This window comes from Micropterus salmoides, unplaced genomic scaffold (genome assembly GCF_014851395.1).
Source record: "Micropterus salmoides isolate LMB-PRFRI ecotype aquatic unplaced genomic scaffold, ASM1485139v1 Ms_hic_scaffold_11, whole genome shotgun sequence".
NCBI lineage: Eukaryota > Metazoa > Chordata > Actinopteri > Centrarchiformes > Centrarchidae > Micropterus > Micropterus salmoides.
Window position 1 is genome coordinate 6,998,946 of NW_024040152.1, and position 246,683 is coordinate 7,245,628.

At 40.0% G+C, this 246,683-nt stretch overlaps 5 protein-coding genes across 16 annotated transcripts; 3 read left to right on the forward strand and 2 right to left on the reverse strand.

The window, feature by feature from the left end:
• The first annotated feature begins 34,074 nt into the window (after nucleotides 1-34,074).
• Nucleotides 34,075-99,052, forward strand: znf385d (zinc finger protein 385D). Its single transcript, XM_038710629.1, has 8 exons — nucleotides 34,075-34,316; nucleotides 42,915-43,057; nucleotides 68,669-68,776; nucleotides 78,090-78,258; nucleotides 90,722-91,066; nucleotides 92,458-92,639; nucleotides 95,681-95,782; nucleotides 97,928-99,052. Exons 1-8 carry the CDS (start codon nucleotides 34,295-34,297, stop codon nucleotides 98,168-98,170), a joined length of 1,314 nt encoding a protein of 437 aa, XP_038566557.1. The 5' UTR covers nucleotides 34,075-34,294; the 3' UTR covers nucleotides 98,171-99,052.
• Nucleotides 99,053-124,654: 25,602 nt separating this feature from the next.
• Nucleotides 124,655-134,994, reverse strand: rab5ab (RAB5A, member RAS oncogene family, b). 2 transcript variants are annotated; one of them, XM_038710634.1, is made up of 6 exons: nucleotides 134,816-134,994; nucleotides 132,496-132,722; nucleotides 131,681-131,832; nucleotides 129,350-129,472; nucleotides 128,977-129,070; nucleotides 124,655-126,533 (listed from the first exon to the last, which is right to left on the reverse strand). In XM_038710634.1, the coding sequence occupies exons 2-6, from the start codon at nucleotides 132,659-132,661 to the stop codon at nucleotides 126,418-126,420; spliced, it is 651 nt and encodes a 216-aa protein (XP_038566562.1). In that variant the 5' UTR covers nucleotides 132,662-132,722; nucleotides 134,816-134,994; the 3' UTR covers nucleotides 124,655-126,417. The 2 variants fall into 2 exon arrangements, with proteins under 2 accessions (XP_038566562.1, XP_038566561.1); XM_038710633.1 differs by having other exon boundaries at nucleotides 134,812-134,994.
• Nucleotides 134,995-135,087: 93 nt separating this feature from the next.
• Nucleotides 135,088-140,866, forward strand: efhb (EF-hand domain family, member B). Of its 2 annotated transcripts, none has more exons than XM_038710630.1 (13): nucleotides 135,088-135,600; nucleotides 135,705-135,764; nucleotides 135,965-136,108; nucleotides 136,558-136,735; nucleotides 136,988-137,098; nucleotides 137,209-137,338; nucleotides 137,423-137,503; nucleotides 137,600-137,667; nucleotides 137,754-137,908; nucleotides 138,257-138,467; nucleotides 138,660-138,887; nucleotides 138,987-139,168; nucleotides 139,981-140,866. In XM_038710630.1, exons 1-13 carry the CDS (start codon nucleotides 135,532-135,534, stop codon nucleotides 140,125-140,127), a joined length of 1,764 nt encoding a protein of 587 aa, XP_038566558.1. In that variant the 5' UTR covers nucleotides 135,088-135,531; the 3' UTR covers nucleotides 140,128-140,866. The 2 variants fall into 2 exon arrangements, with proteins under 2 accessions (XP_038566558.1, XP_038566559.1); XM_038710631.1 differs by having other exon boundaries at nucleotides 135,094-135,600; nucleotides 138,260-138,467.
• A 1,384-nt stretch (nucleotides 140,867-142,250) lies between these two features.
• si:dkey-82o10.4 (uncharacterized protein LOC797793 homolog) lies at nucleotides 142,251-147,593 on the reverse strand. Its single transcript, XM_038710632.1, has 5 exons — nucleotides 147,093-147,593; nucleotides 146,271-146,342; nucleotides 145,860-145,986; nucleotides 145,149-145,293; nucleotides 142,251-143,725 (listed from the first exon to the last, which is right to left on the reverse strand). The coding sequence occupies exons 1-5, from the start codon at nucleotides 147,504-147,506 to the stop codon at nucleotides 143,641-143,643; spliced, it is 843 nt and encodes a 280-aa protein (XP_038566560.1). The 5' UTR covers nucleotides 147,507-147,593; the 3' UTR covers nucleotides 142,251-143,640.
• A 30,658-nt stretch (nucleotides 147,594-178,251) lies between these two features.
• On the forward strand, nucleotides 178,252-238,398 carry LOC119897086 (DNA-binding protein SATB1). 10 transcript variants are annotated; one of them, XM_038710635.1, is made up of 14 exons: nucleotides 178,252-178,686; nucleotides 192,026-192,264; nucleotides 195,318-195,494; nucleotides 196,455-196,581; nucleotides 198,622-198,675; nucleotides 199,995-200,118; nucleotides 206,438-206,549; nucleotides 207,617-207,694; nucleotides 212,137-212,639; nucleotides 215,081-215,293; nucleotides 218,676-218,747; nucleotides 219,240-219,395; nucleotides 233,610-233,816; nucleotides 236,003-238,398. In XM_038710635.1, the coding sequence occupies exons 2-14, from the start codon at nucleotides 192,051-192,053 to the stop codon at nucleotides 236,612-236,614; spliced, it is 2,649 nt and encodes an 882-aa protein (XP_038566563.1). In that variant the 5' UTR covers nucleotides 178,252-178,686; nucleotides 192,026-192,050; the 3' UTR covers nucleotides 236,615-238,398. The 10 variants fall into 10 exon arrangements, with proteins under 10 accessions (XP_038566563.1, XP_038566569.1, XP_038566568.1 ...); XM_038710641.1 differs by having other exon boundaries at nucleotides 199,995-200,043; XM_038710637.1 differs by lacking the exon at nucleotides 178,252-178,686 and adding an exon at nucleotides 186,867-186,888.
• Nucleotides 238,399-246,683: the final 8,285 nt, after the last annotated feature.

The following is a 246,683-nucleotide window of genomic DNA, read 5'->3' on the forward strand; positions in this document are numbered from 1 at the left end:
TGGACATTGCATATTTATTGACTGCGGAGCCCTAAACTTCTAAAAATGACTCAAAAAGGGGTACCCAGGGCGTTAAAAAGTGACGCCAAAGGGCCTTGACCAAGTGTCAACGTGACGAGTCGGGAGTGAGAATGTGTCATTTTATGAATCTTTTGATATAAACACTGAACCAAACAGCTCCCTGTAATATAAAAAAGGGTGCAAGAATCAACAATCCAGTCTGCGGCTTTTTGCATCTTTTAGCTTTCAGCTCATAGTTCCCTATGATTTCCCTGTTCCTCTCTTTTAAAACTATAGATTTTTTGTAAAATCCCAGATGTTTTCCCAGCATGATATGAAAGTGGTGGAAATCCCAACCCAGTTATTTTTCAGTGAATGTGATGGGGTGAACCACAGCTACGTCAACACTAGTGAAATTTGAACATTCAACAGGTGGCAAGAAACAGGCGTCCAATGGGATGCTCTTGTTGCTCGGTGGTGCACATTGTCTAACAATTGTTTGGCCACAAAAACTCAATGCATTTGTTTTGGAAGCCATTTTCTGTTCTCTAGTGGTCAGAAATCAATATGGAACCAGCCAAACACTGAAAACTTAAGGAATGGGAAACCTCCACTGTACTCCTTGTCTCTGCTACAAAATCCTTCCCTGGTGGGAAGAGCTTTGTGTTGCGCATGGAATATATATATTTTAGGCATATATTTAGGTTCTTTTTGTTTAAGCATTAAACACTCTACGACAATTGGCGTCACTTGCTTAGAAAACCAGAAACAGCAGTGACCAAATAAAAGCCAGAAAACAACACCAACAAACAATGACTGGGACAAAGGATCACAAAGGTTTGGTGAGTGAATTAATGAGTGGATTTAGAGACGGTATAAATTTGCAGGTCCTGTGACAAGCTCAGCAAGCCATTTAAATTGGTTTAATTTAAAAAAGAGATGTTAGCATGTAGATAAAAAATAATGAAAAGGGGGAATAAATTGAGATGCTCTTAATATAAAGGTTCCAAGGATGGCAGTGTCAAATTGTCCACCACTTTGGAGCAGACTGAAATAATACTAGATGGTGCTCAGAGGATGAATGATTTTGGTGATCCCCTCACTTTTTATCTTGCACCACAAGCAGGTCAAAGTTTTTACTAGTCAAATTGCAGTGGAACAGTGGATAAGACACATACCTTTGGTGTGAGAGACCCATCTGAGCAAGACACTTAACCCCTAGTTGCTCCAGAGGCGTAATACAGTATAGCAATTGGAAGTCGCTTTGGATAAAAGCGTCAGCTAAATGATTGATTATTATAAGTGAAATATCTCTACATCTAGATGGATTGGTACTTTGACATTCATGGTTCCCAGACTATATGTATCCTTCTGGCAATGGTGATCCCATTACTTTTCTTCAAGCACCAGCATGAGGTTGATGTTTGTGTGAAATGTCTCCTAACATTTGGTAAAAACATTTGTGTAACCTACAGGATGAATAGTAATAACTCTGGTGATTAAATATATAATTTGTCCAATACTTTATTATGACTAAATACTTCCCAAACTACTGACATTCCCATCACCCTCAGCTCTAGTGCTAATTGGCATATTGTAGTGCATATTGTAGCTAACATGTTAATGCTAACATTAGCATTTACCTTTAAAGTACAGCTTCACAGATACATTGGCTGTAGACTCTTAATCTTGCTTTTGCACAACAAAACAATAAGGTGTATTGTTTCTGTTGATCAAATGGCAAAGTTGGGTAAATAGATTTTTAAAAGGTGTTCCTGTGGGACTTTAAAGTGTATACATACAATAAAATCTTGCAAGGAAAGAAATGAGGAAATTGCCTTAGATTGTTGACATACAGTATAATGTCTCCCTCCAGACCATTCAGTTCTTGCGCAACACTATTCTGTTCTTTTAGGTAACATAAGTAATGCATTTGGATTATCTTCCCTGCAGAGGAACAGACTGGTGATTGTACTGAGCCTGTTGCGATTTGTGGATGGATTACGTCACGGCTCCGGACCACAAGACTTTGTCATGCTGATGTCATCAAAACAAAATAGCTGCTGTTATGACCATAACATGCTCTTTGTAATGTTGTCTTCACCTCTGACATGCTGAGGAGGATACTGGCCCCCAAATCTCAGCATCGCAAAATGAAAAAAAAAACATATGCATAAGGTTGTGGACATCAGAGCTTTTCAACACTTATTTTCCTTTTACTTCCTTCCCTTGGTAATAGTCACTAGGGCATAATTCAATCAAAAACACACACCATATAATTCATTTTGTTTTAATTTGATACACACCCTTCAGCCATTCTCAAGGGGAGCCATCTGTTCCCAAATTCATTTTTTCTCTCTCCTCAGATTTCTCTGTGTAACTGAAACATTAAACAAAAGGCATACAGCTTTCGCTTTAGTTGCTCAATCCGCTGACACAAATATTGCAGCACTAAGTCAGCGTAAGAAAAAAAATTGAGGTTAGAGCTCACCCATCAGTTGTGCTAGAGGCTAATGTGGTCAGATGTTTCAAGTCTGCGCTGTTCCTAAGGGAGCGCAGGGAGTTGCACAAATCCCTCGGTGAGAGCCTTTTAAAAAATCATAGTGTTACACCATCTTTGCTGTTAGTGCAGTCTCAGAGAATTAGCCAACCTGAGCCAAATTGTTTCCATCTCCAGGAACACGGTGTATTGGATCTCACAGGGCTCCACTATATCTGAGGAAAATGTAATTCTAGAGGCCTTGTAATGGATTGGGCTGTCTACTTTTTTGTATTGTCTTTTCAATATCCACCTCAGTGGGAGATGCAGCATGTCTACACTGCGTGCCAGTGCTGAAGCAATGTGGTGAAATGAGCCTTTTGTCCTCCCTAAAATCTGGGCCAGACAGGCAGCGCACTCTGCTTCAGTGCCCCGAAGCTGTTAATCAAAACTTTATCTCTGCAGTGCCCGCGATATTAAACAATATCCTCCATTAACACAGCAGTTCTAATTTATAATTAAAACATCATCAGATATTAATGATAATGAATTAATCAATTTAATATTTAATTTCTAACTGCTGAATATATTGTATCAGCAAATGGAGGCCAGTGCTTCCCAGCTTTTGCAAATTTTACTGTAACTTTGGAAACTTACATAAAATTCAGAATAGATACATAGCCTGAGGTTTGCACCAAGGGAAATGATACTGCACATTTTTCACAAATGCATGGTGATCTAAAAATATTTATGAGCCATTTTATGCTAAACGCTATTTAGTGCACGTATAGAGCGGACAACCGTCTGCAGAGGTTAGAGATCTGGTTTGTGATTGGAGCGTCACCAGTTCCCGGACTGACTGGGAAAATGTGGCTAGGGGGAAAAAAAATAAAAATAATGCTTCCCGCTCCCTCAATAAGCAGCGTACTCATAAGAGCTCCTTCAAAGCTACTCAGTGAGCAGCAGAAAGCAGACTGTGGCTGTCCTGGGAGACAGTGGAAGTAAATGAGTGAAGAAGGGGGACACTGTGCTCAGCTGACATTCCCGGGATAAATAAACACTCGAAAGAAACTCTGGGAGATGTTCACCGAGATTACGTTACACCTAACCGGAAAATGTGATACAACTCCCAGAATGGAACGTGGCTCTACCAAAAATAGTGCTGATGTGAAACAGACCAGATCTTCTTTTCCTCTCAGCTCCATGCCCGACGGCAGTTTGTCAGATTGTCTTTTAAAGATATAAAGAATTTAAAATCTGTTAAAAGTTGAAAGTTTACTTCTACATCTGCTTGATGTGATATAAAAATAAACCAAGCTTGAAACTTGTTGACTGCACGACTAAGATTTGATTTAGATTATCACAGATGTGCCTCTATGGTGAGTGACTTTCCCATAAGGCTTTGCAATCTGTATGCAAAAGGATATCAGACTTTGTTTTTTTTTTATTTTCCCTCAGTTGATAAATGAACAAGCCTCTCTGTTGTCAGCTCCTATTTGTCAGGTGAGGGGTTACCAGGCCTCCTGTATGTAAAAACGGAGCACATTTGTGCCGTTGCGTGATTGATATGAGAGTTTAACTCGTCTATCAGGTTTCTGATGACATATTCATCTGATTGAGCAGGAATGATTCAACACGAATGCTGCAGCAGTGTTTAAACATATTACCTCCTGTTTGTGTGATAACGGCTGAGACACAGTCGGGTCCACAAGCGCTGTCACATTTCTGTGGTTATATGTTCGCAGATATGGAAGTGGAGCGGCACGCTACGTGTTACTGTGTTGCTGCAAAAAAGGCTTCAGGGAAATGCTGTGTTCATCACTTTACAGGAGGGTGAAATAAGATGGTGTCTCACTGCCCTGCCGGCAAGTGCAGATGTCATCAAAGCAAAAAAGGTCCGTCTGGAAAATGGACCTTTTTTTTTTTTATGTGTGTGCTATCCCAGTATTGCTGCTTCCTTTTGACTCACCTTGATGTTGGAGACAGCCTCGTTCAGGCTTCATGTCTCTGTAAATTCACCTTGGTGTTTATTCCCTCTGAGTTTTTTTCTCATCTACCTCTATTGTTTTTTCTGTCTTTCCTTACTTGTTCTGATGATGTGAGAGCATAAAGCAGCAGGGCTTCTCTTTTTAACCCAGCATTTTGTCCTAATGATACACCACAGACTTGAGGCCTCATTGATAAGTCAGACACTGCAGCTTCCCCGAGGAACACAACAAAAAGTCTTTTACATACCATGCTTCCTTTAGTGTCCTTGCTCCCAGCTGTTAACAGTCTGCGTCATATTTTGTTCTATTTAATTTGATTGTATTGGCTCGCCTCTTCTATATCTATCTTGTTTCTTTGGTCTTCTGGACTCTTGCCCACAGCTGCAACCAAGTGAAAACTGTGTTCGTGTTTTGCAGGTGAAATGAAGTCTAAGCCTCAAGGCTGAACCTGGGAAAATGTTTGGGTGAAATGTGAAAATGCACAGACATCTTTTCACCTGCAAATCAACCTAAACCCCATGAATGCACACCTGATATGAAGAAGCACATTTATGGAAGAATCCTCTCTAAAATATCCTGAAGCACTGTGTGAAACAGGTGCTGATGTACTTTGTATTTCTGGGTCTATTTATTTGAAAGTGTATTTTCTCATTTCTGTGGATTAATTGGTGAAGGCAAGATGAGGACACATTAACATATTTCCAGTACAGCTGCAATATTCTCCCTAGTGCTGGTGTCATTCTGTGAAAAGATCACCAAAACCAAAAAATGCATTTTTGGCTTGCCATTTGCTCTGTCCTAAAAATGGTTGATATTTGCATGCAAATGAAATGTGACAAAGCTATAACACATTTTCATTGAATTGAATTCACATTTATTTAATATATTTACATGAGAATATTGTCCTAAATGATGTCAGCCGGGGGGAAGTATTGAATATACTTTATTTATCATTTAGCCATGATGTGTGAATATGTTATATGCCTAACTTGATTAGGATAATGATTAACATGTTTATTAGAATAATGTTTAAAGTGTTTATTGAAAGATACACTGACCTTTGAGTTACAGTTCACTCGTTCAGCCCTATTACTCTCTCACGCTGCAGCCTAAGAAGACACAGACCATAGACTTCACAACAACACACACACACACACACCATTGTGCAAAGACTCACACCCAGCCAGTAAGGCTGGAAGGGAAGTAAGGGTGACAACCATGATTGCAAATGAATTAGATATCCAAACACGAGACAATGAGGACTTGTTGGATTCTCACATAAAGTTGATAGCACCTGGAGCCAGATTTGATAGGAGTAAACTAAGATTTAGAAACTGTCCGTTCTACACAGCTGGCAGCCGGTTAGTTTAGCTTAGCAGAAAGACATGAAACGGTGGGACATAGCCGACCTGAGTCTGTCCAAAGGCAACAAAATCTGAAGTTTAGGACCATTTTACAGGGGTTACTGTTCAGAGGCAACAAATAGTCCGGCACACAACCCCCCCCCCCCATATTACCAAAAATAGTTGTTTTTACAATTTGTTTTTTGTGCAAATTAAACAAGTGATATATAACATGTTAATAAGTGAGCTTAAGAGGTGTTGGTAGGTCTTTTTATTATCAATGTACAGAGCCATAACTGTTTGCCCTTTTCCAGTCTTTGTGCTAAGCTAAGAGTTGTAATACCACAACGGACTGTAAAATATTTCATTTTCCAACATAATACCCTTGTCCAACTTGATAAGTTTAGGTATATTTTGTTAATGATACATCTGTACTTGAGAAAAACACGGTTTGCAGATTAAGGGTAACGTCAGTATTTTTCAACTTGGCCCTTTTCCATGTTTTTGTGTCTATGTGACTAACTGAGACATTTTTTGAAATTGGTCCTGTATTGAGCGAGAGAGCTGAAATCATCAGCAGTAGCGGCTGCAACCTAATTCTTTTGGGCAATTGCGCCCTGTCAAAGTAGGTCTAAAGTGCTTGTTTTTGTCACTGACAGACTCAGGTGTCTGACAACACTGTCAAAAGGATCCCTGCCAAGATAGAAATATTTTTAAAGAGTAGGATCCTTTTTGTTTAGCCAGAGACACTGTTGTCATTATATTGCTTGTGTCAAAGCCACCAGATTCCACTGATAAAAATATTGTGATTTTACCTCACAGAACATGGGAGTTGCTGGTGTTTCAAAGCTTTAAAAACACCAAAGTCACACAATAACGTAAACTATCCGATTGAGGCAACAGTAGACCAGAGAGGTAAAATTACTATTTGGTGTCTTTGACGAGAAGGATATAGTGACTGTTTCTGCTTAAACAAAAAGGATCTTACTTTTTAAAAAAAAGGTAAATCTCTGTAGTGATCATTTTCATTATGTTGTCAGACACTTGTAATAACATATATACATAACACAGTCTAAACCTGTCAGTGGCAAAAACAAGCACTTTAATGGACATAATTTGATGGGGCACAGTTCCCCGTGACTACGGCGCACTTGCTCAGTGCTAGACCAATTTCAAAAAATGTTGTCCAGGTTAGTCACAAACACAAAAACATGGGAAAATAAGGTCCAGATTAAAAAAATACTGAAGTTACCCTTCAGGGTGTTGAATACTTCTTCTGTCACTTCTCAGCATTACGTGCAGTTCATTCAGCTGCTAAACAAACTTTAGGGTCTATTGAACAACTGAAATTTTTAATGAACTTGCTGCTAATTTGTTTCCCCCTTCATTATGTTGTTGTGCCATTGGTAATTTGCCTGCTGAGTCTGGTGTGGTTTCTAAATTATGCTGAGTTGGCCTTGGCAGGTTGTGGCGTTGATGGAGCCAGCTGCAAACAACTTTCCTTCACTGAAGCTGATTGTGGTGAGCTTTGTAGTGTTCCTCATAGTTCACTGAAAATTGTAACTTTGTTAAGAAAAGTGTATTATGAATAAAGGTCTAATCATTATTATGTTATTATTAACATATTCAGCCTCTCATCCTACTTTGTTATTCAGAGCTTAAAATCTCTCCTCAATACACAATGCCGATTTTGTTCGCTTAACAAGATCCATATGGCACCAATTTCTGGTAATATATTAAGGCCTCTTGTCCTTTTTTTGCTATTATGTAGCCCTACATTATTCATTTTGCGTGACAAGTGATAAAACTGTTGTGTATACTCACATGGCATTTTTGTTTTTTGTATTTAAATTCCATTTACTTTGCTTTAATGTTTTTAATTACAACTCTTAAAATTAAATATTAAACTTAGACAGCTGTAAATTATTAATAGTCACAAACATTTAATAATACATAAAGATGTTCTGACATGTTAGGGGAATGAATTGCAGCAAAACAACTCATGCAGTTGCATTTGAGTGGGTACAATCAGGCTATAAGGAAAGAAGATGAAAACATACCTGCGAGTTTTACCTGCATTTTCAAGCTTAGAACAGCTAGACACAACAAATTACACTCCTTGATGTCAAATGGTCCAACTTCAGTAGGCTACATTACAACAATGATTTTTTTTCTCTATGTAGATGCCACACAGGTAAGATTAACACAAGCTACAAGGCATGTGGACTACAGATTATTAGCTGCTATGGGTGCTTATGATGCACCATTTTTGTTGATAGATCTGTGTCAGCCGTCAAAGCCTCTTTGTTTCAAATTTTCCTCAAAACATAATCAGCTGCAGGTGCAAGAAACATACTGAAGCAAAGTGGAAAAAGTAAAACTAAGAATGGAGACACTACTATGAAGTGCTGTTACTAACTGTAAAAGGTAGTCTACTAACTTGGTATTGCCTCTAGACTGTCCTCTAGCAATTGCTAGCACTTTTAGTTGTCACTGACATGTACCTACCAGCTTGCAGGTCATGCATTCTGCGTCACATGAACACAAATTATTACATTTTATTTTTATATTAGTAAAACAGAACAAGGGGAACAAGTTGCTCTCAAGAAGAGAGGTTGATAGAATACATAGTCGCACAATGGCATCCTAATTGTTCACTGCAGAGGCACTATCCACCTGGAAGAGTTACTAGTATAAATTTGTGTATTACTACAATATTATAAAATTAAATAAAAAGTTGAATGTTCGTATAATACTAATATATTTAGGCCATAGGTTACACTTTATTTGGCTAGAGATTGTGTAGTATTTCAACAGCTTATTAGTAGAGATTCAGCAATTCAGCTGATTCATAAATAAAACCGTTTTGTATCTTGTTAAGGTTTGATCAGGGCAAATGTTAGTGTATTCACTATATTTCAGATAATAGTATCCTACAGTAGCTTACCAGTAGTAGGCTACAATACTGATTCCAGTTACAGCAGTTTCATTATGGTACGTTGTTCTCATTCTTTGAATCCACGTGCAAGAAAAATGCTCTACATGGTGGTTAGTCTCTACTTTGATAATGCTGAAAGCTAACTTGTCAATATTCATCGGCATTCTTATACAAGCAGGTTAACATTTGTAGTTTGCTGCAGCGAGTCAACCTGCCAAGTTAGCCAACCAACATCTAGGTTGTGATTGGTCGGTTCACGAAAACTGATATTGATGAGCACCTTTATGAATACGCATGGATAAAAAAAGCATCCAATCTACCTCCTACTCTGTCTCCGTCGGTGGAGAGGGCAGAAAACAGTAACCTAACTTGTGAGAAGTGCCGATAAGCAAGAAAAAGGCCTGGTACGACTAAGCGTAAAATGTACAAGTGCCACTAGTGGATGCCAGAGAGTAGCAGCCAACTTCAAGCACTGTGTTTGGCCATTTTTTACACTATTCAGTTGCCATGTGCCACTTGGCTGTTTCTGTTGTGCTGAGGGTAATGACTGAAATGCAGTCACGTTTGCGTGAGCAACTTATAGGCCTGCAAGACCAATCAATGGTGGTGTGCAAGAAGTTCAAAGCAATTCAAAAACACACGATTAACGCCGACTGTAAAAGCAAAAGCCAAATCCCGGATATTTTGGGCGATGTAGAAATCCTGTCCGGATTTAGATCACAAAAAAGGCCATGTTGGGGAAAATGATGAAGTATGGTCACCTGACAGTTAGCTAATTTTATGCTAAGCCACTGCCTGACAAAAAAAATCCCTCAGAAATATTTTTCAGTTGTGTCTTGTAGTCTTGTATGTATTATGCAGGTTTCTGCACGATAATGAATTTTCTTGCAGGACTTTTTTGTGTCATACAGTAAATAGATAATACGGTAGCTGTGAAGAAATGGCAATTCTTTACAAGACATCTGTCATAGTCTGTGTAATTTTATTGTGAGCAACACACAGTAGTATCGCGATATTGCATTCAGTTAATTTTTATTAATAAATTTTTGGCTAATAATGTTACTCTAATTTCCTGAGATTGAAGCAAAACTAGTGTAAATCTAATATTCCCATAAAATAAGCCTGCAAGTTGGAATGTGGGAACAGCTACTGAAGGCGCTGCTGGTCCCATTCATTTTTTACAGTAGACAATGTTATGTGACTCACAGTTCAGGGTTTTTCCTGGCTCAGAACGGGCGTTTGGGGGTACCCACGCACGACAGTAAGCATGATCGGTACACGTAGGCAATGAGTTACCTTATTACCAAAAGGCATTTTCTTGTTATTTCTGGCAATTTGATTATATTTACAGGTTACATTTTATTTGGATAGTCTGCCTAGTCTATACAGTATTTATAACATTTAAAGCCTCCCTCCAGCCAGTTTTAACGAGTAGCATGTAGCTGCAGTACCGGAGGCTGCAGTTTCAGGACCGCAATCCTAGGACAAGGCTCCTATAACAGCAATTCCAGGACCCTTGTTTACTTTGATACTGCCAGCTAGCTGACTGGCTAGCTAGTTAGCTTGTTAGCTAGCTTGCTATGTTACTCTTTACAGCCACAAGAAGCCAATTATCCTTACAACAACCACCACCGAGTGTGTGCCTAAATCTAAGTTATTGATTATATATATGCATGTCTCACAGCTGATGTGCTAGCAGACAGGGTTAACCTCCACCACCACTCCTCAAGAGGGCGCTGTCGCAAAAGAACTAGGGTCCTAGAACTGCGGTCCCAGGATTGCGGGGGTCCTGAATCTGCAGCCTCCGGTACTGCAGCTTCATACTATTGGTTTTAACTGCCGTTTTTGGTTAATGTTCTTTCACAAACAGAGAATGGGGGTGTGGTTAATAGTCATACGTAATCAATTACCATGACAACCAAAAACTGACCGGCTGGAGTGTTCACTAACGATATGCTGTGTTAACATCACTACACTGTAAAGTTTAGTACACTTTACTGTCTGGCAGGAGTAGCTATTACTTACCCATAATAGAAACTAATGTGCGAGTATCAGCTGTTATCAATCATACAGCCAATGGTCCTGTCACGCACTGCACACGACAACTCCCGCTACATTTTATGGTGTGCTTACTTTAACGCAGGGGGTCTATTACTCTGTTTAACTGTGCTATTTTGTCTACAGTTACAATACAACTGTATACTTGATCTTCTGCATGTAAAGTTGAGTTTTTGGTTGTTGGAAATGGAATCTGGGTTATTTCTGTTTATGTAGGCTATAAGAAACACAACATTGTATGTACATCACCACTACTTATATAATACTAACAATAATGATATTTTCATCAGCTTTAGCTGTAGATATTTCGTCCCTATATTACCAAGCATACCATACAGTTTACAGGCAGGTTGCTGGGCCAAAGGCAGGCACATTAAGAAGTCCTTACCTTTATGTGTTGTGTCCTGAAGAATGGGGTATTTACACATTTTATACAGCCTCATTAGGTTGAGAATCAAATTAATCACATTTTATGCGGTTGCAATCATATTGAACAGATGCATAGTGCATTAATTAGTTTTATATAAAACTATTAATTATTCTAATATTTATAAATTGCAATTAACAATAACACAAACACAAGATTGGAACTTTTTAAAATGTGTGGATGTACCAAATGGGTATGGTCAAAATAAAACAACATTTTAAACTAGAAAAGACTCAAGAGCAAACCAAAGCTGTACAATTCTCAAGGTTTTATTAATAAAAAATATTTTACATAAAAATTTACTGGCTCCACATGAAAATACATACAGATAGATATCTTACAAATAGACAAATGCCTTTGCCGTCATTAATAAAGATGTAACCTGAAAACCGCGAACCAAGACTGTGCTGGTTTCACATTTATGTCCTGTGTTAATCCGTTAACCGACAAAGGCAGACTGCCTCATCCATCCATGAGGATCTTTTGGCTGATCTGCTAAGCGGAGCAGGTGCAGTTGACTCCATGAGGGCTGATGCGTATGCTTTGGAAAGGAAAAACATGTTTATAGAATATGCACATCACAGCAACCTCTCAGCTTCCATCGTGGTTGAAATGCAGAACTACCGAGAGAAACCTGTGGAAAAGGCAGCTCATGAAGTTGACAAGTTGTATATTTGTGAAAAAACCCAGAAGAAAAGACTATTCTTCTTGTATTGTGAGCCACCTTGTGAGTAAAAAGTGGCATTGGCTTTTTTTTGCGCAAGAATATCCATCTACATTAAATAATAGTTTCTGTCAATAGGTTACACCAAGCTAAAACTGTTACAGTCCAGTAAAACAGCCCTGCAATAAATTAAATCTTCGTGAAGCTAGTACTGTGTTTTGTTATTTGTAAAATGTTGTTCATGTGTTTTTACTCTTAATCTCCAAAATGGCTATTTCAAAACAGAATCTTTACTCCAGATTTACTTCAGTACAAATGTTGGTGTGATGCATTTTCAATTATAAAATTATTATTTGCACAATCTGGAAAATTTACCTCCACAATATATTATTTCTGGAGGCACTGAAATCAAATTAAACCAGGCACCAACCAGCACCACTGCAGACTGGACCACTAATCAAGGTATATATAAGGTATGTCGTAACAGGTTCCAGCATGCTGTGTTCATGGACGTTCTGAACGTGGTTCACCATCACATCTCAGTTAGAGTGGAAGAAACTGCAGTTGAGTACAGATGTTTAATAATTCCTGGCCTCCACAGATTCAGGTTTTCTGTAAATAAGAAAATGTAATTATAACAAAAGCCGACCTAAATGGAACAACCACCAGCCCTGCCATAAGATCAACCTTTACGAAGCTTATAATGTTCTGTCTCTGCTGATGTTCAGTCTGAGATGTGTTAGATAATATGTATGTATAATGTGTCTTCTTAAGTTTCAGTGCGCTGAGCGCTCAGGACCTCCATATTAATGAGCTGGTAGTTGACAAAAACAAACAGAGAAGCCACACACTTGTGGTGCCAATGCTCACTATTGAACGTTTTCATCATCGGAGTAGCTATGACCTATGATTGTGCAGCTGCTCTTGTCACTTCTTTGCCTCTTGCTTGGCCAAAGCCATGAGTGCTTCCTTTATAAAACTAATTATCTTACCCATCTACAAAACTTAGTACACATTTACAAATATAACATTATACACCGAAATACACATGAACACAGGAAGAACATACAAACTCCACACAGAGAAGCCCATGGCTGGATTTAAACCTGCCTCACGAATTGAAATTAATTAATTATTAGGATGTAATGCTCACTCACACACAGACAACACGTCATGTTAATTAATAAACGTTTGTACTTCATCAACTAACGTTAGTTCGCTAGTGTGAAGAAATCCTTTGAGTGCACAACTCACCGTTTCAGCACCGCTGATGCATCGGTGAAACGGCCGTCAGTAAAATGCATGTTGCAGACTGTGTAAAGGTTGCAGGTGAAAGTGCGACGAGTTTTCCGTCATCTGTCCTCCAACACCGCACGCACATATGCCATAATGAAAATGAACAGCACACTAAACCAAGAGGAGGAAACTAAAAAATAAAATGAAGACCCTCTGTGTTAGCAAGACAAACCAACAATCAGACACAGAGAGACGTCCAAACTGTAAGTTCTAAGTAAATTACATGATAAATTGGTTAGCTAGCTCACAACGATGTTTATCAGTTTGATGCTCTGACTTAACAAGGCATGATGGCGTGACAGTTTTTTAACTAGACATGACCTTGGAGAATGACGTATGACTTATGGAATTTCTATAGTCATACTTCACCACCCCATTTTAACAACTAAGCAATTTTTGCAACTTTGAGCACAAAATTAAGCTATTTGTCAAAAATATTTGTAATAAAACATTATAAGGAAATGAAAATCATCAAGCTGCTGGAGCCCTATTGTTTTTGTTCTGATTCTTCTTCCTTTCTTCTTTGTGTCCGCTAAGTGTTTGGCCAGCAAAAATTGCTGGACGAAAACTCACCAAAATTGGTACGTAGGTTGCAAATTCCACCCACTACTCAGGCAAAAAAAAATGGCCCTCATAGACCTCGTGGTGGCGCTATAACAATAAACTTTGCGTTTTTACAATAATTGTTTAGAGTCAAACTTCTTTCATCATTTGAATCTCTGAATTCTTCTGCATCTTTGCTTCAATTGTCTTCTGCTCTAAAAATGTTAAAAACACTGATCACTCAGTTTTTTCCATAAATGTTTACTTGTGTATTTACGTACAATTTTACATAAATGCCCGTAAATCAAAATTGGCTTAAGCTATTGTAACCAAACTTGATGCATCTGTTCAGATGCTCAGCCCAAGCTTCCCTGAGCAGTCCTGGGATATTCTTCCACTAGGGGGGCTACACTTGCAAAACGTTTATACCTCGTAATTTGCTGCATGGATTACAAGAAATGTAAATTTCAAGACATTAGATTCTAAACTTCAAAATAATCTTAGAAAATCACTGTTTTATTTGGATAGTGTGACACTTTAATTTCGTCTTCCTAAAAGTGTTTGTGCAGCTTAAACTTTAAACCTTTGAAACAAAATGTTGCAGGTGGGTTGAACATTTCACTCAGTAGTCAGGTACATAATTTTACACTCCCTGATCTCAAGGTGATGCTGTAAAAATCAAGTTTGCGTTTCCGTTGTCCGTCTGGCAGAACACTAGTTGGGGGGGTGGGGGGGATGGCTAATAAGCAGAGGGAAATCATGCAGAAAAAAGGGAAAATAGCCACACCCACACAGACCTTAGCAGTTGGCAAAAACATTCACAGGGCCCATCCACCTGTAACTAATAAAATAAGAATCCACATAAAAATACAAGCACAAATAGCAGGAGTTGATCAGTATGGCTATACAACTCTAAAATTACAAGAATTTAATTAGTTCAGTTATTTAACACATACTATAAAATGTACCTGCTAAATACTTTACAGATGATTTTTACCTCAACCAATGCAGTAAATAGTCAACCCAGCTCTGACTCCACCTCATTTATGGATCGGATGTTTAGGGCCACTGCAATGTAAATCAACTTATCAAAGGCCACATAAACACAGAAACTAGTAACCTTGCATAGCTCTACTAGATAGTATCTTTTTCCCTCAGGGTTATCAACCTCCAATGCTTTCTCTGCTGTGAACTTTTGCATGACAGGCTATGCAGCATACAAAGTCTTGATGACAGGTGGCTTAAAATGCCTGGGATGAAACAAATTAAAACATGTTCACAAAAGTGAAAACATTGTCAGCCTTGACGCATACTGTTTAGAAGACATACCTGCTCCCTAACCCCACTGGGAGCACAATGCCTGCAGAGAGATCCTGAGTACTCCCTGTAAAATCACCTCTTAAAGAGCCACAGGTCTGTGCCTGCTCCTGGAGAGACAGGGGGTGGAGCTTCCCTGAGAGGTTTCAACTGACTGTGGCTCCTGGCTGAGATTGGTCGGTTCAAAAAAAGTGACAAGCTACTTTATGCACTTGGCAGCATGAAAGACACCCGAGCTTCTCCCTCGTCTGTCTCTGCCAAAAGAGATTAGCAGGTGGGCGAGAACGGGGACAGGTGAGCTTCACCTAGCACCCAGAGAACCTGATATGGAGAGGGCAGCGAAGAGTAGTGGCAGCTTGGGAGAAGTGACGATATACGCAAGAAAAAATCCCGGTACAGTAAAGAGTAAAATGTAGTACTGCGTACTGATGAGTACTGGTCCACTTCAAGCACTGCACACAAGTGATCTAGTTTGAATGCTCTGCCTGCTGTCTAGCCGTAATGTCCAGACAGGAGATTGTTGTCAGACACTTTCTCACCTAGTGATATTACTCTGTTTGGTTAATAAGAAGGTCATGTCTCCCATTGGTACTTGCTTTGTAGTGGAGCGTTCACCAGCACTGCAGCTGGTTTATTAAACCAGCGCCAGCTGCATGTGTAAAATATAGTGGCTGTAGACTGGAAGGGAGGTGACTGCTGGAAGTCAAAAACATCGTACTTGGTGCTGGAGAGTTTCCTTTGGTCTTTGGGGACTGGTACAGTTTGGGTGGATATTAAACTCTGTGGCTGTGTTGTTTTCTTTAATTAAAAGTCAAAGATACAAATGTGTACATAAAAGAAGTAGGCATTATCTACGATTTCCAAAGTGCATTTTAACAACTGAACTACAGTGGTAGTTACTTCCAGATTTGGCAACTATGGGGATGTGTTTAGTTCAACAACGAAGCATTTGGAAATCATTTCTGCTGTGATTTGAGTCTCTCCATGGAAATGGTAGCCAAGACACATGGGTATGGTATTTTTTTAATTTTGACTGTATGGATGCACAGACATACACGTGTGAAGATGTGGAAGGATATTGCTACCTCAAAAACAGTACTGCATAACCTAATGGTCAAATCGGCCAAACCTAGTTTTTACTGTTTTTATTTTAATCAGTCTTCCTTCTCCACCAGTTGACGGTTTAGCTTTCTCGAGTTCTGAAAAAAAGAACGTATTTGTTGACTCTGTCTGTTGGGGTTTAACCAACCAATATGATTATTTGTGCTCCCAAATGCAGCTGTGTTTGTATAAGGAAAACTCCAATCTGTGTCTGAGATATTGTGCGTGACGAGGGAATGAAAAACAAATGAATGAAAGGAGGAAGGCTGATTTATTGTCATCTCCCTGATTTTAAATATTTGGTTTACAATAATGTGAAACAATGGAAAGAGCAGAGATTGAATAACCAAGTAATTGTGGTCATATCATGGCATGAGCATGGATCTGACTGTAGAGTGGGGTGGGACACGGAAAAGGGTTTTTATAAACTGACTGTTTTTTAACCTCTGGCATAAAATTAATTAAACTGGAACCTGAATAAATAAATGTTTTCCCGCAGGACAGCCAAGTCGGTTCGCTGTGTTGATCCCCCACTCTTTCAGATGGGACATCTTCAACTCCAGCTGTATGGGGCACAGGACTGCAATGATGGAAAATGAAGAGTGCAGCTCCCTCACAAAGTACATTGCTCTGGGTAACCTTGACAGTGACTGCTGGTGGACAGGGGGGTGGTGGGGTTGCAGGTAGTTTGGGTGGAGGAGGTTTCCATTTATCTTGTGGTGCAGTGGCGGTATGAGGATTTATTGTGCTTTGGGTGTCATCCTGTGACAAGGTGCACATTCTTTCTGTGCATTATGGGCCCAGATGATGGTAGTTGGGAGCTACCAGTAAATAACCTCGAGGTTATGTCTTTTATTGAGTTATACATTCCATTAAATTTATGACTGAAGCCCTATGGAAGACAATATAAAAGAATATACAAGTAGAATTCCTAGTCAAGCATGAACTGCGGTGAAGGAAATACATTCGGCCTGCTTTATGTACGGGATAATGTGTCAACAGTGAGGCAGAGGCAACAACTGCAAAAAATATGCTGAGACTGGCATGTATCAGCAGTATAGTTCCTTCATTATTCCTTTAAATATACCTTACTCAATTTGTTCTTAATTTGTGAATGAATTAGCACAGATCAGCAGAACAGACATCTATTGTCCTTTAAAAAACGTTATATATTTCCAAGTATAAACACTTATCTCAGACCAAATTCAGAATTTCATCCATTCCTATGGGCTCATTTAGAGCAACATACAACTTTCAACTCGGTAAATTTTAACTTATTTACGTGGTTACAGTAGACAGCAAAAGTAAACAAGAAGTGTTGAAACAATGTTCAAAGTACCACCAAAACCATGAGACAGAGAGTGTTGAGAAGACAAGGACAAAAAATATGAATAAGAAAATGGATTCATTAATTTTTGGGCACCTCCACACTAAAGCTGCCTTTTCATATTGTGCACCCTCAACATGGAACTTCTTACAAAAGACTTTCCAGTTAGAGGTGCTGATACCACTTTGGGAGTTCAAGTCCCCGGACCAGGTCTTCCTTGATGTAGGGATAATATCTCAGTGGGCTTTCTCCTGGTTAAATAAATAATAAATTGTGTCAGATGGAAAAAATTAAAAAAGTTTTCTGACACTCAACTTTCTATTTCAACGCCGGCACAATGCTGATTGTTAGCTCTTAGCACCCTGTCTAGAAATGATGTTTATATATAGCCTATATGACTAATTTGCAATAGCATCTACATGTTGAAGGAAATGTAACACCTTGTAGATTTTAATCAACATAATGTGGAAACGCTGTTAATTAAAAGTGTTGATACTGAACATATCTGCAAAATGTTTAATAAAGCATACACCTTTTTCATCGTTATATTTAGGCATTCACTGCACTTCCAAGATTCCCTCTAGAAATATTTGAAAACATATAGGAATACTTTGCTTTGAATAATAATAATTGTGGCTCATGTGGCGGAAATGGTCCGTTAAAATGTCTTAAAATTGCATAAATTGCTTTTTGCTCTTTGAAAAATCCAGAATTTATCATTTATTCCAGAAGTTTAACATGTCTCCCCCCCTCTTCACTGGAAAGTCCATTCACTGCAGTGGAGGCTTGAGGTTTCCACATCACATTTGGACCACGATTGGCTTCCTAACTAGCAGTGATCACCAGCCGTTTGGTGTCACAAAAACATGCTCATACATACAGGTGTTACACTCAGATTCAAGGTGAGCACAGAGAAACCTTTCTTCTTCAGCAGATGAATGTGAAAACTCATACATCATTCTGGACAGTTAAGCTCCAACGTCAAAGTCAAGGAGCAATAATGAAAGCACGTTTTTTGAGTGGAGAAGGACTTTAAGGTCAGGGATAGTGGTCTTGGTTTAATACGAAAAAGTCAACAGTGACTTCAAGCACAAGACATCCTATCTTTCCCTAACTTTATCAAAAGTTCTTTTTAACTACATATACACAGGATCTCTGTGCTTTGAGATAGACCCTGTCTTTATGTTGCATTGCCGGATAATTTTATCCACTATAATGTCCACTGTAATGACTCAGTGGGTGTAATGACTCAGTAGCCTTGGATTTCATTAGTTCATCCATTGTCAATTGCTTATCCTGCGTACAGGGTCGTGGTGGGCTGGAGCCATCGGGCGAAAGGGTCGCCAAGGGCCACACATAGACAACAACCAGTCACACTTAACACAAATTAACCTAGTCCACACGTGTTTGTTGGGAGAAAGAAAGCCAGACAGAACGCAGACACGGGGAGAACATGCACACTCCACACAGAAAGGCCAGGGCAACTGGGGTTTGAACCTTGTCAATTGAGGAACAGAATTAAGTGATTATTAACTTGTAATTTGAGGGATTAGTAATTTGTACACATTAGTTAGTTAATTATTTATGCATTTTTGTGCATAAATAATCATAATGATTAACAGTTACTTCTGGCACATCCTGGACTCAGCTGAAACAGAAAACACATAAGCTCTTTGCGTGTTAATTTTATAATGAACAAGAGGTAATACTGATTCCCACTGGTTGTAAATAAAATAACACACTTGACAATGAGATGGGGACCGTTCAGTACCATGCACTGATTAGATCTGTTCCACGTGTCCTCTTGTTCTGAAATAAATGACCCATCTAGCTGAAGTCTCATTGATATGTCCGCAAAGCGCGCTGTAGTTTCAAGCTGCTGCATTCATTTTCTGCAGCTCCTCTTCTCTCATCTCAGCTCACTAATCCAGTGATGCTGGAAAATACTGCAAACATTTTCTCAGATGGTTTACAAAGGCAGCCTTTGTTGACCAGCCAAGAGAATTTTGGATCGGATCACAAATGCATTTTAAGCACGGCAAGTGGATGTATGACATGCTTGTATAGGCAGTGAAGTGCTTACTCAGGCCTGTGCGTTCCTGATGTCAAGGAAATTCTTGGTTTCTTGAAAAACTAATGAAGACAGATTTGATAGGAAAATTTATCTTTTAAAGACCAGGATCTGCACTACTTGTGAGGAAAATGTCCACTGGATTTTGTACCTCAATGAGATTTCCACAGTTTGAAAAATGGGACACTTACTCTGAGAAAATAAATCTGTGTCCAACGTTAATTTAAAGGCAACCTAAAACCTTTGTTCACTTATTATTAATAGGGTAGAGAGTGTTCTCATTGTGTTTCTAATGCTTGCTCTAATTTGTTTCTGTTATCCATATGCTAATAATAATAAGCAGCTATGTCTCACATACATTTTAAAGTGATTATTTTTAACTGAAAGAGAACATTGAAATAGATGAATGAACAAGATACGAAAGAGAACGAAATGTTTACATAATAATGAAGTTTGGTTGTTTTGAGCAACCTCTTTCCGAGAAAACATAAAAAGGGATAAACTGTCTTTTGGCGAGACGTTTACTGACAATACAAACAACCAACCTACCAAGCAACCAAATAAACAAGCTGGATTTCAACATATCTTGCTGCTGCTTTGGCACTACGTTTTGATCCGGATGGAAACACAATCAAATGTTAAGCGCAGTAAAGATAAGTCTTGGTTTGTCTCGGCTGTCATTTCCTCTAGCCTCCATAATGACCTCCATACACACTCAGCAACCACACCAAGCGTGTATCTAGAGATTTTAGGGGGAAACTTCCCACTCAGTTTTCTAAGACGGTGATGCAAATCAGATCCGCATTGACCCGGTATCTTGAAGGCTTGGTTGAGCCTTGCAGGCTACGATCGATATGACCGCACCATATTGGCTTTAGGACCATGGGTCTGTGTGTTACTCACTGAGCTCTCTGATTTATTCCCAGAGAAACTCCCCATTCCTGGCAGGTTTAATTAAGCTCTGAGATGGCCAACAACAACAGGGGAAAGAGTCACAGAGATCAAGCAGGATAAAGTGCAGACTTTTGGACAATTCTTTGAGGGTTAAGCCATCAGGCTTGACTTGATAATGTCATGACAACGACACAGTCACGAGCGCCCTTGTAATCATAGTTAATGACATTCCACTGTTAATACCTTTTTGGCTTTCAAGATAACAAAAGTCAGATGATTGGCCATGCAGCCAGCCACTTATATTTCATCATGTTCATCCGTGGCAGAGATCTCAATTCGATAAGTCTTTACGCCTGCACTTTGTCTTAAATATTGCAACGGCATGTGTCAACGTCCTTGAGTGTAAATGTTTTCTGTTTGCATCTCCAAGGGTTTACCATCAGCAGACCATGCTGCAAAAACCACAGTTTACTCTTTCTGTTCCTTGTAAAAACAGATGTTTAGATAGTTGCCATCTCTTGCACACGTTGCTCCTTTCCTGATTTAGTACGATGGCTTTTAAAGGGGGACTGCATGAAGGAGGAGGTCGTCAGGAACATCAGTATCCAATTAAACGCTGTTAAAGTTGGGAACCTTGCGTGTAGATTTTGGCAGAGGTAGAGGTTTTATCTGTAGTTTTTTTTCTTGTGTCAAAAGGGGAGTGGAGAGTGAATAATCCCCGCTATAATTTGGGGAGTGACAGCCGCTGGCGGTGGAAGTGCAGACGAACAAATTTCATTTTGGACGCCTGTTGTCTTAGATCACATCATTCCGGTGTTCACCAGCCTTCCCATGTTTTTACAGAAACTCTGCAGAAATTGCAGAGTTTTGACTTTCTTCTCCTGACACAGAGTGACTTCATAGCCATAGGCCTGCACTGAGCCAGTTCATCATTATGGCCAAGCGTGTCCATTTAATGTCTAAACGTACTGGGAAGAAGTAAAATGGTCCAAGATTAGATAAAAACACCATAGCTGACATTTAGATCTCAGTTCTGTTGAGCTCAGAAAGCTCTTCCCTTTTAATAATCTTTAAACTTTGATGCCTCTTTTGTCTAAGCACTTTGCTTAATCTCGTCTTTTCCGTCAGATGTCTTTGAGCGGTGGTAAACATTTATCTGAGGCAAACTTGCCTTTTAGTCGAGTGATGAGCCTTTGACACCAATTTGTGTTTGTTAGACTGCAGCAATTCTCCCTCCCCCTGAGATCAATACCTCGGCTCGTCTCTTTCAGGCAGTTCGGCTTTACAAGCTGTAAAGACAGATAAAGTGGAAAGAAAGAGAGAGAGGCAGATTGAAAAGAGAGAGGGAAATAGAGGTGGAGGGAATCACAACAGCCAAGCTGCTGAGTAAATCTGGAATTGGTTTTATTGCTAGAGCATGACTTCCCTGATGTTTTCTGCTTGGCCAGTGTGATGTTTTCACATCAGGGTTACTGGACTTTTTGCACTATTATAATTCCTTGAAATAAATGTGACAAATGTTTCTGACAAAAAGGACTTCTGAGGCCTAATATGCATTTTATCTTTGAATTTAACCACTTTCTTACTTAAACACATAATCAGTGTTTTGGGTCAAAAAACATCAGAGACTCGTGACTTGACAACTCTCCTTTGAAAGTCAGACTTATCTAATGTTTCAAAGATTAGCAACTTGCCAAAGCAGGGTGACCCATACCCATTGTATGGCAGGAGTCTCTGGAACAGATTAGACTTTTAAAAGAAGGATTCACTGACAAAATATTCAGTATAATTGAAGTCTCCCACAGTCTGATAAAGGCATTCAGCTGAAACGGGGGAAAGAGTTCCTCCTTCATTTTTGTATTCAGAGCATCTTCTCAACTATTTTTAACTCCTTTTAAGCTCTGTTTCATCGCTGCAGACACCATGTCATTCTTCCTAATATAATTGAACAATTAAATTAACAAATCAAACGTGAGTAGAAAATGATTTCATTACAGAATTCCAAGGTGGGACCTCCTTCATCAAAGTTGGTGACATGACAGGGTGATAAAAGGCTGATATTGACACTATTTACTGGTATGTTAACATAAGCCAGCCTGACAGATCATACAAAGGTGTGAACTGACAGTTGATGTGTTGAGAATGACAAGTAGAGCCAGGAGGAGATGTTTTGCTCCTTAAATCCACCAAAAACCTTTTGAGGTTCTCGACTCATTGAATAGTTAAAAAAAAGGATGATTGTATTCAAAATGTTAATAGAAAATTATTTGCATAATCCATTTTCCACAATTATTCCATTTATTAAATTAAAATTTGTAGCATGTACAGCATATAAAGCTTTTTATAAAGTAAAACTGTAAAAAAAAAAAAAGAAAAAAGAAAGTAGAAAATTACTCTATAATTAGTATTGGTCCTGCATTCAAAATTAAAAACATGAAACATGTAAGGAAAGATTTTTAGTGAACATATCTGAAAAACACTGACTTACAACATATTTTATTTGTGTTTCTATAATTCCTAAGATTAGGTAAGGGTCATTAAATAGACCTACTGAAAAAGTCAGTGGTGACATGAGACAGGATGTGTTCACTTCAAGAGAAAACACCATCTTTCTTTTATAAACCAAAGTGTTTTTTTAGCCTAAACCTAACCACACGTGGGAAGCACAACCGCGGTCTCAATGGTCAAAGCTCTGTGCTTTTGGGATTTTCCAGGTTTTTGTGGGGGTCTTTTATCAGTTTTTTTGTTTCATGTGTGTGAAACAGTTGATGCCATAAAGGATGCAAAGAAGGAAAAACAATGGGAAGGAAGATAAAGAATGAAAGGAGGATTGTTTCTCCTAAAAGTCATTGGGTCATCCAGATGAAACAAGGCTTTCTCCAATCTTACTGAAAAGTCCACCAAAATTTTTATCAGACGACAGTGAAATTTATCTCATGTTGTTAAAGTTAAAATCTTGAAACTCTGAAAACTAACTGGGATCTACAGCTGATAAAATGTAGTGTAGAAAAACATGTCACACACACTTCCCGCTGTAATGTGATGGAGGAAAAGTTAAAAAATCTCCCAAAATGTTAATACTTAAGTAAAGTACCAGTTTTACCATACTTAGGGTAAACATACGGATGTTAAAACCAAGTATCTCAGACAAACCATTCAGCAGTCAAACTCTTTTAAACTGCTTTGCAATCATTGTTCTTTTGGTCTCTTGTTACTGCTCTGAAACCTCTTTGCTAATAATCACAGTACCAACGCAGGGTGCCGTAACTTATCCGCCCTGCACACTATCTGTTTCCAATTACCTCGTTGGGTAAAAAAAGGGAGTTGTAGTGGTGGACTGCACTGCGAGGATGCTTTGATCCTCTCTGCTGAAAAACTCCAATGCAAAATATAAAACAATCCCAACAAAAAATAAATAAAATGGATCAACAGTTTGGTGAGCGGTTGAGCGTTGCAGAGAATGCAGTCGCAGCATTTTCTGGCTGATTACCTGAAATCCTATTTCTATTCCATTTTCAGTCTAACAGCAGCTGAAAGTCTAAGTGCAGTGGTTTATGTGTCATTTTATTTCTTAACTGCTGCAGGCTACAAACTAACCTGGCCTGAAACTCACAGAGAAGAAAAAGGTTCATACCTTCAGTCTATATGTCAATAACATTGATGATATCCCTTAAAAGCTATTCTCAACACAGAGATCTTTGGATGAGTCATTGCCATAACTGGAAGCAGTTAAAGGCCCCTCAGATTCTTACTGCTGATGAGTGTTTTGCTTCTTGTGGTGTGGCCTCTATATTTCTGCTCTTTGAGTCTTCTTCGAACAGTGGATTGTGATACCTTCACCCCTTCACTGTAGAAGTGGACAATCAACCTAAAAGGCAACACCTGGGCAACAAGAAACATCTGTCAGTCACATGTTTTGCTCACTTCAAAAATGGGTGAGTTCAAACAAAGGGTGATATGTCCTGAGTTGTTTAACACATCTAGATGTGAATACCAGGAAATAAAAGCTGAAATTCTGAACTCTTGTCTCATACTCATCTTTTGATCTTAAACCCAAATGTCTTCAGTGAACAAGAAAAACAAAGGAATTTGCCTTACTGTTCAAATACATTTGGAGGAGACTGTATGTGCTTACTCTAATGCCAAGTTCTTTTCAAAGTACTGCCACTTGCTTCAGTTGGAGTATATCGAATTTCAGAATAAAAGCTCTTCCAACTACTTTGCTTAGCCAGTGTTTTGCCCCACAGGTATGAGCGGTTATCTCCTGCCTGTTCGCTATTCATCCAGTGATGTAAAACACATGGAGAGGAAATGGTGGGAACCCGGTTCAGTCCCATAAGGCTTAGTGGGAGGGACGCAGGCCGCAGCGCCGTCGGCACACATGTAGGCTGGTTACACACAAGCCACATTTGACATGGTGCAGTTTTATGTAGCATTGCAGTTCATAAACCCTCCATCAAAGTCACCAGTCATCAGTGTAAGACTCGGTCTACTTAGAAAAAGCTTGTGGTTGAGTTGACGTGGGCCACAGCGTTCTCATCTGGTGTCGAGTTTCCACCATTCTCTCCGTGAATGACTCATAATCGCGCCTCGCTTCCAAGCAAATAAAAATGAAACACTTCAGCTTATTAATTGTAGCTTTACTTTTTTCCTTCTCTCTGTTGTCATGACATTTCAGTTCAGTGCTTTACTAATCTTAGAACTGTTGCATGCGAATAAGAACTGAACCTGGACACAAATGTATTGCAAAAAATGTCATACTGCCAATTCTTCTCTTGTTCTTAACATATTTCTTCCCTTTTTTGGCTTTTTGTTTTGTGAAATGAGATGATTGATGATGATGATGATGATCGGGATGATGAGAGTGCGAAAGTACGACCACATCACACCCATTCTCAATTCACTCCACTGGCTTCCCGTTTCTGCTAGGATTGAATACAAGGTCTCCCTTCTCACCCACCAGTGCATCTATGGAAATGATAATTATTATTATTATTATTATTGAAATAAATAAAAATAAAACAAAATATGGCAGGTAATAGAAAAAGCATCAAGCAAAATACCCTTGAAGTTTGAATTTTTGTGCTTGAATTTCTTTGAATTCTTTTAGAAGAAGGCCAGGAATTTCACAATTTTAAAGGCTACTTAGCCACAAAGGCCAAGTTCTAGGGCAGCAAGTCCATCAAATAAAACAAGTTTAAGTTTATTCTATTGTTTTATACTTTCTTAATGATAAGTACTAACTTGTCAATAATCATGACCATTCATGACAACAATAAGTTGTCAATTTTGATTACTGCAGCAGGTCAATCTTTTTTTTAATGCCCTGCCAGGATTGTTTGGTTCACGGAAAATTACACTGACGAGTGCATTGTCTTTATAAAAAGTTGTGTTTCAGCAAAAGGCACTGATATAACTAACTAGCCAGCCAGACCCAAACCTTGCTTGTCTTATTCCTATTGTCTTCTGTCTTACCGCCTCAGCTCCAAAACCTTGACTAACAGCTGAACTGGTATTGAGGATCTTGAGGAGGAGGATGTGGGCTGAGCTGCCTGGCACAATAGGATGATTAAGTCTGTTGGCCGATGCTAGTTCAAACCAGGCTCAAAATCAAATCCACCACTGGTTAAGTGTGCAGCACTTCACTTGATGTTCATGATGTCGTTGTTGCCCAATAAGAAATCAGATTTTCAACAAGAAACAATGGTGTCTAAAAACCGTGTTGACAGGGAAGAGGCAGAGGAGAAAAAGGCAAAATCAGCTGGTGCAGCGTGGGCGGGGCATGAAGGCCACTTTTAGCTTTAAGTATGTTTATTTTCATTTAAATGAGATGTAATTATTTCAACCCACTGACAAATTGCTTTTACTTGTTTTTGAGTGATAAAATAGAGGGGTTTAGATTAAATGTTCCAAACATATAAATTAAAACAAATAACTGACACATGGATTACAGGCCTAAGATATAATAATTCACTTACTAAATGTGTGTATCACATAATGTTTCTGGTAATGGGTCAGATGGTGCCACATAAGTCCCGCAAGACTTTGATTTGTTAAGGGCCAAGAAAATCAGAAGTCCTCCTTTGATCTTCTTAGAGTCTCATTTTTCTGTTTCTTTACAATCCTCCAGCTCCTCTTCTCGTCTCTCTCAGACGGCTGGTGGATGCCTTTGGAAAGTCGAGAGTCTGCCTGTTGATCAGATAGCCCTATAAGTAATGAAAAGCGTCATGGAAGTGACAGCAAGATAAATGAAGTATCCTAGGCTGCACTCACATGTGGTGCACTGGGGCTTTTCCTGCAGGGCTGCGGCTGCTGCTTAACCACTATTTATGGTGACAAATAATGCCCCATTCTGCCACCGACACCTGCGAGTCAAGGTTAAAAAACATATTTGCCACAGCCCGTGCACGGCGGAGGACGACAGGATGGGGGAACAGGGATAAAGGAATGAAAGTTGGAAGGGAGGAGGGAGGACAAAGAAGAAGGAGAAGAGAAAGGGAGAGCTGCCATTTCAGCTATAGAATAAACCTTTTCAGTGGAGCTGGACTCTGTGGGGGGTTGGGGAGATGGAGGGGGGTGGACAGGGAGAATGGGAATTCACGATTAATTGAAAACATCTGTGCTGTGCAAAATGGCCGCAGCAGAGGAGCCTGAAGGGGATGATGGCAGAGAGGAATTTCACAGCACACTTGAGAACATTTATTATATTTTATTCTAGATTTCTTTTCAATCTTGAGGAAACAGCTGATGATGTCAACTGTCTGGCTGGATATCTCAGTGTGTGTATGTGTGTGTGACCAGGCAGACATCACTTTGATCAAGAAAGCATCTCATTCGCAGTCGATACAGGCGGGCCAGAGCTCGGTAGCGGTCAATTCTGTCTGACCTTCAGCAGCAGCATTACAGTGGGCCAATCAGACAGAGTGTGTGAGTGTGTGTGTGAGTGTGTGTGTGTGTGTGTGTGTGAGATCAAGTCAAAATCCAGGCGTAGGTTAAGCATGTGTGGAAATACCATCCAAAATACACATATACACCATAATAGAGATGAACACACAGACAATCCTGCTGAAACCTTTGGGATTGTTTGAACATCTGTTATCAATGCTGTACAAACACAACACATCTGTAGGGAAACAGGTGCAAATAGGTACACTGTTATGATTCTTGTATATGTGCTCCATGTTTCAACACACAAATACACATGTTCAAATTTCACATGAATACAATCATTGTTTCCCTGTATCCCATGGTTAAATCAGAAAAACAACTCAAAAAAATAATTAGTTTTCCCTCTTTTCCCTTTCAATTCCCTCTAGAAACAGAAGCATAGCTGTTTTCTACTCAAACTCAACAACTTCAGGGACACACAGGACGCCGCAGTAGGTCAATTAATTAGCGAGCAGTGGCCTGGCTGAAGCGCATTTCTCTGTGCCGGGCCAACAAGCAATTCTGCTCCTCTACTCTTTTCTGAACATTTGGCGACACTCCTGTGTGCAACTTTGATTATTGCAAACAGGAACTGTTGATTCAAATGGAAGTCGTGAGCTTGTGGTTATGACATGATAAGTCATACATGATATGACAAGTGGAACATGGACATCATATGAAAAAAGCACACTACCTAATATTAACGTTACTGTCAGCGTATAGAAGCCACCCAGGCTAATCATTTAGCATGCTAGCAAGCACAGTAAATGCAACCCCATTTGAAGACAGCATTAGTAAAGTACCTACTTCAAAGTAAATTGAGGTAAAGCAGTCTATGGCTCACTGATTCTCTATGATACAACTTTAACAATCAACCAGGACAAAAAAACAATGCATGGAATCAAATCGCTTAAAAAAATTAAAAGTAACTGTAATCAGAGCTGAATATGTACCAGCATGCTTAACCTGGCATTAACATGCGCTCAGTATTTGGACAAGGAAAAACAATGCACTGTGTAAATTACAGTTTTTTTCAGTTGCTAACAAGCGTTTACCTGAACTTAAGATACTTTATCGAAACGCTCAACACTCTAACACACCTACCTCACAAAATTAGCCAAATAGTACATTTTCTGCTCAAAACCACATTTTGTTCTTTTACCTGTTGGGCACAGGCGAAAATGCCTAAAATAACATACCCAAAATGAATCAGTAATAACTCCTCAACCATTTGGCTTAGATGCATAATTCTGGTCTCCTTTGAAAGGTTAGAAGCTAAGGAATATAAATCCATTTTATATTAATATATTTATTTTACCATTACAGAATACATGGAGATGGAGAGATTTTCATCCTCACCTGGTAAAAAAAGCAATATTTTAATGCAAGACACCATCAAAACCATCTTAAGGAAGCAACTGAATATCTTCTAATACACCTAGAATGCGAAACAAATTTTTAAGTACAGACATTTGATGGCATTACAAAAACTGCATTTCTTTCAGTTCTACCTGTACAGAAATCCATTGTTTTTGTAATTCAGTTTCCTTTTTCTGTAAACCACCGTACATTTTTGGCTTGAGGAGTCGAATGTGTGCATTTTTGGCAACAAACTATGTAAAAGTGAATGAGTCATCTTTAATTTATAGAATGTAGTGTAGGAAAAATTGTAAGTGACAGAATTACAGAAGTAAAGTTTTATTAGCAACATGAAATTGCAGCCAGGGATCGACATGTGTAAAATACTGTCAAATTTACGTTCCTTCTTGGCCACTATGCTCCTCCTATGAACACTGACTGGCTCTGCCATCCCTACACAAAGCAATTTCTGTCCCGGCTGTTCTCATCTGTAACATCACAAAACAAACTACCACATGCCATTAGAGCAGGGGTGCCCCTCTCTAACTTCAAGAAGCTAATGAAAACTCAACTCTACTGAGAACACCTGTTAATATAACATCATTAACCTCTAACCTCTGCACTTCCTGTGCTGTTCTTCTTCTAACTCCTTGCAATTCTCTTGTATTGATTGCACTATTCGTTAACTCTTACTTCTTTCCCTAGGTATTTACCCTATTGATGCTGGGCGTGCTACTGTAATAGCTCTTACTAGTATTTATTGTCACTTTTGGATCTCTTACTGTATTGATGCTTGTTGCATGTTGTTTGTCATATGTAAGTTCCTTTGCATAAAAGTGTCTGCCAAATGAGTAAATGTAAATGCACAATTGCACTGAAACAAAAAATGCAAAGAAGGGATAGAAACAAAAATGCCTGTCCTGTTCTAATCCTTATCTTCGGCCTTTGGTCAGATCATCCATCATCTCTCGCTATGCACCTGGATAGAAACACTTACTGGTTCAGCTACTCCTCCCTGGCCCTCTTCCTTTCCTTGACCCAACTATTCTTCTCCCTTCTTCAGACATTATTCTTTCTTTCTCTCATCCTCTGTGTTGTTCTGTATCCACATTGGATAAACTCAACTCCAAAAAGTCATCTTTTTACTGCATTGTGTATGTAATTGAAAGAACTTCAACACCTGTCTATGTCTCTGGTTGAGATTGAAATTAGCTGTGGTTGCTATTTTACCCAAATTACAATAAATTAGCTATTTCTTAATGTTTCTATGATAAGTTCACTCAGAAATACTTATCAGTTTTTTCACTATAGATTTTGAGCTGCTGTTTTAGCATAGGTAGAGGATTTATACATTATTTAAGGTTTTGAAAAAAATATCTTCATTTCTGACATGGCCCTGCGATGGATTGGCGGCCTGTCCAGGGCGTAACCCGCCTTTCGCCCGATGGCAGCTGCGATTGGCTTAAGCCTCCCGCGACCCTGTACACAGGATAAGCGGTTGACGATGGATGGATGGATGGATGGATGGATGGATTTCTGACATGTTGTGTGCAAGCATTTGTAAATAACACAATAAACATCCATAGTTTTGGTATTTTGTAAGTCTGTACATGAAGAAAAACTTAGCATTTTAGAAATGGGTTAAATTTGTGGAAAGAACATGAATTGTATTAATTGTATGGTATGAACAGGCCAATGTTGGGCTAATTGTGTTTAGAGTTTTGAAAATGTGACTACAGATTGAACAAAAAGATGTTAGTGGTTGTTAAAAACTGTATGGCATTCTGATCGGAATGGGATCGGATAGGCAAGACCACTTATGGAGGTGGTCTGGCTCACATTGTGTTCAAATCTCAGCCAGGCATAAATGTGATCAACAAGTTGAAAGGTCACCTAAGTTTGTCTCTTCCTCTTGGTTGAAGCGAGTCTGGCAAAAGCTACAAGTAATAGCAGTAGCTAGCATGTCATACCAAACAAAAGTGATCTAAAAATTAATGATGTTCTTCTATGACATTGCTTCCCTTGTGTGTGCCATGTTTGCTGCAGCGTTTGCCAGCCTGCCTAAATAATTTGCATACTGAGATCCAATCACAATTGCAGCTGTAAATAGCTGTAAATCTCTGTATGTGTGTACAGGGAGATCCAGTGTTGCGACCATCCCTGATGCCTCACCGCCACCACCAAAAAATAAAAAAAATGTGATAGTAAGAAGGGCTGCTATACAAAAGCCAACACAGTTTGTGTTGACAAAGCAGACAAATGCATTCTTTACAATAACCAGGAGGGAACTGATGACATGCCATGACTTACCCAGCTCTCAGTTTGTGTTATTTAATCATCATTTTGCGATGATGATTACATTTAAGTCACAATATAAATCACAAGATAAATACAAGGCCAAAAAACCCTGGCATGTTGTTTGACAACACTAATTACTGTTAGAGGACATTTTTCATCACCTAAAAGATTCCTCTGTGCTGCTGGCAAGAAACATTAGTAAAGGAGTAAAGGAGTACACAGTAAAGGAGATTTTGCAGGTTCACACGGTGCAGCTCTTTCCCTTCAGCCAAACAAACATGGCAGCTGAAAATGTAGCTGTCAATGTATTTCCTTTCACATTGTGCAACTACAAATCATCACCAATACTGACGATTTTCTTATCAAGTCAAATGTATAATTTTCATATAATTCATATTTTCGTTGCATTGCACAAGATGAGGGGGCATGTGTGAATGAGACTGTGTAATGTGTGTGCTTTGCAGTTGTAATGTTGAAGGGTCTATGTGTGTCTGACTGTTTGTGTTTTTGTAAAAATGGGTGCATAAATGTCTGTGTGTGTGTGTGTGTGTGTGTATGGCTGTGTGACTGATCTTGCGTATTTTCTGTGTTTTTTGGTCTATTTGTGTGTCTTTAAGTGTTTTGAACATCTTTTGGTGTGTGTGTGTGTGTGTGTGTGTGGGGGGGGGGGGGTGCTGTACACATATCTCTTATTGAGCTTGTCTTTGTGTGTGCATCTGTATCTGTGAGTGTGTGTAGTAGTTTTGTGCCTGTAATAGCTTTTCAGAAATCCTGTGTGTGTGTGTGTGTGTGTGAAGGCTACAGATAGTGGGAAGCAGCAGCAGTGTCTCATGGCTGCAGAACCAGAGCAGCAGCAGCAGCCTGATATCAGCTCCTGTTGAGTCTGATTACAACCAGCCAGAGGAAAAAAAACGAATCTTGAAAAGAAAGAGAGAGAGAGTGTGTGTGTGTCTTAGTGAAAGCAAAACAAGACAGAAGGGAGCGAAATGCAACAAAAAGACAGCCTGGGAATGCATGTGTGAGCATTAGAGAGAAAACAAAAGAATGAAACTCGTCAACAAAGGGTGAAAATGATGTGTAAAAGAGGAGGGGGAGAAAGACAAAAAAGACAGAATCAATCAGTGCACTTACATGTACTTAAGTAACTGTGTTAGTGACAGCTTTCTGCAGTAATTTGATTTCTTTAACATGGTGTAAACAAGAAATCTGGTTCTATAATTGGTGTAGGCGATTAGAGAAACATGATTACCCCGCTATACTTCTGAAGGAGAATCGACAGATTTTTCACTGTGACAGCAGAGCACCAATCGTAGATGTAGTGACGCATTCATGTTTCAAAATAATTAAAGTCAAAGTCTACCTAAACCGTAGTAGCTTCCATAAGTATAAATAAGTCGGTTTAACAGACTATTTGTAAAACATGAAATACTGTACGCTCTCTCACTACAGAGCATATCCTCTCACTGCGACATCAGTCCAAATATTCCAACATGCGCAATTCAATCCATTAAACACACCAAAACAACATCTTACATCACCAGCCTCTTAAAATAAATCAGCCATGATTTCACAGGTTGGGTACTTAGGAACAAGTAACAAAAAAAAATAGGTCTCTTCCTATTACATCAATACGAATCATTTTAAATCCAAGATGGGGCAAGAGTTCTTTCTCAGTCTCTAACTGGAGTGCTCGGTGCAGCAAGTGATTAAAACAATTTGGCCTTTGGTGGCAGCACTGAGCGCTCCACTGCTGAGCACCTCTCCAGTTGGTGAGCAAGAAAGAAAATCTGCACCATATTTGATTGAACAAGGTTTGTACTGAAGCTAATTGAAGATAGTTCAGTCTGTTAGAATAAGTTTCTTTACACTAGCTTGAAGTTTTTCTAATAATTCTTTTGCCACATGGGGTCGGCACAACAAGCTGTAAACACAACGCTCACATATTTACACGTGTTTACAAGTGTTAGCACACAACTGCCTTGTGACACATCTACCAGATACAGAACAACATTATCATTCATTTGGAGTCATGTTTCAGGCAAACTGGAAAATATTAAGCCCAATATTCACTCTTGCATTAGCTTAGGTTTGGTCTCCACCAAATCCTGGTGGAAATATCTGACTCTTTAGCTGCTAAATGCTCCACTACTTGCATTAGCTGTTGCTAACCTTGACTGTCGTTTGGTGCTGGGCAGGTAGTGTAGCAAGGTTTCCAGAGTGTTTTTTTTGCTGCGGCTGAAAATGAGGTTGGTGAGAGCAGTGAGTCAATCAGAACAGTGAAGTTGTAAGCCGTAAAAAACCTCTGTGAGATTGTAACTACAATATACTGATTACTGCAGTTTTAAAAGTAAATTACCTACCAATCAGTTCGTATTTTCAACCTTTTTTTTTTTTAAAACACTTGACTTGTCTTGAGTATGATGCATTCTATAATATTCTACTTCCTATGTGTTGCCCAGTTTCAAACAGAACTTCTTCTCGCAGCAACCTGTTTTTTTATGTATGCATGTAAACATGAAAGGGATAAAATTATAAGAGACAGTGTGTAAGAGAAGAAAGGCAGTGAGAGAGGGAAAACAGACTGCACAGATATTTATCGAGGTGGAAACTAAAAGAAACAGAAAGGAAGAGAAAGAACCAGGGGGGAGTGAGGAAACAGTCAGAGTAAAGAAGCAAGAAGAAAAGGATGAAGCTGGAGGTGGAAGCAAGGAAAGGGGAATAAGATCAAATAAAGGAGAGACAGCGGGGGAAAGCAAGGAGTCATAGTGAGAGAGAGAGGCTTGGTTGACACATAAAACAAAGATGAGACACCTAGGAAGACAGAGAGAGAGAGAGAGAGAGAGAGAGAGGCATTTGTGGAGAAGAGGCTGTTGCTGGAAAATGTAGATAGACACCTCGGAGAGAGAAAAGAAAGAAGCGAAGGGATCCAGTGTGTGGAGGGGCCAGAGAGAAGGAGGAGGAGGAGGAAGACAGAGGGGGAGGAGGGAGGGGAAGAGCTAAAGAGGAGGGGAGGGGACGAGACAGGCAAAGGGAGGACCAGTACGAGGAGAGAGAGGGGCAGATACGGAGGTCCACAGACAGCAGCGCGTGCAGAGTGCAGCATGCAGACTGGCCATTGACGCTGCTGTTGGATTGAACACACATGCACAGACGCACACACCCCTGAGGAGTGTATGAGACATGCCCAGGCTGCTGTCCATGGACACACACACACTGGCAGGTCACCAGAAAGGAAATACAGCAGACCCCAGAGCCTGAGGAGCTATGGAGAGCAGCATGTTCTTTGGTGAGTTTGTATTTATTTATGTGTGTTTGTTTAGTGTTTAAATGCATAACCTCATCCCCTTGCATCTGTGCAGATTCCTTCATCAAAGCGTAAATGTGTGTTCTGGATACGATATAGAAGCATGAACAGAAGAAGCGCTGGTTTTCATTAAGGGAAAAGAGCTTGAAGTTACACACCTAGAAGACCTGTTCTATGTTTTTTATATGTGTGTGTGTGTGCGTGTGTGCATGTTCACTGAATGTGCTTTATCACAGTCAAATGCAGAGTATAAGTGCACACTCCCCCTCTACTAAATGTAAATGTCTTCCAGCCTGCCTGTTACTTGTTCTGGAAACTAAAAAAGATGGATAGGAGAGCTGGTTGCTTTTAACATCAGAAAATAAAAAAAGCAAAAGTTGCACACTGAGGGATCCTAAAAATGTTGATGAACCTGCTCACCAGGTAACCCCCTTCCTCACGCTCATCCTCTGGTTTATTGGACTAAATCCCAGCTGTTGAGGCTGCTAAGAATCCAAGCTTTGGGATTTCACTGTGGTTATTTGATCAGTGACTGACCATAGGAATCCAAATAAGATCGGAGTTGCCAGCCTCGAGAGCCACTTGGTATTCCGTATAGGATATTTAGAGAAATTTAGAGAAAGGCCCCCTCCATTAGTTTTTATGGAAGAGACTGGAGGAGGCTTAGGAAGACTTAATGCGCGAGTGGCTTCTCGTCAAGTGCTCTTCTCACGGCTGGCTTACAGTCACATAGGAGGAATAATTACACAGGGATCCGGAGTTCTGAGGGGGTGATTTGTTAAATGAAAGTCTCTTTTTTTTATCCCTGGGATTAAAGCGATCTGAAGTTACAGACCGTGGCTTGTCAGAGCGAGAAGGATTTTTTCTTGTAATGCCATACACAGAGGAGGGGAGGGGGGTTGGAGTGCTGGGAGCTTATAGATGAATAAGCTGTCAGGTGCAGAGACACTTTCGGCTCTCTGAGATCTACTGCCGATGTTGGTCAGGTGTGCAACTTCTGCAAAGCAAAGAGAAAATAAAGGTGATGCATGTCTGATTGGATGGATGGGTTTGGGATTTGGCCCCGTTTAACCCAAAATCTAGAGGAATGAAAGTGGAGAAGCTTGCTGGGCCTGAGACAAAGAACAGTTCAGACAGGTTTCTCTGGTTGATGATGCATGTTTTGTCCGCGTTTTTATCACACAAAGTACTATGAACCATCTTATCTCCACCACCCAAAAAATAAAAAAACAAGGAGTAAAGGTCACTGTTTGTGTATAAGATGTGGATCGTTTTAACATTTATGAATGCAATCCTGAGTGCATAACAGCACTGCACATAGAAAATAGATGGTATCTCTTAAAAGATTAATAGCACTGTTCACCAGCTCTGCAATGCTGCTATTAAACTGGAACATGTTTTCTGTTCAAATGATTAATATCAGGTGACTTATCATAAGAACAGCCCGTGAGACTCTTGACCTCTTCCCAACAAGACACTGAAAAGGAAAAAAAACCCAAACACATCAAAAGCTGTCAACGTACATCAAAACCAGGCAGTAACATAACTGTAACCCAGCAGGCTACTAGGTCTTGAGTGTGTGCTGCAGTCATACAAGCTGTAATTAGTGATGTTGAGTCGAAAGGGCCGGAGGAAATCTATCTGTGTCTGGCTTTGTGGTCGGCGTTAAGCAGTACGTAGGCCTAAACGTCTCTTTGGTTAACCTCAGATTACAGAGCACATGGGAAGTGATTGTTGGATCGGATTCAGAGACAGCTGTGTTTATTAGTGAGCTACACTCATGACAGCAGCAAGAGCTACAGTATGCTAGTCTGAAGGGGGTCGAGGCAGCGTCTGTTACGTAGCTGGGAGCCAAATGCATGCTGTATGCCACACGCTGGTGAGATTTATGATATTTCATAGGAATACAGAGCATATCCTGTAAAGGTTAATTGGAAAATCAGTGAAAGTGTAGCTTTCAAAAAAAAAAGAAGAAGAATGAAATGAAAAAACACCCTTTGTAGTCACTTTGTTCAGTTTAATAGGGGTGAAATTATTTTATCTTCCTCGCTTGAAGAGAAGTACTGATCTCAGAGCATGTTAAGGGTCACAGAATACAATCAGCAAACTCCATGAAAACACAAAGGTGTTAATCACATCTGGAACATCATCAGCATGCGAATGACTTTGAGTAGAAATCAGATTTATCTAATAATTGGATTTATGTTTGCTGAGAGAAAAGCAAGCGTGTGCAAGGGCGACCTTTTTATTTCGAGGCTCTCTGGCTGCGTGGACTCTCAGCTTCTCTGGACAGATCTTATCGGAGGAACAGCGACGTTCAGGACACTTAGGAGGCGGGAGGTGGAGGAGAGCGGCACAAGATGATTAATTATTAATGCCAGTCGGCGTCCTCCAGACATCATTTTTACTTTCTCCCTCTCTCGACATTCTGCTGCAGGAGTAAAAACCCAGTGCCCAGATAAGTGAATCTTACAGGAAGGGCAATGCAGAGGACAGTCGGAGTCTGAAGCATGCCATGATATGGTAGCCATACACATCTTTTCCAATGAGATGCTCTTAATGTCTCGTACTCTAGGCTATGTGCTGCATCATTAAACACAGCCTCAAAGAGAATGGATAAACAAAGGCCAGTGGGTAAAAAACTTTAATCAATTCTGATCTGTTTCAAATATTTCCAGAAGTCAGATCTCATCTCAGTTCTACATCATTACATTTCTGGGCAAAGCAGGCACAATACAGCATCTCCAAAAGCCCCAGGTTCAAGTGTGTCAACTGGTTTGTGGTAATTTGACTAATTAAAATTATGTTTAAGAATATGCACCCCTAAAGCATATTAACATCTGACAAAATAAGGTCTTCAAAGCTGTATTAATTAGTTTTGTTTGGTCACTTGGATGAAGAACTCTGAAAGAAAATGCAAATCACATACTTTTAATTAACAGATTTTGAACTTATATAATTTAAACATTGAAATTATGTTGGAATATAAAGATATGGCTAGTAGGCTTGGGCGGTATTTATTTTCTTACCTTCCTGACTGACCGTATTTGTAGAGGTAAAGGTGAGCAGGAGATGTACAGTGAAGGTTATAGTTTGTCAGCGAGAAAGGCTGCGGCTATGTGTGTTTGTCTGTGTGTGTGTGTGTGTGTGTGTTGATTACTAGCTACTGGAAAAGTGAAAGGGGTTACCGCGTTGAAGGTGATGCCAGCGTCTCTACTGTGTGAACATCTAGTTTGAAGACTTTAATTATTTCAGTGATGTGCTTACGTTCAATATTTTAAAATGTATTCATTTCCTATTCCAGAATAGGAAAATGCTGTAAATAGGTACTAAGCAGCTGATTTTTTTTCTGTGGCCCACTTGCAGGTAAATCAGGCCATGATCACTTCCCATTTTATGATTTATGTTTTATTTGAATATTTGGTGTTAGTTGGTTTTAGGTTTGTGGTTTGAGAGCTGCAGACAGAAGGTAGCCACTCTTGGCAGCTTTCTGTGTGTTCTAAAATACAAATATGTGGATATATTTTACATAAATAAACATTTTATAACCTTAGACTCTAAATTTCACATTTAACCATCACTTATTTGCTCTCAGTGGCTGGATGAGATGCTCATAATCAGTAGTATAGATGGAGCAGACATATAACAGGGCTTTTCATCTAACTCAATAAATGAATAAGACCAGGCTTAAGACTAAACTCGAACTTCTGTTTATGTTTTATGCTGCCTAACTCCCAGGCTGCTCAAGTTTTTTAATGACCTCACCTGTTGACCTTTCAGCGTGGAGTGACTCTCCTAAGCTACTCTAGATGCAAAGTAGATGACCATGTCAGAGACTCAGCCCATGGGCCCTGCACTTTGCCCTTGGAGTCACAATTCAAGAGCTGTCGACAGAACTCTAATATTAAGATTTTTTAGCCAAACTCAAGTCTAATATTGACACTTCTAACAAAGCGATAATCACAGATGATACCATCTGTGCTTATCTGCTGGAGCCTGCTATAACAGGCCTTTTCTGTCTTAGTGCTGGAGTATCTTGAAGTCAGTGTGGTGCTCAAACGTCCGGGTTAAAGTTAAGTTTAGCACTCACAGGCTCATTTTCCCGCTCTGCCTTATATCTTGCACTTTTGCTGGTGGCGACACATGATCAGGACTCAGATCAGGCCATCAGAGAGTTGAAACTGCAGGCTGGAATGTGCTTTTTGCGTTTAGGCATGTGTGCTGGATTGCGATTGTTTCACAGTAGGATACAAAAGAAAATAATCTGCCTTACAATCTGTCCTATTATCACTCTAACTGTTTGAGGTTAAGGAAGGTATGTGAGGTTAGAAGAGGTTAAATCCGCAGCTTCCCCCAGGGTCATGCGGTCTGGGGTCCTTTGTGCTTTGGGGGGTCGCAGGGTGCCCTGGCTACTAGGGGGTCTCTGGGACGCTGCGCGGTTTGATCCGGTTGCGGTTTGGAGAGCTGCGGTGGGAGTGTAGGGCAATTGTCGATGCATCTTGATGCATTGTGGGGGTTTTTTCCCTTCCCTGTGCAGGGTCTCTGGATGGCTGCTGGCTCGTTTAGTTTGTGCATTGGAGTCCAGGGGAGGCATTTCCTCGTTGGCTTGGAGGGACCAGTTTGCGTCCCTGGTTTGCTTCGTTGGCCTCGGCTCCGTGCTTCCCCATTTCTCTGTCGGCCAGTTGTTGGACCCCTCTGGACACTGAAGTATAAAGTTAGTTTTCGGGATGTGCAGTGTGGGTGCGGGGCAGGGCTGTGCTCCAGTTTATTCTGGGCTTGTGCCTGGAGTTCTCGGCCCTTGACGGGTGGGTGGGTTGTTGGTGGCATGCAGCTGAGCTAGTTGATTTTTTCCTTCGTTGCTGGTTTGGCTGGTGTTGCACGGCGGCCTGGGGGCGTGCTGTGCACGGGGGCTTAGTTTTTCCGGCGGTTGGGGGGACGGCGGATTTTTATTGGCAGGGGCACGGTGACCTGCGCGGCGCGTTTGCTGCCAGGGTTGGGACTTTCTGCTGGTGTGGGATTTACGGGATGGCTGCCGGGCATTGGGTGTCGCCATTAGGCTCGTCACTTGTGCATTGATGTTGATGATTGCGTGGCATTTGGGCGTTTTGGTTGTTCGCTGTGCGGCGGTGGGGGAGAGCACACTGGTCTATGTTGTGTGCACGCCGCGGTCGGTCCGGGCGCTGCTCTTCCGCGAGTTACGCCTCTTGCGTTCCGTCAGCATTGTGTTATCAATTGGCATTTGGATGGTCATTTTTATTTTTTATTTTTTTGGGGGGGCGTCTGTTGTTTGGGTCGGGGTCTTCCACGTTTGCATCGCGGTGCATCTGGGAGTCCTATTTTTTATTTGTTTATTTTTTCTTTCTCCCACCCCTATTGGCTACTGGGGTTCTTGCCTTCCCGTTGCTGGGGTCAGTGTGGCACAGTCGTGGCGCCCCACTCTCACTAACAGCTACATTCTTTAACAGGCTTATGCGCACACACGTACACACACACATACAGACACATTCACCCACACGCACACAGACAGGTTAAATCCAGTAGACACTGTCCAGTGAGGACAAGAAAGGTATTACCTAAAACACTACTTAAGCACAATTTTGTGGCACTTTATTTAAATTTTATTCCACTTTTCTATACAACTATAGCATAAATATATATATTACTCGACTATACTTATTTGACAGCTAGTTATTAGCTCCATTACAAATCTGGATTTGAATCTAAGAAAAATTTAATCTATCATTGTGTGATAGACAATACGTTTTTTAAAAATTTAATTTAATTAACCGTTAAAGTGTACGTTTTTCAGAAAGCTATGACACTTACCTATGTCTCATAGGCAAGCACCAGCATTGACTGCAACACGCTGACTGATTGACACACATACAGACCAATCAGTGTTGAATTGCATTGTTTGTGTTTTTATGTTGGTTTAGGTAATAACATGATAAACGTCTATGTAAGCGCAGAAAACAAGTGTTTATTATAATTATTATTTTAATTGTGATGAAAACCGAGACAGTTTGGTTGTAACTGGGAGGTTTTAGTGTTTTGCAGATATTTGTCGGGCCTCGGGATGTCTGATAACCATATATGTATTTTACAATTTTTCACAGTTTAGTAAATGGAGTGTTAAATTGTTGTATTGCTATTTTTACTTATGTAAAGAATCTGAATACTTGAACGTGTGACTCAATAGAAAAACTTAAAAAACTTTTGTTTAAGTGACCAAGAAAAATTGATTTCTTGGTCAGCGGTGGAACTAATCACCTCTGTGTGATGTTACAAAAAAGTTACAGACTTGGTGACATGTCAGATTTCAACTCCTACTCAACAAACCAAACATGGCCCTATCAAACAATTCACATTTACAGTTTGTCACTCTTCATCCCGCTGCAGACTAATCGCACACATCATCTGTAATGCGTTTAAAAGGGCTTTTTTGATTGTGCACGTAAGAGCTGTGAATAGTGGATTTGACTGGGCGCAAGGAGATGCCGGCCTGAGGGCTGACGTCAGGCCGGCATGTCGATATATGGCACGGTTGGATGATCCCTACAGAAGGACATGCTTTGCTAAAGTTGGGACTAGGACGTGCCTCCACATGAGAGACTGCATGTGTTCTTTTTCCAACAGATGGCATGCGCTCCGGCGACTGGAGGGAGAAGACAGAAGACAGAGTGAGAGAAGGGGGAACAGTCTGTGGTTTTCCCCTCTTCTCTTCTCTTCTCTTCTCGTCTTTATGACTTTTGCTTTTTATTTACCCCTTACCACTGCCTGGGGACCGAAACGTGGCAAACCTTGTTTTTATTTGTCTCTAGACGGTGGTTTGATACTGTATCTGCCAGCACTTTAGAGCCATGCTGGCCCAGAGTTCCACTGTTGTTAAATGTGCAGCGATAAAAAAAAACAAAAAAAATTCTTCCCTCTGGTTCTCATTACAGCTTTGCGAAATGGCTTCTTTAATTCCTAATGTTTTGGAAGGCTGTGATGGTCTTCTCTTCTTTTTTCTTACGTTTTTTTTTTTTTATCCCGCCATGTTGAGCTGTGCTGTTTCCAATTGGTGGTTTATAAAGCGCTCTGCTGGCGTGGCACACTCACATGTCAATAAAAGTGAAGTATTTACTTTTGTTTTTCCTAGAGATGTGTGGGCCAGGCCCTCCTGCCATTGAATCATCTCATAAGACACAATGGACCCGCTGCAGTCATTCCAAATCCACTATTTGTGAGGACAATTCAGAATCAGAACATCTGTTTCAGAGAGATAAACATCATTACACCATCACATACTGGTCATCTGCACGTATAACTTGTTCTCACTACATAATTTGGGTCTTGATTGTGAGTTGCGGAATTCAGAGAATTTACAAGCCTGCAGCCAGTTTATCACAGACATGTTCTTTGAGCCAGTTTACAGTAATGGAGACCATTCTCTTAACAATGGCAGTGGTTAAGGTGTTGAAATACTTAAGTAGTAATGAAGTACAAGTAGCAACCTCAGAATGCAAAAATACTCAATACAAGCAGACGTCCTGCAGTCAAAATGTTTTACTATATGTTTAAGTATATACAGTAACTAAACATGCATTAGTGTTTACCTATGTATCAACAATGGATCCTTATAAAATGTCTTAACATACCTTGGACATGTTACAGTGGTGATGAAAATCCCCAAATTGAAGATATGAAATGAAATTTGATGAAAGTGTAATGAAACATTTTTCCAATGAAAGGTGTGAGATTCAGGGGTTTTTTTGTGTTTTTTTTGTGTGTGTGTGTTTTTTTTTTCAAGTCAAGGTCCACTTATTTGCTGCTGTTTGAGCCTAAAACCACATCAAACAGCCTTCATCAACTGAGATGGTGTGATATGTAAGTGGGCCTTGACTTCTTATTGCATTACAAACAATGGAAATTCAGTGTGAAATCATGGAAATTAAGTCATATTTTTTTTAAAATTATTATTATTTATTTGAGCCCCGCTACCCTGTACGCAGGATAAGCGGTTGACGATGGATGGATGGATTTATTTGAGCATGGAAGATCATTCTTGACCTCAGTGGATCAGTATGTGTGACAAACTGACCTCAACTCAAGGTCCACTAACCAGTTATTTTGGCTCTTTCAACCAGCTCCTTGCAGATTTGTAGCTTTTGAAAGCTTAGGAAAACAGCTCGTATACTTAAGTTGACCATAAGTTGAGATTATTACAAACATTATACACTGGGTGTGAAAAGAGGATGAGACTTTGTAAATATATAATAAAAGCCTTTTTTTACTTTGAAATGATGTTGGTGATTTGGGGGCTTTCAATGCTCTGACATTCTACAAAATTAGTAAAGTTGTTTTTTACTCCTGGCATTAATTTAAAACACTAGGACTAAGGTAAGAGATATCAGTTTTGGCGGCCTTGGTGGTGCTAGTAAATTAGATGACTAACACAGATAAGATGTTACACAGTGCAAAGAGACTCTGAAGGTTCAGTTGGATGTAAGCCACAGTAAAGTGAAATATTTTGGCTCAGGCTTCTGTCTCTGTTGCTGTCTACATTTCAACATGCTGCCTTTGCTCTCCCACCCATAGGTAACACATGTCAAAATGGCCTCATGCCTGCCCTGGTGCGTCCCACCCTGCCTACTGTACAGACCTCATTGGGCATGAAGCAGTTTCTCCCGTTTCCATTGGATACAGCCTCAGCGATCCGCCTCTTCCCAGGATTAAACACGGTGAGTCTCTTGTGTGTCATGTGATCTGATCACAGGCTTTCACTATGGTCATTCTGAGGAATATCAGTGTTTTGAAATATTTGGGGACATCATTATTTAAAGCTGTTGTCACTGAGTTAGAACAACATACAATAAGCAGCTTTTAGCGGTGAGGCAGCGAGGTCCGATTTTTCTCAAACTCATTTGGTCAAGTTCATGCATCACGTCATTTTTTTATAATGCTCTTTCATAGATACCCATGAATGATACAGTTATGAGCTTAAGGCAAGACTTCAAACATGGAATAAGTAAAATGATGTTGACAGTTAAGAGCACATCTTTATGTGGGAGAAATGTATGTTTTGTTGTGCAAACATTGACTATTTCGGTGTATTTACAGTATATTGTTGAAACCATTACCATGTAATTTCTCATTTAGTAATGTAAAAATGCAAATTAAAACTTTAAAACTTAAAAAGAAATTATTTTATAGTGCACTTACTCTCCAGATAATATTGTACTCTATATTGGTGAAGTAATGACAGCTATGTCTTTAGGCTCTGACACCAAAATTCCTATTCTTATTTTCTTTGAGGAATTTGGCTGCTGAGTAAAACTCATCTCCTTGTTAACAACTTCATCTGTTTTCATTTTTAACTCAAACACAGAAATATAAATTTTCATAGAAAGTGTTTAAAACCGTTGGCATCCGAGCTGTCTCATTCTAGTAGATAACAGCTCTGTCCAAAACATGAAAAACATTTATTTTAAATTCACGGTGCTTTGACTGTCTCTTTGAAAACCTACAATTCTTGTCAGCTGGGACTGGCTTCAGCCCCCCTCGACCCCGTATGCAGGATAAGCAGTTGATGGATGGATGAATTATAGTTGATGGAGAGGATTATGAAAATTGGGACTAATTATTGGTAAAATAGAGATTTGTTACACTTGAATTAACTAATTGCAATTAAAAGCTAGTGTAACCTAAATATTCAGTATGCAGCAGGTCAGCCGAACATGCACAAATGTGAAGAATACAGTTTCTAAAATTAAGATTTACTTGGGTTGAAGTTAGCTTTTCTTTCACTGACATTCTTATCTTCTTTTTGTACCAAAGTCATAAGGAAATTACAGACTCATAAAATAAAGTGTTAAGAAGAGTTTTTACATTGAATGATCCCCAGCTGTGCACTACTTCTTCATCTTTTCTGATGCCTCTCGTAGCCTTTCAGCATTGCTGTTGTTGGTCAGTGACGGAAATGGAAAACAACTCTCCAAAATTAACCCAGTATCAGCGGAAGCTAATTTGAAACAAATGCTGCTAATGTGTAATAATAAATGGTTTATTACTTACACCCCAAAAAATACATCTTACTTAATAAGTAGGGTTGGTGTTGATCAATTATTAAAAAGAATCAAGACAACCCATACAACGTTTTGTTTTGAGTTTTGATACTAGCACCAATTGGAACGATACAAAAAAGCCCTCCAGGTTGCTGATTTTGACCCCCTACCATTCTATGCTGTTATTCATTTTGGCATGTTTTTATACATTATGATATAATACGTATACTATTTATCTATTCTTATCTTGATGTGAAAAGGGTTCCATCGCACAGAGCTCTTTTTTCAAAGGGGTGTTGCATTTCAGAGACAAACTCTTTAATTGACCATTTGTCCAGTATCGATAACAGCTTTCTGAAATGCAAAGGTAGCATGTGGATTTGCGATCGGTGAGCCGCTACATTTTAAAAGTACCACTCACTGATGTGCACTTACGGAACCAGGACTCGTATGTACACTCATATGGATCTATTGATTTTCTTTTTGAAAGTAGAAAGTAATTATGGAGAAATATGTGGCCACGCATGGCTCGAATAAGCGAGCTCATCAAAAAAAAAAATGATGACTCCTGGAAAAAAGACAATCCCTGATAGATAAAAGCTTGAAAGTTCTTTTTTTCAGTGTCTTCATTTGAATTACAGGGATAGCTCAATTTAAAATCTGCTGGAACGAGAAGTTGAAATATGGAGCACAGCTGGATAAAAGAGAGAAAAAACACGCACATGAAGGGGGAAAAAAGTGGAGACATCATGGAGAAAAGCCCAGATGACCTATGGGACGACAGATTAAAGAGAGTTTCATGAGAAAGTTCAGGAATACTGCGTCCCTTTTCTCACTACGTCTAATCTGTATTTAACAGACTTGTCTGCAGATAATGAGTAATACACTGGGAAGACTCCAAGTGGTGGAAAGCTGATACTAGATTATCACAAAGTAATCACCTCTCACTCTCTGTCGCACAGACACGCAAACACACACTGCTCTTTCAACCCTTTGATTTTCTCTCTCAGCCTCTTTCTTTTACTTTCTCTTTGTCTCTTATTCTCTCAAACTTTCATAATCACCGGCACAATGTGGTGCAGTTGTAAAAGCAGGAGTTGATATCTGAAGCCTTGTAAAGGAGTTCATACACAAGTTACTGTTCTACATTCTGCTGTGCTGCCTACACAAGCCCCTTTTCAGCACTTTCAACACAAGTGTAAGTTTGGTTTCAAGGGTGCAACAAAGGAGCCTGTTCGCCAGCTTGTAGGTCTGATCGGGTTTCTTTATGTGTCACACAGCCGGTTGCTTGCTTGGTGGAAAAAAGATGTTTTGCAAATCAAATAAACAGTGCTGGAAGAACTGAAATGTCACGGAGGAAATGTCCTGGATTAAAATTGTTACTTGGCTAAAAGTAAATAAAAACTAGCAGTAAATTGTGCTTAAATAATAGAAGTAAAAGTTATTTCTGTGAAGAAAGTGCAATTTATTTTTGCTTTTTGCTGAAGAAGAAAAAGATATTAGGTTAGGTTAGGTTCTTGCTTGGCCCATGCTACACCCTTTCACCAAGTTTCATAGAAATCAGGCCATTCGTTTTTCCGTAATCCTGCTGACAAACAAACAAACTGCACTGAAAAAATAACCTCCTTGGAAACAAGGACAGAGATAAAAAAAAATAAATAAGAGAAGAAGGTGATAAGGATATATTTAAAGACAGGTTGAAGAAAGTAGAAAAGGAAAGTAAGGAGGGAGGCAAAGAAATAAAAAAATGTAAAAAATTCAATATATTTATAGGTTTATCTCACATCAAATGTAAAACTTGGAGTCAAAAAGACAACACCTTCCTCTGAAATGCAGCAGAGCAAATGCTCAAATATGTTAAGTACGTAAATAACTTTGTTAACTTTAAATAAAAAGTTACCTTCCACCTTCACATATGGTTAACATGATGTGGCTCCAGCCAAGCAGTTTATTAGATGCAGATCTCTGATGATAATTGTGCACAAAGACCAAACAGCTGTTCGATTTGAGTGCAGTGGATTTTATGATTTACAGATCAAGCTCAAGCTAGTTTCCATCTGTACACCCACTGAACGCACTCACGTTATATCTGCTGAGATGAGGTCAGATTTTGCTTATGTGCCTTCAGGGCTCAATAAATATTTACACTCCCTTATTCAAAAAAATACCAAATGATCCTATAGATGATGAAGATGACACTTCTTCCTGTAGCACACTGCAGCATTAGGAACACGTTTCATCCTTGGAACAGTCACATTATTGGAAGAATTTTTCATACTGGTGCAAAAGAAAAGAGAAAGTTGTGAATGCGTGTACGTGTCAATACCGGCATGAAATTGGAGTAATACCAAAGTCTGTTGTTGAGCCTTTGTGCGGTCTTGTTCTGGGCTGAGTGACTGACACAATCAGGAAGTCCTTAGCCGGAGGGAAAGAAAAGATTTTTGTTATCCAACTGCATTTTCAATTTCTCTGTCTCTTTTTTTTTACTCTGGTGGGATCCTTAATAAAAGGAACTGTAACAGAAAAATGTGGCCTTAAGACATAAACAAAAACTTCATTCATGTAACTACTTGTGCTCAGAGACATGGAGTAAAACGGTAGTTTAGGAGGCTCCAGTTTGAAAGGAGCTTTCAGACAAACAAGGTGATGTCAGAGCAGAAGAAGATTAGGAACATGGTGTCTTGTAGTGGTCATGTTTTTATTACCAGGTGTTGAGCAGTTGATGAGCTACTTTATCTATCTATCTATCTATCTATCTATCTATCTATCTATCTATCTATCTATCTATCTATCTATCTATCTATCTATCTATCTATCTATCTATCTATCTATCTATCTATCTATCTATCTATCTATCTATCTATCTACTAGCTACTTACATTAGATGAAGGGTTGGGTAATACAATATACTTAATATCTGTGGCTGCATTTCTGTAGAAGTTACACATCAATAAACAGGACTACTCTCTAGTGATATTGGATTTACAGGATTTTTGCATACATATGATGAAGAATCGTGATTTTTCTTTCTTCTGTATTTCCGTAATTCATTGGATTAGCCAGAAGCTACAGAGCTTGATAGTTGCCATGGAGAAAAAAAACAACAAATTTGTGCTCACAAATGACTGATTGTGTCCTTGAATTATTAAGTTGTGTGCAAAAATCAATAATTTACGTGTAGAAATTAAATAATATTGTTTATGACATGTCAAAGATGAAACAATGTGTTTACATTAGACAATTTTCAATTTATTGTACCGCATTAATACATTTATTTTACTTTACACCAAATGTATTTTATTTGTAATGACTAATTCTTTCCCCCTCCTATGCCCTTCAGGCTAGGCAACAATATATTGATGTTACACATATATATATCTCAAAATTAAAATTCCTTTATGGAGAATTGAATCTATATCTGTATTTCCAAACTTGTTAGACCCATCAGATTCAGGGGCTTGTTCCATGAAAAGGAGCTTTTTTCCTATAAGCAGCATCTCGGTTTGTCCTGTAGATGCATTTATCAGTGACACATCTAGATGAAATTAAGGAAAACTTTTCTGTTGCAATCAGAGTTTTTGGCTTTGTCCAACAAAACATTCCTCATCATCACGGAAAAGATTTGGCATTTAGTTTGTTTCACTCCAGTGCTAGAATTTGGGATCTGGATTGAGAGCAAAAATGAAGGTGTCACGTTTCATGGCGTCTTCTTTTTGCTGTTGGATGAAAGAATTTAAGAATTTTCTCAACCATTAAAGGAATTCAACTTACTGAACCTAAACACACTGTATAGTGACTGTATGTGTTCCTGTTGAGCTGTTACAAAAACTGTAGACACTTGGGTGAGTTAAGGATGACACAGCAAAGAGGCCACTTCACAGTAATAGAAACAGAAAGTGAGCTTTGGAGAACTTTTTGGATTGCTCTGCAACTTTCAATTGATTCAATTGTGGAGGAGTTATTGAAATTGCCACCTTGAAAGAAATGGAGCAAACCAGAGCAGAAAAGGGGGGAAAGGGAGGCACAACCCAACAGGAACGAGTGAGTTTTGGAGTGTAATGAGAGAGAAAACTGAAAGGAGGGGAAAGTAGTTTTCAGTTTAACAGAGTGGGGGGCCTTGTGGAGGAGGAGTTGTGCGTGTGTGTGTGTGTGTTTGGGTTGTCTTTCTTTGGCCCTGAAAATAAGATCTATCTTGCCCGGAGCCTACATTTGTCTTGGAGAAACAATACAAACTCCATTTCCCCCTGCAGAGTAATCAGGAATGTGATTTATCGATTCTGTGCGCAGATCTGTACGCTGCGAAATTGCTTTGTAGCCCTGAAGCAGCGGCAGTGACACACAAGCCTCAGTTTGCACTCATGACAGCATCACAGTCCATTTCAATGTGTACACGCCCTCGCTAAGTCAATGTTAGCATCAAGGTCTGTAATGGAAATGTGCTCTTTGACAGCACATTACACAGTGAAGTCGGAGGAGTTCTTTTGTGCTTTCAAGTTCTGGAAGTAAAAATCTAATTCCTTTCTTGTTTAGGCAAAGTTTGGTGATGGACAGTTGGAACACATCCAAGCTAGCCTGACCTCTGAATCACTGAATTGCATCCATACGATTTGTTTCTGATTCGTGTGGTGTTCCTCTGGTTGGAGAAACAGTCGAGTATTGTAGGCGAGATTATACCGTCCTGTTGCGTTATGGGTCAAAGATGGCAGGCTGTTTAACAGTATGAAACAAAACCTAAATGAAAAATTATTCAGCATGAAATTTTCCTGAACTGAAAAAAGTGAATAATTCCCTTTTTTCTAATTTATAATAAAGCTGTAAACCATCAGAGTACAAAGACAATGACTTTTTTGACCCAAACTCTTTTTTGGAGATGAATTTAAGTGTAAACCTAATGATTTATAGCAATTATAAAACATTGTTCAGAAGGAACAAAGACACACACTTTGTGCATGTCTAACATTAACTATACTACCATGTTGTACTGATGTAGTGTTGAATTCACTAAAGCTCTGATTTGCGCCTGTGACCAGTTTCCTCTCCATCACAATGGAAGCTGAGGCTCATTGGTATTGTAGTATTTAGAAATAGCAAAATACCAAAGTGACATTAAAAAAAAACTATTTGGCATAAATTTAAGTTGCACCAATCAATATGTTTATAATACAGTTTTTCTCAGTCCCTTTCAACCGTCATATCATCTATGTGCACATCATGAAAGCAATTCCTCATTCTTTTGAACAAATTGTAAACGCTTTTGGCACATTCATGCAAATGATTATGTGCAACTGTCTGCTACTTCCTACATTATCATTTGCTCATGTCATGTTGATCCCAATGTATTACACCGGTTTCTATGATGAAAAGTCTTACTCCCAAAACATAAAGGCATTAGTTCATTACATAAGTCATTACATGCAAAATGGTTGAACACGTTGTCATGATCTGTCAGCCATATTTTCTATACATCTCTATTGGACTTTTTTTTTGTAAATGTGTCCTGAATTGATGAAGATATCCATTGTGATCTGTGACCCAACAGACAGGAACATAAGCAGTGTTTTTTCTTATTTTGTAATTTTTCCTGTTGTGAAAAGCAGTGCTGTAAAACAGTCTTGTCTTTTTTTTTTCTGCATCGAAATGACATGCTCTGTCAACAAATTACCTTCCAAGCATAACTGTGAAACCTGTCCTCTCTTGCAATGTATAACTGCAGATGGTGAAACTGATATATTGCATACAGGACAAGTACAGCCTTGTGCATTTTCAATCAATGTCATCAAAACCTTAGCCATAGTTTACATCAGAAAATATACTTACGGAGTACACTGTTATATTGACAACGTAGCTAAACATTTTGACTATCTTGTTTGTAAACCATGACACAAAGACTTGTCATTCTGATGGCACGCCATGTTCACTGCCATAAATATCTACTTTTGAGAAACAAGGATTTTGAGCAAGTGATTTTTGCTTTTGCAGGTAATCCACTGTGTGGTGCTGTTTGTGTTTCGGGAAATTCACTTAACTGTTTTTCAGATGTTAAGGATGATGAGATGAGAAAAACCGTGACAGTGGATAGACTTACTGTGTGTAATGTGAAAGTTGTTGCTTGTAGTGATGAACCCACAGAGAATTATCACTCAACTCTGCCGCTCCTCTCAGCATTTAAGCATCTTTCAGCTCATTGTAAATGGTTTTGTAGCCAGTTTTGGTTCTTTGTCCCTGTTCTCATCCAGTAGCGGCATGCAGCTATTTTCAAAGACAAAATGAACTCCAAATGAAAGCAAATGTTGCTTTGTGTCTGCTGGATGTGTAAATAGGCTGTTTACTAATAAATTAACAATAACTTTATAAGGTGTTAACATGTCAGTGTTGTGTTTATAGCTTGTCACGTTGTTCCCAAGTGACCAAACAATCTGTTAATTCTGCTTTAAGATTGAATTAATTTTAAACTAGTGGCAAAAACATAATTTTACAGACATTGCCATGTCTCTTGCTGTAAAGTTACACAGTTGTGACAATTAGGTATGATTTAATCTAATCCAATCTAAACATACGTATTACAATATTTTGGAAACTGCCATTCTATTGAAATAAATAAAACTAAATAAAACTTCAAAAAGGGATTTACGTTTGTTTTGTTTTTTACTGTTGACTTTCAAATGACAAATGATTGCTCAAAGCGTTCTCTGTATGATGATATAATGAAAAGAACAAAGGGTGAGTCATGGCTGTTGTGCAGACTCTCATTTGATTTACACATGTCTCATAAACATCTAATGGACTCTATAAATTGTATTCCTGGGGGAAGCATGCAAGCCCACAAAATGGCAGGGAGTGATCAAAGCTAGAGAGCGAGCTGGACCACCACGGTGCCAGCCGTCTTCCTTCCAGCGAGTCACACCTGCTGAAGTGGAGTGTAGCGCATATCTGTCTAATGTGCTGCGCAGCGGCCCTTATCATTTAGCTCGTGCTCTGGGGCTTTTTAACCCCCTGAACTGAGTGGAAGCTTTATGTTGGCAGAGCTCGTCTTGATGTGTTCTCCCACGATAATATTTCACTCTCTCTGGGTAGCTGCCAGCTCGCCGCTTTCTCTCTGGTGGAATGCAGAGATAATAGTGGGGAGCTCAAGATGATTTTTATGGAGGTGCTTAGTGCCAGCTTCCCTCATGCTGTTGTCCAGTGTCTTATCCTTGTCTGAGTAACCTGCTTGTACTGTACAAAGTCAGAATAACAACTCTCAAAGCTCCTTTTGGGTGTTTAAATTCTGCAAAATGTCAACCACAGTGTGATAATTGATGAACACAGGGGTCTGAATCGAAGTAAAGTGATTTATATTTGTTTCCTTCCTGTGCTTCAGTGCATAGTCTTTGCCATCAGAGGCTTGGGTGTAGGAGAGAAATGGAAGACAGAAGCAATCTGTTTTTGCTTATTTGATGACGTTGCCATGTGCTTAGTGTTCTTCGAGGCGATAGCAAAAATATGTCAGCTTTAACTGCCCATCTGGTCATCTCATAACAGGGAAAACCACTCAATTTGAGAATTTAAGAGAGTATGTAGCAGTTAAAAACAGTAGAGTGTGTTTTAGAATTAAGTTTAGGTTTGTGATAGAACTTGACTGAAGTAAAAGCACTGGATCTCGAAGACATGTACATTTGAGGTTCATTGAAAATGTCACCTCATTGTAGGAGTAGTTCAGTTAAAACTAATGTCCTGGCAAACAAGTGCCTGAAAAAGCCAGAGTCTGTTAAAAATGTCTTTTCAGTTGTTGCATGCATGACCACAAACACATTATCGTGATGCTGACAAAGCTGGGCTGAGGTGGGGATGCTCAGACTTTGAGCTCATTGTTACTATCAGTGTGGTTCTCCCCACTAGTGAGGATGTAATTAAAATAGAGGTTAGATTAGAGTATGCAGTCTAGTGTATTCCACAGTAGATTAAACTTTAATATCAGATGTATCTGAAATTTGTGTTTTGTTACAAAAATATTCTGTTTCGCATAAAAGGAAACAAACCCAAGCAACATGGGACACAGACACTTGTTTCTTTAATATGGAATATGGGATAGTTCTACCTCTTCCAGCCTCTGAATATTATTCAAATAAATACCTGAGACAGGAACATCACTTTTTGATTGCTCATAAGTCATAGACTTATAAAACCTTTAAGAAAATGTGATGAGCCAACTTTGCTTTCCTTAAAAGGGTCACAAGCCAAAATGGTTTGGAACTATTTCCATAGATTACTATGTGATTGTATCTCTGGGTTGAATTTGGAAGTTCATTTGATATCCTAAATTACTTTATCCAGACAGATAATATTTTATTTAAGCGCATAAGAAGAGCACTGGCTTCACAGTATTATCTTCTTTCTCTCACACATTAACAGGCATGTCTCACTGGAGGCCTGAGCCTGATGTTACATAGCCAGAAAAGTTGTGGTATTCTTTTCCCATTGAGGTTTAACTCATCCGGAGATTGTTTCTAACTCTAAGAAATGTTTATGTCACTGAAACTATAAAAATCTGCACATTGCAAACATATTAAAACTGGTAAACTGAGTTACCCTTAAAGACATCTGTTTCTGAGTTTCCCAGAGCTGAACATGCTCTGTTGCTGACATCCGTCCCTCATCATCTCCCTCACTGTGTGTGCGTGCATTTAGCGCTGGCCTCGTGCTTTACCATGTTTCACCGTCAAAGCAGAACCAGCTGGAGCGCGAGTCGGGCAGTTTGCACCTGCAACACAATTGTTCCCAAAATGAAAAACACACCCGTCCTCGAGGGAGAACTCAACAGCGTCTTTTAGCATGGAGACGAGGTTGACCCGGGGATTTACGAGAGTGACAGACTCCCAGGACTAAATCATCATCCTGATGAGGCAGCCAGCGGCTGGCACAGCTGTGTGCCAGTGGTACGAGGTCTTCGGACACACCCTGTATGCAGTGATACTGAAGCTTTCTCATACGTGTTTTTCTCATTAGCAGTATATTTTTCTTCATGAGCTTACATAAATGTGTCCCCTGTGTGCCCAGAAAACTTGAACATGGGTCAACCATAAATCATTTCTGCCTCAAAGACCCCATAATAAGGAGGTAGTAGCCTTGCAGTTGAATAAACTGGGCTGATAGGCAGTGGTTTGAATTCCTCTCTTTCCCCCCCAAAATGCAGCATGAGTGCAAGTCCTCAGTATTTAACAGTATAAGGCTTTACTGCAGTAGACAATATGCGTAAATATGTATAACTAAATAAATGAGAAGCAGGGAGTGTTGATAAAGAGCATGCTTGCTCAGCAAACCCTTGCATTATGTGAAGCTACAGAATACCAACATTTGTGAGAGCAAGATTAGAAAATTGATGCCCCGCAGGGCCTTTGAGGAAAGTTAAAGAGGGTGTGGACGTTGCATTGTTAAGATTCAGAGTTTGCAGGTGTCTCATGCATTTTTCTTTCTGAGGGCATTGATTTTGGAAATCCAATAGATGGCCACACTCTGGCTCCTCTCTCATTACCACGGCCTCAGCCTTGCTTGATATTCATGGTGGAATATTATCAGAAGATAAATCGTTTAATCTTAGTTTTTATTGAACTCTGTCATGAGTGAGACTCTCCCGTCCATCCTGTGGGTGTAGCTGAAGCAGTTTGATAGAATGATGGATTAGGAATTAGCCTGTGAGGGAATTTGGCAAAAACACGATCGAACTCCATCCATTTCAGTGTCACTGCATGGATGGTGATTCATATGCAAAAACACTTTCAATGTCTTGACATTGCAATACTCCAGTACTACATACAGTAAGCTAAATACATGATTTTTTCAGCACATGTACCTTATCAAAAACTTAATATTCCATCTTCATAATGACTGTATTTTGTCTCCAAAAATGTGGTTTTTCAAGTTGTTTTTTTTTTGCTGACAACATTACACTGTTACTGTTTTCGTCACTGCATGTCAGATCACTTGTCAATCAAACAATGTGTACGTGACTGTTACAGCTTTTTCTTTGGATTTGCTGTTGTTGTGAAGTTTGGGTTTCTGTAGGTGGCGCTCTTTCCTTTCCTTCCTGTACTTTACAGCTACAATCCCAGTAATGCATGCTAAGCATAAGCCGCTTTACAGTTAGATTTTACAAAGGCTCATCCCATTGGCTGTCTGCAATGTCATCATTACTACTGTAAATCTACACATTTGTAGATAACACAGGTGTGTTTGTTTTTAATAGCCTGCCAAATTAGTAATTCATGTGGAGAAATGTATTATAAAGCTCCATCTTTGATGAGGTCCAGCTTTTTGATGCATTTTGGATTTGGAGACTGACGTTGCAAAGTTTTAGGGGTGCTTATTGTAGGTCTCTGAGCCAGTACAGGCTGTTATCCACTGGTATAAAATATGACTGGTTTGGCTACCAAATGGGTCTTCATGGAGGTCATTGTCTGAGTCTACAGTCCAAAGCACCAAAAGCATTATTTTCTGGGCACCATGAAGGTGTGTACCACATTTCATGACATAGTGTTGAAATATTTCAGCCTGGATCAACAGCCCGTTGTCAATCCCTGAGCATTAAATAGCTACACTTTGTCACATCTTTCAGCGTCGGTTAGCAACACGCATGGCACCCTTTCACATCACAATTCAACGCACTGGGGGAAGCACTTTAACACTAAAAGTACTACTAAAAATAAGAGAAAAGTCAGAGTAAAGGAAGTGGTTAGGGTGGACGAGTGGAACAAAAAATAGACTTTCACCCAGGAGACCTGTGTTTGTTTCCCATGTGAAACAAAAACTCAGTTACATAACTTATGTAATACAAGTCAATTAAGAAATGCAGTTATTTTAAGTCAAATCTTTTAGTTTTTCTAAACTAGTTTTGGTGCCTAAATCCAACCAAACTGTGATGTTTCACAAGGTTAACCACTAGTTTTATTTTATTTTATTTGACTAGGTATTCTTGTGAACTGGACCACAGATCCCTACACATAGACTATGCTAAACTATGCTATCCAGAGTGTTATGAAGTGACACAAAGGGGTCTTGACAAACAGTGCTGGGAGTAACGCGTTGTGATGTTTGTTTTGCTTTTTGCTGTAACACAGTAATATAACCCATTACTAAAAAACAATTGGTGATATACAATCTCAGTAACGTGCTTTACAACACATTTTAACCCGAAATTACTTTCATGATTAGAGAGGCTGCAGTCAGTTTATCCTGACCAATTCTGTCGGAGTGTCAGGAGATTCAAATAATCAATGACGTTATGCTGCTGTACCTGCTGCGTAAATGCACACAGCGTCTTTCTTAATGGGGAGACGATTTATCTTGTTTCACCCCCCTGATCCACGGATATTACTCTGCACATGACTAGAATCCACCTATGCAGCACATCTTACAATCTGAATAATGCAACCATTACATAGCATTAAAATGCAAAAGTAATGCAAAAGTAGTGTAAAGCATTCACATCTCAAATGAAAGTAACTAGTAATCTATAATGTATTACATTTTGGAAGTAACTTGCCCAACACTGTTGACAAAGCATCCAAATGTGACGACCTGGGATGAGAACGGGTTGGGATCAAAGTGGGAGACCGATGGATAATGCTATCACAGACCATAAGCATTGCTAAAGAATATGTGGCAGCATGCAACTGTATAAAACTGTAATACTTTTTAAATGTATTGCTGATAGTCTGAACAAAGTAGGCCTAAAAGAACATCAAATTTAAAATTCATGCACATTTAAAGGAAGCACCTTTATTGACTACTGAATCAAAATTAAGAGAGATAGATTTTAAATCAAATTGGTGCATTCCCAAGGATTCAGTTGCTTGAGAATTGATTTCTCAAACCCCTCATGCAAAAGCTACACTCTTCAGATGTAAACACTTCTCTGGGCTATGATAGATATTTTATATCAATTGGCCACAGAAAGATTCCAGAGGCGGCTGGTGAAAAATATTTTAGGTGGGGCTGTGCCATATCCAATCAGTTTCAGCAACCGTCCCAATACAATTTAACACAAACTGCAGGATCCCAGTGCTTTGAGAAATATTAAGAAATTATTTAATGCCAATATTATATTATATTATATTATATTAATATAGAAAAGAAAAACAGTGAACAAAAAAGAAAATACTCAAGTAAAGTACAAATAGGCTACCTCTAATTTGAACTTCAGTATAGTAGCCCTACTCACTATCCACCACTGGAAACAACCACATCTTAACACTTCAGAGCTGTCTATAAACTATACAGCCTACCTCTGTAGCCAACAGCTGTTGTTCTCCTTGTTGATGTACGATAGCACAAGCACCAACTGGCAGTGGGTGGAAAGGTCACTTGTCTCATCTGCCTGATAAGCAAGTTAATCTGCATTTTTTACTTCCTCCAGAATGTAATCTTCAAGAACTGACAGCATGCAGTCCAAAAGTTTTGCACAGTCTTTGAGGTGCCTTTGAAAACAGTAGCTGTCTTAAGGTGCTCCTCCAACACACTGTCCAGCGAGGCAACAAGATCTACTGAAAACGGCAGGGTTGTCAGACGATGCGGTCTCATTGTGGCCGCGCAAGACAGATGTTATCTCTGCCTAGCATGGCTAGCTTTACCGTATTATCCATATGTGCCCTATTACATTCACGTTTTTTAATCTTCTCAGATAAATGTAACGTGTTGTTTACTCCTGTAACAGTCCATGTTGTATCCGTATTACATCTAGCTAGCCAAGGCTGAAAGCCTGTGTCGGTCTTGAGTTACGCATTCATCTTGTCAACAACGTCACGTGTCCCTCTACCAGTGACTGTGCTTGGGGCAGATCCTGGATCGCCCCTTCAGGCATCAGATTTGAGGACACTCATTGGCTTAATTTCTATTGCTATGGGGCGATCTCTCCAGCTCCCCAGAAGAGATCAGTGGATGAGCAGGAAGCTAATTTCACACCCAAACATAATTATTTAGCCTGTATTTTATATAATACACGTATTAAATTTTATTTTAAACACCCATGCACTTAAAAATGTAATTACTGTTTATTTCAAAAATGTTTATTTTAAAAAGAAAGAATCAAAACACTTTCCACCCATAGACTGTATAAAAAAAGGGAGGGTGGCCTAGCACCCTCTATTGGCTGCCACTGAAAGATTCCCAACAGACCTTTTAATGAAATCAAAATGTAATGAATAATTGCTATAAATAGTCTAGGTGGAAGTTTTGTAGCCACTTTTAGTACCACAAGAGCTGGCATGTTGAATGGAGTGTGTTGCTTTAAGGTTATGGGAGGACAGAGGGGGGTTACAGTGTTACATTTTTATCTTTTATCTCAGTTGGACGGGGGACAGACTGTGAGGCTGCCAAATGCCTTGAGGGAGCCCTCCCAGTTCAATATTTCATCCTGATGGGGTCCAGTGGTGTGAGAAGGGTCAGCAGTGAAGAGCAATGGGAAAATCCAGAGGGAACATTCATACCTGGTGGAAAGCACCTTCTCTGCGAGAGAGAAGTGCAAGGAGATCAGAGGGAGGTAGAAGGGGCGCACAGAAAAAAAGGGTCAGGGTTACAGAAAAATGGAGAAAGAAATCAAGAGACAAACAAGAATTGGTGTCCAGAGTGGGAAAAATGTTGAGGTTGAGGTTGAGGATGGAGAACATATTCATTGAGACAAAAAGACAGTCTGAAAAAAAATCCCACCCAAAGGACAAGCAGATAAACAAATATAATCAAGCGGAAACAGACTTTTCACCAATGTTTGAGCAAGATCAAGTAGATATTTTTTTACTTAGTTAAAACCAAATGCATAAGAAGGAAGGGTTTGAAGACAGGAAGCAGATTTTATTAATTTAATTCAAAGCACAGTGTAACTTTTCATGTCCATTGAAGCGGGTCAGCAATGAAATCTCTCGCTTTTGCCATCCCGAAACTGACAAAATGTAGTGAAGTTGGTCAGTTGGTAAAAAAAGAAGCAAAAACCATTTTATTTATTTAATGTTTTTACCACCAAGATAAACTAAAACTTCAACTCCTTCATTTTCCATCATTGGTCTTGGCTAGTGTTGGCAACTTTGTCACTGTGAAATAAGGGACAAAAGGTGGCCTCCTGCGGCAATGCGGGTATGGTTTTGTGTGAATAGCCTATACAGTGTATTGTTTGAAGCAATTTGGTCAAAGTCAAGTAAATTGCACCAGACACTACAAAATATCTCACGATCACTGGAAACATTTTTTTTCCCTTGTTTGATGCGTTAACGTTAATAAACGTATTCTGAGCTGCGTGAGGGGGGGGCTGTGATTGGATGATGACAGGTGTCAGTGACCATTGTTAAGTGTCGCGATCAGCACTGCTGCTGTTGTATGTTGTACGGGACAAGAGACGTCACGTATGGGACTTCCTGGCTAATACGGGACAGTTGTAAACCCTAGTCTTAGCATAGATTGAATCCTTTATTTGTCTTTTCTTCGCCACATTTACACTTTTCCTTATGGATCTAGAATGAGATGGGTGTGTCCATGTACATCCAGAGCAGTAATCAGAGGTGAAAAGAAAAGTGTAAAGCTTTCCTTTTTTTAAACTCATTATTTAACCAACATGTATTAATGTATTCAGGTATATTTTTGACTTGTGTGATAAACATTATCTACATTTTGTCAGTTTTGGTGCTCCTTAGTCTAATGAAAATATGACATACTGACTTTAGCACTTCAACGCTTTTTTACTTTTTACTTTTGAAACATCACAGCGGGACTTGTTGCTGCATTTTCCACCTGATAAATCACTGTCTTAATATTATGGTGGTCATTCAGTATCCCCACTAACCTTCCTCCCGTCTCATAATGTTCTGAGTTTTTGTATGAACACCTGGAAGCCTGTTCTCGCACATTATAAGCCAATGAAAACCCCATTTGGATTTGACTTGCTAATTTTTGAAGTCGTCCCTAGTGGCAACAATCTGCGACATCGGCTGATGATGAACTAACGGACTGGGTCAGGCGGCAGTGGTAATTGGGAGACACATAGGAGGGAGGATTATATTTGACAGGTCATTCATCCCACTTTAGTTAAAAGTAAGTGAGGCTGGCGGCTGTGAATAAAGCATTTAGACCTCACTAGTGGAGCCCTCATTGACCAGTTGGTCTCTCTTTCTCTATATGTATTTTGATAGATATGAATGTTTATTTCAAATATCTTATTGCCATTACAGAATAGATTCCTCAGTACCTCCAGTGCAAGTGAACAGAACACCTTATATAAACACTACATGCCTCAGCCATACACATATTTCAAATATAGCCTACATTGTATATAATAGATTATAGAACAGGCATCTGTTCTGACAGGTATATGCATCCAGCAGCTCTACTATATGGATACATGTCTAATAGGATGACAAACACCTTGACAAGACATCATTGTAGAGCCTCCAAAACATCTGATATTTTTCTCTTCTCTTCTATCGCTTGAAGCTATTCTGAGCTAATACTGCAAGAAGACATTGTTTACTTTAAACTATGTGAACAATGACTTAAAACACAATATATTTGGAATATCAAGGTGAAATTTAGTTTGAACACACCAGTACCTTTTTATAACACAGTGTTTGGCCTTATCCTTTGTTTCACTGTACTGTAGGTCCACAGTTGAATTAAACAAGTGTTGCTGCTCACGCTGCTTCTGTTCAAACTTAGCACATCTATAGACAAGAGCAAAAGTTTGTTGTGAGCACGTAGCTGTAGTTGACCAGTTTTTCTTCTGCAAATAAGTTGAGCTAGAGTATGTCATGTCTCATTGCTCTTCAAAATATGACACTACACAACACAAAATTTGCTGTAACACCTAAAAATGTTTATATTACCTCTTGTGGTTGTATGCAAACTGATTGCTGTCTTTTCAGAGGAGGTCAGAGTAGATTGTTGGGCTATAAAGTGTGAGAATTTGACACTAGAGGATACGATTCACATCTCGTCTCCTACCAACAGGTGGGGAAATAAATGATGATCAATGAGTCTCATTACTCATTAATATTAATAGACTGCAAATCGACTAATAATGACTAACATGACTGGTTTGAGCAAAAATGGACCTTGATAGAAACTGTTCCTATTTGTATTTTGAAAACCAAAGTTACTGCTTCCAGTTTTGTTCAGAGAACAAAGAGAGAGCAGATTTAAACCTCCGATATCTTCTAAGCCCCAATTTGTAATTTGTTTGACCACATAAATTATGTGTACATTCAAATGCATATTGAAAAAAAATTACATTATACTGTAGATGGCGTGTGTTGCTTATTAGATAATTAATCAAATACACACACCTGTCATACTGCTTTACTGATAACAGCATCAATAATCACTTCTTTTTTGTAGTTCAGAAATCTTATATAGAGAAAATATATTTTACAAACTAACATCACGTTGTGAAAACAATCCGCGTACATGATGCAGGATAATGAACACTCATCCGATGTTTGAGCATTCAACTTATCGGCAAATAAATAACTGGTCATGTCAATAACAGGGATGTTTTTGTTCCAACAAAGCCAGGTAATCATCAAATAGCTGGTACTGATCAGTCAACCCCCTGCAGTTACGTTAAGGTCCTTTTATGCTGTAGGCCTGTAAAAATGTGACTAGCGATGGTAATCTTATCTTAATCTTGAAACTGTCCAGACAGCCGAATTAAACCAAAATGTCAGGTAATTGATTATTTGATGCTTTGTTGTGTATTTTAAGGCCAGCTTTTTTGTTTGATGCTAACTCTTTATGTCACACGCAAACCCATATCAGAGAAGGTTGACATATGAAGCCTTGTGCAACAAAACAGATAGCACTCAGTGTGTGTTTTTGTCCCTTTCATCAGTCGCCTTCTGTAAAAGTCAGCCAGTCTCCACAGCCATCTCAGCTCATCACTGTCTTGTCCTGTCACATTATCCGGCAGTGCTGAGTGGGAAAGCGTCAGTGGCGGTTGCTGTGCTGAACTTTGAGACGGACAGGCCTTCTGTGGGCTGTCAGATAGTATCCGGCAAATGACCTGCTTATTCTCCCTTGCTGTCGACACTCTGCCGACGTCCTGACAGAGACACATCAGTGCAAGTCACAGACAGACAGAGGAATAAAAGGAGACACCCAAAGAGAAGGGGGAAATAGATTTACTTAAATTGTTGCAAAACCTTATCTCAATACATTTTCTCAAAAAGGTAACAAATTAACATAACGGTTAAAATGTAATATTTCAGTTATCTGCAAGCTTTTAGATTTTAGATTCCTCTGAAATTACATAAATGACAAGATAGAAAGATAAAAGATAAAACAAGGTTAGAAAAAGGAAATTGTTGATTAAAGCTGGGGTAGGCAACGAGAACCCCACAGTCTGCATTTTGCAACTTTTTTTTACATCACAATAATAAATAAGCTTAACTACAAATTAGTGGTTGTGTCTTTGACCCTGTGTGTAAGATCCCAACCCCTCCATGTTAACCTGAAATTGCTTTTTGATTATGATAAGGATATTTATGTCAGTACAAGACCTGTTCAAAAGCACTGAAAATATTTCCTTTTTTTGTAAAATTGCAGATTGGCTGTGTTCGCCATCTGCTCTCTGATCGTCTGTGGTGGCTTTACGTTTACCTCAGCCTCAGGCGAAAAGCTTTTTCAAGGCAGACAGCTCATCAGGGTGATTGACAAGTGTTGGTGCTGGAAATCAACCAACTGAGGAAAATTGCATATTAGAGCTTTAGGAAGTGAATTGAAAGATGACACTGACTTTGCTGCACTGTCCACTGCTGCAGGCTTGCAAATGGGCATATGTGATATGCTTTGGCGTGTGTGGGTGTTTGTACTGTGTGTTTGCGTGTGGGTTATATGTGAGTTGCGGTACATTTGCTCCAGCAACATTTCTGTCCCTGGCAGGCGTGGCCCATGTGGAGTGTGTGGCTCAGTGGGTGGCTGATGGGAGCGGCGCTCTGGGAATAACACGTCTCTGGCACTGCGGCTGCTCTCTGCAGACGAGGCCTGAACACATCTTGTTTCAGTGCAGGGAGGGAATGAAATGCTACATGACAGGGGGATTTCTTTAAAAGACACATGGAAAGATGCACAGGAGGTGGTGGAATTTCAGCACTGAATTGTGGGTAAATCAGAAACACCGCCAAGAATAGCACAGTGGAATACATTCAGACAGAGAACTTTCAATCCCCTTTTCACCATTTTATACCCAAAGATTAATGACATTGCCACGAATACATACTAAATCTCTCCTGATCACTTTGCAGGATTGTGCCATTACTTGTGGCCTCATCACCACAGATTCATTTCACAGCATCTGCACCAGAGTGAAGGAGAAATAACATGTTTTTAGCCCAGTGCGTGTTTCTAGTAAGAGGTCATCATTCTCTCGTGGCCCAGATGTTTTTAACTGGCGTTAGCTTTCCAGAGCTCAAGCCCTAGTTTCCCAGCAGGCTGCAGTGCGTCTGGTTCTCTGCTGTAGTGTTCCCCATGCCAGCGAGCCATAGCCAACTCCATGTGTCATCCTCTTCTCTCCTCCAAAAAACTTGGGTGAGATTTACACTACAAAGGTAGACTGTTGCATAACACTTTCTTTCTCTCCAGTTCAGCAATAAAGTGTGTCAGGGCACAGGCAGAGGAGAGACCCTGCTCTGATAACGTAATGCGGAGTTTTCAGTGTTTTCCGGGTGAAAAGCTGATCTCTCTGCCAGGCTGCACATTTCACTGTATATCATCACATGCCTACCTCTTTGACCTTGCCTTCGCATTTAGTGAAGTGTGTTTCATAATGCATGTGCATAACATAGAAATTAATAGAACAAAAGAACGAATGTTGCTGATACCAAAGTGAACTCTGGTATCCAACAGCAACCGGTCACCTCTGATATAGAGGCTCCCTCCTGACATTAGCTAGTTTAAAATGCTCTGCTGTATATTTGTACAATATCATTTTCTGAAACACTTTTGGTAAATGTATTCTCCATTAAAATCTGATAATGTATTCCATTTTTTCTAACCGTAGGTGTGTTAGGTCACTCCACCTTTGAATGCTGCTAGAGCTGTAAAAGCTTGTATTAGCATGGTATCTTCTCCACTCCTGCCTCTGGGCATTTATGAGCCACACAACTCAGAATAACTGCAAAAAGTTTTAACATAAGAGGACATGACTTTGCCACAGTTTACTCCACCTGGAGCACATCTGTGTCAGTTTCCGCGTTTTAGTTGGCTTTGAATGCATTCATGCTATTATATCTGAAAGCATTGAAGAGAAAAAATAAGCTAACCAAACCAACTCTAAAGTGATCCTTTCTACATTCATGATTTATTTCTCACTTGGACAGTGGGACCTGCTGTGAACACAACAATGGTTCACCTTAAAAAGTTGACAAGATTAATGTGATGGTAAACAATAGCCGAATTACACATCCAGATGTAATGAAGTCCAATATTCACTCTCCTTTTATCACTAGTTTGATCTCCGCCGACTCCTGAAAGAAATATGTGTCTCTTTAGCCGCTAAATACTCCAAAACCCCAAATTACCGTGAAAATGATGACTACTACTAGAATGAATCAGCTCAAAGCACATTTAGCATCTGTCCTGGTTTTGGCAGTTTGTGTGTTTGATACTGGGCCACACCATGGTACTGAAAACCACATACAATCTCCCTGCAGACCAGCACCTTGTTTCCGTGTCAACACACTCTGTGGAGACGTTTCCTATCAGAAATATTCCACTTAATTTTCTGCAGTGTTGAAACACAATGTCATTCCTCAAAGCCTTTCACGTTGAGTGCCACAGTACAGTACAATATGTGTCTGAAAATCCCCACCAAGGACTATTTTGTGTGATGTGTGAGTATGGTCTGCGAACATATGCAGCTCAATTGCCAACATTGTTTTGAATCTTTTATTGCGACGTGATTTTGATTATAAAACCAAGTGTATTCATTTTGGCAGGAATCATTGACTGGATCCAATCTATTAAGACTGAACCATTTAAAATTACAATTGAAAGAACAAGGAAGTAAAAGATAAAAGTGATTACAAAGCAGGAAGAATTTAGAGTATTGTGCTTTCCTTTTAAAAAACTTGTAATCTTTTTATTGTGTATTTGGCATGAAATCTGAGGTCAAAGTCAGAACACTCTCAAGCAGCCCATTACAATTTTCCAATAAGCAATGTACCCCTACTGTCTGAGCCTGCACCTGAATGTGTGTCTCCCTATCCTAATCAGAATCTATCTAAGCCTGATTCTGTTTCTGTGTCTGAGCCTGAACTTCTCTCTCAAGTTGATTTGTTGTTTCTTTAGACGCTTTTTGTGTACACATGTGTGCAACACTATGAATGTCTTTCTACCGTCTTGCCTAAAAATGTGCACCATTATCACCATATTTAAACAATTATCACACCTTGTCCCTCTCTATGATGACGAGGCTCTGTGAAATCTTTCTATTTTAGTCTGATTGTGTTGAGACAGATCCCTGCTCCTCTGTCTGAACCTCTCTCTTCTCAGTTAGATACAGTTTTTGCTTTTCTCTCAGTGCCTCTTTCTTCTCGTCAATCAAGCCTGTATCTGTCCCTTTCTCAGATTGTGTACCAGTCTCCTCTTCAGACATGTGTCATGTTTCATTACCAGAACCAGTTTCTGTTTCTCAGAGTCTGTATCTCTTCAGTCTTTTCTGAGCTTCAGTGCCACTTTGTCTCCATCAGGTCCAAGTCCGTTTCCCTCTGCTCTCTGCCCCTTTATTCTCCTCTGGAACCAATCCTCCACCATCCAGCCCCTCTGAGCCAAGTCATCCTGTGCCTAAATTCTTGGTGTCACTTTGAATGGGGGATTATGGGGTCTCTGTCATGACAGCACTGCCTCCTTCTTTGCTCTCTTCAGCCTATTTCTTCTCCTTCTCCAACTGTGTTTAGAAATTATCCGACCCTGTCACCTGCCTAACCAGCTGCTACTCATAAACACAGAGACCAGTTTCCAGCCAGTCTTTTCCAGGTTGTCTATGTTGCCAAGCTGCTGTAGCATTCCAGCCACTGCTGTCACCTGCACCTGATTACTTGCCTTCCTGCGTCAGTCCTTTTGAAATTGTTTGCCTTAATTAAACTGCTTGCCCGTGGCCATTATTGTTGATAATCAAAATATCAGAAATACCTTTCAGTATAGACCAACTCTAACTACAACCTCAAAAAAATGACATGATAATCATAATAAAAATAAGATTTGTTGTAAGGACTTCTGCACTGCATTGCATTTGACTGTACAGGTGTACCTAATAAACTCATAACTCATGTGAATAAAGGCATGTAATTGTAGGATTATTGAGTATAAAGTGAATGTGAGGCCGATTTCTGTCACATCAAATATTAAAAAGACGGATGAGTAATTAAGATAAAAGCTACAAACATAATAAAGAAAATAATAAAAACACATTTTAAAAAGTCAAATATTCAGGATTCCAATATTGTGTTTTCATTTCAATCAACAATGCTGATGTATGACATGAATTAACAGAGACTAGGAAATTATTATTATGTGGCTACCCTTTTCCACTTTTGCTCAAGTGGTGAATTCCGCAGGGAACTTTTCTACTGCTGCACACAGATACTTTTAAAATCCCAAGTACTGAAAAGCGCCTCCGTTCAGCCAAACAGTGTCTAAAGAGAGCGACAGTGTAACATTATTGTGCCTAACTTCTGCAGCACAATTGTCAAGGTGGATTAATCCTCCCACACAGTACAGGCACCTTTCCTCCTTCCCCAGCCAAGTGGTGCCTATTGAGACACATTCTCAGCGAGGCAGATGTGTTTGTTCAATCCCCAAAGCCCTGTCAGCACACAGAGGGGGGTACATAGTAAACAAAGAAGCTGCATGCAGCAAGGCAGTAGCGTGACCACTCGTTAGTCTTAAAGATGAAAATGTATGTTCTTGTTTTGAGGCGGAGCTTTTTTGTTTATATGAGCATATTCTTTGTGAATCATCTCCAGGTGAATTTTCCTTTTTTTCTGTGAGGCTTGCTCGTACAAGTTCCAGGTGTTGTAGTTGTTGTTGTTGTTTTATTTTACTGGGTTGTTTTTTCAAATCGGATTCAACAAACTCTCTTAACAGCACACTTGTAAATTGCTCATTTCTCATTTGTGGGTAAGCGTAGTTCAAAAAAATGTTACCCAAGAGTAAAAGGAAGAAATAACACCGCAGAGCTTCCTGTCCTGCTGACGGAAATCAGCAGACAAAAACATCACAAATTTAGTAGTGTAAGTGGTCGTATTAGGGGACCCAGTGCTTGAAGTGGGACTTTTCCTTGCGTACATGAACTTCTCACAAGCTGCCGGTATACTCCTCTGCCCAGGCCAGGGAGGAGAGAAGCTTGGGAGCCTTTCAAGCAGCCGTGTGCAGAAAGTAGCTCATCAATGTTGACAGATAGGTGTCATTTCCAGTGGGGACGCTGGGGACATGTCAGAATCAGAATGTGTCCATCACATTTTTAAAGCTTTTGTTAAAAAAATGCAGGAACATTAAGTGTTTAATGCTCAAAGTCTTCTGGGGGAGAACCCCTAGACTCCCCCACAGATATATTTCAGCATCAAATATTTATTCAACATTTCCATTTCCATCCAAAGCGACTTACAATTGGTCGCACGCTTCTGGAGCAACGAGGGGTTAAGTTTCTTGCTCAGTGTTTTTATACTCTCACACCAAAGGCATGTGTCCACTGCTCCATCAACTCAAAATACTGTTCTAAGATATTCTCATCTTTTTCCCGTGACCCAAGTGTGTCATCACACCCCCAATCTGAGCCCTTATGTCCCAACCACTACAACCCAATCAGCAAACTTTTGAAATGTTGAACTCGAATTCTACATGAATGGTTATGATATGACAAGTTAATCATTAACAAGACTAACTATCATATAGAGCAATAATTTAATGAATGACAGCAACCCACAAAAAATAAACTGCTGTTTTGTCCAACTGGAATTTATATTGTAGCCTACTAGTGGTAAGCCATATTTGTTTATACTATCTTCTGAAATTATAATGAATACACTAAAATAAACCCTAACCACAGTGGTGGAATATAATTAACACAATATTCATTTAGCAAAAATTTGACTTTATTTAGTGAGTTTATTTATGTGACACATAATACATGTCCAAAATTATTCAGATTAAAGCATTATACTTGTATGACTAAAGGCCTGAACAACGCATTAATTTCATTCATACCTAAGAGGAAAAACAGGAAAATTGGATCAGTTACTTAAAAAACAAATACGTGTGTATAAGTGGTTCTTGCATGAGGCTTGAATAATTTATCTTACTAACAGGTATCATCTGAGGCCACAGCTTGATATTTCTATTGGCCTCATGACATACAACTCAGTTTTCAGCAGTAGGTGATATACTGTATCTCTTCACTGCAGTTTAAACAATGAATTCATTTTATTCTGAAGCAACACTGTGACTACATTTTCCATTGCCAGTGACTAGTTCCACATCAGCTCGTTACTCATGCTCTTTTTCTCTCGATCCTTCCCTAGCTCATTAGCTAGGCACTTATATGTTACCTCATGGACCTGTAAGCTTTTTGGCACTGTCAGGAGTGTTGAGGCACTTGCTCTCAAAGGCTTCTCCATTATCTACTGTGACCTGAATTGTACCTCATTTGTACATCACTTTGCACAAAGATGCCTGGCAATTTAATAAATGTTAATGTAATCAGGAAGACGTCAGCTTCATGGTTGTGGTTCTGTGTTTTTCCACTGATTTGATATTTTATTTTAATGAGCAACAAATGTATCGGGCTGCACTGATCACAATGAGAATAGATCTTTTATGTGTTTGTCATGTTTTTTGGAAAACAATCAGTTACTATGGCAGTAATGCATAAGCTGAAGTTAGGCATAAAGAGACAATACTTGTTAGAAGTTTAAATTCATTGTTGGTTTTAGTATCTTCTGGGAAATTGTTGATGATAATAAAAATACACAGTAATGCCAGTGATGTCCTTAAAGTGTTCACTTGAGAAATTTTGCCCACAGACATTACATTACATAAAAAAACTGATGCTGTGTGCCTTGAGTAAGCAAATGTTGAATTAATTCTTTATTTGTCTGTGTTAATGTCTGAGCTAGAAAGCACTAGTTGAAGCAAAAGAAGAATGACTGGCTTTCTAAAAAGCTCCAGGAAACCTGTTTTGTCTTTACAGCCCAGTGAGCGATGGAGTACTGAAGCTGATTTACTGGTCAGCTTTAGCACTGTTTTAATTAGCCTCTCTCTGTGTCTCCGTCCGTCCCCCAGATGGACCCGGTGCAGAAAGCCGTCCTCCATCACACTCTTGGCCTTCCTCCCACTGCAAAGAGGAAGCACGTCTCCTGCACCGTTTGTCAGCTTAGGTTCAACTCACAGGTGAGCAAGTTTTCTTCTGAACAGGAATGAAAGTTCAAAAGTCACAAGTACTCCTGCCAGGGATACACACAGGAAATAAACAAGACATACCCCTAACCACATTACAACCTCCAAAGAATTGTTCTGCTAGGCTGAACATATTTTATTAAGAAGTAGAGAGTAAAAAAAAACTATAGTAAAGTTATAAGGAATACTTGTCATCTACTACTTTGGTCTAGAGAACAATTGGATGGATTGCCATGAAATTTTATACAGAAATTCATGGCCTCCAGAGGATGACTCCTTCTGACTTTGGGGTTTCTCTGACTTTTCCTCCACTGCCACCACAAGGTTGACATTTGGGGTTTTGAGTGAACTATCTTGACCACTATTTGATGGATTACCGTGAACTTTGCTGCAGATATTCAGCATCCGTGGAGGAGAAATTATAATGCCTTTGGTGATGTCTTCACAATTTTTGGATAGATTAATAAGACTTCTATAGGTCAAAATTTTAATTTGTCTGTATCATTCGTATATAACTAAATAGTTGCAAAACTAATGAGCATCTGCTTCAGCTGTACTTTGTTTTTAGTGCTAACTAGCAAATGTTGATATGCTAACAGGAAAATCTAATTGTGAACCGAGGGGGGAGGGATGAGGGGTCGAGAAGTGTAGGGATGAAGGGAGTGGAGTTGTGGTGGCCATAGAGGGTAGGAACTCGGGCGTCAATACTTGGTTTATTTATCTTGCTTTATGATCCCCCTGTGGTTCCTGTGGTGGAAAAGGATGTCTTTGATGGTGAGAGGAAACCGGAGCGCACCTGATGGCACAGAAAGGCTTAGGATGATCGAGGTCTGAACCTAGGACCTTCTTGCTGTGACGCGCCAGTGCTTTCCACTGGGCCACTGTGCTGCCCACTGAGAGAGGAGAGAACCAGTGTTTGGGGAGAGGGATGTGAAACTGAGATTTTCTGAGAAGTTGGAGCGGGTCTGTTCTGTTGGTGTTGACAGTCAGCAGATAAAATCATGTATGTGCTATGTGAAGAATTATAAGTGTTTTGATCCAGTCCAGAAACATGTTTGATATTTCCCACGACATCTGCAACAACATATGTGTTGTTCCAGGGAAACACACTTGTGCCTAACCCTAACCTGTACAGTCTACGTTACCTGCGCCACTCCATCCAGAATCTCACCCAAACTCTCCTCATTTTTGGCCTTTTCAACACAATTACACTCCATATAAACAGCACAAGCTGCTGGTTGCTGTCCATGTTTGTTTTGGTACAAGAACATGTGACTGACAACTGGTGTTCATGCAGGATTTGCAAAAATTGTGTAAGTTGGTGCAAACAATCTTAACTGCATTCAAATTTAGTTAAAGTTTAAAAGGAATTGAATGACCTTTTAGTTTGACATATACATTTTCAAATTAGGTCAGATAAACCGTAGTATTGTAACTGATTTGTAAGCAGCAGCAAACAAACTTGAAGTACTACTTACTAAAATATGATACCAAACTAGCAACTGTTATGCACCAATTGTAATATTATGTTATTAACATACAGTAAATTATTATAGTGAAAATACACCAGTGAGAAATGCATAAAAGACATAAAAATACTTTTCAATATGCAAACATAGTACAACATACTTCAGTGATCTAAGTACAATATGAGGAATATGAATAAAAATAAAAGTTGATGTAGAGGTTTATCAGAAGAGACTAAATTATTTGCATATACTTGCATGTGTATACTTACTTACCGTGACAAAGCTGAAAACAGGGCTGTTTTTCTGAGTTCATGAAAAGTTGACCTTTTAGGGATACATGGTTCTCATAGGTCAGCAACGCTACGAACACATGATTTTATACATATAGCGAGGTATTAATATTTTTACCCAAGAAAAGGATCTGAATACTTCTTCCACCACTGGTTCAGGGTGTGAGCTTGTGTAGCTTTGTTTGCTTACATCCAAACTCAAGCTCACGATAGTTTGATTATGATTGGACTCTGGACTTTGGTTTCAATATAATGCATCACATGAGCAAAATAGATTACAGGAAGGAGATCGTATTACAAACTCTGAGCTTACAACGAGGCTTTACTACATCCATTAGCTCATGTGTGCATTCTATAATACAGTCTAACGAAATGCATCGCATTAATACTAGCTTGCTAAATCTAAGCGATGGACTAGCAGATGGGTTTCGATTTCCCTCAAACCTAATTTCCATACCATTTTGAAAGTAATCAAAACATTTTAAAAGAAAATCACTGCTACTGCTGCATGTTGTTAAACCAGTAGCATCCCTAAATAGCAATGTCATCGCTCTTTCATTAAAGGATTAATCAATTCATTTCTAACACTGAATGTGTCGGTGATTACTCAGGATAAGGTTATTATGTTTTACAGGGGGGAAATCTATCTCAGTATATATTTACTGTCCATCAGCTGTTAATTTGAATGTTCCATTACAGAGACAGACCCTGTGTTTACCTGTCAGTCAACAGGTACTGTGTTGAGCTGGGAGCTCTGAAATACCCTGAGGGTGTCTTTTTATTAAAACCACAGCTACAGCAAAATAGTATCTTAATTTACTGTGGTGACAGTTTATCATAATGTGAAACTGCAGCTTGGACTGAGAGATGATGCAGAGCAGGAAGCAGGACCTGCCTGTGGCGTTATGAAAATACTGAACCAAGAAGCTCTGTAGGAGAGCAGAACGTCTGTTTGTAAACCAGTTAACGATCCAGGATCATAAAGAGAACAGAACGTCTCCGTTTAAAAATATTTTTAAGATGTTTGTGGTTCACCGGATGACGTCATGTTTATGAGTTTCATAAATTAGATTCACTTCTTGTTGACAGCGACTGAGTTACCAGATTGTCTCATCCACCCCCTTAAAAGGTGATGCTTTGTTACCTGTACATTTAGTGCATTTACAACACTTCCTTTATCTCTTTACATTGAGAATTTTGTACATTGAACTTGTTTAAATTGCACACCCGCAGTTTTTACAAGCTGATAATCTAAAGGAGCTTTTTGTCTGTGCATTTTCTTGGCATAGACATGAAGAAATTTACACATCATTTTTCATTTTAGTTTAAGTGCCTCAGGGTTAAATTTTCTGGGAGGCCAGGACCATTTCTGAAACTCAAGAACATTACCTATATATTTATGATGGTCCAAGAACTATCAGGGCTTACTAGATTTTAATTTACAGTTTTGTCACAGTATGATCGGGTTATGCTTGAACAGAACGAGTCCTTACGACATATCATCTGACCACGTCAGAAAGCAAAAGTTTTTGTAGTTTTTCAGGATGCACATTTTTACTCTCTCCCGGAATGCATTCATAGAGATGCACTTAGGCGCACACAAAAATTGACAGAAATATTTGTGTCAAGAATGGGAAAAAAGCCTAAGGGAGGACTTAACGCCAATCAGGGTGTGATGTGGGTGTGAACGTTGGATTACCGGTGTTTTGACATTTCTGAAAAGACTAAAAAAGTGAGAAATAGTGTGTTTAAGTGCGATGTTAGAGTGAACGAGAGAAAAAATACTTAATTTAAACATGAAGCAGGAAAGGGCCTCACCGAGACTTTAAATATCTTTCACAGGAGTGTTGTGGCCAAGATATAATCAAATGATGATGTAAAATCGTCTTTTGGGGTCTTACAGACTCCAGCTGTAAAACATGGGTCAATACAATGGATTTTTGTCTGTCCTATATGTCAGGTGTTGACAGCAACTTTCATGCAACATTACCCCTCCCAAATGCCAAATGCGTTTATTTGGATTTCTGTTATTGTAGTTTTACATTTTTTTAATAGGATTATTATTTTTACACACACAGCAGGAGTATTTGTGAGAACATTTTTGGTTTTTGTGGGTGGAATCACTATTCTTGGTTTATCCATACACATTGTGAACAAAAAAGCAGAGTACCAGATCACTGATGAACTTCTGCCAGCCATAAACCTTCTTATATTTATCAGTGTCGTGACTCTGTTGCCTGTTGGTCGGCTCTTGTGCTAAATAATACTTAAGGGCCTCCATGTGTCTAAATTTCTCTTATTTTCTTCCTTCTAAAAATCTAGTCGACTGATATTACTACTACTACTACTACTGGCATTACTTGTTGTTGTTGTTGTTCTTCGTACGCATTCAACGTAGTGACAAAACGTTAGCCATTTTGGCTACTGTAGAAACATGGTGCCGCAACATGGCGACATACCCGCTGTGTATGTAGAAAGAAATGGCTCATTCTAAGGTAATAAAAACATAACAGTTCATTATGTAGGGTCTTTATACACCACTGAAAACATATTTATTTATATTATATTGCATTTCTCTCAATAGATCCTCATAATCTTTGCACAGTGAACCTTTAAAGGAGATATTTTTATAATGTTACGATGTTGGATGTTCATGTTAAACATGGCCAAAGCTTCAAACAATGAGGTTAAAGTATTTAAAAGAAATCCCTGTGAGCAAAAACTTCAGATTTCCTCCTGTTCTGAACACTTTGAAGTGTTTTTTTCTACCAATGCTCCGTGCTACGACATACCGAGCCAGACGGAGCCGGTGTTCCATATATGGTAATTTGCTCCACACAGCAACAGCACAGCAACGCTCTGTCTGCCTGTAAGACCCAGCGACAACAACAGCCTGGTAACATGCTTCAGGTCTTGGCCAATCAGAAGACAGTGGGCTTTGAGAGAGGGGGCCTTAAAGAGACAGGAGCATGTTTCAGACAGAGGCTGAAATGAAGCCTACATGAAGAGTCAGTATAAAAAAAAAAGATTTTTTCGAACTTCGAAAAATGCAAACTAAAATCGTTAAAAGAACTACACTATTTGACTGGAAAAGCAGTTTAATAGGTGTCCTTTAAGTAGGATTTTGAACACAATGCTTTTACTTGTAATTTAATATATTTAAATTATATATCATAATATATGTGCTGTAAAAACATTTAGATTCTCTTTAGGGAGGCTGTAGCACACCTACATTTTATCTCAGCACTTCTAAAAAAATTATTAATTCATATTTTCTGAAATCATTTTTATACCCTGAGGAAAATATATTAAAACGTTGATAAATTATTTTTAAAAATGTTCGCATCGTGGCAACCAGTGTGTGATTATCTTCTTCCACACTGTCGTTGTGGTCGGCACCGAGCAGCATCCCCCTGGGCTGAAAAACTGCGTTTCCTCAAATGGCCACTTAAGGCTGGCTCCAAAAGCGAGTTTGTTCTGTTAAAGATGTAGCGTGAATTTGCCAAGGCAGTAAAGACGATGGCTATGCTAAATCCCCTTTTCAATTTCATATGAAGAAATGTCTGTTTTTCCATTGATGGATATACAATTTTTTCTCAGCTACGGTTCAGGTGAGAGAGTAAGGTCAAAATTTTATCTGACTGGATTGCCCACAGAAACCCAATATTCAATTTAAAAATAGTGTTAGAGAATAGAGAAATGGATTCACCCCTATATTCCTAACTCTTATTAAATTATGAATACTCTGTTTGGTTGTTACGTTTGCCTTTTGGTTGACAGCACAAAGGGGGAGACAGGAGGATAGAGAGGGAGAGAAGAAGAGTTGGCACATAAGAGAGAAAGAGAGGGAGAGAGAGAGAAAGAGCCAGGTCAGAAAGGGGACAGGAAGTTAAGGTCACAAAGTCTGGTACGTCAGCACCTACTATCTGGGCTAACATGTGTGGTAAGCAGTGTATTGATATATTGTTATTAAATGTGGGTTCTCCCCATCCTCGTCTTACATTTACGTCTTAAATACTCTGCTTGTTTGCTTAGTTTATGATCATATTAAGTAATTTTCTTGCTGCACACTATTTTATAATAGTTTGGTTTAGACATCCATGTTTTACCCACAAAATTAATCCAACTGAGGTGTGGCTGTCTCCCATGATACATGACCTTGATCCCCCACAGGCACGGCTGTTATGGATTAACACAATGACCAATGGTTCTTAGGTATGAGTTGGGATCATTTACTGGGGTCTTAAGTTATCTGCAGGAATGTGGGTGGATGGGTGGGAGAGACTTTGCATGTCTGTAGCAGCAATGTTGTGGTTACAACTACAAAGACCCTGAATCAATATTAGATTAACCTGAACCCCCCCCCAAAAAATCTGCATCACTATAGGATTTAATTTAAATTCTCTGTAGCTTTTGAAGACACTGTCCTTCCGCGACTTGCATCCTTATAATACTACACAACTTGATATGTATACTGTGTGAATCTAGGTCATAAAGATTTACTACTATAGCTAAAAATGGTGCATAAACTCAGCAGCGCAAATAAATGTGGGAGACGACTCCATAAATAAAGAAACAAGTAAAATCCACAGATTAAAAAACTATTCCACAAATAAAAATGATTTAAGATGGTTTACTCTGCATTACATCAATGTTGGGCTTTGGAGAACATTTTATTTGAATATTAAATTAATAAGCATTTGTTGGATGATTCAATAAATCTGAGCTCTGAAACATAAACAGCAGTAAACTTTGCTCCGTTCTTTTGGTCTGGTCTCAATAACTCTGACCACTAGTCTGTTGTTTATGGAAGAAATTGCTCATGGTCTTATTTAAATCACATTTAGTTAATTGAATTATGAAGCCAGAACAACTTGTTCCCTCTGAAACCCTTACGGTCTTGATACCTATAAATTCCCCCTTTTCAGCATAACAATGGCCAGTTTGATGTTGTAAATCAATTTTCAAACATGTGATTTTGCAGGGATTTTATTCATTTGAAAGGAATATTTCCAGTTTCTTTTCTTTTCTGCCTGCCTACTCAAATCCTTGGACGATTGCATTGACTCAAGCCATAGCAAATAACCTCATTAAAAAGTATTGAAGTAGCTTTAATTGAATGTGTTGTTTAATAGACCTTATCCACATACTGGTTATGTTGAACATGAGGTAATGGAGGGTGTTTGATAAACCAAAATTTGCTTACTTAAACTACACTGTTGGAATAATCTGATAAATACTGAGCCACTGCTATGTAAAAGCAGACATTTGATTTTGTTACAGTTCTCCAGTTTAGACACACACAAAAAATTCAGTGGCCAGGTTGAAAATGCTCCTCTGAGCTTCCCTCCTCAAACTTTAACATTACTGACTTTATCTATCTATTAAAGTTAGCATGGATGAAAGATGACATTTAGAGGGATGATTTTCGAGATTTTTGTCCGTACCCAAGGCAAACATCACTGAAAGCAAATGTGTAAGACATGTTGATTAAGTTATTAATTTCTGTCTAGCTGCATTCATTGCTTTTGCCCCACTTGGGGGCTGATAACACTACATAGACACTTAAGTGTCTAAAGTTGTTAATGTGTTAGCAAACAATTGATTATTATTACATCAAGCAGACACAGAGCAACATAAGCATTCATTTGGAGTCGTGTTTCTGGTGACGTGATGAAAGTACTACAAGGTGCAGGGTATATTTTCTTACATTTCTACACAAGGTTGTATAATGAGATTAAGATGTAGTTCCTTTTGTGCTACTCACAAAAACAAATGTTATATACAAAAATTATACACAGTAGATTAGGTGGATAAATAGTAAGTCATAGAAGTAAAACAATTTTACATGGTGGAGTGCTGAGGATGAATTAAGCAGTCTCAGCCTGTCTGTTGATGAATATACTGGGATTTAAACTGTGACCTTTTGGTTTACAGACAGCCTCTCTAAATCCTAAACAATGCAGAGTCTAGTTTGTTTGATGTCTTTCCCCCCCTCATGGAGCAGAAAACAAATGATTTCCCTCCCAGTTTTAATCATGCACGTGTCACACTTGGAGTTCAGGCAATTCTTCCACTTCATTGCTCAAATGCAAGATGAATTTTTGGCGTATTCCCATTTAACACCCATCCATATCACCCGAGTTTCATAACAAAAAAATAAGTTATGTCTTTGGCACCTGGAGAGTAATGAATGTGGGTCAAAATGAATAGTTTCATGACAGAACAAGATGTGTATTCTGTTGAGTGATAAAAAAGTGATATCTCATCCAAAGAAAAAAATTCCAGAGTGCATGTTTAAGGCACCTCAGCTCAAAAAAAACCCTTTGCCAACAGAATTGTTAAACTTTGAATTTCTGGCAACTTTATTCTCCTCATATAATGAAACCTATTTACATGTCCCTTTCTATTGCACTTTCAAGTCCGCAGTGCATATTGTGAGTAATTATGGCCAATTTAAGTGATCCAAAACAAAATGCTATGAGACCCTAGTCGTGAGATCATGAGCTTATTTTCTTACAATTAAAACAATCTGACCACTGCTAAAACAATGGGCACGGTTTACCCAAGAGGAGCAAAAGGAAACAATGTTTTGTTTATATTGTAATGCAGAGAATACTACCTGGAATGGTCTCTTTGTCCCAGCAGTCCTTAGTAAATATCCCCACCGCGGCCCATAAATAAAGATGCTAACAAATGTCTTCTGGGGATGTGTGGTTGGCACACTTATTTATTCCAAGAGGCAATTGCATCTCTCCTGATACCTTCCTTCCTGCCACAGGCAAAGTATGCAGGGAAGTTTGCAGAGGTAAACAAGGACAGCTCAAAGTCTTTGCATATGTCCCACTTCTGTGTGCCTTGGCAAATCTGTTGTGAAGGTGAATCTTGGTGGAGTTACGTGTTCGGACTTTAAACCAAATAGCCACTCAAAAAAATTACACATCAAATGGATTTCTCAATCACCAGGTATAATTGTAATTAATACAGAAATGAGTCTTCACACTGAACGGTCATTTCATAACCACCCTTTGCATTTTTAATAACCAGACAAATTGTAAATCACAACAGCGAGGGGCTAAAACCAAGAAAAAGTGAGTTTTATAATCGGCTGATTTTGCACAAAAATTGCAAATGCAAACCAAAAAATTTGACATGAAGGCCTTCTAAAGTAACTTGTTTATGCAGAACAATAAATTGTTCGCATTTACTAACAAATAGCCATTTGGGGAAAATGAAAAAGTGCTCTTGAATTTAATCACTCAACACATCCAAAAAAATAAAAAACTTAAATTATGTAGAGAACATATTACCTGGCATATTAATCATACACTGAGAGAAGAACTTTTTTTTAACTGGCAAAAACACAATCAAAGGTTGACACTTTTTGCTGGACTGCAAGGTGTATCAACAACCCCCTGCTAATTACGTTTAGTCTGCTTCATTGACTCTGACTGTGTTCCACTAGTTTTCATATTTCATTTCATCCTGGCTCTGTGTTTAGCTGCTTTCCCAGCGCTAAATTGAGCCTGTTATTTGTTCTCCTCACAGAGCCAGGCCTTGGCCCACTACAAGGGGACCAAACATGCCAAGAAGCTAAAAGCCCTGGACGCTCCAAAGACTAAGCTCAAAGGCTCAGTGGTCACCAAGGAAACTGCCAACCAGGAGATCGCCAAGGGCATCAACAGCTTGCAGGTCCCCAATGGCACAGACAGGAAAGGTTTGTGTTTTCCTGCCTGCTGCACATTCCCCAACACACGTTCTTTGTTGTTCTCTTTATGTAGCTGCTGTCCTTCTGTTGAGAATGAATGTTGGACCTATCAAATTCACCTTTTCGGTATTTTAGATTTGCTGCACACAACATGCAATCACTTTAGAAGTTGGATGGACTCTCTGTTGGCTGGTCTGTCTGTGGCTGGCTGCCGACTCAGTGCTCATATATTGAATTTGTAGAGTTTTAAAGATCTCTGCAGGACTCACAGGACAGTCAAACACAATAAGAATGAGGTAGTGCCTCAGTATGCTTTAAACACTGCGCTTGTCAGACCGTCAAGACTGTGTTTAGACAGGCAACAGCACTGTATGAAATGACGTGCCCACCTCATTCTCTTGAATGGGACCACTGTGTTGATGCAGTTGGGGTGCCAATGCAGAGGGCTTTGGCAACAAAAAAAACAAACCTGCTTGAACCTTTACCGCAACGCAATGTGACGACTGGCAAGGCTCTGTGTCCATACATGTACAAGCACACAGTCCTGGCAAATTGGTGACAGTGTATTTTCATTGTTTATTTGGATAAATTATTTAGAGAGAATAGATAAAAGACACTGCATTTGATAAGCACTCAAACGCATTAAGCTGTTACTCCTGGATCTTATTTCACATTGTCTCACTGGTACCTGAAGTAACAATAACATAGCCACTTGCTTTATTTTTTTTTAAATGCAGGGCAGTTTTCAGTCTGAATGTCACTAAAGTGTTTTAAACCCCCTTTCTGACAGTGGAATTTAAGGGGATTTAACTTTCATGAAGAGGTAAAAACAGCAACACTTATATACTTGCTGGAGTTTTTACTTCCTTAGAGCTTTTCCTTTCTCATCGCACCTTGGAAGTACTACTCTGGATTAATTCGTCATACAACTGATTTTGTCACTTTGTTTGTAAAACCCAGAGCAGCACTGTGAAAGCCTTTAAGGAAAGATTGTCCGAAAGGGTGTGCCATTGTTGCCATTGGTACAATTTATGGTGCTGACACTTCAAAGACACGCAAAAGTTCTTGGAGAGAGATCAGGAAGGCAGTTGCGATGCTATGATGGCAGGCTTTTCATCCTGCCTTTAAGTTTGGTCATTCACTGTTGCCTTAGATGTATTTGGAAGATGTGTTGTTCAAACTAATTTGTTTGAAACATACGGAATTCTTCAATTTGATGGCAGTTTGCAGTGTTGCAACTCATATAACCATGAGGTCATGCCTCCTATATTTAATTTTTGTTTTGCATTAGCCTATTATACCTTTTTTTCTTGTGCACACTGCTGTGTGCTGACTGTGTGTAACTTTATATTCATTACATTGCAGCCAGGTGGCTGTTTAAATCTGGTTATCTCAGCCAGGTGTCTGCCGAAAAAGATTCGTATTCTCGGAGGAACTCCTGCTTAAAAACATGTTGAAAAAGTAAACAAAAAGTAACTGCAACCTCCAGCATCTGACAGCAACCAGATGCAGATTATTTTAAATGTGTTTCATATTGGTTCTGTGGAGGAAAAAGTTTTTCGGCAAATGAAAGCATTGCTGAGGATCCGTGGCCTCTCTGTCTCCTCCACTGTAATAATCTTTAAGCTGCCTGTTATTATGTCATTAATTGGCCCAATGAAATTCTTCCCCTTTGACTGTAACAGTAGACATTTTTTTAAAGGAATTGGAAACACATTGAGCCGTTGTGCTCTGGGATTAATTTTACCTCTGCCCTTGTCTTCTTCCAATGTTCCACAAGTTTTTAAATTAGGAGCACATTTCTGGAGTGCATGATGTATGTGACCTATTTGTCTGACCTATTCACTCTTGAAGTTTAAAGGTTGCTTGATGTGAAAACGCAACCATGAGATGCCCAACCAGGTATTCTTATCATGCCTAAGAGGAAAAGGTCAGGTTTGGTTAATTTGGGCTCATAAATGCTACAAATATGAATATTATTCTTCTGTTGAGTTCGAAAGTAGATGAGAAAACAGTATGAACAAGCACTTAATTTTATATATTTAAGGTAACATAGGTCATAAGTAAGTCTTTATGTTATTTTAAGAGCTTTACACCCAGCAGCAGTCTGTCTCGCATCCCACAGAGTTGCTAAGCTGCTATACAAATGTCAAACCATTAAATGGAGCAATTTGCACTCAAGCTACCCCTGAGCTAATCCACATTGCAGTTTGTCAGCATTTACCGTTGTGTAGGTCTCTATGTCTCAAGCAGCAGTGGTTATGAAATCTTAGATGCATCTCTAAAAGTAAAATAAAACTTTAATCTTTCAAAAGGATCACACTTTTTTTATGGAAATGTACAACTATAAGGCTGAGCTGAAAATCAGAGTTTCTGGTATTGATGTTGTTAATAGCACTATTGAGCTATACCTATAGTTCAATATATAGAAATATTTAGTATTTTGGGCAGAAGCTAATATATTTATTCAATGCTTTGAACCTGCTTTCACTCACTCTGCTGCTGCTGCTGCTGAGCACGACATTGTTTTTATTCACTTTTTTCTCTTCTTCGCTCACCTTTTTACAAATACAGAAAGGATGTGAACTGTGGGGTGTTCACGTGTAATAGTAACCTTGAATGTCCAAGAATCAATAATCAACCAGCCATATGTTCAATGAACAAAGCTTCACAATGATAATATAATAAGATGATCATGTTTGCTAATATATTACTAATTTGTAATTTGGAAAGCAGTATAATGCAGCCCATGGCTATGTGTTACAAGATGCAAAATATTTGTACAGACGTTTCTTGCAAAAAATTGACTAACATCTGTTTTAAGTTTTTTTTTAAATGTTGACTTTCTACATCTCAATTGCACATTGAAGAATAAAATTCCATTAGAAGCTAATAGCAACTAAATTAATTATCTTGCTTCCAAAGGTATTTAGCTAACACGAAGCATGGATGGAATAGAGACTCAAAGTGTTCAATATTAGATGATAAAATAAAACATCATAAATAAATAAATATTGTGATTAATAAATTAATTAATACAACTTAGTGATATAATCAAATAAATATTTAAAAGTCAGGTCATTCATTTCTGTTTATTCCATGCAATTTCTGCCTGTCTGTTTTTATTCCACAAGATAATTTTCTATATTGGCTGTTTATTTAATAATAACACTTGTCATGACAGAGTCTCCGTTAGTCAATCAAGACAAACCAGGCAGAGCCAGTTAGTAATAATAATAATGGATTACATTCACATAGCGCTTTATCTTGATTAGGTAATCAGATGGAGAGAGCCAGGTTGGGAATTTTGCACCAGGGAACCCCCTACTCTTTGCAAAGTGCTATGGGATCTTGAATGACCACAGTGAATCAGGACCTTGGTTTAATGTTTTCCAATCTTAAAGCTACTTAAAGGGTAAATTAAATGTGGGTTTTAGAGGTTTGAGGTGCAGATTGGTTGAAATTTGGAGTCTGCATCCATATTGCGTGAACAATGACATTTGTAGCCTTCTTTATACATGTTCCCTCTGAATACACATGTATTACTAGAGGAATAAACTGTAAAGATGGAAATCAGACATTCACCTCCTCCCACTCTACCTGCACCAAGATAACGATATATAATGGACAAAACATACATACAAAATTGTAAACACATTATGCACAAGCAGAGACCTCAGAGACCTTAAACAACAAGCCGTCATAACCAAGAAGATAAATGCATAATAATCATTTCAGCGCCCTGAAAAAAAAACACCAGCGCATTTCTACACCATCTCACTATCATATCTACAATGCGCGGGGGCGGCAGTTTGTCACAAGTGGCACTGGGTAATGAATATTAATGTGCTCAGATGTCAGAAGAATTAATTGTTGAGGCAGGTAAATGCTGCATTATCTGCAAGGCTGAAGCATTTGATGGTGTATCAGTGGCACAAAACTCGCTCTAATGAAAAGCTGAGATCAGGGAAGAGTAATGGCCATAGTGAGAGAAAGCAGAAACAACAGGGAGGTAGAGCTCTGTTTGCTTTTGCAGCGTAGGTTTTCAATGGATTTGTTTTGCTTTAAAATTACACGTGAAAAACATATTTGTCCTGTAATAATTTTTTTCCAAAGCACAGTATATCCATAATGGGAACAATGTAAGGTGTATGCTTATCTCCTTGTGTTCTTGTTAAATTCGTTAAATTAGAAGTGTGTGGGGGTATGGATGATATCGACACTAACCTTCCATCGGGGTTAGCACAGATTTCATTATTAAACAACTCAGTGACTCAAATGACACATAGGAAGTTTCTATCATGTCTGTTTTCTTCAAGCAACAAAAAAAGGTGTCTGGAGAGTTTTATCTCTCAAGCAGCGCATGTTGAGAAGTCTGCTAAATGCTTGATATCTTTCTTATTAGATTTGGGTGTGTTGTGTGGTGCAGCTAGGTTCATTTTCAAACTTAGTAGTCTTCAAGTGACATCACTTGAGGCAATTTATCAGACGTCACACAGCTCCTTTTGAAAAAGGCTTTACATACAACCTTTTTTTCCACATATGCAGTAGTACTCCCTAAGCCCTGTCAACAAACGGTTTTGCGTTTGGTGTGGAACAATAAAACACAGCCAACTTCCCACACAACATAATGGAAGAAATTCATTATTAAATGAAAATGTAGATTTCATAAGTCTATCTGCTCAGGTCGTTTTGCAAGAAACATAAGTGCATCGTTGAGGAATATAGAGTGGATGACAGTGTGTAATCACAGTGTAGACATTATAAATACACAGAGCACGCGTCTTGTGCGTGTTCTGAGACGGATAGACAGCTGGACACAGCGAGATAGTATAGATTAGCCGGATGACTCAGCGGCCGCCTATCAAGTTTGTTTGTGTGTGTGTGTTTGTGTGTTCTTGTGTGCCAGGGAGAGTAGAGCGAGAAAGGCAAAGAGAGAGATAGAGAGAGAAATGCCCACAGCACAGCCCGTCATCTCTCAGTTCCAGTCCAGTGCCTGAGGAAATGTACCCTGATATTAGCTATTAAAGAGCAGATTGTCAGGGGAGCCATGCCAGCACTGACAGCAGCTGTACAATGGAGTAGGCTGCAGGGAGACAGGAGGCTAGCTAAGGCTTTTCCCCGTGCAGTCTTTCTCAAGTCCCCATCGGCTGCAGACGCCCTCTGCCACCCTCCCATCCCACTCTCCTCCACCCCAAAAAAACTGCCTTTGTCTCCGTACATACGCACTGGTTTGGAAAAAGTCCTTACAGACAGCAGTAAACCTGATGAGTGTGTGATTAGATTGGCTCCATACCTGCGCGGTGCTGCAAATGTTCTCATTTGTGGGGATTTTGGATGACGACGTGTAACTGCAGAACTTCTGACAGAAATTAGGTGCAGATCATTTGCTTTCGGATGAAATTGGAAAGAGATAAATCAGTTTGAATTCAAATCAATGACTCCTGCTGCTGTTAAATATCTTAGATAGTGTCGTTTTTTTTCCCTTCAACAAAAAAGATGACTGCAAGCGTCGATGCACACTTATTTGTGAATGCAAATTTTTCAGCTTATCAATGTTTCATTCTCAGAATAGTCAACCGTGTCATTTTCTCATTTACTCACTTTGAATACTAACAAGAGAGATGGGGAAAAAAATCTGTGTCAAGAACGTCAAATAAAAATTGACAGAACTCAAGAGCCATGAGGGATTTCTGTCCTTTAAGTTGTGACAGCATATAATAAAGCCCAATCATTTTAATTAAAGAGCTTAATCCAGCTTCATTGAGAAAGGTAATCAGATCTCTGGGGTCTTGTGATTGTCTGAAAGCTTAAGTGGAGTGGAAGGATTTCAGAGCAGCGGATCTCCTCCATAACCAAAGCAGATCTCAGGGGAGGGTCGGGAGAGGCTGAGGTACAAATGGGGGAAAGAGAAGAGGCGCTGTCCTGTCTTGAAAGGGTCACAGCACCTGTCCTGATCTTCCTTTCTCATGATTCTCTCTTCCTTTGTTGCCTTCACCACTCCCACCCTCTCAATTTCTCTCTCTTTAACTGTGTCCCCTACTTGATTACACTCTTTTAATGTTATCTCTTTACTCTCACCTTCTCACGTCCCCTCCTCTCCTCCCTTTTATTTCCGCTGTTGTTTTGCCTCCGTTTGCTTACTTTGCAAGTTTCACTTCCATTTAACTTTTCTCTTTTTCCAGCTCCATCTTTCCCTGTCTTTCAAATCTATCCTCTTTTGTTCACATTTCTTATCCTCTCCCCTCTTTTACCTGGCCTCAATCTCTCTTTTTCTCTCCCTCCTTCTACTTGCTGTCGGGCCACACTCGCCCATACCAACTTTAGATTGATCACAGCCATTACCTCCATTAATGAGAGGGGATTGAGTTCTTAACTGGGCCTTGCAGAGCCAGTTAGGTCACACTGACTGGGGATATGGATTACTAGAGGCTTCTCGAGTGCACGGCGTCCTAGGCCAGCCAAAGTACACTTTAATCACCTGCCCTTCCAACAGCAAATGGCTCTTTAATGACACCGTCAGATGGGTTCACCCCAACACAAGGGCAAATACATGCATGACTTAACATGAGATGGCCTCACCAACCACGCTTTGTTATAATTCGATAGATAAAGACAGAACTACAAAGAAAGAAATACAATACAAATCACTTTTATTGCTGAAAATTCGATGAAAAGATCTGTATCACTCTCTTGTCTGTGAGCTAGAGCAAAGAGGTGATTAGCCTAGCTTAGCATAAAGACTGAAAGCAGGGGGGAGCAGCTCGCCCAGCTCTGTCAAAAGGTAAAACACACGCCCAACAACATCTCTATAGCTGACTGGAATCTTGTTTGATCTTCAAACAAACAAAAATTTATAAAATGACAAATCATGGTTTTACAAGGATTTAAGTGTGTATGGGCATATTTGCCTATTTCGAAAACATTCTTATTTATATTTATTTAACACGTAGAAACAGAAAACGAGGCATTTTAAAGGTACAATGTGTAGTAGTCTTCCCGCTCAGCCAGGCTCTCTGAGCGATTCTGCTCTTGTCTTTTCTAATCACATTAAAGCTTATCTATAGGCATGGGCCGGTATGAGATTTTGACAGTATTATAACCTTAAGCAAAAATATCACAGTTTCACGCTATAGCGGGGTTTTGCAATTACAGCAATTATAAATGTGTTATGTCTGGTTACCAAATATCAACTTTTTCCCACTAAACACAACAAACAGGCTCTATTTTTAAGCAACATATGCTACCGCTGCTAAAATTTACACCAAATAACACTATAAAATTGATTATTGTTATTTCAGTGTTGAGGCACATATACACATTAGGAGAGAGGGAGTGCACACACACACACATACACACCCGTCTGTTGTATGGTCTCTCTCCCTACAACAAATTGTGGAAAAGACACCAGAGCCAGCAGCATGATTTTTAACAGATGGATGGTGACGTGACTATAGACGTGTAACCAGCTAAATTAAATTATTGTACTAAATCGCAGAAACGTAGTTCTCTGTTCTTTCCCGCTCTAAAATAACGAGTGATGTTAGCTAGTTAATTAGCGTTGTTGTTGTTATCTGCCTCGGTAGCAAGTTAAAACTATTTATTTAATTTACATTTAGCTGTCGCTTTTCTCCAAAGCGACTTACAATCACTATACATGTCAGGTATAAAGGCCGTGAGGGGCCGTGTTACTCAATACAGATGCACACAACCTGCGGGATTTCTGCACTTGCCGCCTTTGACAGACAGATTGTCTGTTATACCCAATGGTATAACAGACTATTTTAGTTGTTTTGAAACCTTGACTTTTTCATGCTACTATACTTTGAAACTGGTAGCCCATGCCTACTTATTTATATAATAACCTCATCCCGGCTTCATTGTTGTCAGCTTTGCACATTTGTGACCAATAATTATGTGATTTTTTGATGTAATATTGACTGTTTTACACTAAACAAACTGAGAAGACTCCATTCACTGATGACAAATGAGATGCATTTTAAAAGCTCAGTAAAAAAAGTGGACCTTAAGATGAGATTATGATACAACGTCAAACTACTGTTTCCAGGGTGAAGATTGAACTTTCGTGTTGGAAGGTATATTTTTCCTTATTTGGAAGCTATCTATTTCCCACTGGAAGTTGGCTGAACAAATCATGGAGCCATCTCTCTGCTGAATTCAAAAAGATGAAATTGATATTGATCTTCAGACCCCAGGTATTAAAGCAAACAAGCAGACTGCCAAAATGTTGACGCATTGCTTACTAGTTGCACCTGAGTAATTTGCTCTCCCTAACTGTTGGTTCAAATTAGTGACTGAATATGTAGCAGTTAATAAAGGCTGTTGATTTCCTGTTCAAAACACAGGGTCAATGTAGAGCCAGTCTTTGCCAGAGAAAAATTCTCCTATGCTTCCCTGCTATTAAATGAAAGACTACAGAAAGACGCGAAAGCAATCTGTGATGTTCAGCAGAGAAAATGCCACAGTAAACACAACATGGCACCAAAAATAGTCCCTACCAATAACCAGGGAATTTATTTTTGCTCACTTGTGGTGAGAACATCTGCCAAAAGCAGACTCACAAGCAAAAGCTCCCTCGCTCGCATGAACACCAAACCTAGACTTGCACTTTTCCTGGAACCACACTTAGTCAGGTGAGCGTGCCATTAAAAAGCTGCCCAGAGAAGCAGGTGTGATGGCAGCTAGTGAGCATGGTGAGACTCAGTGAGTTAATCGCTGTGATTTCAGGTTGTTTTGATGCCTGGCACACCAGAGCGCACTGGGAGTAGGTGGTCATTAATTGCAGGGAGTAAAGAGGTCTCTGCCACTCTACTCGTGGCATAAACAGTATTCATCAGGAGTGACAAGGTCAGACACTTCATAAATAGTTCACAGTTTAATTATTGTTCTTGTGGTAATAGCCTGGGCTTGATGGGACATGGAAATGTAAAGTTACACTTAGGTCATTAATAGCTGTTAAATCATTAGGGTTTGATCAAAAGAGGTGGTTATCAACATACTTGAAAAAGTGTCATGCTTTAGCTGAATGTCTGTAATATGAAAAAACATTTCAAACCAACATTTTTTGGTACTTAGTAGTTTGTATTCAGATTATTGTGATTTTGTTAAATCTAAGAACAGCAGGGTTGTGTGGATTGGAAAAACTGATTTCCTGGCTCTTGCCTGTGGTGTATTCAGCCTCAACTCAAATTGAACCGAACATAAATTACACACAACTAATAAGTGAAGTCACTGGTCATTTTATAGCTGAGTCCAAAGACTTTAAATAAATGTTCCAGTCATGGTATTGAGAGTTACCGCCTGGAATAATGGCCTTTTCATGCCAGATGTTCTTCTTTACCTCAGTCCACAGGCATCTGCAGCGTTTACTGAAGCACACGCAGATATACAGGTAGAGGTCGTAAGTGCACCTCACTGCATCACTAACGTTCATTTCTCTGCTGGCAACAGTAATCAATAGACGCCCTTGCTTAAGGTCACCTGATGATGTGATGGACAGATCCTGTCAGAGGCAGTCTGTAAATGGAATAAAGCAACTGCAGCAACAACACTGACAGAGTGAAAAGAGATACATCACAGCTGCTGAACTTGGCACCGCTGACCATGCCATGTAAATCAGTTTCTAGTTTAAAATATAAAGGCCTGATGTACTTTGTGCATCTGAATAAATGAGCTTCAGTCTTGTCAGTCAATTTCTAATTGGCCTTCTTCATGGCTTTCTGTAAAACAATATTTATAACAGTCAGGGTCAATGCCCCAAGTGAAGAAGTTCAAGCACCTTAGGGTCTTGCTCACATGTGAGGGTAAGATGAAGCCTGATAGGTCCAATGGTGCTGTGTCATTGTCATGGTGAAGAGGAAAGTGAAGGCGAAGCTTTCCATTTAATGGGTTCAACCCTCAATATGGTGATGAACTTTGGGTAATGACCGAAAAAATGGAATGTGGATAAAGCAACCAAAATTCATCACATAGTGGATGGACTCCACTACCAGACCACTCCAGACCAGGCCAAAAGAACCAGCAGTAGTAGTAAGTAGTGTGTGGAATTAAGAGTGGCACAAAGTGGCTATAAATTGAATGTAAACAATCAGAGCATAACATACAGTAATATCTGTGTCTCCACTTATTTTTCTACCATCTTGAGATTTTTTGAATGGTTGGATGAAGAATCTAAACAAAACATATGATAAATTAAAACATACGATAGATCTAAATTGACATAAAAGATAAGAAAATAGATCAAATATGCACATTCAGAGCAGACAGGCCTGCTGCATAAATATTGTCAACACACCACTAAAATGAGTGTGAAGTCTAACCAATACATTGACAGATGGATTCAGCAAAGTTCACTGTTAGAAATTTATTGTTACAGTTGTCTTCAATGGGTAGTTTCTGTATTTTTTATCATATCCACAAAAGTGCTTCTTTTTGTCACCGACAAGGACAATTAACACTCTGAAACCTCAAACTTTCCAGAGACTTCTTTTTCAGGTTAAAAACAAGGGGTGTCATCAGGTGTTGCTCGTAGGGATCCTTTCCATGATGTTGTCAGACACCTGGTAAAACAGTCGGTGGCAAAAAGAAGCACTTTTTATGGACATCATTTTGATAGGCACAATTGCCCCAAACGAGTTCAGTGCAGCCACTGCAGACAGTTCGCAGCTGCTGACTGAAGCCATATACTGCACAAAACCTTTTGTAATTACTGGTCATTCAAAGAGGGACCAAGTTTAAAAATACTAAAATTATTCTTTAATAGTAAACTTTATTTTTCAGGTTTAAAATATTGTACCAAAGGACATCTTTGCTCACCAACCCTGCAAACATTTGTTATCATATTTTTTATGATTTTGTTACACATTGTTGGAACAAACCCTCATATGGTTTTCCCTGATATATTTTCAGTGTTGATGTCCTTTGTTTTGTACATTTATCTCTATTATTTATCTACCTGCTCCTGTTCTACACTTTAAAGATCTGCATTCAGAGTGTGCAGCAGGAAAGTGCAGCAAATTTCATAGTTGGAGTCAGTCAACTGTAAGAGGAGATTATTACAACACGTATAAATGTACCTCAGACCCATTTTAAAGGTTAATGGATTGGATGCTCACAAACACTGAAATACTAAAAGAACACATATTGCATAAATTTACATACATTGGAACCATTTAGCTGAAGTTTTCATCCAGAGTCTCTATAAGCTGTTATCCCTGGATGCCATTCAGTACCTTAGCTTGAATAAATAGACAGCGTTCACCACACCGGATGCTCTTCTTCTTTTAGGTATGTCTGTACATCTTTCACCACAGGCCATAACAAAAACATATCTGCTGCTCCAACCTCTGGTGAAACTGGTGACGGTGTAACTTTGAGCAGTTTTTTGTGGTGCCCACCGACACCTCCGCTGGGATAAATAAAAACATATATAATGGCTCACAAAAATAGCATGACATAATTCACTATTGATTTGTTCTCCTGGCTGGCTGATCTTTATTTCGTGACACTGGAGTGCGGTCAACTCAGAGGCATTGGCATCGATCAGGTGGTGCCGCTAAGACAAAATTTCATTTTCGTAAATGTGGCAGCAGTCGTCTGTATTCCATACACTGACATGTAGTGTTGTTTTATGAGTCAAATATATTGATCCACTGCTGTCTTTATTTATAAAAATCTCAGACTTTTCTTTCAGAACACAGCAGTTATTTGTATAACATGTTAACGTGATCTCACACGCTGACAGTGGATTAGAGGTCAGAGTTGTTTATCTCAGTAATATGTATGTTTAATATGTATATACATACCGTACATACCATTAAGAAAACATTTTTATCATCATAAATATAAGTCAGGGCAATTTGTCTCTTGACCTTATTGTCAGATCAGACTTGACTATAAAGTCAAGTCTGATCCGCTGAGTCTGATCCCAGTTTGGACTGGTCTGCTGCTTGTTTTGCTTTTGTTGGTCTTTTCCCTATGACCTATGTTCTGGTTTTCTTCACTTCTTCTCAAAGTCGTTGAGCCTGGTTTTGGCAGTGGCATAAAGTAAAATGTTAATTCATGCATAGACCAAAATGTGCAACTCAACAGAATGCCTAATTTTATCTTAACCCAACTCTCAAATGATCCTCACAAAACTCATTTTGTTACTGCACTCTGATTCAACAGTGGGAACTGTCTTGCATTTTTACTATGTTTTTTGTTTCTTTTATTTTCCACGTTCCAATTTTTATCACACTGTTTATGAGCTCTGCTTCATGTTTTGCTTATGAATATTTCATGTTAGTATTTAGTATTTTAAATAAAAACACACAAACAAAATAGGAATAATTCTCTAACGTCTGAAAAAGTCCACTTGGTGGTCGAACATTAAATGAATAAAACACATTTGCCCCTAAATGATGGATGGACTCATATGATTCAAAACAAATCATCTATTTTCCCTTTGCAGATGCCCTTCCTGGAGCAGCGCCTCTACCACTATCCCCTGTGCTCACACTGGCACAACCCTTGGCATCCTTGACAACGCTTAAAACGCCAACGCCAGCACCTGTGGCCTCACCGATAGTCCCGAGCACCATGGCAGCCACGGCCCCAGAGACTACCTCAGCTGCTGGAGGGGACGAGAGGCGGTCAATGCTCAGCTCACCCTCAGAACCAGACCTGGAGCGTGAAGCCGAACCCGAGGAAGAGACAGACATGGAAACAGAGGAAGAGAAAGCGCGACGCCTTCTCTACTGCTCGCTGTGCAAAGTGGCGGTCAATTCGGCGTCGCAGCTGGAGGCTCACAACAGTGGTAGGAGACGTGTCTCGACATTTGCTGCAAATGTAAACATCACCTGAGTGTTTGCGGTAATTAGGACAGAGGTATTTGTACAGCATGTATATTAGGTACTTACCTGCTGTGTTCCTACATGTGTTTTTCATGTCGTGCAATTCCCATGAAAAATACACACCAGCATCAGGGGTTGAAATACTTTTGTGGTTGAGTCGATGCTTTTTGTGAAGAAGATTGTTATCAGCTGGGTTTCAACACAATCACACAGCATCAGTGGTGCTGTATTTTTTGTCATCGCTGTTGAGTAATATTGGCTTTCTTCAACAATAATTGTCAGGCCTAACAAACACATTTTTACGGTTTTTGGTATTTGTCAGTGGTATCCATAGAAACATTGTATCCAACTTTTATCAGGTATTGTGAGACATCCTTGCTTTCTGCATCATGGTGTCAGACAAATTTATAATACCCCATCCGCACACACACAGAATTGTTGTATGAGAGTAAACTGAGTCATCTTAGTCTTCAGTTGGAGTCCAACTGCTTTTGCCTTACAACATCATTTATTTATAATAAACATTTTATTGAATGTTTGAACAAGAGAAACAAGTCATAAAAATATATCAACAGGAGCATGACAGACACAAACACCCATACAAGAATAAAACACCCATTTCCAGATTACCCATTTCCACACTGGATTACGTAAGAGACCCCAAAGTCAGAGAAAGCAGTGAAAGGGTTCAATGTGAATTCATATTGACCAAGCTTGTTCAACTGAGAGCAGAGAGTATGTGACCCTTTCATAACCAGCCAGCTGAGCCAGTCTTGATAAGTGGACATCTTTTCCTCCAGTGTCTCGACAGTATCCTTTTAATAGCCATAATTTCCTTTCAGTGAAGGAAAAGTCAGTCTTTGGTTCAGGGTTTAGTCCAGAGAGAGAGAAAGAGAGAGGGGGAGAAAATAACCTGTTGGATATTACTCTACCAGTCCTACAATTCTGGATGTGTCAAAAGTATATCTAGAGCAGTTCCCATTCTTAGAGGGGGACCAGGGAGACAACTCTTTCAAAAAAAAGTTTTTATTTGAATTTGCTTGGAGGAACAGGAATTGGTTTTGGTGGTGTGAGTGAAAAGTCCAGACCCATTTGTAATTTCCTGCCCATCCCTTCACTCCAGGCAAACACAACTCTGTTTAAATGTGTAATATTTGAATGAATGAGTTTAACAGTGTCCTCACCTTTGATCAGGACCGTTTTCGGATAATTTACAAGTCGACCCTTTCACAATGACCCGCATAGTTCCCAGATCAGAAGAGGAATAACAGACATGAACCTCTGATCTCACCTTTCCTTCAGGCAGAATCTGTAGAGTGAAGTTCATGTACTTGGTTCTTGTTCGAACCTGCAGGTACGAAGCACAAGACGATGCTCGAGGCCAGGACTGGCGTGGGCTCCATCAAGTCTTTCCCACGACCGGGAGTCAAAAGCAAACTGGCTACATCTCCCAAATCATCAACAGGCCTGCAGAACAAAACGTTTTACTGTGAGACGTGCGATGTCCATGTCAACTCAGAGACTCAGCTAAAACAGGTGAGAGATACAGAGAGCCACTTTGAAAAACTCTGAAATTGTCAAACACTGATGAACTTGGTGAAAAATTCTATTCGTGTAAAACTCTTCCCAGCTTTCATGCACACAAAGCATGTTTAACTGAAGATTTTGAAAAAACAAATTCAAGAAAAAGAGAGTCAATGAAGGAAAGACATAGATTATGATTAATAATAATAATAATAATAATAATAATAATCAAACTACTAAATACAATGTCATGGCACTGTGTTGGAGTTTACTGGGTTACTGAGATTCATAATGTGCAGTACAAATAATAATAGTACAAAAAAAACAATATTCTTCTACAGTTCATCATTATCTGACGTAATAATTTTATTGTGTGTATTTACAATTTTAATTTAGAAGAAATTGCTGATATTTTGCGAAACAAAGTTATTCACATAATTGACATGAAATTAGGTGAGAAGAAGAAGGATATCACTCTCATATCTGTCATCTCTAAATTCACTGTGTCTGGCCAAGAAATAGTCTGGCACTTAACTCACCGTAAAAGTTCAAACCATTCCTTTAAGGCCACAGTGAAATTGACATATTTAAGTGTTAAACAGCAGACATTTAGATTTATTTTAAAAATCAAATCCTAAATATTTGATTGGAATCATTCAAAGATGGGCGTGGCTTAACAAATACAGAACAATATGCCTTTTGACTTTTCATACAATGAAAAAAATGGCTCCTTTCTGTCCAAGTGTCCCAGTAAGCAGTAATCGCAGGACCTGAAACCAAGGTGGAGCTGGAGAGGACTGTTGGCCAGAAGCCCTCCACTCCCACCTGTGTTATTAGATCAGGAGGAAGAGGACATGGAAGAAATGAATACATTACTCACACTTTTGGAAATAGTATTATTTTAATGTTACTAATAAAGTTTTTCCAAACACAGACCTCCTGCAAAGTAGTTGCCTAAAATCAGATTTGATTGATAAATGTGTGTGCACCCTCAAGTTCAACATGAAACATCAAAAATATTGTTTTGATTTACCAAAAGGGAGAAGAGAGGGAAAAAATCACTGGAAAATTGACACAGGGGCACAAGATTAGAACATGGAAAAAAAATTTTTAGTTTACATACACACCAGGGTTACTAGGACAAATCAGGTTAAAACTGGAAAACACATTTCCGAGCACAATAATTTACTGTAAAACCTGTATTTACCTGCAGCTGCTCAGAACATCTACCATAGTTTTTAAATAAGACTGGCACGTTTGAAGTGTATTCGTGGTATATGAAGCTGTAACCTAAATGTTTTTCTTTCTTTTTGATGCATTTAGGTAGGGACATTAAAGCTCTATAGCAAGATAGCACACAATTAACTGTTTGCTTGTTTCTAAATGCTACAAGTAGTTTGCTGTTTATCTAAGAAAACCTACCTCTTTAGACTAATTTACTTCAATGTCAGATTTCACTTGTTTTTGTATTTAAGATGCAATTCTTTTGGGGAAAAAAATGCCTCCGTTTGTCATGTGCATGCACTCAAGCAAAAAGAAACCTGGTTAAGCATATACTGTACATGGCCAATGTTTCTCCATCAGGAATAAAGCTCCTAATCCTCAAATCAGGAAAAGGGTTTCTAGTTTATAAAATGTTACCAAAATCAGGTTACTAAGTAAAGCTGACAATAATCTGATCTCTTTGTAATATTTTCCTCAGTGTGGTTTGGCTGAAAACGCTGAATGTGTATCTTGGTTACTGCTTTGGGGCACTCGACAAATCTTCTTTTCTTGTAGCTGCTGATCATTCTGTCATGGAGGGAATTTCATCTACAATACTTGAAAACCATTTGCTTTTGTCTGAGCTAACCTTGAGCTCTCTCCCTGAAAATAGACAGGCTTTGTATGAATTTTTCATGCAGGGACTTTTACTGAGTACTTCTGAACAGCGGCGATTCTCTGTGAAAAGAATCCAGCATGACAAATTTCAGTTGCAGCTTGAAACCAGAGGAAACGTGTGATTGTTAAACCCACTGCAAGAACTTGTGAAGTTTAGAAGCTGCCAGAAATCTGCCTTTTGTTGTCAGCGTGTACCCACACTGAATTATTTATTGGCTTTCTTGCAGAGTATATATATATATTTATATGTCATTTCAAATTCTTGTGTTTTACTTGTTTATTCAACTTTTTTGGACTTCTGCATCAGAAAGACTTTAATATCACTTTCCAAATGACATTCTGCATTTAGGGAACATAATGTGTCATTTGGTAAATGCTTTCTGCACTGTACCTTGCAGTTATTGTCACCATGGGGTGCTCTAGTCACAATGAAACCTTTAAAGCTATAATACTTTTTGCCTTGAGACAGGAGGTATATTTTTAGTCCTGGCCCCTCCTTCTCTGTTGGTCAGGGTCCAACCTCAGCACATGATAAGCTATCTACTCTGAAATGGCATCTAGCCTAGGGCTGAGGTAACAGGCACCTATAACGCATCACATCCAATCTGTAATATAAGAAAGACCATTTTCTCTGTTTTTTCTCTGCAATGGCACTTGCCCAGAGATTGATGTCTAAACCAGTAATGTTCCAGAAGATTATTTAGACCCACACTAGATTATCAAACTTGGAAGATGATGTTAATCCAAGACTTTTGCTGATGGATCTGTTCATTCACTGCTGGTGAACAGATGTAGAAAATGTGGTTTTCACAACAGCTGTGCATGTTCATAAGAGCGGCTGCCTCTGTCTCCTTGATGATGCCACCTTGACTGATGGCTGTCGCCGTGTCTAAATTGGAAACAGTGGAGGCAGCAGTGGCAAATGCTTGATGTCTGAAAGAACCTTTACTTCCCCCTTTAGTTTTTGCTGCCTTGACTTTCCTGGCTTGCCGTGATAGACACAAATAAATAATGACTGATATTTTCTATCCCGTTTATACGTTTATGTATGATTATTTTGATGGGGAAAAGTGCAAATGCATTTAGCAGTTTTAACCACAGTTGAGTGACATGCTGAAACCTACAGGTTAGCGTGACCTCTCTTTGACACTAGTTTTCTGTCTCCTTTTCAGCACATCAGCAGCCGGCGTCATAAAGACCGAGCAGCAGGTAAACCAGCCAAACCGAAATACAGCCCCTACAGCAAACCCCAGAAAGGCCAGACCAAGCAGCCGGTGAGTCATGCCTCAGTCATCTTATCGTCAAAAAAAGTCCCGGTGTCGACACAACAATCACAGTGACTCATTTCTAATAGCCTCATAAGAGGCAGACATATCAACCCATGAGAAACATTTATTGTTTGTTATCTGAAACTGTGTTCATTGTCATTCTCCTATTCCAGCCACATGTTTGTAGGTCAAATAAAAAGCATAGGTCTGTGCCCAAACCCAATATGTACTGCTCTCTCTTGCCCAAACCTAATATGTACCGCTCTCTCTTGCTCATTGGAGAAGAAGTTAGACAAAGCTTCATGCAGAGATTTGTCAGTTTAATGTTTCTTTGCTTATCAGCAAAAAAACCCACACACGTCTTCTAAAGTGTTAAGGTCTGTCTTTTCATAAGGCACATCCAATCTGCTTGATGACACCTAATTCAATAAAATGTCAGCTTTAATAACTGGATCACCTGTTACCTGGCTTTTATTTAAAATCCCTGGCAGAGAACAGTGTGATTTAATTTGAAAATGTGATATTTCATAGACAAAAATGGCATGTATCATGAGGCTCTGAGTCAGCACGCTGGAGATGAAATGCAGACTCAAATACTATTTATAAGTAATTGTAAATGTCCGTTTTAACTTATTCGGAGAACCTCAGAGTGTGGTCTTCTGCATCAAGGCAGTTCAGATTAGTGTCAGGCAAGCTGACAAACCACAGAAGAAGAGAAGTGTACTGAAAGTAGCTTCCAAATACTTGCCTGAGTTCTTTGTTTAACTTTCTGGTACTCGCTGTTCCAAGTGGCAAACCCCAGCCTTCTTGCACTCCAGGAGAGCTAAAACAAAGCTAAAAGTAGTTTTTTTGCCGAGTGCCACAAGACACAAGATTGGTAGGATGCATGATGGAGTCATGTGGATTCAATGTTTGAGAGATAAAGGAGAGCCTGACTTTCCATCTTACAGAAGCCCTAGAAAACGGCATTCATCACACCCACTGTTTGCCGAGACGAAGCGCGGGGGTTACCAGTGTGGGGGAAATGACTTTTTCTGAAACCCATCATTGACTGAGTTAACGGAGAGGAGCTACTTTGATGAGCAGAGAGTAAAGAATGCTTCCCATAGGGTTACGATGCCTGAGTCAGTGATTGATAACCCATGACAACGGCTGCCATCCTGGTGCTGTGAGACCGTAGCTTTTCCATTACTGATACAGAAGATTAAGCCAGATAACTTTGGTGACCTTATCACCCTATTAGGCTGTGTTTGGAGTTTGGACACTCTTTTCTGTTTGTCTGTCTGTCGTTTCTTTCTTTGTCTTTGTTTAGTTCATTCTTTCTTTCTTAATAAAATTCCAAAAGTCTTTGCTCACACTTAGAGCAATTCTTCAATTTTCACGTGAAAAAAAAAACTAAATCACCACTGCAAAGACAAAATAGCGGCATTTGACAAACATAAAGGCAAATAAACCAAATTTCCTTGTCTCATGTCCAAATTGCAGGTACATCGGTTAAGCAAATCAACAATTAAAGGGGCTGACATGTCTGTTGCAGTTTCCCATATAAGCGCTAGTGTCTTGCAGATCATCTGGAAAACTTTCAGTAATTAGCAGCTGATATCTGGCGTCTGGTTCATCCCCTGTAAAGCTCTCTGGCCCCAACAACCTCTGTGCCTGCAGTCTGCAGAGGGAATGGTCTGGAAAATCATGACAACAAAACAGATAACATGATTTGACAAAGAGCAGTCTGAAATATGTCAGAAAGTAGTAAAAAAAAAAAAAGGACATTCCAGAGTTGAAATAACTTGTTTTGTCTGAACAGCAGTTCCTCATTTTAACATTAAGTTTGCCAGTTTTAGACAGTTTTTATTTAGGAAAAGGTTTTTATAACAACTTTAGCCAAAATTTAACATTTGTGGACTTTGGCTTCTTTTGTCAAATGAAAAAAGAGCGTTGTGAAAACACTTTTATATAGCTTACAGTGACGAAAGTATTGTTAATCTGTATGTTGGAAGTATCAAATAATTTAGACAAAAACATTATTGTGCTTTGCGGCACAATCAGAAATGTTGATTTGGATCAGGTCTTTTCCATGATGCGTTTACATTATTGTGTCCACCCTGTGTACATAAGTTATACATAAGACTGTATTTTGTCTTTCTCTACCAGATAAAGTTGTCCCTTGGTAAGGAGCGCCAGTGTCAGCCTCTGACTGCTCAGATCATACCTGCTCACCTGGCGGCAGTGGCAGCGGCCCTCGGCAACGCTTTCACACATCGCACAAACCATGCCACTAACCACAACCCAACCCCTGCCCTCTTCCAGACACAGGCCCTCCCTGCTGCATTGCTCCGCCCGGCCCCTGGGCCTATCAGGACCTCCCACCCACAAGTCCTATTTGCCCCTTACTGACCTGTTTGACCCAGGCAGTTCTGCACCACCTCCTGACCAAACCATGTGCTTCACCCAGGCAAGGAGTCCAGGAGTCGTGTCAGCATTGGTACTCCTTCTGTGCATCCAGGATACTGAACATCTTCTCACCTCTCCTTGTACGGATTATCCTTCATTTAAAGCTAAACAGGACTACAGTGAGCTTCCTCACGATGGATTTATTTCCCTAATCTCACTGAAAACATGGGCTACAGAATATATGTTTTCTGTGCCATCCTGCAGCCCAAAGCCCATACCCATACCCTGTTCTTGGACTTACATTGTACCGCAATAATGTATAAGACTAACCCCGTGAACTATGCAGTGTCATTATTTCATGATGCAAGGCACAGTTTGAGCTAAAAATACAGTAGGGATAGGCTTTTTGTAAAGATACAGTGTGGCACTAAGATCATCGCTTTGGTGGAGGATTACTGTCGCTCATAATTTAAAAGGCTGCCTGTCACTGATCACAAGAGCGAGCAAGGCCCTCCTCTGTTCCTGTATGCACTTTAAGCCCCTCCTCTGTTGATGTCTACATTAGATGGCTAGACTGTGTTAGGTTGTTAGAGTATGTGTCGTAATGTGTGTTTTTTCTATTCATCCTTGCATATCTGTGTGTGTGCAAGTGTGTACTTCTGCATGTGTGCGTGTGCTCGTCAATGTGTGTATGAATGTGTGTGTTTGGATGTGTGTGTGTGTGTGTCTGAGCTTCCCATCCACCATAAGCCGTCATGGTCGATATCCAGCACACATTGTCACTGACCATGTCTTGGGCCAGAGGGACCACAAAGGCTTGTGTATATTAACTGTCAGTGTGTAAAAGGTGAACAATTTCAAATAAAAAGAGTCCTAATTTGTTAATGCTGGTGATTCTGTGAAGATCAGTGGGTGCTATCACACGTAGCCATGGTGGTGTATGGTGCTTAAAGCATCAACTACAGGAACTGCATTATGTTAACTGAAAACTTCCAAGCGGGATATGAAAAGTTAATGATGCTGATGAGTCACAAGAAGTGTTTATAGAAATTCACCCTCTCTTTGCCCATTTTTAGAAACATTTAATTTGACATAATTCTTATTCAGAACACATACAGTACTTTAAATTAAGTATAACAACCCTAATACAGTACATAAAACATGTATATCTCACTCTGAACTCAATTATGTTAACTCTCTTGTGTCTCCTGTTTGTAACAAGATGTGCATTTATAGCAACATTTATCACAACATTGTGTATTACCTAGGGCTGTCCCCCACTAAGGATTTACATTGTCGAATCAGACTTGCCAAGTTCTGCCTCTAGTCGACTGATTGTCGAATCGTGTGTTTTTGTGCGCGGCGATTGCGAGCAGAAGCTAAACTGAGGCTTATTGTTGACCATTTTCTCTCTCTCTCTCTCTCTTTCTCTCTCTGCCATTCATCGGTTTTGCGTGCATGCCGTGCTGCTGACAACTACATGCACGTTGCGGGTCAATTTCAAGTAGCCGGCTGTTTAAAAACGATAAAATTTTTCTTTGTGTGGTTCATCAATAGTGATAAATTATCCAAAAGTCCCGCGAGGTGTGGACAACTCTGCACAACACCAGTGAAGCTGGAGCTCCGTCTCTTCAGCAAGTGTTCCTCCACTGCCCCTTCACACATACACGCTATGCCTACACATGCGCACTGACGACCCAGGGTTAGGGTTACAATTTTGGATTTATTCACGCACTTTAAAAACATTTATTGAAAGTTTTTTCTTTTACATGTTTATTTACAGCATTAAAAGTTGAAATGTATATTGTAACAGGCGGTATATTAACTTATTGGGAGACAACTGGTAGTAGTTTGTAAAATCAGATATTGAGCACCCCCACATCACCAAAATGGCATGATCCTTGTTTCACTGCGAAACTTCGACTGTGAGACTGACAGTCTCAGGCTCCGCCCATCGAAGCATCGAATCTTCAACTATTCAGCCCTAGTATTACTAATGCACATTCAGAGCAAAAAATTCAACTTCACAGTACATAATTAACATTCCTCGCACAACTGCATTTCCTATACTAACAAAATATGAAAAACAGAGGTTAATCCATAATCCTAATGTGAATATTCTTGCTGCTGGCAATATAATTCTATTAAATTATTTACAGTATTGTATTTAATTAGAATGAGCAAACAGAACAGATTTATCCACAAGTGATGTGAAATTTATTAAAAATGGGGAAATTCAACAAAACATTTCAGGAAAAAAGGCTGCTATTGAATGACAATTGACCTATTGGAATAACAAGGCAGCAGGTTATTACCTTAATGTTGTCTAGATTTCTAATGTAGAGCATCTGTACTACATTTACAAAGGATAATTTTTTGACAGCAAATCCCTTGAAAAGACAAAAAAGCAATGTGCTTGTATGTTTGTCAATACTTTATTAATAATTTACCTCACTTTATTTATACAGAGCATATGTCAAGATTCTCAAAGAAGCTTTGCACGGCAAGTTAAGAAAGATCTTAGTTAACTAAACACACTTCCTACTTAAGATTTAAACCTGGAAACACAACAAGTAATGTAACTAATATTAATAAGTTATGGGTTAGCAAACAGTTGCTACAGTTGCTGCTGAGACAGTCCCAGAGCCAGCACACCAGCTTCACACAGCGATACAGCACTGTAGTTTTACAACAAACATCACTGGAACAGTAGTGAATAGTGCATTGTGTTTTGGGTTAGTGTTGGGGACTATTTTCAGCTCTAGTGAATATTTTCAGCAGCAGGACTGTGTATGTGGGATTGAATTAAGATAAACTACAGTGTGTGTGGTCATGGAACGAAGGAACTCGTCAACAATGCAACAGTGTGGCTCACTTGTGTTTTTAATAGTTTTTGGACAATGGAGTTCTATAGCACAGAGGAATAACACAAACCAGGCTTTGGCTACACAGACAATACTTGTTTGTAATATTAATTCAGTGTTGATGTTTTTTTTGCGGCGGGAGGGGGGGGGCATTAGTTGACAATAGATAGATAGGAAAGGATATCACAAGCCATATCCTTCAATGAGTCGGTTCTGTGGAGTTTGTTTTTGGCACAGCTGATAATAATAATAAGGCTACATTACCAGTGTCTGAAATGTCACACATAGACATTCATCAATAGTTTGTTTGTGTATTTGGTTCTGTCAAACAAAGTCAAAAAAATGTCACTTTGCTCCCTCTGCTCTGTTGGATAAGACTTCTTGTGAAAGTCAGCCACCACATTGATATTCAAGCGACCAACAAGGTTAGCAACAAGTCTAAAACTGTTGAACATTACCATGAAGGATATATTCTTCTAGATTCATTAACCTGTATCTATTTAAGTACATTTTACAAAGATATATTTTGGTGAATAACAAAACATGTACACGTGGCAGCCAAAAATCTGCCCATAAATTAACTTTTAGATAGGCACTGATGCACGCATGCACATGGAGACACCATAAATACGTCAATGAAGTCAGACATCTTAAAGCCCACATGGCTTTCTTCCATCCAGGAAATAACATCATTTACAAAAGCAAGTCTGAGCGCCTTAACTCTGACATTTTGGAGAGACCCCAATTCACCACAACACCATAACTCATACGTTATATATTAAACTCAGTTGTTCAGTCTCTGAACTTTTCCGTGAACCCTAAAGCTTAGTCATTCATCCCTTGTTTGTAGCATATCTACCTCCAAACTCCCTGATGCATGAAAGTTGTCCATCTAGCCAGATGAGGGAGCTTCTTTCCACCGAAGTCCCTGCCTGCTCTCCAAAACCAATACAGCAGGCCGCCTGAGGACCAGGCTGCTGCTCTGTGAGTTGAATCTCGGGACACCATCTCTCTTCCATTTAATCTCACTGGAGCAATGATCACAAACATCTGTAAGTGGGATGTGGAGCCTCTCTATCTGGTGTTCAGTGGGGAAAACGCTGCAAACAGCTGGGTGTCCAACCGAGCGAGCACTAGAATGTAGATTACACCTGTGTGTGACTCATAAAAGAGAAAATCGCTGTTTTTGGCTCTAGTCAAGTAAACCTTTGCTGAAGCATGTTTTAGACAATAAATACAATAATGATGAAAAAATGCTGACACGAGTCACAAGTGTTAAATAAATAGAATGTGTAGTTTGAAATAGAAAAATATAATACACTACTCAGTATTCTTTGATTTTTGATTATTTTTCATGACTATGAATGAAATGAAAAATGAATGAAATACTAATATCTATATGAAAACATTTTAGAGAAAGATACATTTTTATCTTTGAGCTCTGTAGCTACAAACTAATGAGGTTTCAAAAACTAAGTTTCTCAGTTTCTCTCTCTGTTCAAGGTAGATGGACAGTTAAATATTTACTAAAATGCTAAATAAGAGTATCCTGGGCCCACACCTCTGCATTAGTTGCATTTTTCATATTTTATTTAATAATTTTGTTCAATTATACTATTATTTTTTTAATATTATTTCAAGGGGCTATATGTAGTTTTTGTGCTCATACCATTGACTGTATAAAATAAGGGGAGGTAGTCATTGTGACCCACCCATTGGTATCTAGACTGCCGTTTTGAAGCCTCAAGTTTGACCGTTAGGCCATCGCTACGTTGATATTTTGAAAACAGGATCCAGATGTGACGATATTCGGATGAGACAGTAGCGCTACCTAGCTTCTCTCTAACGGCCAGCAGGGGGCGCCTCCACTGGTTGCAAAAAGAAGACCGGTTTCATTAGAAATAATGGCAAAATGTTCCAACTTCCCACTTGATTTATTACCTAAATAAACACTTTCATAATGAGTTTACAGTATGTCTCAGTCGCTAGTTTTAAGTCTTCTTCAATGCAGAATGATGTGGGATGCAAGTCGCTACTAGGGTGATCTGTGAATCATGCTAGAGTGACTCGTATCAGCGGCACTGTGTAAATTGAAATGGTGCCACTGAAAAAGCTTATTAGGAGTCGGTTGTTCATTTTCTCTGGTCAGTATGTGTTGTTTTAAGCCTGTTCTTAGCTAGCCAAAATTAGCAATAAAATCACAGTTAACGTGAATTACAGACGCACCTTTCTAACCAAGCTAGCTAGTGCCACAGTCTCGACGAAATGTCCCGTGCAGCGGGTTGCAAAAAATCAAGATGGAAATGCCAAACTCGAGGCTTCAAAACAACAGTCCACAAAACCAAATAGTGACTACATCCACTTCTTTTATACAGTCCATAGTTACAACCCCTTCACACACAGGCAATAAAAAAGTGATTAATTTAAAAAAAAACATGTAGCCCCTTTAAGGACCCTTGCCATAACATTAAAAATAAAATTACCTCTAATTACTCTGTTACTGTAAACATGAAAATCATAATTTTTTTCCTTAACATGAAGGTCTAAATAAATTACCAGGAATACAATGAGGGGTGAGAAATGCCTAAAAGTTGTCAAATTTAAACATACACTAATAATTCAATAAAATCAGTTAATAAAACAACCAACATATGTAAGAATGTAAACAATCCCATGTGCTGGGGTGCAGGTATTACCGGAATGATGGTGCCAGTCAAGAGTGCCGCAAACAGTAAGAGAACTGTAGAAGGAGGAGATCAGAAAAGCCTTATTACAACATACTTATATCTTAAGAACCTGGACAAACTGAACTGGTGCAAAAAAGAGAGTCTTTTTCATTTCATTAGTTATTAATGGGTGAAACGTGTATGTCATTATCATCAGGCCTGATGAAGCTGTAAGCAAAACACCACAGCTTATTATGATCCTAAAATGTCTTTTCCAGCGAGTCTTTTGTCATAGATCTTATCATATGTTTAACTTTTCCTTATACATAGTGACGTACAAAGAGAACAGTAGAACAATGGATTAAAAGCATCACATTGTCAACTTATTATCTGCGTGGTTATGACTGAATTACAACACTGTTCAACCTATAAAAATAATAACAACACACAGACTGACAAAATTATTTATGACTGTTGCCAAAGTTACAAGCTCTGTACTGAACTTACAAGCCCACAGTAACTTTAAAGAGCATGCAGACATCTGTTTTTGAAATTCTGGTCAACAGAACTTTTTAAATTTCCAATGGGATATACAACATTTATACATAAAACTCGGTAGAAGGTAAGTGGATTGTTAGACAGAAATACAGTAATAGTATTAAGATAAGGGAGCTTTAAAATAAATTAAAACACAACATTCAGTGTTGTAGGAGATGATTTCATCTGCGGTTGCTATAGATTCACCTCCATGTGGTCTTCATTTCTGCAACCTCCTTTTTTCTTCATTTCACTGTAGGGAGGTGATTTATATAATAAGTCTACCTGCTTGGCAGAGTCTAACTGTGTGTGTTGGCTAAATTCTTCTGTCAGATTCATCATTTTGTGCTTTTCTGTCACTGTGACAAGAAAGAAGTTCATTGCTTTTCATTAGTTATATCAAGTTTTTCATTTTTCATTTATAGCCGGTCGGGAAAAGAAACCCCTAAAGGCTGCAGCACTCAGGCAGGATGTTGTAACAGATACTCGACATGAGCTGCACTGACAATGCCCTCGGGACTCCTGGCAGGGCCCAGCAGGTCCAGGCAGCCCGTTTCCATGTCCGTGTAAAAGCTTTGATTCAACATTGTGATAAATGCCTCAATTAACATTCCAGTCCATTAAGGCTTTGACATTTTTACTTCAAACGGACATTCACGGTTTACAAAAAGCTTCGCTTGCGGGCAGCAATCTTTTTGAAACACTGTCCCGGTTGTGAATTTGACAGAACACCTGCATTAAAAGCACCCTGGTTTTAGTGTTACAGTGCTTTTAGGCTCCTGTAATGAAAGATAAAGATTTAACGAGAGGGAAGGTTTGCAGAGGAGTCACTGAAAGGTTTGCTCACCGTTGTCTCTCAACTTCTCAGAAATGTTTTCAAGTGACTCACTGAAGCCCAAAATAGGTTTAGAGCAAAAGGTTGAAGACTTACTCAAAGGACACACATACTGTATGTACACGCATGCACATAGACACACACAAACACACACACACACACACACACACACAGGTATGCATAATAAATACACACATCTGCTCACTAATCTACTTATCCACCCACCAACATTTTCAATAGATATTTTAAGTAGCTTCTGTGCAATGCAGTGGTAGCTCTGTGGTGAAGATGTATAAATTCATTTTCATGTTCCCCACACATTGGGGATTTTGTAGGCATATTTTCAGGTATGGTGCTAATGATCACCAATACAATATGTAGGTTGCAACACAATCATTAACTGAAACAGAAACTGTGTGTGAGGAATACCAATAGCAAAATTCTTCTGCTTATGTAAGTGCTTTTGTTTTACACTTGCTTTGGCACTGTAAACTTCTGTTCCCCATGCCAATAAAGCTAAATAATACTATTAATAAAGTATTTTAAAAAGTAATACGTGAGAAGGTCACCAATACTTGGCAATTGTTTTCAAAGATGCTGATGATCAGCTGCATATTGATAGTTACAGTTTCTTGGGGTAGAGAGAAAGATGCTTATTGTGTTTCTTTTCCTTTAAAGAGCAACTTAACACCTTAATTTAACTTTAATACGCCTGCACATAATCAAAAACTGCATTCAAAAACATTAACAGCCTACCTCCTGACTAGGTCCTGCTGGCACAGCCCAAGGTTCAGTTGTTCTGAGACGTTAGTCAGATGTGGAGTGTAGCATTGCCTCATAGTTTTGTGGACAGAGTGTCCTAGGAGATGTCATTTTTCAGATTTTTGGGGGGTGGACAGAATTACTGGATCAATAAATAGTGTAATAAAGTGACTATACTATAAACATACTCAACATTCTCTACTGGTTTGACAGGGATGGGGTACCATTCCCTTGAGGCATTTTCCAAACTCCACAATTGATGAAGCGTCAAAATCACAAAAACAAAATTAAATTAAATAGAGTAAATGATATAGCCCCTTCAACTGTGGTTGCATTTACTATGTTTAAAAAAGTTCATTTGGATAAAAAGAATCAATAGGGTTTTCACAAGCTTCACTGTAGAATTTTTGCAAAATATATAAGTTCATGAGTATGAGTATACTGATATAATTTTTAAAAAGTCAGAGTCAGTTACTTTTAACACTTCTATGTAAAGGCAGAACACACACAAAAACAATTTTTTAAAATTTTTTAAGTGATCGTGGCATTGCCTGTTTTTATTGTCAGTCACTTAGCTAAAAACTCTAGAAAACTAAAAAACTAATTCTGGGGACCTTTATTTATTACTTAAATATATATTGTTGTGAAATAAAAAATCATGTTCTGAGATACCATTAGACTTTTTACTTGTAATTGTTATTTTATTGAGTTTGGATGACCATGATGAAATTATGGCTATTGATTCAATGTACTATCATGACTGTCAGAGTTTAACATTTTCAGTTAATCAAAAAATAATTTAATTTTTAGTTCTGTTAACGTAAAATACAATTTGTTGACATTTACGGCCCACAGTTTCCCTCTCTTGCATGTGCAGGCATGTTCAAGGCAGACGAGTGACCACAGGGCCACAGCTGAAACTCATTGAAGCACAATGTGTTGAATGGTAAGTAATTTTATGCTTAATTACACATATTTGCATTCGCTCAGGATTCTGTTGATGATAGTGTACTGTAACCAAATACCGAAATCTGGAAGTCCTCACTCTGAAATTTGAGCAGTGTTGATAGTACAGTCTGTGTGCCGAGGTAAAGTTAGCTAGTAGCTGTAGCCTGTCACTGATTGAGTAGGCTTAAATGATTCTTAAAAATTCTATTGGAAAACATTAACATACTTTATTTGTTGACCCAATGTTTTATGTTTTAGAGCCAGTCAAGCGCTAAGCACACTGGGAACCTGATTTTCCATGTCAAAAACTTTTTGAATGCAGCAAAAGCAAAGCACCCTTTATTTGTTATTAGTTATTTCAACAATAGTGGCCGTGGTAATTACTACTTTTGTACAATCAGGAGCAAAGTAGGAAGTCAGGTGACGTAAACATAGAGATAGAAAATCCACAAAGGGAGGAGGTTGGAATGGATGGGTGGGTTGACAAAATGTGGAACATGGGAGACCACTGTTTGTTTGCTGTTTCCAACCAAGAGTCAACATTGGTTTCTTTTAATCATGGCCACGATCTTCCCATAACCTTAACCAGATGGTTATTACTGTGACCACTAATGTCCCCTAAACCCAATGAAGAAGTAATGTTAATCCAAACCAAAATGTTTTTCAGACCTTACTAATTATGTATTTTAAACCAAACCATGCTCCTTTCCTTGTGCCTAAACCAAACCTTAACCATAGTATTGTCAGATCATAAAACAGATTTGTAAAGGTTTCAGAAGACACTTTAGGGCAGTTGCAAACAACATGTTTTGTACTGTAGTATAATTTGGGGGGGATTGTTTTGACAGAGGTTCAAATATTGTTATTTGTGGTCCCTGGGCTGCTGGTGATGCATGCAAAAGTTCTGGAGAAAAGAGAAACATTGAAATATGCATAATCAAAAAACAAACTATAGCAAACTGTTGTGACTTTACTCCCTTTATTGTGAGCAACACGGTTCGCCCATTGCTTCTTCAGGCTCACACTGTGAAATTACAAAAACACTTACAGGTGTGCTAAGTAGACCCTGTGCAGGTCATATGACCAGCACAATCCTTTTTTTTACACCTTTCTCATGTATATACATCTATAAAATCAAATATCTTATATAAAGTTTTATAATATAAATGGCAAGAATGTGTTAATTATCCAGACAGATCAACGAACATCACAATATATATATTTTCAACATACATCAGTCACAAGAATTCCAACATAACAGGAACTTATAAGTATCTTAAGGCAAAATAGCCTGTCGTTGCACTAAATAAATTATTATATAATATAATTATGTGATAATTCATTTTTTCATTAAAATATGCATGTTACAAATAGGACTAAGTAATTCGTATTGATGAACCAAAGCCATCCACCTCAGAGTCAATCATTTATTCAATTTTGGTCTTGTAATTTTTAACTGTCAAGACACGGAATAAGGATAAAAAACATCTGATAGAACTGTTGGTGGAAAAATTCACATCCAGTGAACATTTAAAATTAGGGTTCCTTCTAGGTTTAATGTGTTTGGTGAGCCGCTTCTGATCATCAAATAATATCATTATCAGTCATGAATTCTCGCTCCTCAGACTTCGCAATCATCATTTCCCTGTAAGCCAAACTGAATTGATGTTCCATGTCTTCCTGTTTAAACTTTTTTGTTTTTTGAAAAGTAACAAGACCAAAAAAAAGACATGATGTGCAGAGACTCATTTCTGCCTCAGTGTGATTGAGTTTAATAACAGCTAGTTTCGTGTCTTTCTATTAGTTGCTGGCTTGTATTTGGCTCTTGAAAACTCTGGGACTCTGCAAAGAACGCATGTACATGAACAGTATGAGTGCAATCCAAAACATTTCAAGGACTTGTCTGACAGCTGTGTTATCAAAGTGCTCATGAATATAGACAGCATTGCCTTCTCCAGTTATTGTGACTCACACTAAGCAGCTGACATGGAAAACCATCTCGCAATATACAGTAACTGTTCATCTCCTTTACTGTGCATTCCTATTGGGCAATACGGAGCACGCACTGCTGGCGACGCGAAGGCATTCACGCAAGTTGAACATTTGCAACTCATGCGAGAAAGTTGCTGTGTCGCGATAGCCTATCAGCATTGAGATTGTCCGGTTGTCACCAACGGCTTCAGAGCGTTGTTTGGACAGGACCAGGCAGAGCGGAGAATAGATACTGAATCCCAGCTGGCTGACAGAGAGCTGCTGAGTGACAGGGAGCTGTGGAGGAGAGAGCCGGGGGCAGCGCTGGAGCTTGGACAAATAAACAACCATAGTCTGACTGGATTCTGCTGCCACAACTGCTAGATTCTAATGTTCTATTAATGTTTATCTAATGTACAGTGGACATGAACCAGAGATGGGACAAAGTCATTGTTTTGCAAGTCTCAAGTAATCCTCAAGACTTGGATATGACATTCTGAGTCAAGTCCCACAACAAGACACTTAAAGGGGCACACTTACATGATACCACAATGTTGTGTGACTGTTTGATATTTAAGGTTCAGTTTGCAATAGTTCGGAGGATCTATTGACAGACATGCAATGTAATAGACATAACTATGTTTTCAGTGGTGTATAAAGACCTTACTTAATGAACCGTTATGTTTTTATAACATTAGAATGAGACATTTCTATCTACACACACCGAGGGTCCTCTTACATGGATGCCATGTTGCACCGCCATATTTCTACAGTAGCCCAAACGGCTCTACAGAGCGCGTTTCATCACTACGTTGAAAACATACAGGAAAAAGAACAACAACAAGAAGTAATATTAGTAGTATTAGTAGTACTAGTAGTAGTAATCGACTGGTTTATTTGAAGTAAGAAAAGAAGACAAACAGAGGCTGGCATGTATTATTTAGCACAAGAGCCGACAGAGCGTGTTGGCCACCGTAGCTTCTCCTGCGAGCTTGGAAACGGAGGGGTGAGCAGTGCATTCATGTAGTGTGGGAGTAATCAGAATCTTTTTTTCTCCTTAAATCTTAATTGCAAAAAGAACCTCCAGAACTTTGATTTGTGCAAAATCACATATTGCATATATATATTTTGCAAACATGTAATTTGTAATATGGTTATACCAGTTAATTTGCTTGAGACCATCTGAGGATCACATGAATGCACTATGAGCCACTGGTTCCAATTCGCAACCCTCACCAGTAGATGCCACTAAAACATTCACACCTGTAATGTAAGCCTCAGTTTACCGTTCTTTTAGATTTTTAAGATCAGGTAAGATATTTCGATAACATGAATCCTTAAAACTGCCTTAGCTTTCTTTTTGTTACCACCAGGGGGCAGAGGCAGATACAGAGCAACATTAGCATTCATTTGGAGTTTCATCTCAAATATTGTAGTTTCATCCCAAATATAAATATTTTTTCTTGTAGAGCATTGTTGTTTATTTTGGAAAAAATTGAAGTATAAAGCATTTGAGTATTTCAGAAGTGTTACCAATACCAATTTTGCTGTTGTGATGATTTATTTTAGTTGTCTGGGTTTATTTTGTTTGCTTATTGTTTTGCATTGGCTACATATTTAACACCAAGTACCAAAAACATCTTCTCCAAAACAACACCGGTGAGGTGAGCTTTGTCTCTAAGCTGCTCTTTGATGAATTACTGGTGCAAATCCCAGAGCAGCTGTACAACTCCTGCTAGGGACAGTAGCATTTAGATTAGTGTGTTAGCATGCTCACATTTGCTAATTAGCACTAAATATTAGGTACAGCCTAGGTTGACTGGAACAGCATTAGTTTTGCAGGTATTTGGTGATCAGCCGTAGGCAAAATTAAAATGTTGACTAACTGATGAATGTAAATGTAGAAAAGTTGACCAAAGTCAGTAAGATTCATCCTCTGGGCACCATGGACATCTGTATCAAATGTCATTGCGATCCATCCAATAGTTGTTGAGACATTTCAGTCTGAACCAAAAATATTAGTCTGACAGACCAACACTGCCAGCCATTTTATAAATTAATTAATTAATGGTAAATAATCATTAGTTGCAGACCCATAATAAACCATAGTTTTCCTTTAATTTGTCCTCCCCTATGAAGCGGGCAATAATAAATCTTTGTCATGGGATGTAAAAGTCCATAAAAAAAACTGAAATGCATTAAGTTTAAGGTCAAATTAAAACTATTAAATTGACAATTTAATAATAATAAATGACACAATTTGACACAATTCATTGAGGAATAAATTTAGCAAATTTAAGGAATGATTTGGAATTTCTGGACAGCAATTATTGATTTAAAAAAATATTTTTACTCAAAATGTTCTTCCCAAACACCATTTAAACTATTTATTTGCTGTGTGAATGCTCAAAATGAATGAATAAAAAAATCAAAGTTAAACCTTTTTCATAGCTATTAGTCATAAAAACAGCTAAGAAAGAGTTTACTGTATAAAAAGTAACATAAACTCATCTCAACTCGTGAGATATTCATCAATGTACAGGACCCCATAACTGCAGAGGTTATTTGGTGACCTCTCATTAGTATGTGTTACAAACTGATTTAACCTCTCTGCAATCTCCTTGCCCATATGACGGGCCCATCAATTATTGAGCCATTAATTATTGGCTCAAACAGATGTCAGTCAAGTGAGACGGACACTTTGACCCTGATGAATAACACAGAGCTATAAACACACAGTGAGTGTGTCTTACCGTTCGGCCATGAGCACCGGCGTATGAACACATTTCAAGGACAGGGAACTAGTAAAAGGAGAGCTTCCATGACAATGACTGGCTCATATCAGCCTGTATGAAGATATAAATACTTACACTGCTCCACTTTCCCTCATGGAACCAAATAAGCGTCCCAGTAGAAGACATTAACGCATTTAAATTGGGCAATATGGAGGGAAAGTATCTGTAAAAGAGCTGGTGATCCTGGATAAAAAAGATTCTATGCAAGGTGGTGGCTGCTGGAAGATCACAATCTCTTAATATAACCTTCCTGGAGCTCTGCGGAGTGAAGAAGAAGCTCAGCTTAGAGAGTGATTTTATCTTCCGCTCAGGCTTATTGAGTTTATTTTAGTCAGTTCAGCTGGTAGAGAGCTGCACTAAAGCTCTCAGAGTTCAGGCTATTATTCCCTCAAGGGCCACAGACGCTAACAATGTATGTCCATTTATCATACTTGTTTGTGGGGCTTTGGATAAAAGTGTCCATTAAATGATATGTGTTACATAAGGCAGATATGCTAAATGTATGGATGTTACATTTACTGTTACTGATAATCCCAGGTGAAATAATGTCAAAGGACAGGATGAGGTCTGGTGTTCTCTATTTATTGTCAACAAATCCCATGAAAAGACTAACACCAACAATGAATTGAATATCTACCACATATTTTCTGTGCATCCAAAGCCTGATATATCTTACTATGATATATCTACTATTTTATTATTACAAAGACCATGGTCTAGACCTGCTCTATGAAATGTGCAATGAGATAACTTCTGTTATGAATTGGTGCTTTATAAGTAAAATTGAACTGAATTGAATTATTTTCCATAGAGCTTCATTGTTGTTCAAAAACTACTGTAATACATCAATGAGCCGCACTATGTGTCATATTCCTTCATTACCATAAACATGGGGACTGTAGGGGAGTATACAGTATTTTTCTACTCAGTCCCACATTCACTGTCCTGCTGGCAGAAATACTCACTGGAGCATCAGTTTTCTGACTTTCCCTTCCAAAAGTGTTTCTCCTCATCATATTGTCTGAGAAAACAGTCATCCAGGTCACAGTATATCCAGAAAGCTCACATCGATACCAGTGTGGAGATGTTGCTGAAATATAATGAGAAAACTAAATAAAACATTAAATAGATGAAATAACGCAGTAGAATATCACTTTATATAATTTACTAGATCATCAGACTAGTGACTATCTAGCATCATATCATCATACATATAAACTCATTCACAATTAGCAGGCTGCAAGATTTTCCACTAGGGGTAGGCAGACTTTTGGTGACTTGTCAAATGTGACTGCATAGGTGTAGCTCCCCTCCAGTTTAAATCACGAACACAAGGCATTTCTTTGGTTACAGGCATTTATTCCGACATTCACATCGTCAAGCATGCTGTGAGAATTGACATTCAGATGGACAATGCTATCACGTTATTATCACGTGAAACTCTGCAAATATATTAGCTGTAGTTAGCCTATCCAACAATAGAAACACAACGTAAAACCGTACAAATAACCTTGCATACCCCATTGGCTGAAATTGAAATTGAAATTAGAACAATGGCTGCAAGGCAGATGCTGCAAGATCAGACAAAAGGCAGTTCCTACTTGGTGCAGCAGGAGAAAAGCAAATGCAGTAGCCAGACTCAGAAAACAGCAGCCACCTTGCTACGGCGAGGTTTTAATGTCATGTGACATGGTGACATTTTGCAGTGCGAAGTTGGACAGAATTTCTAACCAGCATGCCTAACACTGCCAGGGTGGTGATGGCGCAGTGGATAAGACACATGCCTTTGGTGTCAGAGACCTGGGTTCAATTGGTGTCTGCGTTGTTCTGCAATTATAACACATTAGCGTTATAGCAATTAACTCGGACAGAGTTGGCTAACATTCGGTTTAGCCTTCCGCTAACTTGAATGGGGGTAAAATGATAACCGTGCAGATCTTGTAGTCTTATCAAAGGTTGTCGACTGAATGGATCACATCCTGATAGTGAAATGAGTCATTTTGCGGGGGTTGTGACGCTCAAAAATATTGATCCACCATGCTACAGCCACTGGCCGCTAGTAAAATTTAATTCAAAGCATGGAGCACTTCCTGTCATCTCGGAGGAATAGCGATGCTACCCAGCCAACCAATCACAGTTGGTCAGCGCGTGTAGTTATGTTATGGAGACACGATTTTTCAGGTTAGTCCTACAGTGTGTGCATAAAAAGAAGGCAATGGGATTGTAGCGGGATCCTCACAACATGGCGGTGACAACAAAATGTTACCCATAATTCAACATGCCATGACGTCAACTTCACATTCCCTATAGTTACATTTGAGTAGACTTTGGTAAGCTCTCTTTTTAAAGTGTAATATCAAATTATAATGATTAACCTTATATTTTGTGTGGATGTATCACCCCCATATGACCTGTTTGCTGGAGAGCTGGGTGGATTAGATAAGCATCAGCCACATAGTGATAAACCACAGGAGCTTATGAGCTGAGGCTGCTGTGGTTTGTCGCTGTGGTAACCATTTCATCTCCCCCATCTGTAGCCTGCAGGTCATAGCCTACGTAGATGAAATATCTTACATCCTGTAGCTTAGGAGTTAAAAGTTTGCAAAAGTGTCCCTTCGGTCATTGAGCACCATACATCATAATATCACGAAGAACATAACAGAAATAATTTCAGCCGCCGGAGTTATCACTGTAATGAGGCTGTCAGTGTGGCGACGTCCCAGGGTTACTGGTGACAGCCAGGACAAGTGACGCATGCCGCTGGCAACAGAGATCACAGCGGGCAACTGCCGTGACTTTCAGGAGGTCTAACCTTGTGTTTTTCCTTGACATATCCAATGCAGGCAGGCAAACAGCACGTTGATGTTACCTGTCTGCTGGCATTTCTGTTAAAGGTGGAAGAGGTGGTTATCTAACTTAAATAAGTACACATTTTCGTAACACTTTCACATATCTGTTTTGCTATTGCCTATAATATTTGGTATAATGGAAATATTCACTCAAAGATGTGGGTTGTAAACACTTGGTTTAGAAATATAAAACAAAAAGTCCTCTGGTGCACAGGAAGTCATGCATTTTATATTTGGCAGCACCAACAGCATCCAAATCAGATGCAATTATAACTACCCTCTGTGGCCCCAGCACAAGCAGCATTAATAATCTCTCCTCTAGTCTGTTTGCCTTATCTAATAATGTTCGAAAAGAGGCCTACTACCTAGGTCTTATTTTTGATTCAGAATTGTCCTTTGATGCTCAGATGGTGCAGTCCCGCTTTGCTCAAGTGAGACAGCTAACCAAGTTCAGGTCATTCCATTCCTCTTCAGACATGTCATTAATGCTTTTATCTCTTCCAGACTTGACTATTGTAATGCACTTTATTATGGTAGCAGCAGGCGGAACGTCCAGAGATTGAGACAGATACAAAACGTTGCTAGGATAACATCAATCCTTGCTGGTTACTGGTGAGTTTTAGGAGTGATTTCAAGATCTTAGTGCTTGTTTGTAAGGCCTTGAATTCTGCCTATTTCTGTGATTTGCTAACTCTCTATGAGCCGGATTACTGCTTGAGATCATCTTGCAGGGCCCTGTTTTGTGTAACTTCCTGCCTGAAGATCTTACACAACAAACTCAGTAGCTTCCTTTAAATCTCATCTTAAGACTCACTTTTTTCATATGGCTTTTTCTTAACTATTAACTATTTAAAATTTTTTATCAAGTTCTGGATCTTAATTGCTTTTATTATGTTTTTATTGTAAAGCACTTTGTAACTTAGTGTAAGTGTAAGTGTAATAATAACAATAATAATAATAATATTGTGTTTGGAATGAATTATATCTGATAAGTGCAGTGTAACACACCATCACAATGACCACTTGTAATTCGCTCAACTGGAGATGTGACATTTTATATAGTTCGTGATGAAACTGATGAGCTGTGAAAAGTGGATAAATACAGGTCAACATTTTAAGTGCAAATGCATCAGTTTTGTAAGAGGGTGAATGAGGGTTTTTACATTCCTTTTTTTCCAGAGTTGAACAAATGGCAATATTATTTTTTTAAAGTGCACTGCTGCCCCCACATGGCAACAAGAGTGAAATGCAGTAAATTTTTATTTTATTTTATAAAAACGACTTTGAGTAGGAGTAAAGCCTACATGGGTAAAAGAGCAATTGAAAACATATTTTCATTATATTTGGGGAGTATTTGTCTGGTCTGATTTAATGTCTTGTGAGTGAAGTCACAGAAAGTGATATTTTAAGGCTAAATTGATCCTGTGAATGACAAGTTGCTTCTAAATAGAAATGCAAAACCACCTGTTTGGAAATGCTGTGTCTGAATTAAGTGATTGATCTATGTGTGTTTACTTCAAGTGTGTAAGAAATTATTAGGCTTATGTAAGAGGTCATTTACACAGCAGACATTCTGACTTGTCCTAGTAGGAAAGGTACAGGTGTTACTAATAACATTAATGATGGTTCTGTTTTATTCAGGTGTCCCAGTGAGCCATGACAGTGTGATAGTTAATTATCATGCACAATACCAGGACCCTGAATCATCTACATAAAATTCAGTAATTGTTATTGTGTACACCTGTGCTTTTCCTACTGTGACATGTATAAATGTCTTAAATGCCTATTAGAGCCTGTGAAGAAGAACTACTTGAAATGAACAAATTTACATGGATGTACTGAATATATTTATGGACATTTGAGCAATGCAAAAATACAGCAGAATGCCACTTAATTTGGGAATTACACAGTTGACAACAAATTTAAAGTGGATGGACATGATAACAGAAATGCCTTACCTTGTAAGCAAATACCAGTTTGATTTTGAGACATTTCCTTTGGCCACATGACTGATGATCCAGAATCTGGCTTCCTCTGTAGAGTTTCTGTCCCTCAATATGCTATTTCTTAAACATTTGTAAACATGAACAAGACTGTTTCAATAAAGATCTGGTCTGAGTTATTTATTTGAACAAGGTTTTATAGACAATGATTCATCTGTAAAAGTGCGTGCAAACATTTTATTCTGTCTTCAGAAAATGCCTTACTGCTTTTACTCTGAATTTCCACTTGGAAGGCTAAATGCCAAAATGCTTCAACTCCACTCAAGTCAAAGTGCCAGATATTCAGCATTTTGCATTTTAAACATAGTGTTGACACCCTTTAATATACTATTGAAGGAGTTTATAAACAAAGTGAGTATTATTTTCAGTGTCTGTCACATTTTACAAAGAGCACAAATTCACATTTTTGGATGGAACGTGTACTTTCCACTTCCACCTCAGGAGACCTGCCAAAGAGTGTAAAGGGCCAAATTTGGAAGTTAAACAATCACCAACTTTGACAAACAGCACTGAATACTAATATGTAAATATGTGTAAGTACTTTTTGCAAAATGTTAAAACGCCCACAAAGATTTTTGTTCCCACTTTATTCTCGTCTTTGGCAGACTGCAGACAGTTACATCCTGCACAGTTTAAAAAGTGATTTTGTTGCCGGGGAAACTGTAGAAAGGTTCGGCAAACAGCTGAATTCATTTTGAAAGACTTTGATATATTCAGACAAGCAGAGATGGGCTCTACCATGTTTTGCTTTACATCAGGAATTGAGGTGGTGCTGTGTCTGATATACTGTCCATCCAAAAACCCATCAGCATCAACATTCAACTAAAATGAGCTTTTCAAAAGGGCCCTTCTGAGGTGTTATTCTTATAGTAGCCTTCCCTTTGATGTAAATAACTTCAGTATGCTTCAAACGAGGTGTTTATTGGATGGTCAAAAAGTATGTGAAAGCCCTTCCTCCTACTCCATGTCAGAATTGGGGCGGGGGTAGGGGAGGCTGCATCCAATAATTTTCAAAAGTCCAAGAAGCAAGCCCACTTCATGCTGAAAAGGAGGTGCAGAGGTGAGAAAGGAAGCAGGGTTTAAACTTTCTCCCAAGCTCTTCTTTTTCCTTTTTTTACGCAATAACCTCTATCACATTTCTTGTGTAAACCAAGTGCACAACTACGAATGCATCTGAAGAGAGACTGTCTCAATGTGTACACCGTCATCTCCATTCGAACAATGATCACGTCTCACTCATCTCTATGACAGCTTTTCACTTGACTTTTAAGGATGATCGTTGCTTTAAACAAATTTGCCTTCTAATGCAGATGACAACATGTCATATGAACAAGTTTGTTTTGAGCATGCTAACACATCTATAGCTCAGTCCTAGAGAAAGAATAGACACAACTTTGCTGCATGGCAAAACATAGACAAGTCATATGTACAGAAATGTCCTTTTCCATGTCTTGGCAATTTTTGAAATTAAACCCTGCATTAATTGATTTTTTGGTGGAAACATGCTGTAAAGACAACACAAACACGCAGTAAAATCAACTTTTAATTTTACATATCAGAGCTTTATTGCCAAGTAGGGTTTTACACATATGAGGAATTTGCTTTGGTGATGAGGTGCTACACGTAGACAAACATACAGTTGACATAAATAAATCTAGAAATATATAAATATGGAATAAACAATGCAAGTTATATAATGATAATAAAAAGAATAGAGAAATATAATACAACTAGTTTCAGAGAAAGAACAACATCACAGATATTTACATGTGCATTATTCCGGGTTTGTGTTGTGTAGACGTATTGCAACAGAAAAGAATATTGTGCACATAAATATATAAATTGACAATATAAAAATATAGAACAAAGATTAACAATTGACAACAAATATGCATAATGTGCCAGGTTTGTGCATGATATGAAATGAAATGGAACAGTATTTACACGTGCAGATACATTTGTATTGCTTGAAAGGGGGGAGTGTCAGTGAGGGACTCGGGTCTTGTTAATGAGGCTAGCTGCAGACGAGAAGAAGCTGTTTTTGTGGCAAGACATTTTGGTCCTGATGGACCGCAGCCTCCTGCCAGAGGGGAGAGTCTGAAGCAGTTTGTGGATGGGGTCAGCTGCAATCTTTCCTGGGTTCTGGAGGCATCCAGATCCTGAAGAGAAGGAAGATTGCAGCCTTTGTCCCTGGTGGTGGCAGCAGCGTACCAGATGGTGATGGAGGAGGTGGGGATGGACTCAATGATGGCGGTGTAGAAGTGCACTATCATTGTCTTTGGAAGTACATCCTCTGCTGGGACTTTTTGGTGAGAGAGATGATGTTCAGCTCCCACTTGAGGTCCTGGGAGATGATGGTGCCCAGGAAGCGGAAGGAGTCACACAGGATGATGGGGGAGGGTGGGGCTTTGCTCTTTCTGAAGTCCACGACCATCTCCACTGCCTTCAGAGCGTTGAGCTCCAGACTGTTGTGGCTGGACCAGGTCACCAGATGGTCGATCTCCCACCTGTAGGCGGACTCATCCCCACCTGAGATGAGCCCAATGACGGTGGTGTGGTGTGTGGTATCCGCAAACTTCAGGAGCTTGACGGACTGGTGACTGGAGGTGCAGCTGTTAAAGGGAGAAGAGCATATGGTCCTGGAATCAGAGAAATGTTTTCCCAGCTTCACGTGCTGCTTCCTGTCCGTCAGGAAGTCAGTGATCCACCTGCAGGTGGAGTCAGGCAAGTTTAGCTGAGAGAGCTTGTCCTGCAGCAGGGCCGGGGTGATGGTGTTGAAAGCAGAGCTGAAATCCACAAACAGGATCCTGGGGTAGGCTCAACTCATTTGCCCAGGCGAGAGTCGTTAATGGATTGGGGGGCTTTGGGTTTGTAGTTAGTGATCTGTCTGAACCCCCTCCAGACAGAAGTGGCGTCGTTTGCAGAGAACTGGTCCTTTAGCCTCTCTGAGTACAGCCATTTAGCTTCTCGCACCTCCTTGTTATACCTGTACTTTAACGCCCTGCACCCGGCATTAGCTCCTCCTTTTCCAACTTTAGCTGTCTGAGTTTGGCTATAAACCAGGGTTTGTCATTGTTATAACTCACCCAGGTGCATGTTGGTATACAGCTGTCCTCACAGAAGCTGATGCAGGACGTCACAGCCTCTCTAAACTCATCCAGATTGTTGGTAGCAGTCCTGAAAACATCCTAGTCAGTGCAGTCCAAACATGCCTGAAGATCCTCTACAGCTTCACTGGTCCACTTCTTTGATGTCCTCATAGCAAACTTACATACTCCCTAGCAAATAGTTGCCTATTAAAACGTCCAACAGATACAGATCAGCATCATCATCATTTGCAGTTGTGCTTCTTGCCACCTGGTAAACAACAGTCCAGTATTCACTCTCTTTTAGCTATGTTTTCTTTCCACCAACCCCAGAGGGAAATATCTGACTCAGTTAGTTTCTAAATTCTCCACTATGTTCACCAGCCAGATGCTAAATTTGTACAGTTGGGTTACCAAAGCTTTCTCTGTGAAAACCCTTACCAGCTGGAAACAATTTGATGAGAGCTGTGAGAGTACCAAAACAGTGAAGTTGTGGGCTATAAAACCATATCAATGATTTGAAAGATATTAAAGCTCCATAGAGCTGATAATCCTCGGTTTATATTATGAGACACTTTTTTCACATATACATAGTTATATAATTATTGATTAACTCCATCAATATGTGTGGATACCAAGCTTCTTTTGGGTCTTTGACAGCCCGATGTCATTCCGCTATTAGTTCTGGACCAGCTATTTAGAGGGTTCCATGTACTTGGAAAACCACCAGAGATACTTTCTTTCCTTAAGGGAGATGGACAGATACCTAACAACTATTCAGCTGTAGTGGGAGAAGCCTCTGCTACTACCATAGGATGAACCACATTTTACTGGGCAGAAATTACATTACATTTGAGTGGTTGGAAAGCGCTTTTACATCTGCATTCACCATTCACACACATTCATACACTGAGCCTAAGTGCTCAAACAGAAACCTTCCGATTAATGGTCAACCCGTTCTTACTCCTGAGCCACAGCCGTCCCTGTGGTCTGCCTTCTTGACAGTGGGAAAGATCAGGGGTTAAAATCTTGCAGTGGAAAGACTGCAATCCCAAACTGTGGTCGGTATTCATTTTGTGTTTGAACTTTACATCAAAGGGTCGTGATTGAACTCTCTGGACAAAATAGATGGGCAGCTCTCCCAGTAAAGCAGCATGCGGCATAGTGACTCATAGAGTCCAACATTTGTTTTAAGCTTTTCTGGCAACACGTAGCTCCACTGTGATGAAAACAAAATGCCATCTGACAATTTGCCTTGTGCATCACTGTGGTTACTGGTGGTTCTCAATGTGAAAAAAGGGCACATTGTGGGAAAGCAGGTTACCACATAACACTTTACTATTATCATCCTATAGATTTGTAAAATAGTCTGGAGAATGAAAACAAAGGTCATTTGTTGTCAAAGTCATCTTTCTCTCATCTTCCTCTGCAATGCAAGAAGACCTAATAGTAATCTGCAATGTTTTAAAAAATATCAGCATAATTTTCCAAAATCCATCCATCAGCCTGAATTTTCCTAAATTAGACTCACAAAACAAACAATTAAAAGATATGTGTTGGTACACTGAAGTAGCCTACTTGAATGATTAATGAATATTTTCTCACTTCTCTTGTGGTATTTATCCATGCAGACAGTTTTGGTATTGAGGTTCAAAGTTAATTTGTGCCCTTGGATACAACTGTTGAGAAAACAATCTCACTATAAGGTCCAAAGCAGTCATGTGGATTTTGATCATATCATATCAACAACTTCATCAGCAGATGAAGTTTGCCCAGTTGCCATGAAATTTAATTCCATTTTTTTCCTGAGCACTTTCTGTCTGCTGATGAAGATCTGATATGATTAAAAGCTCCAGAAGCTTTGCGTTTTTTCCAGGTCAGGATTTAGGCTGTAACACCAATTCAGTCGAGGTGAATGACATTCTCTTTATGGCGCTCACAGGATTAAAATGTAATTACATTAAAAAAATATAACACTAACATCTCTTTCAGAGACAGTGTCCCTGTTACTGGCGATAATCCAAAGACCTCAGTGTGAACAGTTTTCAGGGACCAACTTCTAGTGAAGAAATAGTCCTTCTGAGAACTTTTGACAGCGTGTTGTGTGGATAGTAACAATTGCACATTTGTCAAAATTCCTGTTGAATTCCTTAGAATGATTTTTCAATGCTGTGAGCAATATTGTTACACCAATTTATCAAACAGAATAATACAACTGTGCACCTTCTGAATTCAAGTTTCTCTCTTTCACCAAAATAATTGCCGTGTTAAGTCATTGTAATACACGCTTCATTGAAACAAAATCAAACTCAGTAAAACTGCTGTGGTTGGCCTTTCCACTGTTCCAACAATAAACCCTTGAATCACTTCTTCTCGCTCCTCTCTTGCTTGATGCCTCTCCTGAAGGGAGGGTATCTGTGTTCCCAGGGTTCTATACTCCCACGGTCCTATGTTACCCAGCTCAATATCCTCTTAATATGACACATTAAGGAAACCTTTCAAAGTGTTTATGTTCTCAGCAATGTGTTGTCCCTAGGTCAAATGTTCAGTGAATGTTTTGCTGGGTCAATATGTTGCCACGTCAAATTGGCCTCTGTTGGTCTCGGAGGCTGTCTTCAGTCCCATCCTGCCATAATTATAGGGAGACCTGTGCCGTTGCCTGCTCGCCTGTCTCTGGTTCTTGTGCCTATTCCGGACTTAGTCAGCTAATAGGACTGCTACGTTAGCTGCAGGCTAACTGAGCTAACTAGCTGATGGCAGTTATGATCTGACGTGATATGCTGCCCCTATTTTTTGAAATATGAATTTGACTGGTGGAGAGTAGTCTCAATTCTTAACACTGTACCTTTAATACACAGCACTGTCTGATCGCGGGACCTCATAAAGACTGTCAGAGGTCTTGGCCTATTTAGAGACTATAACTTTAATCACTTATTGATCCCTGTGCTGTATAGCCTCTCGACTCCTCTTTCTATTTCTTGCCTCAAGTGGTGTGTGGGCAGTGCTGGATGAACAGGCAGTTAATGAGGTTGTAAGGACTGTAATTGACAGGAGCAGGTCATTTCTGCAAAGAGCCAAACATGTGATCAGGCTAGTCAAGAGTTCAGACAACTTATTTGGTGAGGACTTAGAGGATGGGGAGTGGGTGAAGTGGTGGGATGGAACATAGCCGAGAGCAGAGAGGAGGCAGACCGTGGAAATACACGAGAAACATGGGACCTTAACTGACAACAGAGCTCCATCAAGAAAGTGGAAAATGTTGTTAGAATTAGGGCTGCAACTAATTGGCTCATTACCAAACACATTGACTTTGCACTTCAAGATTGGTTTAATCATTATTGTGAGAGCTATAACTCAACAGTTGTATGTTAAGTCTGACATAAAACAAGCTCAGGTTTTTAAAAGAAAGCCAGTGTTAACCAGGGGTTTAGAGTTTAAAAGATGTGGATGTTACTCAGGTAAGAAGGGTCTAACGAAAAGTTGCAAGTTGTTAACTTTGACCACTCTTATTTTACAGAGTATTCTTTTTAAACATTTAATTGTGTTGAAAATGTAATAAAAAATATGTGCAGAACACAAATGTCAAATCAAATTGTCTTCAAATAGCTTGCTTTGTCTGACCAAGAATCCAAAACGTTTTTAATGAAATAAAACAGAGAAATGCACAAAACTATTGCATTTGAAAATCTGGAATTTGGAACATTAACCCCACTGATTTATCCTCTAGCGCCACCATGAGGTCTACATTTGTGATTTTGAGTGAAGTGTCTGCACTATTGGATGAATTGCAATGAAATTTGATACACATATTAATGTTCCCTTAACCTTTCATCTAGCACCTTCACCAGGTCAAAATGGTCATTTGTTTGAGAAAATACCCACAAAACGAATTCCCATCAGCCTCAGCTAAACTTTGTGTTTGAGTGCTAACATACAACTATGATGGTGAACATGGTAGAATAACTTACTAAACATCCGTACGTTAACATACTCACATTTAGCTGAAAGCACCCATTGTGCCTAAATACAGCCTCACAGAGTCGTTCGTTAGCAAGGCTGTAGTATTGTTCCTTGATAAATGACTTAATAATAAAAAATAACTAAAATCTTCTAATCATTGCAGCTCTACTAAATCCTCCTGAAAACTATGAGAACCTTAAAGAGGTCATACTATGCTCATTTTCAGGTTTATAATTTTATTTAGGGGTTGTACCCATAGACTGTATATAAAAAGGTTGTACCAGAACAGGTTGACATGGTTTAATTTTTAAAAAAAACACCATATTTCTGTCATCCTGCACATTGCTACAGCTCCTCTTTTCACACTTGAAAGATCCGTTTTAGTTACGGAGTGAGGCATCTCACTTCTACTCGATCTTTGTTGGGAGTTGCACATGCACAGTACCTAGGTAAGGATTACTAGCCAATCAGAAGTACAGTAGGGAGGGTCCTGACAAGCAAGGTAGTGTGATCCACAACAAAGAGCTTCAGCCAGCAACCTGGCTTCTGTTCAGTCTATATGTCTGAGCCTGAGTGTGATCCAGGCCGAACAACCCAAACCAGCTTTGCAACCTAGACTGGAGTGGTGAGTTATTCATTTGTAACAAATGTATCTTTCATGTTTTAACTGTGCTCTACATCACAGTAACAACTTTATGTCCATGGTCTGCCTAACATTTGCTAGGAAGGGTGGGGGTGAAGGGAGGCAGCGGGTGTGTGCTGCAGCTCAGTCTGTTTCCCCACCAGTGTTTTTGAGGGCGTGTCTAAATAGCCGCTAGGAGAGCATTATGACGTGTTGTTAAGCCATGACGTTACATAGTGACGCAGAGAGTTTACGGAAGTAAACACTTGACTAAAATGGAGCTGTTTTCAGGCAGTTCGGCAGCAGTGTTTTCTGTGGGAGATGGGAACTCCCTTTGCGGTGGACTTTTTCACTTTGCAAACCTATTACATGCACAAAAAAGATATATAACTCAATTAAGGGAAAAAGCCAAAAAGCCTAAAAGACCTCTTTAAACCTCAGGTCTGCAGATGTTGTGGCTGGACTTTTATCATCCAATGAGTCACATAACATTTGGTTTTAATAAGCTTTAGAAAAAAGCGCTTGTTTCATACTATTTTGAAACTTCACTTACATGTGATGCCACTGACATATTCATAGCAAAAAGGCGTACAAGAGACCTCTTTATTGAATTTATTAAGTTGTATTCAGACACTCAAAACTGCCCATCACTAGTAATGCTGTTTTACATCATTAAAATTCATTGAGCTGTAAGAGAGACCACCAGAAACGTTAATTATGCTACCTGCTTATAGCTGTAGGTTAGCAAGTTCAATACAGTCTGTCATATAAAATTGAAGGGCATTAATTAAAACATGATCAACACTGTGCAATGCAATAAAAGTTCCTTTCAAACATAACCATGGACCATTTCTGAGAAAAGTAACAAGACACCAGAGAGGGATTTTGTTAATAACACTACATATACCTAAAAAGACCACCACTGCTTAACATTTGACCAGTTTGTGACAAGGTCTAGGATGAAAAAAAAATAATAATAAGCAGACCAATAATTAACTGTACAATTGTTCGGAATCTCTAGATAATTTCCTGGTGAGCTCATGAGCTCTGCAAGCTGTACTAAAGGAGAAAGAAGACAACATTGCAACATTGCACCCTATAACAACATTAGAGTATTTTTTTCCCCCCACATACTTGTGACAATGGATAGTAGTCAAATTTTCTGTTTGTGTGCTGCTTGAACTATATTCTAAAAACAATCCCCCTGTGATTAAGATCACCCAAACTGATGCAGGTTGACTACTGGCCTGAACAGAAACAGAGCAGATTAACAAAGAGTTTAACATACAACTAGTCGTGTGCTCAAGTCTTTGCAAGACAACTCACAAAGCAGGATTTTCAACAGTCTTAAAAGTTTCCTGTTGATTATCTTTTCCTTGTGAAGCCACATTCATGTCAAAACTTTATTGGGCTTCAGTAAAGCAAAATGAAAGTATTTGTTAAATAGCAAAGCCAAATTTAAAAACCCTGTCATACAGGCCTCATGTTGGCCTGAAGGTGTTGGTTCCTGATGTTCCCGCACTTTCCAAAACTCCATGTTTTCCACACTACAAAGACTTTTGATATGATATACAGCAACATCACAAGCCCATATTACTCTACAGATAGTTGCACAAAATGGGAAGCCAGATGTGTATGGAGGCAGTTTTTCCTCTACAGCCTACTTGTTCAAAATCTGGAGAGTACCAAATAAATGTTTTCGCACTTTCCATTAGGAGCCTGGGATGAAGATGTCTTCTTGTGTAACAGATGTGAGGAGGGAGGGATTCTTGGTTTGCACAAAAGTCCTTTCCTGGCACTGTCTCAATACACTGATGCCTCACAACAGACTGTTGAAGCCAGGCGTCTCAAGATGGGAACAATTTGGTTTTCTTCTGATTGTGAGCATAACTTAACCCGCACACAAAGAGTATTACAAGCAACATCATTCACATCCAGTTGACCCTGTGAAGTGACAAATGAGGCTACACCTTCTCATCTGCAAATCACACGCGGAAATTCACACACGACACAATCACAGGCTTCTCGCTCGCTCAAATAGGGGTTAGTCTTCCAACTGGATAGTAAAATAAAAATGTGTTGTTTTCTTTTTAGGAGTTGTAGTGATACATGCATCCATTATACTGATATACACTTCTTAAAAAAAGTAAAAAAGAAAAAAAAAAAAAAGAAAAAAGGAACAAACAGAACATCAACAAAAAAAAAGGTATTAGAAATGCAGCTATACAGAGTCTTTTAGCTATTCCAGGGAAGTGAGGTTGACGGTCAGGTCTGACGTCAGGAAGCCAAGGAGCCAGATGTCCAGATGTTGTTTGGGGAGGGGGCAAGAGGGGGTGAGCAGGAAGAGCTGGGTTAGTTACTGCAGCAGGGACGGCTGGTGGGCTGAGCCGACTCTGTCAGGTCCACTCCCCGGTTCCGCCCGCTGCTGGCTCCTGCCGCTTGAGGCTCATTCTTGGGTAGCTTCTTTGCTGCAATGACAAAGCAACAACATCAGTGATGACCTCACCATAAGTGGTCTGATAACCATAACCTATGATGACAATAGGACGGCGTTTAGTCGACATAATCGACAACGTCCATTAGAAGAATTCAGAGAGGCTGTTTAAGGGAGAGACAGCAATCTTCTTATTAAGAACATTTCTGGTTGTTCATTTGTAACTGCAATGCACTGCAGGAAGTGCTGGGGGCAGTATCGCTTCCATTGTCTGCCATGACTGCAAGACTATTCACGAAGAAGAAGCATTCATGCGAACAGCGGAAAAAGTGGAAAGCTAACAGTGGAACGTTTTTTAGTTTTAACAAGTTTTGTAAACCACTAAATCATCACTAGGTTCTGAGGCGAGAACTCAACTCTGTAGTTTTACAAAAGTTGAATTAGTTAAATGGTTTAATTAGGGTTAGGGGTGACTAGAATAATTATGATTAGTCGACTAATCGAATAAATTAACAGATTAGTCGACAACGAAACTGATCAACCAAATTGTTAAGAGTGGCTTAACACTTAATCCTCTTTTTCCGAGTTAGTAAATTATAGTCAATTAATTACAAATTCAATTAATCCTGGTCTGCACAAATACAAAAGTTTTCAGAGAACATTTTATATTCCTGTGCTTCTCAGGGACACCACACTCCCGAATCAACCGTTATCAGTGTGGACAGTATGGAGTTATTGGAGTAATTTGCAGACTATCACTCTCCATTGCCTTTGTGCATAAAGTTGTGAAGTAGGCTTGTTCAAGTTAAAAGAGGGTGTTAAGTTGCTTTTCAAAGATACTTTGTCAGTGATCACTAATGAGCCCAACCAATGCTGGATTTTTGCAAGCAATATCAATTTGAGTTTAAAATAAAAAAAATCAAATAATCCTAATTTCTTTTCAATAAGCGCATCACATAATCAACCACTTTTGATAAAGATCTCTTTAAAGCCCTGCACACCCACAAGGGCATTTTCAATTACTGTAGAATTAGCTGATGGCACCAAAGTCTTTGTACTAATAAAAATAGTCTGATTTGCCCCGCCCTGAGAAGAGAGTGATGAAGCTGTCAATCAAGCACAGTCTATGTCTCCAAAGAGACTGTTAAGTACCAGTGGTAAACTTCGGCCACAACACCTATGTGAACATTATGAGCTGTGACATTTCATTACGGCAAATCATGGACTAACTGGTAACAATGTACCAGCCTAATGGTAAATATTGTATATTCAAATTAGGCATCTATTTTTTCATACCTTCCTAACATTTCATTGGAATATACTATAAATGACAGTATTTGTGTAAACAAAACAAATCTAGCCGTAAGAGGCAATGATAGGGATCCAAGCAGATTGCGCAGAATGCTAATTTTGACATTTTCAGAGCAGAAGACCAAATTCAGATGACTTAAGAGATTAAAATGATGAAAGAATTTTGACTCTAAGCTAAGCCATTTGAGATAATTGCAGAAACGGAAACTTAATTGTTATAGAGCCACATTGAGGTCAATGAGTGTCATTTTATACGCCTGGGTAGTGGGTGGAATTTGCAACCTACCTTCCAATTCTGGTGCGTTTTGGTCTTAACAGTTTTTGCTGCATGAACACTTAGCAGTTTTAAAGAGAGAGCAAAAACAATAGGACGTAAAAGCTGAGCTGCTGGTGATAGAAGTCTTTGTAGCATGTATGACATTGTCTAGCCTACAATGCTGTGTCTAATATGCAATTAGCCTACTTAGACAAGTCTTGCTGGGTGTAAATACTTATGGCTCATAGAATAGATACGAAATAAGCACCCTTCTTCCATAAAGTTTTGCTGGAGGATCCAATGACCAAAGTCCTGTAACGTTATCTACACCACTCGCAGTCACCGATGACTCACTCCCTTTTGTGAGTAGTGAGTGTGTGTCTGAGCGAAAGTGAGCGAGCGGCAGGTGAATGCCGCAGAGAAAAGGTGAGCAGTAAGTGTACAGTTTGTCAGTGAATAAAAGCTGCAACTAAAGCTCTCATGTGTGTTGCTGTCCAATTGCTGGAAATACAAATTTCATGCGGCGTTGCCTGCCTGCGTTGAGGGCGTACACTACAATACAGCGTCTCCATATTAGTTTTATGGAAAGAGGATCGTCAGTATTTTTGATGGTATTGAAAGTCATACCGCTGGGACTTCAAAATACCGTTACACCGTAATACCTTGATATTGCCCAAGCCTAATCCAAACGGCTTCCAATTTATGATAAACATGAACTCCAGTTGGATGCTACTAAGACGACCAGTCTTTTATTGCTGCTCAAAGTCACTTCAACAACCACTGGTCATTGGCATATCGGGGCTCCAACAGTAGGTCAGGTCATAGTTCTGCTTACATTTATTTCATATTAGAATTCTTCAAATGTTTATATAGATAAGATCAGGAAGTTTAAGATTTAAGAGACACTTACCAATGGCCATGAAAATCTCATTCACGTTCATAGAGGTCTTTGCTGATGTTTCCATAAAAAGCAAGCTGTTATCATCTGCGTATGACTGTGCATCCTATGGAAGTGAAACCAACATCACTTAAAATGATTGTACACAGTTTGCATGAACAAAAAACTAAATATGGAGGAAGTAAAGTAGGTATTTTTCCAAGTAGTAGACAGGATCAGGGCCAATCAGCCAGAGATTGTTGTATTCTGTCAACATACATCAAAATTAATAATCGGCCAGTGAATGTTTTATGTTAGCTTCAACAGACTTTGACACAAACCCCAATTTACTTGTAATGATTTGTTGTGGTTCCTCTAGATAATTAAGGATTTGAAGAACACAAACCTGGAAATCCAGTGCTCTCTTGTTTGCGAGATCAGCCTTGTTCCCAGCCAGAGCTATTACAATATTTGGACTGGCTTGTCTCTGAAGCTCTTTAACCCAGTTCTTCGCCCGTACAAATGACTCCTGGCAAATAAAACAGGGAGGGTTAGTAAAATAACAATAAGATCCACATAATAGAAAGATCAGGACAAAAGGTGCCTTCCTATGATGTCTGGCTAGACATTTACCAATCTTTTGACCAAGACCCAGAATAGAGACTCATTAAAATGATGAAATATGAATCTAATGAAAATGTCCTCAGCTCATGTTCAGTAAAAAGCAGTATTTTGCGTGAGTATGCTATACTGCAATGCAGAGGTTATACACAAGGATTTTTTATTTATTTTAAATTTGGGCTATATGCCTACATTGAAGATAGGAAAGGAAAGGACTCTTTGTTCAAGACCTGGGCCCGTATTTATCAAGCTTCTCAGAATTACTCTGCTAACAATCGACTTAAGAGTAACAAATTCTTAGCTCAAAGCTGCTTAAAAGTTAGTTATCAAGCATCCATCGTCAAACACTTATCCTGCGTACAGGGTCGCGGGGGGCTCCATCACAGGGCCACACATAGACAATTATATATACCACCTACCAATTATAATATTGGATGTCAATGTAGGCAAGGACCAATCACTGAATAATTTCCTTATAACATTCTTAAAGTTCACATTAAATGGTGAAATTCCTAAGAGGAGTTTACACTCAACACACATTTAACAAGAGAATTCATTATGATATACACATTGGAAATGAAAGATAAAAAAAAGTTGATCTTTATATGAGCGCCATCACTTGCACCTACTACTCCAGTAAAGCCGGCTATCTGCATGAATTGTGCTTGCTTCTGTTGGATTACGGGGGGTGTTGTTGGGAAATGCGTGACAATGAGTGAAGCTCTAAGTGCCATAATTGTTTCCATGACAATTCAGCTTAATGATGATTGTGATGGCCCCAAATCATCAGCATTGCTGCGTTTGTCCTGTGGCAAATAAACAAAGCGTCATCACAACCTTCAGTTAGCCGAAAATGCGTTACTGCGTAAAGTCAGTGGTCAGATGACATCCCTCGCTGACAAAGATTATGTCTTTTGCAGAAGGAACTCACGGGGACACATACACATCAGAGAGTATCATCCGAATGGGCTGCAGTGTAACAGCTCATGCAGCTTTTATCTTAGTCTCAGGGTCGGAGTACTATCTCATCAAAGGAACATGGTGTCTTTCAGTGTTCCCTAGGGGATCTATAGAAAGACACCCATGTCCAAGGTACCTGTGGTGAACCACTTAAAGTCATGACCCCTCTGGACAATTGTTAAAGCATCACACACATTTACCATCCATTGACCCCATACCCAAGAGGCTGGAGGCCCCTAGTGAGATTAGATACATGGCAGTGTTTTAAAGATGGTTCTCATGAAATTCCCATTACACTGCGCTGTCCGACCCCGTCTAATTAACTGTGCGTCGTCAAATAATTCATAAACATCCTTCCACTCCTGAAAGATTTGCACATGTCTCTGTCTCCACAGTGCCATCACAAGCCCCTACTGGCAACTGGAGAGAGTAAGAAATGTAATAATTTGCTTTTATTCTTAAAAAAGTAGGAGTAAATTTCATTCATTCTCAGCACTTAAGACTAAAATGGCACTTTGAGAACTTTTATAAATACCGGCCCTCGTCTTTAAACAATCTACTGTAATAAAAAATATTTTTTTTAGTGTCAGAAGGTGCTTCTTTGCTGCTGGCTTTGTCACTGAGCAATGTTCATACCCGATAGTAATATTAACATTAAACTATGTATCTCCTCATCCTATTTTTGTGACCAACTTTTTACACAAACAACCAATCACAGTCGATCTTTCTGGTACAATTTACAAATAGAATGACTCAATCAGCTGTTGTCTTTATGGCAGCTGCAGTTTTGACATTAAAGTCGACAGTTGCCGTTTAAGATATAGACTATGTGAAGGTTAATGATTCTCATTCCACTATGTTCTTTTTGTAATCAAAACTAGCTATGTATAAATACTGTTTAAATATCTATTTGAGTATGACTCATGTATTAGGTCTACAATGTCTACCACACGCTGTGTTGTTGAGTGATGACTCATCTCTTTATTTGTCAAAATACTTAGAACACAACAGACAGAAAATACATGGTGTTAGAAAATGTAAAATGGAAACCCCCACTATCTCCTCATTATTGACAACAATGTTGTTCCAGCTATGGTTGGTGAAAGCAGCGTTGGTAAGAGGAACCACATGCCAGAAAACCTGGCACCTGACTCACCTCATTTGTTATATCATACACAACAATGGCTGCCTGGGCACCTCTGTAGTACATGGGAGCCAGACTATGGTAGCGCTCCTGACCAGCTGTGTCCCAAATTTCAAACTTGACTGTTGTGTCGTCCAAACATACCGTCTGAGTCAGGAAGGCAGCTGCAAAGCAAAGGAACCAATGACAAATGGGCCTGTAGCTACTGAGCTACACAAAATGTGTAAAAGTGAATCAAATAATTTAAGATAAATGCTGGAGACACACAGGATTATTATCTGGTTGACATTTCTAGTGATATTGAGCATTTTCTATACTGAACATCCAAAATCTGGATGTGTGCTGAGGCATTAGGTATGGTGGGAATCACTTAAACACATTTGTTAACCTTTATTTACTTTGAGATGCTTCACTGACAGCAATGCTCCCTTTTTTACTGTTTACATTTCGTCAATAACACACTTTCACACCTGGAAACGTCACTATTGCCGTTCTGGGAATCGCACCAGCGACCTTAGGGTCACACAGCTTTAGGCCATCATTGACTGCATCTCTCTAATTGTCACTTTATTCAAAGGTACCTTTGCCTTCTTCATGCCTAATCTTCCAGTGTGAGCTGATGCTGATGTCATATTTTGTGATCAATTTACTGACATACGATGATAATTGAGATATTCAATGCTTATTCCACTAAGTGATCATTGCAACGCTGTTAGTGACAAGAAGGCAAATAAAAGTATGTCAGTAATATCAATCAGTATCAATACAATTTCGCCTGCCTGTTCAGAAAAAATAAGCCACAACATGGCCATAACGAGGATACATACCTCCGATTGTGCTCTCTTGGAATTCGTGAAACTGTCCCTTGACAAAACGAAGTACGAGACTTGACTTCCCCACAGCCGACTCTCCTAAAAGCACGAGTTTGAACTGGCAGATCTTGTTGCCTGCGTTTGGCCCATTGGGTCGTGTAGCTCCGGCTCTACTTGCCATGTCACACAGTCCGGGCTCTTCCTCTGGACGCTGATGTACTGTCAAAAACTTTAGAAAAGACCTGAGCAGGAGAGAGAAAAGAAAGCTTAGTGTCATTCTCACATAAAAAATCTTCATGATTCAAAAATCAACGTGAGGAGAACATTTTGGCTAAAATGGAAATATACAGGTTTACTATGTTCATTAGAAATTCAAGCGTTTCTTTTGATATTTTATTTTCTGCAACAAATCATGATAATGACAAGCAAAGCACTAATAATTATTTATCTGTGGTTTTTGGTAGCATACACCATTTGGAACATACTAACTTAGATAGCTAAGTTTAAGTATTTTCTCTGTAGGTAAATGAGCATACAAAATTGTGGCAATAGCACAGAGAACATAAAAGCAAACCCTATTTAACGATTGGATTTTATGTCAATGTGTGATAGAGAACTGCTGCTGCTGCTTAACTGTATTGCATTTGAAGCAATATGTTTTACATCCAATCAAAGTTAGGATGTTAACAAATAAATGAGACAATGCAAAAGCAATTTATTGATATTCCCAAAGTTATGGTCTTGAAATAAAATCCCGAGTCCTCAATGTCCAAGACCGAGACAAGACAGAGTACAAATGCGGTTGAGTCCGAGACGAGACCGAGACCATCAAAAAGTGATCGGTCTCAAGTACTACAACACTAGAAATGATGAAAATAAAAGTTAAGCTAACTTGTTAGAAACTAAAATGTTCAGGCACAGATTGATGCAGTTTGTTTGTAGAATGGCGTACATATTCCTAATTTTTAAGATTATGTTAAGATATTAAGTTTAATGCTGTTCTAAGAAACAGTCCAAACCCTGAGGCCAAAATGCCACAGTCTCACAGATGACACAGTGACCACTGAGGAACATTTACTGTAGTTCATCACACATCAGGTCACCAAGATATCACAATACCATTACAAACAGTACATACTTTCCTCTCCAAACAATAGTTGGTTGCTTGCCATATCTAGCTGAGCTATTACAGGTGTGGCAAAAACATATTAGGGTGTGGGAGATACTGTAGTGAGTGTCAAATGTCCACCTCAGCAGTAACCCCAACATTTTAGCAACTGGTGTCACACAAAGAGGATCTGAACATCTGCTTCCAAAGTTTCTCACCTGTAGAAATTTAACTGCAAAGTCTACAAATGACAGAAAGTTGACCAACTGGTGTAGCTGTGAAAATCTGTAACAACAAACCTCTGGCAACTCCTGTTTATAGCTTTACGGTATGTGAGAGACTGTCACAAAAGAGATCTGTATGACACAGGCCCGGTCTTGTGCCCGGACATATACGAGGGAATAATGTTTTAAGGTTAAGTTGTAGAGAGTTTTCCCATCTGTCGGTCCGTAACTTAGATTTAAGGTGAATAACATCAACCATACCTACCTAATAACAACAGATTCTCTCTGTAACTTTGATATTTCTCATTACACCAACAAAGTAATCACGAAGCACCAGTCCAAAAATATTAGTCAACTTGTCCAAATCGCGTTACGACACACACTTAACCACAAATAACATGTTATGTTGTTGTCGACTGGCTCGAATTAGCAAAGCCATGACTAATAGCGTTAGCAACATAGCTACCTAGTAACGTTAAGTAATGTCCAGCCCAGGACCTATTTCTGCCTGAAAGAAAGCATGATTTCACCTATCTGAGTTAATTAAGTTCCAATCTGGGTGACGTTAGTATTGTACCCACTCTTATAACGTTAGCGCTACAGCATTGACGTTTGAGAATGCCAAAACACAGATGATGCCGTTTAGGGTGTGTACAGCTAGTGACAGCTAGCTAACCTTAGCAGCATGACGTTAGTTCAGTGAACTGCCCAATACAATCAGGGGACTAAATAGAGTCGCAGATGTTTGTTATATCAAACATGGGTCAACGTTAATGTGTTAATGGTCTTAACATGCTGACTGATCCGGAATCCCCCGCCTTTTAACGTTAACTTACTATGCTAACTAGCTCGGCCCATCCAGCTAGCGTTAGCTAGCCGGATAATAGATACTAGGCATGCTAACACAGTCAGCGAACGTTGTTTAGCTGTGGCCGCATCGGGAGGAGCCCACCCGGATAGCCATTAGCCAGCTAGCTAACACACATATTAGCTACTCACCTACCAAGAAGAGGAAACTAATTAATGTAAATGGTGTCTCCAGCACAATATTTGTTGCACTTCACAGTGTATCGAGAACCCAGCGAGCTACTGTAACGTTAGATTTCTTAAGGCTGCGCGATGTCCCTCTCCCACTTCTTTCAACTTCCCTTTTCGCATTGTACGAACGATGATGACAGATCGTGTGACTGGAATTGACAATCCGCCTACGTAGTGGTGCGAGGAACCAATCGTATGTTAGTATTTATTCCCAATTTACCGGTATGTGCCTTTCCAAATACCAAAATACCAGACACAGCAATAAAACAACAATCAAGACTTTTTCAACGGGGAAACTAGGCCAGAAAAGAGTGCATTTGTCGTAACATAAACCTAACGTTAGGTCAAAAGAAAACAGTCTATAAACCATGTGACTATCAATTTAATTAAACAATTAATTAATCAATTTAATTTTCTTAAATTAGTCATACAAATGTCACATTTACATCCCCATTAGCTTACATAATATTATATGGACATGAAAAGTATTTTAAAATGAAGTAGCCGAACAGTATTTTGAATCGGACGGTATGATGTTGCTAGGCAACGGAACTCAAACAGGTACACTAACTTTACATTGCGTGAAGGGAAGAAGTTGGTGTAACGTTAACTTAGCTAGAAAGTTGTTTAAAAGCTTTCCCAGGTTGATACTAAAAGCATAGCTGTCCACGTGGATTCAAGATGAACATGACTGACGGAAATACCTCTAACCAAGTGAAATATACTGATGGATGTCCAAACATACCGAAGGTAAGTCAACTAAGTTAGCTAACGTTAAGTTATCTTAAAGTTACTCTTACTATCGAGTCTCTAAATAATTGTTGTATTTTATCGTTTATTATTTATTTTCCCAGGCCGGAAAACTAATACCTATAGGAGACCGGACAAAGGTCTGTTTTCAAGAAGTGGCAAGGGTAAATCCGTTTGTATGTGTGTGTGAGCATTTTGAAAGTGTGATCTGGGTCCTGAGTGCTGCATCTATGGAGTAAGTTACCATGTTGCTACGTCATCTGTTTTATCTCTGGGTGTTTTGTCACAGCTGGAACTATTAATATAATCGAAGCAGCAGACAGACTTCACTCTCTCTGATGACGGATTAACACTTATATTTCAGCCCCCCACTCCACTGGTGGTAAGGAAATTCCGCAACAGCAACCAACCAGAGCCAGGAGCTATCAGAGTGCACCCAGGGAAAGCAAATGATCCAGATGTTGCCAGCACTCTAGTTCATGGCATCAGCACCAAATCTTCCCTCACTGTGAGTACCACACGGTGTTGTGTGTGAAGGGGCAAGGAAGGAGGGTTTTTACTACCCCAGATTTGATGGGTTGATATATTTTTAAATCATTGCCAATGAATCATTTAATATTCAGCTTGGTGATGAGATTAATGGCTCTTAAGTCTTAACTAAATTGAGGACCAAAAATGACTTGCCTATTGGTATTTTATGATGCTCCTGATTAATTACGTAAGACCTCATTTACATTTTTTGTATAGGTAATGGATCAATGTAAGAAATGAAAATCAGTGGTGGTTTTACTGTCATGTGTATTTGTTCCATTGTGTAGCACATGCTAATCTGAAACACTGTGTGATTAGTTTATGGCATAAGCTAGCTATGCATACATAGGTTTAAGCCTACAAAGTTTTGATGACACACACCCAGAATATGGATATATGTTTATTCTATTTACATGATTCCAACAGGGCAGAGGCCTGCTAAATCCTCCCCAAAAGACCTTGTTCCAACAGAAGTTACAAGAGCTCAGTGAATCAGTGTACGCCTCCAGTCAAAAAGCACCTGTGGGAAGGTCTCATGATCAGCATGCTGGACTTCCGACCTGGTATAACGACAAAACTACGTATGGTGTGAAATCAGTTAGAGGTATGTGTATCGTCAGAAAAGGTCATTGCTGATACATTGGAAAGACACAAATGCTGTAACGTATACATGCAAATATTTATCTACTCAAAAGTCATATTACTTACATACTTATGTTACTAGTCCCCCATAATGTTAAAAGTAAAAATTAAACAAAATAAATAAATAGGTTTATAACTAATAGGCATAATTGTACTGAACTAATGAGCCTCATCTCTTTTGAATGTTTCATGTCTTATGTCGCTTTTTGTATAGGGTTGGATGTACGGGAAATTATTAACCCTTCAAAAACCGTAGAAGAGGTAGAAAGGGAAGCTCAGGAGGGACACGAGGCGTACATCCATAGCCACAAAGCCTATTTTGTTGGTAAGAAGAATGAGGAAAAATATTTTATGCATAAGGCATTTACTGTTACTACAAACTGACTTTATTGTTACTACCTACTATCTATCCATCCATCTATCCATCCTTCCCAGGTGAGCGGATTGATAGGAAGTACGATTGGAGTCACTACGGCAAAGACAGCAGGTTTGGGATCCTCACACCCCATTTCAATGACGGCCGTAATCTCGGCAAAAGCCTCCGGTGGCTGGGAGAGACACAGAAGTAAGTGCTGAAAGTGTTTTCTTAAATTCCATAAATATGTGTTCATTCAGTATATCTCTAACTTTACACATTGTTTTGCCATAGGTTTTACAATCCAAAGACAGTTTGGAAGAGATCTGGGAACAGGGAAAAGCTGGCACTACAAATTGGCAAAACAAACAATTTGTTAAGTTTCTGTCATTTCTTTCGATCAATTCTGTGATCTCTGACTATACTTAACTAAATTGTGTTTACTTCTTTTTATTAAACCCATCTTTTCAGGAGAGGAAATACCTTGAATGTTCCACCAGATCACATCTTTGGAAAGCTCTTGACGCTGGATGAATTTGGTAGAGTTTATGTGTGTCAGCAGATATAGTGTGTCCTGAAAAACAATACACATACTGGAATGACATTTTGCCAACTTCCTGCACAGGTGTTGGAGATATCATCCACTCCACAGAGCCGGGCCACTACGTGAGAGGCCGAGACCGACAGCGCAGCCTGGTCAATGCAGTGCGACACCACCTCAAGAAGGTCAACTTCCACAACTTCCCCTCCCTGCTGCAGGCATTCAGACATTATGACAAGGTACGACTGGTTTCACTACAGTGTCAACATAGCATGATTTCAGATACATCAAAGAACATAAAAAGACATTAGAGCACAGCCCTTTCTGGCAGTGGCCATTTTTACTTGTCATAGTAGGAAAATAACGCAATAAGTAACGTTAATAAACGCTGCTTTCCATATAGGCCTTAGCAGCCATTATGTCAAAATATCTGCTGTAAGGAAGGTCAGTTGGAAGCATGTGACCCTGATGTTAAGACATGTGACAAAGTAACAATGCTGCTTTAATTCTCCTATTGCAGTCTTACATTTGTAAGAACATAGTGTAGTCATTAACCTTTTTCATGTGTATATGCCTATTTAAATCAGCAGAACGGCAAGGGAATGATTGACAAAGAGGACCTGCAGGCAGTGTGCCAGCAGTTCCAGTTGGGCGTGAGCGGGCCAGTTCTGGATGACCTGATGGACTACTGTGACACAGACAAGGATGGAATAATCAACTTCCTGGAGTTTGCTAACTTCCTCAACTGGAAGGACAAGATGCCCATCAACAGTCGAGATCAACACATTCTGACAAATGGTCAGTTAAATGAATTGTAATATATGAATTTATTTACTAAGATGCTATGGTAAACATTTTTTCCCTGCATTCATTACCCCTGTTAACGTCTCAGGTACTGAATTACAAATGCAGTTAGGCAATTTATTTTTATGGTATTATATAAGTTTAAGTCGACGGTTAAAGCCACTCTATTTATTTTGTCTCCTATAGACCGTCAGACTAGCATGGCTCCACCCAACACAGAAAAGAAGCCTTCGACAGCATCAGCACAGCTTCCTGTCTTTCAGGCCTCGATTAAGCCTGAGGATCTGGAGCCTGTTGAGCCAGGCAGCTCACTGAAGACTCTCAGGACCCTTAGGAAACCTAGGGAAGTCCCAGACCACTTCAGGACCTCCTACTCCCTCATCGGGGCTGTCAGTGATGGTCCATTCACATCAAGTAAGTGTTGTTTTATAAGCAGTAATTTAACAGATTTATATTTCAGTCACTCCCATCTCCTGTACATCCTTACTCATCATGTGGTTTCTCTTTACATAGATAGCCGTGCTTATGGGATCCCGTCTGTGCGCGCCGACCTTCCAGCTCCACGCATAAAGAGAGTCAGTGACACTAACAACTATGGTGATACATCCACAGCTGCAGATCTTCTGCATCCATCAGTTCATGCCCTTCAGGGTGTTCATGAGGAACACTTCTTCTGTCCTCGCACCAAGAAGGAGGTACGTGGGTGCTAATAAGTTCTGCGGTTTTGTGTACATTTAAACATGACCAGTGTATTTTATTTATTTTTTTAATCCATGCAATGTTAGAGTTGACATACGTTAACTCGGGAATGATGATCTCAGGTGGAGCAGGCTACAATGGTACATGTCTTGCCTGAAACGCCCATTTCGTCCTATATTTCATAGAAAGGCTGGCTACACATAACGTATATAATAGCTTTGAAAAGACCATGCAAATATTTGGCATTTGGAACATGGGCGAGATTTAACAGTGGATCAGTCCACTGCAGGGCTTCACAGAGTTTAAAAATTAACTTCACTTCAGCTGACTGATTTTGTGCTGTTTCATTCATTATTTCAGTTATTGCATTATTAAATTGCGTCTTTCTCCTTGCATCACCTGGAAACTTTTAAGAGATTCCCTGCAACAATCTAGTAAGAGTAGATAATATAACGTAATTGCTTCTGTGGTGCGGTGAATGGCCTTTATACATTTTCAAGTTGTACTTTTACTATACACAGCAACGTTTTAATTGTTAGTTGATCACTGATAGCCAGATAGCTGATGATCACTTGGTGCCACCACTGTTTCATTCTATTCATTACACCACATTAACACCCCAAAGCAACCTATGATACAGAATGTGCATCTTCCCATATGTTTTCAAAAGATCCTCTTCATTAAAAAAGTTTTAATTCTATATGAGAGGTGAAAGATATGAAACATCTTTGCGCCATGTGACCTTATCCAAATTATTATTACAAGTCTTCTGCTGCTGCAATGTGGCTTAAGTTCCTCCTCTTCACAGATTGCAGAGATCTTCAGGAATGTGGGTGTGAATATTTCTGACGAGATGTTCGAGGAGGCCTGGAAGATGGCGTCCATGAAGCATCCGGACGGGGAAGTTTGTGTCGAGGTTTTCCGTGATGTACTCAAGGAACTAAAAGCAATTTAATACTCAGTGTTTTTACCAGCACAGTGTTTTCTCATCACAGTCAGTATTTTTTTTCGAAACAATCAATATCTCCGCTGTCCAGTGAAAACTTTGTAGCTCCAAAATGTTTGTTTGATGGGAGTGCATTTTTGACGCAATGAAGAAAGAATTTCTGCAGCCTAAAATGTCTGACTTTTTTTAAAAAACATTCATCTGAAGAGCATGGTAGTTGTGCCATTACATAGCAACCATAATGTAAACATGTCCAGTCTCAGTACACACACCACTTAATGGTATAAAAAGTAAGCTAGTTTTGTTTTTATTTTATCTCCCTGCATAACAACATATTTTAACAGCTTTGTCTTAACTGTCACGTATTCAGTAGTCAAGACAAGACACAATATTAATACCACCATAAACTCAAAGATAAATATGTCAGCAAACAAAAGAGGTTTCTTTTCTCTATTAGGCCTCTATCTGTTTACAGAGAATCAATGTCTATTCAACTGAAAAATAGAATTACATGCACAGAAACGGCTCATTTGTCAACATGTCACCTTTCTTTTGTTGGAAGCAAAAGGTCATCTTTTGTTTGTACACCTAAGCTGCTGTGAAACTGTTAAATATTTTGTTGATTGCTTGGACTAGCCAGTGTGACTCTTTCTATGCTGGTGAAAGACCAGCATAGTAAATACTGAGGTATGTTCTCTGCACCTTATCATTTGTTCTGTCAGAGTATTAAATTTGATTTCCAAGCATATTTATCTTGTAATTTTTAATAAACCTTAAAATAGGAGTCCAACAGAGATAGCATAATTAATTTATGGCTTCTTGGAGCTGAGACACATGTAGACATACAAACAGACAGACTTTCAAAGAGGTACAAGGAATTGTTTGCAATCTGTTTCGCTAACAAGCTTAATGAAACAGGTTGGCACGCAGCCTCGACTGATCCACATGTCAGAACATTACAAAACAGTAACATAACTAATGAAAAAACCATTAGCTTTTTGTATATTCACCACTTGTTTGTGTTTTCTTGTTAATTTCCATTAAACCGAGTGATGCACACGCGTGGTAAATTGTTTAATGTGCTCTCACCATATCCATGAGCATATTGACGTGCTAAGCTAACCGCACTCATTTAATCTCATTATGACTCCACTGGAACCAAAAAACCCCCACGCAAACTTCCACAGACCACATATTACTATGCAGGAAAATTAGAATAATCCTCAGCGTATTTCATTCTGCATGAATTAGTAGCCGCTAATGACAGAATCCTCTCTGTTTGTCAGATATGTTGTCAACATTAATAATATTGCAGCAAGCTTTTACAGAATGGGATGACACGCAGCATTCACGAGCCTGCTCGACGTGATGTTTATGACAAGTGACATGTTTCTGGCAGTGACTGGGCTCAGACACAGGCTGCCTTTGAGTTAAACAGGTGGAGAATTTTCTGGTACAATGTGTCACTCTTTCTTGCAGCGATGCAATGCAAGTATTTTCACTTGGTGTAAGTGTTGTGTTGTGATCTCTCGTCGATCCATAAAGTACTTGTTTGACAGCCATATACCAGTACACACACACCCGGCTGCTTACTATGGAAAATGGATTATCTTGTAGCCCTTTAGTTGTTGTCACCGGTACCACAACACTAATATATTTGGTCTCTTATATGTTTCATGAATCAAATGCGTAGAATTCAGTTATGGAATACAAGGACTGCAGTGTCGGCCACAATTCCTCAAGGTGCATTTAGCCATATGCAGGGGACTCTGAACATGATTAAACACATTGTACGATCATGTCATTTTCACATGTTTGCAGACGGTGTTGTAGTTTTGCTTCTTGGTCAAGAAAGGGTTTGAGGAATGCATTCCAGCGCTGAGGAGGGTCTTCCTGTTTTGTGAGACAAACTGTTACGACCCGTGGGCCGTTTATGTGTATATGGGATGTTGTGCTGGAGTGTTTTCCCTCTCTGCCACCAGCAGGACCTTGCCTCGCTACAACAAAAGAGACAGTGTTACCGAGTGTTTGGAGTCTGTGGCGAGCGTGTGGCATTTGGCAGAGACAGTAACCGCCAGTGGCAACAGTGGGAGTCCCGCGGTTAACTGTAGTGATTTACTGTTTTTTTTTTGTTGTTGTTTGCACAGTGTGCTTGTGTGCCAGTTTGCTATCACTACTTTTGCGTTTGTGTCTATCCGATACCTTCGTTCCCTTTAGAAAGGACCCTTGTAGCTCGCTTCTCTTTTTGGGAGTTGTTTTCTGTTGATTGTGCATTTAGAGACACTTTTTGTTAAATATTGTAAATAAATCCCTTTTTTTGGTTAACTTACTCCTGTTTTCTGGTTTTCTTCTGCCCTGGAACAATACTTCCTCGCCCTGGGCTTTGTAACACATATACAGTTCAGCCCCCCCATCGTTTTTGTACAGTCCCATACTTTATCAGTGCAATGTGAGAAAGGACATACTGTTGTAGTGTATGCAAAGAATTACTGAGGAAAGTCCAACATGGACTAAAACGTTTGCACCTTCGCACTCTAGCACATCTGACTGCACAGCCCTGTAATGTCTTAAATATAAAATATTTAGCTATATTTAAAATTCAGACTCCAGCTTGAATCTGTTTATTCTGTGCACTTCTCCCCTGAATACTACACCAAAGAAGAAGACAACAAAAGTAGTTTAAGGCACAGTTCAACCCTTGCGTCGACTTCCTGTGTATTTTAAAGGGTCATAGGTACAGTTTGGTATGATCTCACAACTTATTGATTCAATATATTAGATTTAACATACGCAACAGAGTGTCAAAATCAATTCTTGGCCTTGGAAATAGTGGTTTGACAAAAAAATAAATAAAATCAAGGTCCACTTAACAGCCTTTTCTGGATCTTTAAGCTGCATCTCATAGTCTTCCTCAGTGGATAGTGCTGTGATTTGTCATGGGCATGGTTGGTTATCACCCAACCTACAGTGTGTATGGAACTTTGCTCATGTGATGTGACCATATACAAGCAGCTGTTGACACGTGACACACTCGCATATGTGGGTCACATGATGACAACTGAGCCATCACCATAATAACTGAGCAAACTCAATTTGCAGAGATGTGGTTGAAAAAGCTAGTACATGAACCTACCTGGAGTGAAATTTGTATTCTTTGGCAACATACTCAACAGATGTTTTTTAGCAAGAGACAGATTAAAAGTCTTCTACAGTGTGGGGGTAACTGTTTTCAATAGTGTAAAATCACAGGGGCGGGTGTAAAGGCACCTGATCTTCGGAGGATGAGTTCCAGTAGGAGGGTGGGCACATTTATAAAGTTCTGTGGTCCTGGTTTGTCTGCACAGCTTGGATCCCATTTCATGGGATCCTAATAGACAGTCAGTCTATTCAACAATCAGTCTGCTACTCGCTTTGCCCGTAGCCCAGTTCAATGTTGTCTTTTATGCATAAGTAAATTCAGTCAATCACTACTCCCCTGTTTTGTCCTGATGACTGACAAACAGCCTGCAGTGTCGAGTCAAATCACTCAGCCAGTTTCCACTGCCAGTGCCAAACAGTCTTGACCGTCCAGTCAGGAGAGGCTCCTCTCGTCAGCTCTCGGTGGAATCTGGAAGGGAAGTGGCAGACGTGTTTAACAAGAGCCAAGATTTAAACATGAACAGCTCCCCAGACTGATGTAAATCATGCATACCCCGTGTCTCCACTATTGAAAATTCAGTGGAGCTGCAGAAGAGCACCCTAAATTCTTCTTAGTAATACAACTGTATTCAAAGTCCTGGAGGACTCCACTCAAACTAAGTTCGGCTTCTTGTCTCACCTTGAAAACAATGAGCTGAGGATTCTGAAAATGGCTTCCTTATCCTGCCAAACTGTCTGTTTGCTAGCCTTTGGGATAACATTTGAAGTGTAACAGGCTTTCTCAGAGGGGATTCTAAGACCTGAAACAATAGGGAAGAGAATCTGGCTAACTAGATTGGTAGAATAGCCACACCATGTGGTCCAGCAACTAACCGGATTACTGACTGGAAATGGAAAAAGGCTTTGACTGACTTACATGCACTGGGAGTGAAATAATTTCCCCTTTTGGTTACAGCAGCAAATCATATCAGTGGTTCTTTAGACCCAAATCAGAACAACTGAAGTGATGCAGAAACAGAATTTTACATTATCAAAACTGGATTCCTCACTTTTGACAAACAGACAAAGGTCCTTTTACGGACATATAATACATAACAGTGGCTTCATCTAGCTGTTAAAGTGATGATAGGGCTCTTTATTCAAACACAAGAGCAACATGTTAAATTGCCGTCATATTTACATAACGAGGTGCATGTCTGAAAAGGGGCTAATAAGCCACTACTTGAGCTTAACATGGTCTGACCAGCTGTGTGTCTGTTCGCCTCACTGTGAACTTGTGTACCATGTATTACCACAAATACAGCCATAAGATTGTCTTATGCTTGGCTTGTATTTACTGTTCTTCCAATCCGTGCTTTTATTAATGTGTCTTACTTTAAAGTGCATTAGTGGCAGTCCTCTAGTGAAATAAATGTCACTTTCACCGTTTCCCCAAGTGAGGCTTTAAATATTAGATGAACTCTCATCCACCCACACTTTGGAACATTTCCCCAAAAATCAATCTTTCCACATATATCTGAAAAACATTTAAGTCGCCACCATCAGCTTTGGCTCTGTTTCCCACCCAAAAAAAACCAGACACGCCATATGTTGGAGAGCCTGCAGGTAACTTTGAACGTTTGCCAACATGTAATTATCTTCCCATGTAAATATTTGTACCTTTTTAATTGTGATTCAGCATGCTCTATATAGAGAAATTAACCAAACAGAGATTTTTGCAACAGAACATCTGAGCAAATGAATGATCAAAAATCAGCTATAAGCAAAAAGAGTCAGCACACACTGCATGAAATAGATTTGTACATGTCAAAGCTGAACGATGGAAGATTTCATTGTAATCCATAGTTTTGAACGCATGGCATGTTTACGATGTGTGCGGATGACAAGCTTACTCATAGACTGCTGTCACTATTTTCTTCTGTGGGCCGCCATCTTCCCGAGGGGAGACTTTGAAGATCTTTGTGCCCTCGGGGTCATCAGGGCCTTCGTGTGTTGACAGGAACCAAAACCTCATGACGATGAAGCAGAACTTTCTACCTGCAAAGTAAAAGACAGAGACCAGAGATCATCTAGCAGACAAGTTACCAGTGGAGATAGAGGCACAGTCACACTTGAGAGCTGACAGGTATAATTACAGTCATCTACAAGTGATCTCTGTTAAGGAAAAGTGTTTTTTTAGCTTGTGAAGAGAGAGCATTATTATTTTCTTCTGCTCATATGCAGAACATAAACATTTGTGAGCGTGACCCCAAGATCTGAATGGTTGCAGGGAAGGTCACATCAGCACAGTGTGAAACAAAATGTTCAACAAACACTGTTAAAAATGAAAACAAATGATATATAAAAAGAACTTGAGAATGAGGTTCCAGCTCTGAAACTGCCAATATTAGTCCATGACATCTTCCTTGGGAAGAGAGCACGGATAGTGTTGTGACCTGTAACTACTAGCATCTATTTCAAGAAGTACACTCTCTCTGTTCTCAGGTTGTAAAAGACTTGAGCTGACAGGAAAGGGACCCTGATGGAATGCATACTGCAACTCAAGTGTGCTGATATAACTTTTTGTCATTCAGTGCATGTAATATAAATCACCCAAAACTCACCGTGTTGATCAAACACGACAGACACGTCTTCCGGCAGCATAAATATAATATCGTCCATTTTGACAGCTAGCTGCTGTCTCTGAGCATCGGTGAGCGACCTGCACCTCTTCTCAACATAATCAATCATCTGAAATGACAAAAGTGACAAATGACAAATAATCAAAACATAATTATTATGGGGATAATTTATCCTCATTCCTACCAATGGACTACTTTTGATCTTGCAATGAATCTGGACCTACATTTTTGGAGGATATATTACACTGTTGGGCTGCCTAACTGTTTTGAACGTGGCTTTGAAGACACTTTTAAAATGACCACAACAAGTCTCATTCTTAAATACTTGTAGTGCTAGCATCCCACAGTTGGTAGTAAAACTTTAAATTGAAATGTTTTGTGTGTGCATGTTACCTCATTGGATACTATCCCCACCAGCCTGTGGTAGCTGCCACTGGACATCATGCTGGAGACATGGACCAAAGCCTGGGATGAATGAGGAACAACAAGGTGATTTATTCTCCTGCATCACGGTGGAGGATGTTTGTGCCTCATGTCATCCCCCTTCTTCTTTACCTGCGACTGATGCATCACGTTCAGATTAATCTGGGAACCTTTGTCTTTGTATTAAGCTGGGTAATAATTGGCAAAAATCTAATACATAATGTTAGAACTCCCAGTGTCTGAAATTTAGACTTAGTCTTCTAGCCTAAAAGTGTTTAGTAGATTGTTCTGGAGCTTTCAATCATATGACTTGATCTTCATCAGCAGATTGAACTTGAACCACAGCTTTAAGCCATACAAGCTCAGGAGGAAAATGGATATTTTTAACATCTAAAAAGCCTCCACAGCTAAGAAAATCCCATCTGCTGATGAAGATCTGGTCATATGATCAAAAGCTCTTTTCGTTTTCTCAAAAGGAATTACTCGTTTCTATATTGGGTTAAATACTAGTAAAATTACATTTTGTATGTTACAGTTGCTGTTGAGATACATAATTATACTTTTTGGTATATTAATAAATGATCTATGCTTGTGACTCCTTCCCTGTGGCTTTTCAGCTATTTTATATTATGCTTCATTTCAAATTTCAAATCATTTGCCACGTAGACTGAGAAAATTGTGCAGTTTGGGGGATATGAGACCGTCTATCAACCACATGGGGAAATGTTACCAGCCTTTCAAAGTGATGCAGCCGCAGTTTGAAGGACTGCTGGTACTTGTGTCAGTGGTTACCTGCTTTACTCCTCTGTCAAACTCTACAGAGTTGACGTCTAACTCAAAGTACAGATCGATGAGATACATGATGACTTTACACCGGATCCATGTTATCGGGTCCGGGGTGCCGATCACGGAGATACCGGACTGACCGCCGGAGGTCCTTCGCGGGTCGTCGTCTCCGGGCTGTGAGCTGCACAGTCTGTGTGTCTGACCGGCGAACGCGAACCTCCTCCTGCACAATCTCCGGCAGTGTGCCCAAGACTCCACAGTGAAAGGACGCGCAGTACGCACAAACACCCCCGCCCACTGCCGGTGCACGGCCGGTTGCCTGCTGCAGCTCGAGCTTCTTTTCCAGGCGCAGAGCCCGGGTGAGCGCGCTGCAAGTCCGCCGAGGTCCCGGCACGCAGCGAGGCCGGTGATCCGCTGCATCAGAGCAGGGAGGACACAGCGGGGGCTGAAACTGCCACCATTGTCACGGTTGTCTTTGGTAACCTTATGTTTTACCCATAATCCTTATCGTGCTCACGACGTACACAAATGACTGTTGCCTTCAGGTGCTGTTGAAAGGGCAGGACAATCTCAATTATTTGGCTTTTCTGCTGCATTTATTATTAAGTGGTATATTTTGTATTAATATTTACATATATTTTACTATTAAATTTTGATACTGCTTTAATATATTTGATTATCAAATTGCTGCTGCTCATTGTTTCAACATTTTTTAGTTAAAGTTGGAAACCGGGGAGATGTGCGGAGGTCAAATATCAAAATGTTTGGCGTTTGACATTATATGTAAATTCAAGCAGATTATATAGAGTATATAAGGGTTGTCAGGATGACTCATATTCTTCACCATATGATTTACCAACTACAGCAGCCTTATTATCTTACACAAAGAGTTACAACCTTTATATTACTGTTAAAGTAGGCTATGTGTTTTAAATTTCCAAGTAGCCTAATAAACTGGTTGTTGGTTGCTTTTATTTGCTAATCAGAAATGCGTGTTTAAGAAATTCATGTGAAATATTTCCTAGAGCACTTTTGCACACATTTAGTCCCACACTTTTACATGCTTCATATGTCGTCTCCCACTCAATCTGTGGTTGCATACACTAGGTCTAAAATCATATCAAACAAAGCTTTCAAAGGACAATATTTGTACTGATTAATTGTTTTCTCTCTTTGATTGAGTAAGCCGAAACTTACAAGGAGCACGTAAAAGCAGCAAAGTTGCTTTACTGACAGAATCCAGTAGAGGGAGATACATGTCCATTTATCTGCCGCATGTCGTGTGTGTGGGTGTGTGTGTGTTAAAGGGCCTAAAGTACTAGATAACTAGAAAACAAACTTCAAGTGTGTCTGTGCGTGCATGTATTATTAACACAATAAAAAAGAACAACTAAAACGCCAGTTACGCACACTCACAGTTGTTCCTACGGGCCAGCAGTTTCTGCCCAGACTTTGTTTTCTGCGCAGGTGCCCAAAATGATTGTGCGAAAATGTGAAATTTGATCAGCAGACCAAAACATCATTAAGTCCCCGCTGTTCTCGGTGATTACAGGTCAGCGCCGTTTTCCCGTCGCTCTCTCCCTCCTCTGCGTGCGCACGCACGCGGCAGACACCTGCGCGCGGCCCCGCCCACCTGAAGTTCTCCCAACTAATTTTATTTATCAATAATTAGCAGCGCAGCATTTGGTTATTTGAAATTGCGCTCAGACACGGAAACCTTTCCGGGATGTATCATAGTAATTATGTGTGTCAGTTGAGAATGCTTTTTACATCTGCGAGTTGAATGGAGCAGAATATTAACGACTTCACACACAAGTGAGGAAGAGTTAGAGTCCAGGCTGCTGTTTATTACACGATAATCAAGACATTTAACCAGGATAGAGTGAGGGGGAGGAAGAAGGGAAATAATTAAAGGAGAAGAAGGAAAGGTAAGAGGAAAGACAACACAAATGAAAAGAAAGACAGACACAAAGATGGAGTTAAAGAAAACAAAAAAAATAATAGAACATGAATAATTAACATGTGAACTGTCTCATGAAAATCAGTCATCACCTACCATCACCAACTGTCAGGAAACATATAGGCCTATCTGCAATTTAGAATGAAAAGATACAAGCAAGAGAGAAACTCACAGCCTTTGAGATTTTTCGCCCTTTGTACCCAGCATGCTAATGAATCAACTCTGAGTCTGGAGTCAAACTTACAGATACATACCACAAACACCAGTTAAACTGACTTTAAAAGCAGTTCAAAACCAGCCTGCCTTGTCAATTACTGCCACGCTGAAGCTAAAGGGCACTGAGTTAATGTCCTCTGTACCGTTTCTGTGAATTTCAGCAACCTGAGGAGGAGATCACATTCTACAATTGCACTTGGTGGAGTTTTTATAACGGGTTCTGACATTCCTTTGTGTTAATATCTTTAAATGTGACAAAACAATGAAGTTAAAAATACCCCAAAATGATATGTGGAGAATCCTCTGAAGTGGCAGTTAGACCATTATCGAGAGATAAAATGAACAGAAAATATGTACACACAAAAAAAACTTCCATTTACAGATTTTTTAGTATTTACAAAATCCTGCCCGCAGGCGGTGAAGGTTTACCTGCTGCACCCAGACACTCCAGCTGAGAGTGTCGTATAAGCTAAATGTGATTTAGTGTCATGGAGATGGTGTGTGACCTGTGTGTTTATTCAGCTCTTTCCTCAGTTGTGCCACTGAAAGGCACTGTTGTCCACAGCTGAACTCCTGGGTAACATCCACTGACAGGGATGAAGATGTTGTGTTGAACAAACCTCCAGAGTGTTTGAGGAAGGTCACTGGTGGAGCATGAGTTATCAATAATGATGACTTCAGCAATAAGATATGGTGCTGAGGAAAATCTAATATTATATCTTCTTATTGTCCGTTATTTTAAGTGTTTATTTAACAATCCCACAATGCATTTATAGAAGATGTCAGTGGATTATTGTCTATATTATAGAGGAGACATTTATTTTTTTATATTTAGCTCAAATCTTTGTTTTTTCTGGTCAGTTATTGTCTAGGTTTTCTTCAAAATGTAATCGGATTAGATTAAACAACCCAAAGATGTGCAGCCTGCGTCAAGGGGCCAGAAGCAGTCGTTTCTTTGTTTTAAAGGTCAGAAGCCACAAAAGCTTGTGAAGTGCTATGTAAACATACATAATATTAAACTCATTAATTTATTTTATGTCATTTTCCACAATGTGTATGTGATCTTATTCCACCTTTCCATCCGTTTAAAATATTCCACAATGAAGTGATAATGCACTCTAAACAGTAGGTTTTTGTTTTTGCTTTTGCCTTTCTTCATTATGAGGTTTATAAAATAACTTGGTCAACTTTCCACTGGAAAGGATGGCATGTTAAATTTGAAAAAAAAAGGTTGTTTTTGTAAATTTGAATTTAATCTGGGCTACAGGTATTGGATTTTGTGTCTGTTGGCAGGGAGCCACACACAATAGCAGGCACAGGTGTTGACCAAAAAAAAAAAAAGAAGAGAGAAAAGGGAAAGGCAGAAAGTGATTTGAATTATCATTGTAGAATACATTTGGCATCTCTGCAATGAATAGCTTTAAATAGAGCCACAAAGTTTTATGTAAAATTGATGCATGGACATTTTTCAAAATTGATCAAGTTCTTTTTTTTTCTCTGCTTAAGGTTTTAGTAACTCTCGATTTCAAAATGCGCAGCGTGTTGATCAAGAGCACAGATATCTTTGACTTGAACGTGGGGTAATGAGAGAAATTAGCACAAATGCTCTAAGTAATAGTTCCTGATTTTTTTCACTCACAAATAATTTTTCAACTTGTTTTTGTATCTATGCATAAATTAAAAAATCTACTGAAATTTATTATTCATCGGAGATGTGATTAATATGCAAAATTATGCAAATTAAGATGCAATTAGGCTCCAATTCTCTAGTGGAATTTTCCATTATAATTTAATACAAAGTAACAGAGTAATTGGTGTCACGTGTAATTACGGTTACTCAAGTGCACTTTCAGGCATGCAAATGATTCGCTATATGTTGGTTATCCTATGCAAATGTACCATGTGGTGTTTTAACAAGTTGAGGAAAACACAATGACTGCATGGTTACCCAGGGGGGTTCCAACAAGGTAAAGACACTGGGGTGTATTTTTTTACATGAGAGGAGTTGGAAAACTTTCAGCGCACAGATTATCACCAGTGAAGACTTCCAGTTACTTTTTTCCCTCTTTTAGAATTTTTACTGAAGTGTAGAGCAGCATAGACTTTCATCCATCACCAATCGATTAATGAGAGAAAACTGTTTTGGATGTGACGTGGGAAAGGAGGTGGTTTCCAACATGAAACTGTTGCTTCAGTTGACACGGTTCACAAGTCTCACACCCCAGCACCCCACCTTCTCACCTTCACCTCCACCCCTGCTCGATTCAGTCAGAGCTTTTTGTGTGTTTGTTACAACTGTGCCCTGTTTGATCAATGACACTGCAAATGTCACACGGAATAACAAAACATTATGCGCAGGAGACAATTACACCGGTGTGACAAACTTTGCACTCGTCGGGCCAGGCGGCAAGGAGAAAAGCGATTGTGTAATTGATATCTATTTAGACGGAATGAAAGTCCTGAGAACGCTTGGAGGGGAAAACGTCTCGCCGAGCAATTCCTTCTTGGGAGGCAAATTGATTTTAAATTGTTACATGGCTGGTTTCATGTCCTGACATCTTGCTTTGCTCGCTCTCGCTCTCCAACACACACACACACACACACACTCTCTGGCATTAGTAACATACACAGAGATACATTCACTTGTACACATACACGCATGCAGACACACACCCTCTGCTATGTGTCTTGTTCATGATCATCGCTCTGAACAAAGACACCTCCCTCCTTCCCTCCTCATGCACCCCCCCCAACCATCTTTCTCCCTCTCTCTCTCTCCCTCTCTCTCGCTCTCCCTCTCTCTCGCTCTCTCTCTCTCTATCCGCCTCCACTCTGTGTGCCTGCCTGCTTGCACAACTCTCAAAGAACATAATCCCTCAACAAAATGGAAACACAAAGGAAACTTGAGCTCAATCCTATAAACGCACGGACACAGCAGACAATGCCTCCTCCCACCCGTTTCCCCCTATCCCCGTCCCCCTGCCTCCCCAACAGCCATAAATGCCCCGTGGCACAGATCAGGCTTTATCAGCCCTCCCTTCCTCCTCCTCCTCCTCCTCCTACATCCAACCATCCCTCCTTCCCTCCCCGATTAGTACCCCACCACCGCCACCTCTACCCCACCCATCCTGCTCCTGCCGCCAGCGTCTCCCATACCTCCACATGGACCGTTGTCATGCAGCAGGAGTGTGGAAGGGCGTTGGATGATTTGGCTCCTGTTTGGGAACAAATCTTTTCAGTTCTTACGTATCTTTGATTCCAGAGCTGTGGTGATCTGCTACATTTGCTGTTAATGTATGCATAGGCGACGTACAGGACGGTGTTCATCAGAAAGTTCAAATAAAGCAGCAGTTCGAATACATGTTTGTGTTTCCAGCAATTTCACATCAGTATGTGAGTCTTAATAGTGCAAAACGCTAACTTTGCTTTTTCTTTTTCTTGGTGCGACAGTCACAGTCATCAAACCACTGTGTCCAACACTTTTACATCTTCTTCTACTCTCTTCTTTAGTTTTTTGTTGATGATGTCCAAGTGTTTGTACGTGGTGCTTAGCCATAATGATAACCAACAAGTCCTCCTGAATAAACCCACATAATAATAAATATGTTGTTTGTTTCCTCTTGAATGACACATAGAAATATTTTCTGAACTGACATCTTTCAACAGGACAACATCATTTGTTTGTTCCTTCCGTAACTGTCCCAAATCACTGTTGAAAAATAAATCTGTTTTCTTATGTGACAGTGGTTAAGGTTTGGTTAAGTGTAGGCTAAAAAATAAAGTAGTTTGGTTTTGGGAAGGTCTTGGTTTAACTACTTCGTTAAGGTTAGGGGAGCTCTGTCGTCATGGTAAACACATGGTTATAGATATTGGAATATGGAAATGGAAAAGGAATAGCGGCCTCTGATGCGGTGTCCCACCCTGACCTCCTCCCTACGCCGGCTGTGTCGCTCCAAAACAACGTCACCTGACTTCCTCCTTTGCTCCCGTCATAATTAGTAGAGGGCTTTGTCACTTGAACATAAGCATATGTTGTTTTGAGGCACTTGCTGACACGACTGATGTAGCTGTTCAGACAGTCTCATGATAATCCACGTTTAAATCTTTTTTTAATCCCAAACAAAAAAGCTTGACTTTCTGTGTGAGAGTTTCCCCTGTAGGAGACATATGTTGAATTTTTACACTCCGCAATGTAAAATTCTGTCATGAGCTTGCCTGAAGGTTTTCTCGCTGTTGTCCCATATTGGTCAATGAGAGAGAGCAACATTTATCATTAATTAACAAGAGTTATCTGTGTGAAGATTTGTAACGTTGTACCGTAAATATCCACCAGTTTACTTTAATCAGGCTTCACAAAACCTGAACTCTACAGTCACTGTGTGTCCATAAAGTGAAATCACAATGATGCACAAAGATGTTATCTGATGGCTTGTGGTTTGGCAATGTAGGTCAGAGTCAGTTTCCACCTTTGACTTAACTGTTTTGCGCCAGTTTGTTATTAGAGCTCATCCAAACCTGCACCTGAGCACCAGTGTTCTCCTGAGAGTTAATCCTACTCAGAGCCGCAGCAGTGCCGGAGAGGGAGGGAGCCCCCTGGAGGTGGTAGTGAGGTGGGTGAGGTTTGATCTGCTCTAATCTGGTTGTCGGTGGGAGGTGGGGATGGTGTTGGGTAGTTGTTTGGCATCTGTACCGGGACTCTCTGTGACTGTGTGGTCTTCGGAGAACCACTTACCGCCCCCGTGCTCTCCTCTAGTTCCAGGCTCGGGATGGTGAGGCCCCCTCCTCCCAACCTGCTGATTAAATCAACCCTATGCAGGGCAAAGCGCGATAACAGATACAAAGTAGGCCGCCTTCACTCGCTGTCACAGGAAGAGGAAGTGCCTTGGTGTACCTTCACCTGTGCCTGGTGCCTCGCTGGTGCTACAACCCGCTGCACAGCTGGAGACGAGACAGCAAGCGTGTCAGATCAGAGAGCAGCGAAGCTCGCGTGTTGCGTTTCCTGCTACTGTGACTGTGTCAAGTGACCATCTGAGGCCTCAGAACAAAAGAGACAGAGATGGCTCATTTCTGCCTTAACTGACATTGCTAAACACTCTTTGAAAGAATTAGACTTATTCTGTTTAAAACTGCCTTTTATACATTTAACTTTAAATATTCTTTAGTCAAACAGCACCTCAAAAGAACAAAGTAACGTTGAAACACCATAAATGTGTGGATAATTTCATTCTGATTAAGAAAGAAAAAGGTCAGCTAAGTTGTTGCAAGATGTCTCACATGTGGCTCAATAATTAACTAAATCAATTTGGAAAATTAGCAGCTAAAGTAGTGGAAAGAAAAACAGGTTGGGATTATTATATATATTTCCCTACATTTAAGATGCCAATGAGCAAATCCCACAAACATCAGAGATCTGGGATGGCGAGTCCTTCTCTATAAATTCTATAAATGTCTGGTCTCTTTTCATGGATTACTGTCATTTGCCATCCGCTATTGTGAGTGCCTGCCAGGCTGGCTTGCCATTTCTGGGCCTGTGTTTCCAACCTTGATATATTTGCCAAATGAATATTTGAAGCTGTAATTAAATTTATCCCACCTCTACACCTTCTGTAAGACGGCCACCTTGCACATTTCTCACATGCCATATTTCAGCTATTTTTTTGTGCGAAAAAACACAGCTTGTTGCCATTTTTTAATGATTTGGAATGAGGATATATTTACTGGAATAAATCTGATTTCAGGACATTCATAATGGTCCTGCTTACGTATTCAGACATAAATAGACATTGTGTGACGAGAAGAGTGTTCAGAGCTGTCACTGGCTTCATAAACAAACTTCATAAAATGTCTGTAAATATGATAAAAAAAAATTAGGTGATGGAATTATAGCAGAATTTTATGCATTACGCGAAAATCAGGTGCTGCTCCTGACAAACAAGTTACTATTTCCAGACAGCCAAGAGAAGGCGCTTAAAATCAGCATAAATGTGTCCACATGCAATACTCTTCTCATTAACATATCAACATGTCTGCTGTGGAGTTATGTTTTCTTCTCACATTTTAAAGGTAAATCTAAAAAGTTTATTGTTTATTTTTATAACAGAGGGTACAAGTGAGCTTTAGACTGGAGGAAAGGTAATGATTTATTAACTGACTACATGTAAGAGGATGCTTAAACTCTTTTTCATCTTGAGACATGAGGCCTTCTCACATGCCAGAAACAAACAAAACATTAATTCCTGATAGGGAAAAATATAGCTTCTGTATTTTTTGTCTTTTGGGAAACACTTTTTAACCTCAAGGAAACTCAGATTCATGAACAAACACTAAATATATAAAATATTAAATTTACATAGTGGTACATGATTTTTTCTAATTCATCATGTCAGACTGTGTGTTAAAAGTAACAAGGATTGTTGTAAATAATGAGTTAAAAGATCTCTCCTTTCAAAACTAGACTAAACTTTTGCTTTCATTGTGGACATTTTTTACTTTATGTCTCAGTTTGGAGTGAAAGTCTCCACACACTCACAGTCATCTTGTCATTCCTCTGTCTCTCCATCAGATGATCGTATGACTGACGTGTCCCATCGTCGCCCTCCCTCTGAATCCTGTTAGTTACACTTTAAAGGAGCCCACTCCTCATAATTAAAATCTCCAAGCCTCCCAATAATTACCACAGGTTCCCCTGCACTTTTGAATTGCACTTGTGGTGACATAATTCATTAGTGTTTGTCCAAAGAAATGATTTAGAGTCTTTAAAGTGCTCCTCCATGCAGAATAGCTATTAAAGCAGCCATATGCACATATGCTTGGAGCGTTAAATGGTTTGTTGAAGTCAGTCAGGGTACAAGCGATGATAAACATAAATTATGACTAATACACTGCACCAGTGGCTTTTTAGAAAATAAAAAATTACTGACACAGGGAAACCACTTTGGATTCACCGCTGCAGCGTCGCAGCACCCCTCATCTGTGTGCTGAAGCGAGGATGTAGGAAGCACAACACAAATGGCTCGGGCATCACCTTGAATATTCAGATGGGTAAGCTAATCGTTTATGCCTGGATACACCATTGTGATTACCTGGCTCCTTTGGCATCACTTCTGAGCTCTCTCAAGGCAATGCAGAGTGCCTTTTGTTTTCATTTGGTTCCATTAAAAAGTTTAGACCACAATGAGACTTTATCACTGAAGTTCATGCAGTAAATTATACCAATAAATGTTATTTCTTTTGCTTTAACAACCTGTGATTACTGTGCAACGTGCAAACCTGTCTCCACTTTTTGTGACAGACACCCTCAATGAGGAGTGTGTCTCAAATGACAAAAGAGAAAGATGATTTTACCACCTAGCAGCTGGTGCAAATGAGCAGAATTTCAATTTCAACTTTTACACCAGCGCTGTCAACAAAGTGTGTTACTATAGTGTGGTACTATGCCTTTTTGATTTCTTTTCTTCATAAGACTTAAAACATAAAATAACATCATATTCAAAATCTAAACATCTTCATCTTATGATTTTTGTTGACATATTTGTAGCTCTGGTATGCTCATTGTATGCTCACTTTGAGAAAGTATACTAACAAAAATAACAACAAAAATACATTTAACTAAAATAACATATCCTTAACAGTAGGTAATTCCGACTCCAATGTTGACCAGGGCTGAAACAACCAGTGGATTAGTTGATTGACAGAAAATTAATAATAATCAGCTATTATTTTGCTGATCAAATAATTATATCAGTAATTTTTTAAACAAAAATGTGAAATAATCTTGGGTTCCAGTTTCACAAATGTAAGAATTTGCTGCTTTTCTTTGTCATATATGGTAGTTAACTGATTATTCTGGTTTTAAGTTTTGCTCAGAAAAAGCAAGCGATTTGAAGACATCCTCTAAGGCTCTAGAAAATGATAATGGGCATTTATAAGTATTTTCTTATATCTTAGACACAACAATGAGTCGATTAATCAAGACAATAATCAGCAGATTAACTGGTGATGTAAATTATGCTGATGGAGTCTAACTTTTGCTTGTTGATCTATAGTTTTTCCTTCCTGTTTTGCAGCACTTGCACCTTTCATAAATTCAACAACAAAATCCTTATGTTGACCTGTCCTGCTGCCCCAGCATTCACACCTGCACTATGAAAGCCTCCAGTTCATAGCGAACATAGCCCGATGTATTACCATACACCCTGCATTCATCACTTTGTTTCCCCTTTGTGTTTCTCCTTTTTTAAGGGAACTGCAGGAATTATTAGCGGCTTAGCACCGAGAGGCCCCTAAGTAGCTCTCGGGGTGTAAGCCTCTCTCCCAAGTCAAGGCCAACAGCACTCACAGCCCCCGGCCCATTCAGTGATAATGTACATGTCAGCAGGGACATGCAATGATCCCTCACTTGTCCATGCTAAATGATCATTTTCTTTTTTGCACTCAGTCTTTCATTGAAGTAAATCCACTCCCCTAAAAAATCTCCCAGAAAATATTAACACACTGTCGAACAATAGTCCTCAGAAAGCATGAATCAGCAGATGATTCCCAATTCCATGCACACAACAGGGGATTGTATTGAGGCTATGTGTGTGTGTGTGTGTGTGTGTATGTGTGTGTGTGTGTGTGTGTATGTGTGTGTGTATGTGTGTGTGTAAGGGTGGGTGGAGGGGAGCCTCTGATAGCACCGACGCTCTCATCCAACAAAATTCCAAAACCCCCAGCATCAGTACAGAGCTTATGATCTGTGGGAAAGCTGAGGCGAGTTGCGGAGCGGCAGAGCACCTCGCCCGAGTCTCCAGACGGCCTGATTTGGGAACGCCGTGAAATCTGTGGCACCTCTCCTGGCTTCCTGGCTGAACGGCTGCCATATCTTGTGATGGACTGAGGCAGGAGAGAGCGAAGCAGCCAGGGATGAATACGGCTTAATCTTTACCCAGGCCACATGTGTGTGCATGATAACATGGTTGCTTTCTTCCTGTGCAGGGTTATTCTCTTCCAGCTGCCAGGTTAGCTGCCTCGCACAGCCGTGTTTCGCTGCGATATTTGCCCGCTGTAAAAAGAACTATTGCACCTAAGGTGGGGGCTAATGCATGTTTTTGGAATTGGCGGTAATTCCTGACACATTTCGAGAGACAGATAGGGTGTCTTTTAGCAAATGACAATATATGTAAAGACACCTAGCTCCCCCCACCTCCCTTTTAGTTCCTAATATTTCATTTGTGAGAAGCTTCCTTACACTGGGGATAGAGGTTATTTTTATAATTAAATGACGGCGTTGTGATCAAAAGCAGCTAGACATGCAGCAAAATAGCTAAACACACATTTAAAGTCGGGCTCTCGGTCTGTAGACATAAGGAAAATGCTATTTTGCGACACAGCATCACATCAGGTTCCTAAACAGAATAAATATAGATCTAAATGTGTCTGTGCTAAGTGGCCGCTAATGTTTCCAATTTTGATTGCGGAATTTACAGACAACATTAAAGCAGCTTTATCCCCCATTCTTTGACATTCATCATGTCTGAATTTATGTATATGTGTGTGTATGTGTGTGTGCTACATGCAGGTGCTCTTTACTCCATACATTTTCCCATCATCTACATAAGCTTTAATGCAATCACTCCAGCAGCTTGCTGTAAATTTCCCTCCTTTCTCTCCTTCTTGTATAAACTTTCTCCCCCTCTGCTCATCTGCCCGGCTACACAAAGCCCATTTATTATGATTGCATTACCATAAATGATTTTATAACATCTGCTTGTCAATAATTATCGTACAAATTCCTGTGCCCTCTGACCTGTGCTCTGAATGAACCCCAGGTGTACGGCACCGTCTTGGCTAATGAGTAGCACCACACCAGCACATTGTCCCCACGTCAGTGCACACAGCCACTTCAATTAGAGCCTGGCACACACCTTAATATTAGCCAAGAATTGAGGAATTGTGCGTTAATTGAAAACATAGCATTCAAGAAAATAATGTAAGCAAATGGTGAGGATATGTGATCTAATATCCTGACTGATGCACAAAAGGTTGTTTGTTCTTTGCAAGGAGAACATGGAGTGAATAAGCTGCAGACTTTTGATGCTGTTTGAAAATATTATTCAGAACGTACAGGTTTTAATTTACCTTTATATATATATTTGTCTAATTGCTTCTACTTTTGGGCTCACCAGAAACAACGATGTGGACGAGGGCAAGTGGAACAAATTTGGACAATTTTTTAAGGTCTAGCATCATGAATTTGCTGAAGCAGAGTTTCAGGGGTACAAGAATACCTAAGCAAAATGTCCATTGATGAAGGCCTAGGATGCAGCTGAAAGCTCTAAAAGAAATCTAGTAAGTGGACTCTGTTTGCGTAACTACTATTAGTGGCGGAAAATTACTATTGAACACATGTGCTTGATTTGGATTCAGTAGTATTCAGTACAGCTTTTTTTTCTGCTTATAAATTCAAATTAGGGAGGGTAAACCAAAGTGTGGACCAAAAGGCTGCTTTTTTAACACATCGATGCCCCTTTAAGTAATGCAAAGTTTTGGGACTTTGCCAACATAGTTAAGTAATATTTGTATGTTAAAAAATAGTCAAACATTGTGTATGCATAAAATAAAAAGTAAATGTAACAAATGATATCTCAGACCGAACAAATCGGCCTCAAACATAATGATATAACATAACTATCTAATAGCAAAATTAAAATAGTACAATCACTGTGATTCCACGTGCTCACATTATAAACCATTATTTAAATGCTCACAGACATTGAAGTGCATCAATCTATTAAACAAGTCTTTTTCTCCCTGAACAGCAGTGTAGTTGCTCTAAAGCAGACACAACTGCAGTGTCAGATGCAGTCCTAATTGAAAAGTTAATTAACTTTTGGAAGTCATCAGCTGTCATTCCTGCGAATCAGACTCCAGTCAGGCCCCTGGGACCAACTGCATATCAGTCTTAATGGCTGGGGACCCACTGCTTGGCTACGTGGGAACATTTGGTCATGGAAAGTACCATTTATAGAGTATTGTTTAATTAAAGTCAAATTAAGAGAACTGTATGCAGAATTTAATTTCTGGTATGAATTATTGTAGAAAACAGAGTGCAACTCAGATAATCAAACTTTTCATTATCTTCTCCTCCCTCCTGAGGTGCCGCCGCTGGTTCTTTGTTGACGACTCCCAACACATAAATGAGAGGAAGCTACCCACAATGTATTGCAGATCTACAAGTCTTCTCTCATACATCAACTTCCTTCTGTCAAACATTTTTGTTTTTAACCAACAAAAGCTTCCATTCCATTTCTCAAAAGTTTTGCTATTTGTGTGATAGTTAAAATTCCACAGATATTATAAGGGCCACCATGAAAATGGTGTGTCAGAAACCAGTGATGTCTCCATGATAATAAAATATGCCCAGATAAACCAATACAGTCTTCAATAAAGCATGAATTCTTAAATGTGAACTACCTGTTTTGTACAAAAATGAACAACATTTTTGGAAAGTGACTACATATTTGAAAGTTGAGGACATTTTCAAAAAGTGAGGACATTTTTGAAAAGTAAGAGGATTTTTGAAGAGTGAGGACATTTTCAAAAAGCAGGCACATCTCTGAAAGTGAGAGGATTTTTGGAGAGTGAGGACATTTTCTAAAAGGGGGCAACTTTCTGAAAGCGGGAGCATTTTCGAAAAGGGAGGACATTTTCAAAAATCTGGGGCATTTTCAAAAAAGTGAGCAAATTTTTGAAAGTGAGAGCATTTTTTAAGAGTGAGGAACTTACATAAGATTCAGTCATACTGCTGTCTACATACTGCATTTTAGAGGTTTAGTGGAGACAAATCCTCTTGTGTTGATTCTGGGGGTCAGCACAGGTTTAATTGATTCTCCTTCTCCCTCCGTCTCTTATTAGGGCCACAGCGCCTCTCCATGGGAACTGCTAATTGGGCCTCCCCAGTGGCCACTTGGAGAAGCAGGCAGACGTGGCCCAGTAGACACTTCTGTCTGTCCACAGGGACGACAGCAGATAAGAAATTCAGGCCGACAGTCTCCCTCCTTCACCATCTGGACACCAGATTTACTGATGAACTGACTGAGATCAGAGAGACTCAACATGGTAGAAGATAACACTTCTATGTTCAGACTGATACTCTTAAAAAGTGAGGACATGTTGGAAAAGTGAGTATATTTTTTGAAAGATATTTTGTTGAAAGACATCTTTTGAAAGATAGGACATTTCTGAAAAGTAAGCGATTTTTTGTAAAGTGAGGACATCTTTTTAAACGCGATGATATTTTTATAAAGTGAGACCGTTTTTAAAAAGTGCAGACATTTTCAAAAAGTGGGCACATTATTGGAAAGTGAGGACAGTCTTGACGGTCAAAGGGCTATCTGAGGGTGAAGTTTAGGTTGAAGTTTGAGTCTAGGGAATGCATCATGTCAGTGAAGGTCCTCCCAAGTCAAGAAGTACAAATGTGAGTGTGTATGTGTGTGAGACAGAGAACAATAGAGACAGAGAGAAAGTGTGGTGTCGATGGGATGATTTAAAGATCACATGTGCTGTGGGATGTAGATGTGTGACAGTGAGGTTTCATTAGTTAGGGGTGGTAGTTGTGGGGTCACACAATGCGTGTGTGTGTTTGAGCATTTAGATGTGTATGAGTGTTTTTCATTTGTAGAAAGTGTGTGTACCTGTACCAGGTTAGTGCACGCTTGTTTGCAAATGTGGCGAATAAAGATGCCTGCGAGTGTCTGCAAGTGTATTTGTCATTTGTGTGTGCTTTGCCTGCCCATGTGTGATAGGACATTTGCGTGTGTCTATGTGTTTGTGTAACTGACCTTGATGTTTGTTACTCAGAAGTGAAGCTGAGCAGATAGGCAGCAGGCTTTTACCTCGGTTGTTTTTCTTTTCTCGCTTCCCTTCAACCACAAAGAAACAGAAGAAGATGTTCCGTTTATTCCCTATCAAACTGAAGTTAACTCAGTCTGTGCATCCTGTCTGTGCTCGATATAAAACCAGCATGTTTCCTCGAATATGACATTTAAATCTTTTTTTAGGTAAACTTTTGAAAGAGAGCTGAAAGTCAGTGCAGGTTTTTTTTCTTTCCTCCGGTCAAACGGATTTTATTTTCACACTTAAACCTGAGCAACAATGCAACGCTGAGAAAAGAAAGAAAATAGTTTCATATGCACATGTTGTGATATTCTCACGGTGCTGAAAGGCTGAGAATGCATGATTTTTACTGTAACTTGAATAATATCAAAACACTCACACCATTGTGACTCAACAAGTACCCGTGGCTAAAACTTGGTCTTTCAGTCTCTTTGTTGTGTTTTTAATGAAATGTCCCAAATTTACCTGAAGTGCTTGTCACCACTTTTTCAGTTTCATTTTTTCATCAAACGGAAAGCAACAGAGAAAAAAAGGTTTTCCACTGTCTTCAAATCTGTATCTTCAAAACAACTTAAATAATACAAACAAACCTGCAAATGTTTGTGGTTTAACTATTAACATGAACACTGAGAGAGCAAAAGGAAATTGTCTTTAAAGATATCGAGCAAGGAAACATCCTGTGCAGAGAAAAAAAATCATATCAAAACTCACCAGTCATAATGGTTGTAAAACCACAGCAAAGTTACAACTGTGCACGGAGAGTGGAATTGAAAATGAATCAGGCGTGAAGTTTCTCAGCATGAGTACAGAGAAATCACAGTGGATTCCAGAGAGAGCCCGGGAGTCAGGATTAGCGTTTGAAGGCTAAATGGTGTTATCGGTTCTGATTAAGGAGCATGTACGTGGTACTCGCTCCACCTCTGAGACAGCCATGGATGTCAATAGGGCTAATTGGCTCATTAGAACAGGTATTTAACTGTGCTATAATCATTCTGTGTCATCACTTAAGCCCTGGTGGAGCACAAGGGGTTCTGGCTATTGAATACCCCCCTAACCTCTGAAATAATTTGAGATACGAGACTGAGAGGCTTGTCTGACAGGAAGAGTGCAGGGCGGCTCACGATATCTTCTGCTGTGTGGGTTTTGTTTTCCTTTTTTTAAGGGGAAGTTTACTTTCCCAGCAAATATATAAAATGAATAATCTACCCTTTAATACTTGGGCTAGTTTTCATATCACTGTGGATAATGCACTAAACACAAAACATCAAGTCCAGATATTTAGCTGGATCTACTGCAGCCCTGTGACTTTTTGCAGTGAGCGGTAAAAGTATTTCAATGAATCTCCAAAGCCAGGAACAGAGCTGAGAACAAGACCAGACACCCCACATACAACAATGGATTTTCCCCCAAAGACACCAGTGTTTTAAATTTGCCCGTCATAAAAGAGCACATTTTGAAAGACTAAGTAATTACAGCAGGCGGCACTGAACGACAGGTGCAATGTGATAAGAGATCACAACAGACAAATCTTCTTCCTGCACCTGACTTTTAGATGGACATTTATAAACAAGCAGATAACATTGATAATCCATCCAATCAGTTTGCATGAAAAAGGCAAAAAGGAAAAGAAAGAGGTAAAGAGAGATGGACAGCAGGGACTACAGAGTCTGGAGATCTGTGTGTCTAAAACCAGAGTGGATCTGAATAGATCCGAGTGTCCTCAATATCAGTTCTGATCACGTGGCACGTCCTTAAAGTATTCCTTGAAATCTGTAGTCTGCAAGTAATATAATGGCATGTCATAATCACTGTGGGAGAAAATATTTTAGATGTAAAAAATGACATTGTACTAAATAACAATCATATTTTGGAATTTGAGTTACAGATGAGTTGAATCGGTTATAAAATGATTACTGTATCTTCTGTCTCCCCAGTTGATACAGATATGTAGGATGGTTGGTGTAAAAGTGAAAACAAGGCTTTCATATTATTCCTTTGTAAACAAATCTCTTTTGGAATTAGTTCCTGTGACATAACAATTGTTCGTAAGGCATTATTATTATGTTGCGAATCAATGCTGTTGCAATGTTGATGTTCTGTTTCTCTTAGGGTCTGTTTGGGTCAACAGCACTTTGGGTCAAATTTTCCTTAGGTTTACTTTTGATCATAAAAATGTATTTATGCTCATGAGGTTTGAGTAGGTTTTCAAAAGATCTGTTTGGGTCCAAAGACACATTCCCAACAACATGCATACAGGTGAAACTTGGTGAAAAATTAGCATATCATGGGGAAGACTGCTGACCTGACAGTTGTGCAGAAAACCATCTTTGACACCCTCCACAAGGAGGGAAAGCCTCAAAAGGTAATTGCAAAAGAAGTTGGATGTTCTCAAAGTGCTGTATCAAGGCACATTAATAGAAAGTTAAGTGGAAGGGAAAAGTGTGGAAGAAAAAGGTGCACAAGCAGCAGGGATGACCGTAGCCTGGAGGGGATTGTCAGGTAAAGGCCATTCAAATGTGTGGGGGAGCTTCACAAGGAGTGGACTGAGGCTGGAGTTACTGCATCAAGAGCCACCACACACTGACGGGTCCTGGACATGGGCTTCAAATGTCGTATTCCACTTGTCAAGCCGCTCCTGAACAACAAACAACGTCAGAAGAAAAAAAGAACTGGTCTGTTTCTCAGGGGTCCAAAGCCTCTTTTCTGATGAGAGCAAATTTTGCATCTCATTTGGAAACCAAGGTCCCAGAGTCTGGAGGAAGAATGGAGAGGCACACAATGCTTGACGCCCAGTGTGAAGTTTCCACAGTCTGTGTTGGTTTGGGGAGCCATGTCATCTGCTGGTGTTGGTCCACTGTGCTTTATTAAGTCCAGAGTCAGCGCAGCCGTCTACCAGGACATTTTAGAGCACTTTATGCTTCTTTCAGCAGACGAGCTTTATGGAGATGCTGACTTCATTTTCCAGCAGGACTTGCCACCTGCCCACACTGCCAAAAGTACCAAAACCTGGTGCAATGACCATGGGATTACTGTGCTTGATTGGCCAGCAAACTCGCCTGACCTGAACCCCACAGAGAATCTATGGGGCATTGCCAAGAGAAAGATGAAAGACATGAGACCGAACAATGCAGATGAGCTGAAGGCCGCTATTGAAGCATCCTGGTCTTCCATAACACCTCAGCAGTGCCACAGGCTGATAGCATCCATGCCACGCCGCATTGAGGCATTAATTCATGCAAAAGGGGCCCAAACCAAGTACTGAGTACGTATGCATGATTATACTTCTCAGAGGGCTTACATTTCTGTATTTAAAATGCTTTTTTTTAAATTGATTTCATGTAATATTCAAATTTTCTGAGATTTTGAATTTGGGGTTTTCATAAGCTGTACGCAATAATCATCGAAATGATATCAAATAAAGGCTTGAAATATCTCACTTTGCATGTAATGAGTCTATATAATATATTAGTTTCACCTTTTCAGTTGAATTTCTGAAATAAATGAACTTTTGCACGATATGCAAATTTTTCGAGTTTCACCTGTATAGCTAAAACACAATTCTATCTGTCTATTGCTACACTGTACGTTGTCCAATAAATACACAAAATGAAAACAAATAAACCAAAGAATGAACATGTTTTTAAGTTGTTTCTTAGTACATATAAATGGACTGAGATGATTAAATATTTGTAAAGACGCAGCTCTAATTTTAGTGAGGAAGCTCTATCCTCCAAATCATACCTGTAATTGTCAGTCAACTGCAGTGTGTCCATCCCTTGAATCAAAGAAGCAGATGAGGCAGTTTAGGAAAAGTGGGAATATCAAAAAAAGTAAATAAGATTTTACCACAAAGGTTTTCCTGGAATGCACTGAACATAACAGACTGATTATACCATTTTTGGCTTGACAAAAATCTAATAATGGAGGTTTCATTGAAGCCTTAAAGTATTCCTTGAAATCTGTAGCCTGCATGTAATATAATGTGCTATGAAAAACAAAAACTGCAGCACAACTAAAATTATACAGAAAAAATCTGAAAAGTTGAGACCAAACACATCTTCTCACTTTGTTTGTTTTTCCACACATCCGTTGGAAGCTCCTGCCATCACTGCCTTAGTCTTTGCTTAAAGGAGAGAGGGAAGGAGTGGGGTTGGTGTCCTGAGGGCCTGTGGAAGCTGGCATGGTGCTGACCACATCGCCGTTTCCTCTGAAAGGAATGTCTGGTGTGGCATCAGTCACTGCTGGCATTCTGGAGATGGTCTGCCAGTCCCTCATCATTGTGCCACTGCTGCACACACACACACACACACACAGAAACATAAACACGTCACACTCGGCTCCCACCCTGTGCATGGCAGTGATAGGCAGAGGACGAAGAGTGCACATCCTTATCGACGCCAATCCAGATGAACCTACAGACACGCTTCCACAACACCCTAGACCCACTCACTACACAGTTGGCCATCATTAGCCTTCTTTTAGCTATGACAGTCCTAAGGCTAAGGGGGAGGGGGTACCACTGCCAAGGTGCTCCCCTGATTTGCTACATTTCCCAGGGCTACGGGGCCTCTAGGCTTACTGGCCCATGGAGACATAAGCCCTGGCCTCCCTGGAGGCTCTCGGCCAACCCAGACGCTTGGCATGGGCCGAACCGCCCAATGGGAGCCGTCCAAGAGCCGTGGATGGCTATGATATGTTTCCACCGAGGGCAATTTCAATCATGTGGAATTTCGATGGATGAAAGGAATGTGTTTTGCTGCGGCTGGCTTGAACGAGAGCAAGTCAGGCTCCTGCTTTCTCACATTACCCCGTCACATAGCAAAAATAAGAAGGTTTCTGTCATAAAATAAGAGTGAATTTAGGAAAAAAAAAAAAAAACCCGGTTTAAAAGGCACTAAAAAGCCATTCACTTCTGTCACTTAACAAAATAATTCCAGCTACTTTGTTCACACAGCTCAAGACATAGCTCAATGCTGTTGCTTTAAAAAGGAAACACATGCCATTTTCAACAATCAATTCCTTTGTTGTAACATTTTTAACAACAAAACCTCATTAAACCCACATTGGAACAGCTCACACAGCCATGAAGATGCTAGTAGACTAGCCCGCTAGCAGCTGGGCTAGCGCTGTTCACAACGTGGGCCTCGCCTTGCAGGTCGTGGTCCATTGAGAGTCTATTGGCACTGAGCATTATGATTGGATGTATATTGTGTGCATTTGAATTGTCCAAAGTGAACAGAAATCCGAGAAATGCAGCACAAAGATATTCTTTCTTTGTGTTACGAACCTTACACATTATTAATAATCTGGCAATTCATAAAGTCATAATATCAAATACATTTATAAAAGATGACACGCACCCCCAATCAAAGGGTTAAAGGCACACTGATGAAGGATTACGATAATTTTTAATCTAGACGTGTTGTTTTTTTAATTCGCTCTGACTGCTCTGCCTTGATGGTTTTGATTAATATGGTCAGGAAATGTTTGTGAGCAAGACATATACTGCGATTCATCTGCAAAATAATCCAATCATTACCAACTAATGACAGGGGGGGTGAAAAATGATGCGAGCCCACCACGGCTCCCCAACATGCATCAGGGCCCCATCGACGCAGAGGATTGGAGGCCCCACCTGTCACAGAGATGCAGTAATTGCATTGTGGGCTCTCTCCTCTCCTCAGCTCACGCTCCTCTCTTCCCCATCCACCGCTGTTCAGCTGCGCAGACAATGCTCGTCTTAATGAAGCCGTCTGACGAGGTGGCAATTACAGACTTCTGTCACTGTCACCAGGGGCAATCGTGGAGGAGGTGGAGGGGGGGCGGAGGATATCTCACCCCTGAGGGCTTCTCCACACCCGCTGCGTTACGCTGGATGGCAGGGTGGCTAAGCTGCTGTCAAAGGCAACTCGAGAGTGCGAGCTGGATTAGAGGTTTACTGTATGAGTGATTGTTAGAAATCAAGTGATGCATCACAGCGTATGGAGATGTCTCTGGATTGACAGATGATCCAGTGACTTCCATGCACACTTAAAAATGAAGCAGTGCTTCCATGTGCAGTAAAAGGAATTACCCAAATAGTCTGAGGTTTTTTGAGTGACTTTCAGCTGAATACTCATGGATGTGCAAAAGGGTCATTTAAAAAATGTTTAAAAAAAACCCCAACATATGTCAAAGTTGCACAGATTTTACTCAGTTTTCTCATCATAGTACTACTCATCCTGTGAAACCCTTAGACCTATAATGTCTTCTGTGGCTCTGGAAGAGATTTCTAAAGTCTTTTGGATTATATTTGCAACTTTTACAGAAAGCCTGTGTTACAGACAAGGGGCATAGTTTGAAAGATGTAGGCATTTACCAGGCAGGAAGGGTCTAATGAAATACCCTACTTAGTTGCATTATGGGAAATAGGCTCAAGCATTTTTGGAGCTTAACTTAGATTACAGACTAGAAATCTAAAAATCACAGCCTTCGCCTTTCAAGCCGTCTTTATATTAACACTTATTGTGGCTGTGACCCCTAGTGCAACAGAAGCAAATGAGAAAGTCAGGTGACGCATTATAAATTGCAAGAAAGTCTGCATAAAGAGGTGGAAGGGCTTGATGGATGGATGGGTCAAACCAAAGTCCTTATAGCCAAGTCATGGCACTCGGCAGATATCTTGGCAACGCCTCCGGGCAGCTATTTCGGACTAACAAGACCAGGCTTTTATCTGAATGAATGAGGAGATAGCCAGAACTGCACTTTTACTGGTCACCAGGACATAAAAACTACATGACTAGAATGACAGCAATAAAATCTGATAAAAATCGCTGAAAAAGTTTGACGACTTTGCCTCAAATTAAGGTTTAAAAAGCATTTTTCCCAACCGGTTTTACTACTACTATACTACTGCGCAGTAAACCCCTTACATCAGTGGAACCACACCACTGGCTGAAATATGTTTCCCGCCTCAGATATTAAAAGAAGACGATTGGCTTGATTGAGTCCAGCAACTTTATGGAAGTGCAATAATAACTTGCTTAAGCATAACCTTAACTGTAGTTACCTCCAACTCAATAAATATGGAAGGTGAATGTTGTATTTCTTCAGTTGTAAGTAGTGTGAATGGAAACTACTTACTTCTGTGGAGTAACAAGGACACTGTTTCTGCAAAAAGATGTTGCTGGTAAATAAAGAAAAATCAAATGCTGAAAATTCCATTGACCTCCGCTGTTTTGGGGCGATGACTGAAATCTCAGTGACATATAATTTATATTATTTGCGTGAACTGGCCCATTGATTTATGGTCAGACATGGTTGAACACCCAGCTAATACTCTGATGCATAGACTTACATTGTTGTTTTGAATCCGGTAATTGGATCAGCGATTTGTTCTACCTTATCCAGACACTTTCAGTGGAACTCAATGTTATAGCTCGCTTGGTTCACAGGTTCGCTAACAGTTGCAACAGGGTGCTTTAATTGTACTCACGATTTATGCACAGGTGCCATTGTAACGTCATGAAACAATGAATTATCATAAATTCACCTAACTTGCTGTGTCTTTACTTGCACAGCAACAAACATTAAGAACACAATTTGGTTAGCCAAGCTTTGCTTAAAAATGTATGCAGAATTAAAGATTCCTCTGGTTGCAGTGGTATCAGAAAAGCCATGGAGGCTAAAAGGGAAATGTGCATAAGAGGCTTAAAGGCATTCCAATTCTTAATGGTGATGTGATGGATGCACCAGTACAAAATGGCATTGCAGGCCTAGATAAATGGTTCAGTACAGATATAGCCCTGTTAAAAGATAGGCACAAGCAGCCTCTATGTCCCATGCAGTTAGTGTGAGCAAATATAGTGAACTTTCTATTTAAAATGTTCTTATGTAGAGTAGATGGTGTTCTATAAAATCAAGATGGATTAAGTGACATTATAATTCAACAATTTCTTAATTTCTTTTCAAATCTACCGTTACATCCAAGCAGTCTTCCTCCAATTACATCTGCATAACAACATAATATGTTTCTTGTGTCCATGATTATGTAGTCAACATACATTAGAAGAAATTACTTTGTATAATTTAAACTTCTCCAGGAGACATACTGTGCACCTAACAACAACACCTGTGTACTTAACATTACCCACACAGCAGTTTAACACTGCTGTGCCTTTAAAGTATCTCTTACTTGGACTAAAGTTAATTGAATCAGAGTCTTAATGTTGCGCTTCAGTGTTTTGACATCTCCAATGAAGCTTTAACTTCAACCGTGTTTCCAAAGTAGTTCAGACCACACACACACACATACCCACTCTTCCTTTCACTCCAACACAGGTGTGCCCTGGTGCCTACAGATGTTGCCATGGTTACATCATGCCTACCTGCCCTATATAATTATGGGGGATACCATGACACAGTACACAAAACAAGTGGTGTAAATATTTCCTCCATCCCTCCTCTTAATCTGCTTTATTTTGCATGTTGTTTGCAAGAAACAACACTAATCAGTCAAGATTTCCATCTCTACTATATGATTTAAGGTTTTTACCAAAAAAAATATTTTATAGTGTTGTGGAAAAGTATTTCTTTCTTTCTTTCTTTTTCTTTTTTTGTTTCTTTCTCAATTTTTGGAAAGGTGCAGAAAATGTGCACATTTGAATGTAAACATACCCAGTCTAATCCATTTGCTGGTAAGAGAAGTTGACATGTTGTTAACTATCTTTGGTATTGGGGTCCTTGGGTTTTGACCAGTATGGGTTCCTGAAGACTGATTCATGCGGCAGATACTAATATCTTTAACTGTGACCATTTTAATGCCAAAATCCTACCTAGGCCTATCTATGTTTCCCTTCATAAATGCATACTCATCAGGGTGCAAAAGCCTCTGAAACAGCATTTACAGCATCACAAGACCGTACACTCTCCACAGTGAGCTGTTAGTGCTACTTCTGCCATAATGTCAATGTTCTGCATGCAGCAGGGTGCAACTCTGCTGCCGAGGCTTCCAGCTACCTCCAATCTACAAACCTGTACCGTACTCTACAGGTTGCTGCTATCTACCCTCACTAATCTCATCATGAAGTCAAATAGAGCAGGTTGTAGCTTGATATGAAGGACATGGTTAGCAGAGTAACTTGATTATAATAGAAAGTTTAGCTAAACTGTTTATTGGCCCAGTCTTGATAATAAAACATTTTGTGCAGGATATTGCTTAAGACTGCTCTTTTAATTGATGTTTGGCATGTTTTCCTCAGTGTGTTTCAGCCATCATCAAGTCAGGCGCAGTAGCAAATACTCATTCAGAAGAGTGGCAGCATCCCTCTTTGTCCTTCCAGCTTCCGCCTACTGCCGTGACCCTCCATTAAGCCCCAAGTTAAAGTTGCTATGCCTGCTACGTTTTCCTGTTCCTGTTTCCTGCATGCCACAAAGCAGTTTACAATACAAGAAAAAAACCTAATTGTTTTAAACCATGGGTCTTTGATTCCACAGTTAGCTAATGTATATTTTAGCACCTGTAGCTGGCTAGCTAGAATGCCATGAGTTTCTAAAAAACTACTCCAGCTGATATTTTATGTTTTCAGCCTATTAAGCGAGAACCATGTGAAAAGATCTTAAATATTCACTTGATGGCTACATGCATGATATCATGCTAAAGCTTTGGGGAGGTAACCGATACTGAGTTTGGCTGGGGTCGCTAGAATGTAAACTTCCCACGAACCAAATAAGGAGCAGGAAAAAGCTGCTAACGTTAGCATAAACTCTGATATAGTAACATCTTTGCGCCCAAACAGTTAACATGCTGGTCCCAAACGGGGCTTTTTGTAATATAATCTGTAAACTGTATATCGAATATATCTCTTATTACAGCTCACCATTTCAGCATGTGGAGAAATGCAAAGCTTGACAGGCCTGCTGCGCCTATAGTTACGGTTGCTAAACTATTATTGGACAATCACTGCTTGACGGAGGAGTTCAGCAAATGGTCCATAGAGAGGCTAAGTCCCTCCCTTCAGCTTTTTTGTTTTGAGACCTTAGTTCAGAAAAATAATGTATGGTAGTCAATGACGAGATACAACAAATGGTTCCATCCTATTTGAATTGTACCTTGAATTACACGTTTGCCAATTTAAAAGATAGTTTTGCAAGCAAAGAAAGTCCCAGTTTGTCATAAAACAGTAAAGTAACCGCTCAATGAACTACACCTCTCATCTCGCACAATATGAGTCACCAACATGTTCAGGCTATAATGCTAACGTTCATTCCTTGGTTGCTACTAGTTAGGTAACTTATCTATGTTTAACATCATGCGTTTAACCCAGTGACTCCTGGTCCTGGTTTCATCACTTCATCTACGCATGTAAATTCTTTGACGTTCAGTCATTGAGAAAAAAATTTATGATGTCAATTATGGGTTTGTGGTCTTTGTAATTACAGCTTACACAGTCTTATACTTCAACAATTTTACAAATAACTGACTTTCTTGACTTGCAAAATTATATTTTAAATTGACAAACAAATGTAATTCAAGCAAACGGGATCAAAAGAATTTGTTGTCTATACCGTAGGCCTACATATGGATATACACACTCTAAGGTCTATGAGTGAAGAATAATTGTACAAGACATGCAACCTAACAATTAATCAAATAATTTAATTAAAAAATTTAATTAAATAAAAAACAAAATAGTTTTTAATGACTGCATGGAAGTACCTGTTTGAAACTGAATGATATGACCCTGTTTATATAGTGGATGCTGACCATACTCAGGCATTTTCAAAAGAGAAAAGTTTGAATGGATCATGAACCAAATTTTGTGTTTTTTAAGAAACTACAGAAGCCCTCATTAGTTTGAATAGGCAATGACCCAATGACATATCAGAGCCGTATTACCTGCAGTGGCTCATCAGAACCCCTCAGTTCACTCAGACATAGAGAGGCCATTGTTTTAAATAGCACTGCCCTGGATGTCTTGGTTGTCTGTGATTGGGTAATGAGTGCACAATCAAATTCAGGAGACGCAGAGGGCAGAGGAAGTTCAATCTTTAACTGAGTTTCTTATATTCTGCTACCTTTTGCTACTTCTTTCCTCAACTAAGTACTTCTGAGTAGCACATTATATTTTTTTGACAGAAAAAGTTTACACTTGTTGGTGAAGTGAAATGAGTCAGAGTTAAAATCCCCCTAAAATATTAGCACATTACTTTAGTTTCTCTCTCATCTTTCTCTTTCTCTGTCAGTGATTCATCTTTTACAAGTTGGTGAAAATTTCCCTGTTGCTTTCCACCTGGTTAAAAATGACAACCGTAGCTAAATCCCACCCACATATCTTGCATGAAATAACCAGCAATCAATCTGTTATTAGTTCCTGTATTAGTATCCTGACACTAATTTTCTCTTGACAGTCGGCATTAAACTGTGATTGACAAACTTCAGAAATGGACCTGAAATGTGGCTGCACACATTACTCACAAGTTAACTCTGCAGCTCGCTGAGGTGTGTGTTAGTGTGTAATAGGCGCTATTAATAAAGCCAAGCCATGCGTGACTCGACTTTCTCTCTGCAGCCGCCTCTCATAGCTGGCTCCTTACCGGGGATTCAGTTGTGTGAGTTTGGATCAGTCTAATCACATTTGTTTAATTAAGCACAGCTAATAGACTCTCCAGGAGATAGGGTGTCTCACTGTGACGCCGGCGCAGCATTGAGATGCATGTCAAACACAGAGGCCTGGTACTGCTACGACTCCCGGGGCTCTGTACTGGTTGATGTGTCTGACATCAAACCATGTTTGCAAGCTTGACACAAACAAGCTAGAGGTTAAATACTGAAGGTTACAGACAGTAGAATGGACAGATCTCTAAGAAGAACTTTCCTTAGTTGTTGTAGTGTGCAGTTGACTTTGTAACAACTTGAACTTGCTCTTCCCTCCAGATACTGCCATGACAAAAAAAATGTTTAATGTTCATTGCAGGTAACATCTACCTGCATGCAACGTAAATAATCTGTAATGTTGTAAAAGGATGAGAGATGGTATGGAGCGGCAAACTGCTTAGGGAGGAGGGCGAGGTGGATGGGTCATCAAAGCATCAGACTTGTTTCCTAACGACAGTCAACATTGGTCTCTCTTTACCATTAACACGTTCGTTCTCCAACCTTTCCCAAGTAATGATGTATTGTATCATTTAATTTAGAGGACTTGATGGGCCAGCATCCAGAGTAAAAGTGTTAAAGAGAAATCATTACATTAAGGGAATAATCACTGACCAAGAATTAACCAACCATGAAAAATCAAAAATTAAACTAAGGCAACAGTTGATACATATCAAAATTAAAATTCTTACAATTTACTTAATTTCCCTCCTGGGATCAATAAAGTCTTTTTTATACCTTGTCACACAAATTTACATGCAGGTTTTGACAAACTCTCAGCTCGAGTAAGCTAAAAAATGATCCTTGTTGATCCACCCAATCACAGGATGTGTTTGTGGTCAAGAGAATCTATAGGGAATCCTAGTTTATAAGAATGTTGGTTTCATGGACGGTCGAATTAACAGGAAACTAATAGCGAATACACGGCCCTGACACTTTGATTGACGGGTGATCTCTGGTTAGTGTGTTTCACCTGAGATACTTGAAGAATGAAACCTGCAACTTTCTACTCACAGAATCATCTAACATCTGGGCAGCTGCCACCACTGTTCAGCTGACGCTCTCCACATGCAGTAATGTACTAAGTGACATTAAGCTGCCACTGCTGATGGGAGAGTTCACACCAGACAGTAATTACACTTCTGGGCTGTTTTCTTTCGCCCAGCTGACTGACATCCCATTAACATCTGGAGGCGTGTGCGCTTTGGAGGCGCCGCTGTGGGTCAGCTTTTATTGTTCTGATTGGCTCTCATCTCCACTGTCCTCCTTGGCAGCACGCAAATGAGGATTAATAGTGTTTCATTTGAGAGGTGAGCTTGTGGAGTACTTCTGTTTCAACATCTAAAGAGGAGTAGAACAGAAAGGCGAGGAGGAAAAGGGAGAGAAATCCACACTTCAATTTTAATTTCTACTGGGGTGAAAATCCAGTTCTTACCCTGGATAAAGCCTGTAGACAAGTGTTAGTCTTCTCAGGAATCCTTGTTAATCTTTAAAAGGTGAGCAATTATAAAACGCTACTGAAGAAAGTTGCAAAGGCTAACCACAAAACCAGAAAAAAAAAAAGTGGCAAAGCATTCCAGATTTAGACGAGACGTCTGTCTTTTAGCTCTTGGGCATCTTTCTGAGACAAATTACTTTCAGTAGTCAATAGCCTGTAATTAAAATATACCCACTTGATGGAGAGGCAACAGTGTCTCTCTATTTAGTTATGGGTTGGAAAGATTAATACTGGGGTGTATAACCCTTGTAATTTTCCAAGTGCTGTTTATTGTTTGCAGAGGGAAAAAAAAAGTGGAGACGATTGAAATGTCTGAGCTCAAGGTCTGCTTTGATTTGTTTACACTTCACACACATTTGGTTCTCTTTTTGGTGCTTTACATGTGCCCTCTTTATGCCTCAGCAACATAGATGCACATTATCAATTTGCATTAACATTTTGGAACTCATCCACAGCTCTCACACGTTGTCGCTGCACCAAGAATCATCTCTGGGTTTGAATGCAGAAGTCAGGGATTGCTGCTTTTGGATCTAGAAAATCATAAATATTGGCACAACCAGCTGGATGACAACATGTTGAAACCCAAAGTATAAAAAGTGTCTCAAAAAGAGGGGGGGGGGGGGGGGGGTCATCATTAGCTGTCCCCCTCTTCTCTTACCTCGCTCTAGGTTCTCGTTGAGATGAGACTCACCGGTCCCCCTTGTGGTCAAAGTGTCAACTGCAGCATATGTGGGCTTCGGAGGCAGCAACATGAATTGTTGGATAAAACACAGGCTGCACTGAAATCAACAGCTGTTGTCTGTAATGATGAAAACACCCGTAACTTAGCATGAATTTATAATTATGTAGAAAGCAAATTTGAATCTCTTTACTGGAACTTTTCAATTCCCATTCAATCTCCCAGGAGAGATCTGGTGTGAATCTTATGCAGAGATTGTGTGTGTGTGTGTGTGTGTGTGTGTGTGTGTGTGTGTGTGTGTGTGTGTGATTTTTTTCTCCCTCTTTTTTAAATGCAGATCTCAGATCTCAGATGCTTCATAATGAAACTTTTGTGGAGTCCCAAAACCACAACAAATGAACTTTTCTGAGAAGTATCTGTACCTATCAGCTTACAATAAGGGCTCCAGTCCTTCTCTTCTCTGATAAATAAACTCACTGCGGACAATCAGAATACTTTTTAATGATTTTTCAAACCAAAACATTTCCTTCGGCTCTCACCTTCTGTTGTCTTGTGTCGGCTTCTTTTAGCTCTACCCCCCCCCCCCCCCCACTAATTCTATTTTCAACGGGACGTGTAAATGAAGTGTAAATGGAAATGGATCAGTGTGTTATTTATGCTAAACCTAGTAAGAGAAACACATTCATATTGTAAGTAAACAGCTGCATTACCTGTGGGCTCCTGCACACCTGCTAGTGCAGAGCAGTTAGCCTGTGTGCAGATGCAAACTGTCAATCATTACACACACACACACACATGCAATGGCATCCACACAACAAATGAGAATAAATGTCTGCAAGGATGCACACAAATCCACAAACACAGACACAACAGAAATAAATTTGTGCATTCAAAACACAACATGTGATTCACAGACACACTTTGCACAAACACTCACATTAAAGGCTCACATATGTAACCACATGTGCAGGAGCTGTTCTCTCTCACATACACACAGTATGGACACAGACATTATAAAAATCAAACATAATAAGTGACAGAGAAATGTTCAATTATGCATAAACAATTTCCTTTGTTTTCTGATTTGAAAATCTATTGTAGGAAACATTAATGTACAACTTGTAGAGGTATAATCATCATGGACAGACGTTTCTTACTCTCCCTTCATCGTCTGTAATATGTTCTTCATTAAAACTATTTAATTTAATTTACCACTTTCTGAATCTTGAGATTTTTCGCATCTAATTTCAGACTTTGGCAGGAAAAAAAGCGACATATATTCTGTAGGCTACTTTGTCAATATAGCTACAGCTGAAAATCAATTAAAATAGCACAAATACATTTAGACACTGTGAGGGCAAAAATAAAAGCGTTTTTTTCCTCCGTTATCTGTCACTGTCCTCTGTGCCTCGGATGATTCTGCTTCAGGCTGTCTTCTTAAAGATGTCCAAGAAGAGAAGAAAAATCAAATTACTCTGCTCGCCACGTAAATTTAATTCCTTATTTTATTTATTTTACAAATATGCATTCCTTAAGCGTAGATTTTTATTTTAAATTTTTGGATAGGCCGCGGTAGGATGCTAAAATGTGACGGAGTGTGTGTGTGCGTGTGTGTGTGTGTGCGTGCGTTCATGTGTGTGTGTTAAACTCAGTTGCAACAGAAAAAAAAAAAAAAAGCAACAGCACTGATAAAATAAAAAGTTAGTGTGGTTCAATAATGATGCATTAAAAATGCTCTCTGTCGAATAGTCAGAATAATAATTGTGTTCCACTGAAAGCCTTGTTTAAATTAGAGAAATTAATGGGAAAAATAGCTTTCGGCAAACACAGCTAGAGAACAGACTGCAGTATTAGCCACCCTTTTAACAAGCATTGTTCAAACTTAATTATTCTTGAAAACTTTTTTAAATATTATTTTCGCACACTTCAGCTATCAAACATATAACCCCGTTTAATAAACTAAACAGCTCTTAATGTCTGTACGAGCATCTCAGACTTCACTGTGTGGTTTCATATTCCGCTCAGGTGTGCGGGAAGGAAAGCTGGCAGGTTGCCCTCCGCTGTTAAAACAACAGGCTTTGACTCTGTACGGAGCAAAACGCACGCCGCTGTGCGCAATAGACTATTTACCAGACTTTTCCCCCCTTTTTCTTCTTCTTCTTAACATGCAAACATGTGGCGTGTAAATATGAAAATGAATGAGTGTGAGAGCTCTCCTGGCACTGACTCTCTCTCTCACACACACTTTCTCTCTCTCTCTCTTTTTTTCTCGCTCTCTCTCTCTATGTGTGTGTGTCCCCGGAGAGCAGCGCGTCGTAGAGGAGCGGCTGTAAAAACCAAAGTGGGGCAATGAGACAAGCTGCGCCACAGCTGGCAAATCATCGATTTGAGCATCAGAAACGGGGAGGGGCGGTTCGTTTACCTGCCACCCTCTCAAAGCAGCCCTCCTCACATGCCGCTACTCTCCTCTCCTCTACTTCACCCCCGCTGCCCGCAGCGCACGGTTGCTCACATTTCTGCGCTCCATCCGCCGTTTGCGCTCCCCAACTTCAACCTCCGCCCGGCGGTTTCTGCAAGACGACTCCCCCCTCCTAAACCACAGGACTTTTGACTTTTTAAAGCAGTTTGTCCTCCCACAGAGCAGTTGCCTATTTTTGGATCTCTCGCCGTGGAGCAGTGACAAGAGGCTGTTCAACTTTTGATGGAAAACAAGAGGTCGGGCGACTGCTGACTTTAAAGGTACGATCCTACAGTTTATCCTCAATTATCCGACTCTGCTGTCATCCTGTCACATGCCTCTTTTCTAGCACCTCTGCATATGTTTTAAATCACATTCATTTTATTGCATGACTCACAAAAATAAGGTGCATCTCCTTGGAGGATAAATGATTCGGTTAGAAATGAATTAAAAGCAATTTACAGACCTATCTTCTAAATCACTTAAAACCCACACAAACCAAAAGTGGCTGCCAGGATTTAATATTTCAAAAAGAACAAATAAATAAATACAGACTATGAATGTCATGCTTAATGGTAAATATAAATGCACGCGTTCAGAATTATTTTTGCCATCTAATTTTAAATGTGCAATACAGGCCTGTTTCATTTCTGCACGAATAAGCAAAGCACTCGTGATATTGGCGGGGTTAAGTGCATCCATCTCCTCTAATTCATTTAACAACTTATTCAGCGCGCAGCAGAGGAGCAAGCAGTGATGCTGCCATCGCTGCTCCTGACCTGATGATTTTAGGAACCAGGGAGCTTTTGTGGCGTGTACTGTTGCTTAAGAGTTATTCTGTTTCTCTCAAATTATTAATCTTAAAGGACTGTATTTGCAATGTGTGTATAATTCAAAGCAGGCCTCTATTTTCTTTTTACACATTATATTGAAGTGTGCGGTGACAAACCACAGTTGTTATCAAACGGCTAATATGTCTGTTGGAGATGCTGAAGCTATTGCAGCCCAACTGCCCATCTACTTTTACTACTTCTTATTAGGCCATTAGAGCCACTTCATTTATTCTCTCCATATACTTAATATTTAATTACATGTCAACTTGCTTCACCACTTTTATTGCTGTATGAAACACTTTGTGCAACTCTCAAAAACACACTGCACTGAGTCCAGCAAGGTAATAAATAGACAGACTGGCAGGGAAACAAACAGTTAATGAATTCATTGCTTTCTGTCTGCCTGATTTGGTGTGAGGCAGTCAGATAGATGTGATGATACAGAAATGTTGTTGTAATGCTGCTTGGTCTGTGGCTTTTGTCACAGTGCTGATAAAGTAATTTCAGGTACAACCAGACCTGTGTGTTTGTGTGTGTGTTTGTGTTTGTGTGTGCGTGTGTTTGAGAGCGAGATAGAGAGCGGTTATGAGAAGATGTATTGCCATCTTAAAACTGCGTGGGCATTGATGTTCTGTGGTTTACAGGTTTTAAAGGTTTCACTCTCTGCTCCTTTAGAAAATAGCTGACATTTCTCCTAACAGCATGGTCAGTGGTATTCAAGATAATTTATGTATTTAGATATCAGCACAAATACACTCATAATATAGACTAGAGTTTGCATTGTAGGTATAATCTGTTATAAAGATTAGATTTATTAGCCATGGTGCACTGTGAAAGTGATCATAAAGTGCAGAGAAATATCTGGTGAAAACGCTTGCATTAAATCAGAAACTTGATCAGATAATTAAAGGGCAATTATTCTGATATAATCTTCAGCCTTTAGTGACGCCGGTTGTTTATTATCTTGCTGTTGTTAGGTTGTGTGCTTTGCTCGCTCACATGCGATTACGAGGTCAAGCATGGCACCCCTGCATGAGAAAAAACAGGTAATGGCAGAGCACCGGTGAGTTTTCTCCTTTTATCTTTGCAGATCTGTGGCAGTTCAAGGTGCTGTGGCTTATCTGGTCAGTGCCTTTGACAGCAATGACACACAGCCCTTTTCCTGTCTCAGGCTGCCATGTGTCACTTCTTGTAAAAGTCCTCAGACAAGACGAAAGCCTCAACGGCAACCTGTGAGCGTTGAAACAAAACTTCTCGTTCTTACTCCTCTGCTCTGAGCCATCACTACAACCACTTTTTATCAGTTTGTGGTTATGAAAGTGGCACAAAAAAAATGCTCACGTACATATCCACGGTAGCGTGTTTCTCCACATAAACTTGTTTAGCAGGAATGATAAGAATCAGAGAGTGAGGATGGCGGCAGCGCTGCATGCGTAAGACTGCCAGGTCACACAGATCCACCAGTAAAGCCTAAACATCTGTCGCAGCTTATTAGTGTGTAACTAATTCCTTTGAATGTGTTCTGTCGTGTTCACAGGTCTTACAATAACTCTACTGTGATTTATAATTAGGAAGAAATCTGGGAAAACACCTAAGTGTTTCTACCTTTCTTCTTCTAACTTACAGGTTTAACCTTGTTATACTCCAATTTTTTCCCCCCACCGAGCTAACTTTGTTTTCATTACAACTAATCGAAACTAGTGCACGCTGCATTTACTGTACGGTAGTAGCATAATAGCAGGAAATCAGCTTGTAATGTTCACAAACAGCAAAAGGTCTTTTCCGTTTAAAGCCCAGTGACACCTTTACATTGCAACTCCTTTAATTGTCACTTCAGGTTGTCAGGTCGCCTGTGAGTACGTTAGGTGTATCACCAGTTAAACCTCATACCCCTCCAGTCTAGACCAGATTAGTGAAGTACAATACAGCGGCTGCATGTTGGCGTGCCGAGCTCTCGCTCAGTCATAGTTAACAGACGCTGAAGAGCAGGTTGTCAGTTGACAGCGAGAGTAGATGACAAAGTTTATCCTGTGACCCTGAGAGACCAATTAGACTGAACATTGGAGAGCACAGATTTGTTCTGTTGTTGTTGTCTTTGCTATGCAGTCTGATCTGAAATGATGTTAAGAATGCTTCAATACTTTGATATAAAATTGGATTATGCTCTGAATCATCAGTTTTATAGCTTACAGGAAAATAAAGACGTGCAGGGAAAGTGTTGTCGCTACACTAAAATAGTAACCTCTATGTTTGCAACAGCTACATCGTCTTAGCTTTGCGTTGGAGTTGTGCTTTGAATTCCCATAGCAAAAGATGCAGATTATTAAAATCCCTGCTGTTGAATATTTGCTGGGAGTTTAGAGCTGGGCTGTGCCTCACTTTGCTGAGAGTGATATCTCGGCTAAAACCATTAATCGTCTTTCTTTACCACCTCGATAATTATCGCTGTAGCAAAATAACAGCTCAGCAAACAGTGAAATTATACCTGTGGTAGGGAGCAGAGTAAATACCTGTTTAGCTGCCAGCAAATGTATTTATTAGACTGTCGCCAGTAAATAAGAGGCCTGTCTCGTTTTTTAATGTGTGGCTCTTTGGGGATTCCTTAACACCCCACCCCAACCCCCCATCCCTCCTCTGTATGAAATACCTCTGTTATGATTGCTAATAGAGGAGAAAGATAACAATGATTCTCAGCAGGGTTTTTTTTTTGATGACATGTTGCAACTTGTTTGAAAAAAAAAAAGGTTGGTGTGTTAATAGGGACTGCTGCATTCCAGGGCTCAAAAATGTAAGAGAGCCCCCCCTCCAACAGTTACAGACATACCACCCTGGGTGAGTGCTTAGTGTGTGATTCGGGAGTTACAGCTCATTTTGTCATTATCTGGAAAGTTCTTTATAAAAAAAAAAGAGAGGGGGAGTAGGGGGGGTTATGTTGTCCCAGCATGTTTGACTGCATTTATTCTGGCATATGCTTTGCATACTGTTGATCCAGATTCCTTGGCTTAGTGATAAAAGCGTCACATTGTTTTTGGGTCCTGACAATCAACCCCGTTTGTCGAATGGGTTGGCGTGTCCTCGCCGGGAGATAAAAAACCCAAAGTCCGTCATGTCGGTTTTGTCACGCTTTTGCAAAATGACATCCCTCTTATGTTAGACTTTTTTGTTGTTCTTGTTATTGAGCATGCTTCATGCTACCATGGCAAATATAATTTAAGAAAGCATATACATCTAAGTTTTCACGATTCAAATCACATTATTACAGGTCTCAATATATGGGTTTTTTTTTTATTAAAGGGAATGTTTTCTTGAGAGGAAAAAAAAACTCATTGTCTTTTATTCCGCTGCTTGTCTTTATCCAATCTGTGTAGGTTTTTCTGAATCCTTTGTTCAGTGAAAAAAAAGAAGAGCGATTTAGAGGAAAACGCATCCCGCTAAGATCAGGTTGTTAATACCCACCCACATACTCCAGTGAAACAATTTCAACAGATAGTGTATTCTGTCTCTCTCTGTCTGGCACACACACACACACACACACACACACACACACACACACTATTCCCTTATCAACTGTTTTGTTCGTCAGTGGATGGATGATGAATCTTTTGACAAGGGATTAAATATGCAAAGAAAAATATGTAGATAAAGAACCACATCCTTAAGTCTGCACCTCTTACTCAATACTTCTACTTAAGCCTCGATATTAAGAGCCCACAAGCTCATAGCCCATCTCTCCTTTCATCTCAGCGTAGCGTCATTTCTCGCACACTGAGGCGAGTAACACCATCCCATCACCTGCCTTCATTTTTTTAACACTCCCAAGAACTCCCCACAAGGCTGGGGTACTGTGCCCTTCACCGCCGCTCCCCCAGTTCAGGAAGAACCCAGCAGGATGTGGCAACCTTTCTCTCCCCTTCAGACTGTCCTCTCTCATTGCCATCTTCAGTATCTCTTTCTCTCTCCTGCACACAAAACACCCCTGTCTTTCTAAACTCTATTAATTGCTTATTTGTTGCAATCCACGAGGCAGAAATTAGAGTTTAATTATTTGGTCATGTGATGACTGAAGTCCAGCGAGCGGTGACAGAAAAGTCATTTCTTTAAAAACAGCCCTGCCTCTCTTGCCCGTTGATTGTTCTATGACTAATTGGTTTTATAATTTGATAAAGGTGAGTGAGAGAGGGAGGGATATGAACAAGGCTATGAAAGGTCTCCTCAGGGAGGGATGCAGTTTTGAATCTTTATTACAGATTTCTGTGAGGAAGACTGACACAGGCCTGAACTGACCTGGCTTGGTGCTAATTATAGCCGATGTCGACCTGATGACACAGAAGCCGACTGTAGCATCAGGGTTCAGGCTGAGGCCCGGGCCCTGAGGACAGAGGCCTTGTTCGACATGGCACCGAAGCACACTCGCCGCCACTGAACCGATGTATGTCTGTGTGTGTGCCGTGCGTCTGCGTGGGAGTTGCATTATGTACAGTGAACAACACACATCGTAAGGGTAGGTGTAGAGAGTGGAGAGTTTCGATGTGAGAACGAGGCGTGTGAGTGGAGCAGCGGTTGTCTTTCATCGTTCGACGACAGGTTTAAAAAACGTCCTGATGTTTTCCTTCCACGGGGATGCAGAGACCCGTCAAGGCCAACTGGCGTTAGGCCTTCCTTTAAGCAGACTTGAGGTGGAGACCCCTCGCTCCGGTTCTATTTCTGTCGACTTCATGTGATTATAAAACAATTAAGCACTTAGGAGTCTACTCTCAGTTCATTACATCCCCCTTGTTCTTTCTTTCTCTCTGTTCTCCCTCCTCCCACACCGAAACGCGGACATATGAAAATGTAGAAATCACCTTATTTCACAAGTAATTGAAAGCCACACTCGCTGTATGAGAGGCTAATGGAAAACATGAAACTAATTTGATTTGGAGGATATGGTGATAATGGAATATTTACTCTATCTGTGCTTACCTCGTAACAACTGATTAAGCAATTTTTCTTGGTCCTCAGATGTCTTATGAGGGAACATTAATATACCATTTCAACCCTGAACTCCATAACTATATAGAAGTGTTATGTTTTTATGCAACAGTTGTCTGGGTAGATAAGTCACACAAAAAAAAATCTCACTCATAAACAATTGCATCTCTGAGAAGACAAAGAGCAAAGTGAGACAAACTAAGCCGACAAACTGATAACACATTGTGCTTGTAGTAAAATGAGTATTACGGCTTTCAAGACTTTCCACATTGTTTTTTGTAGAAAAGTAATATTTAGTTTAGTAGTACATGTGAGTCTGCATTTTCAAACTCATTTGCCCACATATTGACCTACAAATGCCAACGGCGGTAAACAAGTTCTTTGTTCCAAAAGTCAAAAGCCTCCCTTTTAATATATAATAAAAATGTGATTGGTACTTGGTCATATACAAAATATTATCTGCTTCTGCATAATTTCGGTGCTTTGGTTTAGACAAGACTGATTTCATTTTTTGTCACTTTTACTACTCATTTAACTGCTTGTTGGTTTTGCATGGCATCTACTGTACCACCCTCATTTTCCTTTTTTCACTGCACATGACATCTTCTGTCTCACTGAGTTTCATCTGTGCGCCCACACTGATGCAGGCGTGTTTTGACACGTTCCCCCAACAGATTATTAAATCCTTTGCAGCCTCTAATAATACTATTATGTTTATGTGTGTGTTTTTATTGCGGGAGACACTTGCAGAAAGAGCTCAAAGTCAAACGAGTGACAGAGCTTAGCCCCCATGCTGTTTGTGTTCGCTCAGACTGGATGTGCAGACTAATTTGTATTAGTAATCCAAATAATCGTATTAATGCCCATTAGAAGCATCACAAGTGGCGAGCATGAAGACATCATAACACCTACGTACAGTAAGTGATGGCGCCGGCTTCGCCTGACACAGTAAATAAAGACGCTTCCTGATGTTAAGCCAACAATGATACATTTTCTTATTCATATTTTCCCCCTTTGTGTGTTGATTATTAGTGTCCTTTAGAAAGAGACATGCTGTTTCATTCTTCCTGAGACATAAACATGTGGTTTAAAAAGCAGCAGGCCAGATGTGATAGTTATGATAAGTGTGATATGGTGAAAACATACAGTAGCTGTGGTAATGCACAGTGAAGGTGAAATGTATCTGTGGTATAATGCTATGACTCCTGACATTTAAATATGAGGCGTCTTTTGTTGCAATTCAGCATCCAGTCTGTCATGTTTCTCATGTCATTTTCATGTTTTCTTTACAAATGCAGCCAACAGGCACACAATCTCACCTGAACAATTACACTTGTGTAGCTACATGCACAGTGCACCTCGTACTGTATTTCCAACACAAAGCCGCACAGGCTGGTAAAACCCACCTTGAACAGAGCTAAATCTGTATTCAGCATGTGATTATAACAGCACACAGCTAGTATTTTTAAACAGGCTTTCTGTGTTTCAAAACCCATTTTTCCCCTCTTTTCTGTGTGATACAAAACGGTATATGTTAATTGATAATCAGCAGTGTTGATTCAGTGGTGCATTCAGTGCAAATCTGTGCCCTTCTGGATGTCAGAGGGTTTTCACAGCCACGTTGGTGCCAACCTAGCTGGCAGTGCCGGCACCTGTTGGCGGTGCCAAGGCCTGGCAGGGGTTATCGATGCTCTCTGATGGTGCCCGACAATCACAGTGGAAATGACTGCGGCTGCTTGCGTCATGCCAGATAGAAAAGAGCATTTGCCGACAATGGCTCGCTTTCACCGTCGCTCCTGTTTTCCGAACGCTGCTAACTGCAGCCAAGGAAAAAAAACAACAGAGAATCAGGAGCTGCAGTGAACATCATGTAAAACATGTCAACACGCAGAATGTTGTGCGGCGATGCTGTGCAGGTCTAGGTGAAGAAAAGTGATTTGCTGAGGATAAGGTTTGGGTGTGTGTGTGTGGGGGGGGCTGCAGCCTGTCTGTGCGATTCATGTTACTACATATCACAGTGACACCAATGAACTTGAACAGTAGATACATTCTGGAAAAATGAAACACTTTCTAAAACGCTGCACATCCATTTCAGAGACGAAATATAACCTGATATGAATTATCTATTATTTTTAAAAAGAAAAGTATAAATAACACAGCAATTTAATCCTCTTTAATGTACCTGTAGCAAAGAGCTCAAGATAGACAGTAACTTCAGAATGATTCATTTGTGAATTTTACTTTCATGTCATCAGCGACTTTATAAAAATCTTTGTTCCATTTTTTCAGAAGCTGAATAATATCTCTTGTTGGAATGAATCTCTGAAAATATAGTAATTACTCCACAGTTTAGGTTCTTTATTCAGACACATAGCAGAGCCATTTAACCACACTGCACACCGCAGCTGTGTTTAGTCCACAGTGTTGGCAGCTCACTGAAACCCCGAGAATGGTTAAGATAAGAATTGATCACTGAATCTGTGCAGCAGCCTCTGCTCATAAATTCAAACAAGTCGGGGTCTTTTACAAGCAGTTTCAACAAATCTTCCATTTCCTGTTAAAAAAACCACAGACGTGGGACCCTTTGTAAAATGCAGCCGCCCCCTCAAAACTTACACCTCATGCTAACTACAGTAGGTGTCAATATTGCAAGACATTGTTCCATTGCAGGTCCGAAAGGTGAGTTTCAATTTTTATTTTTCCGTTAAAAGCTTCTCCGCTGGCCTTCTGCAGTGAATTCCTAATGTAGCCTTTCTGGACACAAATGTATTTTGAAATGTGCAAACTTTTGACCTCACATGGGTGGGTGGAAGAAGGATCTGGTTTCACTACTAGGGTTTGAATGGGAGGTACAACTGTACTGTTTCTACTGCGTAGTGATACAGCACACCATCATTTCTTCCGTGGTAGATTTTTTGATCTGTTCCAATATCCGCCTTCTTTTAAAAGGACTCTAGTAAACACCTTCTGTAAATCTGAATGATTTTCTTCATAGTTGTTCCGTAGACTTTCTTTCGACAGCTGACAGTGGTTCCTGTCAAGCTAAGCCGAGGAGCTCACGTCTGTAGTGTACCATTGTTTATGAAACAACAGCTTTGTGTGAGAAGATGTACCATTACTGTATTTATGGTCTCACACAGAGGGAGTTTATGAGCCCTGCAAAGATTTAATAATAAGCACGTAGTGTTATGTAGCATTTCAAATGCACCTGACCTCCACGGTCGGTTCACAACCTCTGGCTTTGTCGCCGTGAAAGGTGTACACACTTCCTGTTTTCTGTTGGTTTCCTGTTTTTGTTCTTACACAACCTGGACAGACGTTGTTCTTTTTTGTTTGATGTGGATACTGGCCTGATGTCGTACTATATCGCACCATCTTGCTTGTTGTCTTATTATCTTTCATTCTATTCATAATATTTATAGGATATTAGTATTTTTTTTTAAACTCAGTGATCTCGACAATGAACTTTGCTTCACGCACTCATCCCTCTGGCTCTTCATACACCTCACACTTGCAGACAGTATTGGTGCATCTATTGTCACTTCTGTGTGTGTGTGTGTGTGTGGACAAGATATTAGTCTGGCCTTTGCTCATAAAGTCAAAGTGAAACAGTTATTATTAGGCCACCTTAAGGACAAATCAGGCCTTTATTGACAATACCAACAGAGATTACCTTGTCTGATATTTTTGCAGTTTGCTCTAGGGCAACGCCTGCCAGCAGGAAAAGGTTCATGAAATAATTACAAAATAATAATAGCTCACACATCAACTTGAGAAAACCTTCTCGCTTGATATTGTTTGCAGAGATTTTGTCGCTCTCTAGCCTCTAAACAATCTTCCTTTCCTTTCTTACCTCATCTCAGTTCTTCCTCCACTTTGACAGTTCAGGGTTTTGTTGACAATATCAACAGAGATTAGCTTGTCTAATATTTTGGCATAATCCAGTTTGACATAACACAGAATGACCTACCATGGAGGTAAAGTTTGTGAGATAATAGCAGTGCAAAAGTAAATTGTTGAGATGGGAAATGTCAGCCATCTTTACATTTTTAGACAAGAGCACAGTCTACATAGATGTAGTGTTAGGACATCCCACCAAAATTCCCTTTTTTATTTGTAGTATAAAGTTAAAGTACTTTTAGTCATACAAACCTCAACATGTAGTGCTAGCAAATTGACCTTAATTATATATAAAGGGGGAGAAAACGCCTTTTAGATCATTTATTTTTCTTTGTTTAGTGATTATAATTTGCTAGAATATATGCACTTTACCATATTTACAATGCAATAGCTAAATATTAGGCTGATAAATCCTTGCAACTTGACTTTGAGGGCAGTTGTCTGTTGACAAACCACCAACCTATAACCAGGGATGTAGCTCACTACCTTTCACTGTGCAGAAGAATAGAGTGTTCCCCCTTTTTAAGGCTGTCATAAATATTTAGTAGTGTAAATACAGAGTGTACATTATGGCCAAGATGTAAATTTCTACCTACTTAAATATATAAATATTTAGGTTTTTGTCTTGTTTACAGATGGACATTAACTGTAAGTTTTTCCATTTGAAAGAAGCTATTACCCACTTGTATCATTTCATAGCATATATAATAAGAAATAAGTCTATAACCAACTCTTGTTTGTTAAAAGAGGAAAAAGTACATCCATAATCTGATTGCACATGCAAGAAGGACCATGTTTTGTGTTTTTGTTATCAGTTTTGGTGGTGGGTATGCATAAAAGCTTTTATATAAATGTAATGTGTAATTTTTTTGGTTTGCCTTTAGTTTATTATGATGATTGTATATCTCAACCATTGACTGGAGTCTAATAGTTCATGTTAGCTTTTGCAATTGTTGCCTAAATCATTGAATTTAAGATATTTTGTAAAATAAAAACCGCATAATAAATGAATGTATATGTGTGTGTGTGTGTGTGTGTGTGTGTGTGTGTGTGTGTGTGTGTGTGTGTGTGTGTGTGAGCATCTGTGTGTATCCGGTAATAAATGCAGGACCGCCTCACTCTAATCAAGCTGATTAAAAATTCCTGCGCGCACAGCCGGAAATCGCACCACCGTTCTTCTCTATTGTGTGTGTTTATGTGTGGTTTCTCTCCCTGTCCACTCTCTTTACTTTATTTGTCTCTGCCAGGACTTTTCGACCTGAGATGCTGAGGAATCATCTGTTTTCTTATAATAAGGGGATTATTTCTCTCTTCCTCACACACCTCACCCCCACTCTCTCTTTTCTCTCTCTCTCTCTCACACACACACACACACACACACACACACACACCCTCCTATCTATTTTTCCCCCCTTTTTTTTTTTTACCCCATCTACTACCATGCCATTTGAAATGAGGAGGAGAAAGGGGAAGCACAAGTAGCGGCAGCACCAGCAGCGAGGAGAGGAGAGGGGGGAGTGATGAGTCAATACAACTAATAATTTAATGGGGACAGAGAGGGAGAGACGGAGTGAGAGGGGGAGAGACAGAGAGGGAGATAGAAAGAAAGAGGAGCTCCGTCCGGACGCCAATCCCCAACCAACAGGACACCTCCTACTATTACTATCGCAGGCAGCTCTCCTATGCGTCCACAGCAAGCCTTATTTATCCTCGACATCGGAAAGTAGACCGCACTTTTTGACCCCCCTCTCCTTGTTTTATTTTGCGGACCTGTTTCTCGACTGTCCGCATATCGTCTCCACATCGCCTCGATAGGAAGATCTCACTGTCGGTTATTATTATTATTATTTTTTCTCTCATTCTCTCTGCCGGTAGTCAAATCTAGCTAAACCGACGTGAAGCTATTTTTGTGTACGTTGGTCCCTCCGTGAACATACACAGCGAGGGTTTACTGGGTCTCGGCGGCGGTTATTATCATTACAACTGTGCCCGAGGTGCTGGGGTTCATACTGGCGACGGCTAACTGTACTGTACGGCTGCCTGCCTGCCTGCCGATGGAGCGATTTGGATGTTGTGGTGCGAACTAAAGCAGAAGTCGCCTTCACTTGTAACCGATGGACGCGGCTAACCGCTCACTTTGTGCTAAATGTCGCCGGTTCTAACGGTTTCGGTTGCCGTTCTTTTCCTCCAGTTGGACGGAATTAGCTAACGATAGGGCTAAACGGACACCACACACACACACACACACACATATATATATATACACACACACTCTCACACACACATAACCGCTTACCAATGTTCGCCTATCACGGTCCATCTCGACCTCGTCGTCTCTGCCACAGACCTGGGTTGTTGTTTTTTCGCACCGCCTGTCAGTCCTCTGCGAAGAAGAGCAGGAGAAAGCGTCTGTTTAAGCACTGATTTTTTTAAATTATTCATTTTTTTAAATTTTTTTTCAAAGATAACCGTTTGCTGTCATGCACACGTAAAGAGAGAGGGAGACGCTGAGAGAGATAAGGAGAGAGAAACCGGGAGTTGTTTTGGGGGTTCTTTCCTCCCCCCCCCCCCCTTTTCTATCCTGGCCAAACTTGAAGAAGACGCGTTTTCCAGGCGGCGTTATATGCTCCCCAGTGCTGAAGTGCTGCGTTTCAGGTTGGTTTGGAAGATTTTTCTCTCAACTTGTCCTCCCTTAACTCCCCCCTTTTTAGGGGTATTGTGTCCATTTGACCTAATGCTCCTGTTCTTGTGTTTTAAGGTCATTTAAAAATCCTGACCTGGATCCGGACTGTATCCGGGTCTGGATGCCTTTGGCCCCTTGTTTGTGGGGAATTAGTTGCCTCATTGCATGGAATGAATGGGGGAGTTCACGATCTTTTGCGTGGGGGTGGATGATTTTACCCTTTTCACTCTTTGACAACAGCATTCCAGTTCATCACAATTCAGAAACTTGCATGCAGGATCGCCCATAATTACTTTCCCTTTGCAGTTTTATAAATGAACACATATTATGATTAATCAAATCTTAAAGTTTAAGTTTTAGGGAGTTTAAATAATGTATGTATGTCAGCTTCAGCCTAAGTCAGTATCTGTTCACTAAAGCACCTGTAGTTAAAGCTGCTGAAGAGACTCCATCTTTCCTTCCTCTGTATTTCTCCCTTGTTGTTTCTTTTCTTAACTTTGATGGCTATCCTCATGAGTCAGCAATTATCTGTTTTGAAGTTTTCTGAAGCAGCCTATCCCCCCCCCCAATCCCAAGAGTTTTAAACTTTTTGCTTGCCATGTATATCGCTCTGCACTTGCAATATCAGTTCACACCTGTAAAGTCATGTAGCTGTCTGTGTGTGTGCGTGTGTCTGTCAGCAAAATGACGTTGCGGCCTTTCGCCTCCTTTTCCCTCCGAGCTGCGTCATGAACGTGAAGCCACACGAAGTGACTCAGAAACCGAATTATGTTAGTTTCCCCTCTCTGCGTGCGCCGCAACAGAACCTTGTTCCTTGAACTGCACTGTAGTCATTCAAGTGGAATCTCCCAGCAAATGAATGTGTTTGCACTAAAACCAGAGCTTGTTTGCTCCCTCTCGCAAGGGGAATCTCTAACGGGACACCCATACATAATACATGTGTTGAAAAATGGGAACTTTAGAGCGGCACGAAAACGTCACCGTGGTCCAAGTGAACACAGCTGAAGGAACTGACAGTTATTGCCGTAATGGTTCTGTTCTCAGAGGTTTCAATTACTTAAAGCACATTTTTTGCTCTATAAAAATGTCCCGTCACGTCTTCACATGTCAGTGATATCAACACACGAGATTTTGTGTTCATTGCTCCCCTCGCATCACCTTATAGCTGTGCTTCTTTTATGCCACACACATATCTCCGCTGACAGCTGAATCATTTTGTGTCTCTCTCCCCAGGTGATAGTGAGCAGAGGTGCTGAGAATGATGGACCATCTCAGCGAGGCGTGTTTAGGCAAGGAGAACTCTGAGCTGGTCAACAGCATGGGGGAGGCCAAGGCCCCGCCTGCCAAGCTGCCCCGGCTCGAGCAGAACGGCAGCCCCCTGGGCCGGGTCAGGCTGGGCAGCACCGGGGCCAAACTAGCCGGGGTTCCTTACAAACCCACCGGCCACCTGCTAAAGACCTGTCACAAGAGAGGTAAGAGGGAGAGTGTGAGAGAGATTAGGGGATTTGTTTAGTCAATGAAAAGAAAATGACTCAAGAACAATTTTGTTTGATTTATTTAATGTTTGTCATTCAGAAAGCAAGAATGCCAAACATCTGCTGCGTTCAGCATCTCAAATGTGAAGATTTACTCATTTTCTCAACTTCATGCGATGATTGTAAATTTGTGGGTTTTGGACTGTTTATTGGGCAACATCACCTTGAATTCTAGGAAATTTGTGAGGGGCTCCTTTCACTATTTCTGACAGAGCGGAGATGATTCAGGATTAATTGGTAGTTAGTTTTCAGAATACTAATCACCAACCAACAAGTAATTTTTCAAGCAAAAATACCAAACATGCTTCTCAAATGTGAGGATTTGCTGCTTTTCATTTTCCTGTGTGACAGAAAACTAAATATTTTGGGGTTTGAACTGTTGGTTGGACAAAACAAGCAATTTTGAATATGTTACTTTTGGAGATATTTTCATGAACATATTTCACTATTTTCTGACTATTAATCGAGAAAATAATCCATAATGGAGATAATAATTGGTTTAGCCCTCATTTCGGACGTTTTATAGACTAAACAATTTATTAATTTATCAAATAATTGACAAATAAATCAATAAAGGAAGTATTCCTTAGTTGCAGCCCTACTCTGAACAAACTGATCGTGAAACAAAGTACGAGTAAGAGGAGAATAAACCATGTTAACAGAGGAAAACTAAATGCATTTTAAATAGCCCCCCCACACACATACACACCACCTTCCACCCACCACCACCACCAACACCCCCTGCACGCTCTCCAAAACTCTTAAACCTTTTTACAATGCTTCTTTAGTTATCTCAGCACAAACACACATACACACTGCACACACTCCCACTGATTTGCCCAGACAATAGTTAATAGAAGAGCACTGTGAGAATTATTCCTGTGTCGTGCTGCATATCGCTGTGTCACTGCTCCTTCAGCCCTCCCGCTCCGACATTTGTTTATTAAGGGGAAGTTTCAGTCCTTTAAGAGCAATTCCTGTTTAAAGGGAGCCTTTACTCATGATTATGACATAGCTTTTTAATATAACTTGTGTCGTCTCGTGAAAAACACGGCGGGCAAAGCTATCCAAAATATGAACCTTTTTATGATCATGTTTTTCTATGTTTTCTTTTCTTTGTGGGTTGGAAATGAGCTTCAAAACTTGCAGGTTTGGGGATGTAATAGCATTTGGCAGCTAACGCTCATCTGTTTGTTTGTTTGTTTGGCCGGTTTGGTTTTCTTTGGGCAAGAGGGACTCAGGAACTTTTGGAATGTGGCTGTGTGAGTGTCCTCAGATGGGCAGTTTCTCTTATTTGCTCCTTTAATCTACGTGTTGCACGCCAGCTGAGAGAGCCTAATTTTTCACCTTCATCATCTCTGCTTCTTTTGGCCTCCTACGACGTTTGTTCCTCCAAGCCTCCTCATTGCTCTCTCCTCCTCTTCCCTTTCATCATTTTTTGTTTGTTTTTTTTGGTTTCTTCCTGGGTAAAGGGTGAAGCAGGCGAGGGAGGCGGGCGGTCCGCGGCGGAGGCTTCGCAGAGGGCCCACAGTGGGCATTGTGTCCGAGCCCGAAACAATATTTACCGCAGCCCTCTCTGGGCTCCCTGGAAACAAAGCCAGTATTGATCCCCCAAATGAACCTACACAGCAGTCTTTATTGTTAGATCTTTATCTATTAAAATCGGGGGAGGAGAAAAGCAGCTCTTTCAGCACATTCCCTGGCATCTGTCGGCTTATTGATTGTTTTGCCAGAGCTGTGTGCATCTTCTGGAATGCCTGGGTTTGGAAAATATTAGAATGTGAATCATTTTAATCAGCAAGCACAATAAATGTGCAGAAATGTGTTCAGGTAATAGTAGAATGGAGGCATACTGAGAAAGTAGGGCAACAGGGCATCTCATAAACAGCGTAGGATTTACTAAGTACTGTAAGCTATAGATACCCTCTTCATCAACACTTTAACAAAATTTTGATTTCCCTCTGTAGGTTTCTTTCAGACTGAGACTTCAAAAGGCCAAGTCCGCCCCATGCCCTTAAACTTTCTTAAATTTCAAGGATGTTATTTTAGGAAAAATGGCATATTGGGTGATATTTGCACAGTAGCTCCCTTGAACATTCGACAGTCTTTGGACAAGGATTGCTCATACCACCTAAAAGCACAGCCACTGTTGACACAGACTAGTATACCTCAGGGTGCAGAGGTGGCTTGGGATTTGAAGTGCTGCATCATGGGAAGATGTTTTTGGGTTGACAGGCAGAAAGAAAGGCTAATGTGAGCCCACAGCCTTAATGGTTAATAAAATGTTTATTGTTTCAAAGGTTGAAGGATTTTTAGTGGCTCCTTCATGTTTGTTCACACCAAACTAAAAGTGATACTTCTTTCTATGATACATACGAACAGTATAATACTTAATAAACACACAACTCACACTAATCATTGCATGCCATAGTGCAATGTCTCTGTATTGTATTGATGTATCATCATCTTAAAACCTGGAAGATGAACCTAAGACTGCAGGAAGGAATCCTCTAACAGCTGATTAAAAAAAGCTTCTTAAAATGGGATTACAGATGGAAGAACCATCTTTGAAAAAGATCATGGAAATTACATGACAAAAGAAAGCATTTCTAAATGAAAGAAATGGAACAAATTCAGTCTCTGAAATTGTGCGGGTCACCTCAGGAGTGTTTGATTCCTTGCGTTGTTCCTTGAGTGTTGGGCATTGAGACAAAGAGGTGAGGGTTTAAATAGAAATTGCCCTATAAAAGGAAAAAATGCCTTTGTGGTCCAAACTCCTGTTTTACTTCATTTCTGCACAGAACTTCCACTTAGCAGCAATCTATTCACTCACTCATAATCCCTTGACACTCAACCTCAGTGTAACTTAATCATCAGCGAGAAATATTAATCCCTCCACAAACACGCAGAATACTGAAGGTCAAAGTCTACACGTGAAGAAATGTGAACCCTTCTAGTTCTCACTTGTCTCTGTGTCTCGATGTCCTCAGGCAACATGCTGCCTGTGTTCTGTGTGGTCGAGCACTATGAGAATCCCATGGATTTTGATAGCAAGGAGGAGCATGCCGAGTTCGTCCTGGTGCGTAAGGACATGCTCTTCAACCAGCTCATCGAGATGGCCCTGCTGTCACTGGGCTACTCCCACAGCTCAGCGGCCCAGGCCAAAGGTAACCAGTGAAGTCGCTCATTGATTCTCATTATCATCTCTTAATTTTCTTCTCTGTTCTGCCACTTGATCTCTCTAATGCTCATTAACATCTTCTCTACAGCATTTTTTCACATGCTGTTACTTCTGTTAACGTGCACTCTTTATGCCTGACTCGCACACAAAAGCTACACACACTGTGTGACTATAATAGCCTTCCGCCAGCAGATCTGAAGCCACAGTAATGCATCCTGACACTGATCCCAGACAGGAGATGCTCAAGTCTCAGGGGTCACACACTCACACACATTCCCACACAGATGTATGAATACACAGGCTTACACACTTGTGTTTACATGCACATTCATACACTGTGCATATAAGCAAGTAACACACACACACACACACACACACACACACACACACACACTCATACTGTATATATTTATACGCACATATACTCAGTGACTCAGTGGGTGGGAGGGGCAGGTGGAGGAAAGGTTCTTCTAATTGCACTTGAGCACACGCAGGCCGAGGGTGGCTGTTTCAAGGTGCCTCTTAGCATGCTCTTTTATTATAGCCTGTCCGTCCCCCTTACACACACACAAACGCACACACACACATATCATAGTCCACCTCTCCCATAAGCTTACTTCCTGTTATTTGTGCGTCCACTTATATTTAAGGCACTCTCAGGAGAAATTCTCATGATTGTTGAGATTTCACTAATAAATGAAAAAATACGATGGTCACCAAAATGCCTCTGGGATGGCGACTCATGGCTTTATTCTTACTGTGCATGTGTTACTGTTAAATAGTTAAAATGTGTGGTCAGTAACAGCTTTGTGCTGATGTACTCACTTCTTTTTATGTCTGCTCTTGCGTCCATTGTTTGTGTTTTTGTGTGTCCATGTACCTGTCGTTATTCCTATGCGTGTCCATGTTTATTTGTGTGCGCATTTGTGCATATTGCATCATCTAGGCATGATTCAGGTGGGGAAGTGGAACCCCGTGCCCCTGTCATACGTGACAGACGCACCGGATGCTACAGTGGCTGACATGCTGCAGGACGTCTACCACGTTGTCACGCTTAAGATCCAGCTGCACAGGTAAGAAACGCGCACACTGGGACGTTATGATTCACACACACACTTGAAAGTATGTGTGTAGATGTTCATACATTTTTATTTTTTTATTTTTTTACCTGCCTACGATCCACAAATGTGCAGTGTCATAAGCTAAAACACACACACACACACACACACACACACACACACACACACACACACACACAGACACACCAGTATTGGATTGCTTTGATACATATAGAAGCACAGTTTTACCTTTTAGTCCAACACTCACAACACAACTAGCATGTATTGTATGCCCAGAGGCAGGTGCCAGTCTGCTGATGCCCTCTGCATGTATGATGCTGAGGATGGCATTATTATTCACATACAACAGACTGACGTTTGGAAATGGGGAAAAAACTATCTGAATATCAAAAACTTCCTCGACTTATGGCGCTAAAGAAACACAGACTGGTTTATTTGTCAATTTACCCATTAAGTGATGGCAGCACAGATTGAAAAAATAATCCTTGCATCCATGCTAACAATTTAGCTTGCAGTGTGGTGAGTGAGTAAGTAGATGTACAGTATCTGTTTGAGCTGCTCTATACTTGGTGATGTTAACCAATATGCAGATAATATTGACATTTTTGCATCGGAGATTGGTAAAATGTTTTAGAACCAAGCACTACTTTAGCTCTTTTCATAAAAAAATGAATGTGGTGGGCAACTGGAGACTGCCTATGGCTAAAAATGACTCTGCAGCAGATGAATACAAGGTTGTTCACCTGAAATAGTTCATAGATAAACCTGGCCGCTCTGGATATTTTAGGTAAAAAATATTTCTCCTGAATCTACATTGCTTATAATAAAGGAGACTAACAGGCTAAAACCTTCTTACACTGAGTACTGCGAGCTGTCTTGTTCCATCACTCACCATATTGTACGCTAAATGCTGCTCTGTAGGTGTGAGGCTTCGTTGTATTTATACACACAGCGAGAGCATACAAGCATTTATAGACATGGACACAAACAGGCTCATATATGCTCATAGACACGCAGACGCGCACACACACACACACACACACACAAACAGCCGTGTGGCGCTGGTGCGGAGGCTTGTGCCAGCTGCTGTTCCTACTCTTTTTCTACCTTGCTCTGCCTCTTCCTCTCTCTCCCCTCTCCTTCTGTACCCCCCCCCCCCCACACACACACACCACATCACCACTACCCAACTTTACCAGTGAAGCTGTCTCTCACTCACACACACACACACACACAGACACACACAGACACACAAAATACAGAAGGCTGTGTTTATTTCTGGCATGCTAGCCCTGAATGCATGGATAGCTGTCTTTCTCCACTACCCCTTTATGTCTATCCCTCCTTCCCTCCTCTTGTTCACTTCCCTCTCCCTAGAGGCTTTCTGGCTGCTGGAGCAGTTTAAGGTGTTCTGGAAAATCCATTGTTTGTGTGTGTGTGAGGTTGTGTCTTTTGCTTCAAGCAGATGTTAGCCTCGACCGTTGCACACATCCTTTTCTATGCCACTCACTCGGTTATCTCCTTGCTTGTAACGTTGCCAACACATCGACTGATAGATTTATGGACACACACACACACAAATGTCTCATGCATTTGTTCACTCATCAGCCCTCACTCAGTCTCTCATCTCTCACTTGTCAAGTGTCAAGGCAGTTTTAACGAAAAGTAATTCAGTGAAATATGCAATGCGAAATACATTGAACATATGTCTGGCCCACGTGAAGTGTTTATCTAGAGCAAACTAGCCGCTCTCACTGGTGCTCAGTTTTGTTACTCCACACTCGCACCCACCGTGTAAATATATTTCTCATTTTCAAAACTCAGAAATCGAGTGTCGGTAAGAAATCGGTAGAACTGAATTCCTGCGGCACACGACACCAGCTAATGTCAAAGCCAATTTATTTGATATATAAATCTATTTTGATTTTGCTGCATATTTGTTGTCAGTATTGTTATTGTTTTGTATTTGTTTTTCCCCTTTTCTCTCCCTGCCCCACCATCCCTTCACCCCCTCCCCTGCCCCGACTGCCGCAGAAATCTAGCCAGTAACACCTTAAATTGTTTCGCCGAGCACAACGAGCCAGGAAGGTAGAAGTAACACGAAATAATAGTCGCCACATGCAGCTGATGTATAATTCATGCATCAATCCAGCAGATGTGTTGTATAAAGTAATTAACTAATCAGAACAATCAGGAGAGAGGGAAAGGGAGAGAGAGTGAGGGAGAATATGAAAGAGGGAGATGGAGTGAGGCAGGCAAAGAGAGAGAGAGAGACAGAGCAATCTCCAGATGCATCTGCTTGATGCGCCAAATGAAATCTGTCTGTCTTGGAGGGGTGCTTGCAGCAGGAAAAAAGAGCGGGAGCCCATGTGTGTTCAGCTCTCTTTCTCTCTGGTTTCCTCGCTCTGTCTCTACCACTCTGTCTGTCTGATTGTTCCAGTGATTTGGCTAATTCATCAATATACATTTTAAACAGGCTTGGACTACTATTGCAACCCGGTTTTAAACCTCTGTTTTGAGCGAAGTAATCTGTTCCCAAATTGCCAATTCTTAACAGAACACTCAGTGTTTGTATTATTATTAGTTGATTAATCGATAAAACAGTTGACAGAAAATGTATTGGCAATTTTGATAATTTGATTATCAAGTAGAAATGCCTAGCATTCATTAGTTTCAGCTTCTCAAATGTGAGGATTTTGCTGCTTTTCTCTGATTTAAATCATTATAAATTGAATATCTTTGGGGTTTTGACTGTTGGTTGGATAAAAACAAGATGTAATTTTGGTCTCCGGTAACTTAAACTGTATTCTGACAAGGACTACACGATTGCTTGACCTAATAGAAACAAATCATCAACAGATTAATCAATAATGAACAATAATCTACATTTGATGTTTTTATACAGTGTTTAATTATGTAATATGTTTTCCATTTGCAATCAATTTTAGGATCAGGCCAAAGCTGTTTAGAAAATAAATAATGTTGGATGAGGAAGTATTGCTGTCTGGTGTTAAGGATGCTGCAGGGTAACTTCCCCAAGTTGCCTCAGTAGTTGTTTGAGTCGAATTTATTTCCAGATTTAAAGATTGGTGTTATTACCACTTTGCTCCATAGATCAGGGACATATCCAACCTTTACAACCAGATTAAATAATTTTAATATTGTGTTGCTGAAATTGTGGCTTGTGTATTTTATCAATTCATTCAAGATACCATCAGGGCTGCTGGCTTTCCTTTCTATCTTTGTCTCTTCTCCATCTGAATTGGTTCTCATGCTCTTCCCTCACCCCTCTCTCCCCCCTCCCTGTACATCCCTATCAATCCCCCCCTTTCCTCTCCCTATCTTATCTTCCTTGTCCCCGTCCACCCCACACCCCCGTATGTCTCCTCTCCTCTCTCTCTCCACAGTTGTCCTAAGCTGGAGGACCTGCCACCCGAGCAATGGAGCCACTCTACAGTAAGAAACGCCCTCAAGGAGTTACTCAAAGACATGAATCAGAGCTCTCTGGCTAAAGAATGTCCCTTATCACAGGTGCTGAAGCCCAGTCTGCTTATTCCCCCAGAAAAAAAAAAAAGATTAACGCCCAACCCTACCCCCCTTCTACTATTCTGCACAAACAAAACAAACCCCCCTATCTCCATCACCTCTGTCTTTTATCCTTTTACTTATCAAATGCCCTGAGTTTGATCAAGTGGGAAAGAGAATCGGCATAGAAAATCCGAATCAATGGCTATTGTCGTTTGTTTGCCGCATGATTTTTTTTGTTTCTTTTACCACCCCCGACACACACACACACACACACACACACACACACACACACACACACACACAGAGACTTGCATGCAACGGTAGCCAAAAAGCAGAGGTGTTATTGAACGTATGGTTATTGTTAGATAAACACTGGCCCGAACCCAGAACGATCTGGATTGTTTTTGTTCTTTTTCTCATTCAGTTAATTCTCAGCATTTCCTAGCATCAGGCTGGAGATGCGTACGTTCACGTTAGGTGTTATATTCTGTGTTTTTTGTCAGCTGGGAGGTTGGATAGAAAGCACTAGCGCAGATATTGTATTAACAGGCAGTGTAGTCAGTATATCATGGAGGCAGCTCTGGAGTGAATGGAATGAAACTGCAGTATATCTGTCACAGGGGCCAATAATGTATGTGTGTCTGTGTGTTATAGTGCAAGGAGATGTGTGTGTGTCTTTGCTTGAGTATGTTTGTGAAATGTATATCAACGTACAGGACGTGTACGTGGAAGTCTTGTGTTTTCCGTGTGTATGTATTTAGATCCAAGCATGTGCGTAGGTGCCTTCAGTATCAAGCCAGCTCTCCTCCCAGGCCACCTTATGGTCACCTGGAGACCCTCATTTGCACTGTGTGTGTGTATGTATGTATGTATATGTGTGTGTGTGTGTGTGTGTGAGAGTGAGTGGCTGCTCTCAGTGTGTGTGTTTGTGTGTTTAGCCGGGCATGAGCAGTGCGCTGATGATGTAAAGAGTCCCTGGGTGGCGTTCAGGCGGAGCCCAGCCCGGTCTGGTAATCACCCTGTTTACGGTCCATATGTGAAGACAGCTCAGAAGAGAGCACGCGCAAGCTCAGAGGATCTAACACACAAGCGCACACACACTTCCTCTGACACACATTTGCTATTTTCACCTACAAACTAGTCGCAAATGAAACTGAAGATTATTTTAGCTTTCCAGTTAGGATGAAAGAGGATCCAGAAAATATCTTGAACTGAATTTTCTTTTCTTTCTTTCTTGAATGTATTTTAGCAGCCAATTTGGTCCTAAATTCAGATGACAAATGGCATTAAATGGTCTTACATTTACTGTCATGCAGAAAGTCTTGCCAGCCATTGTCGATTCTTGGTAGCTTCGCTCACTGCAAACACTTAACATGTTATTTTTTTCATCCTTTGCAGTGTGGTAAATCTTCATCTTTCTCCTCTGTTCTCATTGTTATGCATCTCAGCCAGTAAATGTTTTTTTAAAATCAGAATCAAAAGAATGCATAGCTGTATCGAATTTGAAAGCAGTGTTTAGTACTAGTTAAATTTTAGTACGATTTTATATGGTATACTATAAACAGTATGTAGAGTACCGATATCACATAAAACCATATGTTTTAATTGCTCTTGAGCCAAGTTTCAGCTAAAGCCTTGATTTTAAATCTTATTTTGTATTATTAAATTTTGCCTAGACATTATTTTATTTAAATTCAATTATTATTTATTGAATTTTCCATATGTGTTTTTTCATTTTTTATGTAATTTAAAGAGAAACTTGCAGCTTTTCTTCTTAGTTAATTTATACCCTGATGATCTACATGGATCTGTATCTGCCACGTTCAAACAGGCTGCCATGATGCTGTTTGACATCTGTTCCTCTGTGGGACCCGGGGCCTGCTACACCCATAGAGTGGTGGTTTGTTCCTACTGAAATGGTTTCGTAGACAGGTTGTCATGTATGAGATATGTCCCCACGTTGCCTCTTTTCACAGACTCCCTGTCATGTGACTAGTGACGTCACTGCCTGCTTTTGGCCCACCCACTTATGTTTCTGATGGTGTGTTTCATTTACCTCAGAAGGCGGAGGTCTGAGCTGGGAATACCCGAGTTGACGCCGTTCCAGTTAACAAGTTGGAAAACCTTGCTCAGCCAGCCATTGTTTACAACTAGCCAGATTAACCATTGTTATGCCGGTTGATAAAAAAAAACACATTGTGCGGTATTTACTCATACTAAACACTGTTGCAACACGTCCACACGCAGTTGGACAGCAATTTGTGTATGAAAATTTCTGAGGCACAAGTACACAGAAGTGCTAATAAACAGTACAAACTACAGCTTTCACTAACTGTTGATACGCTGAGCAGCCATCTTGGATCACAAAGTCAGGGTAGTGCCAATTTCCAACTTTGAAATCAGAAATTCCAACTTCCCATGTCAAATGGAGCGCAACATGAGTTGACCAAAAAAGTGAAATGAGTGGGAGGGGGGAAAGGGGTGTTGCATGAGGGAGCAGAAGATTGGCACCTTTTAAGGATTAGTGTTTCCTTGATATTCTGCTGCGTAATCCCAGACCGAAAAGAGAGGTTAACAGATGAGAGAATCACAAAAAGTGAGTGAAAGAGAATTAGACCACCTCTGAACACAGCTCTGAAGAGAGGGGGTAGAGGGTTTCTTGTGAAATGCTGTTTTTGTCTGGAGCCTTGTCAAACATTTAGTTTCATTCCTTTGTAGCAGGGAGTCACGCTTTGTGTGTTTGGCCTACAAATGGCACGGGGAAACTTAGAATTAGAAAGAGAAAATGCATTCACTTAATGCCCATTGTCACTCCGCGAGAGGAACTGATTCTGACCTGTACACATATGAAGCAAACTTCAAGATTCAAAGCTAATGGCTCGGAGAAGCAGCGCCAAAATAAAACTTCTCCTGAAGCTGCCTCAATCAGCCGATCAGGCTTATTATTATTTATTTCGGATGTTGCCAGCAAGCTTAGCAACCCCCTTACCCATGTTCGCAGAAACTATGGCAACAAACGAGATCCCCGCCCCCCCTCACACCACTCTTTCTCATTGCCACAACCTCTTCTTGCCCACCCCCTGCTCACTCTCACTGGGCGGCCCCTGATGCACCAGCTGCTGCGTTGCGTAGCAGCAAATAGTCATCAAAATGCCATCTTTGCAGGTCTTCACCACCACGGCTGCCATAGGCGCAACCTGGTTGCCAGGGTATGTTTGTGTGTGTGCGTGTGTGTCTTAGATTGAAGGGGGGGGGGGGGGGGGTCACCCCAGTTGAGGTAGGCATGTGCCATAATTGAGCTGTGTTAGGTGTTGGCGAGAGACGAGGCACAGTGTTGCAAATGGGATTCGCTTTTCCCTATCTGATTCAAGACATCAGGCTAAGTTGGAATGTGTGCGTTTATGTGTGTGTGTGTACTTAATTGTGTGTGTGTGCATTTGTGTAACTACACCATGTGTGTTTGTCCGCAGGGGTTCTACTTTGTGTGTGTTTGCATTTGCCAGTGTGTGCACCACACTCTAACGCTGGCAGCTGGGTGCCTACAGTACCTGCCTGCTGCACTGCTATTCTCTTACCCACACACACGCACACACTCCCTCCTTCTTTCTCTCTCTTCCTGTCTCTCATGATGGGGAGTGGAGTAGATGCTAGGGACCGATAGTAGCCCAGTGCCACTTCCTGGTCTTGCTGATAAGCTCTCTGTGCTGCAGATGGCTATCACTTAAAGGGTCCACACACATGCTCATTCGCGCACACACCCACACACACTGCTACCTGTTGACAAGCCCTAGCACAGCCCTCCTGCTGGCACCGCAGTGGCAGCAGAGGCTCTGGTTATCTGCTTGATTTCACTTAGTGCGTATGCATGTGTGTGTGACAGAGCAGTGGGGAGAGTGAGAGAGAGAGAATAGGTGTGTGTGTGTGTGTGTGTGTGTGTGTATTGTTTCATTCACACATACACACAGGGCCCCCTGTGAGAGGTAGAGTGATGTATTGAGGGAGAGGGCTGATTAATGAGGAGCGTTTATTAGAACATCTGTGTCAAAGATGGCGGGGAATGAGGGAACGAGAGAGAGAGAGAGAAAAAGGCACACCGTCTTCTGCAGGCCTCTTGTTTGTTGCCTGGAGCAGCCTTAGCCCAGATATACTGTAAATAAAACATGGCAGGCTGGAGGAGAGGAGTTCATTATCCTGCTGGCTTAAATGAGAATTCTTTTTACTTTTAATATATATATATCTTTGGTTTGGGAGTTGGCTACCGGAACCAGGTGAGACTGGAATGTAGGATTTGCTGCTCTACCAACCGTCATCCCAAATATACACTTGTTGTTTTTTTTTCCAGTCCAGAACCAAACCATTAATTATGATTTACACAGGCTTTTGCACATCACAATGAACAAACAGGAATTATCATTTTAAAACCATAGAAGGCTGAACTAGCAGTTGCTGTTTCCTAATGCCAATATTACATAAATCCAAAAGAAGGAGCTGCTTCATGAATAAATGTATGACCCATTAAAAGGGCCATTCTGACTTCCTAACCCTAACCTGAACTCTATCAGGGTTTTCATTGAATGGCGGCTTTTCAGTATATCTATAAAAGACTGCTTTGTTACACCATGCAAGTCCAAAGCAGACCTCTTCACCCTTCTGTTTTTCATTATGACGGCATGATGCAGCACAGCATGGTTGGCACAAATTTACATCCATCTGCAGTCTCCAACGTGACTCTCGCCCCACTTGCTTATATTTGACTTCGTAAATAAAAGCAGCTAAATGGTTGTGACAAAGTGCAAGCAAGGTTGACTGTACCTGGTACAAGCAGGTATGGCGAGTCACGCCATGATGACGAGTAGTTAAGGTTGGCAACCTCTGTGACCTTTGTAGAAAGGTGAACAGCGGCACACATACGTGAATTCTTCCTCTACATTTAGTTGTCTTGTGTCCTCTTAGTTTCATTTTAATACTATTGCACCAAGATCTTTGCGTCTAGCTCAGTCAATGTCTTTGAGAGCTCTAGCTTTTATAAACTCTTGTGTGGTGTTATTAGCCCTTAACGTCCCAATAGCAATGTTTTGTTCTGTAACTCTTTGTAGGAGGAGGAAACATGTGAAGATGGTTAAATTAATGCTTAAAGCTGACTACCTTTTGCTTTAGTTCATCCTCAAGAAGATCCCTCCTTGCCACAGTTTGACGAAGGAAACTTGTGTCCATCTTGCCTGTTTTGGATCCTCCAATGAACTTTGCCCGCGTTTGTTTTTTTGGTGCATTCTCATGTGTTAGATTTCGGAGTGGTGCCATCACAAAAGGTGCATACAGCTTTAATAGAGAGGTCAGGAGTCCAGAGTTAGATCGACCTTTCTGACGGCACAACTGCCACCCTTTACCCTCCTTTTGTGCAGAAAAGCTGGAGCCAGGGAACCAGAATCATCCTGTACCAGATCATTGTGCTTGCACTGCCATGCTGCTCTGCCAGAAGGTTCCCCCGCCATCCTCCAAGCATATATTATATGAAAATGATAAAGATGGCATACCTGTAATTTGAAAACAGATGGTTTGGTTCTTTTGAATATTTATAACAATCAAAAACAATTTCTCCTGCACCAACCTCGCTATTTGCCTGGAGGCCGGCAAGGTGTTAAAACATTCATTTTAATGAAACTGGAAGGCAGAAAAAAAAACAAAAAACGCCTCTTTGTTTCTCTGAGGCGAAAGAAGGACAGTTGAAGTAAATGTAGAGAGGGCAAAGACTACTCTAAAGGGGGAGATAGGAGCACATGTGCGTCGGAGAACGACATGCTCAGTGCGGCCCTCTATCTGCTTGAAGTTGTTGTCTTAAACAGATTGTATAAATAAAGCGCTGAAAAATAAGAGGTTTATCTGTTTACATCACCCAACTCCCCAGATGCTGATATTCAATAAGCCACTATCTTCTTTCCTTTTGAAGGTAAATATATTTCCTGCCGCCTGCTCTTGATGTCAACAGACTCAGAACTCAGTTGACCTTGTAATTTACCCACTCTAAAATAAAAAAAAATCAAACTCAACGGCATTTGATAAAAAACAATAGATAAAGCCTTTTTTGATTTAATTTGTTTTACCTTTTAGCAGAGGGGATCCAAAATTTCTGCATGTCTGATACTTTTCAGTTGGCTTTTTTTAGTGCTGGGTTTTACCGTGTCCCTATCTTTTATTTGTTTTGACAAGCTACAGTGTTACTGCATGTTTCACAAGGTTTAATATTATGTCTGTATTTTCCACAATGAGAATCTAAAGTCTCTCTCTCGTTCTCTCTCCCTCTCAATCAATCTCTCTCTTTCAGAGTATGATTTCCTCCATTGTGAACAGCACTTACTATGCAAATGTGTCGGCGGCGAAGTGTCAGGAATTTGGGCGCTGGTATAAACATTTCAAGAAGACAAAAGATATGATGGGTAAGCAAAACGGAGGGGCGCAAAGTATGGCGTTCATACTTTTGTCTCTGTGCGCGCACACACATTCACACACATACACACCACTCGCCAATACAATATGTTCTCTAACCAACCGTCTCTTTGTCTTCCTGCTGTTGCATGAAGCAGAAATACATTTTTATCTTGTTATCTAATAATTCAAGATTATCTCCACACTGTTTTGCAGTTGAACACAGTGTTATCTTTAATGTATCCATTATTGCTTTAAATAACACTAATGCAAGAGTCAAATTGAGGCTTCTTACTGTTTTATTTTTGTTTGTGAGTACAACGCTTTAGTTTTCTATGAACAAGAGGCAGCAATATCTTCAACTGGCCACCGCCTAGTCTGAAATTCAATTAGTTTTTCTTATCAACCCTCTAACAACGCATGCTTTATATTATCTCAAAAAAATCCCCTTTGACCCTCCAGGAAATGAGGTTATATGATCCTAGTAGCACCCTACCCGGAGATAGAATTGCGATATATTTTTATGTCTTATGATTAAGCCGAACACCACTCTTTGCAAGGCTCATAAGGCAGTGTAATGTTGAGATATTAGCTTTAACAATCTGTTGAACAATCTTTTTTTTCTTTGCCAGTGCGCTACTGCTCGCTGTGATGACAGATGAGATATTATATCAAAATGTTTTCACAGCCTACATGCAAATAGTATGTTGTGATCATATCTTATCTGATGTTTTTTTTCTTCTGTTAAAGTGGCAACATACGCTGGGAACATTATTTACTTCAGACCTGCTGCACTTGTGTATTCTCTTGCATACTCCTACACATTTTCTGTCATAATTGTTTTCTATCTGGTTTTTATTTTCCTCAAAAAATGGGTCTGCTGCAGCTGCCAGGAAGGCCTTAGTGATGCTCGTGTTTTAAATGTCACATTTCTGCTTACCTGGAGTGGGAGAGAAGTACTGTAGAAAGCCTTAACCCTGTCTTCTTTCCTCACTACTCTACACTGTATGCTGTGTGTGTGTGTGTGTGTGTGTGTGTGTGTGTGTGCATGTGCGTGTTCTGCCATACCACTGTGCAGGCATGCGCCAACCCTCCCAGCTGGAGGGCTACCTGGGGACGTGTGTCCTCCGTGAGAGCCCGCGTGCCAATGCACTAGGTATGTCGCAACATGGGCATTCATACAAACACACTCTTGTTTTGTTTTTTTACTTTGGAGGACATTGAACTGGCATAAATGGAAACTTACCATAACCTTTACCATAACTATTACACGCTTAACCCATTACTGTCGCTTTGACTCAAACTTACCTGACTTACCTGAAAAAACAAGCTTTAACCCTAAACATTTGTGCTTTACTTTGTGTGAACCAGGTTTATGTCGTAATAATGTGACTATGTAAACTGATTTTGATATATTTGGCACAAAAATACATAAACACACACACAGATGTGTCTAACTTGTGAGGAGCTAAATTCCTTCCTTGATACCTAATCTTAATGCTTAATGTTAAATGCCTGTCTTGTCTAAAATGAATGTCAATTAAAATCATAATTTTAATCCGAAAACCAAATCGTGCTTTAAAGTCACATAAAAAAACAACAAGTGATGACAACATTATCACACCCACAACATAATGTCACTTTTCAACTTAAAGAAAGTATAAGCTGTTCATCTTTTTTCACGTTCATGTATCACTCTTTGGTGAATTCAAGCCCTGATAACAAAACCACCAATGTATATACACAGAAGCACTGATAACATCTCAGGATTCATACAAACTCTAGCACCTACGCGCCATGTTAGCCAAACCTCAGACACAAAACCTTGGCACACAAGCTTCAGGTGCCCACCGCACACTGCGGCAACTCCCCTAACCTCAATATTCATGACGGGCTGTTACCTGCTGTACGTGGCCACAAATGGTGAAATGCCAAGGCTGAAAGAAAGTGTGGCACGGTCATCCCTTTGTACTTTGACAGTGGCGTCAAATGTGACTCTGCATTTGCTTCACCACACTGCATTTAGCAAGCAGTTTGAGCCTGAAGTCAAGGGGAATAAGTACCTGGTCACAGGAACTGGCAAGCCACTCTGCTGCTCTGCCAGCTGAAGTGGTATTACTGGCCACCAGCGAATGTCGTCTCTTCTTTTGATGTGGAAACGCCAGTGCAGGGAAGTGAACGCAGGGGAAAGAGTTGGGTCACTTTGTACGTCTCTCTTTCTCATTCTGTCTCACTCATAGTCTCACACACACACACACACACACACACACACACACACACTCTCACTCTCTCTCCCTCCCTCCCTCAGCCCACATCCCATTCCCATTGTGTGTTTAATCCGGGACTCTTTTGTGGCAGGATTCCACACGAGGACTCCCGCTTCTGTGGCAGCCTTTTTCTCCCAGGGCCTGCCATGCTCTTCTGTCACCCCTTCTCTTTTCAATTTGCATGGAAATGCCTCCGTGTGCCTGTGTGTTTGTGTGTTGTGAGCATGCCCCCCAGCAGTCTGTGTGAGCGAGCATATGCACACACACATTCACATATGAGTGAATAGACACGCCATACCATCAGAGCCAGGGAATGCCAGGGATTATGGGAAGAGATGTGATTATTACCAAGATTTTTTTGTTTTGCCCCCCCTCCCCTCCATTTGTTTTTGACAAACGCTCAATAGACCCATCTTGGCTGGGTGTTTTGTGCTTGCTGACTGTTAAGAAACAAGCAGCTGAAATACATGATTATTGTGGGTATTTTTGGAAAACATCCATGCACTTAATCTTTCATCTGCTGAAAAATTCAGCTTGTTGAAGCCCCCCTCCCCCCCCAACAGAAATGTACTCATAATTTGATACGATGCTTTTCTGTGGGATATGGAGGCCGCAGTACACTTCTTAGGTGTTAATGTTGCCATCCGTATGAATTCTTAAATACTGCCCCCTCACTCACTCACTCGGCATAGTGAATGCAAAAAGCCTTAGCGTGTGTCAATTCCTTAAAGAGAGGCGGAAACCTTTAAAAGATTCAGGCATACAAGACAGACAGCATGTAGGCCTACCCGTTTTATTTACCGTGTCCTCTCCTCTCTAGCATGAGCTCTGCAACTTTACAACTAGCTCTGCCTAATAGGCTATGTGCCTAACCAATCGTAACTCCTATTGCCTCAACCCAACAGCCAATCAGAGGCAGCGTAGGGCGGGTCTTTTTTTCTAGTTCGCTACCATAGATTGTACTGCGGAGTCTGACAGCTGAACACGTGATGACGGTAAAAGACTGCTGAACGAGCTGTCAGTCGGAAAGCAAGCCTGATGTACGATAGATGTAAGCTAGCTTACAATGTTAACTGTCCTGTCAGATACAGTAATGTTAAGTTTTTAGAACTTTGCCGCTGTTATTAACCAGTAATGTTAGCTAAGCTAATTGTTCAGAGCAGTGGCAGCAACCTGGATATATAATGTATTCTAACATCAACAGGATAAAACGTGTCCCCATCACTGAAAGCGTTTGTTGAAAATGCTTTGAAAAACATGAAATGCAAAGAACCAATGAAAGTGCTCTGAGAAAGGTTTATTTACATTTATTTATTTCATTTAGCTGACGCTTTTATCCAAAGCGACTTACAATTGCTATACATGTCAGAGGTCGCACACCTCTGGAGCAACTAGGGGTTAAGTGTCTTGCTCAGGGACACAATGGTGGATGTCTCACAGTGGGAATTGAATCCAGGTCTCCTACACCAAAGGCAAGCATCTTATCTATACACCATCACCATATTTGCATTTTTAAGTTAGAATAGACAAGCTACTGATTATAAAATGACCCCAAAATGTGCAGCACCAGTCAGTAACTTTAACAACTTCTTGTCACAGTTTCTATTTGGCCAAATTTTCTGTTCTCTCCCTGTAAACATGACAAAAGAGGAGTGAAGACTAAATCATGCCTGCATGTGTGCAAATTCAGCAGGGTTGATATTACCTGAGAAAAGTTGATCTACAGGAGAAACATATGTGAAAGCAACACAAAATGCCTGAGAGCTGCGCTGCATTAGATTCTGTAATACTTATAGATTTTGAATTGTCACCTGCCACCTGATTTTTGTTTTTCCCTTTACATAAATAAAAACATTTCCATCATAAAAAGATGTAGGAAAGGCAGAACAGGATGTCACAGAATACAGGAAAGTGTTTAATCCTCAAAATTATCTGGGGGAGGATCCCCAGAGCCCCAACTCATATATTTCAGCTTTGATTATTTCTATAAAATACTGTTATTATATCATCATATCGCGTTCTTGTGACACAAGTATGGTGCATCGCCACTTCTCGTAAGATAAGTGTATTGTCACAGCCCTAATCTGAGCCCTTATGTCCCCACAAATTTTAAACACAAAGTGACGCCCGTACATGTCGGTATCTTCGTCTTGTTGCAGTAGACGAATGCACATTATCTATACAACATGTAAACTTAAAAAAAGACCCCTCTTACACTTTCTATCTACATTTCTTTGCTTGCGTATCCTTCTCACATTTTTTACCCCTGCATGAAACATTCAGCTGCTCCAAATGCTCATTCACTTCACTGTGGGTAGTACTTTGAATCTTAAATCATTGTTTTCATCCTCTAAGCACATAATTTAAACCTGTCTTATAATATTCCCTAGCAGCCATTATGGACTTAAAGCAAGAGAAGCCGCAAAAATCTCTAAAATTCCATCAAATGACGGCACATATATAGATGTTCTTTTTGTCATACAGACAGTTTAAGTCATGTCTGTTTTAGCACACTCAAACAAGGATGTTTCTCAGGTTACACACTGTAACACACCTCTACTGTACTCCTTCGGTCTCTGTTCATTGCTCCCTACATTTATATTTAGACCATCCTCCCCTAAAAATGTCATATTGGCTAGCTTGTGTTCCTTATTTTAGAATTAAGGATGTAAAAGGAGAATCAGATTTATCAGCATTACATCTGCAGTTGTGGAAACACACTCTCAACCACACACACATTAATTCTGTACCTTCACATACACACACACTCCCAAGATTTTTTTTCACATGATGAGGCCACAGACGTTCTGAACTTAATTTCTAAGGCATGGGTTGTGGAAGACACAGGTCAAACACAATGAAGCTCTTTTATCTGCATTTCCAATCCTTTTTTTTAATCAGTAGTTGGCTGATCAGCTGTTTCATATCCAGTTAGCAAGGAAGAGCCCTGTGAAGGTATCTTTTTGTTAGTGGTTTAGGTTTTTAGAAATGAATATGTGATGGCTGCAAAATTCTCTTTCCTTCCAATAGGTCACGGAAGTGAGCGAAATGTATGCTGACAGGCTAAGATTCAGTCAAGGCAAAAAAAAAGAGATGCAGCGCAGATGTGTTTAAATTCTTCTGGTGACATTAAACTGATGTTCATGATTTTGAGGTTAAGGTTGAACTTTTTTTCAGATTCTCTAGCACTTGTATGTTTGTGTTTTCTTTGTGGTGTTTTAAGGCATCAAGCCAATAACGGACCCTGCCTTTTCTTTATATCTGTCTCTGTCCCCTCTGCCCTCCACTTTCGCCCTCTCGTTGCTCGTCTTTCTCCCCCCTCCTCAAGCAGAGATGGATGGCCTGTCTGACCTCTCTCCACCTGGCTCTAATCACAACCACAACCACAACCACCTGGGCTTCTCCCAGCAGCAGCAGCCCATCCCCGGCAGCACAGCAGAGCAGACTCCTTCCTCACCAGTGCCCCCGCTGTCTCACGCTCCACCATCACATGGTGGCCAGACTGGCGGCCGACAGCCCCAGCTTCCCGGTCTACACCACCCAGGCCTGGTGTCCACGCCCATCAGTCCCCAGCTGGTCAACCAGCAGCTTGTGATGGCTCAGATCCTGAACCAGCAGTATGCAGTGAACCGGCTGCTGGCGCAGCAGTCCCTGTCGCAGCAGTACCTCAACCACCCACCTGTTAGCCGCAGCTCCCACAACAAGCCCCTGGAGCCACAGGTGGCATCAAACACAGAGGTGTCCTCAGAGATTTACCAGTGGGTGAGGGATGAGCTGAAGCGGGCCGGCATCTCACAGGCTGTCTTCGCCCGTGTGGCCTTCAACAGAACCCAGGTGAGGACGGAAGACTACCTTTAAAACATTAACCACAAAAAATGTAAAATCATTGTCACTACTAAAATTATTGCCAATACTAAAAATTGCTACCTCTGAAGCCTCATTCCCCTTCCTGCTCCCTTTTTAATAAAGATCTAATTTGGCTTCAGGTAGCCATGGACTGATATCAGTCAAATTTTCAAAACTTGATTGAAAAGTATCCAATATTTGCTTCATCATTTAAGGTTGACTGAAGATTTAATTTATTTGTTTGTATAATTTGATTTTAATTCATTTTTTATCTTTAATTTTATGCCGCAGTCCGACTCAGACATTTACAAGGTAATAAAACATTTTTAGAACAAACAGTACCTTCACAAATCCTATAAAAATGAGTTCCTAGAAAAACTGCTGCTTTCTGGAAAACAGTACATCTGTAGTTACAGGGTGTCCTACATATTCCTGTTTTTTAAATCAAACTGCGCAAAACACTCGCTGCCTAAGTTTCCACGTCAACATCCTGTTTGAAAAGGGAATACATCACATTAAGGAAGCCCTAAAACTATTCTAATAGCACCTCTTTAGTAAGAAATACTAGTGTTTGAATTGGTTTATATTTCATTCATAATTCTCACTCCAGTAATCTAGCACCTCTACTGTACTTCAAGACAGCTGGCCGCTTGCCATTTGAAAGACCCAGGCTCGGCCATGGCGTGCATTCTATCCCTGCCAAAATATGTGTTTTCACTTCATACACAGAAGGTAGTGAGATACTTATCGTCTGTATTAGAGGGGATGGCACGAGGTGACCGCAAACCTCATTACTATTATCATTATTATTATTTGCTTTGAAGACACTGTGTGTAAAAAAAGGGGCAAAAAACAGAAACGGATGTGGATCTATTAGAATTAAAACGTACAGCAGCCCCCCCCCCCACACACACACACACACACGAAAAAAATTAATGTGTTTTATGGTAAATTCAGACAGTGGTGTTTTTGTGAAGATTGGCAAGCTCCCACACAAACAGAGTCTTATCTGTGGCTGATATGGGGAATTAGCCCATTGTGCCGTTGGAGAGTTTGGAGGATTATTTATTAGGCGTGTGTTTTTTCCACGAGTCTGTGTTAATAAGGGGGTGGGGGGATGTCAAGTAGTGACATGCTGTGGACGAGCAGAGGTGAGGGGGGTCACTTTTTATGAAGAAGATGCAGTAAACTGACATATACCAAATAGATAGACAACAAGCAACAAGGCAAAAAATGTTAAGCACGCACATACTAAAGAATGCAGACACACACAGTACAAACATAAATGAAATATGCCACTAATCTATCCCCTGAATACTTACTGTGATTGGGCATTAAGTGCACAGTCCCCTTCATCATAAAAACATCACTGTTGAGTCGGATCTGTTCACACTTGTCTGGATACCACAGACCTACCTTTTTAAGTATGACACACAGTTGTATACATTTTAATAGTCAGACAAATGACACCGAGCACATATTTGCAGCTCTACTCATTTCTCAAGAGGGCTTGTATACTCCATAAAATAAATAAATAAAAGCATGAGCATGTATTCCCCATCACTTTGTTTTATTACCAAATCACACCTATTGATGGTGAGAGAAGCGGAGCGATGGTTTGCACAGTGTGTGGCCAAGAGCTGATGAAAAGGCCCAATCACACATCTCTGATAATGGAGTCATCGCCGTCTCATAATGATGGAATTGAGCGCTATTGAAAAGTAAACCGAGGATACACTGATTGCCCACTGTACAAGATTTCAGGCGAGTAGCTGCGGCTTTACTCCAAAGCAACATACGGCTTCAAGAATATGTCCAAGATCTTCAAAATTACATGCAACAAAGTGTTATGGGGCAAAGGCCACACAAAAGTAGTTTTGTCACCCAAGAATGAACATTGATGAAGTGCTATGACTTGTGCTGTAACCAACAGAACAGAATGAAATATATATTTTTTACTTTCAAGTTTACTTTTATGTGATTGCAACAATAATGATGAAAGGAAGAGAATCACTGCTGACTGTAGAGAAAGCTGAAACTGAGGGATGTCAAAATCAAGGAACTTAGAAAATAAAAAAGTCAACTTTTCCTACCTCTATAGAAACACTGTGTGGAGTGAAAACTGTGGTCTAAATAGAGTCTAAAAGGCAGAATTATTTAACAGTTTAAGTGGGTCTAAGAGTGTCACATCTCCATTGTCATTACACTCATGGCTCTCCTTTAGTGTCTTATTTAAGAATCCTGTAATGTGATTATTCTCGTTCTTGCTTGCCATCCTGACCCCACCACCCAACTGCTTCCCGCTCTGACCTTTCTTTTCCTCTCTTATTTCATTTTCTGTCATTCTCCCTCTGCTTACTCTATCACCTCCTCTCCATCTTTCTTACTCTCTTTTGTTTCTCCTTCTCTCCTCCCAACACCTCACGCAGGGCTTGCTGTCTGAGATTCTACGTAAGGAGGAAGACCCTAAAACAGCGTCCCAGTCGCTGCTGGTCAACCTGCGTGCCATGCAGAACTTCCTGCAGCTGCCGGAGGCTGAGCGCGATCGCATCTATCAGGAGGAGAGGGAGCGCAGCCTGACGGCAGCCTCAGCAATGGGCACCGCTCCGCTCATCAGCACTCCACCCAGCCGACCTGTACAGGTACCAGAGATTTTATCCCTCGCTGTGCATGTTTTCCTGTGATAATGTAATCCATGTGTTTACATAGTGTATGACTTATTGTTATCTTGTTAGTTGTGTTAGTCAGCAGTACCTAATTAGAAGACTGCAGTTTTAGTTTTCAGACATTTGTTAGAGGCAGAGCTGATCTATAGACAGAAAAATAATTCCCAAATTGGAATAAACATTAGCATTAGTAGTAAGTGATAAAAGCAGATTTATTTCTCCATCAAGATTTTCTGGTGGCGCTGCTGTAGATGCCAACAAGCATAGAATCTTGTTGTAGCAACACTAGATGTCATGCATTGTAATGCATTGTTATGCATCTAGCATCTGTTATATCCCTAAAGTAATCATATTAACATTATTTTATTCACTTTCTTAAAGAGAACAAGATTGAAGAACTGGAAATGCTTTTGTAGTTCATTCATTACAATTTTTGTCTGGTGTTAACAAAGCATTTGTTTAGTGTTCTCCATTATCAACCAACGCTACCAGTGGCGGAAACGTGGGGAAGACATAAAGCAGTCCCAGATGACCAATCACTGTTTTCCTAGTCTCCATGTAGCCCAGATGTGTAGTTATATTTCTGAGGGATGCACAATAACTGTGGTGGGACCCTCTGTGTAGCTACGAAGGGAAGCCAATTCCAAGTCTGGGGGACTGGGCCGGTCATGTTACTAGCCAACTTAACTAACTAACCAATTAAATCAATTTTGGGAAAATGCTCTTATGAACAACTTTGTTACCCACCTGAGCCATCTCATGCCATTAAAGTTTGCCAGCTAGCTAACTTGCACTATGAAAAATTCTGTTGTTGGCACCGTCCATTGAGAGTTAATGAGATCATTTCTTCCTTCAGAGCAGCTCTGAAAATGTATTTGTGAATAGATCTAGTCCTGTGAACTGTATCACTGGCCACTTCAAGATATTGTTGGTATTGAATAAATGTGTTAACATGCTTTCACAGTTGAGAGCAAGTATACAGGTGCGAGAGCAGGTTGGAGTGTTTTTAAGAAGGTGGAATTTACTGTCTTTGTGGTGGTGTCAGAAACTTAATCCAGACATTTGTAACAAACCTAGTGACATGTGCCAGGTTTCATAGACGGGTTTACAAGAGGTTAAACGAAATGTCACTGCTTTTTGCTCGTTATTCAGTCTGTTAGAGTGTAGAAAGTGTGTATCTCTATGTTTTGTGTGGGGTTACACAAACACAGACACACTTATGCACTGCACTCATTTGTGCTCTATGTTCACATGTGACGACAGCAAGTATGCATACAGGCACCACCCTAACATTTTTTTTAATACACACTTCACATTCCCCTCCATTGTATCAGGCTACAGCCTGTCTGGAAACACGTGGAATAATCAACATGCACACTAGAGAACATACTTTACATTCTCCTGGCATGTAAATGAGTTCTACATCCTCCCCGCCCTCACCACACAGGTGAGAATGGTGCACAAATGATGGATAATTTTTTGTGCTAATTTTGACCTTTTACCATGCATTAGGCAGCATTAACAGCCCTCCCGTTTTAAAAATAAAGCTCACTCAGTGATGACAAGCTCCGAGAAAGATCAAACATCATTTAGTCAGTTCCCATTTCAAAATCACTACATACCAAAGCACAACTTTCTACCCTCACCGCAAATCAGTGTCCCTCATTTGAAAGGTATGCTGCAACTTTCTACCACTTAAGCCATTTAAAGTGCGGTCAGCTGCATCTGGGAGGTGGGAGAGGGGCGGACAAAGGCCTCCTCTGTCCTGTCCTCTGTAAAGATTTGGCTTTTATTTAGGTGAGAAGGAAGGAAAGACAGAAGCACAGCCACCCATCTCTAAAATGGAGCCTCCCAATGAAAGTGCTCAGCAGTTTCTGTGTTTTAAAAAAACTAAGAAGAAAGAATTGCATTCTGAATCAGCGGTGCTGAACTTAAGCAGGGCCACTTTGCAGTTCACAGCTCATCTTTACAATCAGATGCTGTGTCAGTGCAGGGCACAGATTCACAGTTGGAGTGTGGACCTTTGCACAAGAAAGAGAAAAAAATTGTCTCAATAGCCCCACTGTTAATGCTTTCATTAACATCCCCGAAACAGAATTAGGGATTTGGAACTACACATTTTTACATTTACAATAATCACACCAGGTGAATTAGAGATTCCTTACAAAATTATTGTACTGAGGGCATTTTAGCATATCTGAGACCAGATGACAGAGCTGTAGAGATACATAACAAAACAGAAATAGATTTGCAAGCTGAACAAAAAACACAATGACTACTACATGGCATACCGTCTGTAATACAGTCTGTAACTATTTCAAACATGACCCAAAACAAAGCCTCTGGTTTGTGGTTTGTATTTTCATCTCGCTCAGAATGCTGTTGGCACATCAATAGTATATCTTAAGACATAATATACTTCACCTGTATGACTTAAACCCATTGACATTTATCATGTAGACCTGTTCCTACACAAGGCAATTCTCACATGCACGTTAGCACACTCATACTCTTGGCCATCTGCCAGCCTCTCCTATGGAGCAATGCGGTGTGAATTTAAGCGCATAAATCAGCCAGGGTGGCAATTGAGCCCGAGACAGAGGAGGGTTTTTATTGGCCTCATAAAAACAGATGCAGAGGTATGTTTCTCTCACGTGCGCTGATGGGTCGGCTCAACTCTCCCAAAACCAGTTAGTGCACGTCCCGGCCTTAACTATTAGCTTGACTTGGTAACCGACTGCTCAGACTGACATGCCCACATGAAGCTGGCGCAAAACTGGATAAAAGGCCCAGACATGCTCTGACACTGTGATTGTTTTTAACACATAAAGGAGCTTGTATTAGGTCTCTAGACCAATACTTGCGTATATACGTTTTTTGAGCACAGGGTGTATCATGAGTTAGTAGCTGTTGGTGTTATGATTTTATTTAAATGCCATGTACTTGTACTCATACCCAACCCTCTTGATGTCTCCTTTAAAAAGGGCTCGTATGGAATGTTTCATATGCTAATGGTTCTTGGGTAGTGCTTTTATTAGGATACTTGTTACCTTGTCAAAGGATTTTTGTCAAGATGCAACAAGCCGCTGAATGAAGATGATTTGATTTGACTTGACTTGCTTTTATTTTTTAATCACCAGCTTGACATAAGAATAATAACATTTCATACAACACATCTAAGTGTTTTTGAGCAAAGTAATGCTGTAGCCATGCATGGGTGTAATCTACACTCCAGTTTGTGTGTGTGTGATGGGTGCACGCATATGTGTGTGTATTCTTGTGTTTAGCCAGATTAACCTTTTTTCCCCCTCATGTGAGCCTGAATAAGTATGGTTGTGTTGTGTTCCCGACACTGCAGCCCCGGAGGGAAGACTGTAACAGCGTAAGGCCCGAGGACTGGAATCCCCGAATCCCCGTGGGCATTTCCCCTGTGAGCAAATAACTCCACCCACCTCACCTCACCTCTCCTCCTCCACCACCACCAATCTGAATGCACACATTCTCATACTGTAGACAATACACACACTGGAGCTTATCATCTACAGACATGCAATTCGTTGCTGTTTCAGTATTTACATGTTTGTGAAGCAGGAAGTGAATTAGATAGAATAGTAATACCACACAATTTTACACTATTACAAAGCTTTAGATTTTAATTAAATCTAATGATTACCAAATCTGGGTCAAATATAGTCTTTGTTTGAGTGTATTTTAGCATCAAAAAGACTGAACAAAAATAAAGACATATCCTGTTGCACAGTTGCAAAACATACCAACTGTCACGAAAAAAATCTTCCAAGTAGATCACAGTGACTCAATCTATACAAACAACCAATTCAATCAAATATAAAGGAGAATTCAGTATCTGACAAACTACATGTTTATGATTTTCGATATTTACTCTGACTTGACTCTTAACCAGGTGAAACCATCGCCTCTTCCCAGCGAGTGGAACGGCAAAACTGAGAGCTGCATCCTCAACATCAACTCCAACATCTACGATGAGATCCAGCAAGAGATGAAGAGGGCCAAAGTTTCCCAGGCCCTGTTCGCAAAGGTGGCTGCCTCCAAGAGCCAGGTATTGAAAAAAACACTAAACTAAAAGATTGTTCTTTCTTTTTTCACCATTAATGTTTAAAAAGAATAATGTGTATAATGATTTCACAAGATCTAACTTTGCAAAGTAGCTCTTAGACAAACATGCATATCAAGTTTATATATAGAACCTTAAAAAGATTATAAAACATTTGATACTAAATGCACATAACATCAATATATTCATACAGTTAAAAACAAAGTAGAGGAAATCTAACCAACCCATAGCGAAACAAGCCTCAGAGCATCACGGCAATGATTTATCGACATAATGACACATGTCCTCTTTATTGTGGGTTCGGAGTTTAGCAGTCGACACTGTTTCAACACCAAACAAACCTGTTTATATTAGCTCTGCTCAGTAAGTCGATGGGGCCCCTGGTCTCCCAGACAGCAGGGCACTCACACAATAAAAGCTTGTGTGTTGGAAACAGGAGAAAAACACACCACCAGTTTAACTCTTTATTAAAAGTAATTAAAAAAAATCAGCACTGAGTTATTATTACAGGTTTTCATGTGTCTGTCTGTGACAGAGTTGGGAAAATTTCCACAATTGTGCTTGATAAAGAAGAAGGGGGGAGAAATAGATCACCAAGGGCGGAATAATCTAGAAATATCTGCAAAGGCTTTATTTTTTTCTTGCTGATTAGGATGATTATACCTCCAGATAGCTTTGTTTTACAAAATTGCAGTTTGATGCACAAACCACTGTTTTTGTTAAGGAGTTCAAAGACTCCTTGGAAGGATGGAGAAAGAGAAAGGGGGAGAGCGAGGCGGTCGCAGTATTAACTTGCACATGTCTCTCTCTTCTCAAATGAAGGTTTGTCTGGGAACAGGTTCCACCGTGCCTTCTCCACCTCACTCCCATCATTCTGTCTTGCCCCTCTACCTCTCTCGTTCCCCCAGATTTCTGCCACTCTTTCACGTTCCATTCATGGCAGGCGGGTGTGAATGTGAATTGAGCAGCAGATAAGAAGTGTGCTAATTATGCCTGTGAAAGGGGGCCTGGGAGAGCACTTATCTCTGGCTCCATCTCGTAATGGGCGCTCCCCGGGCAGCTGGTCTCCCCCCTTACTATCCAGCCGGCATTGCCACAGCTACTAGCACCACCAGGCCAAACCTGCTCCTCCCCATCAGGACCCCCGAACCCCGAAAGTTGGAGACCAGCACCCAGTTTTTGTTAGCTGTTTCCACACAATGCTAATATCCAGCATTTGCCTCAAATCTTTATTATAATTTAAATTGGGACGAGATTTTAACTTTCCAGAATTTGTGAAAAGTGATGTATTTTCCTTTTGATGTTGTGTCTTTTTTCTTTTTCACATAGTTATGTTACATTGACTGCAATATAGCTGCAGTACTTCCTAGTCAATTAATGGATTAGCTGATCGACAGAAAATTCATGGAAAACTATTTCAGTCAATCATTTGAGGCACTTTATGAGAAAGAATGCCTAACATTTGACAGTTTCAGCTGCTTAAATGGGAGGATTTGCAGCTGTTGTCATTGTTTCTCATTTGCTGTTTTATATCATTGTGAATTGTATATTTTTGGCCTTTGTACTGTTGGAAGAACAAAACAAGCAATTTGAGTATGTCACCTGGAAATTACATCAGTGTTAATTGTTTATGAGGTTACTATAGTGCAAATCAGTCAGCCAGGGAGAATGTATATTTAAATGACATGTTGTAAACGACAGCTTAAGTCCAGAGAGGTTTGCAGCCTTGCAGGAAAAAATAACTACTGTCCAAGCCAAGGGTTGAGTACCATATCAGCAGAGACTGCGGGTACTGAGGTTGGGAGTGCATTGTGGATGTGGTTGGTGATGAGGATGGAGGATGGGCTAGACTGGCAGGATGCCCATATGGGGTCCAGGGAAATAATCGTGGGGGGAGGGTGGGGGAGAGGGCTCATCACTGAGGCTGGCACCGTCCTATCAGCCTGGTGTGCAGTTCAACCTCTGCCTCTTCTGCTCAGCTTAGGATTTCCCGCATGCTTACGCAAGCACGGAATCAGGTGACCAGGATCTGTTGGTATCAGTCCTGTGTATGTGTGGGTATAGTGTTTCTTGGTGTATTTAGCATTTGCATAAAGCATATTTGTCTCATTCACAGAGAGAGACAAAGAAAGGAGAAGAGTGATGGAGGTCTGAAAGGAGAGAAATAAGAGATGTGGAGCTTAACAGTGACATAGGCAGTGGTGGTCCTGTGGGTAGAAAAGCAGTAAACAAGAGTTTACTGACTGGTGCATGATTGTATGAATAGGTGTGTGTGTGTGTGTGTGTGTGTGTGTGTTTGTGCTTTTCGGTGCTTCAAATATGGGTTTATGTGACTGTGTGTGATTGTGTCTGTTTGTGTGTGTGGGGGGGGGGGTTCCTGGAACGCAGCCATCCTGTACTCTCTTATGGCTCGTAACCATAGCAGGCCACAGCCACCTCTTAACTGCCCCCCCCCCCCCCCCCCCCATATTCAGTGTTGCATTTCAGTCACTCTTTTACTGTCACATATTCAGAGTAGTAACTATAGAGCAGTGAATCTACCCCAAGCCATATTACTTTATCATATTAATGATCGTCATTCACTTCAAGTCTGGGCAAATGTATTTTTTTTAAGTAATCCATGCATCAATTCTGATTTATTAGGACAGATATTACGTTTACTCCTTGATAAAATCAGAATCAAGATTGAATGCTCCAAGAATGCTCCGTCTTCATTTAGCTTCAGGAGATGTCAGACTTGGAGGAAACATCTGCGTGCTACTGGTTCAAATCCAGCGATGACACTGCCAGAGCTAACTATATTCGCCAAACAGCCCATTTCATTTTAGCCGGCAGAGGTGCAAGCTATGATCTGGATAGCCTGGAGTTGATGTCGACATTATTAACTGGCTCAGTTGGGCTAGAGCACTGTTTAGCAAGTTACTGGGCTTTTGTTTTCATTCACGTTAACAGGGGAGGCTTGCTGTGTTGGCTATCCTGGCAGAGAGGGCGGCTAATGTTCAGTTGAGCAATGGGAGGTTTGCTGAGGGTGGGGCGGAGCGGGTTGGGGGCATTCCTTTGACACGACTTTTATGTCCAAACATCCCCGACACTTCCTGAGAGGAATAGCACAACGGCTAGAATCAGAGTCCCTGCTGTCATAAAACAAGCACCCTGGGAGCCCTGCGCACCGCGGGGCTCAAAGCCCTCCGACTCCTCAATGACCAGAAGAGTACAGAACGCAGTCACCGCCACCAACACGGCCCTCTCTCCCCGTCTCTTTTTCTCTCTCTCACTCGCTCATTCTCCCCTGGAAGAGGCTACGCTAATTAGCCAGGCTCTAATGAGACAGAATGGCACTGATCTGGTCCGCCGCTGCGCCACCGGGGGGCCGGGTGGGGGGGCTGGTGCAGTAGGGGGGAGAGGGGAGAGCGAGTTGGGGGGAGGGGGTATGCCATCTGTCACCCTGCACCCGCCTGGCACGGCAGTCCCTGGAGTGGAGGGGGGGGGGGGGGGGCTGATGCTGGGGGGGGGAGTGAGTGCCTTGTTGGTCTGGAGAGGTGGGGGAGAGGGTGGAGGTGGGTGGGGGCAGGTGGGGACAGTGATATGAATAGGAAGGGAGGGTGACAGAATAACTGGAACTGTTTTCTTCATGCTTGGAAAATGACAAATTTCCTGTTGGGGTGGAATCTGCTTAGTGGATGTACATGTTTTATTTGGTCGCTTTTCTTAGCTTTAGTCTCAGATATTTGGCACATGACCCACACAGACAGACCAACGACACACACCACATCTATTACTCTGCTCCATCCAATGGCTGCTTAACAAGAGGGGCAGATGGCTGACCTTTTGGGTGTCTGTTTCTAGATTGTCACCGTTCAGAGGTTTGTCTGTTACTGAGAAGCCACTTGGGGTCAGCGCGTTAGAAGTCATGTTTTGCATGTAGAGTTGTGTACAAATGGCATTAAATTACATCCTAGAATAGTAAAATGGATACAGTCAAGCTGTTATCAGATACTTTTTAATATCAGCAACTGCTAGGGGCTATGTTTTGGAGCAGCACCGTGAAATTTTTCTTCACTTTTCACAAGTTGTCCTTTCTGTGCTATGGCAGGGCAGGCATCAAGATGTCTTCATTTTTTGTTTGCAAACTCACAGGTCTCCACACCTCTCTCCCTCAAATTAGGCAGATTAGAGTGAGCATATCACAACCCCTAGAGATCTAAAAGGGCCGTGACTGTTTATTAATTGATTTATTTATTTATCTCCTGTGCCTGCTTGGTTATTAGGTTGCCATGGGAAACAGACTAGGCCAGATCCTCTCTATTATTAAAGACACAATTTCTTGAACTGGAGACCCAGCTGTCTGAATAATTAATTTAGCGAATGAATTATATTGCAAACGGTAAGTCTTCCCCTCCTTCTGAAATGAGCCTTTCTCTTATTGTTTAATGGACAGTGGAATTCCCACCAGCCTGTTTTCTCTCCGCTGCCTGTTTCATCGAACCTTCCTCCTCTTAGCAGGAGCCCGGGTTCTCACTGAGCATGCTCAGAGCACTTTGTGTCTCTCCTGCCATCTCTCTCACTTACGCCTTACATGCCACCTCTCACCCCATCTGTCTCCAATTGCACAACCCTCTCCCTCCTCCTCGCCTGCCTCCTACCCTGCAGTCCAAAATAGGAATCTGCCCCGACTGTCAGGACTTCAAATTGTCTCTTCCTCGTCACCTCTAATGCATTATTATATGACAAATGTTCTCTGCTGTGGAGCAGGTGTTAGCCAGTTTGCTAGTTAACTGATCTAGGATTTCTCTAATAGTGCGCTAGCCCTCTCTCAATTTCAACAGTTCCTGAGTGCTAACTAGTGCTTATCCTATTGGCCACGTGCTTAACCTTACTAGTCCTTAATCTTGTTAGGTTGTTTGCAAATGCTACCCTTGCCCTGGTGACAGGCACAGTACTTTGCTAGCTCTTTCTTTTCTACAAATGTTCACTAGCTAACCCTCTCCCACTGTCTCCACTTCTCCTGACAGACCACACAGGGCTTGTTCTGAGGCCCATTCTCGCTAATCTGATCAGGCAGGCAAATACGCCGGGAAAAGCGCTTTAATGATCCCCCTAATTACCTCAAGTCAATACCAACTGTATTATTAGACTCGGGGAAAATATTCCATTAGGGTGCCCCCCGTGGGAGTCCCCCCTGTGCGCGCTGATGTCACGCGCTGCGCGCCCCCTACGCTTGTAATTAATTTTATTTACACACTCAGGAATGCACAAGGTCGCACCTGCAGCCCGGAGCCGCCCGACTCGGCCCGCCTAATCAGATCTGTCATAATTATCATTCTGCATGCTTCTGACACACGCCGGGAAATATTTCAATTTAACTACAGCCACTAGCTCCAGCAGATGCAGTCTGAGAGAGAGTGTGTGTGTGTGTGTCTGTGTGCATACAGGAGTGTGTATGACTGAGTGAGGGGGAATTGCATGGGGAGATATTAGGACCTATCCAAGTGCTCATGCTGGTGCTTGTGTGCACTTGGTTTTGCTAGCATTATTTGCTCTCCCTCTCTCTGTCTTTCACAATCTCCTCTCTCATTCCATATCTTGCTGTCTGAGAGAGACTGGCTTTCCATCCTCATCGCTGGGTCTATACCATATTCTTTAGTCACTATTTTTACAATGTACTGCATAAACTGAGCTTGAAGGAAGACATAATTGCCTTTTCAGCCACGTACAGAGAGACATTTCAGATTTTGTGTTTACTCCATTGGCACCTATGTAAATATTCTATTTTAAGTTCAAGATTGTTGAGCAAGACACACAGCCATAGCACTGAATAAACAACTGCATATGAAGACTTATATTTCGGAACACTTTTTGGGGATAGAAATTTGTTCCATTTCATTAGTATCTAAAGCAAACTTGTAGGCCTATTAAGAACACTTATTTAGCTGACATAGACAATTTGCAGGTTCTCTGCTATTTCAATCTCTAATTCAATAAGATCAGTCATGATTTATCAGCCTAATTATGCTTTGATATTAGCAATTAAACCCCAGCTTTGAATTAAATCTCAATCAAGCTCTTATAATTGATAGAACCAGACTCCATGTAGGTGCTTTCTGTGTTTGTAATGTTGCTGCAGTTGTTGTTTATCTCTAGTTCATCTTCAGTGTGTTTGTTGTCTTCTGTGCATTCATCCTCCATCTGCTTCGGCAGTATTGAACAGAAAATATTATAAACAAGAGATAAATTTGTGGTGGGAGAACCATGTTTGTTGCTGTGCAGACAGTGCTGGTACCCAAATATCATCCCACCGCCAGGCTAAACTAGATTATGGTGCAATTTCATCAATACTAATATTTGATACAAAGAGGCATATGTACTGTAGCATCATCAGTGACTCGATTTTCAGCCATTTTGTACACATAAACAATCTGAAGTGCTTTAGTGGACAAAGACAACGCAATTTCACTAAAATGTGATATTGATTGGTATTTTTAATTAATTTTCACATTCTTATGAGGTAAAAATATGTTGCCTACAAATATTCTTAGTACAAATGTAGAAGGTATTAAAACATTCTTGTGTTCTAATTTTGTAGATATTCAAATTCGATATGTTCTCTTGTCTCTTTACTACTGTTCTTGTGCAAGGCAGTTATCCTGCTGAGAATCCAGCACAAGTATTAATAGTGTTTGCACCAGTGAACTCCTAGGTTATAGTATTGTTGCAATGTTATGTGCAGTTGTCTGTGAAAAAGAACTTTGCTGAAAAAGAACAAAACACGCAGTTAAAAAAAACCCCACTGTAACCACACAGATGTTTAATGTGCTCCACTTTAGATGGACCGGTCATTTGCCTTTGGCTATTCTTTATGCTCCATCTGCCTCTATTTGGTTGCTTGAAAATTCCCTGCACACTTTATCGGTTTGGCAGCCATGACGTCACATTACTGCCACACAGAACTGGTTGGTATTGTTTCTAGTAGCAAGTGCTGACACAGAGGGCCATTTCCTGCATAGTCATGCCTTGCCTCCACAATGTGTGTGTCGTGTTAGCTGTCAGTCTGTTATTGTTGTCAACTCACTTATTGTATCTGGAGAGGTCGTGACCCCTCTTCAGAAAACGTTCACTGTTTTTGCTAAGACTTCTCCATGTCGCAGTTCGAATAGAGATTAATTGTTTGGCATGTATGATTCAGACTGGCAAATTTCTCTCCTAAAGCTCAGCCACTGACATCCTCACAAAAGAGGATAGTGACACAATCTGGCATCCATAATCTGGAAAGCATCCACTCTGACAAGACATCAGAGTCATATAGTCATAAAGATTTTTTTAAAGGCAAGTTTCAAATGATTTAGATGACTCAGTTTTTAATCTTCAAAAGCTTTCCTTAAGAGAGAAAAGCAGTTACGTGATTGGTACATATGAGAACTACAAATTTCATCATCCATTACTGTGGTCGCAGATCCAACCATCCTAAGGGCCTATCTGTCATTTCAAAAAGATGTCACTTTGATCCATCTGTTTTGTAGTATGCCTCCTTATGAATGCTCAGGACCGGCGTGTGAATTGGAATCAGATGGTGAGGTTATGAAAAATTATTCAGAGGTAAAAATATAATAATAATAATAATATGTGGCTTAACAATAAATTCAACTTTTTGATCACCATATGGTGTCTTAGCTATGGTATAAACAAAGTAGTATATTTTTTGAAAAATGTTAATTTCCCTTATCTGAAACTAATTATTTCTTTCTTCACAACCATGTGAAATACTTAATGTTGTCATGCCCTGTGTTGTGTTGCTGGTTCTTTTCTGTTGTTCATGTCCAGTCATGTATTTGACGATGGAAAGGGTTAGAGAAACTCGTGACCAGTGGGTCACTAGTTTAAATTCACAGAACTGATGAAACAGACGTGATCAAGTAAAAGTGGATTTGTGCTTCTGCACTGAGCTGTTTCATATGCTCCATAGCACTGACACGGCCATCCTTAAAACGTAAATACATCAGGACATGGAGACTACGAAGAGACTGCAATTACAATGTGAAACATGTTGAAAAAAAGGCTCAGTAATCTTTTCAGTAACGCTAGATAAATTAGTATTTTGTGATCTAGCATAGCCATTTCCAGCGCAAACCTTCTCCTTACTGCGCTCTAAGTGAAAGAATGCAAACACGATTAATTTTGGGTATATAATGAATGCACAATTCAGTAATCTTCTCCTTTCCTGTAGCGAGACAGGAGTCATTTTTAGTGCAAACCTTGCCGTCGCCGTGATCATCTCCCTATCACATAGTCAATGAAAGAATATAGAAATATGATTACTTTGGATATATAATGAATACCAGACATAACCATCATTATTCATCTAGCATTGGAGTGGTGCTACAATAATCAACGGGTTAAATCCTATCTTGAACCATAAATTAATTCCTACGCTTTAAGCATTGATGGTGGGACCACCAGAACACCTCCACAGAGGGCCTTTGGGGGGGGGGAGCTTTGCTCACCTGACCCATTATCTGATGAGACAAATGGCATGAAATCATCTCTGTAAGTTGTTATTAGTTCACTTCAATGCTCATGTTATCCCTGTAACGTACAGTGTATAACATAATTACTGCACAGCATGTTGAGCAAACAACATTTAATGGCTGTGTAGACATTTAAGAAGAAATTGAATACACTAATAAACAGGACTTCGTGGCATTGTGGTTGGTATGCGAGCATAGTATAATGTGTTTTTTCAATATATATTTTTGGGCATATCATTGCTGTCCTTCCAAGTGCCATTGCAGTTCAAATAAAGCCACTGACCCCATTTCCATTGCCCTATCTTTTTCACAGTATGCCAAAGATTATTTGTACAGTCACTCAGAGCAGTTCTATTTGCATATTAAGACTTATCCTCCCCAAAAAAATCTGGCCCTGAATCGTGCAGTCAATTATTGCTTATTGTTGCGGCAGATTCACATATGCCCTAGCATCAGGAACGTTTCAACACTCCACTGTCGTCAGCAGATGGGCGTCCACCATGGCATAATGTTTTTACAACATGGCACACGTTACCTTGCGGGGTGAACGCGCACGTGCAGCCGCCAGTTTGGCTTGCTCACGGAGGAGAAACATGTTATCGGCTGCATTTATCTGCGTAGTGTTGTCTGCCAGTGCTGGGCCTCTGCCAGGTTCAAGGAGGAGGGAAGACAATAATGCATTGTCTTCCCCCTACTTTTAGCTCTCTCCCTTGTTCAGACAAAGAAGAGGGTTGTCTGACTGCCTCCGAAACGGTCCAGTCCTCCAAACAGCCAGCCACAACAATGGCCACAATCATTTCTCCATCTCTGATTTCTCATGTTTAATTTTTTGATGTGTCATCGTGGCCTTTTTTGTCCAAATGTAAATGGTGCTTGATATACTCATGGTCTTCTTTTCCAGGGTTGAAACAGAGGCATTATTTTTGGTCTCGCAGTAATCCGAGGAAGGGGGGGGGGGGACTCAAATGGCAAATTCATGGACATCTGTTGGCTTATTTTATTTATTTATTTTCTCAGTGGCCGAGGTCAGCCTGATGGGACTGATAACAAGCAAATGAGATTAGAGGGAAGGTGTTGGCCAGGCCGTGTGACAGACCTCTGTCTGTCTGTCGGCTGTCCCTGTCTCACTGCAAAGCCAGTTGTTCATTAGTGTTTCTCTGAGCTTCCATGTTGGGGGTGTTTGCAGTGGTAGGTTTGGTGGTGAATGGGTGGGTGGGTTGGGGTGGTGAATACCATGCTGTTCTCTGACAGAGCAGGCCTATGCTCTTATTGGCAGCTTGTGACTGCAGCACTCACATACACTGTGCACCACATTGCATAGCTGGGTGAATCCCGCGCATGAATTCCACTATTGTATTGCGAGGAAAATATTTTTATCAGAACACCCGGTTGCTTTTTATACTAGGACTACACAATAGCCTGCTGAACAGTTTATTACCGTTTTAATTTGCCACCTTATGACCCCAGAGCCCCTTGAGCCTCTGGTCAGATCTGTGGCTGCTGTAAAACAAGAAATGGCTGGTGGTTCTTGATTGTCAGTCCCGTTGTTTGAAACTAATTAATAATTAAGCAACAATGACCTAGAGGCAGCGGATTATTGTGCAATGTTGTCGCAGGTGTGTGCCAACATAGCAAGATAATCCTATGCCTGTCAGTACTTATTGCTTCGATGAACCTGTATGCAGCATCTGTGAGTTCAACTGAGAGATGTATTTAGCTTTCTAGTTAAATATTTTGTGGTTTCTAAGGTAATCGAGGCTGGGAAAATACATTGGTTTACTTCACTGGGTCAACTGTGAAAAGCTGATCAGTATCAGTCTCTGATATAAATGCAAGTGTGATGTAAATGTGATTTCTGTCACAGGCTCATCAACATACTCATCAGTATTGACGTCATGCTGTGATGATACATCAGTGAATGTCAGTTAATGTCATCCACTAAAGATTGGATGTCAGTTTTTTCATTGCCACAACAGCTACTTTTTATTAAACTAATAATAAAATAATATAGTTTTTCATTATTTGCTCAGCATTTCTTTTCTGTAAGCAATGAGTTTTGACTTTCATTAAGTCACTCCACTTTAAATGTAGCTAAATGCTGTCAAATAATTTCAGGTAACCTTTTGTGTCCCATAATGTTGTACATTATGGATGCAATTTTCATTATCAATATATCCATTAATTGTATAGTCTATAACGTCTGAGATAGTTTTCTGGAAATGGCTGCCTGCGGTTCTGTGTAGTGAGGGTTGATGAGAAGTGTGAGACTTAACCATACAGTCCAAGTCCTTTTCTTAATAAAACAATTCTGTTAATACTGTTTTTAATATGCATGTAGGCTTGCTGTAAGTAATAATTATCCATCTCCTCAGTCACAGACTTTCTTGCAAGTATCACTAGTGCGTGACACAAGGACATTTTTTTTTAACACAAGTTGTTGTGAAACACAGTGAGTGTATACTGTACTGTGTTGGCCAGCAACTATGCCTGTTCTGAACTACCTGTTCTATTTATTTATAGAGAGCCCTTAATGATCTTCAACAAAACACAGAGTACACTGGATTGAAGAGCCCTAGATTTTTGTTTTCTGGACCGTGTTGGAACACTTTAGCAGCAGGGGCAGCAAGTTCCATGATCCAATCAAGAGCGGTTGGTGCTTGTCAGCTGTGGTGGAGAGGCTCAACAAATTACATTAAACAATAAGGGGGAAAACAGATTTGCAACAGTATGGTAATGTTGAACGGGAATGTTGAACATAAAATCTTGTTGATTTAATAATTCTTGGGAAAGAACATTTATTTAAAAGTGTGTTTGAAATCAAACAGATAAATTACATACTACTTTACATTCAAGAAGAAATATATTTTATGTATTAAAATTTACTAAACCAAGGGAGTCAAATCACTAACTTCTTTCAGTCTCTCTTTCTGTTTCTCACCATCTCTCTCTCGCTCTTCCCTTTTATCCCTGTTGCCTCTGCCTGGCCTGTGGAAGCAATGCAATTAGACAAACACAAACAAAGCTCTTGAAACTGCCATGCAAAATGCTGACTGTCCACAGTGCTGGCTGGGAGCAGCGCTAACTGCTGTTTGACATACATCACATAAAAAACGTTTAGCAAATGTTCTTTTTTTTTTTGTGGCTTGTGATTCTTCCTTCAGCTCCTTCGATAAAAGCTAAATTATCAGCTCAAAACTGTAGAAATACAGGCAGTAAAGTAAAAAGCAACACAAGCGAACATTCACACTTGTGAACTAATAAACTCTCTGTACTTTATTTCATCAAATGGACTTCCTGGCATTGAAATGGAGTTCACGTCGTGCCTTTGTTTGATTGGCTCTGCTACTTTGGGTTTAATCCTGCTGGTTTGGGGAGTGTTTGAGTTGGATTACTCCATCGCTGGGCCGGGGTACTGTTTCTCTGGCTTTGACAAGATGGTGTGTGGTGGTTTGTGTGCGTCTGTTTGTGTTTTGTTTGTTTTTTGTGTGTGTGTGGGGGGGGGTGTTCTCCCTCACTACCGAATCAGCTGAAGCCACAGACAGCCCAACTGGAGCGGCGTCCAAATCCCTCTGCATGCAAATTAAAAACGCAACAATAAACGTGGCAAAGGAACAAGGTGGGCACGCAGGCTTTATGGCCCCCTCTACCCGCACCTCTCTCTCTCTCTCTCTCTCTCTCTCTCTCTCTCTCTCCTCTCCCCCCCCTCGGCCTCCTCCAAAACCCCTCCTGGGTTTGATGTGGCTTATGGGAGGAGTTGGAACAGGGGACAACCAAACTGCTGAGTTATCTCTTGCATGCAGTGTGGCGGCGTGGCTCTGCCCTCTGTGTGTATGCATGTGTGTGTGTGTTTGTGTCTGTGTGCGGACCAGCAGCGCGGTGTAATCCTGTGGAAATGAAAGGTGCTGCCGCGCACTGGCCGGGAGATTACAGCGCCGCTCTGTCACACTGCCAGGACAGACTACCCGGCTGAGCGAGTAGCCCTCTGTTACACACACACACACCTCACTGCTTCTCTTTGACACTGCGTTTCCTCCTCGCTGGTTTCACTCCCCGGCCGTCCCTCCTTCTTCAGCCACTCTTGTCCGTTTACAGCCCCCCTGATAGATTCACTACAGCTTTATCTCCCCCTCCCACTCTGCTTCGCTCTCCCACACAGCACTACAATGTGTTATTTCCCTTCACTCTTACTCACACACTGGCCCGCTGAGGTTTAGGTCGTCACGTCTGAGCCTGGGAGACCACGTCACTCAGCCCCTGCAGAGCCCTTCTGGCTATACAGTCATGAATCCTCAGTTTGTCATTCAGCTCGATGAACAAACACATTTGAATTACTGTAATTGTGAGACGTTTCTAGTCATTGTATTTATTCCACATCATGCTTTATCCCATCTGTAACATGAAATGTGGCTAATGTTAACCTAATCTCAATCAACCAAACCCAAGTCCTGAGCTCTTATAATACAAAAGTATGTACAAGTCCAGAAATGAAAGATAAGGCCATATGGTTTTAATCTAGGGCTGCAAATAATGACTATTTTTCATTAGCGAATAATGTGTCAGTTATTATCTCGACTAATCAATTAATCAATTTGTTTATAACAGAACAGTCAGAAAATTGTGAAAAGTGAAGATTATGCTTTTCTAGAACCCAAGCTAACTTTAAATTGCTTGTTTTGTCCAACCAACAGTCAAAAAAGTAAACTTTCTACCTATTTATCTATCATGTAAGACAAAGAACAGCAGCAAATCTTCACATATGAGCAACTGGAACCAGACAATGTTTGACATTTTTGCCTAAACTTTTTTTTTAAACAAATTAAAATTTGCTTGGTCATTCATTTCAACATTTTGTAAAACATCCATACATATCATCAACAATGCCTTTCAGAGTATATCTGTTAACAGATTTGTACTTTGCACGAGTGTTATCCTGTGCAGTTCTGCAGCTTTACTATTCAAAACAATGTATTAGTAAATTACAAGTGAGTTCATGCTACCCTTTGTCCTGCACTTTCAGTAATGTGTCAGTCTTGTGTTGAATCTTTTGACCATCAAGGTCAGACTTATCATGCAACCATTGTATTGATCAAATAAAGCATTTGTGACTGTAATTGTCCACTACTGTTCCTCGGCTCTGTCTTTCATGGCCCTCTGCTGGAGTGTTTCAAACATGAGAGCCACTTGTTTTCTGCCCAAGGTGCTACTCAGTATGCAAGTGTGTGTTTCTCGTCATGTTAAATTGTTCCTTCCTGCTGTGTTGCTTGACCGTGGCTAATTCACATCTTCATCTTTTGCTGTGGCAAAAAAAAACATACTTACCGCAGGTACAGCTACGGTGAAACAAATGGGGTGTTTTGTGTTTGTGTTTTTACTTTATTACTTGAGTTTTTGTAAAACATCTGTTGGCACCTAATCATTTGGTGTTACATTTAGGTTCCTTTGTTACTCATATTTAATTGAACACCAAAATGTTATAAGTTGGTCCTTCTCTTAGGTAAAGCACTCTAAAAATGGTTGTCTGTTTTTAACCAGTTTCCATACTCTTGGAACCTCTTAGAGACAGCAGTACAAAATTAATCAATTTATTTTTGACCTGTGCTCACATTTTAGTCTTAAGACCATGTTTTACTCATCTACTCTCTCTCTCTGTGTCTCTCCTCTCTAATTCTTCCTTCAGGGCTGGCTCTGTGAGCTGCTGCGTTGGAAGGAGGATCCCTCTCCAGAGAACCGGACGCTCTGGGAGAACCTCTCCATGATCCGCCGCTTCCTGAGCCTCTCCCAGGTGGAACGCGACGCCATCTACGAGCAGGAGAGCAGCGCCGGGCAACAGCACCACAACGAGCGGCCGACGCACTTGATGCACATCTCCAGTGACCAGCTGCAGGTGAGCATGGCCACATGTGGCCCGACTGTGCCTTTAGGCAAGGCACTGAGCCACAACCAGCTCAGGCTTCACGCTTCTCTGGAGAATCCATTTAAACAGTAAATGATGCAAACACACTCAAAACATAATGTAGGTGTATGTGTGTGTGTGTGTGACTCCCATTAAAATGCACAAAGACGTTGTTGACATGTTTATAATAAACCATCAAAACATGCACATGCAAACACAAATAAAAATGAGATAGGAATAAACAGAATGTAATATGCTTACTTACAAGTTGTTGTTTTTATTAAATAGAATCATTTTTCACACACTCGACATTATCCATGACATTATAGATGTATGAACACACACACATACACACAAACCAGCACATACAAGGCTTCACTTGTGGTCATGTACTGTAAGCACAGACCCCAACTCTGTTATTCATATTAGAGCTGAAACCATTAGTCATTAATCTATTGGTTGATCAACAGAAGGTAAATCAGCAAGTATTTTGACAAAATGCCGAACATTCGCTTGTTCCAGCTTCTCAAAAGTGAGAATTTGCTGCTTTCTTTGTTTTATGTGATTGTATGCTCAATAGAATTGGGATTTGCAAAACAAGCTATTGTTAAGACGTCAACATGAAATTTAAGAGATTTTGATCAGCATTTTTCAGTTGAGGAAAATAATCAGTGAATTGACTGATTGCAAATGAATGTCAGTTGAAACCTGAATTCATGTATACAGGCCTCAGGTGAGACACAGAAACAAACACACACTCCTGATACACCTCTTACCGATTACTCTTACTGTATATGTGCATATTTTCATACTTTTCCTGAAGTTGTAAATCAGAAAGTTAAAAGCCTAATTCCCCTCCCTCCCGTTCCTTTAATCTTAACTAATTTTCCAGGAATTTGTAATAAACAACACTTAAGATTTTTTATGAACTCTTGTTAATTAGATACAACATAGCAACACTTAAAAGTTCCTTCTTTTCAGTGAAAAAAAGCCATTTTCAAAGATATCATTAGCCTGAACTTATTTAAAAGAGCTGCTTTATAAAAGACACCTGGCAGATGAATAGAAAAGAACACACAAGGCTCGGTTAACGGTCGAAGTATCTTAATGAAGTACAATAACACTTCTATTAAAAGTCTGAGTCACAGCTGAGTGGTTGATTAGTTATTTGGTTACTTGGAGACGTGGCCAGTGTTTCACAAAGGCTGCCATTTACTGGATATAAATAAGGTAATAGGATTTCTTTTACAAATCAATTTTAGCAGCAGATATGGAATGAGGAAATGTTGTGCATACTTTGCATGCAAACCAAACAGAAATGGTTGTTGATTGATGAAATGTGATTATTTCTGACTTAATGGTGCAGTTTTACACTGTCCATAAGAGACTAGTGTTTAAATATTTTGTGCCAGTCCTTTACTAACGCGATACATTAGCCAAATTAGCTCACATTTGCTCAACAAGAACTATCACAGCTCAGTATATTGGTACAGTAAAATCACATCTTTGGGTGCATTTTTGCAGCTGGCAAACAAGAGTCCTTGCAAAGTGCTGTTTTGCAAACTTCATTATGAAACACCTATTCTACAGTGTCTGACTCAGAAATGAAAATAAAAGAGCACCCATTTTGCGGGGTCAATAGGGACCACGAGTTGCCCACTCATTCCCTCTCCAACCACACAATGAGACATTTTACAAGTAATGTGTCATGTGTTTACACTAACGGGATTCTGACGGCAGAGTGAAAGCCATCGATAGCATTCTCACACTGCAGCAAATCAGCCAGACCATCGCTACGTGAATTGTGCACAGGGAGCTTGTTTATCACTGCCTGGCAATAGAGACTGATAAGCAGCAGAGGCTATAATAGAGAGGCCAGTTTCCCACTGTGTGTAGGGCTGATTGTGTGTGTGTGTGTCTATGCACTGTTGCCTCTACCCCCACAATGAGATCTCCCACAACCAAAAAAGGAAAAAAAATCATATCTGCAGAACTGATTACATTCAATGAGATATTACATGGAAAATTCCTTCAACCAAGTGCCTGTTCTATACACAGCGGGCCCATTTTCCCTCACAACTCAATTGATTTTAATGAAAGGCCTTATTAAGGCGCCGATAAGTGTTCACTGATAACATCCCCGTCTCCTTTCTCTTCCCCTTTCTTTCCCACTGCAGGCTCAGCCACCCCAGTCGCAGCAGCACCAACCCTCCCTGTCCCTTCAGCACCCCTCCCAACCCCTTTTGTCCCAGCAGCCCTTGCAGCAACAGCAGCCCACCACAGGCCCTCGATTACCGCCTCGCCAGCCCTCCACCGCCTCTCCAGCAGAGACAGAGGACGAGGGCAGCCGCGGAGGGAGCATCAAGTCCCGTACCTGCGGAGGGAAGATCTCCCTGGAGGCTCTGGGCATCCTGCAGAGCTTCATTCAGGACGTAGGCCTGTACCCCGATGAGGAGGCCATTCACACTCTGTCGGCCCAGCTGGACCTGCCCAAGCTCACCATCATTAAGTTCTTCCAGAACCAGCGCTTCTACGTAAATCACCCAGCCAAGGCGCTCAAGGAGCCCAATAACAACAACACCGCAGCCACCACTAACACCAACACCAGCAGCAGCAGCAGCTCGGCCTTCGAGGAGGAGCTGACGGACTTCAGGGAGAGCGGAGAGCTGCTGAAGGAGCTGGACGAGAGCACGCAGACCAATAGCACCATCTTCTCCATCAAGATTGAAGAGCAGCTGGGCCGAGGCGCAGAGGCCCAGTCAGAGTTAGAACACGAGGCAAAGGAGTAGGACTCTCCCCATCTGAACATATACTGAGAGTTTTCTTGTGCACACACACAGACTGATGACTGTGCTAAATGTAACACTTCGGCCGACACAGAACCACCACACCGCAAATCAAGAAAAGTAGTGTTTTTAATCAGTACAGCGCCTGGACTATATGAGGAGTGTTGTTTGTTTTTTATATATATATATATATATATATATATATATATATATATATAATAAAATCAGTTGCAGACTGACAGGCTCTGTGAAGTGAGTGTTCTCACCAGAAAGACCATTTCAGACTCAAGTACTACTTTTTGGATTTTGTAAAACTTGTATTATTATACACTGTAAAGACTGATGCATCATTTAAATAATCTGCACAAAAAATTATTATAAGTATGTTGCCGTGGGTATTTGCTGACTGCACTCTGTCTGTTGTTTTACACTGACTTACTTTATCTTTTTGAGCTACTGATTATATTTAAAAAGAAAAAAGTCTCCCTGGAGTTTGCTAGGACTTTGATAGGTGTTTACGTATGTGATGTTTAACTGGATTTAAAAAAAAAAACTAAAAAAAAATTGAAATCACAGACCAAGTGGTTGACAAGGCCTTAATTATGAGGTATCGAGTCTGGAGCCTGCTGGCAGATTAGTTATTCTTTTAAAAAGCGCATAATGTGATTATGGATCACTCTACACTCTGGAACGCGATCACCCAGCCCAGGTGAATCTCCGAGAATAGCTCAGTCTTTACATATTATTTGTTAGGGAGGAAATATAAATATATATATAGACATTATATTGTAACTGTAAAAAAAAAAATACAGTCTTAAAGAAACTATGCCAACAAATGCCTTGTACTATACGGCACTGCCGATGTTACATTATTTTGCAAAACCTTTGTCACTGTAACTTTCTGAATTGCCACACAGTTAGAAATGTGAATTACACCATGTTTATGTTGTCTGACATTATTTATTTGCAGATCATGCAGTGTTTCTGATGTAATTACTTTTTTAAAAAGTTTATGTTACGTAGAGCTTTTTTAAAATTCCACCAATCTATTTTCTATTTATAAATGTAATTTCGATGGGCAGTAAAAACAAAAAGTGTCTTAAACGTTTTAAATGGAGAAATGTGCTTTAAAGGTTGCCTATAAAAAGTGCTGTATGTCAACCAACTCATGCTACAAGCTTCACAATTAATGTTGTATGCAATTTTTACTATCATGCAAATAAGCTTAGGTAAAATGACTAACCTATAGAACACCTTAGAAAGAAAAACATATGCAATCTGTGTGAAAATCGATGTCTGCGATGTGTCTTCCTTTGGTTAACAATCCAATTCAAAAAGCTATTCCTGTATAAATATTCTGTATAAAAGTGTTTCTTTTTTATGAGTTTATTTCAATGAGAACACCAGTTATTTTGTTACGACTGACTGTTTTATAAGTGTTTCTCGGTTCCTTTCAGCAGAAATGTTCTAACTAGAAGTGGTTATTGATTGTTAATTACACAATTAAACTGTTTGTATTGTACCACAGATTTCTTGGCATTAACTTGACCAGAGTCTTTCGACACCAGAGTGGGTTTTTCTCCTCTGCCAACGAAAGATGAAACAATGTGAATTGTTTTTAAATCTACTGCTAAGAGATATCGACTCCAGTGACTGACTCATTCAGCTGCAGTCAGTGAACACGTTATTTGTAATAACTGTAAATATCACATCTCGTGAATCATTGATTGTTTATTATTGTAAATATATTTGAAGTTTGTGCAAGAGCTCACCATACAAAATTTAAATCAACGTTCTGTCGTGCCTCTTCCTCTCAAACCGACTGTACCTGGGCTCTTCTACTGCTGAGTGTATCTGAAGCACCTGTGAAATCTGAAATAAATAAATGTTAGGTGTGAACACCTGTAATAGCAAAGCCCTCTGCAGGGAGTTAAGATATAAAACAGCACAGGTGTCCTGACCTCGCCGTGAACCCCAGGTGAGGCCAGGTGTCTGCACCTTTAGGAAATTACCCTCACCTGTTAACACCCTGCGATATGTGCCAGCCAGCCTGGGCCGGCGTTCCCTTGATGTTCTGCTCTTTTTTTCATGAATAAAAAGCCAGAGTGTAACAATGTGTGTTTTCAGAGGAAAAGATAATCACATAAAACACATCATACAGAAGTGTCAGATGCTCTCGGGTGGTGGGGGAGGGATCAAAAGGTGCACCTACACGTGTCGAGGTAACACATGACAAAGTAGAGAGGCACCATTAAGCGTCATTATTTCTTGATTTTGACATTACAAGTGACTTACAGACAAACAGAGGTGAAGGCACCAACAAACAACAGGAACTCCAGCGTAACACTCCTCCTCATTATGACTGTTTTCATAAGGATCAGCCATGTTTGCCTCAGACTTAGAAAAGCTTTTTCCACACAGATGGCTAATACTTTTCTATAAAACTGGTTGTCGATCTTGGAGGTGGTCACAAGAATATTTGGGAATTGGTTTCTAGAGAAAAGGGGATTTTATTATTCAATAATTAAGTAAATACCCCAAAATGGGGGTTAGGGAATACAAAAAAACTAATGTCCACATACAGCAGTAAAAGAGTTTTGAGCAGACGTCTTTATTTTAGTGGAAAGCTCCAGTTTTGTGATGGAGTTTCGCCACAAGTGGGATTGCTCATAGAAGACAGAACAGTTTTTAAACTCTGTCTCCATTAGGCTATTCGCTGTTTCTCCACGGCATCAAACACACTTCAAAGACTTTCCCCAGATGTCAAAATAGAAATCATAATTACGACAAGAATGGTGACTGATGAATCACTGACTCTGTTACCCCAGGCTTCTCATGCTGTTGCTTATTTTAAAAATTAGCAGGCTGCACTAGACAAGTTTCCAAGAAAGCATTCATAGATGATGCCACATCATGCTGCGGTACGCCACTTCTGGGGGAGAAAAGGACAAGCAGATACAGTATCTTCTTGTGATATTTGTAGAAATTTTCAATGTCATAGCAAATAAACACTTTCCACATAAAGGTTCCAGTTGACGCACATGGCTTGCTGAGGGTTGGCTGGAGTTACTGAGGTCAAACTGACAAATAAAGCTTCATTTTAACCCAGTGAGACTCTCATATATGTATTTTGAGCCGTCAGAGGAGGCAACCAGCTCTAAGCAAAAATAGGAGGATATGCATTCCGTATTACCCATCAATAAGTTACATTTTAAGTGAAATAATAATTTAGATCATTACAAATTAATTATAATTAATTATACATTTTGCTTCATATTTCATAAAATAATAAATTAGTGTTGGCGGCTGTAGTCAGCAGTACTACAATATAAACATATTTAACCACAAGTAAATTCCTGCATTCAAAATGTCACCTTAGTAAAAGTATGTATATATTATTTATATATACACTATCATTAATACTCTAATATTAATCAATGTGTACTGTAAGTAGCATTTTAATGTTGTAGCTGGTCTCAGTGGAGCTATTTAACTATTTTATATACTTGTGGGTAGTTTAATCTATAATACATCATATTTTATAAACTCAGCATTGTGAAATCTGGATCTGTAAAGTTAATAGTAACCAAAGGTGTCAGATCAATGTAGTTAGTAATTAACTGCAATATTTTAAATGTAGTAGAAGTATAAAGTAGCATGAAATTGAAATGCTCAAGTAAAGTACAATGTATATGACAATTTATAACAGGACTGCAATGAGGAATTAATGTAACTTTTATCACTTGTAATAGATGTAAGTTATTTCGATAATGTGCATTTTTGATTGTTAGGATGCACATCTGCAGGATGGACACATTTATAGAAAGTATACATGCTCCACTGAACACAACCCCCCAGAGTACTCATGAACATGTCAATCAACAGTGCACATTAACACTTCACAGACGACTTGAAGGAATACTGGAGAAACAGGAGATTGGGCTTTATGAGTGCAGATTTCAACTGAGCATTATATTTTGTGTGTGGGTTTTTTTTCCAGCCTGTGTTGTTCATCACTTAACAACTCTGAAAAAGGTGGCCTGGAACTCATAGCTATGCCAGACTGTTAAGTGTCTCACTGTTGGGAAAACCAGTAGAGGAACAGCTCACAACTTGGCTCAGTCCCTCACAGTTTTCTGTTATATATTCCGTCACATGAGATACTTAAGCCAGCGTTAGCACTAATCAGCTTGATACTCAACATTCAACAATTAGTTGAAAAAAGTCCTGAGGATTTTAGAGACATATCATTTCATTTCTGGTAGCTGAGGAGGAACTGACTAAGTCTTTTATGTTGTAGGATAGTAGTCAACAGGAAATCTGTGAAAAGTGGATATGAAACACGAGCTGGGGTGGAGAAGATCTCAGAATAACATCTAAGTATAGCAGGACTGTTTTATCCTCGTGGGAACCAACATGTGATGAAAATTATAAACTTTTCAAGAACCCCAAATGAGAGAAGAATCTCAGTTTTACATGGACGATGTGCCTGATGATATGTGATCGATTCATTTTCCTGTTTTAGTTTTTTCCTGGCTGTTGATGTAGTGTTCATTATTTTATTTTTTATTTTTTTAATTTTTAAATGCAATGCTTTTTTTTTATAATGAACAAAATGAAAATAATACTAAAATATGACTGAAAATCAAATTTTGATTTTGATTTTGTTGGTGATTTTTACCCTAGAGACCTTTTCTGAGCTTTCACTGGGGATCTTGTTTATTGTGGTGATCAGTGCCCCCTTTCAAGGAGAATCACAGCGACTTTGGCAGATAAAACCTGTGTGAACATCGGCTGACCTGATATCAATAAAAAAATTTTGCATTAATCAGTAAAAATTTTATTAAAATTTAAATAAAACGGTAGGAGTTAAATCTTACCTAGAATCAGCCAAACAACTGACAAAGAAAAAGTGATGCGGTGGTGCTTCAGGAAGTTTCGTCTTAACCAGGTTTTGATGAACATCAGAAGACTAATTTGGTGGATCTTTATGTCCCATGTGTCAAAGATCACAAGACAAGATAACACTAAGTGCTGCTGGGCACAAATTAATGTAAACTGCTGGAGAAAGTCATAGGTTGCTATTTCACACAATGTTTGCCAACGGGCAAGCAACCCACTGTCAAGCTAGCATCAAGCAAGCTAGCAAGTGGCTTGCTTGTTAGCAAATACAGCAACGAGTTTGCTTATGGATCTTTACTGTCATGCTATCAGGGTAATTTGAAAAATTCTATCATGACATAACAATTCTACACATATTAACATAAAGTAATATTATAGAAAATTTGTCATTTGTGCTTCTGGTTTAGTTTTTTCTCTCTCTGCATTTGTTTGGAATCTACCATCAGCCATTAGACAGGACGTCAAACACCTTAAACAAACAAAATGCATTTTGAGCATAGAACCCCTAAACATGGCAGTGCACGGGCCATTGCTGTCTCTCTGTCAACACAAATATTGACACACCAACGAGTGCACAAGCTGCATTTACGGGCCAGGAAGAGATTTATTGGGCAGCACCTTCTTTATGTTTCTGCTATGTTTAGCTCCAGATTAACAGGGACGTTACACTCAGGTTGCTTCAGCACAGCATTGGCAAGGTCTGGCTCGTGTAGGGGAGTCCTCAGTGCCTACCCATGAGCCCTTGGGACTGCGCAGTAAATCAAACAGGAAATGCAGCAGAAACCCTAATAAAGTTATTTTAATGATAGCAATCTCTGCGGAATCCCCCCAATGTAAATCGGAAACTTCTGCCGAGCTGCTTAGTAATAGCCAAACATTTTCAGAAAAACATGGTTTCTCAACCTCCAAATGTGGAGAAGCGGAAACAGAAGGTTAGAGGTGTGGAAATTAATAACATTAATCACTGAGTTGCTTTCCACCCTCTTGTCTTGCTCTTTGCCTTCTGGTTTTGAGAAGACAAGATTAAACATGAACCAACTCAGGGGGGATTGAAACCGTCCTTCTGATCACATTAATTCAGCAACATCACACTCACATGAATATGTATGCTGATTTCTGGAAAAGGTGGCACATGCCCTTGTTTTATCCTGATTATTAACACTTATTAATTTTCAGTATGATGCCCGACATTTTCAGTCAGCAGAGTCCTGTAACCCTAGCACAAATGCCTGATCACACCACAAGTTTGCAGATATCACCTTAGAGCTGCAAAGTCACAGCCTTAAGGTAGTTTTAGGCAGTCTCAGCTGTTAACTTTTACATACCAGGTCTTGTATTTATGTTCGGGGCCAACACATCTGTCTACCCTTTTATTCTGTCTCCGACATAACAGCTTTTGTTTGAAGTTAAAAGACAGACACAACAACCGACCTTCCACCTTTGTTTACAATTCAAGCATCTCAAGCATAACGTTGGTGAAACGGACAGATGGATCTACTGAACTTCCAAAGTATTCCGTTATCATCAACGTTTGTGCCAAAGCTTCCGGTCCATTCACAAGGCTGTATGTTATAGCCACAGAAATAGATTTTCTTGCAAATATTATTCACTTCTTAATGTATTCTTCTGATAACACGGAAAAAAAGTTTCAATGAATTTTATGAAGCAAGAACTTTATGAAAGTATGAAAAGAAGAATCAGTCCAGAGTGCGGAAAAATATGAATATGTTGGTTTTGTCTTTTTTGTCTTTTCATCTAATGGTAAGGAATAATACATCACTGACTGTGCAGCCTGCAGTGAGAGGAAGAGGGAAAAAAATTGTGTTCTCTATTTACTGAGTCTGCGGCCTGTTGTTCATTTTCTAGGAATTTAGCTGAAGTGGGCTCTTGTTATTTGAAGTACTAATTGAACCCATTTTCCTTTTCCAAACCTGTCTTACCACTTTCATTTTAAAGCAATAACTCATCGATGAACAACACCACTCAGCAGACGCCACTTGTCACAATGGTTCCACTTATGCATTGACCAAAACAGACTCAACAGTAAAAGTTGCATCACAGATTTTCAGGCCGCTGGCGCATCAAAGTGCCTCGCCACTTATCAGTCTGAATTGTGTATAATATATTCAGTTTGAGGCTGTTTTTAAAACCAGATAGCTGAAAGCATCTCAGCAGATAAACTGGTGGATTTAAGGTATGTGCTTTTTCATATATTTTGGCAGTTTTCGACTTTTTTACAAACCTGTCTTTGAAGGCCTTTCCAATAAAATTCCCAAACAAGAAGCAGAAGAATCCTATTCTGTCTTCGTCTTTGATATTCCTAAATGTCCTTAAACCGTGTAGAACCTTTGCAATATTTGAACCTTATTGAACTTAATTCTGTGGATTTACGTAAAGCATGCTCGCATCTGTGGCAGTGTTTGTAGATGTGAGTTGTGATCTTCCAATCATGGGGATGCTGATCCAGGAGAAGTTGACACGTCCTGGTCGGCAATCTGCATAGGAGCTGAGGTGCGGGTATTTCATTCAAGCACTTTTTTCCTCTGATCATAATTGCACAGCGACAGATGGGCAATGGTGAAGCACGCAAGTATACAGTGTGCATAGAAATGTGCTCATAGCTCTCAACAGAAACAGCTTTAAAGCAGTCAGGTGTGGTTTTTTTTTACACCTTGCTTGCCTACGTAACCCCTACATCTATAGCCAGGACAAAGTTGCATAAAAATTTCCAGGAAAGACGCAAGTTTGTGACATGAATAGCTGTAAATCTTTGCTATTACAGGTGAATGATGGAAATTGTGGCCATCTTTGAATAAGAGAGCCTCTCTACCAGGATAATGGAGCAGTTGCGAGGCCTCTTGCCACCTTTCCCTCCTCGACAAGTAAGCATCAAGAGAAAAAAGGAAGAACGGAGAAGAAGCAGTTAAATTGCCTTAACAGCTGTGCAGGGTATGAATAACTCGTTAGCTGTGTGCATTTTAAGTCATCAAATCCCGAACCCCCCCCCACCTACCCCCCTCATTTGCAAAGGGGACAGGAGGGAGGTGCTAATTAAAGTGATAAAGAGAACAAATCTTATCAAATCTGGTGCTGGTTTTTTTAGAGGGTGGGGTGGAGGTGTTGGTGTATGTGGAGAAAAAAATCCAGGGTTACATCTGTATTCTCAAACACTCAGGGAAGGTGCTATTTCATGTTTAATTAATTAAGCAGTCTCTTTAACTGTATCTTGACAAATGTGATGCCAGTTAGATAGTGAAGAAGAAATTGTTTATTGCTAATGAATGGTTGATTTCAGGGGAAAAGAAGTTCAATTCTCTGGTACCATACCTTTTCCTAACTGTTACAATGCATAAATGAGCATTTACCGCCCACTCTGTATTACAACTCAACATACTAGTGGATGAGTGGATGTAAACAGGATGCAAAAGAAGGAACAGAGGAAAGAAACTCACGTTGTGCACCAAGCACTTGTTTAAAATTCTTGTGGAGATCCCTATGTTTATAGAAAACATATATGTGAATATGTATAGTAAGACGCATGAAACCATTGTCATTGGTCTATGTCTGCACCTTAAGAGTTTTATTTTTGCTCTCAATATAACTTTATTAAAGCAAATCTAGAAAATGATATGAGACTGTAACATATTGTTCAACATACTGAACAGATGAACGAGAATATTAAAGAGGAAAAAGTAGTTTAAGTTAGATGAACCCTAGGTAGGGTTAGGGTTACACTTTGGTTTGTCAGCTCCAGTGTGCCAAAGATGCATTTGCAGCAGAGCCCCTTGTGGCCGGTAAGGACATTGTAACACTTTAACAGCAAAATAACAAGAGAATTGAAATATCAGTTGAGAATCGGTCAGATCAAATGAGTTGATGAGTTTGTTTTAATGACAGTGTAATATAAATCGACAGGATGCTGACACCACCTAATGTTCAGCCATGGTCACAGTTCAGGGGTCTCATTTATAAATGGTGCATACATACAAAACAGGACTGGAAACGTGCGTATGCCACTTCCCAAGCAAAGGTTGTGATCTAGAAAAACGCAACATAAAGAGGAGAAATGAGAAACGGCGACTCACATGGCAGAAGGATGAAACTGTTTGAAACTGTGTAAAATATATCGAAATATTACCTCTGAGAAGTATAGGCTTAAAGCCGTTCTAACTAATCAGACACTCGTTTGATTGATTTTTCCCCGAAGTGCGCAATAAAAAAACATAATTTAAGATAATTTGCGGCACACAAAAAGAACTATGAATGAGGATAATAAACACAAACGGAGATATCTGTTTCTGCAAAAGAACGCCTCAAATATGTTGGACAGTTTAATCAGGAATCATATTAATTAATAGGCCTACTTGCATGCATTGAAATTTATTCTCATAAATAAGGTGAGCAGGAGGAGAAATTATATTTAAATTGATGCCGTTTTCAATGTGTCAGTTGAGTCAAATAGGAGAGCATAGATTCATATATTATCACGTTACCTTATCGAGCCAAACGCTGTGGATGTGATGCGCTGCTTGTAAAAACACATTATGGAAAAATAACACTATTTTATTGTCATTTACAACAAGTCTCCAGCCTTGTTTAGTGACTGGAGTATTTGTGTAGCCTAAATACATGTTTAAACACAGGTGGAATGCATTTTGGTTTACTCTCTTTTCAAACAGGGAAATCCAAATTAGTACCTGGGTCATAATGTCTTGCGTGTGTGTGTCCCCCTTTGGTCAGTGACGTGACTACTCAAGAGGGACACCCTTTCCTGCAGATCGGTTATAAAGGGGTGGAGCTCCGGTGCCCCCTTTCCTCCGGTGCACAAGTGTTGTATGAAAGTGCGTTTTTGACCCACCACACAACCGGTTTCAGCTTCACCAAAAGGAACATCAGTGTCACACTGAGTTAAATCTCGTTTTGTAGTTTCTCTGTCAGAATTTGCCTCCTTTTCTTCACTGACCATTTATAGGCAACTATGGGTGTTTGAAGGGTCGGACATGGCGCTTCCTCACAAACGTCACATTTCAAGTTGATTGTGATTGATAAAGGGAACTTTCTTACAAGTGTGCTTACGCACAGTTTTATAAGTCTGAATATTTTTTGGCATATGCCATTTTTGGCTTTTGGGCACACGTACACTTTTAGTGAGATTTCTACGTGCAGTTTT

Bases quoted from the DNA above. Each gene is read 5' to 3' on its own strand.
- rab5ab (XM_038710634.1), bottom strand. From the start codon at position 132,661: ATGGCAAGTAGAGCCGGAGCTACACGACCCAATGGGCCAAACGCAGGC. The intron at 129,071-129,349 runs GTTTGTGTTCTT...TCACTTCCATAG, and splicing joins AGAGAGCACTGGATTTCCAG to GATGCACAGTCATACGCAGA. The intron at 126,534-128,976 runs GTAAGTGTCTCT...TTGTCATTGCAG, and splicing joins TGAGATTTTCATGGCCATTG to CAAAGAAGCTACCCAAGAAT.
- si:dkey-82o10.4 (XM_038710632.1), bottom strand. From the start codon at position 147,506: ATGCAGCGGATCACCGGCCTCGCTGCGTGCCGGGACCTCGGCGGACTT. The intron at 145,987-146,270 runs GTAACATGCACA...TTGTCATTTCAG, and splicing joins TGGGGATAGTATCCAATGAG to ATGATTGATTATGTTGAGAA. The intron at 145,294-145,859 runs GTGAGTTTTGGG...TTTACTTTGCAG, and splicing joins TGTCGTGTTTGATCAACACG to GTAGAAAGTTCTGCTTCATC.
- LOC119897086 (XM_038710635.1), top strand. From the start codon at position 192,051: ATGATGGACCATCTCAGCGAGGCGTGTTTAGGCAAGGAGAACTCTGAG. The intron at 195,495-196,454 runs GTAACCAGTGAA...TGCATCATCTAG, and splicing joins CTCAGCGGCCCAGGCCAAAG to GCATGATTCAGGTGGGGAAG. The intron at 212,640-215,080 runs GTGAGGACGGAA...CACCTCACGCAG, and splicing joins TGGCCTTCAACAGAACCCAG to GGCTTGCTGTCTGAGATTCT.
- efhb (XM_038710630.1), top strand. From the start codon at position 135,532: ATGAACATGACTGACGGAAATACCTCTAACCAAGTGAAATATACTGAT. The intron at 137,504-137,599 runs GTTAAGTTTCTG...CCATCTTTTCAG, and splicing joins ATTGGCAAAACAAACAATTT to GAGAGGAAATACCTTGAATG. The intron at 137,668-137,753 runs GTAGAGTTTATG...CTTCCTGCACAG, and splicing joins CTTGACGCTGGATGAATTTG to GTGTTGGAGATATCATCCAC.
- znf385d (XM_038710629.1), top strand. From the start codon at position 34,295: ATGGAGAGCAGCATGTTCTTTG. The intron at 68,777-78,089 runs GTGAGCAAGTTT...TTCTCCTCACAG, and splicing joins AGCTTAGGTTCAACTCACAG to AGCCAGGCCTTGGCCCACTA. The intron at 92,640-95,680 runs GTGAGAGATACA...TCTCCTTTTCAG, and splicing joins CAGAGACTCAGCTAAAACAG to CACATCAGCAGCCGGCGTCA.